The sequence below is a fragment of the Arvicanthis niloticus genome, chromosome X (genome assembly GCF_011762505.2).
Source record: "Arvicanthis niloticus isolate mArvNil1 chromosome X, mArvNil1.pat.X, whole genome shotgun sequence".
NCBI lineage: Eukaryota > Metazoa > Chordata > Mammalia > Rodentia > Muridae > Arvicanthis > Arvicanthis niloticus.
In genome coordinates, this window is record NC_047679.1 from 97,784,999 (window position 1) to 98,023,332 (window position 238,334).

Sequence of the window (238,334 nt, forward strand, 5' to 3'; positions counted from 1 at the left end):
TTAACTGTAATTATACAAATTAACGCAGGCTCAGTAAAAAAGATGGTTTGCCAGGTAAAGATACTTGCTGCCAAGCCTGATAACCTAAGTGTGATCCCCAAGACCAAGTGGTAAAAGAGAACCACCTCCCTCTAGTTGTCTTACCTCCATACATACCACCTGTACAGCTACATGCATGCACTCATACACGAGTAAAGAGCTATCTAAAACCTAATGGAAATGGATCCGATCTTTTGCACTATGAAGCAGGAAAAGCACTTATTGTCATCATATACATGATGTGCATATGATATTATACACAGCTACCATTGCCTTTGTCATAAGAGACCCCTATTTATAAGTTATTAATATTAGCAGCTTATACTTGAGACTAAGAAATCTAGTTGTCAGTAGCTGTCTTCTTAATATCTAACTAAATAATACTTATACCTTCAGAGTGTCTTTTCTAAATTTGTGTGTGTGTGTGTGTGTGTGTGTGTGTGTTCATGTATGTTTGAATGCTTGGGGGAGGTGCACTTGTATGTACATGCATATGGAGGCCAGAGGTCAATGTTGAAAATCTTCCTCTACTGCTCTTCCCGTTAATTGTTGAGACAAGGTCTTTTACTGAATCTGGAACTTGTCAATTGGTCAAGACTGTCCAGTGAACTCCAGAGATCCTCCTCTGTCTGCCTCCACAATGCTGGGGTTAGAGGTATGTGAACCCTCCTAGCTTTTTCACATGGAAGCTGGTGATTTGAAGTTGATGTAAATATATATGAGATCTATGGAAAATTTAAATTCCAGTGGCCACAAACATGCTCACTCCATCTCTGGGAGAAAGAAGCCAGGATGATCTATGCATGTTTGCTTTGCACAGTAGTTTGCCATTCCATCATTACCATGAGCTGATCTTTGGAAGATGAAACATCATGCTTACATACAGTGTATTACTACTATGCTTTGGGTTTCATTTTGCTTTGTTTGGACTTTTTTTTTCTTTTTTAGTTGTTTTTATATGAGACAGGGTCTTGCTGTGTAATCCAGGGTGGCTTGAATTTGCAAAATAGCCCAGGCTTGCCTAGAGCTCACAGTCGTCCTGCCTCAGCTTGCCAAGTGCTAGGTTTGCTGACATGTACCACCATGTCAGACTCACTAATAAAGTATTAGCACCCTTAGAAGAAAATAAGGAAACACTTTTATTTGGCCTGGAGAAACAGACAACTCAGCATGTAAAATCAAGATGCTTGCAGACTTGAAGACCTGACCTTTGCTCCCAGAGCCCACACAAGGGTGAACAGAGAAAACTGCCTCCATCAACTTGTTCTCTGACTGGCACACACATGTCTTAGTATGCATAGTCATATCAGATGCATGTATGCACACACACCAACAATAATAACAAAATTAAAGAATTTTCAAAAATGTGTTTAGACTAACATGTGTGTGTGTGTGTGTGTGTACACATGTGTTTGTATATTGTGTGTGTGTGTGTTGCAAGTAAATTTTGGAGTGCTTTAATTTCATTATGGGTGAGGTTTTATTGATGTTAGTATGCTGGATTTCTTTTTTAACATGAAATTTTTACTTTTTATTAATTATTTTATTTATTTACATTTCAAATGTTATCCCCCTTCCTGGTCTCCCCTCCATAAACCCCCGGCCCATCCCCCTCCTCTTTGCCTCTAAGAGGATGCCCACCCACCCAGCCACTCCCACCTCACCCCTCTAGCATCTCCCTTCTCTTGAATATTAAGCCTCCACAGGACCAAGGGCTTCCCCTCCCACTGAGGCCAGACAAAGCAGTCCTCTGCTCCATATGTAGTGGGAGCTATGGACCGGCATATGTATACTCTTGGTTAGTGGCTTAGTCCCTGGGAGCTCTGAAGGATCTGGTTAATTGATATTGTTGTTCTTCTATGGGGTTGCCTTCCCCTTCAGCTCTTTCAATTCTTCCCCTAACTCTTCCATAGGGGTCCCCGACCTCTGTCCAATAGTTGGCTGTGAGTATCTGCATCTGTCTCAGTCAACTGCTGGTAGAGCCTCTCAGAGTACAGCCATGTCAGGCTCCTGTCTGCAAGCAGGTCTTGGTATCGGCAACAGTTTGGTGTCTGCGCATGGGATGGATCCCAAGTTGGGGCTGTCACTGGATAGCCTTTCCTTCAGTCTCTGCTCCATTTTTTGTCCCTACATTTCCTTTAGACGGGAACAATTCTGGGTCAAGAATTTTGAAGATGGGTGTGTGGCCCCATGTTTATCTACTGAAGGTGGTCTCTTCAGGTTACATCCCCTCATGTTGGACATTTTAACTAATGTCATCCCCATTGGGTGCTGGGAGCCTCTTACATCCCTGGTGTCTGGAACTTTCTAGTGGCTCCTCTAGTCCCTCAGCCCACACTGCAGCATATTTCCATTCATTCTCCTGGCTCTCTGGGGCTTCTCTTCTGTTTTTCTCAATACTTATCTTGCTCCCCTTCCCTCCTTCCCTCTCCTACCCAGGTCCCTCCCTCCCTCTGCTTCCTGTAATTATTTTTTTAACATCAATTCTTAAGAAGAATTTTTTCCTAAAGATTCTTCAGCCTTTAACCATCTTTCCTAATAATCTCATCTTTAACAACAGGAAACTATTTCACTGCTAGTTTTCAACATTTGTTAGGTGGACTATTAAATGAAAAGAGAAAATCAATAATTTCTGCTTTGTTTCAAGTTACTAATATACGTGCTATTTCCCTGATTCCCCATTCCAGTCTCATGAAATTGGCTGCATTACATTCATTTATTTTTTACAAGTGTAGAAACCTGAGATACTGAGTTATGTAAAATCATACAGCTATGGAGTAATGGAGGCAGAAGTGGAAAACAAGTCAACCCAACTTTAAGCCTGTATGATGCAGCCAGTGATGCATTCATTTGTCCCTAAGAAGCAGCTACCTAAAGAAGAGACACCTTACTTCACATTATTTCCAAATTGCTTATTAATCATAAGACTTTGAGAGTTCACATCATTCCATTGTAAAATGATCATTTGCAAAGTCTTAAGATGCATTGTGCAATCATTTATCATTGTGCCATGTAGGGTGTGCTAAGTAAAAGGAATTTGGAAATGAATAATGTTTGGCTCTATGGTCCATAGTTGATTAGTCAAGGAGGGGGGATCTACTTTATATAACAGAAAAAAAAAGTTTAATTAGTATTTTGGAGGTCTAAAGGATGCTGGACAGGTATCACTCCCTGTCTAGATTTGCTTCCTCATCTGTCAAATGAGGATGTTAGGACTTGGTCAACCACAAACCCATCCATGACCAATAATAGTAGCTATATATTATGGTGCTTATTTGGAAAGGAGAATTTTTTTTCCATGAATATAGGCTATATGGCCATTGGCATGTCCCTTCTCTGAGAAGTCAGTGTTTTCATTTGTAAAATAAAGAGTTTGAATTACATTTACAATATTAATTCTGATGTACAATAGAGGCATCATATAAATAAATAAAACATGTTTTATCATCACCTGCTCTTGCTTGCTATTAGTAACTGCCAAACTTAAGCAGAGGAACAGGCCCTTAAATAGAATGTGAGGAACAAAGGAATTGATACCTTGTAGGAGCTCTGTTGTTCATTCAAGTCAAGATTTTTCAGTGGGGCCCAGCCAAGGTTGTGACTAACAAATATTTCTTAATGTGTTCAGAAGATTTTAGGGCATATTTTTGAAGCAGAAGATGGACTACATATAATACAGACTGCTTGTATAATGCCTTGATTTTATATATTATCTGAAATAGAGTCAGTAATTCAGTAATAAAAAGTTTGGTAATTGAATGTGTGTTTTTGATTTCTTTGGACAGTGCCAGGAATTGAACCCATGGCTTCACATATGTTAGGCAAGTGTTCTACCACTAAACTACATCCCCAGCTCAGCTTTTTAATATATTTATTTGCAGAAAATAATACATGCATGCACAAATTTCTAAACTCAAGGATTATTATAGATCTCACTGTATTCTATATTGATAATGTTCTTCAAAGATACATGTGGCTTAATCCCTATCATGTTATTATTGGAAATGGTAGAGCCTTGATGGAATTCTTTGGGTCATTCGGTATTATTTGAGGTTATCTCAAAGGGAGCAATAAATAGTACCAATGAATAGGACCCAAGCCCCTTCGCCCTTTTCTCTTCCCAACTACATCATTATATCATAATGTCCCACCATAAACCTGAAGTAAAAGGACCAGCTATTCATGAACTGAAATTTCTATGAGCCAAACTAAATTTTCCTCTTTATAAATTGATTATCTTGGGGATTTTTTTTTAGTAACAGAAAACTGTCTAATGCAAGGCTCATGATGTAGAAACAGCCATTCCTCTGCCCTCTGCCCTTTATTCCTGATTTCTGCTCTCAGAACAGATGTCCATATCTAATTCCTGAAACACATGAATATGTACCTTTCTTTACATGAAAGGCATTTGTGAATGTGATTAAGGCCATGGGCTTTAGAACAGAGAGATTTTCCTGGGTTAAATTATTGAGTTGGGCTGGGGATGTGGCCAAGTGATAAAAGTGCTCATCACTAGTGTGTTCTGTGTTCAATCTAGAAGAAAAATGGGTCCAACCATGAGCTCCCTAAAGTGAGAATTCACTTTCCTAGAAACAGAAGAACAAGAAGGAATCAAAGTAAAACAGTTTCAAAGTACTGTGGCCAGCTTGAGGATTCAAAGGTCTAATGTAGAAAGGGTAGGATAGAATTGATTATTGCCAATAACTTGAGCAAGCCAGAAAGCAGCTTCTCTCCAAGACCCACATAGTGGAGCAAAGCCTGGCAGATACCAGAATTTGGGACTTATAAGATTTTGGACAGAGAATTCAGCCACACAGTATTTGACTTCTGACCAACAAAAATGTGAGCTCATAAATGTATATTGTTTTAAATGGTTTTTAAACACTTTCAGTTCCTTCTTTTGGTAAATGGCATAATTGCTTTGGAATAACACAGTAAATAATGTTATTTGTTATGTTTAAATATAGAGATTTATTATGAATTTCTGTTATATAAGATAAGGAATATTCTTGGATGATAGAAATTGAAAATAATGACTAAATACTAGCATTCTCTTTCTCTCTCTCCTTCTTTCTTTCTTTCTTTCTCTGTGTTTCAAATGTACACATTTCTACAAGTATAAAATTTTTAGTGAAAATATCCACTGTTGCTTTATATCATGTAAGTATCCCTCACAGTTGATAGATATATAGTACAATTCATAATATTGCTGTTTTGTTCTTCCCAAATCACCTCTTTTTTAAAAATCTATTTTTTTATATACCACAAATTTTCTGACAAACTCGTACAATTCTACATGTTATGGTCAAAATATTAAATAATTCATGAGTTCCACTTATTTTTCTTGGAGAACACCCTTGGAGCTTGCTCCCTTCTGATTCATTCTGGAATAGTTATTTTCTGGACTTGCCACTGAGCTGTCATCCTGGGAATTCCTCTCCTGGTTAGCTTCTGTTCCTTAGACTGAAGTTTTTCTAGCCTTGCTGGACCACACCCTTTGCTAGCTTCCTTAGAAAGATGTCATCAGAGGTAACTTTATTTTATTATTTCTCTGTGTGCTCTTTCAGAGGTGAATTTAATAAACCCCTTCTGCATCTCAATATATCCTTACACAACATTAATTTTATGCTAGGTAAGTAATTCTTCATTGGAAGCCATCTCCTCTTGGGATGTGGAGCGCATTCTTCAAATTGCACATATTCTTTTAGTGTGTTCTTGATTCTAAACTAGAACCAGTCCTCCATGATTTCCACTTTTCCACCTTCCTGCATGGAATTGTTTTGTTTTGTTTTGTTTTTGTCTTCAAGACTTCTTTTGGTCTGTAGTGTCTTATAATCTAATGATATGCCTCAGTGCAGACCATTTGTCTACTAAGCTGGAATTTTGTGAACACCTTTTGAAAGAACTAGCCCTTCATTTTTTACACATCATATTATTTTTTATCTACTAGGACCTACTCTACTGCCCATGTTTCTAGAACTCCTATTAATTAGCTATTGGATGTACTGGCCTGATTTCCTAACTTCTATATTTTTTCTCTCAAATTTTCTACTTATTTTTGGTTTTTTGTTTTTAGTTTCTGGGAAATTACCTTAATGTGGTTTGACCATTAATTCTTTGTTTTGTTTTGTTTTGTTTTTCGAGACAGGGTTTCTCTGTGTAGCCCTGGCTGTCCTGGAACTCACTCTGTAGACCAGGCTGGCCTCGAACTCAGAAATCCACCTGCCTCTGCCTCCCAAGTGCTGGGATTAAAGGCGTGCACCACCACTGCCCGGCGAGCATTAATTCTTATTGGTAGAATTTGACAAAAGGTGTCAGAAGCCCACGAAATAACTAGGCCTGCGGGTCGGGTCAAAAAGGCTCTACATCCTAGAGTTGTTGTGAGGGGGGTCAAAGTGACACTTAGAGGGTGCTTAGTATGATGAACGACCATCAGCAGTTGTTAGGAGCCAGTGCCTTGTCTCTCAGCACATGAACATGATATTTGGGTGGAAACCATATCTAGCTAACATTGCATCATACTATAGTATGTTCTCCATTTATGATGCTGAACTTGTAATTGACAGTTTTTAATTTTACTGCTTATAGAAGACTTGCATAGCATAAATCAAGTTACCATTATTAACTGTTTCTAAAAACTCTTGAAATCAAATGTAATTTTAAGAAAACTTCTTTCTTTCCACCTGAGATATAAACAAATGCTGAGTAGCTGCTCTTTGATAATAAAATGGACAGTTTAGAGTGCAAATGCACCATTTTCTCAGAATGAAAAGACAGTATAAACTTTTAATACATAAAGGTTGGCATATACTTTGTTGTACAGACCAAACAAAGACAAACCACTACTTGGGGTACCAAGGAGGCTAACAGGCAGCTCACAAACTTCAAGATTCAGAGGAGACCTAGATTTGGTACAAACTTTGTCCTGCTTGTGTTTAGGGGCCCATGGAGAGAAGTAGATCCAGAGAAAAAGAAGGTCCAAAATTTAGTCTTGTGCCAGACAGTGGTGGCGCACGCCTTTAATCCCAGCACTTGGGAGGCAGAGGCAGGTGGATTTCTGAGTTCAAGGACAGCCTGGTCTACAGAGTGAGTTCCAGGATAGCCAAGACTACACAGAGAAACCCTGTCTCGAAAAACCAAAAACCAAAAAACAAAAAACAAAAACCAAACCAAACCAAACCAAACCAAACCAACCAACCAAACAAACAAAAAACCTTAGTCCTGCTACTTCATTCAGTCACTGATTCAAATGATTCTGTGGATACCAGCCAATCAGATTGGATTGTAGCTCTAATTCCTTGGTATACATGTATCAATCCCTGGATGTGCAGCTTTTTATAGGAGTATGGCTATAGCCCAGGGATTAAGTGCCTACTTAGTGTGTATGCATTCCTGGGTTGAATCCCCAGCACCATTCAGAAGCAGATATTTATTGTCTATTATGGGTCAGATATCTGCTAGGCATTGTGTGATACTGGGCATTACTTCCTTTCCTCTGAGATTCAATTTCTTCACCCATGATAAGAGTGAAAAATAGGAGCCCTTGCCATTTCATTAGTCACAATAAACCAAGTGATGAGTTTTGATTAGTTTTAGGAAAATAATAGAAGCAGATAAGGGAAAAATTGAAGATGATCCAAGACTCATAAGTTTCAAAATGTGGAGGAAGAACACAACACAAATGATTCTGCATGTTATTGTTTGACATAAGCACTGATGTAAGGATCAATTCTACATGCCTTACCCCCATCGTGCTGCCAGAGCCACTAGACGTGAGATGATGATAGCTCTAATCAAAAATGGAGTTTGGAACTGGAAAGATGGGTCAGTTGGTAAAGCGCTTGCAGTGGAAGCACGAGGAGCTGAGTTTGAGTTCAGAATTCATGAGTGTATGAGTTTGGTCTCAAGAACCCACATACAAAAAGCTGGGCATACTGGTGGTATACACTTGCAATGTCACTGCTGGAGAAGCAGGGGCAAGTGGATCCCTAGGGCTCACTGGTCATCCAGTCAAGGGTGCTTAGAGAGCTCTAGGCCAGTGAGAGATTCTGTCTTAAGAACAAGATACACACCTGGCAAAGAACTGATACCCAAGGACATCCCTCTGGACCCTGTTTGCACGTGCAACCCTCACATGTACCACATAAGCATACATACAGATAAGGCAGACCACTCAAACGACACCCCAGGAATCCTCCAGCCAGTGTCCATATATACATACTGTCCCCCCTTGGTGTGTACTGCTTTCTTTTAGCATCCTCTCTCCAGCTGCTACCGCCCTAATGCCTCCTGTTGATTGGCTAACAATGGATTGATAACCCTTATAAGAGTATGTATTCTACTCTTTCCCTAATTGCCTCATTTCCTGTCCTTTCCTGCCCTTTCAATGTCTGCTTCCTCTTAATGTACAAGCTCAATTCATTCTGTATCAAAAAAGATTTAAAAACAACCTGTGGGTTATTATTCTTGGATAAGATTCCTTTTGTTAGTAGCCCACCTCAAACCCTGATACCACTTTCATGGTGGATGTTTAAGCATCTTTTCTTTGGGAAAAAATCAAAACATAAAAAGGTAGAGATTTTATTACAATGCATGACCCTGTGCTCCTCACCTGGTGTGAATAATTATCAGTACATTCTATCTTGTATCATGTTTACCTCCATCTATTGTCTATTCCAGACAGAACTAAATAGTTTGACACAATTCCTAGCCATTGTATTCTGTCATCTGCAAATACTTAAACATATATCTCTACAAAGTAACATTTTTTATTAAAGAAAAACATATAAACTTGGAACACCTTATTACACCTGTAGTCTCAGATACTTGGGAGGTTAAAGAAGGAGGTTGCTTTGAGCCCTGAAGTTTGGGACCAGCGTGGGCAACATAGACTTTGACTGAAGGAGGATGGTTGCTTGAACTCTGGAGTTTGGGAACAGCCTGGGCAACATAGACTTCCTAGAAATACTAACCAAACAAAAATATGTATGTATGCCTTCAGTACTGTTATACAACTTTTTAAAACTAATAGAAATCCTTAACATTGTCAAATATTATGTTAGTGTTCACATTTCTCCAATTGTCTCATGAATGTTTTCCCCACAATTTTCTTAAATCAAGATCCAACAAACTCATGCTGGCTAATACTTTGTGAATTGCAAAGACAAAAATTGGAGGAAAAATAATTATTTGGCTTTAAAAATCACACTATGTCAGCATCTAGTAATGAATATGACCCTCTCGCTACAAAGTCACTCCCTCTTGCCCTTCCAAATTGTTTAATTCAGGAATTCTTCACAAACATCTGTGGGAATGAACTGAAAACCTAAGTTTGGCTTTGAAAATATGAAATTCTTCCACACTAAAGACACACTCTGAAAACAAACAAACAAACAAAGACAAACAAACCTGGCCTGGGGCATAGCTCTGGAACATGTGCTTAGTATATGTGAGACCCTGGTTTCTACCCCCAGTGTCAAAACTAAAACCATGACAAAAATGACTCATCCACATAGATGTCCACCCTTATGCATAAATGCCAACTTCAGTATGTCTGGGGAGTGTTTTGGCAAATGGAGGCAGAGAGAACACATCTGTTTTTTATCATCACCCCCATAGGGTAAGGACCAACATAAAGATGTTGGCAATGTGGTCATGAAGGACATCACTTCTGCATGAATCAATTAAGACCAAAGAGTTGCAGCCTTTTAATACTCTGAAGTGCACGAAAAAACTTGAAACAAAATGGGAAAAGAGATTTATGAAATGGAGTATTAGGTTGGCAAGAATTACACATAGTTACATGAACACATCTCAAATGTGCTGCATTTACACTTGATAATGAAGTTTGCGGTAAGTTGCTGCCTTGAATGCAGCTGGGAAATACTGATCAAAACCGTGTGACTATCACCAGCAAAGCAATCAAATATACCAATGAGAAAACATCCAGTCAAATTGAACATGGGACTCTGGGATTCACATCCTTGCCACCTGGGTCTACTCTATTCCACTTTGCCTTTAATCCATTAATTCAAGAAGCCTTTAAATGAACATAGATCATGCACAAAATTTCCTGGTAGAGTCAACATTATAGGGCATACTTTTTGCACTACAGTTGTTTTAATTCCAAGGCAGAATAACAGATTTATTCTAAGTAGTGGACTAGCTCTGCCTGGTATACTTTTTTAGAAGGATTTTTGAGTTTTAGAAGGATTTTTGGGCTCAGTAGGAATTCAACTAATGTGTATGAATGATGTGTTTCTCTGGATACTGAAAAGAGGGTAAATTGAAGTATTGTGCCAGCTCATTGACATACATATTATATATATATATATATATATATATATATATATATATATATATATGCAATGCGATGAACCCTCTTACATCAATCAGTAACTAAGGAGATGTACCACAGGCTTGTTCACAAGCCAATCTGGTGGGGCCATTTTTTCAAGTAAGATTCCCTCTTCCAAAATGACTCTCAACTTCTATCAAGTTGACTGTCATTAAAGTGAGCTGAAGTTCATTAAAACTAGCCATCATGGTTGGCTTTTTCAGGACTCAATGCATAGGAGGTAGATGTACAATGACAGAACAGGACCTGGAGGCACACACCTGGAATCCCAGCTGTCTGGAGGATGAGGCAAGAGGACTGTAAGTTAGAAGCCAATCTGGTCTACATCTTGAGATCATATCTAAAAAAAATGGCAGATACAAAAAACAGTGGGAGTTTGAGAGTGAATGAGAAATAAGAATTCTATTTTGGATATGTGGGTTGTGGAGTTCCTGAGATTCCTAGTGATGTTCAGGCACCCAGAGATGGCTGTGAAAGGAGCAGCTTCAAAAGTCAGGGGCAAATAGCCCACATTTTCTCTGGCATGTGGAATCTAGATTTAAGTGTGAGTGGAGAGTGGAGAGTACAGCAAGGGAGGCAAGGAAGAGGACTAGAGGGAGGGAAAAGAGGAGAAGAAGAGAAAGTGATAGGATGTGTGTGATATGAAAGCAGGAGGGTAGACTATTTGAAGGTAGGTGAAGTAATAGCAAGGAAAAGGAGAATTTTAAGAACAAAATATAATTATTTTATATATGAGTCATTATAATGTCCTCTATCACTGTGCATGCAAAATAAAAGTTTATATTTATATGGCTGTTGAGATGGCTCACTGGGTGAAGGTACTTGCTGCCAAGCTGGACAACTTGAGTCCAGTCTTCAGGATCCACTTGGTAGAAGGAGAGAATCAACTCCCACAAGTTGTCCTCTGACACTATAGGCATGCCATAATACCCATGGATAAATAAATACCAGGATCCAGGATAAATAAATAAATATAACATTAAAAAAGGAGGGAGAGTCACCAGAGATATCCACCAGAGAAAGAGCAAATAGTTACTACCAGAATTCACTTTGCATGTCTTCCAGCATAGGGCCGAGAAATCTGAGCTTGCTGTACAGTCTCCAGCTGGAAGTGGGAAAGTGAGTGCTTGGCCTGCACTTGCTGCCCAAGAGTAACACACTACTGCCACCTGGGGGCTGCACATAGAAATTGTAATGGCAGCTTTATGAAAGACATTTGGAAAAGATATAATTTGAGAGGACATGGCCCCTCCTTTCAAGAGCCTTTTATGAGACTTCTGTCTCTTACTTTTAGTTCTTAAAATCCTAGAATGGTTTCATATCTCAGTTTTGTTTCCTTTTGCTAACATCTTCTTTACTGATTTCATTTATTTATGTATTATTCAACAAACATTCATTTAGTAGCTATATTGTGCTGGACACTAAAGATACATTAATAAGCAAAAACATATGTATCCCTTCAGCAAACTGTATTTTAGTGTAACTGTAAAAGGAGGGTGAAGAATTGGATCTAGGCCTTGTGCTTGCTAGTCAAATGCTCTACCACTGAGCATGTCTCCAGCCTCTTATCATTTTAGTGTAGAAACCACTATGAGGGAAAGGCTGGCAATGCAGTGAGAGCAAGCAATGGGTGAGCCTCAGAAAATAGGTAAAATTTCACTATATAGACCAGGCTAGCCTCAAACTCATGACCTTCCCAAGTGCTGGGATTGTAAGCATCACAGCCGTGTTTGATTTGAGCTGAACCAATATGATTATTGTCCTATACACTCAATGGAACAATTGGAATGCGGTATCTTAAATATTCTAGCAAATAAAGTCTGGATAAAAATCAAGATATCAAAATTTGCCTTTCAGATTCCTCACTAGTTAAACAGAGATGATGATATTAGACACACAGGCTGAGGGTGTTCCTCAGTGCTAGGGCACTTCTGTAGTATGCACAAGACCCCAGGTTCCATCTGGGCACTTCTATAGTTTGCACAAGACCCCAGGTTCTGTCTCCAGCACCAGGAAAATAAAAATAACAGTCACACCTTTAGAGAGCGTTTTTTGAGGTACCACTTGAGAAGCACTTAAATTAAAGTCTAGTGCATAGTGAGCACATAATATATGCCACTCTTCTCACCTGTTTATAGAAAGAGCTAGGAAAATTGCTGCCAGGCTGAGAGAATACTGAGGTTGTTTCAATACAGTGCCATGGCAAAGGTGTGACTTCAGGTGTTCAAGGACCCACTCCAGCATTAGTAGTGGTTAGCAAAACAAGGAATAAAGAATTGAGCTTATTAGATCACTTAAAAATCCTCTGGTTTGCAGAAGTACACACACAGAAAGCAACCTTCTCTATAGCCCATACATAAAAGAAACCCCCTCATCTCTCTAAAGTCTTGCTTTGTAGCCCAAGCTGACCTCCAACTCCTGATCCTTTTACCCATGCCTCCTTGGCACTGGGTTTCAGGTGCTCCACCACACACACAAGCAATTACCCAGTCCTGCCTCAGTAGAAAAGCATCCCTTATTTTTTTAAATAAAAGCTAATGGATTAAGTATTAGCTTTAATTTTTTGATCAATCCATCATATTCCTCATATGTTTGCCCATTAATCATTCTTCTGCCCTGGAGAACCAAACAGATCACTCCCCCCCATTCCCCCGCTCATGAAAGCTGAAATTAGAGGAAGGACTGGAGATTGTAACTGCTAAATTTCCTGGAGTTGATCATGGTACTGGTGTTATCTACAATCATATCTCATGACTTAGGAAATATGAAAATAGGCCAAGGACTAAAGCAGCATGATATATGAAACTTGCCTACACACAGCTCTGAATAAAACCTTAATAAGTAAGCAGGGAGATGGAATGACAAATCTGTCAGATTGCTCAAGATTGGTAAGGTCTGGACAGACACATGGAAATTCGTTGTTCTCTTCTTGAAGCTCTGAGGTAACTTCAAAATTACTTTTGAATTCAAAAGGTTTAACAGCCTTCCTCTTCTGTAGGTTGAGACTCTTATGTCACATGTCTTCTGCTCTGCTTCTCTCTTTCACTCACTCATCTTTCATTCTTTCATTCTTTATCTGAGATTGACTGAGCATCTGCCAGGCTCAGAACTCAGCACTGTGGATACAGCCCAGAAGAAAGCCGATTCTATCTATGCTCATGTCACTTGGAAGTATTTGTAGACAATCCAATCATTCTAATGTGAGGCGACCATGGTGGAAGAATGGGTGTGAGGGGAGGTGGTCTGAGGGTGCTCAGCTGACATTTCTGGACCTGCGAAATGACCCCACAATCTCCAGTTGTAAGGATACAAAGGGCAGCAAGCCAAAGAAATGAGCATCCCTTTATGAAAAATCTGTTAGCTGAGAGGAAGGACAAGTAAGTCTGCCCAAGCATTTGACAAGCTGCTCTGTCTGCTCCCTTAAATGTCACGGAGCATTGCAAAGAGATTGCCTGGATTTGAGTGACAGCTGCTGTGTCCCAGAGAAATAATTGAGAAAGACGAATGAATAGACTTGGTGCCTCGGGGGAGGCTGGGATCAATCATCAGAAGTCTAGCCAATGCCTCAGAGCCAGGGCCGTAGCTCCTGTTGTTTTGAAGCCCTTATCCTTCATCCTTTATATGCACAGACATAGTCATGGCAACCAGATTCTGTGCTGCACAATTTCAGTTCTGAGAACAAAAATTCAACAAGAATCATTCCAGTTTCTACATCAGGATTTGCTTTATAGTCTAGATTTTAAAACCCGGGGATCAGCTCACCAACGTCCATCCCCCACCTTCCAAATAACTATTCAATATGAAGATGAATTTAAAGATCAATTTAAGGATGACTTGTGAATCTTAGTACCTAAAATGCAATAAGCTTTCAACATATGGCACCTATTGTTCTTGTCAAGTGGGCTGGGTAAGGGAAATATGTAGCAAGAAGCCACAGAATAATTTTTCTTTAGGGCATTATCATGGGACAGGTATAGGGCTCAAAACAGAAGGATAAAAATACCTTTTATTTGGCCTATTTCAGAGGTTTGCTAATTTCAATTACCTAGTATTTTAAATAGCCAATAATAAAATGTAGTACATGCATTTTATTTATTCACCCATAGCCTCGTAGTTCTGATTACTGTGGGACTTTTCATGGTGTTTTCATCTCTATGATCTCATTTGACCCTTATGATAATCCAAGGAGATATGTGCTATTGTTAATGTCTCTGTTTTACAGATGAGGGAACTGATCTATCCATATCTATGACTGTTTGTGCGTGCATGTGTGTGTGTGTGTGTGTGTGTGTGTGTGTGTGTGTGTGTGGCATATGTCACACGTGTATGGTTGCATATTTGTGGGTGTGGGTGTGAATATGTGCGCATGTGAATACTGAGGCCAGAGTTGACATTGTGTGTCTTCTTCCATAACTCCACTATATTTTGTTTTAAGCAGTCTCTTGCTGAAGCCAGATTTTGCTGCTTTGGCTAGTTTAGTTAGCCAGTTTGCCCCAGAGAACCCCACCTCTGTCAGATGATATATAGCTGCCGTCCCATTCCTGCCTTTTTGATGGGTTCTGGGTGCCTAAACAACTTCTCCCAGCACTGTGAATAGGATTTTTGAAGTTTTTGGTTCTGTGATTTCATAGAAAATAAATACCAAAAGAATTACTTATGCTTCTGCCATCCCAGTCTATTTGGACCAGCCAAGGAAAAGGACTAGTCTACATCTTCTAAAGGGCTCACCATGTGGATTTAGTTGGACTTTACCTGGTCCCCTTCTACAGTGCACTCCTGTGTTCAAAGACCTGGGGCAGGAGGAACTGGTAAAATAAGAGTTATGAAAACAGGCTCCTAATGAGGGCTTTGATATGGCTCTCACCCATATATATGGATGCCTGTGCTCCCTCTGAGGCATACACTTCCTTTGACCTGGAAATTCTTTTGTAAATTTTTTTAAAAGGGTCATTTTTTCCCCTAATGTGTGTCTCTGTGTGGGTTTGTGCACATGAGTGCAATTCCTGTGTCAGCCAAAAGAGGGCATCTGAATCACTGGAGCTGGAATGACCAGCAGCTGTAAAATACCTACTGTGGGTGCTGGGATCCAAATTCAGGTCCTTTGGAATAGCAGTACATGCTTAACCACTGAGCCATCTCTCCAGCTCCAGTCCTGGACATCCTACCATTGCATTCCCAGAGCTTGACCAGAGTTTAAATAAACAAACCAACCTGCTAGAAGAGTGTAACTTAAGCAAGTTCTATGGACACCTATTTACTAGGGTATACAGCATAAGAGCTTTAGGTTTGTTCTTCAATGGCACACTCTCAGTATACAAATCTCCCTGTACACAAAAGTGTTTGTGTTTAGAGATACACTTTTTCACATTGAGTCACACGATGTTATAGTTTGGGTTTGAATACCCACCAAAGACCATGAATTAAAACCTGATCCTTAAAAGCTGATCCTTGGCCTATGCCTTATTGAGAGATGGTGGAACAGTTAGTAGGTGCAGCCTACTGGACAGAAGTTAAGCCATTGGAGGTGTGTGCTCATGGAGCCTTCTCCTTCCCCTCTCTCTTTGCTTCCTTGTGAGAGGGGAGTCACCTTCATTATGGCATGAGTCAGTACTTCTTTCCTGTTGTCTTTTCAATGATGGATAATCATTTGTTTTGGAATTTGAGTTTCATTTGGGAACTAATATTAATATGCTGCTACAAATGTTATTATACAAATTGTGGGTATGTTTGTATGTAAATGTATGTGTATATGTATGTGCATGAGTGTGTATATATGAGTGAATATGTGAGTGTAGGGGGTGTGTGTGTCTCTGTGTGTGTGTGTGTTGGATATTCACCTAGGAGTCAGACTGCTATATCATACGGTATTTCTATGCTTAACTCTGAGGAAACTTCAGACTGTCTTCTGAAGCGACTATGCATTTTATATTCCATTAACATTAATTTCTCCATATCTTTGCAAATACTTGTTTTTTATTAGAGCTATCCCAGTAGGTATAAAGCAGTACCTCATGGTGTTTTGATTTACATTTCCCTGATAGCTAGTGATACAGTACATCCTCTCAAGTGGTTATTGGTCATTTGTATATCATCTCTGGAGAAATATCTACTCAACATTTTGCCAAGTTTTAAATTGGATTACTCATCTTTCTGTTATTGAGCTGTGATATATTTTATAATTTCTAGATAAAAATCCCTTATCAGGTACATGATTTGCATGTGTTATTTTATCTGTGGATTGCCTTTTACTTTTCCTGACAGTGTCCTGAGATATGCAAAAGATTTTTGTTATTTATATTTTGGCGTTATATCTCACCTAACTCAAGGACACAAATATTTACTTCTGTGGCTTCTTCTAGAAGTGTTATAACTTTTGCTCTTAAACTTAGATATATGACATATGACTCATTTTCAGTTAAATTTTGTACATGGTATGAAGTCATACTCCAAATAATAATAATAATAATAATAATAATAATAATAATAATAATAATTTATGGCAATATTAATAATATCACTATACATAACAGTATGGTATTGTTTTTATTATTATTATCATCATTATTATTATTTCACATGTAGGTATTCAGTTGTACTATATAGATCACCAGACTTGGTGGCAGTACCCTTATCCACCAACTCAGTTCACTGGTCCAAATGGAGGACATTCTTGTTATTTTAGTTCCTTTGTATTTCATTACTTTCTATTTCTCTTAAATGGGCTTATAGGTTTTTTCTTTCCTTTTGTTTTTTTTTCTTTCTTTCCTTTTCCTCTTTGTACATACTGAGATGAATGCTTGACACTTTTAGGTTTTGGCAGGGCATCACTGTTAAAAAAAACTTCCTCTATCTAAGCCCCACTTTAAGTGCTTTCTTCAATTTTTGATTATTGTTAGGTTAAAAATGTGTACAATTCTACTATTATCCTTTAACTCATCAGTTATTTCTGAATATGTGTCTTGTATACCATGATGCTCCAGTGATCTTTCTGTTATAAATATAATTAGAAATTTATTTGCATTATGATCAGAACACAATTATTCGAAATTTGTTGAGCTTTCCTCTTTGGTCAAGTTCTGTAATTGCTCGGGATATGTACGTGGTTACCATGTTCTGTACAGTGTTTATTATCTTACATTAGAAGTCATGCAGTTTAAAGTATCAGTTTCTCTGCTTTTACTCATCCCACCCACATCACTCTCTCCATTCCTATCACAACAACAACAAAAAAAGAAATGCAACTGTGGATATAGTTCTGCAGTTGGCTGCATGCTTAGCTTGTGCATGTGCGCTAAAATAAACAAATGAATGAGCCAAGAATCGTCAGCAGCTGTTGTTAATTTCCCTCAAAATTCCCCCTCTCTACTTGTTTAGAAATTTACATCCTTTTGTTGTTAATAGTCACATTCCATTAATGAATTAATTATCAGACAATAATGCCTAGAAATACCAAGTGACTTCTGATCTAATACAAGGTTCTTAGAGAACTTGAATTCTTTCCATGCACTGCCTTTTGACTTTCCATATTGTTTAACAGCTTACTTTTTAAAAGCACACTAGAGCCAAATCTCAGCATTAAAGAGTGCTTCCTGCTGTTCCAGAGGACTTAAGTTCAATTTCCAGCAACCACAACTGCCTGTACCTCCAGTTCTGGGGTCTCCAACACCCATGGCTTTTGAGGAGACCCACACTCATATGCATGTACCCACACACAGATACACACAAATATATAATATTTTTAACATCACAAAATTAATCAGAATACAGTTCTTATCTATATTCTTAGATGTCACATTTCCTTTTGTCAGTGCTTCTTTATGTTGCCCCGTACTACATAACTTTCCTTGTTTTTCACTCCTTTGTACATCTTGTTACCCTGAGATAATCCCCTCCCAAGAAAATCTTTAGAATTTTCAACAACATGATATACTGATGAAAACTTCTGTTTTTATTTTCAAAAAGTATATTGATTTTCTGAATATTATTGTGATGGTTTCTATATGCTTGGCCCAGGGAGTGGCACTATTAGGAGGTGTGGCCTTGTTGGAGTCGGTGTGTCACTGTGGGCATGGGCTTAAGATCCTCATTCTAGCTGCCTGGAAGCCAGTATTCTACAAGCAGCCTTCAGATGAAGATGTAGAACTCTCAGCTCCTCCTGCACCATGCCTGCCTGGATGCTCCCACCTTGATGATAATGGACTGGACCTCTGAACCTGTAAACCAGCCCCAATTAAATGTTGTCCTTATAAGAGTTGCCTTGGACATGGTGTCTATTCACAGCAATAAAACTCTAACTAAGACAATTATCATGAGTGATATTGCCTGAAGGCATCAGATTACCATGGGTAGGGCTCCCATAAGCATCCCTATGGTGGCTTTGACTTCAGATGAATCAAAGGCCTAGTAAGAAGTGCCCATCAGCACTCAGCTTCCTAAGGCATGAAGGTTTAATTTTTAAGGCAGGAAACAAAATATGGCCCTTTTAAGGTCTTCAGAGTCCTTATTATTGGAAACCCTTTCTTCTAGCCCCCTGCTTGGAACCTGAGGCCAGAAATAAGATATATTTTCTATAAAATTTAAGCCACTTTAGCTCATCCCAGCCTTACATGCAGAAATCCTGATGTTCTTCTGGTAATCTAACCCTGGAAATCTTTGTATGATCAGCATTTTAAAAATCATTATTCTGTCATCTAGTTTTTACCTATTTTGATGCCACCAGGACCAGCTGCAGACTACCTGATCTAATGATGAAGCTAATTCAAAGGTAGAAGAAGATTCTGCTTTTAGAGGCCATATTCAGGTGTCACAGTACTGAGATAGAGAAACAAAAGCCTGGGGAAAAAACCAGCAAGCTGCTGCCAGCCTTACCTCAACTGTGAGATGAGCAACTTGTCTTAGGGTTTTATTGTTGTGAAGAGACATATGACCATGGCAAATCTTATAAAGTGTTTAATTGGGTCTGGCTTACAGTTTCAGAATTTTAGTCCATTATCATCATGGTGGGAGCATGGGAGCATGCAGGCAGACATAGGGCTGGAGAAGGAGGAGAGAGAGAGAGAGAGAGAGAGAGAGAGAGAGAGAGAGAGAGAGAGAGAGAGAGAGAGAGAGAAATCTGGCATAGGATTTTGAAACCTCAAAGCCCAACCCAGGTGGCATACCTCCTCCAAAAGGGCCACATATCCTAATCTTTCACAAATAGTGCCACTCTATAATGACTAAGCATTTAAATATATGAGCCTTTGGGTGCTATCCTTATCCAAACAAACACAATGACGAAGGCAACTTATAAAAAAAATTAATTGGGGGCTTGCTTACAGTTTCAGAAGGTGAGTCCATGATCAGCATTGTGGGCAGGGAGGGGGCAATAGGCAGGCAGGGAAGCATGGTGCTGAAGCAGTAGCTGAGGGCTTATATCTGATCCACAGCAGCAAGCCCAGAAAGCAAGACTGAGCATAGAGAGGGCATTGAAACCTCAAACCTGGCCCCCAGTGACAAAGGCCTCCAAGAAGGCCACACCTCCTAATCCTTCTCAAACAGTTCTAACAACTTGGGACCAAGCATTCAAGTATATGAGCCTACGAGCACCATTCTCATTCAAACCACAATATAACCCATTTTCTCTATGCCTCCAACATGGAGCTGCTCATTTCTTAGGGCCAGTGAAGTCAAATTAGAGCCCAGAAGAAAGCAACACAGCAGCTGAACTGAAACACAGAAGAGTTGTATGGGGGCAGTGCTCTAGTGCTGTTATTGGATAGTCTAGTCAATTTATGTCCTTTTCATTTTAAAAACAGACTCCCACACAGCTCTGGCTGTTGTTAGACTACGACAATGAAGATGATCTTGAATTTCTGATGTTCTTGCCTATACCTCTCAAGGTCTCAGATTGCAGGCACGTCTCATCATGCCTAGCCTAGACTAGGTTTTATTTCATATACATGAAGGATGAAGGTAATGCAGGCAGATAGTACAAGAATTTTGTTTATAAGCACTAGTGGCCCAGACCAATTTAAAAATTTATGTCTTCGTAAAATATAGTCTATAGTAATATTTGTAAGGCTCTCCATAGTCTCTGCAATCTCTGGCTCCTGGCCATTCTTCAGAGTTCTTCAGCCGCCTTCTGGCTTCTAAGTGAGACAAAGGCTCATAGCTCCGGGATTTTGAGGGCTTATAGCATCAAAAAAAAAAAAAAAAAAAAAATCACTCTCTGGTTGCTATAGCTGCAGCAGCAGCTGGATGTCTGGATACAGAAGCCTGTGTTTTATTAGGTCTTGGTCTTAGCAGCTCAGCCTGCTGTATCTGTGATAAAGACTACGGGTAGGCAATAAAAGACCATCTGGGGGAAGCATTTATTTGGCTTGATGCTACAAGGGAACATGCACCAGAGATACCCCCTGCATTAAGCTGACAAAACTGAGGAAGAAGCCCGATGCTATAGCTAGAAAAGGTACATGGCACACTTATGCTGGAATTATATTTTGGCCAACTACAGCCTTGCATATTCAAAGCTCCTTGTTCTACCAGTCATGAACTTTACATAGAAAATGACCGTAAGATTTTTTTTAAGGAACCTATTGTAGACATTGTATTATACCAATCACAGGGAATCTCCCCCCACCCCACCCCCACCCCCCCACCCCCGACTACAGGGGGAAGTGTTTTTGACAGGAGGAGGAGTGGAGTCTTTCAGATCCCTGCAAGTTGCCTGGAGAAATTGTGATTAAAGAACAAGGCCTCCTGAAGCAGGAGTGCTGACTCCCCTCAAATCACCTGTGGTTGCAGGGTCCCTTGCAGCTGCAGTGGGGTTTCCTTGGAGGGACATGGCAGCTCAGAGTAGATGGACTGCCTTGAGTGTAGTCTGGCAGCTGTCAAAGGGCCCAGTTGGCCGATAGCTCCCACTTTAAGGCAGACAGATATAAAGGAAGGATCTGCCAGCTGTTATCCCAGGGAACTAATGGCTCACTCCCAGCAGTTTGCTCATCCACAGAAACAATAAGTAAACTTTAAAGGATCTTTATAATAAAAGCCAAATAAATTAATATTTTTGTAGCATTCAACAACGTTTAAGCTGGGCATGGTGGCTCATGCCTATAATAACAACAGTTGGGAAGCTGTAATAACAACAGCAGGAGGATTGCCACTAGCTCCAGGTCAGCCTGGGTTACATTGGGATTCCAGACTAGCCTGGGATATAATGTGAGACTCTGTCTCAAAACATCAATAACGACAAACAAACTAAAATAAAATAAAAACAATAACTAACCCCTAACCATGTGGCCTTAGGAAGAATTGGGCCCTTCTGATTATGTACAGTGTAGAATCAACCACGCCATCAGTTAAAAATATAAAAGACAAAAACTGAACCTTGAGCCTCTAGGTAAACCAGAATCCCCTGCATTCTTAATGTGTGTGTGTGTGTGTGTGTGTGTGTGTGAGAGAGAGAGAGAGAGAGAGAGAGAGAGAGAGAGAGAGAGAGAGAGGCAGAGAGACAGAGAAGAGGAAGAAAGGAGGGAGGGGGAGGAGGGAGGAAGGAGGGCGGGAGGAAGAGAGAGAGAGAGAGAGGCAGAGACGAGGGGGAGAGAGAGAGAGAAAGAGAGAGGAGGGAGAGAGAGAGAGGAGGGAGGGAGGAGGGCGAGAGAGAGAGAGAGAGAGAGAGAGAGAGAGAGAGAGAGACAGAGACGAGGGAGAGAGAGGAGCAGAGAGAGAGACAGAGACGAGGGAGAGAGAGGAGCAGAGAGACAGAGATGAGGGAGAGAGAGAGGAGGGAGGAAGGAGGGCGGGAGGAAGAGAGAGAGAGAGAGAGAGAGAGAGAGAGAGAGAGAGAGAGAGAGAGAGAGGAGGGAGAAAGGAAGGAGAGAGAGGAGGGAGGAAGGGAGGAAGGAGGGGGAGAGAGAGGCAGAGAGACAGAGACGAGGGAGAAAGGAGGGAGAGAGAGAGGAGGGAGGGAGGAGGGCGGGAGGAAGAGAGAGAGAGAGAGAGAGAGAGAGAGAGAGAGAGAGAGAGAGAGAGAGAGAACGAACAAGGGGGCGCATGCGCCAGGGTCTCATGCACATAGCAGGCTGCTCTTGAACTCCCTTTCTAGTTAAGGCCCTGGATTCCTGATTCTCCCATCCTCCCCTCCTAAGTGCAATGATCACAGGCATGAACCACTAAAGGTGGCATCAAAATAGCTTGTTAGAGTCTTAAACAGACTAGTCTTGAATTTCTGACACATTCGCCTCAACCTTCCAAGAAGCTGGATTACAGATGTACATCACCCTGCGCAACACCCCCAAACATTTCTGCGACAGCTAGCTAAGGAGCTTAATATCTCCCAATATCTACCCGCTTTTACTGTTTTACCTGATTTGGGTTTCACCTTGCCATACATACACATCTGGCCTCGAGACACAATACTGGGCCAAGGGAGAATGCAAAAGGCAGAAGGGAAGAGTGGAGGGAAAGAGTCACAATCGAAGGGGTACAATGCAGCTTAGCTCTCTAAAATCGCCCAGCAGCCATGGCTACCAGAGCCTGTTGCATTCCCCCACCCCCGCTTCTGCCCCCCTTCTTCCCTCCCTGCTTTCCCCCACCCGAACCTTTGGGCTGCTCGAAACCACCCCCGCACTCCCCTGATTGGCTCCGCTGGCCTGCTCGTCACACTCTTTTGTGTCAGTAGGCTGCTGATAAAAGCTTTGCAGCTGCCCAGGGAACTGCGCTATTCGAATCCGGTTACCTGTGGGTAAGTGGCTGGGTGAAGCAGCTTTTTCTGGCAGCTTTGGGTCGCCCAGCGGCTCTGGAGGTGCCAGCACTTTTTTCCTACAGGGCGACTGGACTCACTGGGAGAATCCGTAGCTGAGGACACCGCAACAGCTTCTGGCTACCAGCGGATTGCAGGTTTTAAAAGCAAGGGGGCTGGGGGGGGGGGGATGGGAGAGGGGGATGGGAGAGACGTGATTCCTTGTTGTGGAGAGGGGAAAAGGTGGTGGGGGGGGAAAAGCCCACGGGTATCAGGCCACTTGTGCCTCAGAAAATCAGCAATTGCAAATCTGGGGGAGGGAAGGTGCATTTGCATGACCTCACTGGGATTCAACTGGAAGACGCCACTTGGTAGGTTTTGCCTGGCCAGGGAAGGGGTTGGGGAAGAGGCCACCTGGAGGATGTGGGAAAAGGATTTTTGTTTGCCTTGAACCCCCTATGTATCCCCTCTAATTTCTCTGGGTACTGTGGGGGTGGGTGTGTCCAACTCCTTTTCTCTTTCACAGTAGCAGCTCATCAAAGAGGAATCTGAACTTGAATTCGGTGCAGCTGATTGTACAGCTGGGGTAGGCTAATGGTATCTCGGGATGCAATGTGTGTTTCTTTTTTGGGGGGGGTATCGTTTTGTATTGTATTCAGAAGGTGGGAGAGGGAATTTTCTGCCTAGTGACAGCAGAAATGGGCGGGAGGAGAGAGGGAGGAGGGAGGGAGGGAGGAAAAGGAGGATGATGACGACGGAGTATTTTTCTGACCTTTCCTTCGCCTCATCCAATATGGCGCAGTCTTGATATCCTGAGCATCAGGATCTGCGACCCCCAGTCGATCTCGAGGTCCATCAACCGTACCCTGGAGGCAAGCTTTCTCACGGCAGGACACAGGTTGCAGAGGCTGGAAATACTCTAGTTTCCCAGCTGATGTAAGAATCTGAGAAATCATGGGGCAGCGGGTAGGGTGGGGTGGGGTGGGGAGTGGGTGGTCCAGGGAGCTTTGAGAGGGGCTTGCAATTAAGACCAGAGACGTCTCTTTTTAACCCCTGCGAATTTGTGACCATTGTGCAGTTCCACAAGTAAAATCCAGAATGGAAGCAACAGTTGCCCTCCCTCTCACAGGACTGGCGGGAGGGAGGGTATGGATGACGTAGCTATAAAAAAGCACTCAGTTAGTATTGAGACATCAGCTAGCTACAGGAGGCTGCAATTGCTCTCCTATCTGGTATTTTAGGACAGTGGACAGATATATGGGGTATTGAGGCACAGTAATTACATCTGGAGCCTGCTCCCTTGCTAAATTCTCCTCTCCCGTTTTCTTTTTTTTGCAGCCCCTGCTGAGATTGGAGACTGCTGCACTGCTGAAGATAAAGCATTTTTATTTTGTTTCTAAAACACCTATCACTGTTGTCAGGCATGGCTAGCATCCTTTCACGCCTGGGTAACAGCCGGGGGCAGAACTCACCCTTGCCACCTTGGGCTCATTCCATGCTGAGGTCCCTGGGGAGGAGTCTTGGTCCTTTAATGGCCAGCATGGCAGAGAGAAACATGAGGTTGTTCTCTGGGAGGGCAGAGCCAGCCGAGGGGGAAGAAACCTTTGAAAACTGGCTGAGCCAAGTAACTGGGGTGCTGCCTGATTGGCATATGCCTGAGGAGGAAAAGGTCAGACGCCTAATGAGAACTCTCAGAGGCCCTGCCCGGGAGGTCATGCGTTTGCTCCAAGCTGCTAATCCCAGCCTAGATGTAGAGGATTTTTTGCGGGCAATGAAGCTGGTCTTTGGGGAGTCTGAGAGCAGTGTGACAGCCCACAGTAAATTTGTTAACACTGTTCAGGAACATGGAGAGAAACCATCCCTCTATGTGATCCGCTTAGAGGTGCAGCTGCAGAATGCTATCCAGGCAGGGGTATTTGCTGAGAAAGAGGCAAACCAGGCTCGCCTGCACCAGCTCCTGGTAGGGGCTGAGATGAGTACAGACCTTCGATTCAGGCTTAAGAATCTTCTCCGGGTATATGCAAACGAGCCCGAGCGCCTTCCCAATTTCCTGGAGTTAATCAGGATGATAAGGGAGGAAGAGGAATGGGAGGAGGCTTTTATTAATCCTAAGCGGCCCAGAAGATCTGAGTCAGTGATGGACAGGGCACTCAGCCCTATGGCATTTCAGAGCCCCCCACCAATAATGATCAGCAGTATTGACTGCAATGTGATAGAGATAGATGACTCTCCTGATGATTCAGATGAGGATGTGATCTTGGTGGAGCCTGAGGACCCACCACTGCCATCCTCAAGTGGCTCTTCCTTCCTAGGCAGGGCTGTATCTGACGACCAAGTGCTGGTCATTGAGTCCCCTAACATTTTTGAGATCCAGGGTCCTTCCACCAGTAGTGGTGCTGGGAGAAAGAACAATCCTTTTGGGGAGGTGCGCAGAACCAGGAAGCGCAAACATACAGTCCATTGTTCCCACTGCGGTGAGGAGGGCCACACAAAAGAAACCTGTGACAATGAGAATGACAAGGGCCAGGTTTTTGAGAATCTGATCATCACCCTGCAGGAGCTGACACATACAGAGGAGAGAGCAAGGGGGGCCCCTGGAGAACCCATTGGCTTCTCTGAACCACAGTAAGATGCTGCTCTCCAGTCTTAAGTTAACGCTTACCTGTATTAAATGTTTAATGGTAGAAAAGTTGGGGGGGACAAACTTCTAATTGCATGAACAAATCCGCAAAGTGGCTTTCTTTTGGGGTGGAGAAAGGGTCTTGAATACCAGTATAGTAAAGAGAAGTGGCCTGATTATGATCTTGTTCCCTTTCCCCGCTGCCTAGCAGTCTATTTTCTGTGTGAACCTAGCTTCTTGGTGGCTTTATTCTCTTTGTGAAAGTGGTCTTGTTCATTGTTCAATCTTCAAGTAAGAAAATTATTAAAAAGTACAAATTCCCCAAAATTCTCTACCCTGTGCAACAATTGTCAGCCCTTTGGTGCCTATCCTTCTAAATATTTCTCTATTATCTGTGTTCCTAGATTAGATATATGTAGAGACAAAAGTGATCAACTAGAAGTGTTGTTCTATATGCTGTATTTTTTCACCAAAATGTGTGTTGTGGCCTTCTTTGTCAATAAATATATACATGTCAGCATCTACTTTAATGTCTCTGTGGTATTATTTTAGGAGGCAAAGGAAGGAGAAAATATAGTGAGAAGATAGAACGGTAAAAAGGGGCAGAATTACCCTCTGAAGTGTTTTGTTTTAAACCAATTTTTGATTTGCAGATAAGGAAAAAAAAACAGGCCTAGTGGCCGAGGTTTTTATTCCCACCTACCCAGGAGACAGGAAGGAGGATCTTCAGTTCAAGGTCTGCTTGAGCAGCCGGTGAGCTCAAAGCCAGACTAGGAAAGTTACTTAGATATTCCTTAAAATTAAAATAAAGTATTGGGGCTATAACTCAGTGACAGAGCACTTGTTTAGTATGCACAAAGCTCTGGGCTCATTCCCTCTGCCCCCCTCACACACACACATGGACGCAAAGGAAAAAAGAAAAAGAAATAAAGAGCATTCATTTAGCATGAATAAAGCTCTAGGTTCAATCCCCAGCACACACACACAGACACAGACACACACAGAGTACTTCCGCAAACATAGCCACACATGCACAGTAGCTACACACACACACACACACACACACATGCACACATGGAAAGAGAGAGATACAGAGCATTTGTTTAACAAGCATAAAGCTCTAGGCTTAATCTCACCTTGTGCATGGAACACACACACACACACACACACATGCACACATGGAGAGAGAGATACAGAGCATTTGTTTAACAAGCATAAAGCTCTAGGCTTAATCTCACCTTGTGCATGGAACACACACACACACATACACACACACACACACACACACACACACACACACACACACACGAAAAAGAATAAATTTCCCAAAGCAAAGGATCCCTTTGCCACAGCTGAGTGGTTCTTTGCCCCCATAAAACCAAATGATGGCCTATACTTATTGACAAATCTTCATTGCTTTCTTTAATATTCCAGAGCAGTGTGCTGGAGGAGGGGGGCAGTCCAGTGCTGAGGTAGGAGCCTAGTGTGGGCAAGGGCATTTCAACCTTTGGGTAGCATTTTAAAATTTCTGCTATTGTTGCTAGGCACCCTGATGTCTTCTGTGGGCTGATGCTACCCTCTGCTGCCTCCTGGATTAAGGAACAAAGAGAGAGAGCACTTGCTCTTAGCATCAGCAAGCTCTGCTCCTGACGGTGGCCTGATATTTAGCCTGTAAAATACAGGACATAGGAGCTCAAGGACCCCCAAACCCCAATTCAAAGTAAGATCACTTTCAATCTTTCAATCGAATCCATTCACACAGAGGCAATGGACAACAACCTACCTGTCAGGGCAAGGCAGTGTGGAGAGGGTGAAATGGACTCACGTTTGTGAGTTCCTGAGTTTGTCATCTAGGAAATGGGGGCTCCACAGAACTGAGAGAGGATGAGTGTATAGCAGTAGGAGTTGTGGTGTCAGGTGAAAAGTATGGAGCTCTAGAGGTCAGGGGACAAAAGGAGGGAAGGAGGGTCTAGGGAGACTCACATGGAGATGAACAAGAACAGAAATCCTGGTAGGAATTAAAAACATAGGGTTTCATGCAGAAACCTGGCTGGCTGGCCAGCCTTTGCTTAATCAAAAGTGGCCCAGATTTGTCTCTGAGGCAGGGATTAGGATTGCTGTCTTACAGGCACTTTTGGTGCACTTGGAAGAGACGAAAGGTCCAGGCCTAGACCTGGAGGAGGCAGTAGACACCAAGGGCTACAAAAAGTTTTGTCCAGAACCCACCTTAAAGTATTTCCTTTTTCTAGAACCACCATTGTAGCCCCTCCTAGTTTCTTGCACTTGCTCAGTTCCAGGACCCCCGTGACCTGTCCTCAGGATCCTCTGAAGCCATACTCTGCAAGCACTCTTTAAAAAAGAAAAAAAAAAAAAAAAGCCTTAGCCTCTGAACACTCATGGCCAGAGGGAAACTGCTTCTGAGCCTTTAGCTAAGAATTCAGTCCTGAACAAAGACAGACTCAAGGTTGCCAGCCCCAGTATCAGTATCCCTCCACAGCATCCGTGAATCCCTGGCAGCCACCAAACTCTGCAACCAGAGAGGTGACTTTCACACTCCTAAAAGGAAGCTTCTCAGGCTTCTCGGCCTCCTTCAACCACAGGAGCTTCCAAAATCTTCCAGTTTACACAATTTTTAACTTCATTTCCACCTGCCCCTCTGTAAGCTTGTTGTGTTAATTACTTTCCTCAATGATTTGACCAGATCCTTCACCAAAGGAAGTTTTGGAAGGGTTGGTTTTGGCTCACTGTTTGACAGTTCATCTTGGAGGGGGAAGGCATGGCATGAAGCTTTTGCACCTTCAGGCTGGACAGGTGGGGAGAAACAGAGGCAGACAGAGAGACAGAGAGAGACAGAGTCAGAAACAGTAACACACACACACACACACACACACACACACACACACACACACACACACACACGGGGAGACAGAGACAAAGAGACAGACAGGGAGTGGGGAGTAGGCTGTGATCCTCTTGTTTATTTCCCTTTTTAATTCAGTTTGGGGACTTCAGCCTATGGGATGCACGCTGCTACCCTCATGCAGAGTGGGTCTTCCTTCTGTGGTTGAACTTTTCTGAAAACACAATCCCAAACATCCCCAGAGATGAGCTTCCATGGTGATTTTCAATCCAGTCAAGTTGGCAATGAAGATTAAAGCATTACATCATCCCTTGCTGAGTATCTGTCCCCAGTGTCTAGCACTAGTAACAAAAAAGTTCCATGTTCCTTATCAACTTAATTCAAATTCACTCTTCAAATACTTGTTGAATGATTTTCCCAAAGACATAGATTATGATGCCAACATTGTTTTCTGGCCCCATGGAAGGGAAAAGAAAGAAGTCATATCTGTTCATGGACCTCCTCACTGGAGCTACAGCCTTTTTCACTGATTCCCACAGCCTCTGTTGGACACACTCAAAATTGTTTAATTTTGTAGTTCACTAACCTGATCTCTCTCTCTCTCTCTCTCTCTCTCTCTCTCTCTCTCTCTCTCTCTCTGTCTCTCTCTGTTGCTCCCTCTCCCTCTATCTCCCTTTCTCTCTCTCCCTCTTCCTCTCTTCCTCTCTCCCTCTCCTTCTCCATCTCCCTCTCCCCCCTCTCTTTCTCTCTCTCCCTCTCTCCCTTTCCTTCTCCATCTCCCTCTCCCCCTCTCTCTTTCTCTCTCTCCCTCTCTCCCTTTCCCCATCTCTCTCTTTATTTTATGAGACACAAGCCTTTTCTTTGTGCAGGAAAGGTACATTTTTCTCAGATTTGATACTTGGGTACTCAGATCAGACCACTGAGACTATCAAATGGAGGAGGAAGGTGATTGCATTTCGGCTGTAATAACCTTCCTTTTAAGCTACGGACTTATTTTCTTCCTTCTGCCTCTACCCTCACTAGTCACTATGGGCTGAAAATGGCTTTTTGTCTTGTCAGAAGCATCTGGCCTTTGAGTGGCCTTTTATATTGTTTCCCTCCTTCCTGGCATCTTTTTTCTCTGTTTCCATGGCACCCTTCCTTCATGGCTCCCTCCTCTTCTGGCCGTTTTGGTACCGTCCGTTTCTATTGTATCTTTTTTCCTCTTCCTGGCCTTTGTATAATCATCATAAAACTAAAACAAATATTGCCCCTGAGGTTTTTTGAAAATTGTTTGCCACGGCAAATTAATATAAAGTCCTTTAAATACATCAGTTCCTTTAACGCTCATACGTCTGAGAAACTCACATGGAATTGTGGGGCCTGTAAGCTAGGCAGCTAGAGGTCAGCTTCTAGGGCTGTGGTTCTCAACCTGTGGGTGGAGACCCTTCTGCGGGTGTCAAATGACCCTTTCACAGGGTCACCTAAGACCATCATAAAATACAGATATTTATATCATGATTCATAACTGTGGCAAAATTACAGTTATGATACTCCAATTTCAGGGGTTGCCAGGTACATAAAAGGTCACAGACATACTTGCAGGCAAGACACCCATATACATTCTAAAAAAAAATCAGTACTAATTTTTATTCTAGGATAATGAGCTCAAATATATAATCATTTTTATTGGCCATATTGTAATTATGCTAATTTTTACTACCAAGTCAGTCAGCAGCATGATCCCAGTCTCATTTCTGTGGTTAAACAAGATAGAAATAAATGATCTGTTTAGGAAGGTTCTTTCTCAGAGTCTGAAACCATATTCATCTCATATTCACTCTTAAATGTGATTTCTGAGAAAAGAGAATAAACACAAAAAGCAAATGGGGAGAATGTAGGGAAATAATCTCTCCTGTTCCACTGGAAAGACTGAGCACTGACACACTTTTGCTGACAGACCAATTAAGGGGCACAGCAATGGTTGACCTATGAAAACCTCTGGATCCAGCAAGATAACTTCCTAAAACGGATGCAGATAAACTAACTAGACAATATAAACAATTTTATGAACAAAGGTATGCAGCCACATTTTTTTGTGTATACCTATTTATGTCTTGGGCACATACGTGTATACATGTATGTGTATGTGTGTGACCTGAGTATAACCTTGGACATTATCTGGCCTCACTTCCTCAACAAGTATGATGCACTACAGCCAGCTTTTATATATGGGTTCCGGGGACCCAAACTCATGTTCACACTTGCATGACAAGCACTTTACCAACTGTACTGCCTGGTTTTGTGTCAACTTGACACAAGCTGGAGTTATCACAGAAAAAGGAGCTTTAGTTGAGAAAATGCCTCCATGAGATCCAGCTGTAAGGCATTTTCTCAATTAGTGATCAAGAGGGGAGGGCCCATTGTGTATGGTGCCATCCCTGGGCTGATGGTCCTGGGTTCTGTAAGAAAGCAAGCTGAGCCAGCCAGGGGAAGCAAGCCAGTAAGTAACATCCCTCCATGGCCTCTGCATCAGCTCCTGCTTCCTGATCTGCTTGAGTTCCTGTCCTGACTTCCCTTGGTGATGAACAGCAATGTGGAAGTGTACACTGAATAAATCCCTTCCTCCCTAGCTTGCTTCTTGGTCATGATGTTTTGTGCAGGAATACAAACCCTGACTAAGACACCAACCAAAATATGTATATACATACATATTTTTAAAAGTGATAAACATTCCCTTTTTTTGCTAGAGTATTTTGTAAAACCTCTATCAAATAAATTTAGGGTTGTTATATGAACAGTACTTTGAAAGGTCACAAAATTAGAAAATATTATGTGTTCAATATTTAAATGGCCAAAAAGAATGCAGAAATAGAAAAAACTAGCTGCAGGTAAATGTTGGATTCTTTAACACATTTATTTTAAATCTTATTTCAGACTCCATGAGTGTAGAGAAATGTATAATTTGTTTTGTTGAGATTCTAATCTCCATATAGTTTTTTACATATGAAAAAAATCTGGTCTTGTTTTTCTAATAAGTGTAATAATTTCTAGAACAGAAGGAAAAGAAGTCATTTGACAAAAGGGAGTACAAGGACATATAGAAGCATAGCAACAAAACTACCAGGAATAAACTTACTTGCAGGCACATACTGGTCATAAATTATGGTTTTGTTTTCCTAGAAAAAGCAACAGAATGGATGGACACATGTCTGAAAACACAAGCATAAGAGAGACTTTATGACAAATCTGAATGACGGAGAAGAAAATGGAAAAAAATTAAAATGTATAGTCAGATGATTTCCATGAATACCAAAACCCCACCAAACAGCAACAATAACAAAAAAACAAACAATAACAACAACAACAAACAGTTTAGTTGGAAGTTGTGGATGTGGTAACTAGACCAGAGAAGATGACAGCATTATAGAATCTCCAGTGCACTGGCCACCTCGCAATGACAGTTCGGGGATCTCTTGCCCCACGATGCTTACCATTACCATTGTGTGCTGTTGCTAAGGAGATGAAACAAGTAAGGTAACAGCCCTGGAACAGGTGAGCCATTGGGACAGTGGAACACAGCGAACTAGAAACGAGGGAGTCTTGCATTCTATATGTGGGCCATAGGATACTTGCTATTGCTCTTAGCAACTGGGAGCTGCAGAAAAGAGTTCTGAGTTCCAATCAAGACACAGCTTGCCTCTGAGGCAGAGAACCTTAGGTAGGAAGGTCAAGAGACCTGATAAACTGAGGCTCAGAGCTCACATGTTTTCAGGAACAAAAAGATTCAACAACAAAAAACCCTGCTTTATTCTTCCCACAAAGAAGCTGGGATCCAGGTTCAAAATAGTTCTGCTGGGCTCAGCTGGATTCCATCATGTTTAGGTGCTCACCTAGTTTATCTAAGCTTAGGCTGGGCTCTGCTAGATTCGGGAAGGCTTCGCTGGGCTGGACTTACCAGGAATCTCTTGGACAGGGTTAGAGTTGGTTGGATTTGGCTGGGCTTTGTTAGGTCTCAACTTGTTTTGAAGGCAAGCTCTAGCTGCTAGATTCGGCCTGACTAGGCTAGGCAAAACCCGACTAGCCCTGTTCGGCCTTTGACTGAGCTTGCTTGGGACTTGGCTGTGTTTGGCTAGTTTCGGCAAAACTCGGCTAGCCTACTCTGGCTTCAGCTAGGTTTGGCTGGGCTGGGCTGGGCTGGGCTGGGCCTGAGCTAGATTCAGCCGTACTTGGTTAAACTTGGATGGGATTAAGTTAAGGTTGGTTAGGCTTGGCAGAGCTCCAGTTGGTTCATCTGGGTGAGTCAGGACTCGGACTTGGCTAGTCTTGAAAGGGACTAGGTTGGGTTCGGCTTTGCTCGGCTGGACTGGATTGACTCGGCTGAATTCGACAGGACTCGGACAGGTTCGGGTATCCTGGGCAAAGCACTATGGGGCTTGGCTAGGCGGGCCTCAACTTTTCGCCTGAGCCCGGAAATGAATCAGCTATGCTCCGGTAGGCAACTCTGAGTTCTCTGGCTCTGGTGGCGGCATAGGACTAGTTTAATTCGTTGAGGATCATGAAATGAGATTCGAGAGCTGTGCAGAAACAGTGGCTAGGTACTTTCCAACTGGCTCAGGCATTTTTGTTTGTTTGTTTGTTTTGGTCCTTCCCTTTGTTCTTTGTTTTGTAGCTCTCTGATGGCTGGAGTGTATTGCTGCAGCAAAAAGAGCAACAGAAGTCCCAGGAGTGGCTGGGTGAGTATCTGAGCATTAGGAAGGACACCCAACTGCAAGGTTTTGGTGGCTTTTACCCTCCTTGTACAAAAAAGGAAATTCTTACTCTCTCTGCCTTTCCCCTAGGTCAGAGAGCACTTGCATCCTTTAGGGCCTCTCTGTCACCCTTGAAGTGCCTGGCTTACCTCTATGGAGGACTCTCAGGGACAGCAGGTGTTGGGGTGTGTGCGGGGCTGTAGCTCTCCTGTGGGCGTGGGTCCTGCTGGGCTGAGTTGTGGTTTCCCGTGTTTATCACGGCTCAGGGAGGCAGAAGCACGAAAATTTTACTTGAGTTCACTCCACGTGGCACCGGGTAGATGCTGGGCTTCGCTGAGAAGCCGTAGGGCTCTGCCTGGGCATGGAGAGGTCTCAGCCTGAAGTCCCATGGGGGCAGAGCTCCTGGTTTGGGGGTCTCTGGGCCAAAGCAGCTAGATGGGGAGACCAGTGGTCTCTGTCCTTGGGCTCCCAGATGCCACTAGGAACCATGGAAGAACTGAGACAGAGTGGGCATATGGGCTGGACTGGCCCACAGCCAAGAGGGACGAGAGGGAGAAGCTCTGGCAGCGCCCTGTGGGGTGAGAGACTCTTGGTTATGGCACTCTTGGCTGGGTCAGCTAGCTTGCTTGAGTTTGCGGCCTCCATGGTGGGAGCATAGAGAAGCCTTCTAGGGGGAGATTAAGCAGCAGCTCAGTAGTCAAAGGCCTTCTCCACTGGGACCCACCGTGGGTCCCCAAAGACAGGAGGAAGTCCATGGTTTTAAAAGGTTTATTGTCATTGAATGTTAGGGAGAAAAGGAAACATTTAAATAAAAAGCAAGAAAAATTTGAGTTGAAAAGTACAAACATTGTTTCAGGTGTTCCTGTTAGGGAGAAAAAGCATTTAACGTGGGTTAAGGGTCTCAGGTGTGTTCGTTGTTCTTGGCAGGTTTAGAAGCAGCTGGGGAGGGGCCTGCTCTGCCACGTGGTGTCTGGGTGCTCTAGCAGAGAGGTCTCCTGCATTCCCTGTTTGGTAAATCCTAAATGTAGAGAAGGAGAAGAAAGGCCAACCTTGAAGAAAAGCTTAAAGAAAGAAGCATAGAGGCTTGATAGGACAGTTGGAGCCAGAAGGAGTGAGAGTCTGCGTAAAAGACTGAGCCATGGGGGAGACATGTGGAAGCTGGGTTGGAGCTGGCAGCTCCTGGGAGAAGCTAGCAGGCAGTGTGCGGTTCTTCCAGGCCCGGCCTGGAGCTCTCAGCTGTGAGAAAGAAACTGTCTCAAAAGGAAAGGGGAATTTTTCACTCAAGGGGAGAAGCCCTAGAATGAGGGTCTAAGGAACACAGGAGGTACGAGAGCAAGCAGGGTCCCCGACCCGCTGCTTCAGGCAAAGCAGCTAAACTAAGTGGCTGCAGCTGGCTGCAAATGACAGCGGAGGGGGGGGGGGGAGAAGCCTACACTAGCAGACAGTGCACGACTGACCCCTGGGGGAGACATGCTGGGGACTAGAGCTTGGAGCTTGGTGCTCCTGAGAGAGAGAGAGAGAGGACAGGCTGTCCAGGCCTGGCCTGGGGCTCTCAGGCATGAGAATGAAACTGTATCAAAAGGAAAGGGATTTTTTTTTTTACCCAAGGGAAAGAGTCTTAGAACGAGGGTCACTGCAGGTGCTGTGGCCTGAAAGGCAGCTGTTATCTGTGAAGGAGCCCTCTCTGTGGGGCTGGGGGCTGGGCAGAGAGTGGCGGCTAGGACGCCACCATCTTGTCCTTGAGTTGGAAGCTGTAGCTAAAGGTCAAAGGGTAGAAGCTGGCCAGGAACAGGTGGAGAGAGAAAGAGGGGGTGGACAGAGAGAGGTCTAGTTTTTTTGAACTAGACTGGGAGTTACTCACTGTCCTTGAGTTCCATGGAGAGGTTCATCGTGGGCGTGAGGGGGGGGGGATACTTTTGGAGCTGGATTTGTCCACATCCTCCACCAGTTGCAGGGCTGTAGCTCGAGTGTGGGCGTGGGTCATGTTGGGCCGTGTTGTGGTTCCCGTGTGTCTACCACAGTTCAGGGAGGCAGAAGTGCAGGAATTTGACTGAGTTTACTCCACACAGCGCCGGGTGGACGGTGAGTTGAGAAGCTGTGGGGCTCTGCCTGGGTGTGGAGAGGTCTCAACCTAAAGTCCCACGAGGACAGGGCTCTGGGGTGGGGATCTCTGGGCCAAAGTGGCTGACCGGGAGACCGGTAGTCTCTGTCCTTGGGCTCCCAGATGCCGCTGGGAGCTGTGGAAGAACTGAGACAGAGTGGGCATTATGGGCTGGACCGGCCTGCAGCCAAGAGGGACGAGGGAGAGAAACTCCGGCAGCACCCTGCAGGTAGAGACTCTTGGTTACCACAGTCACTTGGCTGGGTCAGCTAGCTTGCTTGAATTAGTGGCCTCTGTAGTGGGAACTTAGAGAAGCCTTTTAGTGGGAGATTTAGCAGCGGGCTCGGTAGTCAAAGGCCTTCTCCACGGTTCCCCACAGCGGGGGCCCCAAAGACATGAGGAAGTCCATGGTTTTAAAAGGTTTATTGTCATGGCAGAAAGTAGATCTAGTTGTACCCCCCCCACACACACACACACCTCAGGGCTGACCTGAGTTAAATAGGGAGGGAGGAGGGTTTGGGAAGGAATGCTTAATTGGCTATGCCCTCTGGCCTTTAGGTACCTCATTAATATGGAGATCTCTTGAGGCTCTGTGGCCTGTAGTCTGTAGTCTTGCCATCTACCTGTGGAGGGGCTGGTAGGGGCATTGCCCTATGTGACTGAAAGGCACTGATCAATGGAGGTCTTTGGCCTCATGTCAGGAGGCTGGAGTCTGGGAGTGTGGCAAAATATATGCTGTCCCTTGCAGGGATACCTGTTGGGTCTCCAGTCATCTCTAGCCAGTGCTCCACCAGAAACCATGCTATTCTTTCATGGTCCCACAGGTGTGGGCTTTTATCTTGGCTGATCTGGCACTGTTTAAGTCTCAACTTTTCCAAGGCTAGGCCAAAATAGAACGGGATAGCTTGTTCTGAACAGAGCCTGAGAGTGCCCAAAATGAATTGCATGAATGGGAGCTGGCTTTGAGCAGACAACAGCCATGACTTGACAGGAGACCAGGAAGTATCTAGACCACACACTAGTGCATACCAAATGGAAACACCTAAATTGTATGTATGCCTGCAGACATCTATACAATTTAACAGAGAAAGATGCTAGTTTTGACATTTTCTGAGTACAACTTACATGTTTCATCTAACAGAAATGCCTCAGAAACAGTTCTTCACAAGGCTAGTCTTCATGGGGAGAAACATTAGGTAGGAACTAATTAATGAACCGAATCGAGAAACTTTTACCCAGCCTTATGCTTTAAAACATATTATAAAGTTGTAAACTAACAGTCTCAGAGTCTCAGTCTCTCTCTCTCTCTCTCTCTCTCTCTCTCTCTCTCTCTCTCTCCCTCTCTCCCTCCCTCTCTCTCCCTCTCTCTCTCTCTCCCTCTCTCTCCCTCTCTCTCCCTCTCTCTCTCAAGTTCTCTGAAGCTTATTTGCAGTTAATCCTCCCCCTATCACCTGGTCAGCCTTCTGTCTCTAGGTGATTTCCCTAGGTATTTCATATGAGTAAACTAGTACAGCATGTAGGCTTTTGTGGCAGGCTCTTGTCATTTACTAGGGTGTTTTCAGGGTTCATTCATATTATAGCACTATTAATTGTCTGCTCCTTTTTTATGACAGACTAATGTTCCACTATATGGGAAATACTGAATTTTTTTTTCATTAACCAATTGAGAGACATTCTGAATTTTTCTACATTTTTGGTTATTGTGCCATGTGTGTACATTGATGTAAAAGTTTTTGTTTAAACTTATATGAATATATATTTAGCCATTATGGGTATGCATCAAGGAGTTGAAATGGCTGTTCCATCTGGGAGCTAAAAGTTTAGCTCTTTTGAGCACTTCCAAACTCTTTTTCCATGTGACTCCACTGTTTTCTGTAAACATTAAATGGATGTGCATTCCAATTTCTCAGCAACTGTAACCATTGCAGGTCCAATTCTGCTGCCTTTGTGGCATTCTTGTACTGTTGCACATCAGGCTGGAATGAAGGAACAAAGCTTGCCCAGGCAGTGAGAGTCTGCAGGAGCTTCCTTAGCTTGAGTGTCAGGGAGAAAAAAACCTCTTTTTTTTGTTTCCGAGACAGGGTCTCTCTGTGTAGCCCTTGCTGTCCTGGAACTCACTCTGTAGACCAGGCTGGTCTTGAACTCAGGAATCTGCCTGCCTAAGCCTTCCAAGTGCTGGGATTAAAGGCATGCGCCACCACTGCCCAGCAAAAACCTTCTTCAAAACCGTTGTCAGTGTTATAGCTCTCTTTATTTGGGGATAATAATGGCTATATGAACCTTGCAAAATGGGTAGGGGGTTTTTCTGAATGAGTGTACTTTATTGGTTGGTACTGAGGTACTGGAAATACTTCATTTGCATAAGGAGGAATTCCAGGTGCTTGCTGGACTTGTCCTTCTAGGGAGAGAGGAAGTTAACCCTGTAATTTGGGCATCAGGCTACATGACTACCTCAATGGGGGTAGAGGTGAGGGTTGCAAGGATACATGTACAGGAGCATGAAGGCCCAGAACAGAGAGGGAGGGAGAGACTCTTACTTCTGCCAGTCTGAAGATGAGATTTTCAGGTTATGGACACGGCTCGACCTCACTCTTACTCCACCCATTCCTCCAGTGACACTCCCCCCCCCCCCACCCAACATACACACCAACACTTTTTGGTCTTGTCTTTTGCTTTGTATTTCAATGGGATATTTACTTGTCTAAATTGAATAGTTTTTGGTCATTTGGTTTGCCTAGTTGCACCCCATTTTAATGAATGCCTTTTCAATGTTATACAAATTATGAGCTGAAATTGCCCCTGGTTGCAGGGAGTACATGGTTCCACGAGGGGGACAGAAACAAGGAGAGTACTGTGGTAAATGCCCCATGGGCAGCAAGACAGAAGAAAGTATTAAGTGTGTGTGCATGTGTGTAGGGAGTCAGATGGCTTAGCCAGCAAAGACTCTTTTGCCACTGTTAGTTGTTAGCTCAGACGTCTGACAGCAGCCCAGAACAGACCACTCCAGACCACACGGTTCAGCAGGATGGGAGGGGGAGTTTATTCAGGAGATAGGGCAAAGGTGGGGAGAAGAAGATGGAAGAAGAGAGGAAGAAGAGAGAGGGAGAAGTAGAGGCTGGCCATGACCACGTGGAGAGAGGAAGAGAAGGGGAGGGGGAGGGAACAGAGAAGCTAGAGGCAAGAGAACAAAAGATTAAGAGAGAGTAAGAGAGAGAGGAGGGGGGCAAGCAGCCCCTTTTATAGTGGACCAGGCCTACCTGGCTGTTGCTAGGTAACTGGGGAAGAACATATCTGGCTGTTGCCAGGTAACTGTGGAGGTGGAGTTTAGACAGAATACTAATAGCCACCAAGTCTGATGATCTTAGTTTTGATCCCTGGGATGTACATGGTAGAGGCAGAGAGCTGACTCCTGAATGTCCTATGACCTGCACACATGTGGTATGGTACATGCCCATGTGTACACACACACATACACACACTCACTCATGTGCATGCGCACAAACAACATTTAGTAAAACAAAAGATACAGGACACAGAATAAATTGAATTTTATTCAGACATAAGAAAAAATGTATTCATGACATTTTCTGGAAATGTACAGAAGTAGAGATCATCATGTTAAAAAAAAAACAGATTTAGAAATGGAATATTGCATTTTTTCTTACATGTGGAATCTAATTGAGCGTGTTCGAGTGTGTGTGTATGTGTGTGTGTGTGTGATAAAAGGAGAAAGGAGAGACTATAAAATGAGAGGAACCATATTAAAGGAGGAGGAAAAAGACAGTAATAGAATATGTGTTATAGGAAAATAGAAGGGAGGGCATTAGCAACAAGGAATGGGGATAGCAAGGGGTAGAGAAAGAGAAAGACAAATAAAACAATGTATACTGACGTACATGCATAAAATATCATAATGAAGCCTGTTACTTACTAATGGGTTTAATTAAACACATTCAGGCCTGTTGGTTTTGTTTTGTTTTTACGAGAACAATTCTATACCCTGATGTTATCTGTGCTTAGAAGTAGCTACTTTAAAGCTTCTCTTAACTCTTTGAATATTTGCCTTTTATATTTAAATGGATTTTTTATTTGGGTTATGAAATAAAGGAGTCCTGATGTTTGCTGATTTTCCCTTTTAGATTTTCTGTGTATGGGTGTTTTGCCTGCATGTGTGTCTGTGCACTGTGTGCATGCCTGCAGAGGCCAGAACAGGGCATTGGATCCTGGAGTTACAGAGGGTTGTCAGCTGCCACGTGGCCATTGTGAACTAAACCCTGGTCCTTTGTAAAAGCAGCCAATGCTCTTAACCACTGAACCATTTCTTCAGCCCCCTAGTCTTTTTTTTTTTTTTTTTTTTTGAGACAGGGTTTCTCTGTTTAGTCCTGGCTGTCCTGGAACTCACTCTGTAGACCAGGCTGGCCTCGAACTCAGAAATCCGCCTGTCTCTGCCTCCCAAGTGCTGGGATTAAAGGCGTTCGCCACCACCGCCCGGCTCAGCCCCCTAGTCTTTATTTTTACTTTTGTCTCTTAACTCTTGCACTGAGTTTTAGATTGGTTGGACCCATTGAATATAATCACCATTACTTGTGAAATCCACTGTCACAATTGTCTACCTTCTGCCAGTTGAAATGAGACCTACATAGCAGCTATGTAGTAAGTACCTGAAGACAGTTAGGCATTTTAAAGGATTTGCCTAGGAACTCCGGGTACTGTAGTGTAGTTCTCCCTCAGGGTGTACAGGTGCTGCTACACATACCACATACCAGGCTGGAAGGATGAATCAGAGCCGAGAATGGGTGGGGACTGTAAGATCCCAGGCAGTCTATGAGTGCAGGTGGGGTAATACAGGGCGGTGGTGGTGGTGGTGGTGGTGGTGGTGGTGGTGGTGGTGGTTGTTAAGAAGGCCTTCTCCGAGGATGTTAGTGTTGCAGCTCTCTTAGATGATATTCAATGAACTAGATTTTAGTGTTGCAGCTCTGTTAGATGATGTTCAGTGAAATACCTCTCTTAGGTGGTCTTCAGTGAAACAGTTTGTGCATACAAGTATACTTTATTGGGGGCGAATCAATATGAACCTTAGAGAGTGGAAAGGAATTTTCAGGATGGAAGTAAATCATTGGCTATACTTTAAAGTCCTGGGAATGCCTCATTTGCATGGAGAGGCATTCCAGGAATCCCAGGTCCTTGCTGGGCAGGTTCTTTTTGGGAAAGAGGAGGATGAACTTGTAGGTTTGCCAAGGACTACATGACCTTCCTCAGATAGAGGGTGTAGGGAAACTGTCTAGACAAGGTCAGAGAAGGGGAAGCCCTTCTGATAAAGGGGGTCCTCCATTTTGTGTGGAGCTCAGAGGAGCTATCTGGTTATGGTAGACTGAGACCTTAATTAGCAGGGTTTCCCAACACTGCAGTGCCATGCAGCTTCAGGAATTCAGCATACCACAAGGCAAATGTCTATCAAGAGTAATGTTAATTTCACCCAAACTTGTAAAGCAGTCGCAGAGTCTCAGAAGCAGTATTCTATAACAGGGATTGACAGACAGACTGGGAAGTGTAAGCTAAGAATGGGTTTTTTTTTCATTTTGTCCAAAGGGTCCCTTTACAGTCATTTTGTTAACAGAGAATAGCAGCTTTCAATTGTAGTGCAACACAATGTTAATCTATTGCATTTGTAGTAGACCTCTTGAATTATGAAACCTTATAGAAAATTATTAAATATATTTGGAATTGCATGTAAATAATTTGCATTATATATATATATATATATATATATATATATAATCTAAAACCATGTAACTTCCTCATACTGGTTTATATTATATAATATACTTATATTTGGATTTTGACTAAAAAAACCTATGGAAATGTCCTGACAATGAATACATTGTCTGAATACATGTGTTATGTCAGTGTTTTTACCTTTTGGCCTCTAAATGCAAACCTGTCCTTCCCAGAAAGATTTACTGAGGTTTGCTTAATAGAATGAAAGGCGCAGCGGAAAGCATTGCTATGTTTTACAGTTTATTTTTTACTTTTTATTTCTTGGAGATAAATTCTAGGATTAACCCAGAATCCCTTGAGATGTTGATGCCATTTATTATTATTGTTGTTGTCATTATTATTGCTTTGGGAAGGATTTATTATCACCTAAGTGGCCAAGACAGATGTGAGAGGAGGGCAGTAGCCAAGCTGCTGTGATCAGCTCCCCTAGAGACAGTGATTGAGGACTCATTAGCTGCTGGAGAGGGAACCTGGGACAGACTTGGGGAAGGACAGGATTAGGGTGGGATGAAGACTGGGAAGATGGAACTCCAGGGGAAGAGCCCTGAGGCAGGGATGTTGTAGTTAGGAATATGGCAGGCAGAGACAGACAGCACAGCAGGATGGGGAGTGGGAAGGGTGGGGGATGTCAGTCACGGCTGTTCCAGCTGGACATATCCAGTGTGGAGCCTGTCCACATCCTGGTAGGCATTCTGGTATCCAGTAGAGATATCCTCATATGTAGAGCAGCCATCAAGATTTAAGCCTTCATAAAGAATCTCACCTTCATAGTCATCTGGCATGTCTTCTCCATTCTCATTCTGCCATCACTTCCTGAACAGCAGCAGTGTCGCTGACACCACTGCACAGAATAGCAAGATGATCCCCTCAGCTGTAATGATGAGACATGCTTAGTGCTTTCCCCCATGTTCAGGAAGGGCCTAGGGACTGGCTCAGGTACTCAGAGGTAAGTGCCACAGGAGTATTTTGATATGTTGTTTTCTTTTACTTGGCACCTGCACATGTCCGTGTGACTCTTGTTTACTTTGGAGATGATAAACTTGTCTATGGGACCCAGGCCATTACTCAACTCAACTTTGTTCATAGCAGCTTTATTTGTAATAACCAGACACTGGAAACAACCTAGACGTTCTCAGTTGAAGAAAATATGGTACATTTAGTTTATTATTTTTTTAGACAGGGTCTCTCCATGTAACCCTGGTTCCCTGAAACTCACTATGTAGAACAGGGTGGCCTCTAACTGACAGACATTCCCCTACTTTTGCCTCCTGAGTGCGGGGATTAAAGGTACACACCACCACAACTTGCCAATTTCTTTCTTTTTTTAAATTTTTTAAAATTTTTAATTGACTGCAAGATGGCTTAGCAGCAGGTAAGTTTTTGTCATCAAGCGTTTGTCATCAAGCCTGATAACCTGAGTTCAATCCCTAGGACCCTCATGGTGAAAGTAGAGTACAGAGTCCTGCAAGTTATCTTCTGACTCCCTTACAAATGTTGTGTCCCACACACATGCTTGTACCCAAAACCAAGGCTAAATCTTACTGAAACATCTTGGTACTTCCTAAGTGCTGCAGAGAAACTCATTTCATTCCATTTTTTCTTCCCAGCTCTGGATCTTAGGACAATCCTCCCACAGTCTTCACTTTAAAGGCTGTGGATTAAGGTTGGGACCCAATTGTAATCTGGGTCTCTTTCCTGTTTTTCTCAGCATGGGGTGGGGGCTGGGAGGTGTAAGGCTGGGAAGAGTGTGTCCCAGTGGGATCACCTGTAGCTGAGATGAACTTGTAGTTCTCATAGACCATGGTCTGCATGTCACTGTTTAGAGTCCTGATCGGCCACACCATATTTGTTTCACTGTCCATCCACTGGGTCAGAGGACACTCCCTATGCAGCAGCTTGTCCAGATAAACTTCTGGGTCAAAGTGTGCCCCATTGAGATCTGTTGGGTCTAGAGGGTCGGGCCCTGCTGAGTGCCCCATCGCCTCCCCCTCCCCTCCCCCTCTCCCTCCCCCTCCCCTCCCCCTCCCCTCCCCCTCTCCCTCCCCCTCTCCCTCCCCTCTCCCTCCCCTCCCCCTCCCCCTCCCCTCTCCCTCCCCCTCCCCGCTCCCTCCCCCTCCCCGCTCCCTCCCCCTCCCCGCTCCCTCCCCCTCCCCGCTCCCTCCCCCTCCCCGCTCCCTCCCCCTCCCCTCTCCCTCCCCCTCCCCACTCCCTCCCCCTCCCCTCTCCCTCCGAGAGAGAGAGAGAGAGAGAGAGAGAGAGAGAGAGAGAGAGAGAGAGAGAGAGAGAGACAGAGAGACAGACAGACCAAGACCCTTGTAAAGCTTCAGCATATGGTGAGCCTTCCACAGACACTCTGGAGTGTCTGCCTCAGGACCTTCTGGAGAGACCCTAGGCCAGGCCCCACATAGCTCCATCCTCAACACAAGGGGGTAAAGGCATGGGAGGAAAAGGGCCAATTTATTTTAAAATTATGTGCATGTAAGTTGAGGTACCCATCCCCTGGGACTGAAGTTAGAGATGTGAGCTGCCATATGGGCGTTGTTGGGAATTGAACTTGGGTCCTCTACAAGAGCAGTCAGTGTGCTAAACCTGCCATTGCACCTGCCCTCCCCAAAAGTTTTTAACTAAATAATTATCAGAATATTTGTGCTACTCTTATGTACTAAGAAAATTTGAAGGCATTGTGATTACAGTAGCACATAAAAAAGAAAAAATTCTTGTGTGTGTGTGTGTGTTTATACACATGTGCACTGTGCTTTTTGTTTTGTTAATTTTTGTGCCATTGGTCATTTTTATTTTTTAGTTTGTTTTTGTTTTAGTTTTATTGTTTGTTTTGGTTTTCCTTTTTAGAGAGATGGGGACAGAGAGGGGAAAGAGGGAGAAAATGAACTTGAAGTTAGGTGGCTGGGAGATGGGGAGGATCTGGGAGGAGTTGGAATTGGGGAAGGAATATGATCAAAACTAATTGTAAGGAAACATTTTACTAAAATAAATTAATTTTTTAAAAAAAGTCTGAGTCCAAATGCAAGTAAGATGACATAAGATGTAAGTTATGTCACTAGACTGGATCTGGGCTTGAACAAACTCACAAGACTGAGCATTTTGGGGGAAACTAGGCATATTTTAATATGCATGTGTGTTAGATGAAGTGAAAACTTATAAGGAATGGCAAAAGTTGCTAGTTGAGAAGCAACTGCAAAAAATCATGTATAATATTATCTCGTTTTCTTTAAAAAACTGGTTGAAAAAAGATCTGGAAGTATGTATATGAGGCTGCTTGGTAATGGCTTTGTGGGTTCTTGGAGCACAGTGGTTATATTGACTTTGATTTTCCTTTGTCTCTCCTCCTTCCATCCCTTCCACTCTTCCTCTTCAGTCTCTTCCTTCTCCCCTCATCCATTTCTCTTCTATTTCCTTCTTGTTTCTTTCTCCACAGGGTCTCATGTAGCCCAGGCTGACCTGAAATACAGCGTATAGCTGAGGATGACCGTGCTGCTCCCACCTCCCAACTGCTGAGGTTACTGATATGTGTCACATAGATGGGTCATTTTTTGAATTTTCTAAAATAAGCCTATTTTGATTTTGTAACAAATGATTATTTCCAATTAAAAGGCCAGTATTTTTTTTCAATTTAGAATATAATTATATCATTTCTCCCCTCTCCTTCCCTTTTATCTCTTATCAACTTGTTACTGCAGGAAATCAAGGGTCAAGGAATTTTTTGTAAAGGAGCTATAGCAGCTGCTTTGTAAACAGAAGCTGTGGTAAACAGAGCCTTTTTTGAAATTAATTTTTTATTGGATATTTTATTTACATTTCAGGTATTATCCCCTTTCCCCATCCCCCACACCCAGAAACCCCCTGTCCCATCCCCCCTCCTCCTGCTTCTATGAAGATGTGCCCCACCCACTCCCACCTCCTTGTCCTCAAATTCCCCTACACTGGGCATCCAGCCATCAGGAGACCAAGGATCTCCTCTCCCACCTATGCCCAACAAGGCCATCCTCCCCTACATATACAGCTGGAGCCATGGGTCCCTCCCTATGTGCTCCCAGGCTGGTGGTTTTTAGCCAAGACTTTTAACTGAGTGTATTTTTGAAGGAGCCAGCAGTAACAGAGGAAGATCTTAGAGGCCTGAAGCCAAAGTGTCCATCTAAAGCAATTCAAGGAAAGAGGATTCCCTGCTTGGGAGTGATCTGATCTGGTACGGGAATTATGTATGTCTGTTGTCTTGATGACACATCAGGCTTCCAACACCTGATGTAATTGATTGTGTGACTCCTGCAACCACTTTTATTTTTTTCCCTGTGTTGTATATGTACTTGTTAGTATGGCAGTAGACATGTGGGTGCACATACACGCTGGGGGGCTGCACATTAATAGTGTGGGTGTGGGCATGTGGGCATTCAGGTATACATGCTTCTATGTGCATTATGTTGCATGTGCATATGGCATATGTACTTGTTAGTGTGGGTATAAATATGGAGGTATAAATGTACATAAGTGTGTGTGAGCATGTGTGATTGCTTGAGTGTGTAAGGTCTCTCATAGAATCTGAAGCACAGTGAGCTTCCTAGGCTGGCCGGCCAGTGACCTCTGGAGATGCACCTGCCTTTGCTTCCCCAGTGCTGGGGTTGGAGGTATGTGGCACCATGCCTGGCCCTTTATGTTGGTTCTGAGGATCCTAGTCAGGTTCTCATGTTTGCTTAGCATGTGCTGACTGAGCCATCTTCCAAGCCTCTATTTTTCTCATTCTTTATATAGTTTTTCTTTAAGACTTTTTTTCAAGATCAAGTTTCTCTATGTCACCTTGGCTGTCCTGGAACTCGCTCTGTAGATCAGGCTGTCCTTGACCTCACAGAGATCTGCCTGCCTCTGCTCCCTGACTTCTGGGATTATAGGTGGGCACCAGCACTGCCTAGCTTACTTTTCTCATTTTAAAAAAGATTTTAAAAATTTTTATTGGTTCTTTGTGAACTTCACATCAATCACCCCAATTGCACTGACGCCCCTCTCCCCTCACACCTGCGCTCCACCCTTGCAACCTTCCTACAACAGAGAAAAAGAGCTCATGGAAGCAGTAATGTGTCATAGTGTGTCGCACAGTATACATTTCTCTCCACACTTCTTTGCTTACATTCTTATTCTAGGCTATGGATCGATAAACTCCAGCATGGACCACATCTGACTCAAGCATCAGGCTTTGTGAATTGAGTTCATTTGGGGGACACAGCTCCACTTACTTGCTTGCATATTGTCTGTCACTGATTTTGTAGAGTTTAATCACTATGATGCAGACTGTATAAAAAAACAGAACAAAGCACAAAACATTTACTATGTGAGTTTAAAGGAAAAGTTTGCAGACTCTTGTTCTAGACTCAGCAGAAAAATGTTTCAGTGGGCACTGATGAAGGGGGTGAATGCCCACCTTTGTTTCTCTGAGCAAATCAATGCTTGATTTCTAAGCTTCATTCTTTCCTGATCAGTGTTCTCATTGTAGTTTGCATTTATTGGCCTGCAAGGCTGGAAGGCCAGACTATGACAGATGACAGGAAACTCATCAAGGTGCATGCTACCTCATGAACCTTATCAGTAAGTAAGACATTGGAGTTCATTTCACCTAGCTAAAATCTACTTATGCTTTTTAAACATTTATTTATGTTGTATGTGTATACATGTATGCATTTGGATGAGTGCACATGTGCCATGGTGGATGTGGTGGTAGATGTAGTGGTGGTTGTGGTGATGGAGTGTGTGTGTGTGTGTGTGTGTAGTATGTAGTATGTATGCAGAGTGTGTGTATGTGTTTGGTGTGTATGTGGTATGTGTGTGTGGTGTGTATGTGGTATGTGTGTGTGGTGTGTATGTGTGGCATGTGCATGTGTTATGTGTGTTTTGTGTGTGTACTGTGCCTGTTGTATGTGTGTGTTCACAGAGAAGCTTGTAAGAGTTGGTTTTCTCCTACCATATGTGCTGTATGGATCAGTGTCAGGTCTGCTGAGCCTTACTTGGTACCTCTGATCTCGTGCAGACACCACTTCCTTTCAGAAGCCTCGTCAGAGTCAGAGTTTTCTAGAGTTTTGCTGCCTGAATCATGCCTCCACTCACCTTTCCCAGGACTTGCAAATCTTGAATGGTTCTCTTTCTACTACAGTAGACAAGGGACATATTCACTGGTATTATGATAGTTTATGAGGGGTGTAGCCTCAGCCATGCCACTTCCGTTTTCTCAAGTAGAAGGTGGGGGTAATAACAATAGTAGCTACATAATAGAGTTGTGAGAATTAGACACTCCATTAGCTAGTTAGTAAATGGCTATTAAATAAGGGAATGAGTTACATATGGGGAATTGTTTCGGCTGTACTGGGACTGAAATCTGTCCTGGTAATAACTAAAGTAATTAGGATTGTTTTGTTGGCCATATTTGGACCAGCAATACACTTTTCTTATAATCTCTACCTAGAGTAGAGTATCATAATATAATTATTCTCCTCTTGTTCCTCCCTGCCCTCCCTCCCCCTCCCTCCACTTTTCTTTTTGTTTCCCAGAGTCTATCTTCTACCACTAAGATGCACCCAGGCCATCCTACATTTATTTAATCAAGACTAGCAAATGCCTATTGTGTGCCTGGTAATATGATACATGTTTTGGATATAAGAGGTTAGACACAATCTCTCTGTTATTTTGGAGTTTTCATTATAGTGAGGTAGAGGCTCAATAGAAAAGTAAACCAGTGTATAAAATACAGTTACAGACTCTGATAAAGGGCTACATTTGAGTAATTGAGGAAGGCTGTTACGTGACTACTGATCAGACCTAACTTCTTTGAATAAGTGGCATTTGAGATGTTGTTGGAAGAATAAGCCAGCCCTGCAAAGAGCTGGGGAAAGAATATTTTAGACAGAATGATAAAATAAAGAAGCCTTGTAGTCAGAAAGGGTTTGGCATGCTCTGTGGATGAAGGAAGACCGGGGAATCTCAAAGACTAAAGTGGTTGGGTTTTTTTCCAGGTGTAGTAGGAAGCCATTTACAAGTTTTAAGAGGGACAGTGATAAGAGTGTATCTATGAACTGTTTTTGGTATTGTTTAGTTATTTCAAGTCAGGGTCTCGCTATGTAGCCATGCCTAGACTAGAACTGTCTCTATAAACCAGACTGCTGTCAAACTTGTTGTAAACCTCCTGCCTCTGCCTCCCAAGTATTCGGTTATGTGCCTACGCCACTGTATCTGGCTACACTGTTTATAAAAAAGATAAAACTGTGCAGCTATAATTGTAGTACTATGAAGGCAGGAGTACTGTGAGTTCAAGGCCAGCCTGAATTACATAGAGAAGCCTCTGCCTCTGAGTGGTAGATAGACCAAGGCCCACAAAAGATGTCTGTGTTCCAACCTCCCCAAACACATAACTATGTTACCTTTTGGGACTTAAAGGACTTTTAGGGTCCTGTTAAGGATCATCAGATGGGACGATTCTGGATTGTTCTGTTGGCCATAATATAAGAGGAAGGCAGAAGGCCCAGGCAGAGGAAGTAATAGGATGATGGAAAATTAGAAGTGCTGTACTGCATCCTAGAAGATGGATGGGAGGGGTCATAAGTTGGGGAGGATACCAGCCCCTTGAGAATGGAAAAAAGCAACATTCTCTCCTGCAGCCCCTGGAAGGGATGCAGCCCTGCTGACATTTTGATGTTAGTACTGTGAAATCCATTTAGATGTCTGATCTTCTGGGTTGTAATACAATAGTCTTTGCTTTTTTAGGTCACTAACCTTGTGGCAATTTGTTACAGGAGCATAATGTGGAAAGTGAAATCAAAACCTTATGTGAGAAAGGTAAGGGGCAGGTTAGAAGTGGAAGAGAAGGGGTAGGAAAACAATAATGTAAGAAATATCCATTTTTATTAGTTTTAAATGTGTGCGTGTGCACGTGTGTAGCCCTTGAGCTGGAACTGGCCCAAAAGCCTCTTTTCTGAGGACTACCTCTCATGGTACAAGAAGGTGCCATGGAAGCTTCTAAAGGAGGGGAGCAACCAACAGTCATTCTTGGCTGTGATGCCTATGAATCACAGCAAAGGTCGGCATGGTGCAACAACCCTAAGGGTGCAGTAGTGGTACACATACCTTCCTAGTAACCAAAAGCTCTGTCATTCATTTTGAGAGGTGGTAACATTCAGAGGATCCATGGATGATGCCGAATTCCTTGTGCTGTCTTTACAATGTTTTTGATAAGTCTAGACATGTTTCAAAATGATAATTTGAAAATAAAACATGACCAATTTACTTCTTACACAAACAACCCTGGGTCATCTGTTTGGTTTGTGCAGTAGGGTTCGTTCTACAGAGTGAGTGGGGACACCAATCAGAAGGCTAAGGCACTATACCAGGAGATAAAGGGTGGTGGATTGCTTAAGAAAGATGATAGTGGAGATGGAGAGGAGTAGGGGATGTTCAGGAGGTGCTTTGACCTCTCATTGGGAAGGATCTTTTACAGGAGAGAAAGGAAGAAAAAGCCTTATTTGAAAAGATTATCCTCCGTACACTCTCTTTTGATAAAATGTAGGACCAAATAGGTCCCATATGCCTTACATGCCTGACTGGTATTTTCATTGTGGATTCATAATCCTCTATTAATGTAACTTGGACTGTTTATTTGGGTGTTTTTAATTTTCTCTATCTTTTCCTCCATAGTTATTACACATATAGGAGAAAACAAGGTAAGAATCTTTCTTTCATTTCCTGCTGTGTTTACCTCTGCCAAGGACCTTTCTCTAGATAATCCCTCTGTGTTCTTTTCACCAACATTGTGTTGCCACTCAAATTGTAACCTTTATAAAACCCTGCTGGTCTATTCCACATGATATGTCCTTTGCAATATCTAAGTCTTTCTGATGAATCTCTTTTTGTTAAAATTTTCCTTGTTTCAAGGCTCAGCCTAGAGAATCATTCTGCTTCAGATTTACTCAGTCTGAAGCCATTCCTTGACAACGGAGAGTTTTTTATTTCTATGTTCACACGTTCAATCATGCTCATTGTATTCCACTTGTTTATAAAACTGGATATATTTTAACTTCTTTGACAAGTCAAAGCTTTACATCAGTTATTTTTCCCCTTTATTATCCGATATCAAAGAAGCTTAGCAGTGATATAAGTCGATAGATCTTACCATGCACTTTTATTCACTCTTGACTTTACCGTGTTCACATGAGTACTTCTCCTGAGAAATATATTCATTCTTTGCTTTCTGTTGTATCTGTGAAGGCCCACCTCCCCCGTTCCCACCCCACTCCCCTGTGAAATGCGGTCTCTTACTGTGTCTTCTCCATTGTAACATCAAGTAACAACCTGTTCCTTCCTGGCCTGTTGTTTGGTTGGAGCTATCTCCACCAGAGGGCGCTCGAGGATTTGACTCCGTCCAACACTAGCTAGCTATTGGAGAGAGAACAGGCTTCATTCTTCCTCACAAGTTCCCAGCCAAAAAAAAAAAAAAAAAAAAAAAACTGGTCCCTGGAATACCCAAGGTACTCATGAAACCCTTTAACTAGAGACAAGATTAGTGGTTACCATTGAGTATACTCTGTTTCAGTGTGATTCTGCCTCTGTATCAAGATTTCTCCTTTCCAGAGCTACTTCATTTCATCTACAAATATATTTTAGCGCATACTTTATGTCATGTACTATAACAGATGCAGAAGCTTCCCCAGGCCATGGAGCAGTTAAGCAAGGCTAAAGAACAAAGCACATATTCTACTAGACACAGATAAACAGGACAAAGGCAACACTTTGTGAGAACTTGTAGGCCATTGCAACAACTTGAACTTTTTATGCAGCATGAGATGTTCCCTGAAGGGCGTATTACTATCTCAGCCCTTTTCTCTCTTTGTTTTTCAGCCATAAGCTGGGCAATTCCCCTATTGCACAGTCTCTGCTTGGATGCATGAGCTGAGGGCAAAGGGTCTATGTGATCATGAACTGAAACCTCTAAAATCAGGTGCTCAAGTAAATATGTTTTTCTTTTTTCTTTTGAACATTTTTATTTATTATTTTTCTGTGTATGGATATTTTACAGGTACATTTATGCACTAGATACATGCATTGCCTGTGGAGACCAGAAGAGGGCATCAGATCCCCTCGTGAGCTACCATGTAGGTATTAGGAATAGAACCTGGGTACTCTGCAACCCCCTGAATCTTTGCTTTCTTGAATAAAAATGATCTCAAGTATTTTGTCACTGCAAAATGGATTAACACAGGTGCTGCATTTGAATGATGTCTGCTGCATATTCCTTAACCTCCCCACGCCTTGATTTCCCACCTGTCTCCTCTCGAGTTTAGTACTAATAACACTGGCTGGAGGTTTGTAATAAATTTGTGTAATGATAATTAAGACATGTGAAACACGTAGAACCTTACCTAGACCACAGCAAATAAACTCCTGTAATGCCTCTCTCTTCTCTTCCATGAATGAAACCATATTTTTATCTTTTTATCACAAACACTTGGTACAGAGTACTTACTAAATGCTTAATGGACCGCATATAAATATAAATATAAATATAAATATAAACCAGGTTTTTCAGCCAAACCAGTTTTGTTGGCATGTGTGTGTCTCTGTGTGTGTATCACATGGGCCATACACACACACACACACACACACACACACATACACATACACACACACACACACATATATATATATATATATATATATATATATATATATATATATCAATAACAGAGAGAGAGGGGATTTTTATTGAGGCCACTAACTCATTCCTGTGTACCACTTGTTGTGGCGGTGATTGAGTGAAAGTTCTAGGGTCGTAATAAGGCTCACTGGGTAAGAACACTTGATGTGTGAGCATGGAAACTGAGTTCCAGTTCCCAGCATCCATGTGAAAGTTTTGCATAGCTACCCATGCCAGTATCCCCAGCATTGGAAGGCAGAGACAGCCAGATCCTTGGAGCTTGTTGACCAGGCAGACAGACTGAAATGGCAAGCTTCTGGTTCCCTGCTCTAGAGACCCTGTCTCAAAAAATGAGGCCTGAAGCCATAGCAGAAGACTATTTTACATCCTTCTCTAGCACCTGCATGCAGGCTCATGGGCATGTGTGTTCCCTACCTCCCACATACACATACCCCTCTCTCATACACACAGGTTCTAGAACCTGATAGCCTAGTCGGTACAACTGTTCTGCTTCTTACTAGGATGAGCTTGGGGATGTTATCTAATCTCTCAATGCCTTAACTTTGTCACTGGGAAAACAAGAAGAAGATATCGGAAGTTAAACATAGGGTTGCTGGGTACTCAATGGTAACCACTAATCTTGTCTCTAGTTAAAGGGTTTCATGAGTACCTTGGGTATTCCAGGGACCAGTTTTTTTTTGTTTTTGTTTTTGTTTTTTGTTTTTTTTTTGGCTGGGAACTTGTGAGGAAGAATGAAGCCTGTTCTCTCTCTCCCCTCAGAAAACCCATAAGCTAGTAATGAAGACAAGGGTGAGTATGTTTAGACAGAGCCTGGCAGAGGATAGGACTGAATTTGTGGGAATGACTGGCAGGAGGAAGAGGCAGGGAAATAAGGCTTTATAAGAAATGGAAAACTTGACCTTGGCATCTGCTCATGGGCAGTCCTGGGACACTGCTATGTAATACAAATCAAAATCCCAGTGGTACTTCATAAGAAATGAGTTTTGTACCAAGTCTCCCTTCACATCTCTTTAACAAGACCAGTTAACTAGAGCCTCCATTCTGTATTCTGTAAACCAGAGAACTCTCAGACTAACATTACACAGTTACACCCTCACAAGTGTAGTAAACATGGTTTTGAAGATTTTTCCCTAGGAAATTCTACTTTTCTTTTGTTGTTAAGCCAGATGACCCCCCAAAGGCAGTGGATTGCATTTCACACATCTCTGTCCTGTCCTCTCCTTCCCTCCAAATAACTTATTTTTTGAAAAGCCTCACATTTACATACTTCCTATTCAGTAGATATAAAAAGTGATGTGGGTTTTTTGGGTTTGTTTGGTTGGTTTATTTTTGTTGTTGTGATGTTTTGTTTTCCAATATCCAGGCCTGGGGATTGTAGTTTAGTGATAACATGCTTCCATAGCATGTACAAGGTCCTGGATTCAAATTCTAGTAACACACAACAACAACAACAACAACAAAACCTGGGCCCTTTTTCTAGCTCACACACTTAGTAGGGGTTTCCCAGAGGTGGGAGGACTCACTCTGTGTTTAAATTATTGAGATCAAGGACAGGGTGTGGGTAAAGGGAAATCCTTTATTCGTCTGTCTCTCAGAAAACCAATGAAGACATTGAAGCTTGTCTGGTTCCCCCAAGTAGTTAAAAAGAACAATAGAATCAAGAGTTCCTGGTGTTCTCTGGAGCTGATTTTGGCAGATGATAAGCAGCTTGTAAAAGGGCTTATTATTTGAGTAGAGCTTTGGCTGCCTGACTTTTAAGGTTGATTATTTATTTCTCATGTTGTATAACAGGAGCATTGGGCAATGCTCAGGAGAGGCCTTCTGGGTCAGCGATGTAAGGGCTTCCGACCGTCTCCTCCCAGCAGAATTGGCTTCCAGCTACAGAGTAAGGGAACCAGGCTGTGTGTCTTGTCTAGCCTGTGTCCACCAGACAGGCTTTCTCACTGGTTTCCTTAGATGTTGAAAACATCAACATTCCCCTCTAGTCCCAAGAAAAACAGTTCTCTGTGTGTTTAAGTTCTCAGACCTTCATTGGTAGCATGACCTGCTTTGGGAAGATTTTTTTTTTAAATACAGAGCATGGTCATTTGCAATAAGCAGCTGTTATGAGGCCTCTGCATCTCAGTGAGTAGAGACTTTCAAACTGGGTAGTAGGAAACACCAGCCACAAGTTTTCTGTCTGCAAAGGGTGCAAGGTAGAAGTTGTCACTGGCCTTTGTGTTCGGAGCAGCAAAGCATTGAACTTCCTTGCTGAGGCTGGATTCCCTAGCTTTCAGAGAGATCCAGAGCTAACTTTAAGACATTTCAGTGGAAGGAAGTGCTTTTTTTTCTCCCTATGCTAAACTTTAAAAATGGGTTGGGCCTGATCCCATAAGCAATTGAAATAGTTTCAATAGTGGGAAATCCTAGTTACATCTCTCTGTCTCTCTCTGTCTGTCTCTCTGTCTGTCTCTCTCTCTCTCTCTCTCTCTCTCTCTCTCTCTCTCTCTGTGTGTGTGTGTGTGTGTGTGTGTGTCTGTCTGTCTATCTGTCTCTTTCCCTGCCCCTCTCTCCATTTCCTCTGTCTCTCTCTTTTTTCATTTGTCTATTTTTTTAAAAATAGGAACCAGAATTTTGGAGGCAGTTCTGTATATAGATGCTGAAAATCATCATTTGTATCAGGGCTGTTCAGCGACATGGGAAAGAGCAGTAGGAGGTGATGAGGCCCAGGGGAGATTTTTGTGAGCTACTCAATGAATTTAGGATGTCTGATATTAGGAAGTTGTGTATCTTCCGAGAGAGGTTGCCTTGACCTTGGAGTTACTATTTCAGGAAGACTCTCTCTCTCTCTCTCAGAGACAGTGTTTTATTGAAGAATGTCATGAAGATGTTAAAGACAATCGTCCAGGTAGAATTTACTTCTCTAAAAGCAACTGTACCGTAACACTGAAATCTTTCACATTCTAGATTGATGACTATTTGGGCTCCTATATTAGCCAAGAGAAGCTAGACTCTGATACAGAGATGAACAACACAGGCTTATGTGTTCTATACATAAATTTTGGTGCAAACCAGTTGGCTCTCTCTATCACACAAAGAAAAAGACAGCTGAAAGTTCACATGCTTAGTTGCCTACAAGTGACACATACAGCTTCTGCATACATTTCATTGACAAGCATAAGTTCCTTTACTTCAATGTAACTGTAAGGGGGTACGAGGTACAGGTATGAGGTATACCTGTTAGATTTGCTGGCTATTGGTGCTTTGCTGCATTCTCTGGGTACCAACTCATCATTCATTTCACACCTCATTTACAGGGAATGAATGAATGATGCTGACTTTCCTCAAGACAGAGACTGGACTGTGAGCATGAAGCCACCTCTCTGTCCCACAGACAGTGCTTGCCTCACTTAAGGAGAGGTATGACTGGCCCATTTGTCACAGTCCGTTTCTTTTTTCCCCTCCATTAGCTACCATCTCTCTCTCTCTCTCTCTCTCTCTCTCTCTCTCTCTCTCTCTCTCTCTCTCACACACACACACACACACACACACACACACACACACACACATTCTCCTGACTGCTTTTCCCCAAGAATCACACCAACAACATAAAAATTGCCCCAGGCCAAACACTTTTGTCATTTCAGTGCTGAGTCCCAGGTCTGGCTGGAGCAGTGAAAGCCCTTGATAAGAAGGTGCTTTTTTTTTTTTTTTTTTTTTTTTTTTTTTTTTTTTTTTTTTTTTTTTATGAGAAGTCACTTTCACAAGGCATAGGCCATGCCTTGTATCTGTAGGGCTCCAAAGCCTTAGGCTTCTTTCACCTCAAATTAGTTCATCTCTCTGATGAAGTTAGATGAGCAGGATTCCTTATTGTCCTTAAGTATCACAGAGACAGGCAAAGTTAATTAGTTCTCCTTGATGAAGAGTATCCAATGGAGAGTTCCCCCAGTTTCTCACTAGAAGGCTTTCTTAGAAGGAATGTAAGAGGAAAAATGATTTGCTTTTCTTCACCTGACTATAGAATTTAGCTGAACTATAAGCTCTGGAGAATATTAGTAGAATGTATACACACACACACACACACACACACACACACGCACACACTCTCACTCACTCACTCACTCAGATAATCCTGTGGTACTTGTTAACTTTGGTTGCCTATACTTGCAACAGTTTTTCTCTTTATTTTGACTCTCAGAGATAAGTAAACTAAAAAATATTTCCCCCAATATCTTGAGTGCCTGCCATAGAAATGGGATAGCTGGTGCAAACCTAGATCAAACAGCAAAGAACTAATCTGCCAGAATTTCAGCTCATCTTACGTTTCTGGCACGTATATTTTTCTAAAGGGCAGTCTCTTAAACCAGATTCACATATGTTATTTGCTCTGTGGATAATAGGTTGGCTGGTTAGCTAGGTGGCTTAGGGCAAGGGGAGTGGGGGAGAGGGAGGGACAGAAGTGTAAGGAGGTGGAGATAAGAGCTGGGTCTGAAATAAGCCCCACTAATTGGTTTACATTTCCCTTCTTTTGAGCCTCCATACTATGTTCTCTGCAGTGCTTGTTATTGCAAGTCTATATGAAACAAATGCAATTAATCTGTTCTTGCATATAAATCATATCCTCTTAGAGAATCAATGTTAATCTTTGTGTGTGTGTGTGTTTATGTTTATGTTGCACACATGTGAAACCATGCATGAGAGGCTATGGTATGAGTTTTTTGGAGCCGTTTACCTTGTTTTCAAAATAGGATCTCTCATTGGCTCGCTATTAGGTGAACTGGAGGATGATGACAGATGACCTGTCTCTGCCTCCTCAATGATAGGGTTATAAATGTACACCACCATATCTGCTCCTTCCCCTTTTTTATGAAGGCTCTGGGATTTGAACTTGGGTCCTCATATTTGTATGGCAAGCCCTTTACTAACTGAGCTTTTTCCCCAACCCCTGGTTACAAGAATTTTTAGGATTAGGTCTCTTCCCACCCTGAGGACTTTAAGAATGACCTCTTAACAGCTGAAATATAGTTGCTGAGAATTCACCTAATTTACCTAGGTTCTGATCAGTGGTTTGATTGTTTGTTTGGTGTGTGTGTGTGTTTGAGTGTGTGCATGCATGTGATTTGGTTACCCTCAGGGTCTGCCTAAACTGAAACTGCCTTTCTAATACCTTCAGTATGTATAGTTCCCCTGAGAGCAACCTAGAGCAGTTTCTCTGTGGGAGACTGCCCCAGCATTGTCAGCACTTAAGCATTTTCTCAAAGAAGAATCTGGCCTGGCCTCAGGTTTATTCTTAATTGTTCTTTCCAGTTTTCTGTCACTCAGAGGTCTGAGCCAGGGAGTTAGATGGAAAAGAGGCTGAAGGCACAGCCTGAAGTCAGGCAGATATTCAGTAGCAAAGGAAGCACTTAGCCCTCGGCCAGGCTTCTGGCACACTCTTGCTCTGAAAATTTGATCCCAACTTGGAAAGAAAAAAGACTTGCAATCTTCCCCCTGACATACACAAATATCACTGAAGCTGCAAACTTTCTTCTCCGGACCTTTTCCTAATGACTCATTTACAATAGCTCTACATAAATTTGCAATCTATTTTCCTAGCAGTACAGATTAGAAGCAACAGGAAGAGATACCAGGAGGGAAGAGACCCAGAACAACAAACATGGAATGTTTCTATTGAAATCCTGATAACATAGAGAGAAATAGAAAAATAGTAGAATATAAGAGAAAAGAGGGTGTTATTGTGGTTTCCTGGAGCTCTCTGGACAAAAGTTCAAAGGGGGGAAGAAATGTGAGATCCAACAGACATGGACACTTGAGAGGTAAAGGCAGGAAGGTTGTCAGTTTGAGAACAGCCTGGGTACATTGCAAGACCCTGACTCAAAAAACTAAAACAAACAAACAAGACAGAAAAGAAATACAGGAGGCAACCACATTTTGTATATTATCAAAACATTGCTAAAAGTTTTATTATGTTTTTTGCGTTTGCCTCCATTGTGACCCAGTCAGCGGTAGAGTGCTCACTTAGCATTCATGGAGACTTGGGTTTGACTGTTAACACACCCAAAAGAAGAGTGTTCAAAAGGCTCTCACTTAGCCCAAACCTAAGCTTTTCTAAGTCTGCTGTAGCTCACCTATGCTTGAATTTTTAATGTTTACTGTAATGAGAATATGGTGCTTTTTATAAGAACATGAAGCCTGGAGTTGGTGAGAGTGATTCTGTTATTGCATCAGACATGATCTGCATACAAGATTCGTTCACTCCCTGATCTGCCACCCATAGGGGAACTGCATTTTGAATTCTGTCATTGGACCCCCATCAGTTACCCATAAGCTTTTCCTTTCTTTTTAATTTTTTTTTCTGCCATTGGCCCAGGTGCTGCCTTTGTGGAAACCTGAGCTATGGAGCTGGGCAGTTCAGGCATGGAGGCCCCTAACAGGAAGTGACTTCAGTCCTCACTCATGTCCCTGCTGGATTATAGGACTGTCACAGTGTTTACTGTGCTATGAATCAGTTTAGCCCATTTGTCAGTTCCTCTGAGAGACCTAGGCAAAGCACACAGACTGCTGCCTAGATTCGACTCTTGCATCCTGTTCTGTTCACATGGCTGTGGACTTTGTTACCAGCTTCTGTGAACTGGCTGGCCCTGGGTGCGAGACAAATGCTACTTCAGCCAGAACTTTCTGCTGCTGCCACATGCATTTGCAATTACCTTATTTCACTTGCTTGCCGATTAAGAGTCTGGCCACGTTACCACTGCCAGCAAGGTCTGCTTTCTTCACTGTGCTCACTGGCCTCCTACCTCTACCTCGTGACAAAGAGTATGACTGACTTGGCTCAAAGCAAAGAATCGTTGAGGCTGCAGAACCCATAAAGCAGCCAGAAACATGTCTCACTCAGCCCGTGCCTTTATAATTCCTTTGCTCAGCCTTCTGCTATGCTTCCCTTTTCTAGCCCGTTCATCACTGAAAGATGGTTTCTCAGGAAAGTCACTGTATGTAATAGTGTTTAAGGATGCTTCTTAGAGATTTGGAACTAACTATGTACACTATTAGAATACTGCAGAGAACTCGACTGGTAATCAAGAAACCCGAGTTCTGACCCTGGATCAACTAAGCAGTGGCTGTGTGATATTGGACAATTTCTTTTCCATCTGCCAGTGGGGTGGGGGTGGGGTGATGCTTGCACTCTGAGATCTAAGCATTAAACCTTCTATTTCTGCTCATCTGTCTTCTAGAATTCTCTCCCCCCCCCAACCACCCCCTCCCTGTGTCTCTTTTCACCCGAACCTCCTTCTTCCAGAAATAGTTACTTATCTATTTTATTTGTAAGCTGCTTCAGGAATATGGTAAGATTTGGAATCATGAGATATATGAGTTTTTATTTTGGAGTTGACATATGGAATTCAGGTTTAATAAAGTTACTGTAGTCCCATCTGGAATTTTAAACACCAAGTCACAGGGAGAATGTCCAAGTTAACCACCGATAGTGCAGTGAGGTTGGTGACCAGACGTTTCCACTTACTCTTTTCTGAGTGTTCTGGGTGGGAGTAGGAAGTATGCTGACCCTCAAGGAGCACTGTCTGGGAAAAGCAGGGGGGGGGGGGAAGGAGAAGAGGATGAAGCAGTGAACTTAGACAAAGGTACCTCTTAGTGGTGAACTTCAGTTAAATGTCCACTGCTTGGCCAAAGGAGACAACCATTGTGATCCTGATTCTGCATTCTGCCTATGTTGACTTGTTTGCTCTAGTTGGCAAGCCTTCTTTCTCCTCTAATTCAGAAGCCTCCCACTCTTGCTAGCTCCACCTCTTCTGTCAAGCATAATGCAAGCAGGCAAGTCACCACCACCTCCTCCTTCTCCCTCCCTTTCTCCCTCCTCCCTCCTCCTCCTCCTTTTTGGAGGATCACTCAGTTACCTAGCTCTCTTTTGGGAATACAAAATGAATACTTATTCAGTGTCTGTCTTCTGGCTGGATGACCTCTGCTACTCCATTATGCTCTTTTCTTTAGCTACAAGAAAGGTTCTTGGGAGAGAGCAACTGTTCTCTGGGCCCTGCAATCACAACAAGTCAAGTGATTCACTAATATTCTTAATACTTAAAACAGAATTTGCTCACACTAGGGTCTATAACAGCACAGGATTCAAAACAAAGGCAGCAGGAACATATATGTGCTAGATATGGACAAGTCTTGTCCAGGGCAACACAGGAACAACAAAAATGAATTACTAGAACACTTTTTCCAGAAAGGATTGCCTGTATGTCAGTTTCTAAGCCCTTTCCAGAATGAACCTCAGGGTCCCAGTCTGAAAAGCAGGTACTTATGAATCTTGCTAAACAACCCTAGGAAGTCCCGATAAGCTAGTATGCCATACTTTGTTGCTCTATATCAACCATCAAGACAGCACCAATTAATGGCATGAAGGTTACTCAGTGGGCTGGATTCCCACGGGTTAAACTTGGAGCACTGATCATTCTGTAGCTCTAGTTCATGAAGGACTGATCAACCAGGCTTTGTGTATTAACCCTCTCGACAAAACTCTCAAAACACTTGAACACATCTCAGAGTCCTTAGCATGGGATAACACAAGACTTTGGCCAGTGCTCCAATGCTCCAGGCTCCTTTATCTCAGAGTGCTCTCCATGTCCAATCTTGAAAAGCATTTTGATGTCTTGGCATGTTCCCATCTAAACTTGTACCACCATCCTCCACCTTTACCTTGCTCTTCTCTGTCTCAACCATGGCTAGCAGCATTCATTCTGTTGCTCAAGCTGAGATCTATCGGTTGCCCTTTCATCCTTTGTATTTGTCTTTTCCTTACCTCTTACAGATAGATAACAGGAAGAATGCCTGTTGATTCTGATCCAGAGACGTGCATCAAATGCGGTCATCTCACATTCTCCCTGCTGCCACCACCTTTCATGTGCTCTACCCAAGTTCTAAATGCTCTGCTTGTCTTCCCCACTGGTCATCTGGAAGGCTCCTTCACAATGTGTATGAGACTATGCCACTCCTGGATGTTCCTTGCCTTCAGTGGCTTCTGAGCATACTTGCAATGAAATGGAAACGTTTTCCTCTCCTGGTTATTCATGCTGCACCCCCAGGCCTAGGGAATGGGTTTCTTTCCTTCTTCCAGAGATATTCATCCAGGAACTCCTAAAGTACTTAAATTCCCCTCCCCTCCTCTTAAGTTTGTTTCCTCTCCTGACTCCTCATAGTGGCTGGTTTTTGACCCCTCTGTTTAAGCATCTCACTGCCCTTGTTTTCACCTGAAGCCATGGTTATTTACTTACACATTTTGTCACTATTTGACTAGCTCATAAGAGACCGTTGTCTGTCTTGTTCACGGTGATATCTGGAGTTCCTAGCACTATGCCATGTTTAGAGTAGCCATTACTTGCTAATGAATTCCAGCAGAGAATTAAAATTTCATTTGATTACTTAAAATTAGTGGGGTGGTCTCTGGCCCCCAAAGGTTTATTTACACTCTCTGCTAAAGAAGTTGAAAAAACGCCAGAAAACATTTTTTTTTTTAACTTTTCAGCATCTAACCCAGGGCATGTCAACAGCAGGAGCAACCAGGAAACAGAAGGGTCACCTACAGCAGGAAGAATCTAGATAGCCGACTTTAATTCTAGTAGTGCTTGCCAGGTGTGATGTGAGGGAGGCTGTCAAGAGGGAGAGCCTAGCCAGGCGGTGGTGGTGGTGCACGCCTTTAAGCCCAGCATTTGGGAGGCAGAGGCAGGTGGATTTCTGAGTTCGAGGCCAGCCTGGTCTTCAGAGTGAGTTCCAGGACAGCCAGGACTACTTAGAGAAACCCTGTCTCAAAAAAACAAAAAAAAAAAACAAAAAAAAAAAAACAAAAACAAAAAAAAAAAAAAAAGAGGGGGAGCCTAGCAATTTGGAAATTCCATTTGGAAGGCAGGAATTGTGGACAGCTGATGTCTTCTCCAGAGAAATGACAGAGCCCAGGTATTTACCCACAAAATGTTCGTGTCCCTTGTGCCCTCTTTGGAGCCTGCAGGTCTAGAGTGTTTTTCTTTTTTCTTATTTTTCTTTTCTAGATGTCAAGTTCACTCAACTTGGAGTTGTCTTAGAACAGGGAACTTCAGTTGAGAAATGTTCTCCATCAGATTTCCCTATGGGCAAATCTGTAGAAGCATTTTCTTAATTAGTAATTGATGTGGGAGCAGCCAGCCCATGATAGGTGGGGCCAGCCGTGGGAAGGTGGTCTTGGGGTATATAAGAAAGCAGACTAAGCAAACCAGCAAGCAGCATTTTTCCATGGTCTCTACTCCCAGTTTCCATGGTCTCTACTCCAGGTTTCTGGCTTGATCTCCTGCCCTGACTTCCATGGATGATGGACTATGTACTATAAGCTGAAACAAACCATTACCTCCTCCAAGTTATTTTTTTAAATAACTTAAAATAACTTTAAAATAAAGTGTTTATCCCAGCAATAGAAAACAAACCAAAACAGTGCTTTGTGGATTGTGGGGCATGTAATACTGTTCCTTGATCATTTTTTCTACTTAAATTCTACTTAGGTTCTACTTAGATTTTATGGTTTGAAACAAAAAACTGACCTACCCAACAGGCAGCAAGTAAAACAGGTGAAATTTATAATTTAGACGAGTACATTTGTTTGACTCCAGAGATGACATTTAATTTTTTTTTTTTTTTTTTTTTTTTTTTGGTTTTTCGAGACAGGGTTTCTCTGTGGACATTTAAATTTGAACAGCAAGTGTTATCATCCCAAGACTAGAGGCATTGTTTTACCATTATCTTTGGGGGGTTAATTTGTTGCTATGTTCTTGAAGCAGAATCCTCTGTGTGCCTTAGCTGGCCTTGGTCTTGTTGTGTAGCCCAGCCTGGCCTTGAACTTGCAAGTCCTCTTCAGCCTCCCAAGTGCTGGGATTTTGGCAAGTGCCACCATGGCTGGCTGGAGGCATTCTTTAAAAATGGAAATATAACAAGTCAAAGAAACATGCTAAATTATAGGTAGAGTAATTAATTTCCTCTCATATATGGGAAACATCATGTGAATCTATGGTTTGTTGGTCTAATAAAGCTCCATATTTAAAAATGAGCACTTGATGGCATTTCCCTCTCTGGTTTTATGCTATTGCAGTGTAGTTTTGTTTTGGTTTTTAACACAGGCATATTAGATACTAAGAGAAAGGCACTTCAACCATCATGGAAAATTGAAATTATAGTGATTCAGATTAGAAAGCATAATAAAATCATAAAAACAAAGGTGGCAGACACCAAGAAAGTTAGCATGGTGGGTGACTTTAGGGTTTGGATGGAGCATATACCAGGTTTCTGGGGGTAATTTACCAAGTTATTATTATTTTCTCAGTTTTCTGAATCACCGTGCAAAGAAAGTAAGGCGTTTCATCATAGTGTTTTCACCCATTGTTCTGTCTCTGTCTCTCTGTGTCCTGTCTCTGTCTGTCAGCCTGTCTGTCTCTCTCTCTCTCTCTCTCTCTCTCTCTCTCTCTCTCTCTCTCTCTGTGTGTGTGTGTTTCTATTCCTGTTGTTTCTTTTGAAACAAGGTCTCCCACTAGGATCTGGGGCTTGCTGATTAGGCTGGGTGTGCTGCCAGACTGTCTGTCTCTCCAGTGCTAGGATTAGAAATGCATGGTTGTTGTTGTTGTTCTAGGATTAGAAGTGGTTGTTGTTGTTGTTGTAGGATTAGAAGTGCATGGTTGTGGTTGTTGTTGCTGTTGGTGTGTGTGTGTGTGTGTGTGTTTTGGAGATTGAGCTCAGGTGTTTTCACAGCAAGCTCTCCTGAGATCTGTTCATAGCCATATGTACAAACTTTTTAGAAAGCCACTTTAGTTTTATTTACATATTTTATGTTCTAAAGTTTGAACCCTGGGCCTTCTGCATGCTAGATAAAAAGTATACCACTGAGCTATGTCCTTAGCCTCTGAAAAATTATTTTTTCATACATAAAATTAGCCTAAAATGTTCATATTATCTCTATATTATTTTTATCCAGCAAAGTTAACTATAGGACAGTTGTGTTATGGAATTAATCAGTGGCATATTCTCTCTCTCTCTCTCTCTCTCTCTATATATATATATATATATATATATATATTCATTCATTCTAAGCCAGTGTAATAGTAGAATGCAACATGTTATGCAGCCATCAATATATCAATACGGATATTTTGATTATATGCACATAGAATAATGACATTGAAGTTGAGGGCCAAATGCTTTTGTTACTTACTATCTTCTAGTTACTCTTAAACCTCTTTCTACAAATTTTAATCTCTCTCTCTGTCTCCATCTGTTTCCCTCTGTCTCCGTGTGTGTGTGTGTCTGTGTGTGCAGTATGTACACGTGTATGTACAGGCACCTCAGCAAAATGTAGAACCCAGAAAGGGATGCCTGTCCCACACTGCCTGCCACATAGCCATGTGTTGTGTATCTGCTCTGTCCCCTCCACCTTATTCCCTTGAGACACTAAACCTGGCGCTGTTTCCTTGGAGTCATCCATGACCTCTGGCTCTTAACATTCTTTCCATGTTCTTTTCCTCAACAATCCCAGAGCTTTTGGGGGAGGGATGCAGTTTATACATTCTATTTAGGGCTGGGCATTCTGCAGTCTCTTATTCTTGGCACCGTGGCCAGTTGCGAGTCTCAGAAAGGCTGAGTTAACCACTGTCAAGCTGAGAATAAGCCATAGTGCCTGGCCTGAACTCTGAATTTATAAAATGCTGTCAACTGGAACATCTTTAAGTGGTGGGATTATAGTGACTTTTAATTTATTGTCTACTTTATATTTTTCTTTATGTTCTTGATTTACAATAATTTATAATCAGAAAATAAAACCAGTGGCTCCTCTCAGATATTTCTGCCACACAAAGATATGCTGACTTGTGGGAGAAGTGTTCAGGGTCAAAGGTCTCGAAGCAAGAAAAATGAAATAGTTTCTTCGGGCTTGGTCTCACCTACACAGTTGGTGGTTCAGTTTTTGTTCTAACAGCACTGGCTCCTAACTGCATACTTGAAAAGTGCCTGCCTTGTCTTCTACCTTCACATCTCAGAAACTCAAAGCTCTCAGAGGCAGGGAATGGTATGTGGACTAGTGACAAAGGGCAAGAATCAGCTACTCTTTGAAGTTCCTACTAAAATTGCCGGCATCCATTTCTCAATCCCACATGCCTGCCACATGATACACATGCTATGTGTATCAGGAGGTCTGACGTATGGTCTGGTCATGAGCTCTCTCTGCCCCCTCTAGGGGGTCTGCCAGTACACTAAGGGTCAGGTAGCCTCCCTTTTGCTTGGGCAGGGCAGCTACCCTGACTAATTTAGGAGTGCTCCTGACACCGCCCCCCCACCCCGACACACAGTGGATCTTCATGTTTTTGGAATGGTCTGTAAATGTTAGCTACCCCAACCTCTACCATATTACAGTCAGTCTTTCCCCAAACTTGGACTTTCTGAGGAAAAATGACACAAGGAAATGGAGCAGAGTCTATGCCAATCATCCGTAGGCTTGGAAAAATGTATTCAATATTTTTGTTGCCTTTCTAAGAGTAAATTAGTATATGGAGTAAAGAGACTGAGGGAGTTTACTCGAAGGTGAACTCAGAGACCCAGGAAACAACCTAGCTCCCTGCTTTCTAGCCCCAACTCCCTGTGTTGTCTGTATTCATCCAAGCTGCCCCGAGCCTTGTCCACTTCATCTGAAAGCCAAGTTAGGCAGTTTTCTGAGAAACAGTCCAGTTCTTGCTGGCTCATACCAGCTAAAGACTCAGATAATGATTTTGGAAACATTGAGCCTCTCCTTGTACCCATTTCCCAGGGCGTGCAGGAGATACACAATGGGGATCAGCAGCCTACATTTTCCCAAGGCTGCATGACCTCAGTCAAACGCCTTGAAATGAGAGGCATATCTCTTCTGCTTCATCTTGGCAAGGCTCAGTAAAAGACTCCCTCTTAGACTCTTTAAGTTCCTGGTCACGGTTCTTTGAGCGTGTTGACCTACTTTACTCTTTTTAGAGAAAAAACCAGAAACCAATAATGTCTCCAGCAAAGACTATTTGTGTGTGTGTGTCTGTGTATGTGTGCATATGTGTCTGTCAGTGTGTGTGTGTGTAGGCATGGTATAATATATATTCAGGTAAGAATACCCATGCAGGCCAGAAGAGAATACCAGGAGTCTTACTCTATTGTTCTCCATATTATTTTTTGGACAGACTCTTTCACTGAACCCAAAGTTTGACATTTTGGCTAGGATGGCTGGCTGACCAGCAAGCTTCTGAGATCAGCTTCTCTCTGCTCCTCTTCAGTGTTGGGATTACAAGCATGAGCAGCCATGCTCGGCTTTTATGCAGGTGCTAGGAACTTAAACTCAGGTTTGATTGCTTTCATAGTAAGTACACTTACCCAGTGATCCATCTTCCCAGCTCCCAAGTACTGTTCCTTTCAGAAACACTGACTCCCATCTTCTGGCCCTTTAGTTCTTCATCACTGTGTTCTCACAATGCTGTAAACTTCAAAAGTGACTGAACCAGATTGTTGTCATTAACTACCCCCATCGTGCAGCTGTGTTTTGGGTGCTAACATGGCCCATACATCTTGGAGATGGGGCAGAGCTCTTTTCAGCTTTCCCTTTCCTACTGTGCTCACTGTAAAGTGGCACACTTCACTGAACTTGTTCCTGCAGGAGCCTGTTTCAGGAATCAACAGAGTGTTTCTGATCTGGGCCACATGATCATGTGACTGACAGCATTGGGGACTAAGAGACGGCCAGCTTGAAGCCCTCGAGTTGACATCATATAATTCTCTGATGTGTGCCTACAAGAAGAGAAAGAAGAGTTTTAGGCAGTTCAACTCTTAGGTGCCCTAACAGGTCATCCCTTGGAGAGCCTGTACAAACAACTCTCAGATACCTGCACTCAGTCTGCTAGTCTCAGTGGGCTAGTTATCATTTTAGGTTGTTATTATCCTTTCCAGGCTGCATGCTATTGCTCACTTCCTTTTGATATATCTGGTTTCAGCTTGGAAAAGATATGGCCATTTAACGTTAGTGTGAGAAAAGATCATTAGAGAAATAGATCTAGGATTCAGAAGTCAGGTGTGAGAGAGTTTCATGCTCTGGAGTGCCTTTTGGGATTATCTAGTGGCTTAATAATCTGCCACATCTCTTCATGACCAGGAATAGATTCATATATCTCTCATTTCTGGGTGCCTTGTGTCCTTTCTGTCCTACTTGACTGTGTAGAGAAAATCGTGTCACCTTCTAGAGTCCTATCCCATTTCACAACCATTGGAAGTGTTGAATATGAGATGCAGAAAACCACCCATGTTGCTTTTTTCCCTTAGCTCTGAAATCCCATCAAAGTTGGAGTTAGCACAAACTGCTGCACTTCATCCTCTGTTTATTCTCAGCCAGCTGGGAAGATGGCCTGTCCTTTGAAGAACTAACCAAGTAGCAGGTGGTAAAACAGGGTGTGGCAGAGGCAACAGGCAGGACTTGTAATTCTAGGGGACCTTTTGTACTTGAGGTTGTAAAATGTTCTGGGTTGACAATGACAAGCATATGAGTGGCATCCCTATCTATGAATTCATAGATCTGGAGAGAATGTACCTCAGATGAATTGAAACTGCTAAAGTGAGGGGACAGGATGGTGAAAGAAAGGGTGTTATTGCTGAGGAACTAATGAAGGAACAAAGATGAAATTTTGTGTACTTATGGCAACCTCAAAATTTTCCTAATACTCCAAAGTGAGAAGAGGCAGACAAGCAAAGGGGAAAGGGGGCTTTATTTAGCACCTTGAGGAAGCTGACAGCTGTACTTTGTCTTAGAGTGGGCACTTTAGTGCCATAATGTCCTATAAGACATCTAGTGTCTGTGTAAACATTCTGTCTATACTCCACAGTATGGCAGCCGCCATCACCTGTTGCCCCCATTTTGAAATTAGTTTTTTCAGAATTTTGCACAGTGTATTTTTGATCAAAGCCACCCTTCCCAACTCCTCTCTGATATACCCACTTGCCTACCCACTCTTATAAACTAAAGCTTTTATCTGGGAGCTTGCTTATAGTTTTAGAGGGGGGGTTAGTATATGATACTGTGGTATGAGGCAGAAAGGCATGGTGCTGGAGCAGTAGCTGAGTGCTTTACATACTGATCCTCAGGCAGCAGGCAGAGAGAGGAGGGGGGTTGGTGCTGGGCCTGGTATGAGCTGTTGAAACCTCAAAGCCCACCCCCATGACACACCTCATTCAAAGAGGCTACATCTCCTAATCCTTCTCAAACAGTTGCACTAACTGGAAACCAAACATTCAAACATATGAGCCTTTGGGAACCATTCTCATTCTAACCATCACACCCCATTTAACCATTCCTGCTCCACAATTCCTCTTTATCTTTCATACTACCATATGCTTCATCCTCTTCCCTGAAGTCCTCACAAAGTTTTGATGAAGATACCCCATTTTAGGACTGTTTCTAAGTCTCTCACTTTCTGCACATTGTCCAGTTGTGAGTTTCCCTGTCAACTACCATCTACTACAAGAAGCTGCTTCTGTGACGAGGGTTGATCTTTGGGTACAGTAGTACGTTATTAGGAGTCATTTGATTGCTATGCTTTTTTAAAAAAGAATAATTATAGGAGGTTTTTGAGTCAGAGGCACTGGATGGTTCCACGTCAACTGTCTTCCAGATACAATAGGGCTGATACACGTATGGACTCACAGAGATGGTGACAGTATACACAAAACCTTCATAGGTTCAAACCAGACAAAGCCATAGTGCTGAGAAGGGGAAGTAGACACAAAGTTATACCCCTAACCAAAAGCTGTTTGCAGTTAATACCTGCTAGGAATGAGAAAATCGGCTTTCTCCAATAGAGTGTCACTGGGTATACCAACCACACTCCAGAGCAGGCCCCATACTAAGAGTAGTTGGCTAACACAAAATTAATTTTGTGGAATTTTTTTATGTGAGACTTTTTGGTTGTTTGTTTAATTTGGGCATTTTTGTTTTTATTGGGTTTTTGTTTTGATTTTGAGAAGGGGGAGAGGTAGAAAGAACGTGAAATTGGGTGAGTAGAGAGGTAGGGAGGATCTGAGAGAAATTGTAGGAGAAATCAAGATTAAAAAACAATTGGCTTGTATATGAAAAGAAAATTTAAAAAAGAAATTCCTCCTATAACCTCTTACTAATTTCCTGACATCTATGACTACTATTCCAAATGGAACACACATATCTGAAAATTCATTATGACTACTAAATATATAGTTAGTGTGCATGAGGCATTATTTTGTTCTAATTGTATTATTTAAACTTACCTAGACGCATGTGGCTGGTATCTGTCCTTAGGGTGGTATAGCTCTAGTGTCTCAGGTGAAAAGCAATCTACCACAATGGTTCAAAGAACAAATATCTACAGTTAGGAAGTCCCCAGCATAAATTCTAGTTTGATTCTTACTAACTCTGAAACTTGGAACAAGTCAACCAATTTCACTGAAACCATTATCCCCTGTGAAAAAATGGATATCGTAACATTGCCTGTATCACAGGACTGTTGAAAAGATTAAATCTGAAAATTCACATAATTAACAAAATGCCTGGCATAAATGCAACTCTCAGTAAATGTTTGGTGTTATGAATTTTGATGTTAAAATTTTAAATCCCATCTTACTTCAAATACTTCTGCAGTCAGCCCATTTTCTTGGTGCCATGGGTATGAGGGTATTGGCCCTCACTGAGCTCTATAACAAAGGATTTTTTTTTTCATTTTTTTGCAATTTTATTGTGTTCTGAACTCTTAAACAAATGTGATTTTGAAATGAAAGAAAAGATGAAATTCCAAAGTCAGAATATTACCATGGGGAAAAATATGTGTTTCACTTTCCCCATTTTCTATTTATTAAACAGACTTTGTTATTGAGGGAAAAAAGCTCTTGTATCCTATGCTGGCTAAGAATTCACTACCAAGCATGACCTTGATTTCCTGATCATCCTGCATATAAATACTGAGTGCTGGGTGCTCAGTCCAATACCATCAAGCCTGGTTCCATTTACTGACTCTACTGAGAGACTGGTGATGGTTATATCCATGGACTCTGGGAGTTATATCCTGGCTTGTAAGCCTTATTTACTAACTGTGTGACCTTGAGCATATTGCATAGCATCTCTAAGTCTCTATTTCTTTATCAACTGGGCATTTACAAAGTATACACTTCATACAGTTATTGTAAAACTTAAGTGGGTAAGTATCTACAAGGCACTTAGAGAGGGACTTGGAACTGACACTCAGTTGAGACATGTTGGGTTTATGAAGACTTTGTACTATATTAGGTGCCAGAAAAGCCCTAAGTGCTCTCCTTGCCCTCATTAAGTTAATTCTTGGCGGTGTGGGGGAAGACATAAGCATGAAAATACAGTGAAGCTTTACAGACAACAAAGATAGAAGTATGTGAGAACATTGGGGGAACATTAAGAAAGATCAAGTTCATTGGTTGGAGGGCAGTCTGAGTGTTTTCTGTAGAGCTGAAGGAAAACATGATGTGCTGGTGTTGCATTGCAGGTGAACATTTCCACATATGAATACAGGTTGAGTTCAAAGGATGAAAATAGTAATTGATGAATTGGTTGGTCTATTATGAGAGGATGTAGGTGGGAGATGAGGTTAGAGAGGTCAGCAAGAAGCAGTACTTGAAAGATCTTATCAATTAGTTTGGAGACTTTCCTCCTTTACTTTGAATACCTTGAAACCACCAAAGCATTGGTTCTTGTTGCTGTTTATCATTTTGGGTCAAGATCGCAGGCAGACTAGGCTGACTTCAAGTTTTCTGTGTAGCTTTATTTTGAACTCTTCCTGTCTTCACCTCCTAAATCTTGGGATTACAGATTTCTGTCACTTGTGCCTGGCTCACTGAAGAATTTTGAGTAGAGTAGGCATTTTAGAAGGGTGACTCTGGGGATGGCATAATGCAAGGCTACAGGCAGGACCAATATACATCTTGAAATTAAGAGATCCTAAACTCAGTCTCTCTTCATTTCTTTCCATCCTCTCTGCGAGGGATTGGTTCAGAGCCTCACACTCATGCTATGCAGGTACTGTAGCATCCGGCTGTATCCTCTGTCTGAAATTCCCTTCTTGAAGCCACTTCCACCTGCTACTTTCATATACCTCCAGTCATAGGAAATGACATCCTCCATCTATATATACAGTTAAAAGATTCCTGGGAGTAGTCTTCAAGTAAGAGGGGGTCTTTCTATGTAGCTCATGGTAGCCTTAGACTTCCGATCCTCTTACTTCAGCCTCCTGCGTGTTGGGATTGTAGGCATGTACCACTACAAGCAGCTTCCTAGGAGCCATCTTTGATTCTTTCTTTTCCTCATCCTCTACATCCAAACTACCAGCAAAAATCCCACTCTATCTCCAGGGAGCCTATTTCATATTCCTCTACTCCAATCTATCCCCTCGGTCATCATTTCTTTTACTCACTGCAGGGGCCTCCTCACTGGCCTCTTTACTTCCAATCTGTACCCAATATCCGGACCCAGTGTTTAAATATGCAAATCTACCCATATTAATCTCCCTGCATCAGAAGCTTCCAAAAGGTCCTAGTTACACTTTGTGTGACACCTAAGCTCTTTTCATGGATACAGTAAGATACAGTCGTTACTGAAGTCCCTTTGGCATTGTGCCTAAAATGATTTCCTCTCACCTTCTTTCTTATTGTCTTTGTCTCAGCTTTACTGTTGGCTCCTTAGGCTTTCTCTCTGAGGAAACCCTACTTTGGTCAGTGTCTCATCACCATTTTATTGTATCCCTGTCATTTGATAGTATTTGAAATGCCATATAATTGATCAAGGTGCTCTTTATTATGTCTCTTTACCACCACCAGATGGTAAGCTCCATGAGACTGATGGCATTATATGCTTTGCCCTTGTGTATCTAATATCCAGCACAGTACCTAGTAGGTTTTTAATGGATATTCATTGAATGAGTGAGTCAGAATATAGATGAGGTTTGGAGGAATCCAGGAGAATCAAATGTGGCTTCTAAAGGGGTGAATGGAGAAGGAATGCCTGCAAAGAAACTTGGGAGAGAACAAGCAAAGTAGGAGGTAGAGAAAGAAGGATGCTGCAGAAGGCAATCCCAATTCCCTCTCCAAAAGTAACCACTGCTAACAGATGGGTGGTTTTCCTTCCAAATCATGTTCTATATATTTGCATACACTGACAAATGTTTATATTACATGCATATGTACTTGTAGTTTTTATATAAATGAGCTCCCAGTACATGCATTATTCTATTACTTGCTTTCAAAAACAGCTTTATTGAGGTATAATTCACATAACATATAATTCACACATTTAAAGTCTATAGTTCAGTTTTAGTATATTCATGAACATAAGCAAATATAGCCATGGTAAGTTTGTAGAATATTTTCATCAACTCAAAAAGAAATTTTAATGAATTTAAAATTTTTAATGAAAAAAATTTAATGAATTCACCTATATACTTTAGCTATCACCCTTGAAGATCTCTTCTCAGCCTAACCATATTAATCTACTTTCTGTCTTTATTGTTATTCTGTATTTTTGTAGTTCTTTTAAAACAGAGGTCTTACTTAGTAGTCCATGATGATCTGAAACTCACTAAGTATCCCAGGCTGCTTTCAAACTCTTAATCCTCTTGCATCAGTCTAAGTACAAGAATTATAGTGTGCCGCTATGTGTTGTTTTCTGACTGTCTTATTTCACTCTGTGCCATATTTTCAAAGTCCGTGTTGTAGTATGAGCCAGACTTCATTTTTTTTTTTTCGAGACAGGGTTTCTCTGTGTAGCCCTGGCTGTCCTGGAACTCACTCTGCAGACCAGGCTGGCCTCGAACTCAGAAATCTGCCTGCCTCTGCCTCCCAAGTGCTGGGATTAAAGGCTTGAGCCACTACCGCCCGGTCCCTACTGTGCTTTTCAAGATCTTCCCTTATTTATCCCCTAAATTTATTTATATTTATTTAAGATTTGCATATTTTAACATTGGCTCTGGATGCTGTGTGCAGAGGAAGAGGCCAGGGAGGAGACTCCTGCAGCGAGTAAAAGAGATGATGGTGGTGGTGACTAAGGGGATAGTTCTGTTTCTTCCATCAAGACTCAACAGTGGGGGGTGGATGCTTGAATTTCTCCAGATCCAGAAGTTGTATAGCAAGTAAGGCAGAGGAATAAAAATGCAGTTATTATTGGTAGTGATAAGAAAGTACTAGGCTTGAGTCACCACCCTGGTGACTGTCAGTGTTGGCATGCAATGGTGCCAAGGAGCTGGAATGCATGGGAGAACATAGTAGCTATGACTCTAGTAGACGAGGTTTTATATGAAAGTGGAAAGATGACTTTCAATTTTATTCATCTACCCGTTTTTCCTCTTGAGGTTTTCTGAAAATTGTATTATTCACTGCTCTACCTATAAACAGATGATTCATAACATTATATAATCTTGTCCTGTGACTCAAGGGACTCATGTGATCATCTGCTTTTACCCTGGCCACTGGAATGCACAGGAATATGTCTTTACTTATTAAGCAGGTCTCAGATTTCTTCAACTTTTAGCTTTATTCGTTATGGTGTCCAAGGCCTATATTAATGCATTCTTGGTTCTTTTAACATACAGTTGGCTGGCCAGGACAAATTCTAAGCGTCTCCTATGAAATGTAACTCAGGATTTTATGATAGCAATTTTGTAAGCTGTATAGATTTCTTTTCTCTCTCCTAAGTTTGTGGTTATATTATAGCAGAAGCCAAGAAATCTAATTTCCAGTGAAGTATTGGTGCTTTTCTGCCTTAATTTTGGATAGCTTAGTTTGAACAAGCTAATTCTCTTGTCAGCTACAACATTTATTCTTAAGAACCATGTAATCAAGTTACAAACAAAACAGAACAAAACAAAAAAGCTCTTATAATATTTTAAATATCTTTACAATTTTTAAATTAAAAATAGATTGTTTTTTATGCAATATATTCTGGTTATGTTTTTCCTGCCCCTAACTCCTCCCAGATCCTCATCTACCCAATCCATATTTTTTCTGTGTCTTGTTAGCAGACAAACAGGTACCTAAAAATAAATTAATAATAATAATAATAATAATAATAATAATAATAATATAAAAACAGAATAGTGTAATACAAACAAACAGAAAAGAAGAACCAAAGAAAAAGTACTGAAAACATATATGTAGATACATGCACACACAGGAATCCCATAAAAACATAAATCCAGAAACCATAATACATAAGCAAAAAACATTTAAAAAAAGCCTAAGCAAAGTATTATGAGACGGAAAAGCCAACAACAAAAACAAAACAAACAAATAAAGGCATCTCCAAAATTACTGTTGAGTTTGTTTTGTGTTGGCTACCTCATGCTAGGCATGGGGCCTGACCATCAGTATGGTTTGTATACCAGTGAAACTCCAATGGATAAAGCTAAGTTTTCTTTGGTTGTGCTTCTCAATTGGAGATATCTTCTGGATTCAGGTTGGGGACTTATGTCTACTTGCCCTGTTAGCACTGGGACCCCATCTGGTTTATACCTTTGCAGGCCCTGTGCATGCTGCCATAGTCACTGTGAGTTCATATGTGCATCACTGAGGTGTCTAGGGGGCCTTGTTTTCTTGGTGTCCTCCATCCTCACTGACTCTTACATTCTTTTCATCCTCTTTTCTGCAGAGTTCCTTGAGCCCTGAAGGGATGGGCTTAGTTGAGAAATTCTATTTTGGACTGAGTATCCCCGGGTCTCTCATTTTACACACTGTATAGTTGTGGTCTTTGTATTTGCTTGCATCTACTGTAGGAAGAAGCTTCTCTGTTTGGTCCCATATGTAGCTTTCCTGGGGCACATACAGTCCATAGGCTTCAAGTTGGGGGTACCTGGTAGATACTGAGCCACTCTTAGGCTTCATGTTTACAGATTAGTCTAATTGGTTTTTTTTTTTTTACTGTGTCTTTGTAGAACACACGTGAATGTCCTTCTAATCTTCAATACCTTCTGACTTCCAACTTGCCATCATGTGTCTGTTCCCTGTGAGTATATTCATTTTCCATTGCTGCTATGACAAATGACTCTGAAGGTAGTTCCTTAAAACAGCACAAATACATTCTCATAGAGATATAAAGGTTAGAAATCCTAAGTCAGCTATTTCCTTGCTCCTAGATACTGCTTGCATCATTTGTCAAATGGATCCTTCCTTCATCTTCCAAGGCAGAAGTACAGCATCTTCACAGCTTCCTTTCTGACTCTCAGATTCCTAAGTCATGTTGTTGGATAGCACTTTGAACCCCCCTCTGTCTCTTTGATGAGGACTCTATAATTAGATTAGGCTCCTTCAGTTTAAAGACACGTACAATCTTTGTTTCATATGAGACAATATAACCCCAAGGATTAAGGGAATGCCATATTTTGGAAACCATTGTTCAGCCTTCTAAAGTAGTCTTCTTTATCCTTGAAATCTCATTTTCCTTGAGGACCAGTGCTACACAAAGTATGCCTATTGATATGCCCATTGATTCCAAGATTTTATATAAAAGGAAGAGAATGTCTTACAGTCTTATAAACTGTTTCCAACCTGTCAAGAACTATCAAGACTTGGTTTTTCTGGCTCCTTAAAATATGGTGATTCTATGAACATAGTGACAAAAGTATCTCCTAGGCTAGACAAATTCCCAGCTAATTCGGTGTCCTGTCAGTATTTTCCCATTGTAATGCTTATTTCAGGGCCAGGCTCTTCTAGGATTTTTTTCTCAAATGTGCATACACACAGGAACACATGTGCAGCTACCCACTGCTGGAAGATTGCTGTATTAACCAAAGCAAAATGTCCTGAGCTGCTTCGTGCCTAAGAAATGGTGACACTTGAAAGTATGAGTCACTCATTGGAGACTCAGCAGCAGAAACCAGTACAAAATTAGCCTTCCATCCCCAGTCTAAATAACATAGCATAGACTCATTTTCCTTCCAGCTGAGTGCAAACATAGACCCAGGAAGTAATGCAAGAGATAATGAAAAGAGAATTTTGAAAACCGTAAAGGGGAAGGCAGAATGGTTAGGACCTCCAAGATCATACACTCCCTATTGTAGCAGGAATCCTTGTCATTCCTAATCTAAAGATGGACACTCAAGCCCAGCATTTCCCATGTTCCAGCCTAGCAACAGAATGGTGGATTAGCTAGATTCTTTCTTCTTCTGGCTTGGATGGGAATCCTGGCTACAATGCCAGGTGAGCATGGCCGCTCCAACAAAGGGGGTCTAGCAGGGATCTCCACTAATAATCAGTCAAGAGAACTGACTCTACTTTTTTCATCACACCAGAGATTTCTCTTGCATGTCCTAAAGATCCATTACAAAGAAGTAAACCATAAAGAAGAAATACCACCCCAAAAAGCCTGGCTCAGAATACCATTTTGTCACCATGCTCTTGAGAGTCTGATCTTGCCCTTATACCTATCAGAAGTGCAAGCAGCATAGGCAAGGAGAATCTCACCAGTACAAGAAGAAATAAAGATTATTTGTTCCTAGAGACTATAGACCTTTCCCCTCCACCCACCACCCCCATACACATTTAGAGGCCTGAAAAGGCTCTATTTCATCAGACAGCACCAGGAGGGAACAGTTTACCCCACAGAACATTAATCAGTCAGACCTAAAAGAACATGATGGAGCCTTTGAAACATAAATTGTCACCTAATCACAGCCAATAAAAGCAAGTCTGGACCTGTGCAGTAAACCTAGGAAAAGTAGCTCCCTCCTACACTGAAGTTTATTTAATTAGGAATCAGAATCTCCTAATAGTCAACATATTCAGAAGTTAATAAAATCACTTACAATAATCAAGTGATCCTGAACCAAGATGGACCAACTGGTAAAGTTACTGAATGAGGGCTTTAAAGTAGCAATTTAAAATAATTTAATAAGTACAATTATGAAAGAAATGAATGAACAAATGGAAACTCTCAGCAAATAAAATTTATTAAAAAGAATTAAATGTTTGGGTACTTAGAGAAGGGCATTCCAGGTAGTGTTTATTACCTGTCTTTCTTTAAACATTTTTCATTTGTATGTCTCTGTATCTGTGGGTGCACTTATATGTGTGTGTCCTTGGAGCCATGAAGCTGGAGTTACAGGTGGTTCTAGATTACCTAAATTGGGTGTATATCTAATCTAGATCACCTGCATATAGACATACAGTTTTCCCAGCACCACTTGTTGAAGATGCTATCTTATCTCCAGTGTATGTTTTTGGCTATACTTATATCCACTCATGTTTTAGTGTTCTACTTATTCCATTGACATACACATCTGCTGTTTTGTGCCAGTACCATGCTGTTTTATTACCATAGTGCTGTAATATAGCCAAAAGCTGCTATGTTAACCTCTCTAGCATTTTTTTTTTATCAGATTCCTTTGGCTATCCTGGGGCTTTTGTGCTTCCATATGAATGGAATGTTAAGATCCCCCCCCCCTTCTGTGAAGAATGTCACAAGGTTCAGTTTTGATTGGTTCTGCATTTAATCTGTAAATGACTTTGGATAGATTTTTTTTTTCATTTTCACATTTGTAATTTTAATGAGCATGGGGTATCTTTTCACCTTGTAGCATATTCTTCAAACTCTTCAGAGAGTTAAATTTTTCTTTCTTTTTTTCAAAGCTGTGTATTCTGCAATATACAATTCTCAAAACAAGTTTTAGTATCAAGATACATTTTTTTAAGAGGGCTGACATTTTATTAAAAATGTTGGTTCTAACAACTTTTCTTTTTTTCCCTTTTTTAAAATTGGTTATAATATTTACATTTCTAGTTTTATCCCCTTATCCCATTCCCCCCACCACCCAGGAGCCCCTTGTCCCATCCCCCTCTTTGTGCTTCTATGAGGGTGTGATTTTCTTGTTTCTATGATGCTGTTTCCATTAACATAAACTGCCTCCTAAATTTCTAAATCCTTCCCTTTGTGTTATTAAGTCTCCTATTTTTCTTTTTTTCTTTCTTTTTTCTTTTTTTCTCCTTTTTTCCCTTTTTTCATCTCTTTTTTTTTTTTTTTTTTAAAAATTGGGTATTATATTTACCTTTCAGATTTTAGCCCCTTATCCCACTTCCTCCCACCACCCAGAAACCTTGTATCTCATCCCCCCTCCTCATGCTTCTATGAGGCTGTGCCCCCACTACCCCCTCCCTACCAGCACATCCCCCCCCCCAACTCTGTGTTTGTTTTTCTTGAGACCAAGAATCTTCTCTCCCACCTATGCCCGACAAGGCCATCCTCTCCTACATATACAGCTGGAGTCATGGGTCCCTCCCTATGTGCTCCCAGGCTGGTGGTTTAGACCCTGGGGGGCTCTGTTTGGTATTGTTGCTTTCCTCCTGGGGTCACAAACCCTTTCTGCTCCTTCAGTCTTCTCTCTAATTTCTCCATTGGGAAACCCTTGATCATATCAGTGGTTAGCTGTGAGCATTGTCCTCTGAATGTGTCAGTCTCTGGCAGACCTCTAAGGAGACAGCTATATCATGTTGGTACAACCACTCTGGAAATCCATCTGGCAGTTCCTCAGAAAACTGGACATAGCATTACCTGAGGATCCAGCTATACCACTCCTGGGCATGTACCCAGAAGATACTGCAACATATAACAAGGACATATGCTCCACTATGTTCATAGCAGCCTTATTTATAATAGCCAGAAGCTGGAAAGAACCCAGATGTCCCTCAACAGAGGAATGGATGCAAAAATGTGGTACATTTACACAATGGAGTATTACTCAGCTATTAAAAATAATGAATTCGAGAAATTTTTAGGTAAATGGGTGGATCTAGAAATTATCATTCTGAGTGAGTTAACCCAAACACAAAAGAACACACATGGTATTTACTCACTGTTAAGCAGATGTTAGCCCAAAAGCTTGGAATAGTGAAGACTCAACTCACAGACCACATGAAGCTCTTGAAGAAGGAAGACCAAGAGGGGACGTCTCAGTTCTACTTAGAACGAGTAACAAAAATACTCAAGGGAGCAAATATGGAAACAAAACATGGGACAGAAACTGAAGGAGGGGCCATCTGGAGACTATTCCACCTGGGTATCTATCCCATGTACGGCCACCTAAGCTAGACACTAATGTGGATGGCTGGAAGTGCATGCTGTCAAGAGTTAAATTTTTCTTTGTGAAAGTTTTTCACCTCCCTAGTTAAGTCTAATCTGAGATATTTTTGAGACTATTGTGAATGCTTGTTATTGGTATATTGGAAGGCTACTAATTTTTGTAAATTGATTTTGTATCCTGGCACATTAATGAGTTTGTTTATTGTTTCTAAAGTTTTCTGGTAGAACTTTTGGGATATCTATAGAATCATGTCATATACAAATAGGATAATTTGACTTCTATCCCTGTTTGTATCCCTTTAATTTCCTTCTCTTGCACTATTGCCCCAGCTAGTACTTTGAGTACAATATTGAAAAAGGGTGAAGATAGCAGACATCCATGTCTCATTACTGACCCCAGAGGGATTGTTTCAAGCTTTACTCCATTTAGGATGTAATGTTGGCTGTGGGTTTTTATATGTACTCTTTATTATGTTAAAGTATATCTCCTCCAGTCATACTCTTGAGGACTTTTATCATGAAGGCATGTTGGATTTTATCAGAGACTTGTTCTGCATCTATTAAAATGACTATGTAATTTTACTCTTTACGTTTATTTATATGATGCATTACATTTTTGACTTTATGTAGGTTGAACAATCCCTGTAACTTGATTGTGGTGAATGATCCATGCATATTTGATCACCTGACTTTTTGGCACAGGTATGAAGGCATTTAATAGAGAAAGGGAGAGATGAGGCTGATCTGGCTGTAACATTTGTCACACGATTGATCACCAGGCTTGATTTGACTGATATGGCTGGCCAGCCAGGTGTCTACCCTCCCCCACCCCTACGTGAGTATCCCTTCCAAAGCTGTGCAACTTGTTTGAAAAGGATGAGAGGAGGGAAGGGAAGGGAAGCTGTGGTCAGGATGTAAACTAAATTAACTAATTAACTAATAAAAATTAATTTAAAATTAAATAAATAAACCTCTTTTTTGGCTTAAAAATGAGAGAGAGTGGCAGAGAGAGACAGAGACATACTCTCTGGTCAAGGGTTAATGAGTAGCCGAGTTCTCTTTTAGAACCTTCAAAGAAGCTCTCAATAGAGAAAAAAGGCAGTCTTTAAAACAAATAGTATAGAAGCAGTTGCCACTAGATGCAGATGCAAAACAAGTCATCTTTGATCACTCAGATTCTAACTTAACTCAGAATGGATCATAGACATGACTGTACAACTTTAAACTGTAATTTTACAGTTTACAACATTAAACTTTTTGAAAAAGCTTTAGGTGAAAAGTTCATGTTGTAGGTCTTAGCAAATAGTTCTTAGGTTTAACATCATGCTTCATAAATGAAAAAAATTAGAGTCAATCAAAAATTTAAAAAGAGTCACCGTATCAGATTCTGTTACATGCATATAGGTAGAGGTCAGGAAACTAGAAAGAGGCCCATGAAAGGGAACAAAGAAACTTTAAGGAAGTGGGGAAGAGGGTGATAGAGCATTTGTTGTTGAAAGTGGAAAGGGAATACTGGAATCAGAGGGGTTTAAGCAGAGAGGAAGTGCTAGGAGATGGGGGAGAGAGTCAACTAAAACTAAAGGAGTATGAAAATACATTAATATGATTGATTCCTTTTCATGCTTGTAAAACATTAAAATATCTATATATCTATGTGTATATCATAAAGAGACAAATGACAGACAGGCAAAAAATATTTTCAAATCACACTTCCAGCAAAGGACTTAAGAACTCCCAAAACTCTAACTATCCAATTGAGAACAGATCAAATGTATGAACAGCAATTTCTTCAAAGTAGATGTGCAGGCAGGAAATAACACATTAGGAGATTGTCAGTATCATTAGCTATCAAGAAAATGTAAAGAAAAACCAGCGAGACATCCTTACATGCCTATTAAAATGACTAAAAATATGCTGTGTGTGGTGGTTCATGCCCCGGGAGGCTAAGGCAGGATGATCTAACAAAGGTTGAGGGAAGCCAGGGCTATGCAGATAAAGAGTAAGACCTTATCTATTTGAAAGGTAAAATAAAAGAGTGGTAATACCAAGTGTTGGCAAGGATTCAAAGCAACTGGATAAATCATGCATTGTTGGTTTGCTTCAACATATTAATGATTAAACAAACTGATATATTCATTCCATGGAATGCCACTCAGAAATGAGAAGGAATGGGGTGTAGGTTCACCTAATGACTTTCCTGAATGTCTCGGGATTTTTTGCTGTGTGAAAAAGAGAGCCAACCTTAAAAAGTATTTTTGAGGCTCTCAGAAACTACACCACCAACCAAAGAACATACATGGGATGAACCTAGGCCTCCCTGCATTTATGTAGCAGATGTGCAGCTTGGTCTTCATGTGGGTCCCAAACAACTGGAGTGGGGGCTATCCCAAAAGCTGATTCCTGTATGTTATGTGGGATATATTCTTCTAGCTGGGCTGCGTTGTCCCATTGATAGGAAGCACTTAGCCTACCAGAGACTTGAAGTGCCAGGGTGGAGTGAGTGATACCCTGTCCCTCACCTGCTCAGAGGAGAAGGGGAGGGGGCATGGGGGAAGTATTGTAGGAGAGAGTGACCAGGAGTAGAGCAGTGAGCAGGATGTAAAGTGAATATATATGTATGTATATAGATTTCGCAATTATTTACATACAATTTGTGAATGCTTTAGAGGTGGGGAACAGATTATCTGGCACAAACAATGAATGGGGGGTAGATAGAAAGTTGGGTAAGATTACAAAGGGTAACCAGAAGGATGTGGATGCATGTGATTGCCGAGTTCTGCATTGTGTTAGCAAATAAAGGGAATTACATGTAGCTGATAATGTTACATAGAGCTAAATATAGATATGTAAACAAAATGATTAAAAGAAGTAAAAAGATGAATAGGTTGTAGCAATGTCCTAGTTATAGCATTATAGTTTAGTTTTATAAAATGTTTTCACCCAGAAAACTGAGGAAAGAGCACATAGTTATAACACTGCCACATTAATGAGTTATGACCTAAAGTTATTTCTAAGTTTTTTTAAATAAAATATTTAGTTTAAAAGAAAGATAAAGATGAAAAAAGAAATTTTATGTCTTTTTTTTTCTTTAGAAATTTGTTTTCTCAGAAATAAATTTTATGTCTTTAATGGCTTACTAAATAAATACTGAATGGATCTGGCTCATTGGACAGACATGAAATTAAATTGTCCATCTGGCTACAACAGTGACTAGTTGCAACAACTTGTGACTCCCCAAGCTTGGGTAACACCTTAGCAGTTATCTGGTGGTACACAAATACTTAGTTCACTTTCTGGAAATTCTGGGCAAGTTTAACTGAAAATAGCTTTAGTAGGAAAACCAAGTATTTCCTAGATAAATCGCCACACTTAAGGGTAGACTTAGAGGTAAAAATAGGATATCATAACCTTTTTTTCCCCTCAGCTCTTCTTTGCATGTTCATTGTTCATGAGTTTAAATATTGGGCTTTTATGGACTTGTTCAACCTAACCCTGGTTACTCAGTCAACTAGTTCTTACCACTAGAGAAACTAAAATCGGAACAGACTCTGTGGGCAGTGGCTACAGCCCCTACGTGCCATTGCTGGCCTAAGGCCTCAGCACACACTCTACCTGCTTTCGTTGATCACTTTAATGCTGAGGAGCTTACAGAGTTTTGGGAAGATTTTCTTCAAAGCCCTTATGATGGCTGACCCTCCTCTGAGAGGACACATCTTGAACTTGCCACTATTTTTAGAAGATAAACTTGGACTTTTCAGTGCACAAAATGATGAGAAATGTGCATTTCGCCAATTTTTTAAAAAGCATATAGACACCCTGACTGTTGGACATCTATTTCTGTGAGCTTTAACATATAGCTGCATGTGGTTATCACCACAGTCAGATTACAAACCAGTCCCCTCATCTCCAAAACGTCCTCCCTCCCCCACCTTCAACTCTTGGCAGCCACTGCTGCACTCTCTCTCTTTACAGTCTTTCTGAGCAGGTCATATAAATGGCATCACACAGCAGGTGACTTTGAAAGAGGCTGCTTTCATTCAGCATCACCTGTGCAGATCATCATACCATTCCATCTGTGACGTTTGTTGACGCACGGTTATTACTTAAAAATTGCCCTTTAGTTTTTCCTGTGATAGATTCTGTGATAGCAGGGCTTTTGATGACGTAACAATAGTAAAATTTTATTTGCAGGGAGTCATATTTGGTCAAATGACTATTACTGAAGTAGAAAGTAATTTCTAAAAAAAAAAAAAAAAGTTACTGCATTACAAAATCTGCCTGCCTTAACTATTCTTACAGCACTTCTCTAACTCACTAGGGAACCTAGCAGGAGGTCTTCTGTATTCACATGAGGTTCCTGCCAAAGGAATCATCTGTGGAATTAGAGAGCCACACCTAGCGGCATGGGTATGGTTGCTTCAGAAAGCAATGCTTTAAGGTGCTTTCTGAGTACCTTACAAGGTCTCTTGCTAAGGCATAACAAGCCAGAACTTTTCACTCTTCTCACACATTTTAGCTAAGGGGTTCCAGATCTTCTTGAATGATGCAGGTGTATCATTTATGAAGCTATCCAATCAGAAAGCTGGGCATGAAGAGATTAGAAAGTACATTTTTATTGGATTTGTAGGAAAAGTCTTGGTGTGGTGTTCAGGACTAAGGAATGGGAACATCAGCTGAATTATTAAAGATTTATTAGGGAACAGGCTTTGTCCACGTATCAGCTGGAGATACTGGGTCCTAGCAAAGTGGGATACAGTCAGGAAAAAGTGACAAAATTTAAACATAGTGGGAACAAATTTTGCTTATTTAAGTTTGTCTAGGTTATACCTTGGCAGACTCATATATGTAATTGGATATACTTGCCACATTTGCTTTTCTCTTGTTTTAATTGTTAACCACAGCTTTCAACTTGTTGAAATCTAGAATTCCCTGGGAGAAGAATCTCAGGACATTTCTGTGGGGAATTATGTTGAGTGGGTTAATTGAAATGGAAAGATTTACCCACTGTGGATGGCACCATTCTCTTGACCATGATCTTGAATTATACAGAAAGGAGAAAGTGGTCTCAAGCATTCCTTACCTTCTGATTCTTGACTGTGGATACAGGCTGACCAGCTGTCCCAAGTTCCTGCTCCTGTGATTTCTCCACAACAAACCCTTCCTGAGTTTATTCTGTGAGTTTTTTAAATCACAGAAATAAAAAGTAACTATGACACACTCAACTTTCTATCAAATGCATACTAAGAAAAAGCCTTGAAATCCACTTCAATAAAAAAAGACTATGAACTCACTGCACTTAGCAAAAACTAGAGATAAGGGTATTCTTTCATTGCGAGAGAGCTTTTGTTTGTTTAGTTTTTCTTCCTTTTGTGTTAAAAGCCCTTTACTTTGCTTCCCAGTAGAAAGCCATCCTTGAAGTCCAACTATAAAAGGAACTCAATTGTTAAGTAGTGAAGACTGCCAGTTTATATAAGGGAAGACACTTGCCATTGTGATAACCAGAGTTTGATACCTAGAACCTGCATGGGAGAAGGATGGAACTGAACTGTAAGTTGTCCTTTGACCTCTATATATTCATTATGTACACACACACACACACACACACACACACACACACACATGCTTAAAATCTGTGGAGGGAAGGGATTTAGAGTCTGACAGAATTTATACTGGAACTGAGTATGCTAGGGAATCCTTACATGCTGCATGCAGGAAGGGAGCATCCCTCTTGGCTTGGGACAACCAAGGCCTTAGTCCTTTGCACTAGTATTACTCTCTACCTTTCCCCAACATAAACACATGCAACTTGCACCATAGGTGATATCAGTGTAATAGTGTAGTTGCCTTTCTGCCAATTAGCCAGGGGCCCACAATTGTGCTTCTTTTGATACTTCTTTAACTGAATGGTTCAGAAAACAGATGGTTCCATGCTTTTCTTTATCTGTAAGAGACTCTTATTGCATCCAAAAGATGATTAAAATATTGAAGGAATAATCAGACGCACAGTTTCTAACCTTGGTTATCACCCTAAGCCACATAATGACAGAAGCCCATGGTTAAATAAGAATGGCAACAGATTGACAGCTGCAATGCTGAGACAGGCATGGCTTCAGTCCCAGAGGCTTTGGACCATGACAGTTGGGAATAGGGCAGGTGTATAGTCCAGGATGTAAGGGAGCTGAGAAACAAGAATTCTAAGCATCTTCAGATTAATAATCATAAAGGAAGTGATATTTGGAGATTCACATCTGAGTGGGAAAGAAATGTATATTTAGAGCTAGGGCATTAACAGCCCTTTCTGGTCAAGGCCCAAACACTTTCAAGTAGAACAGCTTGTTGGCCTCATTTTCCATTTCAGTTGGTGTCATTCTTATCCAATCTCCTGTTGGGCTACACACTAGTTATCTTATGGTGTTGAGACCATCTGCTGAAAAGGCTGACACCCAAACAATCCCCAGATTCTAGAATTGTGGCCTGTATCCACCTGCCCTGGTTCAAGGACCAGAAGGCAGTTTGGCATCCCCACATTCCCTGTGATTTGTGAGACCAAATCACAGCTGCACAAAAACAGTTTATTCAGGGAGAAACCTCTGGATGTGGTAATAAGTTCTGGTTGTAAGATCAGCTCATATCTATACAAATTGCCTAAGGGTGTACTAGATAACAGAACCAGCTTAGTAAATGTACTTACTGAGAGTCTGAGGTATCTGAGCTCCATGTTCCCAAATCTGATATGAAGGAACTATTTAATAACTTGGCCCACTGCATTTACAGCAATCACTTTCCATGTGGCCACTTAGAAAAGCTCTTTGTTCACAAGAAGAAATTGTACAGATGATTCTAAATACTCTTATCCTTAGCCCTGAGAAAGGACAAGGTTTACTCATAAATGAGATGTACCATCTTTTCAAAGAAAGGGCAATGTGCTTTTAGTCACAGTCCTCGTCTTGAATTATTTTTAACCTTCAGAATTGATGTTAGGAACATAGATGCTGAGTTGTTGTTAGTTAGCAGCATGGAAGAAAATGGGGAGCTTTATATGCCCGGTGAAGCTCTGAAAGTTGGTAAGAAGAGATGATGAGTTAAGGCAGGAGGAAAATACCCGTTATAGTCTTGGGTCTGAGAGAGGACTCCACAGTTTAAAGTATTTCCTGTACAAGAGTGAGGACTAGGGTTCAGGTCCTCATACAGGCATAAAAGCTGGGCATGGTCCCCATACATGCTTGTAACCCTAGAGTTGAGGGTGACAGAAATAGGAGGATCTCTGGAGTTTACGGGCTGCCAATCTAGCAGAGAAAAGCTAGTTTTAGGTTCAGGAGACCCTTTGTCTAAATGGGAAAAAGTGGAAATTGATAAAGGTGGGCACCTGCTGACTTCTCCTGGCCTCTATACCCTCCACACACAAAAGCTATATATACATACACAATTATATTTTGTTAAATTTTATTAAGCTTTGTTTTATTTGGGTTTTTTTTTTTTTTTTGAGACAGGATTTCTCTGTGTAGCCCTGGCTGTCCTAGCACTCACTCTGGAGACCAGAAAAGCCTCAAACTCAGAGGTCTGTTTGCCTCTGATCTCAAGTGCTGGGATTAAAGGTATATGCCACCAATGTCCAGCTACACATACAATTCTCTTTTTTTCTATTAATTAATTTATTTATTCACTTTACATCCTGATTTCTGTCCATCTCCTCCTATTCCCCCCCCACACACAGTCCCTTCCCCTCTCCCCTTCTGCTCTGAGAGGGTGGAGCCCTCCCAGGTATCCCCCCCCCCCACCCTGACACATTAAGTCTCTGCAGGGCTAGGCACTTCCTCTCCCACTGAGGCAGACAAGATAGCCCAGGGGAATGTATTCCACAGACAGGCAACAGGTTTGGGATAGCTGGAGTTCCAGTTATTCAGGCATGAATACCAAGCTGCATATCTGCTACATATATGCAGGGTGGCCTAGGTTCAGCCCGTGTATGCTCTTTGATTGGTGGTTCAGTCTCTGAGAGCCCCAAGGGTCCAGGTTAGTTGACTCTATTGGTCTTCCTGTGGAGCTTCTGTCCCCTTCAGGGCCCACAATCCTTCCTCCTATTCTTCTATAAAAGTCCCCAAGCTCCATCCACTGTTTTGCTCTGGGTAAATGCATCTGTCTGAGTCAGCTGCTGGATGGAGCTTCTCAGAGAACACCCAGGCTAGACTCCTGTCTGCAAGCATAACAGAGTATCATTAATAGTGTTAAGGATTGGTCCTTGCCCATGGGATGGGTCTCAAATTGGACTGGTTATTGGTTGGTCATTTCCTCAGTCTCTGCTCCATCCCCTGTCCCTGCTTTTCTTGTAGACAGGATTAATTTGGGGTTTAAAGTTTTGTGGTTGGGTTGGTGTCCCTATTGTTCCACTGTGGTTCCTGCCTGGCTGCTGGAGGTGGCTTCTTCAGGTTTCTTATCCCCAAGTCACAGCTAAAGTCTTAATGACAACTGTGAGGAAGGTTAGAAAGAGAAGAATTTTCATCATCTCCTCTAAAGTTAGCAGAACTTTAAAGTTAGGAGTAGGAAAAGAAGGCAGTCTGAGTTTTCCTCATCTGAGCTGTTGATTTGCTCTCAGATGTCACTCCTATACAGCTAGGCACTGGCCTGAGGACCTAGAGAGTAGTCATACCCCTCCCCAACCCTGTGGCTCTTACTCTCTTACATTTACTGCATTTTGTAAATTTCTGGAAATTTTGGATTATTTCCTGTTTCACTGCGCTTAAAAACAGATTATGATCATCTTCAACTTTGTACCAAGGAGAGCAACTGACATACAGCATCTAGAAAAGTCTAAAGCAGTGGTTTCCAACCTTCCTAATGCTGTCAGCCTTTAATACAGTTGTGGTAACCCCCCCCAACCATAAAATATTTTGTTGCTACTTCATAACTGTAATTTTGCTACTATTATGAAATGTAACATAAATATTTGCAATATATCTACCGTGAAAGGGTCACTTATTCCCCCAAAGGGATAGCCACCCACAGGTTAAGAACCATTGGTCTAGAGGAACAAGAATTCCAAGAATCAGGCTGTTGCTATGGAAGGAGCCATAGAAACCCAAAGCCAGCTCCTTCATTTTCTCATCGAGCCAGACAGAGCTATGCAGAGGTTGCTTACATTATATTTTTCATTCCTCTTATTTTTCCCCCAGAACATGGTACATGAGCTCCTTGATACATGCTCCCCTTTCTAATTGTGATCTCTAAAGTCTATTTATCAACATTCTGGGGCACATAGCCAGTTAGGTGTTAAGTGGAATGGATCCAGATGCTCACAAATGCTAGAGACAGTTCTACCCAGACTAAACTTTCATCCTGAATGCTCATACCTGGGATTCCCAGTAATATTTTTTGCTGGGAAGTGCTGGCATTTTCCTAGGTTCTGTCATTACTCTTCCTTTCTTCTCTTAAGATTAGCTCATGTTCACAGCTGGCTTCTCTGGCAAATAAAAGAATGATGGAGAGTTGGAAAGTTTTAACTGCTGTTGTGATGTTTCTCTGCCTCTCATGAGAATTAATGCCTTTTTTTTTCCAGTTCAGTGCCAACTTTTCCACCTGTCCATCTCACACCACTCTTTGAGCTTCCATTACACTCTCTGTCACATTTGTAACATCAATAAAATTTCTGTATCATTTTAATAAAAGACCAAAAACATTTAAAGGCCTGCTGTACCCTCTCGAATACCTGGTCAGCGACAGAAGAATGTCTAGTGATGTCTCTGATGTTGTTACCTGTTCTTAAGAGTGCTTTGGCTGCTTTGGAGTCTCTTGTAGTTCCACATGAAGTTTAGGATGTGCCCTTACTTCCATAAGAAGTACCATTGGAATGTTTAGATTTTTGTTTTGTTTTTTTTTGAAGTTACATTGAATCTGTAGGTTGTTTGGCATAATATTGACATCTTAAGAGCATTAATTTGCTCCACCAGTGAACACAGGGTACCTATTTAAATTCAATTCACTAGTGTTTTAGAATGCCCAGTGCCTTTTATCTCTGGTTAATTCTGAAATATTTTCTTTTTATTGATAATGTAAATGGTATTATTCTCTTAATTTCCTTCTTGTTGTTAGTATGTATTTTTTTTTACTTAGTTTTGTATGTTCATTGTATGCTACATAACCATAGCAGGTTCTAGAAGGTTCTTTTATGGAGAATTCAAAGGTCTCTACATAATGATCATATAACCTAAAGACAGATAGCTGTACTTATTCCTCCTTTTTTTTGACTTACAGGACCTCACAAATGCTAGACAAGTGCTCCATCTGACACACACATACACACACATACACACACACACACACACACACACACACACACACACACACACCTTTCACCTCCAATGTTAGGCTTTTAATTTCCTTGCCCACTTGATATGGCTAGGACTTGCATTGCTGTGCACAATAGAGATGGCAAGAGTGGATACTCCTGTGCTCCCCATCTTAGGGAAAGGGTTATTAGTTTGTCCTCAGTAGCTGTGATTTTCCTGATGGGCTTTACACATATAGCCTTTGTCTTGTAACACTCCTTCTATACCTATTTTGCTGAGAAATTTTCTTCCTTAAAGGATATTGACTTTTTTTCTTTTTGTACCTATTGAGACGCCTACATGGTTATTGTCTTCCATTCTTTTTAATGCAATATGCTGTACTGATTTATTTTCCTGCATTGAAACATCCTTGCATCTCAGGGATAAAGCCCAATTGACTGAGTTATTTTGTCTTTTAAATGTGCTGGTGAATTTAGTTTGCTATCATTTTATTGACAGTTTAGAGAAAAACCCTTTTGTTCAACAGGAGTATTGCGCTGCAGTTTTCTTGTATGGTTTCTGGCCTTGGAATCTCTCTGCTGCTGGCCCTGAAAAATGGGCTTTGTGTGTGTGTGTGTGTGTGTGTGTGTGTGTGTGTGTGTGTGTTTAAAAGGTTGAGGAAAAATTGTTATTACTTGTTTGACTCTTTTGGAGCCCTCACCTGTGAAACAATTGACTTCTGGGTTGTTTTCATTGTTGGATTCATTTCAGTTAGTGATTCACTTTGTTTATTACTGGTCTGCTAAGCCTTTCTGTCAATTGTGTGTCCATAAGTTAGTCTGTGTCTTCAAGGTTTCTTATTCTGTCAGTGTGCATTTGCCCATAATAGTCCTTTTATAATGTTTTATTTTGTTACCCAATATCATTTCTGATTTTTTTCCCTTTAGTTTTGCTAAGGGTTTGTTGATTTTCTCCTTAGGGAAAGATCTGTCAGCTTTCTTGGCTTTTGTCCTATACTTTTTCTATTCTCTATTCTGAATACAAAATATTCATTTATTTCAAGACTACTCTTTGGTAGTCCCTTCCTCTGATAAATTTGGTTTTGCTTTCTTATTTTATTTTTTTTAAGTTCTACAAGTTGTGGCATTAGCCTAGTTAATTGAGATTATTCTTTTTTAAAATTGATGTAGCTGTTTATCAGTCTAAGCTTCTCTCTTAGTATTATTCTTGATATATTGTGTAACTTTTGCATGTACTATATGCATGTTTATATATTTGTATGTAGATGACAGAGGTAGATCATAGATATCTTCCACTGTCACTCCCTACCACTTTTGAGACAAGAGCTCTCATTTTATCTCAGCAGTCACTAGGATGCACTGGCTGGAAGGTGAGCTCTAGAGAGGTACTTGTCTCCACCCTCTGGAGACAATGGTTTCCAATGCATACAACCATGCCTGGCTTTTATTTGACTGCTGAGGCTCCGAACTTGAGTCCCCATGCTTGTGAACCAGGCACTTTACCAATTGAGCCCATCTCTCTGACCCCTCAAGGTATTTTTAAACATTCCCTTTAAATTTCTTTGACCCAATGATTGTTCAAGAATGGGTTATTTCTCTATTTTGTAACCTCACACCTTTCTCCTGTTGGCATTTAGTTTCTTTCTGTTGTGGTCTGAGAAGGCACTTTTATGATTTCAGTCTTAGATTTGTTAAGCCTCCTCTTTTCACGATCTGATATGCAATCTGTATTGCAGAACTTTTCATGGATTCTTGAGAAGGATGAGCATGCTAGTGCATTGGATGGGGAAAATTCTGCATGTGTCTGTTAAGCTCATCTCATTTATACTTTTTAAATTTACATTTCAAATGTTATCCCCTTTCCTGGTTTCCCCTCCAGAAACACCCTATCCCCCTACCCCCTACCCCCTACCCCTGCTTCTATGAGGATGCTCCCCGACCCACCCACCCATTCCTGCCTCACTCCCTAGCATTGCTCTACACTGGGGCATCAAGCCTTCACAGGACCAAGGGCCTCCTCTCTCATTGGTGCCAGATAAGGCTCCTTCAGCTCCTTCAGTCCTTCCCCTAACTCCTCCATGGAGGTTCCTTTGCTCAGTCCAATGATTGGCTGTGAGAAACACATCTGTATTGGTAAGGCTATGGCAGAGCCTGTCAGGAGACAGCTATATCAGGCTCCTGTCAGCAAGCACTTATTGGCATCAGCAATAGTGTCTGGGTTTGGTGTCTGCAGATGGGATGGATCCCCAGGTAGGGCAGTCTCTGGATGCCCTTTCCTTCAGTCTCTGCTCCACTCTTTGTCCCTGCATTTTCTTTAGACAGGAGCAATTCTGGATTAAAATTTTAGAGATGAGTGGGTGGCCTCATCCCTCAACCAGGGGGCCATGCCTTACCTCTGGATATGGTCTTGACAGGGCCTGCCTCCCCTTTCATTTATACTCTTATTTACGTTAACATTTTCTCATTTTCTGCATGGCTGCCTATAATTTATTAAAAGCCATGTATTGAAGTCTACTACTATTACTTAATTGTTGTCAGGTTGCCATTTCTTCTGTTGTACACACAAACACACAGTTCTCAGATGCTAGGCAGGTAACTCTTTCAAATAGCCATATTTCTCTGTTGAACTTACCCTTTCATCATTATATATTAACATGTGTCTCTACTTGTAACCTCTGACTATTTTTCCAATGTGTGTGTGTGTGTGTGTGTGTGTGTGTGTGTGTGTGTGTGTGTGTCTGCGCACATTAGTGCATGGATATGCAGGCATGTAGAGGCCTGAGGTTGACATTGAAAGTCTTCCTCCACCATGCTCTTGAGGCAGGAGCTCTCAGTTGAACTCAGAGAATTCTGGCACAGTTGGTACGATTAGACAACCTGCCCCCAGGATCCCCTGTCTCTGTTTCTGAGCTTTAGAATTATAGGCAGTTTGCCACACCCACATGATATTTATCCGGGGATCCAAACACTAGGCCCCACAGTTGTGTGACAAGCACTTTACCCACTGAGCCACCACCCTAGCCCTACAATCTGACTTAAAGCATTTTTTTCTCAATAAGTGTAGCTACAGATAGGCTTTCATGATTACTGGCATGTAACACATGTGTCCTTGTATCTAAAGTGAGTCTTGTATGCAGCACATTGCTTCATGTTTGGTTTAGTTTCTTTATTCTTTATCCAAGATGAATTTTTTATATATTCAGGTGCCTTCAAACCTTTGTTTTGGAAACTTAACCATTTATACTTAATTATGAGTGTGTTTTGTGTGTGTGTGTGTGTGTGTGTGTGTGTGTGTGTGTGTTGCTGGGAATTGACCCCAGAACAATGCTAAGACAATGTAATACCACTAAGCTAAGTCTTGAGCTTTTGCATGTCTTCCTCTCTTATCATCTTTTGTGTTTTTATCTTTTAGTATTTTATAATTTAGTTATTGGAGCAAGTGCTGCAACCTTCTGCTAAATTATCTTCTTGCCTTTACAATTATCTTCCTTCCATCATCTTGCAAATTGATCAAAGCCTGTCACATTATAGACTTAATGTTAGGGTCCTCCTGTAACCAGGGGAAGCTGTGGAGTTTAATCTCAAGCCTCCATGGTCTCTCTATCAGGTTTTATGTTCTAATGAAAAGACAACTTCAACCCAGTTCTATAAGTTATACAGTTTTAGCAGGTCAATGTTGTCCAATGAATTTGCTTTTGTAAACTCCATTAGGCAGGAAAGCTTCCCTAAGTGTGTGTGAGAGTTCTCACACAGTAGTGGTGTAACTAACTGTCTAGGCCGAATATGGAACCATACACATTCCTCAGTGCAACTTTGAGGTTACCATTTCCTTGGGCCTCATTCATACGAGGGCAGACAGAATGTCTATATTTAGAGTACAACTTATTTCACTAGTAAAAGACCCCTGAGTGTTTAGGTAGAGGATAGAAGCTTTTCTGAAGCGGTTTCAGAAGTGTGACTCATACTTGAGCCCTTTCAGCTATAAACTAGATACTCCTGCAGTGTATCCCCCTCATAGGGCACTTCAGATAGTAGCTTCCTCTAAGGTGTTAACATGTTTATGGGACTGTGTGTGTACCTTTTATTGTCTCTGTATTATAAACCATCTATCATGCATATTTGTCTATATTGTTTCATGCATTAAAACCCTTCTCTTCCATAGGTCTCCATTGCCTATGAAATAAAATGTAGATGATTTAAAGTGATGCATAGAATTTCTGGATCTGCCCCTTACCTCTTAGCATTATACAGTGTAGTCAAGGATTACCAAACTGCTTGTAGTTAGCTTCTACCTGTGATGCTATTGTATCCTTCTGTATTGGGCTTATGTTCTGCTCCTGCCTGGGGCACCTCTTCCACTTTTCTTCACTTGGCTCACTCTTACTCATATTATGTGACTCAGCTGTGGCACAAATATTTTCAAAAAGGAAGACTTTGCCTTAATCTCTCAGAGTTCTGCTTATTTATGTATTACTTGTATAGTGTTGGCACTGTGCTAGAAAGCATTCTAAGCCCTCTCAAGTCTCATAAGTCTACAACTTTGGTTTTGTTGTTACCCTACATTTTGGAAGAGGAAGCAGAGGCATTAGAGTTTTAAATCACCTATGATCAAGTATGTTACAAGTAGCAAATGTTCATATAACATATAAGTGGCAAGTTCACACTACAAACATGGGCCACATGACGTTACAGTTTATACCCACATACTGTTGTGTTTGTTCTTAAGACAGGGTTTTTCATCATTTCCCAAACTGGTTTAGAATCTGTGGACACAAGCAATCCTCCTGCCTTAGTCTCATGGTGTATAGCCTTTTAATTCATATGTGGTGGTGCTTCTGAGTGTTCTTTCTATGTATTCTCAAAGCACCTTAGGAATGCCTGTACCTTAGTGTTTAGTGTAATAGTTTGAAAACACCTTTCTGTGTATATGTCTAATACATAAGGCTATTAATGCTCATCGGCATCTGAGACAATACAGTACACTGGTTAATGGATAAGACTATGAAATTTAGAATCAGACAATACCTGAAGTTCAGTCCTGTCTTGTACACTAGCTGTGTACTATGACACCTTATTTAATGATTTTATGGCTTTATTTTGCTCATTTTTCAAGTAGGACTAAGAATACCTTACTATAAAAAGAACAATGTTAGGGTACATCAGAAATTCCTGTCAGAATGTATACTGGTAAACTCTTATTAATGTTTGGCCATTGCAACTAGTTAGCATCTCTGTATCTCCAGAAAATGTGTCTCAGAAATAGACATCTGAAAACTATCAGTTGAACCTGAATCAGTACAGAAAACTTGGGGCTGGTGCAGATATGCAAAGTGTGTCTTGGTAAGTGAGTTAACAAGTGATTACCTATAATTAAGCACAGTGTGCTCTTGCCCAGTATGCTTACAGGAGTTTTACCCCAAAGGTTAGTTAACCATATCACTCTGTAATTATGCAACCAAAAAGCACCCTGTTCCACACAGCCATCAGTTGAGCCCAGGAGGGATAGATAGCACATCACTTTAAACTGAGTCTCATTGTTCTAGGTTATCTCATCATTCTTTGAAATGAAAGAGAGTGTTGTTACTGTTGTTTCCTTTTCTTGGAACAAGAACTTCAGGGATGCCACAGTGCTATCTACTTTTTCATTCCTCCCAAAATTCAGAGACATGGTCACCGATGGAAGTGAGGTTAACCTAGAGGTGCTGCAGCAAGATCCTTGAGGCACAGACGAATCAGTGGCCATTAGAGAATCCTCCTAATTGGAGATCAATGGATTCAGAGAATGCAGACAGTTGTATCACTGCAGTTTTTCTGTCCCATATTCACTCCAAATTCTGGCTAGTGGGCTTCCATTTTCCTAATGTTCTAAAGGGTTGTATTGCTCTCAGATATGACAAATATATCTATTTTAAGATTTTTCTCTTGATCTTGGGAACAAGAAAGTGTACTTAATTTATACCTGAGATTTTTTATTGTTATAATTTTCTTTATTCTTGAGAATTTCATACACTGCAGTTCTATGAAATATGATCCCCATTTCCCTCCACCTCCCTCCAACTTCCCCCAAATCTCTCTCTCTCTTAACTATATGTTTTCTTGTTTGCTTGCTAAGTCCAATTAATACTGCCCATATATGTGCATGGGTATCTGAACATCCATTTGAGCATGAGAAACCTACCAGTGGGAATACCCTCCAAACAGAACGATTCTTCCTCCCCCAACAGCTCCTTGGTACAGGGCTGAGCCTGGAGAGCACCTCCTATATCTATTGCATACTTCTGGCTGCTTTGATCTTATGCGAGTCTTGTGTAGATAGCCAGAGCCATTATGAGTTCATTAGTTTACTGACTACATTACATCTACAAGACAGCATTTCATGGCACTCCTCTCCCAACATTAGTTCTTACATTCTTCTCACCTTCTCTTCTATGATGTGTACCTGGGATATTTTCTCATTGCAAAGTTCTCCAAAGTGACTGAAGCAGTCTTTTGCCTAGTGAAACTTATTGTAGAAGTAATTGAACCAAGCATTAAGTAATCCCTGTCCTCACCGAAAGTCTGGCAATTTGGTTAAACCTTTCATTGTTTATGATGTCATTTCTTTTTCCACATGTGCTAGTGTATAAAACTTTATCACCACAAGCAAAAATAAGTCTAGTGGAAGAGTCTGTCCTTTTAGGTGCTGAAGGAGTTTACTTGTAGGCATGTGTGGTATGGGGTGGGGTGTGTGGATTTGGACAGGAAGGCCCTGGAGTTGGATGATGAAGAGTTGAAAGTGTGTATGTACCACAGTTGAGGGAGTATGGCTAGACAGAAGCATGGACATAATGCACTAGAGTAATGTCTTTGAGTTTTATGCTCAGGCTAAGGCTGAGATTGCCATCTGTCTTTCTAGCCAAATGGTAGAAACAAATGGTAGTGAATTCAGAAAAAAAATGTTCATTCCTAGAAGAGACCACTGGCTAAAAATAAGATGTATTTACCGAGTCAGGTTCTGTAATGGTGATCAGGTCTCCTCATTTGCAAGATAGAGATACTGGGATACCACACCAAGTGGGTGAGGAAGATTTTGTGAAAGCTTGAAAATATGTTCTAGAAATGTTACTGAGATAGTATTACTAAAATGTGGAGACCCCTTGAAAGCTAGGTACTCACAGACCCTCAAGAAGTGTGTGTTAGATACAGAGAAGAGAAAGAGTGTTTCCTGTGTTGTTGGGGGTGGGACCCAGGGCCAAGCACATGCTAGGAAAGTACTCTACTCTTGATTTACAACCCAGCTTAAGAAAGGACATGTTTAAATGAAGAAACCACAGCTCTGAGAGCTTTGCTCACTCCTCTGTGGTTGAGCAGGAGTGGTGCCAAAGCTCAATGTGAATTACTTCAGTGTTTTGCACAAAGACCTTGGAAACCTATTTGTATTCTTTTGGAAAATGTGAGTGACTATTGGTGAGAGTTTCAAGGATAGAAGCTGCTGGTGAGAATAGTTCAGAGGCTGGCAGATGATTTCTGATCCTAGTAGTTTAGTCCCCACATGTCTTCATCTGCATTGACTTTTGAGTGACTTGATAGCTTCTTAAACTAGAAAGTAGATATACATCTTTTCACTTTTCTGAAAATACTTCTACTGATACAGAATTCTAATAAAACAATCCAATTTTATGTATTTTGAAAAACCTTGTAAATTATGGTTCTGTTTTATGTGAACTACCTATCATTCCTTTGAGGATGATCAGGAATAGAGCGAGCTAGAGTTGGTAGCCTGAAAGGGAGACTGTGTCAGATAATTAGGGAACAATTATTTCTGTAGTGACACCTCAGAGAGAGGGAGCACAAGGGAAAGTAGAGTGAGCTGCTGTAAAGAACTATAGTCGGTTAGCCCAGTGCTCTGAGTTCAGGTCTATAGAGGAGGGCCACGAGCATGTGCCTATGTGAGGGATGGCCAGAGCAGGACAGAGAGGTAGAAAATGGAAGGAAGGAAGGATGGGAGCTCTGGGGAGTACACATGGCTCCAGCTGCATATGTACCAGAGGATGGCCTTATCTGACATCAGTGGGAGGGGAGGCCATTGGTCCTGGGAAAGCTCGATACTCCAGCATAGGAGAATGCTAGGGTGATAAGGCAGGAATGGGTAGCAGGGGAGAGGGGGGATGGGATAGGGGGTTGTGGAGGGGGAAACTGGGGAGGGTGATAACATTTTAAACGTAAATAAATAAAATATCCAGTAAAAATTAAAAAAAAAAAATAAAGAAGGATAGACAGGGATGAATTGCGGGAGCACACATATGTGTAAGCCTGCTGCTCCCAGGACCCACTGACTAAATTGGAAACCCCGGATGCTTATATTAATATCTGGTCATCAAAGACTTTCTAATCTTAGACTTTGTCAGCCACTACTGTCTTCAGCTGTCAGAGAAATGTGGCCAAAAGGAATAGAAAGAGAAAGAAGTATTCAAATTCCTAAGGTGATTTTATGAGTCTACCCCTCCTGGGAAAGTACATTGTGATATTGCAGAATGCCTTCCCACCACTTCACTAGCTTGTTGCTACTATTCTTCCCTCCCTTGTCCTTGGCCGCATTAGCCAACGCCTACCATGATCTTTGGAAGAATTTTCTTGCTACCTTCTTCTAAAAATATGTTTGACCAGCTTTGTCAAGAGTTTTCAAAAATTAAAGGCTTAAACAAATTTGGATTTAAGCATTCCAAAAAGGAATTTTGCTTTTGTTGTTGTTGTTGTTTGGTTTGGTTTTATGGCAGAGTCTCCTGTAATCTGGGGTAGCCATGAACTTGCTATGTAGCTGAAGATGACCTTGCACTTTTGTGTAACTGTGCTTTCTCATCCACTTCCTGAGTTCTGGGATTATGGACGTTCATGTACCACGACTCCCTGAAGAAGAGGGAATTTAAGTAAATCTTATACCTTTGCTGCCAAGATTCTGGCCTTCCACCCTTAAAGGATGAGAGATTTTATTATTTTATTTATTTATTTGTTTGTTTACTGTGTATGTATCACACAGCCATGTGGATATGTGAGCTTGCCATGGCACTTGTGTGGAGTTGGTCTCCCCTTCAATTTGGTTTCAAGACAGAGTCTCTTGTTTCTGCCCCACTGAGTATCCCAGGCTAGTTAGCCAGGGGACCCTCAAGCTGATTCTCCTGACTCTGCCTCCTGTACTCCTGTAGGAAGGCTGTGATTACAGATTCTTGCTCCCACATTCCATCTTTTTTATGTGAGCACTGAAGATCCAAACACAGATCTTCAGGTGAGGCTTGTGTAACTAATGTTTGCATTTGCTAACCCATCTCCCTGGCCTAGGACAGAATAAATTAGGCGACATTTTCTCTTTGACTGAACTAGAAAAATCTTTCTTCCTGTGTGTTCTTGAATATAACCCATATTTGGGAGAATTTTGAATAGAGTTTTGTGGAAAATTGTTGCTTAAGGCCATTCACTTAGCAAACTCTCACCTTTTATTTCTTTGTCAAATAATGGAACTGAATTCAACTGTTGAATTTCAAATTTGTCTGTTATCATATAATTTTAATAAGTGCCTGAAGATGGATCCTTGAAGGGAGAAGCTTTAGAGTTCATCATAATCTTTTTCTCCCCACCCAGTGTATTTTACATAAAATGACACAGATTTTCTTAATAACTTTAATGGTGTGCTATTAGAATATAGCTACAACATTAAGCCAGGAGAATTATCAGTGCTAAGTATGCTCCAATTTAGAATGCATGAATAAATTCTCTAAAACACTTAAGAACATCCATTTTCCTCAGCTAAATGATCTGAAAGTTCAAAAGGTAAAAGGAACATTTTTCTTATATGAAAAGTGGCATGCATTTCAGTGTAGTGTGTGTATGTGTGTGTGTGTCTGTGTGTGTGTGTGGTGCATGGTGCTGGAGATTGAACGTAGAGCATTCCTGCCACTGAGCTACAAGTGCAGTCTCCCCAAGACTTTCCTTTTTATTTTGAGACAGAGTATCACTAACTTCTGGCTCTGGGTTCACTGTGGGCCAGTGAAGCCATGAACTCCTGGACCGTCCTATCTCAACTTCTGGAGTAGCTGGGAACGCAGGCTTCAGCGACCAACTTTGACTCAGAGTAGATGTCTCTCCTCTCCTCTCTTCTCTCTTTCCCTCTCCTCCTTCCTCCCTCTCTTCCTCATCTTTTCTGGGATTTTGGAGACAGAATTTCATGTAGAATAGCATTGGTTGCCATTGTCTTTTTGATAACAGTGCTGCTGATGAGTAAGGCGGACTCTTAAAATAATATCTTTTTAAAGACAAAGTCCCATGTATCCTAGGTTGACTTAAACTTTGCTTATAGCCAAGCATGGCCTTGAACTCCTGATCCTTCTCTCTTTATATCCCAAGGGCTGAGCTTACAGGTATCATGTTTGTATTCAGACTATAGTCTTGATAATCACTAGTGAAGTCCTTGCTGGCACATTTAAAATGACCCTTGGTGGTTTCATGGCAACTATGTATGGTGTATCCCCTTTCCTACAGGGGTCAGAGATTTGCAGATCTGTTGAGGTACTAGTGGTTCTTTTACTTCAGTATTCCACTACTACTCTACTGGTAAAATCTTGCCTTACATAATGTAAGAGGAACTGACAAATAATGCTTAAGATGATTAAAAAGGTGATTAGGAGATTCAGGGGTGGGGGTTAGCTAAAGTACCTTTACCCCAGATAGGTTTTGCCAGTTACTAAGTTACTGTCTCAGTCCTAAACCTACTCTCCTCTACCCTGCTTTGTTAGGTTAGCAAAAGCACAGGGCAAACAGAATTTCTGCCTTGTCGACTGACTCCGTTTTAGGTTCTCCCACTGGGGATCATTAGAGAGGAGACTGAACAACTGGAGGACTTGCTCCTTCCTGTTTACTGACTGTGGGTTTCCTGTCTGCTCAGGCTTCCTGTGAACATCACTTCAGCCTTGATTCTTCACTCTGGAAATAGCAAATCTTCCCTATAGCACCAGTCGATCCACTTTGCAGCTTTTCAGTCCACTTGAAAGAACTAGCCACATCCCACTTCACTCTCGAACACCAACTGAGAGGTCTGTGCCCCTCCACAGATCTCTCTATCCCAGGACCATAGGATCTTCCCTCCAGTCTGAGGAAGATCAGTTGACATAATGACCTAGGTTATTTATATATATATATATACACACACACGTGTGTGTGTGTGTGTGTGTATCCTATGACCTAGGTAGCTTATATAGTTTACTCAAGTTTTATCTATTTCAGCACCCATGTACCATTTTTGAATGGCCTTGTGACTATATGGCATTTCCCAGAAGGTACTAGTTTCTGTAACCACCACTGCCACCACATTCAAGAGGAAATTTCTCCATGTCCTTTCATTTTTATGTTCACTCTTACCACCACCTCCTTCTTGACAGCCACTTATATGCTCTTCATCTCTCTAGTTTTTTTTTCTTTTTTTTGTTTGGAGAATGTTGCATAAATAGAAACATATGGGGTGTAACCATTTTGAAATTGACTTTATTGAACATGGTGTCCTTAAGATCTGTTCAAGCTGTTGGATGTATCAAGGGTTGGTTTCTTTTCATTGTTAAGTAGTATTCCACAGTATAAGTGTAAAAGAATATTTAACCATTTACAAGATGGAGAATATTTAGTTTGCTTTTAATTGGGGATATTAAAATGGCTGTGAATATTTGCGTAAAATTTGTTTTGCTTTCAGACAAGATCTCTCTGTGTAGCTCAAGCTAGCCTTGACCTTGTTTGTTATTGTTCCAACTTCAGATTCCAGGCTCTGAGATAATAAGCACCCTGTTTATGGATAGGTTTTTGAGTGAGCATGAAATTAATTTTTTCTGGGATAAATGCCTAGGGGTGTTGTTATTAGGCCACATGGTAGCTGTATGTTTAATATTTTCAGAAATTACCAGAATTATTCCAAGAGTGGATATATTATTTCATATCATCGTGCACAAGTCCTATTTCTTGTACTTATTAGTATTTGATTCATTTTTGTGTTAGCTCTTTGGATAGGTGCATAGTAGCATCTCACAGTGTTTTTAATTTGGATTTCTCTCTTGACTGGTAATGTTGAACATCTCTTATGAATATATGTGTCATGTGTATCATTGCTGATGACGTGTTTAAGTCTTTTGACTGTTTAAAAATGAGTACATTACCTAGGTTAAAGGATTTTTAAAAGTACATTCAGGTGTTTCTCAAATACTCTCTGTCTGTAAGCCATTTTTTATCCTCTTCACACAGTCTTTCAGAGAACAATATTACATGAGTGTGTCAATGACAATAGTATGTATTTGATGTATTGTCTCTGTAGCCTTCACTAAACTTCAGTTCATGACATTTTCTCTCATATGCTCTTCTAAAAGTTCTATAACTGTATTTTAATCAACAATCCAATTTAATTTTTGGCTTAAGAGAGGCGATTTAGGCTTCAGTTTATCACTGTTGTCTTGCACATAGATCTCTAATTTTGGCAGCACAATTGTTGACTAACAACAACAACAACTTCATGCTTCTAGGGGTTTCATAAGGACTTCAGGGGTGTTGAGTTTTGGGAAGTTGCAAGACTCTATACCAAGTTTGCTTAGTGCTAATATGTATTACAGCAGAGGATGCAGAGCAAACATAGTTGGAAAGACCCATTCACTCGGCAGAGTCCAGTAAGGTTAGGCTCAGACTTCCCTCCTTATAAAATGGCATAGGAAATACAGAGAGAGCAACCCTGACTTGGAAAGCTGGGAACTTACAGCATCCAGGCAGATGTGACCTGTAGCTTATCTGAATCCTGGCAGAACAGCTTGTTATTCTGTCAGAACATAAGAGAATGGGAGGTTCCTTTTGTTTTGATCCCACAAGAATCAAAGTAGCCGTGCTACTTTGGGGCATTTGTTCTCCATGTTAGTGACCTTAGAAAGACTCTTAGGTCTTGTTGCCAAATCTGTCTCGGCCTTCTATTAAATTATTTTTGCAGTTTGGTCAAAAAAACATCAATTCACTTAAGGAAATGACACCTAGAAAGTCCTAAATTCATCCCTTGTCTGTCTACAGGCAATCATCCCAGGTAGTCGCAGATTCTGTCACTTTGCATGACTTTGCAGTTTTTAGAATTTACAATTTGAGAAGCTGGAGAGATGGCTCACTGGTTAAGAGTGCTGCCTGCTCTTCCAGAGGTCCTGGGTTCAATTCTCAGCACTGATATGACAGCTCACAACTGTCTGTAACTCCAGTTCCACAGACAAACAAGCAGACAAAGTTATCAATGCACATAAAGTAAAAATAAATAGTTTTTAAAAGAATTTACAGTTTGAAATATAAATACATTTTATAACATTTTCAAAATGTATTAAAAAGTTAACTATATTCTGAAATATAAATTTATATATTTTTATATTTATATGTTGAATCATACCTTGATTTGCATGTTTTCTAGCTTCTTTGAGTGTAATGATTTAGGCATTCACACATTTAATACCAGTAGATAGCCCATTATTTTTTGGATGAGTGTATTTTATTGTGTGCATGTACAGTTGAGTATTGCTTGTCCCAAACTCTAGGTATCAGAAGTGTTTTATTAAATCATAAAAGCTTTTCTCTTAAATGTTCTCTAAGGACTTGTTGACTTTACATTTAGGCCTATGATCCATTTTGAGTTGATTTTACATGTGCTGCAAGTGTGAATCAAGTCTGCGTAAGTACTTACAACATCACTTATTGAAAATGTTATTTTTAGAGTAAATTGACCTTGTACTATTGCAAAAACAAATAGTAATTATATTTTTCTATGCTTATTCCTAGACTCTGATTTCTGTTCCAATAATATATCTGTCTGTTTTGATGTAAATCTTACAGTATCTTCATTATAATACAATTTTATAATAAGTACTGAAAGTAGATGGTATTAACTCCTACTTTTTATGAACCTTGTATTGCATATTCTACGTCATTTAAATTTCTATTTGTGGTTTAGAATCAACTTGTCAAGTTCCAAAAAAGTTCCCACCAAGAATTTGAAAGAGACTTCGTTCAACCTATGAATCAGTTTTTGAACACTACAGAGTACTCTGACAATGAATGAAGTACGGAGGTCTTCATGTAGATTTTCTTCAGGGGTTTATTAACTGTAATAAACCCTTCCCTGTACAAATTTCTTTTGGCCATGGTGTTTTATCACAGCAATAGAAACCTTAACTAAGACAGCAATTGGATTCTCCCAGTCTGTGATTGTCTTTTCTTTGTCTTGGCCTTCAAAAGAGCCATTTTTTTTTTTTTTTTTTTTTTTTGCATTTTTAGATGCAGTTGTAAATGGCATTTAAAAAATTTCAGTTCCCATTATTCTTTTAGTGTGCAGAGAAGTTTTTTAAAAACCTAGTGTGTATTAATGATGTAGTCTTCACCTTTGCAAACATCTTTACTATTGGACCTTGAATATGCAACCAGTTTTCTACATGTAAGCACTTACCTGAAGCTGAAAGGTACATGAAGCTGAAGAGAACTATGTCTTTATAACTTGAATGCTTTATTGCCTTTTTCTTGCACAGAAACTCTGCTAGTTTATATTTTTGAAGTCTCTTTCTTCTGACTCCATCAATTTTTGATAATAAATAGGTTCTTAATATTCCCCTATTCTTCTTGGTAATATTTGCAGACTCCTTTCTTCTTATTTCTTTTTCTGGTTATTTTTGTTGCTTTTGTTTTTCTGAGACAGATTTTACCTTTGTATCCTGAGTTTGTAACTTGCTATGCAGCTAGGCTGGCCTTACACTTGTGGTGATCCTTCAGCTTTCACCTTTTAAAGGCTATGATTTCATGTGTGAGCCACCATACTGACAGCCCTCATTCTTGATTTCGGCAATTCTTATTTTCTCTCTTTCCTAATACGTGTAAACCAAAACTTTAATATTTTTTTCTGATTATTTACAAGGACAAACTTTTGGTTTCACTTAGTTTTTCTATTGACTTTCCATCCACTTTTTACCTTAATTTTATCTAGCTTTCTAATTTATAAGTGAAGTCTGATGTCACCAATCTGAGATCTTTCTTCTCTTTCTGTATGTTTGGAATGCTCACTTTCCACCACATACTGCATTTAGGGCTCTTTCCGTTTTGATATGTTTCCTTTTTTACTAGCTTAACTTAACTGTGCAAAAGGATTTAATTTCTATGCATGCATATAATGAGTTGTGATTGATTTTTTATTGCCTTCCATCCCTCTTCCTTATCCCTCTACCTAACTTTCTTTTTCCTCATCACTAGGGGTCTTTTTAGTTTTGTGTACTTTGTACTTTCCCCCAGCTTCCATGAGTTAGTGATACTAATGTGCTACTTGTCTTTGTGAGTCTGGCTTATTTCTCCTAATGTGATAATCTCTAGTTCTATCCAGTTTTCTGAACATGTTATAATCTCTGTGGAGGACTGTAACTCCATTGGCTGTATATGTACCACACTTGCTTTATCCACTCCCTCATTTATAAGCATCTAGGCTAAGCCTGTAATTTGAGTACAGCTACAGAGTTGTAATAAAACAGTGTGAAGATATCTCTATATGAAGCAAATTTTGATTCTTTGGGAGTTAAACCCAGAAATAGTGTGGCTGGATCATATGGCAATTTTTTTTTGTTTTATTATGAGTGTTCATACTGATTTTTACAACGTTGAACAAATTTACATTCATACCAGCAATTATTAGGGCTCCCTTTCCCCCCCCCCATACCCTTGCCCAGAATTCCTTGTTGTTTGTTTTAATTGATTGTAGCCCTTATGACTAGACTTGGATTAATTATCAGTGTAGCTTTGTGTACATGTCCACATTGGTGCATTTGTAAACCCAGCATTTGAAAGGTAGAGGCTGAAGAATTACCCCAAATGATTGAGCACAGTCTAGGTATATGAGAAGTTCTAGACCTGGGTTACATAGTGAAAGTCTGTCTCAGAAAAACAAACAAAAGAAGAAGAAAGATAATGCAGGTGCATGTGTGCACTGTGTATGTGTGTACACACGTATGCCTGTGTACAAGTGCATGTGTTTGTGGTGGGGAACAGAGGATATCAGGAATTGTTTTTCAGGAGTCATCTACTTGGTTTTTCAAGAATATTTAGCAAAAGTTTTCTGACATTCTGTAAGCTGAAGCTGTCTTTTCACTTAACATTGATTGGGTTTTGTTTCTTATTTACCTAAAAAAAAGAAGACATGACATTAAGTAGGAGATATGGGAGAAATTGGAGTGAATAATGGAGCATGGATGTAATGTAAGCATGATCATATTTCCTTGGACACATGTATAAATTTCCCTCAGATAAAGAAAAACTAAAAAAAAAAAAAACAAAACAAAAAACAAACAAACAAAAACCTAACCCTTTCCAGCTCCTTTTTGTCTTTTGATCCATGTGTTAGAGTGCCATTAGATTTACCTTCCAAATACTAATAAACTTTCCAGATACCTTTTTGTTATTGGAATCTACTTAATTTTTGTTGTTGTTTTTCAAGACAAGTTCTTTCTATGTAGTCCTAGAATTTGCTGTATAAACCAGACTGTCCTCAAACTCAAGAGATCTGCCTGCCTCTGCCTCCTGAAGGATAGGATTAAAGGTGTGTGCCACTGTGCCTGGCCAGTATTTTTTAACTAGTTTTTTTTTGAGAGTTTTACATGGTTTGATCATATTCACTCTGCCTCCCTCAATTCACTCCCCTTTCCTACCTAACCAATTTAATTTCATTAACATCAGAATACATACTTATTTGGATTGAATATACGTTTTATTTTAGGTGTATTGAAGGTTTTTTTAAATTTCAGTACATATATATTAGTATATTCTTGATAAAGTGTCCCTTTCAATATAATCAACATATACAATGTTAGTTGCTTGGAAAGCTACCTGTCTGTGGTTAATATAGTCACATATCTAATGGTCACTGTTAGTATTAGCTATCTAGATCTCTTAGATTCCTATAGCTATTGTAACAGATTGTGACTTTAAAACAATCAGATGTTGGTGGCTTAAGAGATTAAGAAAGAAATTTCTTTACCACAGTTCAGGAATCACAAAGTCTAAAATTAAGGTATATGAAAGCCTACACGCCTCTCCTGACTCTTAAAAAAAAACATGTTCCTTATGTTTTCCCAGCTATGCTGTCATAATTTTTTGGCCTGTGGCTGCAGTGTTTCTCTGATTCATATTCACATTGCCTTCTGCTCTGTGTGCCTGTATGTGTATTTCCCCTTCCTATCTCTCCTGTAAAGATGTATGTGATTGTACTTAGGACCTTCTTGGCCAGGCTTCACTCCTCAACATCCACAAATTAATCACATCTTTTGCCATGAAAGCTAATATGTGCATGTTCTTGAGATAGAAATATGGACATATCTTTATAAAACTACCATTTAATCCCTCACACATGTTATATTCTCCTATTCTTTTAATTTAGCTAATCTGTGTACTCATTTTTGATGTGGATTTATTGCAAAAAGGATACAATTGGATTCTACTTTTTTATACAAAAGTATGCATAAATATTTTTATAAATAAAAACATACAGAGGCAGTTCTCTCACATGTCTGCACCAGTGGAATACCGCTGCAGCTCTACAAAGTTCTCTTCCTGTGTAGTACTCTTCATTATGATGCTCTGTCCTGCATAGGCTAGATGCTTTTAGACTCTCGGCTGTCTTCTCAAGCCAGGGAGTCCTCCAGGCTCCAACTGTGTTTTCCTGTGCTATAGCAAAGAATCTCCTAATGTCTGGAGCATGCCATGAGAATTTCTCCTCTTTCATGGATCACTTCTGTCTGTTTTCTAGTGGCTTGAATTTTCTCATGTCATTTGTCCAATATTCAGTTATTTTAAGTAACATTATAAATCTAGGCTCTTATTCTATATGGACTAAAATTAGGAATGCTAAATATGAGTTTTAAAATATAAATGCATTAAGATGATATAAAATTTAAAATTAAGTTAATCATTTTCCCTGGCAAAAGCTAGCTGCAGCTAGTAAATATTGTGTTAGGTAGCACAGCTTGTCTGTACTGAAACAGTTTGTCTTTTATTCTCTGGAGTACTCATGTATACTAGTAAATATTGACCTAAAATTTTCTTTGATGAAATAATTAATGTAATGTAGTTCCTTTGATTAGATCCTAATTGGTACATTTATTTAAATAGTTTAATTAACAAGGCATCAAAGTGATAGGCCATTGAATCTCATGCCATGAATTATGCTGTGACATAGTAGCTGAACAAAGCAAATGACTGGATTGATATCTTTAAACATCCCAGATAAAATTGAGAGTGTAATATATAATAGCTACTTCCAAGAGTTTGCTTTCAGTTATATTTGAACACTTGACAGAAAATTGATATTAATTTCTCTATAATAGATGTTCTGTGTGTGGAAATGAAAGAAAATACTCTACAAAGTTGTTTTCTGATCTCCACATATGTGCTGTGGCCTGTGCACCCATGCAGAAATATCATGTACATACACGCAATGACAATAAAAAATGAAATGAAGAGTTAGACCATTGAAAGAGAACTTTATAAAGAAGACTCATCTCCCTTGCCATCTCTAGGGATGGCTGATGACAGCTTTGGAGGCAGATGTCGTAGATCTTAGACAGGACATTATACCATCTCTTTCCTTTTTCTGGGTCTTATCACATCAGGTTTTCTCACAGTTACAAAGAGCTATAGGGTAGAAATGATATATATTAGCTTCTTTTCTGTAGCATTGTTAGCTTCCTATTATAGTCATAAAAATACTTCATATGCTAGATAGGTAAATAAATGGAAGGGAGCCAAGAGAACTTCTAGGCTGATTTGTGAAACAGATCATTTGTCTCTGCTGTCATTTGCTTATAAGATTTTCCTTTCTCTCAAGTGTCCAATGTTGTTCTCCTACCCAAGGTCACTTAATTCTTAAATCCTCCCAAATTTCAGGTTCTTCCCAAATACCATCTCACGGGAGAGACCCCTCCAGATCTATGTTACCTTGTCAGGTGACTTCCTTCCTGAGCTTTATAAACATTTCTATTCTCAGGTGGTGGTACCCATCTTTCACCCCAGCACTCTGGAGGCAGAGAAAGAAAGATCTCTGAGTTTGGTGTGAGGCCAGCCTTGATTACAGAGTAAGTTCCAACCAGGACATCCAGAGCTACACAGAGAATCCCTGTCTTGAAAGAAAGAAAAGAAAAGAAAAGAAAGAGAGAGAAAGAGAGAAAGAGAGAAAGAGAAAGAAAGAGAAAACCAAACCCTAGCCAGGCAGTGGTGGTGCATGTCTTTAATCCTAGCACTTGGGAGACAGAGGCAGGAGGATCTCTGAGTTTGAGGCCAGCCTGGTCTACAGAGTGAGTTCCAGGACAGCCAGGCCTACACAGAGAAACCTTGTTTTGAAAAAACTATAAAAAGAAAGAAAGAAAAAATTGTACAAAGGTTTTTTTTTTTTTTCTGGCTTTTGGGACCCTTTTTTTTTCCTCCTACCTCAAAGAGGAGGTACCTAGTCTTACTGCAAATTGATATGTCATGTTTGCTTGATATCCATGGGAGGCCTGCCACTTTCTGAAGGGAACAAAGGTGGACTGGACAGGGAGATAGAGGGGAGATGGGGTAGAGTGGGAGTAGAGGAAAGTGAGGAAACTGCAGTTAGGTTATAAAATGATAATTTTAAAAATCATCTATTTGAAGAAAAGAAAGAAAACAAAAGACAAAAAAGAAAGAACATTGCTTATGAGCTGGATTGTTTTAGTTCTCTCAAACTTACTTGGGTGGTTTAGCTTGGCTGTTACTCAGTCTATAAGCTCTCATTTTCCTCATTTGTAAATGTATATAAATAGTACATCTTTCATAGGATCATTATGATTATTGAGTTAATCAGGTAAAAGTACTCTTAGAATGGAGAGCTTAGTAGATAATAAGTATCTGAAAATGTTTATTTTTATTAACACCATTTTAAAAATTATTACTTATGCTCAGTATCTTGTTAGATAATACTAAAGATGTAGAGATTTGTTCCTCTTCTCAGCAAGTTCACAGTCTGGTGGAAAATATAGACATGTAATTTATATGCTAGTATATTTGACAGGTGCCCTAAAATGTCAGCTGTCATTGAGGGAGAAACTTATAGTATGAAGATGACTCTGAAATGGTAGCATCTCAGTACACTTGCAAAGTATCCGGTGTACTTCACTCTATTAGCATTATGTACAGAGACTATGAATGTTCTAGCAACCAGATGCATCATGTTTCTTGTGTTGGGAAGTGAAGAAACTGAGACTACAGATGTCATTCTTTGACTAAGATACTTCTAAATTTTTTTTTTTACAGAGGAATTATGTGGTCATGTGTTTGTTCTATAACAGTATCTCTGGTAGCTGAGATGAGCCTGGAATTTCATATTCTCCTATCTCCAGGTTATTTTAGAGATCTCAAAAATGTTGGTTTTAGACATGTTGACCTCTCTACATGGCTTTTAACTTTGGTTATTATTGTCTTTTGCTTTGATTTTTGAAGATAGTGTGAATGTTTGTTAAAGGAGCTAGTGTTGCTTGCTTTAGTTCATATAGAGACAATTATGGGCAGAAGAATCATAACCCCCATCATAGATATGTTTCTCTCCTTAAAAAAATGCCCCAGCTTTTTAAATAGTATTTTTAAATTTTTTTTTTTTTTTTTTGGAGAATTTCATGCAATGTATGTTGATCGTATTCCAAATCCATCCCCACCCAAATTTCTTTCTATTTAAAAAAAAAAAAGACTCCAATTTGGGCTGCCCAATTATTCTTGGGTGTAGGTGCAACTTTTGAAGCATATGTAGTCATCCTACTAGTAGTCACTGCAGTTTTTTATTCTAGTTTCAATAACTACAGTGTGGTTCTGATATTAAAAGAACTAAATGATCTACAATGCTTTTCCATCTTCTCAAGATAATTTAGAGTGTTATTATTAATTAAAATTGAACTAAAGGTTAAAGGCGTTATTTAATGACACCACATTCTTCATTTTGGGAGTATGCTACTCCTTCCATTGTATCATTTTTTTTTTGATTGTGCAGAATATATTCCTCAATTAAAATATTGGTTTTCTTTTTTTTAACTACAGTTTCCTTCTTTCAGCAGTGGTTATGAAATGACAGTTTATTTGCAATTGGTTATTTTGTATGATTCATGAAGAAACACTTTAAAAATAACTTTGTAATAACGACAGAAAACTGTTTCTTCACGATTGTGAATCATCATAATTATTTTTGAACATTTGGTAAATCCTATTTCTGTGAACTTTTAAGAACTTTAAAAGCCTTTCCAAGCCCATTCAAGGCTATCTTTAATGGATTCTCCAAAGGCCTCATTTTGTGAAGAAAATGGGTTTGAGTTAAGAGGCAAAAAATAAAATGGGACATAAAATGCGCTGATAATATGTATGTGTGTGTCCCAGCACCATCATCTTTTCACTTTCTCTCCTCATAAGTGCAAATGAGTCAGGGGGGTTAATTTGAGGAAGTAAAGAATGTGAAAAGAACTACTATGTCTCCTTCCTAAGTAGCCTGTCAAGTGCTTCTGGGTGCAAAACACAGTGGGAAATAAGCTGCATAGTGAAGTCTTTTTGCATCACAAGAAAAGGTAAGGCTATCATGCTGAGTTTTAAGACAAGACCTGAAATGGAGCAATCAATGTGTTTCCTTAAGAAAAGGAAAGAGATTATGTTAGTGGTGACATAGGCTATGTGGTATATTGTCATTTGTTTCAGGATTATTTCCTTGAACTGATTTTTCAACCTCAAGTTTGTAATGACTATTTGGGGGACTGTGGAAGATACCGCTCTGAATTCTACAGACCAAGCACACAGCTGTTACCTTCATTTCCCCCAAAGGCTATTAACAGTTTGTCCTAAAGTGGTGGATTTTATTCTACTGCACAGATCATGAGCAATCATAAAGCATACCAATTTTGTGAGGAAAATCTGCATTCTGATCATGTATATAATTACCACATTTTCTTGATGTGAATAATGATGTCTAGAGTTTCCATATTCAACTGGAAACCATGCGTGATGGCTCATGCTTACAGCCCTAACATTCAGGAGGCCAGCCTGGGCTACAAACCAAGTTCCAGAACAGCTTGTGATAAAGTGATACCTTGTCAAACAAAAAAATAAAGAACTTACCTGGAACACCCTAATGATTGTATAAATAAAATGTCCCTGAACTATGAACTACTGTAATACCTATTACTTGCTTAGTACTGAGATTAAAAACTAAAAATCCAAGTATAGACATTAATGGTAGCTTAAATTATGTTGTTCTTTCATAAGCTCCCAAGACACTCTAACTGCTATGAACCTCTTGCCTCCTTCTCTACTTCCCCTTGGGTCTCCTTGACCTCAGTGCTTAAACTTACTATGCTGCTTCATGGTCCGTGGAGATTGTTTTTAGTTCAAATGCCTACCCCAGGGTATTCTCTTTAGACAATTATACCCCTTCCCAGTTGCTATCCCTCTTCTATGCTCTCTCAGAGGAAACTATTTGAAAATAGATTTGTTCCTTGTGGGCTCCAGGTCAAGCATCTGGATGAAAAGAAATAGAACTTTCTCTAGAAGTCTTAAGAATTTCCCATTGACATTGTAAGGAGCAATGCCTTTGGAATTGGTAAGAACCACATGTTTCCCTAAAATGCCAATATCCTCTAAAACTTAGGAAACCAGGCTAGTGGAGTACTGGTTGCAAAGAAATTGATATGGTCTCATTTGAAAAGCATGTATATTTTAGCAGAGAGCTCCTAAAAATAATAACCCAAAGAAGAGTTCTATGGTGGCTGACAGCTAATATTGATTTCATAACTGGTCAGTGTGCTAAGAACAAGTGACTAAGACTCAGGGAACATCACACACTTTAAGAACTGGAACACGGGGAGGAGTGCTGGGAGATGCTGTCTTCTGGACATGAAGTGGCTATTGCACCCATGAACTCACAGCATCAGCATTACATGCTCGATATCTGCACAAGACCGGGCTTGCCAACATTTCATCATGTTTACGGGAAGAACTCATAAGGCTCCCTTATACCTCTTCTCCCAGAAGAGGTATAGAGGACTAAAGGTTGTAGGACAGCAGTTCTCAACCTGGGTGTCATGACCCCCTTGGCACACCCCTATCTCCAAAAATTTTTACATTATGATTCATAATAGTAGCAAAATTACAGGTAGGAAGTAGTAATGAAATAATTTTATGGTTGAGGGGTTCACAACAATGTGAGGAATGATATTAAATGGTCGCAGCATTAGGAAGGTTGAGAACCAGTGTTATAGGAGGAAGAAGTCATATTCTTCAATGATGTAGCCACTGGTATATTGCTTCCTTTTACGTAAATAACTCAGCATCCAGGCTCATGCAGGCAACGCTAATTAAGTGTACTGTGTCACTAGGTGTGGTAGTGAACACCTTTAATCCCAGCACTCCAGACGTAGTGGCAAGTGGGTATATATGAGTTCCCAGCCACCCTGTTTTACGAAACAAGCTTAAGGCCAGCCAAGGCTACATAGTCGAGACCCTGTCTGAAAACAGAAACATTATGAGGCTTTGGAAAGAAGGAATGATTTGGTGGGGTAGAGAAGAAAAAATAATTAGGGGAACTTTGATCAAAGAATATTTATGTATTAAATTATGAAATAATTAGCCTAAAAATGGAACATTTTATAAAAAGGAAAAGCAGGCTCCAATAGGAAGCTACAACATATGGGAGAGGATTTTAGAATACCCTACCATATGGCCAACTACTTACTTTTGCTGCTGTGTTCAATAATGGTAACAAATAAATTTCCTCCTTTTCATTATTTTTAAAGTTATTGTAGAAAATGATGGACTTCACTCTGGCATTTCATACATACATGTCAGTATACTTTGTTGTTCTTCAGCTTCATCTATCTCCATTGTCCTCTCTTATTTTTCCTGCCACCCTTTTGCCTCACCATCAGTACCCCTCCCTTCTGACGTTGTATCATATGAAATCCATTGCTCTCCCACTAAAAATCTCTTCCATTATGGTTCTTTTACTTCTCTCATGATGTGTGTGTGTGTTCCAAGTATGAAAGAAAATATGCAAGTGCTTGTCTTTCATAGTCTCCTTTACTAAACAATCTATCAGTTGTCATGATTTCAATTGTCTTTATGACTGAAAAGTTCCACTGTGTGTGTGTGTGTGTGTGTGTGTGTGTGTGTGTGAGAAAGAGAGAGAGAGAGAGAGAGAGAGAGAGAGAGAGAGAGAGAGAGAGATATTTTCATAATCTGTTCATCTTTTGATAGACATCTAGGCTGCTTATTTTTAGCTATTATTTTCTTACAACATCAGTAAATATGAATATGCAAATATCTCTAGGCAATTGAGTATATACCCAGGAGTGATATAGCTGGATCATATGGTAGTTCTGTTTTTAGGTTTTTGAGGTACCTCCATACTGATTCCATAATGGCTGTACTAGTTTGCATGTCAGCAGTATATTGGGGCTCTCTTTCTCCCTTAGCCTTCTTGGCATTTGTTTTTTGATGCTAGCCATTCTAATTGTGGTGATTTTAATTTACATTTTCTTAATGGCAAAGGATGTGGAGCAATTTTTCAAGTATTTATTGGCCATTTGTTTTAAGAACTGTCTTTTCTGTTCATTGAGTCCATTTATTGCTTGGATGTCATATTTTACAGTGTTTTAATTTTAAAGTTTTTTATACATTCTAAATATTGAGCTCCTGTCTGATGTATAGTTGGCAATGATTGATTTTTTCCCCATTCTATAGATTATTTATTCACTCTGTAGATTATTTTCTATACAGGTACTTTTAAATTTCATACAATCTTATTCACCAAGTCTTGCGATTGGAGTCCTTTGCAGAAAGTCACTTCCTATGCCTGTATGTTGATGTGCTTTCCATATTTTTCCTTTTAGCTATTTCAAAGTTTCAAGTCTTATGTCTTTTTATCCAGTTTGTGAGTTTCTACAAGAGATATGGATCTAGTTGCATTATTCTTCATGTAAATATACAGTTTTCCAAACACCATTTGCAGAAGAGACCATATACAATGCACATATTCTTTTTTGTTCGTATACTTTGTTGGCCTGCTGCTATGTGGCCCAGCTTGTATAGAGGAATTTTAATCCAGCAAGATGGCTACTCTGGCAAGGGATCATCTGCATGTGGAATACAGACTTCCTCGATTCCTGTATGGTCTGGGTAGACTACAGACATGCCCTTAGTACACACCTGTAATCCCTAACAATGAAGGCAAGGTTAGTTTGTAGAGGGAAGCAGTCATGTTTGAAAGTGATGTCTAATTGAGGAGTAGACAAAAGTAAAGAATCAGAGAAAGATCTGACAGAATGAGTCAGAGATAGGATATGCCTAACTCACAAAAGGATAGCCTGGGGAAGAGAGGCTACTTAAGCAGGAGAGAGAAGGGGGACAAAGAGGGGGGGTTGAGAGGGGGTGAGAGGTGGTGGGTATGTATGACAGCTTTACATAGACAGATTACAAAGAGAATTAGACACAGGTGAAGAAATAGAAGGAGCCAGAGAATGAGAAGCCAAATGATTAGACTACATTACTAAAGTTAGTATGAGACCAGGCAGAACAATTCAGTCAGAACCTGAAAGAAGCCAGATTGAATCAGCTTGAAAGATTAGATTGTATAGAGGCTATAAGCTTTCAGGCCTAGGGATAGTGAGAACAGCTTGGGTACAGCTCTCATCTTAATCACTTCATCTGAGGAAATAAAAGTGACATTTACAAGCTTAGCTTCAAATTCATGGTGATCCTCCTGCCTTCATCCCCCAAATTCTGAAATTACATATGTGAGCTGCAATGTTCAGCTTCTAATTTGTTTTTGAAACTTCTGTTGAAAATTTTTAGAATTTTAAGTAATTAAATATATAGATATATTTTTGAGTCTTCTATTATATACTGTTGTTCCAAATGCCTGCCATTTTTGTGACATGTTTCTCTATACCATTTTTTTGTAGAACCAACTTGAAATCAGTATTTTGTGATACTTTAAACTTTTATTCTGTTTAGAATTGTTGATGCTGTTTGGAATCTTTTTTTCTACCATATAAATTTTAAGATTTTTTTTCTAGTGCTGTGAAGAGTTTCATTGGAATTCAAAATAGTGTGTGTGTGTGTGTGTGTGTGTGTGTGTGTGAGAGAGAGAGAGAGAGAGAGAGAGAGAGAGAGAGAGAGAGAGAGAGAGAGAGAGTCACAAGTGTTCAAGTACCTTGGGAGGACAGAAAAGTGTTGGATTCTCTGGAACTGGAGTTACAGACAGTTGTGAACCACCATGTTGGCCATGTTGGTGCTGGGAATTGAACCCGGGTCTTGTCAATTATCAGCCAGTGCTCTTACTTGTTGCTCCAGCCACTTTATTGAATTCTTCATAAAGGTAAGTAGAAACTAAGATTGCTTTGACTAATATAGACACTTTTTATAATATTCTTCCAATTCATGATCATGGAAGTCTTTCCATCTTCAAGTGTCTTCAATTTTTTTCTTCAATATCTTAGTTTTTATTGGAAAGATCTTTTACCTCCTTGGTTACCTATATATTTTAAAAACCTATTACAAATAAAACTTTATTTCCTGATTTATTTCCCAGAAAGTTCATTATTTATATGCAGAAAGAGCTACTGAATTTTATATAGATTTTGGAACCATGCTATTTTGCTGAAGGTGTTCATCAGGTCTAAGGGGTTTCTGGTAGAGTCTTTAGACTGTTTTAAATGTAAAACCAGGGATCTGTAAACAGGTATACTATAACTTCTCCCTTTCCTATTTATATCACCTTTCTTTTTTTCTTATTCCTCTTTCTAAGACTTCAAGCATTATATTGAGTAAAATAATGAGAGCAAACACCTTTAACTCGTTCCTTAGAGAAAATACTTTTGGCCATTCCCTTTATTTAGTATAATGTTGTCTATATGTTTATTATATATGTTACTTCTGTTACTAGTTTCTTTAGGACTGTTATTTATTTATATTAATTTTTCATATAATATAGTTTGACCATTACTTTTCCCTCCCCAGATCTTCCTCACCCTCCCAACTTTATATTCTTTCTCCTGCTCTAAAAAAAAAGGCCAAGAAAAACAACAAAAATAAAAATAAGAACAAAAGAAAATTAGAACAGACAAACTAAAGGGAAAAAATATCCCTAAGAGAAAGAGACAAAGAGACACAAAAATAAAGTACACACACACACACAAATTAAAAAAACAAAACATGAAGTCCATTTTGTGTTGTCTAGCTGCTCCTGGGCATGGAATCCTGGAATGTGGTTGATATACATACAGTTCAGGGCTTTTTATAATAGATAGATGTGAAACTTTGTAAGTCCTTTTATTACTTCCATTGAAATGATCATGTGATTTCTGTCTTTAACTGTGTTCTTGTGTCATTTCTTTGTTTTGAACACTGAATTTAGCTTTCATCTTAGAGATGCAAGCTTGTCCAATTGTATGATCATCTTAATGAATTTCCTCAATTCAGTTTGCTAGTATTTCACTGAGTTTTGTTTTTGTTTTGTTTCTTTTTTTGTTTTGGCATGTGTGTTTATCTGTAGTTTACTTTTTTTGTGACTTACCTGGTTTTGTTATCAGAATAATATTGGATTCATAGGGTGAGTTGCTAGTGCATCTTTACCTCCTATTTTGTAGAATAGTTTTAAGAATGTCAATGCTAACTCTTAAAAGTTTGATGGAATTTAGCAGTAAATTGTTCCATCTTTAGAATTTTCTTTGTAGGTAGAATTTTTTTCTTCAATCTCATTTCTTGTTACAGATCTAGTTTAAGTTGTTTATATATTTTTTATTTAAGTTTAGGTTATATGTATTTAGAAAGTTATCATTTCCTCTATATTTTTAAACATATATTTTAAACATAGGGTTTTTGTTGATTCTTTGGGAAATTCACATCATGCACCCCAGTCTCAGTCATTTCATAAACCTTCTATATCTGTCCTCCACCCCTCCCCCCACACACACAAAAAACCAAAACCGTCCTGCTGACCCCTCTGGAGCCCTCACTCACAGCCAGCACAGTCTGTGTGTCTCCAGTTCCACTGTGCATGTACCATTCCACTACTCTTTAGAAGTTTTCCAAGTATTTCCTAATTTTCTGAATTCCATTTAAACATGTTGTAACATCTACTTTTCATTTTAAATTTGGATCTATCTCTCTTCTCTCTTGTTTGTTTGTCTATGGTAATACTAGTATTGTTATTCTTTTTAAAACTTTTTTGTTGATTGATTTTATATAGTTTTAAGATTTAAAGTTGTTTATTTAGTAAGTTGATTTTAACAAAGAGACTATTTAACAATATACCCCTTTATTAGGCTACAGCAGATAAAAATGCAGACCAGATAAAAATGCAGAATAGCCCCTAGGTCAAGCACTCAATTATTACATAGTTTCTTAGTTCTATTGCTGTGAAGAAACACCATGATCAAGACAACTCTTATAGAAGGGAGCACCTAATTGGGGGCTTCTTTATAATTTTAGAGGGCTAGTCCATGGCAGGAAACAGATACGCATGGGGCTGTAGCAGTTGCTGAAAGCTTTACATCCTGATTTACAGGCAAACAGGCAAAGAGAAACACTGAGCCTGGTGTGGACTATTGAAACCCCAATTACCCTCTCCCAGTAACATACCTCCTCCAACAGGCCTATGCCTTCTAATTCTTCCCAAACATTTCTACAAAGTGGGGAGGGAGGGAGGTGGGAGACAGAGACAAACAGAGATAGTCAGTTTTCTTTAAGGGCATGACACTTGATAAGGTGGCACAGATTGAACTTAATGAATTGCCTTTAATAAAGCAGACATGAGAAGGAGCTGAAGGAGCTGAAAGGGTCTGTGGCCCCATGGGGAGAGCAACAATACCAACCAACCAGAGCTCCCCAGGGTCTAAACCACCAGTCTGGGAGCACATAGGGAGGGACCCATGACTCCATCTGTATATGTAGGTGAGGATGGCCTTGTCAGGCATAGGTGGGAGAGGAGATCCGGAGATCCTTGGACTGTGAAGGCTGGATACCCAATGTGGGGGAATTCGAGGGTGGGGATGTGGGAGTGGGTGGATGGGTGGAGGCACATCCTCATAGAAGCAGGAAGAGGGTGATAGGATTGGGGGGCTGTTCATGGGTGGAGGAAATAGGGAAAGGGGATAACATCTGAAATGTAAATAAAATATCTAATAAAAAATAAAGCAGATATGAAGTTTAAAGGGATGAGAAAGTGTAGTGGCAAGCTGATCTCAGAAGAGTCTCCTTTTTTTTTTTTTTTGCCTCAATTGAAATGATTATGTGATTTCTCTCCTTAACTGTGTTTTGTATAGCATTACATTAATTGATTTAAATAAATGCAACCATATATTCCTAAGATAAAAGCAACCCTATTTTTCTTTTTAGAATTTTATACTCAAGTCCTGTATTTATGTCATTTTTTATTTCTCCCTCCTACAAGTACTCCCATGTTCCCACTCCACTCCCTTTCAATCTGCATCCTATTATTATTACATATATATATTAATTATATGAAAAAGAGAGATAAAGGAAGATACCCTGCTGAGTTTATTTAGTGTTGTCATATTTTTTAGTGCTGACCACTTTAGTGAAGACTGATTTCCTCTCTCAGTAACCATTAACTGCCCATAGCTCTTAGTTTAAGGGTAGGACCCGGTGCAGTTTTCCCCTTTCACATTGTCATGTCAACTGGTGTTGTCATTATGCATATCTTTTTAGATGAGCATATTTCACATTTTTAAGGTTCTATAAAGCCTATAGTAATATTTTGTAGTACTTAGCATCAATAGCACATAGAGAAGACATGGATAGTTTTGAATTCTTTTGATGTTCTTAGGATATTTACCTGTATTTATATTGGTACTTAAAACTTAAAAAAATGTACAACATAAAACTCAGTTGTCAAAACCCCAGCAGAAATATACAATGAATAAAAATATGACATGTCTTACTAAAATATTAAGGTAATTATTTTACATAATGCTGTTTTAAAATATAGTATTTTATTAGTTTTTGAGAATTTTATATATTCACACAATATCTTTTGGTTATATTTACCCTTTCCACTTCTCTTTTTATTTCTTCCCAAATCGATCTCCCCCTCCCTCATTCCTTCCAATATTGTCTCTTTTAAAATAATTGTTTTGCCCCCTTTTCCATGATAACCCTTGAGGCTTGTGGGTAGGATATATTGCTGTTTCTTTAAATCTAGTTTAATAGATATAAATACCTTTATACCTAGTTTTAAAAAGCAACAGTATAATTCACTTTGTTTTAGTTAAATACCAAAAGAATGTTAAACTGTAATTTAAATCTAAAGAATATATTATTCTTACACAAACAAAAGGGATTTCTATCTTTTATTAAATTCATATTTTACGACATATCCATGTATATGCTTCATAATAGGGATGCCATTAAAAAAGCAAAGAGTGGATATTTATTTCTTCCTTCTAATATGCATATTTATTCCTAGACTATCACAAGCAGAGTTAAACAAAAATTTAACTTATGTAGCACATCATCATATTTTATATTGGAATTTTTTCTAAATGTTATTTTTAGAAGTAAAAATTTCCACCTGAATCCAGGATTAGTAAATAGTTTGTAAGTGATGAAGAATTTAAAACTCAAAACAACTGTATAATTAATCTAATAAGTCTACTTTGTAGCTCAAATCTAGTACCAAAAAGTCTCAGTGAAAACCTCACATTGGTATGGTAAGGTACATGTATAAATACATGCATGCATGCATACATACATATATACATACATACATATGTACTTCATGTGCATGCTAAAAGTGTGATGTGCTATTGCTGTTATTTGCAAGGAGTCCTTTTTTAGTGATTGTGGATACCTTTAAAATGTAAACAGTATATTTAATTTACAGAAAGTTAAAATTAATGCTCTATAAAACTGTTAGCCAAAGCCTAAGATCTGTTTTGAACACATTTATTATTTGCTCAAAATAGTTCAGAAATCATTTCTGATTATGATATATTTGCTTGGACTATAGCAGATAACTTAAAAAACATGTTGTTCAAGAAGCAGTACATTTTTTTCCTCAGGATAAATTGTTGGATTTTTTCACATTGAAATGTTATTGTTAGACTTTAAGGTCCACGTTAAACTTCTCTATTTTTTTAATGTTAAAACAGTAGTGCATTGAGATACATTTGTAAATTATCAAGCAAGTCTTGAGTACTGTCAATCTTTTGCCCCATGGAAAATATAGCTATAAATATAAAACTTCCCAGCCTCATGGCACAATGGTATAGCACGTCTAACTCCAGTGATCACTGACTGAATAATTACTAAGTGAAATGAAAATGTCACCACTTTCTAAGGTACTTGGTCAGCTGCAGCTAAATGGTGGATTTTTCTGTTGAAGTGCAGTAAGGCTTCAGAATATTTGCAGCAATTCGGGGAGAGACAGGCAAGTCTTTAGTCCAGAAGTTATTAGCAATTAAAATATGTCGGTCTTCACATGTAATATAACTAAGAGATTGCTAATGTAGTGTTTCTGCAGAAGCATTTAGACTGACATAAAGTATTCATTGCTTTAGAGGGATAGGCAAATTCAGTTCCATTTTCTTAGCAGTATCTCCACTATGTAAAATCTGGTCTTTGGTTCCATTATCCAAAGCCTCCCTTAATTCATTATTACACACACAGTAATTATATCATAAAAGGTCCCCAGATCACTTTGTTCAAATGTAACAGCTTCGTTCTGTGATGTTCCAGGTGCTAAGGAACTTTCTCCAACAATTCTCATATTGATAGATTTCATTTTCTAAGTACATTTTGAAAAAAGACAGTAGGTAAGTTTTTAAAAAAATTAGTTCAGGATGTTCAAGCTCGTGTTTCCTCCATGGGCAATCACTGCAGCTCACGCTGTAACTAATCTGTGATGCGAAATAGCACACAGGAATCTAGGTTGGGGGAAAAAAGAACTTCTCCTAATGATAATTCTGAAGTGCTGCAATAAAGCCTAAACTTTACATCGTGCCAGAACTGCTATGGCTCCAATTCATCTTCAGCTGGTCCCAGATTCTAAAAATTGTCAGGGTCAAAGAACCAGTGACAGAATTCTCCTAGGTGGCAAAAATCAACACTTTCAGAATTCTCCTAGGTAACAAAAAACAACATTTTCAGCCTTTTTTTTTTTCTTGCCTGCTTGCTGATGTTGAAAGAGCTGGTTATCCTCCATCTTCATAGTGGGATCTTGTGTTTCTTTCAGGCTCAGTCGTGATTAGTTTTCCAGTAATCTTTTGCATGCTAAGTAAGATGATGGTTTTGGTAGCAGGAAGCATCTCAAGCCCCTATGTTACTACAGGGGCTAACTTAAATATAACTTCTCAGTGGACATTTTTTTAACCTCAAAAGTTCTCCACTAATATTGCATGAGCAGCATTTTGAGTCCTTAGGCTACCACAAGTAAGGAATGTTGGTGCTCCATAGGGCCTGTTAGCATTGACCAAGCAGGTTCTGACACCCTCCATATTTAGCTAGCTAAGCCCTGACATCTCACACCAGGGGGAAGAAAGGATATAATGACACCAATACTGTTGCCCTTACAAAGCCCTCTGGGATGGTGCTCTTGTTGTTATGGTTTTATTGAGAAGGGGTTTCTCGATTTAACCCTGGCTGTCCTTGAACTTGCTCTATACACCAAGTTGGCCTCAAACTCACAGAGATCCACCTGACACTGCCTCCCAAGTGCTGCCATTAAAGATGTATGGTACCCAGCTAGGGCTGGTATTCTTTTTTTTTTTTTTTTTTTTGAGAGAACAATACACTGTTTATTATTTTCCTTAGGTAAAAGAATATGGGTTTTCTGTTTAAGCATTAAAATCTTGTGAGTCACTAATTTTTAAACACAAATTTATTTTTTATAGTCTATTCTTTATATATATTTTATGGATATAAAATTATGCATATTTATGAATACCATGTAGACATGTGTATGTATACATCGCTTATTTAATTCAAGGGAAACATGTCTATCTCCTTAAATATTATTTCATTCAGGTAAAAGCACTCAGTTCTTTAAGAATTTCATACAGTATATTTTGATCATATGTATGACCCCCTCCCCAACTTCTTCCAGATCAACTTCTCCTTTCCTACCTACTTCTTTCTTTTTTCCTTTTTTAAATATATTTTATTTACATTTAAGATGCCATCCCCTTTCCCCATTTCCTCTCCCTAGAAAACCCCTGTCCCATACCCCCCCTTTCCTTTTTGCTTTTATACAATTTTTTAAATGATAATCAAAGGATTTATAAGTTTGGTAATGCTCAATCAGAAGCGTAATCCAATACCCAACCTAGATATAAAAACTATCTTTGACTGGTGGAGACATGTGAACAGCTAGGGCTGGTATTTTTTTTTTTTTTTGATTCTTTTTCTTTTTTTAAGATTTATTTATTTTTATACATTTGAATACACTGACTTCAGACACATCAGAAGAGAGTACGGGATCCCATTACAGATGGTTGTGAGCCACCATGTGGTTGCTGGGAATTGAACTCAGGACCTCTGGAAGAGCAGCCATTGCTCTTAACCTCTGAGCCATCTCTCCAGCCCTAGGGCTGGTATTCTTAACAACAGACATTATAACTACCTTTTCCCCTCTATTTTATCAAATCTTTGGCATTTCTTTCTACCTATTACTTTTAAGTTAGGCTTTTTCTTGCTTTTCCAAGACCTTAAGGTACGCTATTAGGTTATTTATTTGAGGTCTCTATGGTATTTTGCATATAGGCACTCATAGCTTAACTCTTAGAACTGCCTTAGCTCCATCTCAGCAATTCTGATGCATTGCATGTATGAAATACATATGCTTTCTAGCAACATTCTAACTTCTTCCTTTATTATTTCAGTGATTGTAGTGGTTTCAATGAGAAATGGCCCCCATAGGCTCATATATTTTAATACTCAGTACCCAGTTGGTGGAACTGTTTGGGAAGGGTTAAGAAGTATGGCCTTGTCAGAGGTTCCCCCCTCCTCTCTGCCTCTCTTTCCTGCCTGTAGATTAGGATATCAGCTCTCAAATACTGATCCAGTGCCATGCCTGCTGATATATTCCATACCTGATGATTATGGACTCTACTACCCTCTGAAACTTTAAGCCCCAAATTAAATGCTTTCTTTTATAAATTTTCATGAGCATGGTGTCTCTTCACAGAAATGTATCAGTATCTAAGATAGTGATCAACTTGTCATTTAAGAACATTTCAGTGCCTGGGGAGATGGCTCAGTGGATAAAAACACTTTCTGTGCAAGTGTAGCAATCAGAGTTTAGATCCTTAGAACCCATATTCAAATGATCATGTTAGTCATGTCTTTGAGACCACTTATGTAATGAATTACAGTTAGTAGTTTACATATTGTCTTAGTTGGGGCTTATATTACTGTGAAGAAACACCATGACCAAGACAACTCTTGTAAAGGACAACATTTAATTGGGGGCTAAGTTGCAGGTTCAGAGGTTCAGTCCACTATCATCAAGGTGGGAAGCATGGCATCATACAGGCAGGCATGGCACTGGAAGAGCTAAAAGTTGTACATCTTCATCCAAAGGAAGCCAGGAGAGGACTCACTCTTCTTCACTGGGCAGAGCTTCAAAGCCCAGCCCCATAGTGACACACTTCCTCCAACAAGGCCATACCTCCTACCAGTACTACTCCAAGCATAGTAAACCACAATTTCCATTCCTTCGGTTTGTTTAAACATATGAGGTTATGGGTGGCCATACCTAAACATAGTATAATGCAAAATAAATTTAGTCCAATTCCAAAAGTTTCCATAGTCTATAGCAGTCTCCACAAATGTTAAAAGTCCAAAGTTCTCTTCTGAGATTCATGCAATCACTTAATTTGTAATCCCTTTTAAAATCAAAATGGAAAGGCAAATGACATACCAAAACCATCACAGGATATACATTACCATTCCAAACATATCATGGTGAAGAAATGCTGGACCAAAGCAAGGCAGAAAACCAGCTGTGCAAACTCCAAAATCTCCATCTGAATGTCTGCTATAAAAAGCACTCTCCATATCTCCAACTCCTTTCATCTTTGTTGACTGCAAGCACAATTCTTCTTTTTGGGTGGTTCTACTCCTTGATAGCAGCTTTCCTCAGAAGGTATCCCATGGCTCTGGCATCTCAAACATCTTGAGGTCTCCTTGGCAACTTCAACATTACAACTTCTTATTCCAATATCTGGAGTACACACATGATCTTTGGGCTCCTCCAAGGGGCTTGGGTCACATCCATCTCTGCCCTCTGTAGCACTCCAGGATCTGGGTGACTCCACTCAACTCCTGCTGCTGTGCTTGGTGATCATCCCATGGTTTTGGCATCTCCAGTATGCTGAAGTTGTCAGTTGCAACTAGGCTTCACCAATAGCCACACCTCAACTTCTTTGCATGACCCCTTCCATCCTGGGCCATTAACTACAACCTTCACCAATGACCTTTCCTGGCCTCTCACAGTGCCAAGCCTCAGCTGCCCTCTATGACTCACTCCTTCATGCCTTCAAGACCAGTACTACCTGGTGATTCTTACTCATTACCAAGTCCAGATGCAGCACAAGGTACAATCTTGGCTATCTTTGGAACATGGCTTTTTTGTGCTCTTAGAAAACACTTCCCAGATTTCACCTCAGTGTTGCTGGTCTCTTAATCACTTCAAATTTCTTAGCTCCAGATAACCAGCATCAATTCTCCCAGTAGTCCCTTCTATTCTGGACTCTAAAGCCAGAGCCATGTGCCAAAGCTGCTGAGTTCTGCTGCTTGTTGAGGCTGGAGCAAACTCCTGCTGTTAGCATTCTGTCTAAACTCCACCCTCACAGTTACCTGGCAACAGCCAGGTAGGCCAGGCCCACTATAAAAGGGGCTGCTTGCCCCCTCCTCTCTCTCTTACCCTCTTGCTCTCTTACTCTCTTACTTTCTTGCCTCTTGCTTCCCATTCCCTTCCCACCCACCCCCCCACGTGCTCATAGCCAGCCTCTACTTCTCTACTCTCTCTTCTCTCTGCCTCTCTCTGTCTCTACTACCCTCTTAACTCCCCTCTCCATGCCCTGAATAAACTCTATTCTATACTATACCATCATGTGGCTGGTCCCTCCGGGAAGGGATGACTCTGCATGGGCCCACTAAGACATCCCCTTCCCCCATACACCCCATACTCACCACACACCTCCACAAAACATTCTCTTTATCTTTTTATAAACACATCATTGGTGCTGAAAACATATCCCATATCTCTTTTATCTTTTTATAAGCACATCACCTGCCCCCTTGTTCTATTACATTATTGCCAGCTTTCTGTTTTCCAACTTTTTTGCTGCCTAAGCTTGTCTGTCCTTTAACTTGCTCTGTAGACTGACATTGAACTCAGAGATCTGCATGGCTCTGTCTCCTGAATGCTGGGATTAAAGACATGTACTACCATGCTTAGATCTAAGCTTTTGTGGCCACTATTCCTCAAGATCCAGATCAAATGCCTGTGTCCTCCATTTCTAGATTATAGTTCATTCCAGATTAAAAGTCCAAATGAAAGCCATAACCAGATGATAATAATGATGCCTAGATATAACTATTCCTTTGTCAATGGCAAATGCTTAAAAATAAACTTAACTGGGTGGGATCTTGCCCCAATGTCAGCACCCTCTTAAGCTGTTTATCTCCTTGAACATAGGGTTCAGCTCTGTTCTACTTCTTGATGCCCCTTTATTCTTTGACCCATACATTTTGTACTTTTGCTTCCAAAGTGTGCTCCTTTTCATCAAAAGGCACTTTATAAGAGAGAACTTTATAGCTACACAACAGAATTTATTCCAGGCTGTTGTGAGACTTCCTTTGCAAGGCAATTAATCTAAATCTCTTCACTTTAGCCTCAGGCAGACTCTTTGGACAATGGCAAAAAGCAGCCACATTCTTCACCAAACTATCACAAGAACAGTCTCTCGGCCACATATTAACATTCTTTTCTGAAACCTCTAGAGCCAAGCTTCCACAGTTCAAATCACTCTCAGCAACAGTCCTTCCATATTCCTACTAGGATGGACTATTAAGCCCCACTTAAAGCATTCTACTGCTTTCTAAATTCAAAGTCTAAATATCCACATTCTTTCAAACAAAAGCATGGTCAGGCCTATCACAGCAATAGCCTAGTCCCTGGTATCAACTTCTGTCCTATTTAGGGTTTCCATTGCAATGAAGAGATACCATGACCAAGGCAACTTATAAAGGACAACATTTAATTGGGGCTAGCTTACAGGTTCAGAGGTTCAGTCCCTTATCATCAAAGCTGAAAGCATGGCAGTGTCCAGGCAACATGACATTGGAGGAGCTTTGAGTTCTACATATTCATCCAGGAAGCCAAGAGAAGACTGAGTCTTCTGCAGTAGGCAGAGCTTCAAAGCCCAGCCCTACAACAAAGCCACACCTCCTAACAGTACCACTTATGTGTCCTTGAATTCAGATTGCAAGTATTTTACTACATTTTTTTAAGTATGTGAATTCAAGTATGTGAAAGGCAGCCCAATTTCTGGTTGAGCACAGGCTGGAAACTGTCCCAGGTGATCCTGAGAGGCCCCAGGTGGGACACAGGTGACCCTTAGGGACTGCATGCATTTCACCACACTCCCAGACTCTAGGCTCCTGACACGATCCTGCAGACATCCATAGATTTAGGTCTTTCAGTCACGTAGGGCAATGCCCCCTAGCCCCTCCACAGGTAGTGGGCATGACTACAGGCCACAGAGCCTCAAGACAGATCTCCATATTAATGCAATACCTAAAGGCCAGAAGGCATAACCAATTAAACATTCCTTCCCAGACCCTTCTCCTTGCAAAAGGTATTTAACCTCAGGCCAGCCGTGAGGAAGCTGGGGTATAGTTTTCATCTACTTTCCTTTCTGCCATGACAATAAACATCTTAAGACCATGGACTGTTTCTCTTCTGGGTAACAGTGAAGCAGGCCTTAACCACAGAGCCACTGCCTAATCTCCTGCAGAAGAACTCTCTGTGGTGTCAGCCACAGAGACAAGCAAGCCAAGCAAATTGCAGCGACCAAGAACTCTCATCCCCAGGGACACAGCCAGAGCTTCTCCCCCTCTCTCCTTTGGCTGTGGGCCAATCCAGCCCATATGCCCCCATTTTGTTCTAGGCCCTTCAGTGGCCCAGCTGTTCCTGGCCACCTTTTGGCCCCGGGACCCCCAAGCCAAGAGCTCTGGCTCCCAACCCCTGAGTGGGTCTCATGGCTTCTCATACCATGGGGAGAACACAGTCAAACTTCCTGTGCCTCTGTCCCCACAAGAGGCCCTAGGCCCATGGCCACAGTCCAACTTCCCATGCCTCTGTCCCCACAAGAGGCCCTAGGCCCACAGCGAGACAAACATGAGACCCACACATCAACCCAACAACAGGTTCCACGCACATTACAACCCAACAGTGAATTGGTATCTCTTTTAAATAAAAGCTTCTCAGATGAGAGATGCATTGATGACTGGTTATAACACTGTCATTGGGAGTTGGTTTAATGCCATCCCTGTTTTTACCAGAATAATAAAAGATTCCCCCTGGAGCCTATAACCTGTCTAGCTATATGTTTTTGGCCAAATAATGGTACCAAGTATAGATTTCATCTGATGAAATGGGATAAATCCAATCAGAAAGTGTTTGGTTATTTTTGTGACATTCACTGCACTATTGTACTAATGGATACGTCTTGCCAGACCAATCATTATTGTAGTTTTCAGAAATCTTGGTATAATTATTACTTTTCTACTCTGTTGGCATGAGTAATACAGAGATATACAACTGGCTAACATAACTAGGGTTGGTACATATATGTCTAGAATTATAATTTCCTCTATGTTAGTTCACTCCCTTAGTCAGCATGAAATGACCTTGTTCCTTCTGACTAGTTTTAAAGTCTATTTTTAGCATATATTTGAATACTGACTCCTTATTTTCTGTTTCCATTTGGCTTGTAATACCTTTATCATCCTTTCACCCTGAGGTACTGTCTTTAATGGTGAACTATGGTGGTTGAAGACAGCAAAAAGAAACAGTCTGTTTTCTGAAACAATCTGCTAGTTTGTGTCTTTTGATTAAGTTACTGAGAATATTGTATTCAGAGTCTATTGAAATGTATATTTTGATCCTGTCATTTTATTGATTTGTTGTGGTGTTTTCTTAGTCCTCATTTGTGTAACAACTGTCATAGAGTCATTTTTCCCCCTGTAGCTTCTTGGATGTGTTTGTTCTGCTTTTCAGGCTGCAGCGTCTTTTGTAGAGCTGACCTAATGGTTATAAAATGATTACACAACGTTGGATTGATAGGGAAGGGAGACCCAGTCTGGGAGGAGTTATGGGAGAAGACGTAAATATGATGAAAATAGTTCATATGAAATTCTCAAAAATTAGTTAAAAATAATCCTTTAGTTTATTTTATCATATGTAGGTATTATTTCTCTTTCTAGTATAAGAGATGGTTTTCTGTAAATAATAGTCTGGGTTGGTAGCTGTGGCTTTTCAGAACTTAAGATAACATTTTTCCAAGCTCTTCTAGATTTAGAGTTTCCACTGAAACCTTAGCTGTTATTCAGGTAAGCACTTTGTGTATGATTAACCCTTCTCTCTTTTTGCCTTCAAGATGTTTTTGTTGTTCTATGTACTTAGTGTTTGGGGTATGAAATGACATTAGGCATTTCCTTTCTAATCCTATCTTTTTGGTGTTCTGTATGCCCCATATACTTGGATAGGAATCTTTTCCTCTAGATTTGGAGAAATTTCTCCAATGGTTTTATTAAAAATATTCTATGCCTTTTGGCATGGAGTTCTTATCTTTATTCTAGAAGCGTAATCCAGATGTCCAGATGGTTTTTTTACTTTTCATAGTGTTCCAAAATCTCTCGTGTTCTGTTCATGCATTTTTTAAAGTGATAATTTTTCTTGTCTGGATAATCCAACTTCTCCCTCTTTCTACAAGACCAGATATCCTGACCTCTACATGATACATTCTGTTGGTGAGGCTTTCCACCATGTATTCAAGTATTTCCTTTCTAGTTTCATTTCAGTTTGTTTTGTTCTTCAGTATTTCTATCTCTTTGTGGATTGTATTTTTGTCTTCTAAATTAATTTCCTCATTTCATTCATCTGTTTGTTTATATTCCTTCAAATTCATTCAATAGTTTATTTCTATCCTATTTAAATGTACTCAGCAGTTCAGTTTGTTCAAGTCCTCTTTTAATTCCTTGAACATATTTATAAGTGTTCTTTTGAATTCTTTGTCTGCAATTACTTTTAAATAGCTTTCATTAGAGACCAGTACTAAAGCATGGGCAATTTTGTATGGAGACATGTTTCTTTGTTGTTTATTTTGCATAGGGATATAACACATCTAGGATTGATTTTTGTTGCTGTTTGTTTGGATGCAAGTTTTTAGCCAGCTATATTAAGTGGATGTTTGGATTTCTGCTTAGTGTTAATAAAGCTCATCTAGTTTGGGATCTGTTGATGATGCTTGAAATTCAATTGTGAGGAAGGTTAGTGCTGATTGTGGGTGTGAAAGTGGAGGTAATTCTCATTTGCTTAGGTGACATGCATACAGAAGGTACATAGATTATGGTTGGAACCTGGAGAAAGGAAGAAGTCTGAGTTCACTGGTCTTTGATTGGGGACAGATGCCTTGGCTATCTATGTTTCTTACTGTTAGGACAGAAGCCTGGAGAGTAGTGGAGTTTTTGGGTTTGAATATGTGACCACATACAGGAACCTGGAGGACCTCAACAGGAGCCTAGGGAAGGGAAGACCTCTGGGGTAATGTATCTGTAACATCAACTAATACCAAGGGCTAATGATAATTCATGTGGGTCACAGTGGAAACCAAGGACAGGAAGGATCCTGGGATAACTCCTCTATGACCACATTACAATTGTCAGGGTCAGTCTGAGTTTACACAGAAAGATGGGAATGGGTAAGTATCTAGGGTCACATGTTTTGGTTTTTTTTGTTGTTGGTGGGGGGTGGTGGTGATGGTAGTGTGTGTGTGTGTGAGTGTGTGTGACAGGTTCCATGGCTGATTTGAGTTTTCATAGGTCTCAAGTGTAACTGGGAACTGAGGGAACCTGGGGTCATGTGTGTCTGGCCTCATACAAGTTCTGTTTTATGCAAATTTGCATGGTCCCGGGGAATCTGGGGACTGAAAAGGGGAACTTAAAAATCATAAATCCCAATGGAAGAACAAAATATCTCCAATATACAAAGCAGTCCTAAGGGAAGAAAGACTAGAGTCAGTATAATACCTCACTTCAAGTTATATGACAGTGATATAGCAACAAAAATGACAAAGCATAAAAGCAGATGTACAGATCATAGGAACAGACTATAATATTCATAAAGCTCCAGCTGCCTGATTTTTCACAAAGATAGCAAAAAATACTCATTTAATAAATGATGCTAAGAAACATAGCTGTCTACACTTACAAGAATCTGGATCTTATCACTTGCTCTGTACACAAATTAAACCCAAGGGATGGCAAAACAGCTCAGTTGTTTAGAGCACTTGTGGTTCTTGCAGGGAACCCATGTTCAATTCCCAATACCCACATGGTAGGTCACAAAATTTGGCCACTATGGAAATAAGTATGTATGTTTTTTAAAAATTCTATTAATGAAACTATAGTATGACCCAGATATACCAGTTTCAGGCATATAGCTGAAAGATTCTGTATCCCACCATTGAGATACTTGTATATTCATGTTTCTCACTGCTCTATTCACTATAGTTAAGAAATTATATCAGCCTAGTTGTCAATCAACCCACAAATGGAAAATGAAAATGTGATAAATATATACAATAGAATTTTATTCAGCTGTAAAAAAAAACAGAAATTAAGAAATTGGCAGGAAAATGCATGGAACTGGAAAATATATGGTGTTGGTAACTCAGGCTTAGACAAATACCACATGTACCCTCTTGTATGGATTCTAGCTATGAGTGTATATAGAGACCAGGAAGTTGGAAAGGAGCCATGAGAGTTGGAGAAAGAGACAGGCTAGAAAGTACAATAGAACACAAGTGAATTAAAGTGGTAGGGGGCATACTAAGGATGGAAAGGTTTAAGTGGCTATGGGAGGGGAGGAAAGTGGTGGAGAGCAAGCAAGCCAGTTACAAAATAAATCAAGGAAGAGCTTAAACAGATGTGCTTTGCCTGGGGGGAAAAACTGCACCTTAAAGTAATAGGTTAGTAAATGAAAATCCCAGTGGTAGGACTGGCTGGCTGGCTGGCTGGCTGTGAGTTGCTGGTCAAGGAAACTCATAGGGCCCCCACATCAATATCTATAGCTATCGACATTGCTATTGGTTGCCCAGAAGAACTTGGTGGTAAGACTAAAGACACCACACACCACACTTTGGTTGCATAGCTGCTAGGGGAGAAAAGACAACACCAGTCTCAACCACCTGTGGATCCTGTGCTATAACACTGAACTGCCAGGCAAGATGTGCCTATGGAGGGAATTCATGATTAATACTGTGAAGCTGGCCAAAGAAAGCCTGTGGCTGGAGAGGTCATGTGTCCTAATGGGGAAGTGGCTACTGTTGTTTCACTAATTGTATTGGGCTTGTCAAACTGCTTTCTAAATACTTTTATGTGCACAGAATGCTGCCACTGTCACTCCAGGGTGTCAGTTACTGCAGTGATTCATAAGTGATCAGAGTGACGGGAATAAGTAACTAGTGAATGCGCAACCCTAAGCAGGAGTATATCACCACTATAAGGCTTAAGGAACATTGCAGATGAGGGGACAGAAAGACTGTAAGCAAGAAAGCAAGGTAAGAAGTGTTGTGGAAGCCGTGACATAGCCATTAGGTCCACCTGTTATTTACAGCAGCTGTGATTACATGCAAAGGACCTGCACAAGATGGGGACTCTCAAAGTTTCATCATGGTGGAGGGAGGGGCTCATAAGGCCCTGCCTCATCCCGCCTCACCCTAAGGAGGTGTTGGCCATTAAATGGCCCCTGGAAGTAAAAGAGGGATTTTCTTCAGTACTGCCACTGATAAATTGCCTCACTCATGGAAGCAACTCTAATTAAACTCATTGTGTCGCCAAAGTAAAGAAATAAGTAAAAACATATGAAAATGAAAAGGAAGAATAGTTGTAGAGAGGAAGGGCTTCAGTGGGGTCTAGAAGGGAACAAAAGAAGGTAATAGTCAATGTAATCAAATATACTATATCCATTTGTGACAATACCAATGAAATCCATATTTATGCATAATTAACATGATAGTAAGAATTTAGACTGAGTTTGAAAATCACTTGAGCAATGAAATTTGAAAGATTTTCCAGAATCCTTTATCTAGTCACTACTAGCACACTTGAAGGACAAATGGTTCTTCTTTGGGGAACCCATACTCACACTCTTGGGAGTGCTTTATTCTTTACCAAAGCACAAACATGTAATGAAACCCAACTGTATTTTAGGGGAAAAAAGAAAAGAAAAATATCACTTCTTGGTTTCATGTTTTACTACAAAGCTTTAATAATCAAACTAGTGCGATAAGGGCGCGCATAAGGGTAGCTATACAACTCAACACAATAGAATTAAGAATCCACATATGTATGAATAATTGTTGAAAAGGGTATCAAGACCATTCACTGAGGAAAGAACAAATAAACCCGGAAAAGTGGGATAGCCACACGTTAAAAGGAGAAATTTGGACTATGTCTCATACCACATATAAAAATGTGCTGGCTACCCACTAGACACAAGCTAGAGTTATCTGTGAAGGGGGAGCTATAACTGAAGAACCACCCCCATAAGACCGGCCTGTAAGTAAACTGTGGAACATTATCTTATTAGTGATTGATGTGGGAGCAGGAGAGCACAGGCTGCTGTGGGTGGTGCCACCACTAGGAAGAAGTGATCCTGAATGGCATAAGAAAGTAGGCTGAGCAATCCATGGTGAGCAGCCCAACTAAGCAACATTCCTTCCATGTTCTTCTGTTTCAGTTCCTGCCTCAAGATTCCTGCCTTGAGCTCCTGCTTGAAAGAACACCATGATGAAAATGGAATTACAACTCATACAATGGGAGAAAAATGTCAACTTATCATTAATGTGAAGGAGTGCTAGCTACATAAAGGTCACTAAGGATTCAAAATTAATAAGCATGTAATATTTCCCACATATCTGAATAGACATTCCCTAGGGAAAGATAGTTATACAAATAGACAGTGAACGTGTGAAAAGACTCAATATAGCCTGGGGAGCTCAGGCTCGTGCTTGTAGCTACTCCAGAGGCCGAGGCAGGAAGATTCAAGTTCACAGTCATCCTGGGATACAGAGTGATTTTAAAGCCAGGCTGGGTCACTTAGGCTGGTTTTGTCACAAATTTTAAAAAGCAGGGGTATGTGTAGAGCTATAACTAAGAGGTAGTCTACTTGCTTAGCATGCACAAGGCCTTAGGTTCAAAACCCATGGCCAATAACAATAACCACAAAGTAGAGACAGCCCAAATACCCATCAGCAGATGAATGTGTAAACAAATTGTGCTTTACTCTTAAAATGGAATATTATTTAACCAAAAGAAATAAATTAAATACAAGCCACAACATGGATCAACCTTGAAAGTATTATATTGAATATGAAGACCATGTTATATTATTCTATTAATTTGCAATGTCCACGGGTAGAGAAACTATACAGACAGAGAAGATGAGCAGTAGATTGGGGGTGTAAGCATCTCTATAGTAGGATACAGAGTCCTTTGCGTATGTGCCTGAGAGTGATGGAGCTGGATCATGTGGTCAATCTATTTCTAGTTTTGTAGAGGAACCTCCACACTGATTTCCATAGTGGCTGCACCCGTTTGCACTCCCACCAGCAGTGAGTAAGTGTTCCTCTTTCCCCACATCCATGCCAGCATTTGTCGTCATTTGTTTTTTTGGATCTCAGCCATTTTGGCTGGGGTAAGATGAAATCTCACAGTAGTTTTCATTTGCATTTCCCTGATTGCTAGAGACCTTGAGCATTTTTAAAAAGACAGCAACCATTTCTTAGCCATTTGCATTTTGTCTCTTAAAAACTCATTTGATTCCAATTTTTTTAATTGGGTTTTGTTTTCTTGATATTTAGGGTTTTTTGTTTCTTTTTGGTTTTTGTTTTTGCTTTATTTTAGTTCTTTGTATAGTCTAAGTAACCCTCTGTCCTGTAGAGATTTTTTCCTATTCTGTAGGCTGTCTCCTCGCTCAAATTATGGTATCATTTGCTGTACAGAAACTTTTGGTTTCATGAGATCTTAAGTATTTATTGTTGATCTTAGTGACCACACTATTGTGACCTGTTCAGAAAGTCCTTTTCTAGAGTGAAGGAAAGGAGGTCCAGTGACAGGCCCAAATTGGGACCCATCTCAAGGAGAGGCTCCAAGGCCAGACATTATTACTGATGCTGTGGTGTACTTACAGACAGGAGCCTAGCATGGCTGCCCTTTGAGAGGCTCAACAAGCAGCTGAAAGAGTCAGATGCAGATATTTTCACCCAGTCAATGGACAGAAACTGCTGACCTCTGTGGTTGAATTAGGGGAAAGCTGAAAGAAGCTGAGGAGGAGGGTGACCCTATAGGAGAACTACCAGTCTCAATTAACCTGGACCCATGAGATCTGTCAAACACTGGACCACCAACCAGGCAGCATACACTGGCTAGTCTGAGGCCCCTGACACATACACAGCAGAGGACTGCCTGATCTGGCCTCAGAGAAAGAAGACACACCTAGCCCTTAAGAGACTTGGGGCCCCAGGGAGTGGGGAGGCCTGGCAGAGTATGTAGGGAGGTCATGGGGGTTTGAGAGCTTCCTCCTGAAGATGGTGTTTGGGAGGAGGAATGGAACAGGGAACTGTTGGAGGGTGAATGGGAAGGGGATAGCGACTGGACTGTGAAAATTATTTAAAGTATTAAAAAAAAGTCCTGTTCTTTTCTATGCCAATGAGTTTAAACATATTTCCTTTCTATTCCATTGATCTATGAGTCTGTTTTTATGTCACTTAACATGCTGTTTTATTACTGTAATTCTCTAATATAACTTGAAATTAGAATAGTGTCAGCTGCTTTTTTATTTTTTAGGATTATTTTGGATATCCCAAATCTTCAGTGTTTCCACATGAAATTTAAAATTGGTTTCCAACTCCTGTGAAAATTTGTGTTGTAACTTTGATGGAGCTGAATATGTAAATTGCTTTTGGTAGGGTGGCCATTTTCACAATATTTATCCTGCCAATCCATGAATGTGGTATGTATTTCCATATTCTTCAATTTCCTTTTTTGATGCCTTAAAGTTTTCATAACACAACTCTTTCAATTACTTGGTTAGATTTATTTCAAGATATTTTTGAAGCTATTGTGAATGGAATTATTCCCCTGATTTCTTTCTTGGTCCATTTGCCGTTTGTATATAGGAAGGCCACTGATTTTTTGTGTATTAATTTTGTATCCTGCTATGTTGCTGAAAGTATTCATCAGCTGTGGGAGTTTTCTGATGGGATCTTTAGGATCTTTTATCTTTTATCTACAATTATATCATCTGCAAATAAAGATTTTTTGACTTCTTCCTTTCTTGTTTGTATCTTTTTGATCACCTTCAGATGTCTTACTACTCTAGCTAAGATTTCAGTTACTACTTTAACTATGTTTAGAGAGAGTGGATATCCTTGTGTTGTTCCTGATTAGAATGGAAATGCTTTTAGTATCTTTCCATTTAGGTAGATGTTGGCTGTGGGTTTGCAGTAAACCACCTTTATTATGTTGAGGTATGTCACTTGTATCCCTACTCTCCCCAAGACTTTTATCATGAAGGGATAAAGGTTGTTCCTGCATCTAATGATGGTTCCTTTCCTTAAGTCTTTTTTATGTGGTGAATTACATTCATTGACTTACATATGTTAACCCATCCCTGCATCTCTGGGATGAACCTTTGATCATAGTGGACACTATTTTTTAATTAGACTTTAATTGTACCATTTTCCCTCTTCTATTTTCTTTCTCCAGCTCTTTCCATGTACTCTTCCACCCTCTCTCAAATTCATGGCCTCTTTTTCTTTAATTTTCATTGTCACATATATGTATAAATATAAAAATACAACCTGATGAATCCATTTTATGTTGATTATATGTATATAAGTTCAGGTCTGCCCCCTTGGTATTGGGCAGCCAACTGGTGTGATTTTTTTTTTTCCCCTGGAGAAGACTATTTCTCTTGCTCTCAGCATTTCTTAGTTATCTGTAGTTTTTTGTTTAGGAGTGAAGTCCTGTGAGAGTTTCCCTTTCCACAATAACATGTTTGTTGGTGTCTTCATTGTTCCATTTCTGTTTAAGAGAGCTAGCCTTTAGTAATAAATTTCTTTAATCTGTTTTTATCATGGAAAGTTTTTATTTCTCCTTCAATTTTAATAGGTAGTTTATCTGTGGTTAATATCCTGGTTTGATAGTTGTGCTCTCTAGAGTCTTGGAGTGTATCTTTCCAGGCCCTTCTGACTTTAAAGATTTCTGTTGAATATTCAGATATTATTCTATTAGGCCCCCCTTTATAAGTGACTTGACCTTTCTGCCATGCGGCTTTCAATACCTTTTCTTTATTCTGTATTTTTAATGTTTTAACTATGACACATTGTGGAGAATTTATTCTTTGATTTGTGTGACCACAATTATAATCATTCTTTCGAATTCTTTGTAAGTTCCTCCAGATCATTTTCCTTTGGGGACATTACTATTAGATTTGCAGTTTTTGCTTTTTCTTGCTTGAATTTTTTACCCTTCAGCAGAGGTGTTTACAGTGTTCAGGGTGAAGCTAATTCATAAATTCATAGTAGGGTTGGGATATCAATTTTCTTTTTTTTTCCTAGTATTTGGGGATATCGCCTTTGTTCAGGGCTTCTGTTTCTCTGCTACAATTGGATGTCTTCAACAGTTTGATTAAAGATCCTAGAGCCAGTTTCCCATGGCAGCACTGACTCAAGTCCCCATGGGGCAACTAGTGTGTCTCAGTCAGGATGTGGCATGGTTCTGGGAGTCTAGGTAACATGTGATGGCTGAAAGGTCCTTGGGCATCAGAGGTGGAATCTGGTAAGTCCTAGAGGAAGGGATACAGGCTGAGAAGAGGAAGCTGGCTGTCTCTGTCAATAAGCCAAGGGATTTGAGTGACACAAATGATGGTAGACCAAGAGGCAAAGCATAGATAGCATACTTGGGTCCTCCTTATGAGTGGTGGCTACAAGACCCCCCGTCCCCCCTGACCCCCCCGCCATAGCAAGTGTGTTGGAATCAAATGAGTCCCAAAGAAAGAGAGATAGGCAGAGAGGAGGGGGCTATCCCTGGCAAGCACCCAAAGTACTTGGGCAAATGGAAGAGAGTGAGGAGAGGGTACAGCTTACTTGACTCCACATCACATTTGGTGGCTATAGTTGAAAACAGTTCATTATCTTTATCTGTTTATTTAGTACTTACTTATTTTGAGACAAAAATGTCACTATATAGCTCAGGCTAGACTAAGAGTCACGACCCTCCTGCTTCAATGGTATCTTGAGAATTCTTTATTTGTATCATTTTTCTTTATTTTGTTTGTTTATTTTCATAAAAGAAGGTGGACACATACCATGTTACTACCTCTTAGCCAGAAGTAGAGGTTTCCCTGATTTTTAAAATTGAAGAAATTGAGACCAAAGGCAGTTAACTTAAAAAAAAAAAAAAAAGACACACAAGTTGTTGGCAAACTCAGGAAAGTAGCTAGAATTGCTCATTTCTAGTGTGAAATTGAAACAAGAGTCTTTCTTTTTTTTAAAGGACACTAATTTATTACATTTGTTTTCATGTGTGCTTGTGCATGCATATACGTATTGTGGGGGAGAGGGTTTACTCACATGCCACTGCACACATGTGGAAGTCAGATGACAACTTAAAGGAGGAGGTTCTTCCCTCTCATTGTGTGGGGTTTTAGGGATTGAAGCTTAGGCCATCAGGATTGGTGGCAAGTATCTTTACTAGCTGAGCCACCTCACTGGCTCACAAGTTACTTATCTGTATAGCGTCTTCTGGGGCAAATTGGTTGCAGAAAGGTAAGCCAATCAGGATTACACTAAGTAAACGCCTTTGGCTTGAGAGTTACTGATCAGTTCTCCTAGAATCTCAGTCTTCTCACCTATGTAGCAGTGCCTCGTTCCTGAGTAGATGGCACCATCCATGGCAGCCAGGACCTTCGAGTCTATTTAGGAGGAAACTATGTGTGAAACCGTATCTGTGACTCAAATGACTGGAGCATATATGGCTGTATAATCATGAGTCACTCAGCTGTGCAGCCGAGGGAGCCAGAAGGGGTTACTGCCTGTAGGCTTTTCTCAGGAATGGCTTCTCAGAGCAGGAAGTCACTGAGGCTTTGAAAGAAAAGCAGTGTTCCTTGAGAGGGCAGTAAGGCAGGACACCATCTCTTCAGGCCCATGGTAAGGCACATGCAGATCCTCCCAGGGTCCTTGGTTGTAGGGGAGGGATGGACATGGTTTCCTGGATAAAAGGCAAACAGAGTATTTGATGGGAGTTCTGTGATGATGAAAAGAGTGAAGAATAGGGAACCCTCTAAACCTACCACACAATTGACTCCTCCTGGGGATATGACTTTCATTATATATGAAAAGCAAGATTGTTTGCAGGTCAGAGATAGCTTGATTGTTCACTTAAAGCAGTGGGGCAGGTGTTTCAGACACTAGCAATTCAATCATGTGGTGAATATTCATTGAGTACTTACTGTACTCCTGGAGTTTTGCTGTGGGCTGAGTCACTGGTGCTGAAGACTTACATCTTGCTTTAGTTTACAGTCTCAATAGACAGGGTAAGACAAACACAGTTCCTTAAAGAAGGATCTTTGTTCCCATTCCGCTCCCTTAGCCACTCACAGAAGTGGCCAGATGTAGACCTACCTTCAAGCCAGGGTGAAGCAGGGGAGGGACCCCAGAGCATACACCCTAGAGAACTTTTGATATAGTGTCAGACAGACAGGGAGACCCCTGGAAGACCATTTCAAGCCCCTCCTTTATAGCCTGCCTGAAAACTGGCCGTGTCTAGCAGACTCCCTTTTCTGTGCATGCTCACTCCTCCATGTCTTGTTGAATTAAGAAAGATGTGCTTAAATCAATGTTTAGCTTCTCAGGGAAGGCACAGCCCTTTGAATAATCATGTCCAAGACTTTGTCAAGGCTTTGTTATCACCTGTGACACCTGCCATGGTACTTGCACAGGATGAGTATTTGAAAAATGTCCTGTGAATAAATCTATCAATCTTACTGCACTTTCTCTTCCATCTGCACAGTGCCTAACTGTGCACACAGGCCTTCCTATGCCATTTATTTCTTTAGATGCCTTGTGGGGTGTCAAATGAGATAACTGCCCTTGCCCTCATGGATAGGGATGATTGCCCTGGGATGCTGAGACAATGACAGGATATCATGATTGTTATGTGATCCTGCTTCCACTCCACACACATGGCAGCATGTCACTTGGCCTTTCCTGACTTCCTAGTTACCACGCTGCAGTGAAAGACTGTTGTAGGTGCTCTTCAAACAGAAACACCTGTAGAGGGATGCCTCCTCCATAAAAGGAGAGTAAAAGAGCCCAGGGTTCTCAAACATAGACTCTCCTGCTGCTCATGCAAGTTGTGAAAAGGCAGTAGATCATAAGAAACAGTGGCCTCTTGCAAGACTCAACTTTGACTCTCATATTCCAAGGACATCGCCTTCAAAGGCTCTGTGACCTATACATATCAACTGCTGGGAATGTAGTTGCATCAGACTGTTCCATCCTTCCTATTGAGTAGGAATTGCTACCCCAGCAGTTTGTAGCCCTGTATGGTTTGTATCACCAAAATCTTCTTGATTACAGACTTTCCTAGCTATGAAAGAATAATGCCGCCATCATCGCCCTCTGCATAGGCTGTGCCTTGCCATTCACTCAGACAACATTCCATCATCTTGATGCCTCAGGGTAGGTACATTAGGTGGCTGTTCTGTAAGCTGGAACTTTTGCCTCCTTGTTCATTTTTCTTCTCTCGGTGAGTTTTCCATCCTTGACAAAATAAAAATCTTCTTAATACAAGTGTCCTAGATAGAAACATACCTATGTATCTTGGTTGACAGTTTGGGTTTGATAACACTATGCTCAGCAATTCCAGGACGGGGACATATTCCCAAGTGAGCAAACAGTAGAGTTTCGGAGAAAATCCCTATCAACTCCAAGGGCATTAGATCAAGAAACCTATTTGCTGAGCAGACTGATAGGCAAGTGTTTACTCAGTTTGAAAGCACATTTATTTTTAAGAAGCATTCATAAACTTATTGAATTTGAGTGTATTTTTTTTGTCTATTCTCCCTTGGTTTCCAGATATGAATTTATGAGACAAATATGACTAGCTATCTCACAGCTATTTGTGGCTGATGCTGACTTTTTTAATATAAATTTTTCATTATCACTTCTTGGCCTTTTGGCTACAATCAAGTGATCTTTTGTGTTGGCGGCTATTTATTGTACATAGTGATGAATTTCATAAAGATTTTTTCATACTTTGACTATATTCTCTTCTCCCCCTTTCCTTTCCCCTCTCCTTATTATTCTTATTCATTTCCTTTAGGCAATCTCATTTCTATTCCAGGGTTCTATATACATGTGTGATAGTATGTATCTATCTAAAATTCAGAATATACAAATTGGTGACAACATCGATGTTTATCTATGTCTGATTTTACTTAATATAATTATTTCTAGTTGTATCTGTCTTCCTGCAGATGACATTATTTCATTCTTTCTGGCTTTTTCCAGCCTGTTTATCTGAGCCTTCCTGGATTGGAAATGTTCACATTGTAGGTTTCTTACTCACTTAACACTCAGTTGGATGGAAGGTAAAAGAATGTTCTGAAGGTTAAGGATTCAAAGCCACAGTGTGTTGATGGACCATCAAAACCTCTGATAAATCCCTTCTGAAATGACACTGTTGCACAGGAGCCACTGGGGAAACAGGGATTAGGGGCCTTAAAGGGAATTTTCACAAGCAGATCTAGGAACTTGTGTACCAGCATCATCTCATAAAGTGAGAGGTGTCAGCATGAGATGCCCAAATGCTATCTGACAGAATGGATATTCTACAAGCTACTTAGCCTTCTTCAAACCCAACTGCTCAGCTTGAATGAAACTGTGAGAAGTATCTAACTCCCAAAGTGTCAACTGAGGCCATCTACTCAGTCCCCAACTCTGCTCCTTTTTATTTGAAATGTCTCTCAGATACTGTGCTTCTTTCTTTTCTCAGCTATATTCTAGTCTCTCTACTGTGATCAATGTGATCTTTTTAAAAGAAAAAAGAGCATATCATTCCATTTCTCTAGTCCCTGGCTGACTCTCTGTTATCTCCGAGATAAAGACTCCCAACTCCCAAAGCTGCATGCTCTTAGAGGATAACCATAAGTTGGAGGGCCAGCCTGAGCTACATAGTGAGACAATCATGTTTTAAAGTAAAAGAAAATTTTGCAACCCCTTACTCTGATCTAAAATAACTTTTCATGACTGACAAGTGCTTCACTTCTTAGGTTCTCCCACACCACTCTGCTTAATTTTTAGACTGCAGTCATAGCAAACTAATAGTTCTTTCCCAAGGCAGCTTCTTTCACCTCTAGCCTTTGTGCTAGTTTCTTGCTGTACCTAGAACACTCAGTCCTTCCAAGTTGCCCTTTCTTTCCTTTAGCTATTGAATTGTGCAGAATTCTGTGCCCTTATTATCTTCCCAGGAGGTCCTCCCCCAATCTGAACTGATTTTCCTCTGTGTTTCCTTCCCTTCGTGCTTCGTGCTTCTGTCTTCTTAGCATTCATCAACCTGATTGAAACTGCCCTTTTCCTGGTTTCTTTCTCCCACTCAGTTCTGCAGAACTGTGTTTTATGAGTATGTTCTCAGAAGAGTCTGTTGAATGAATGATGCATGTTTAAGTGTTTTTAAAAGTACAACCTGCTATACTAGTATTAAATATTGCATAATGTTATCGTGTTCAACTTGGTTATTTAATATTTTTGATATGAACTATTATCACAGTTATACTCATTCTGCTCCTTTCTTAAAGCTGATACTAAATAAGGTCTTCAAGTTATTGAACATTTATAGTGGACTAAACTGAGGTATAATTTGATATGATGATGTCATTTATAAACTAGGTTCTCCTATAAGCATCCCAATTTTTCAGATGGAAAAAAAACTAAGCTCACAAATGCAGGTTCAACATCATTGAGAATTGTACCTAGTGTCTAGCTAGATTTGTTGTTGCTTTTGAACCAAGGCCTAACCCTGCAGGTTAGGTTATCCTGGAACTTCCTGTGAAGCCCAGGCTGGTTTTGAATTGGCAGTGATCCTTGTGCCCAATCTCCCAGATTCTGTTTACAGGCACATTCCACCATGCCTGGATTATTCAAAATCTGGATTATTCAAAATCCTAGCCCTGCCAAACTATCAAATAAGGAAATTATCAACAAAAGAAAATAATAATTCACAGGATCAGAAAAATATGCGTCAATTGTGAATTTGCTGAGATATTGATGGGCTGCAGAACTTCTGGAATTCAATAATTTGAAACAATTTCAACATGATATTAAAAATCAATACAGAAACCCAAATATATTTTTCTGTAAAAAAGATATACAAATCTCCAAAAAGTCCATGAAGTCATTGATCATCAAAAATGCTAATTTAAACTTCAATGAGATAACACTTCATATGCACTAGGGCGGCTTCTATTTTTAAAATGTGTTGACAAGGAAGTGGAGAAGTTAGAACCCTTGTGCATTGCTACTGGGGATATAAAACGGTCCAGTTGTTGTGGAATATGCTATGGAGTTTCCCTAAAAAAAAAAAAAAAAAAAAAAAAAAAAGGTATGTACCACACGATTTAGCAATTCCACTTCTAGGTATATACTTTACAGTGTTAATCACAGGGTCTCAAAGGGATATTTGTTTACCTCAGTTTAAAGGTGTACTATATACAATAGCTTAAAGGTGATGCAGTCTAAGTGTCCATTAATAGAGGAATTGATGTGTAGACTATCAATATCATTCATCCTTTTAATGTTGAGTACAATTGGAAAAGCTTACCACTAATTCTAACCATTTTCTAGTCTTGCCAATGTCAGGAAATTCACTCCTGATCAATCTTTTGTTTGTTTGTTTGTTTGTTATTTTATTTTTTAAACATGATGAAATAAGTTTAATGTATAATTATTTTTAATTTTTTAAATTGTATTTATTTACATTCTAGCCATTGCCCCACCTCCCAGTCCCCCTTTCCACAGTTCCTCATCCCATTCCTCCTCCCCCTTGCCTCTGAGAAGGTGCTGTCCCCAACAGGCCTCCCCCTTTCCTGGGGCCTCAAATTAGGCACATCTCCCACTGAGACTAGACCAAGCACTCCTCTGCTATATATGTGCAGGGGGCCTCAGATCAGCTCCTGTATGCTGCCTGGTTGATGGCTCAGTGTTTGAGAGATCTCAGGGGTCTGGCTTAGTTAAGACTGCTGGTCTTCCTATGGAGTTGCCCTCCTCCTCAGCTTCTTTAATCCTTCACCTAATTCAAACCATAGAGGTCCCTGACTTCAGTCCAATGGTTTTATGCAAGTGTCTGGGTATATATGATTCAGTCGCTGGTAGAACCTCTCAGAGGATAGCTATGATAGACTCCTGTCTTCAGTCTCTTCTCCATTTTTGTCCCTGCAGTTTTTTTTTTAGACAGGAACAATTCTGGGTCAGTGTTTTTGACTGTGGGATGGCAACCCCATCCCTCCACTTGATGCCTTGTCTTTTTGCTGGAGGTAGGCACTGCATGTTCCCTCTCCCTGCTGTAAGGCATTTCATCTAAGGTCTCTCACCTCCCAGATCTCTGGTACATTCTAGAGGTTCTCCATCTCCCACCCACCCCTGAGGTTGCATATTTCCATTCATTCTGCTGGCCCTCAGGACTTTTCTCCTGTTTCCCCGAATATCTGATTATGTTACTTTTATTAAACCAATTCATTTATTTATATTCCAAATGTTGCCTCTCCTTCCCAGTCATCCCTCCCAGAGTTCTTCAACCCATCTCCTCTCCTCTTTGCCCCTGAGAAGGTGCTCCCCCTGCAACTCCCTCACCCACACACCCCATTCCACCTCCCAGCATCCCCCTTCCCTAGGGCATCAAGTCTCCACAGGATTAGGTGCATCCTCTCCTGCGGAGGCCAGATAAGGCTGTCCTCTGTTACATATGTGCCTGTTTCAGGAGCAATCTTTTAATGTGTCTTTTATTTCTTCTCTCCTAAGGCCACAATACTCCCTGCCAGAGCCTCTAGAGCTTCCACACTGTCTGCTGTTCCAGTGTGTCCCAAGTCAGGATCCAGTCTAGTTGAGTTTTCTCCTGGAGAGAAGGTGCTTATTCTGAAGATGGCCCACACACATTTTCCTCATAACCATTGGCAGATGGCTATGGATTCCTTCTGTTCCCAGAAATGATGTCAGGACTGTGCCTTTTCCATCACTGAGGGCTAATCGTGATAGTGACATTGAACATTATTATTAATAGGTGAAGAACATAAAGAGAAGGGGAAAGTGGTTTGGGACAAGTCATGCAGTGAACTCAAAAGCAGCATGCTCCCAGCAACAACCCTTGCTATGGCTTTCCCTACATGGCTGTGAGCTCCACAACCTTGCTCCGTTTTTGTACTTGGGACAATAGATTCACTGGCTGTGGAAGCAGGTCTGAACTGTCTTGGTGATAAATAAAGAAAACCTTCCTCAATTTAGTATTTTATGATCTTGCTTTGTTTCCTGCTTGGCAGGATACCTCACCATTGAAAGTCTCTAGTCCTTCAGTTTGCCCTCCACTCAAATGTAGCAAAGTACTCTTTATATACCTGGGGTCCTTTGGGGATTCCAAGTATGAAGTGGGGAAAGTAAGATCCGCCCCATCCTTTCCACAGGTGCACACTAGACCACACTGAGCATCACATTTGCCTGCGGAGTTTTAGAACTACAAATGTTTGGGCTAAGAGTGTGATGCAATGGCAGAGTACCTGCTGAGCCTGTGTGAGGCCCTGGGTTCAATCCTCAGCACCACAAAAAGATATCCTGGGGCTTGAGCAGCTCAACTTTGAATGTTACCCCTTTCTCAGGGAACCCAGCACCAATGTCCCCCTTTGAGTTGAGAGGCAGCCTTTCATATCTTCTGCCACCTAGTCCACAGGCACCTTCTTTATGAGACGGGAAGGGAAGTGCTGCCTTCTGTTGTTTTTGAGCTCTCCCATGAACACACTGATCGCCTAATCTTGACACTTACTAGATACTGCCTGTTGTCTTCACCTAACTGCTTCAGAACTTTGCTTCTCATTTCTTCAGGGAGCTACTGGAGAGTAGGGAGTGTGTCCATCACATCCTTAGATTATTGCTCAAAAAAAATGCCAACTCCATTAGCACACAGCACATATTCGGTGCACATTAATTGAACTCAAGTCTTGTAGATGGGAAAGCTGACATAATTTCTTATTTGGACAGATGCTTTTTGTCCTTTGGAAGCAACATGATCACATGGGAAAACTCACATAGAGAAAGAAGCCTTGGCTTCCGATCCTAGCTGTGTCCTGAATTCCCGTTGTGACCTGTAGTAAGTCACCAGTGTTCTCTGGCACACACTTTCCACATCTGTAAAACAACGGCTGCTAACTAAGCTTCATGTTAGTGCTAGACTTGGGCTATTCTGTGTAGGAATGGACAGTCTTTTACTCAAGTCAAGGTGTGAAGGTCTTTAAAGAGTTTAAATCGACCCTGGGTTCGGAAATACAAAACTTGGCTAAAGTTATGTGAGTTGGCCAAGCTTCTCTGCATTGTGTGTGTGTGGAGGAGAACGTTGCTTACTTCTTACCCACATCCTTGACTTTGAACTCTTCCATCCCAGGAATGTCAAATATTCACTATCTACATACCTGCTCTCTTCTTTTTATGAACAAACCAGGGCAGAGGTACATTGCAGCTGGATTTCTGCTTGCCCCTCTGAATGTTTCCAGTCTGTACTAGGATTTTTATTATTATGTGTAATAAAACCTGTTCAAGTAATATATTCTGAGGAGGATTGTTGTTTTTTTTTTTTTTTTTCTTTATGGGCTTCTAGTTTACTCAGTCAATACACAGGCATAGGATACAAGATGTACTGCTATCCAAAAAGAAAACACATGAGAGATAAGGGTTGCTTAACAAAAGCTCCAGTACCTGGAATACAGTCTGCTACATAGGCAATACTCAACATAAATATCTGAAAATGGATAAAAATACCCATGACTCTCAAACTTTTATAGAGAAATCTTTAATGAAATTGTATCTCAAATGAGGTGGGTATGAAGCAGTCTTGGTTGAGGGGAGGAGCTAGGGGGTCTGGTTCTGCTTAGACTCCCCTCTGGGACCCAGGGAGGTTCTACTGAGCCCAGATGAAAACCTCTACTTGTAGCTTGTAAAAATGAGAAGTGTTTCAATTTTTGCTCTCTCCCCAGTTCACTTTGGCTATGAGCAATCTTAATAAAATAGAATATTATCTTTCAGTGGGAATATTGTGTAAGAAAAGAAAAGGTTACCAACTCCCTCCACCTACCCGCACTCCAGGAATCCCCCAGTTATTACCAAGAGAGCATGGAAGAGGTTATTTTCAGTAGGAGACTTCCACCTTGATTCACAAACATCTATGAAACCTAGTGTTTGTTTAACTTACATAAAGAAGGAAAGACGGTGGTGGCGCACGCCTTTAATCCCAGCACTCGGGAGGCAGAGGCAGGCGGATTTCTGAGTTCAAGGCCAGCCTGGTCTACCGAGTTCCAGGACAGCCAGGACTACACAGAGAAACCCTGTCTCGAAAAACCAAAAAAAAAAAAAAAAAGAAGGAAAGAAAAACACTGTAGTAGTTTCCCCAGCATTTGGTAGAATGCTCTTTGGGTGTAGTCTACTACAGTGGCTCTTCTATGGAATCTGGTCTGGTCAGTAGCCAGCTAGGTACAACTGCCTTTTGCACCAGAGGCCCCTCTATTACCCTAATAATCAGAACCATTTCTAACCAAATTTATGGTCAGCATCCTGTACATGGAGGAGTTCAGAAGGGGCCTGGGAAGCACATCCTTCCCCATGCAGGCAGGACTGTGACCCTGCTCAACCTGGCCTGACACCCTTGTTTCCCCATCACCGATAGGTTACAGAGGGATAAATTCAAGGAGCTTACTAGACAGAGTGGTTTGAGAAGCAAGGCACATCCTCACCACTGCCTTTGGAAGACGATTTGGGATAATGTTTTGGAGATGTCAAAGGGATAAATGCTTTTAAATTAAGAGGTTTCATTGTTACCGGTATCATGGCCCTTTCAAATGAATCTTTTCATGCCCTACAGAGTGTCCTTCCTTATAGGTATCAGAAGTGGTAGCATGTAACTAGTTCTGGGAATTCCATTTGACAACAGAGTAAACTAAGGAGTGAAATGAGTGTCCCAGCCCCAGATGGCAAACCACCAGAAACTGCAGCTTCATCTCTATTGACTTTTCTCCACCTCCTCCATCTCCTGGTCAGTCTCCTGATGGGCTCCCTAGCTTCAGAATCATAAGAGGACAGCCTTTGAGCCCAGTGTTCCTCTGAAGTTGCTGCTGAAATCAGTCTTCAGTCCCAAGCATGCCCCACCTCCCCAGACCTGCCATGGAATATGAAATAGTTATTTGAGATTCAGTAGTTAACACCTGAAATCTGGTTTTAGGATCAAGAACACTCATGGTTAGGGCTGGAAGAAACTTTAGGACCCCAAGGATTTGTTCAGCATCTATCTGACAGCAAATCACATCACCGCAAAGCGAAAACTAGACCAAGTTTTCCTGTGTTGTTTTTCTGTCTTCCTGATTGGATCCTGAGCCTAGTTTCTTTTCTTGCTCTTTCTAATCTACGAACTGCCTCCCTTCTCTACTCTGCCCCCAGTGTCCTGTCTGACAAGGGGTGGGGGAATACTATGAAATGTGCTGCACATTATCTACACTTACTCCCCCGGGGGACCTTGGTGTTTGTTGGCTTAAGGCTGGATTAAGGACCTCAATGCTGGGAAAGAGTCTATCATCCCAGCTCTGAAACAAGACTTAATCCCAGCTAAAACCATCCCAGACATTTGTTTCGAAGTGAAAATAACAGGTTTAGATGATATTGCCCAAGACCCCCCAGCTGAATGGCCACAGCAGGAGGCAACTTGGTGGCATTCTGCTTGGAATCTTAATTTGAGCACTCTCCAGGACCTGTAGGCGAGGGAGGGAGGGGGAAGACAATTGAGAGCAAGCCTGACTGAACTCAGCCTGCCTTCTTGGAGCAGCGTCTGTCCTGAAGTGGGGTATTCCAGAACCCTGCCTGTTCATTTTGTTCATAGCTCTTGTCTAAAATGCAAAGGCCAGCAGTAAACAAACCCCTGTGTAGTTTGTGATCAGTCTGACAATTTTTAAGGGTGCCTAGTTGAGAACTCCCCCGCCCCGACCCAAGCCAAGTACTACAACTTGTGTTCAACCTAGCGCAAGGGTGCAAACCCTAAGGTGAGGGAGGCACCGCTGGCAGAAGTCAGCTCTTGTGAACCTGGAGGCTGTTTGGCAGCTGGACTGTGACTGAATTCTCTGACTTTTTTTCTGAATCCGCTCTGTCTTGGGCCTGTTTCTTCCCTCTGCTTCTCTCTCACGCCCCCAGTGTACAACGAACTCAGCAAACTAAGCTCTCAAGGTGGTGCCCATATGGTCTCGGGGTCCTGGAGCCAGTGAATCTCCAGCGGCGTGCCCGCTGCTCGCCCCAGCAATGGTCCCTGAGTTAGGTGGGGAAAGAGGAAAGCCGGAGGGTGCCTCTCTGGGGTCCCAGTGAGCAATCCTCGCTGCCCAGCATGAACTGCCTAACTTCTTTTATCCGCTACACCCTTTGCTTGGGATTCGCTGCCTCAGTAAGAAACAGAGAGCTCTCCCGAAACTGCCCTAAGTCTCTTTTGGGGGAATCCCCCAGGAAACCCAGGAGCTTCAGTAGGGGCACTTAGAGCTCTTCTAGGGAACAAATGAGAGCTTCTTGGGTGTCCCTCGGTGCCTTTGCAGACAGCAGCCATCGCCCCCTGGAGGGGAGCCTGGCATTCCAGCAACTTCTGCGACTGGAGTAGATAGGGACCGGCGTCTCGGGCGGGGGACTCCAGCAAGCGGCTGGCAGAGCGGACCTGTTTGCAGACTACTTTTGAGGTGGACTGGCAAAGAGTTTAGAGACGGAAAAGCGTGGAAGAAGCGGTTGTGTACCTCTCCCCAGTCCAGAGAGGACCCAAAGGCGCGAGTGAGAAAGAAAGAGTAAATGCAAACAACCTTAAAAAAGAAGCCAAGAAAAGCCAAGCCAAAAGAAGCAAGCGCAAAGCTGTTACAAAACTGTCTGGTTTTGTAACAATTTCCTCGCTGCCGGCCAATGAGCAGCATGGTGGGAGTCACGTGGTTGCGTTTTATATAACGCTTCGCTGAGACAAGACAGTTATTAGGCAGCGCGGGGCAGCCGGCATGGAGCTCGAGAGGCGAGGCAGACGCGCGCGCGCAGCGATCCCGCCTTCTCGTCGGCGCAGCCCGCTCCCAACCGTCGCTCACTCCTGCTAGTTCCCAGTTCCTAGACGCCTCTCCTCACTCCAACCTCCCCAGTTCCTTCTCTCCATGGATTCCCTTCAGACCGCACAGATGGTGAGCTTGCCCGCCGAGCTCGGCAGCAACAACTTGGAGCTGGCGGAGCCGGTGGCATCGGTGGCCGCAGGAGAGTCGGCCGCCCACCCGGAGGAGGTGACACCCGAGGGCTCCCAAGCTCCCGGGGCTCAAGAGCCCGAGCAAAGCCAGCCTCCGGCGGCCTCGACGCCACCGGAGTGCAAAGTCCTGCTCACGCAGGCGGATGCCTTGGCATCTGGGGGGCACCTTCGGGAAGCCCTCGAGGTGTACCGACAGCTCTCCGAGAGGCAGCAGCTCGTAGCGGAGCAGCTCGAGCAGCTAGTGCGCTGCCTGGCCGACAGTGTCCCGCAAGAGGAGCTGATGGCCCCAGCTCCTTCAGACCCGAGCGCCACTTCGAGCTGCTGCGCTGCTGCGCTGAAAGAGGCAGGGGAGGCCGCGGCCGTGGCCCCCGAGGTATGGGATGGCTTTAAGTGCAGGAAGTGTCACGGGTTTCTCTCCGACCCGGTGTCCCTGTGGTGCGGCCACACCTTTTGTAAACTGTGCCTGGAGCGCGGGCGGGCCGCTGATCGGCGCTGCACCCTGTGCGGGGTCAAGCTCTCCGCACTCATGGTGGCCAGTGGGAGGGCGCGCGGGCCGCGGCGCTCGGGGCCGCAGGCGCCACTGCAACTGCGAGTCAACGTGGTACTCAGCGGCCTCCTGGGCAAGTTGTTCCCGGGCCCCGCGCGGGCGTCGCAACTCCGGCACGAGGGCAACCGGCTGTACCGCGAGCGCCAGGTGGAGGCAGCTCTGCTCAAGTACAACGAGGCTGTGCGTCTAGGTGAGTCCCCCTGCGCTGCCACCTGGGCCATGCGGGCTTGCTCGCCACGCGAGGGGGCGGGGGAGCGATTCCCGCTGGGAGGCGGGGGAGGGGATAGACAGGACAGACTTGGTTTCGCGCGCGCGAGGTGGGGGGTGGGGTGGCGAGGGAAGAGCCCTTGGCCCACAAGGAGGAGGGAGGGGGCACTGCTAGGAGTTTGTCTTTGCTACTTTAGAGTTTTTTTTTAGCTGTGTCTCAGTCTTCTGATAGGTTCTGTCGCTTGCTTTTTTCTCTCTCTCGTGTTCTTTCCCTCTCTCCTGCTTGCTTTTCTGCTCCTATACCTCCTGGTTCCAGTTTCTATCTAGTTCATCCTGTTTCTCTCTTTTTGCGCATTTTTTGCTCAGTTTTATCACTGTTTCGGTCTTGCTCAGTGTCACCTTCTCTATTTCTCTGTCTTTCCTGGACACTTTGGCGCTCGCTCGTACACCTGCCGGCACCTTCCCCGTCAGTGGAGGAACTTGGCACTATTTTCCAAACTCCCGCGCGGTCCTCCTGGCTTTTACCAGCTGGAGGTGGCTTGCCGGCGCCCGAGTCCGCGACTCCCGCCTCTGGGAGTTCTCCCTTCCGGGACCGAGGCTCCCTGTGGGGTGGGTCCCGCCTGGAATTAGGTCAGGAGAGCACTGGTTGCATAAGGACCTCGAGCCGCCCGGGCCGGCGGCCCCTCCCCCGCGCAGGCGGGCGGGCGGGCAAGCGGGCGGGCGGGGATTGTGTAACGCTGAGGTAACTGAAGTGGGCCACGCTCGCCTCAGAAACCATCCCGCGAGCGTGTGCGGGGGGCAGAGGGGGGGCTCGCTCCCCGCTGCTCTGTGACTCATTGTCACCGTTTCCTATCACACGATTCCTTGGCTGAAATAGATGCACTTGCCCCGCCCCCTCCACCCGCCGCTGTTTGCCGGTGCCCTGACATCGAACCCTTTGACCCCGCTAACCCAAAGGATGGTAGGACCAGGCAACAGATCGGGATGCCCCCAAGGAAACAAGGGGCTGATCACAAAGGGGGGCATGCCTCTGTCTAACCTACTCCAAGAGTTGCCTGAGAGGGTCCACTTTGTAGCTTCAAGGGCAACCCGGGCAGTCCCACATCTCTGCTGGATTGGAGTACCAGACTTCTCCCAGGAACCTGTTTGCTCCTCCTGCCTCCTCCCACTCCAACCCAGGAAGTGGCCTTGGAACCACGGGCTGGTGCCAGCCAGCACCACTGCAGGCAGGCAGGGCAAGGTGTCCAACCAAGAGTGTTGGTGTTGGCTAAGCAGAAGGGGCTGTGGGATCCTAGGGCCTCCTAGGCCATCTCTGGTGGATGGAGGAGGGATGGGATGGAGTCTCCCCACTTTTCAGTCCCACCCAAGCCAACAACAGGTAATGCAGAAGGGAGCAAAACCACTGGCTATGATAACTGAGGAAAACAGCTGTCCTCACGACTCATACCCCGCCCATGCATAAACAAAGCAGGATGTGAGCTGCCAATGGGCCAGTGGGTGTGTGTTTCAGAAAAGTGCTAGAGAATACTGTAAAGTCTATGTTAAAATCAAGAGCAAGTAATGGGCAACCAGGTCATCTCAGAACATACATACTCCTGAGGGATGGCATAGAGGCAGACACCAAAGCCTGTTTCTGGCAGCAGAAATAGGTAGAGGCCACTTATGTTTGGAATTCTAAGGGAGGCTGAATACTTTCATCCATTTCCCAAGGGCCAGACAGGAAAGCCCCTTCCCACCTTCCTCTCCATGACTGCTATCACTTCCCCAGGAAGGATCTTAACTGTACCTTTATTAATAATCTCCTTGGAGCAGTCTGGGTTAAAAAAAAAAAAAAAGCCAATACCACCTTCACCATTCTAAGGGGAAATGGGCCCCTTCCACAGACTATATTTATCCTGGAACTGGCTAATGTTCTATTATTCAAAATGCTATACCCACACTCAGTAAAAGGAACTTTCCTCCACTCTAGCCTCAAAACTTTTAACATCAACCAGCCATGTGACCTATCACTTCACCTCATTGGCTTTAGTTTTCCTATCTGAAGAATGGGTGGGTTGAAGACCTACTCAGGCCTGGACTCTAGTGATTCAGTGATGGTGAGAGTAAGACTCCTAAAAGTTGTGTCGAGGGGGTACTTTCTCATTTGGCCATCACTAGGGGGATGGACCTTGTAAATGCATAGCTGTTTCCTCCAGGAAAGGTTCATAAGCACTGGTCATTAGGGAGAGAGGGGGGTATTGTTATGCTACAGGTCATCCTGAGTAGAAGACTAATGGACTTGGCTTGGTTGGGGTCAAGGTTGGGGTCCCAACTGGCTGCCTCTCTCTCTCTTCTCAGGCCTCATTCTTTTTGGACAGTGGCTCATTCAGAAGCCAGGTTGCTGGGTGCTAGCAGTGTGCATCTACAGAACAGTGCCAGGGTTTCCTCTAGGTGAAAATTTCTAATATGTCGTGAACACTACACCTCTTAGGAACTGCTTGAAAAAAGAGGGCAGCATTACTGCTTTGCATGGATAAGCTATGGTGTTAGTCAGGACAACATTAGGACTGGAAATGACACTTAACTCGTTGGGTCCAGTAGAAAGAGCTTAGATAACTTTTCTTTCCTCAAGATCCATCCTAATACAGGACTTATCATGTGCTTGTGCTGAGGGCCATTAATGAGGGCTTTTTTTTTCTCTTGTTTCGGCAGCTCCAAATGACCATTTGCTTTATAGCAACCGGTCCCAAATTTATTTCACCTTGGAGTCTCATGAGGATGCACTGCATGATGCAGAAATAGCATGTAAACTACGGCCAATGGGTTTTAAGGTGAGTGTGGGACAAGAGGGATGGAAAGGGGCCATGCTGCAGCCAGAGACTGGTAAGAAGGGCTGTCTCCCTGGGGCAGGAGATGCTAGAGCTTCAGCAGAATAGGAGAGAAAACTTGCTAATGAGCTTGACAGTGCAGGGCATCCCTTGATAAAGGGAGGTCTCAGTCTGCAAGGGATCTCAATAAATCTACATTCAGTTGATAACCTTCAGGATAGACTTGTCCTTATATATTTTTTTCAAATATGGAATCAGTGGCACAACCTGACTTCATGTCTCAGCTCTTCTACTTTTCTTAACTGTACAGCCTTGGGAAGATTACTTACTTTCTCTTTGTCTGATGCCCTCACCTATAACATGCTTGTATCCAAAGTACCTTCGAAATAGGGCTGTTGTGGAGATTATATAAGGTCGTCCCGTGTAGGGGAGATGCTTGGAACAATGCATGTAGCATTATATAAGCATTTGCTACCACCACCACCATCATCATCATTCATAATTTTCTAGGGATAATAGGGAGAGGAATAAAAGAAAGATATTCCTGCTCTGGTCCTTTGGGATAACTACTGATAGCCAGGCTTTTTGAGAGCTCAAACAGCTTTTGGGTTTTGTTTTGTTTTGTTTTGTTTTGAGACAGGGTTTCTCTGTGTAGTTCTGGCTGTCCTGGAACTCACTCTGTAGACCAGGCTGGCCTCAGAAATCCGCCTGCCTCTGCCTCCCAAGTGCTGGGATTAAAGGTGTGTGCCACCACTGCCCAGCAGCTTTGGGGTTTTTTAAAAGAGATTTTCATATTTTTACAATGGCTGGGCCATTTTGAATCATTAATACAGTCATTTGACATGCCAGTATATCCCCCCAAAAATCTAGGTCACATGGGAGAGGTGGGAAGAAAGACAGGATAGACATCAAGACAGGGGATACCCAAATACAAAGCATCACTTTTTGTGTCTCTGCCTGGCCTTGGGACCAATCTCCTCCACATGTCCATATTCTGTTTAGTAGATTAGAATTGGGTCTGGGCCTCAATCTTTGCAAAGTGTGACCATGGGGAAGTGGCTACATTCTCTGAAACTCAAGTACTCTTACTTGTTAAATGATGCTATTGCTTTACGCCATGATTGTTTCACAGGTATGTATAAGGATCAACAGTGAGAGTGGCAACTAGAACATTCTGCAAGCTCTATTACAGGATCTTGTACAACCTAAGGGTAGGAAAAACAGTGTCTCCAAGACCAGGGCCACTATGACTTATCTGAATCACATGGGGACAGGTGTCCTCTGAATCCAGAATGTTCTGATGGTAGAGAGACCATGGATTAGGCAATCCCTCCAATAATCTCCAGGCAGCCTCCCTGTCTGTCTAATTAAACACACTCCGCAGCAATTTATATGCAAAATCACACTGGATAGTATAAACACTGTAAAACAGTTTACAACAGTTTAGTTCAGAAGTTGGTGCCTAGTGATTTGATTTTAAACCTGTGAAAATATTGGATAATCAGAAGTTTTACATAGTTAGGAACTTCCGGTAAGGCCTTGTGAAGTTGAGTGTGGTGGCATGACCCTGCATTGGGATTCCAGGAGGATCATGGTTGAGCTCAGCCTGGACTATTACAGTGAGCCCTTCTGGGGGAAAACCACATGTGGACTGGTAAACTTTGTCTATAATATTAGAGCGAATCTCATTGGTATTTCATGAGAGAGTTTTCATGGAGGTGATTGTCCAGTGTGTTCTTTTTCCCAAGAAACATATTTACAGGTTAATACAAGTCACCAATACCTTAAGTTGCCACGGAGATGGGCTAACATGTGAGTTAGGTAGCTGTCTGTCTTGGGATAAGAGGGGCTTGCAGCCATTTCCACTGGAAAACCAAATCTAGATACCATGATGGGAAAAGCAATGAGAATTATGTTCTAGATGCAGTGAGAAAAAGGGATTTCCACAGTAAAAGAGGAATTGGTGCAAGGACTTGGCAGGGGTGTCATTTCCCTATAGTTGAGGGGAAAGGGGAAAGGGAGCATTCAGAAAACTCTGCTGTCTTGTGTGCTGTAAGCTTCTAATGCATATACATCCACAACTCTGAGTTTTCTATTTCCCACCCTTTCTATATGAGATGCCATAAGGGAGCAAGTCCAGTAGGCAGCCCAATTCCATCTAGGGCTTAATGACATCACCACACCTCGCTGGTAGTATAGGTGTCAGTGGGGGTAAGCTGGCCACCCTGAGAAAGTGAAGTGTGTGAGTTGCTACTCCATTGATTACTGGGACCCCAGAGGCCTTCAGGACTTAGTCCTTATAGCTGCTGTGGAGCACAGGGCTAGCCTTTCTCCCGAAGGCCACTGTTGGCTGGAGCAACAAGGGAGTGGAACAGCCAAGAATAGGCTCTAGAAAGAAATGAGGGTGTGGAAAGAGAACCCCAAGAGGGTTGTGGCTGTGGCTCCTAGCCAGATCCTGACACCATACAGACACATGTTAGAAAAGGGGGCAGAAAAATGCTGGCCAAGTGAAATCTAGGCCTTTTCATTCATATTAGGCACAAAGAGAAGGCTGTTCTTTATGCTCTTTTTACTTCCTTGCCCTCACAGGATGCTGCTTAGGCCTTTCTAAGGAGTTTAGCCCATCAGCACTTTGGTTTGTATCCGGAGGCCATAAAACTTCCCAATACCTATAAAATGTGCAGCAAGAGAGGAAACGACAGCTAAGTTTCTATAAGCAAAAGCATTGGCTCAATTACTGATTGGCCTTCTGGAAGGTGGTCTGCCTTTGTGGGAAAAGTCCTCTAGAAGTCCTGGGACCACGATTCTAGTTCTAGGTTGCTTCTAATGACCTTTGAAATCTTGGAGGGTCCATGATCCTTCTCTCAGACCTTTGTAGAAATGATTGGCTCACTCAAGCCGTGACTGTCTTTACAGACCAGTGCAAAAGAGAGGCAAGTCATCTCTGGATGAACATCGAAAACTGAGCTATTATATAGTCTGTGGTCAAATGGAGGTTCTGGCATATTTGTGATCCTCATACAATTGTGGGGTGGGGTGGAGGCAGTAAACATAGTAGCTAAGAATGTGGCCTTGGTATATTGTCAGTCCCAGGTTTCAACTCCGACTTCCCAGCTTCCTCGTTCTCTCTCTGGATCTCCCTTTGGTTGCCTTTTAAATAAGATTTAAAATAGTTTACCGTTAGGACTGGGATGAAAATAAGTCTTTTGACAAGATAGTGACTGGTCAGTAAGTACTCAGCGATTGCTGTTAATCGTTGCTACTTGAAGAAGGGGAATACGATGTGACTGACTGCTACTGTTTTCTTCCAGGCACACTTCAGAAAAGCACAAGCTTTAGCCACTCTAGGCAAGGTGAAAGAAGCACTCAGAGAATTTCTCTACTGTGTATCCCTTGACGGAAAGAACAAGAGAGCCAGATCTGAAGCTCAAAGGGTGAGTTGAGTGACCTAGGGTTAGCTGCCTAGTAGATCCCCATCACGCTGTCTTCTTTAGGGAGAAGGATGAAGATGCTACCCTCCTTGCTATTTGTGGTCCTGAGTGGGTGCTTCTCTGGGTTTAAGGGGCATGAGAGAGATGCCAACTGATTGCCCAGAAGCCCTGTCGTTCTGGTATGTACTCTCAAATTGGCAGGTCCTGCTCTTTTTTTGTAGGAGTCACTCAGTAATGAATGCTTTAACTTGGAATCAGTGGGATATAAAACAAAACTAAACCAAGTAAGGCAACCTTTGTATGGAGGCTCACTGAAGAGTCTGTTTGTGGGTGAGGGCCAGACAGTGGGAGCTGCTTGCAGCAGTATAACTTTTCTTTGTCTGAATTGCACGTTTCACTAGCCACACATGGAGGACCACTCCTGGGAAGGGTCACTGATGGTCTCCATGTTGCTTGCTACATACAGAATTCAAACCTTCACCTCTTCTGCTAGAAAAGTAAACCTACTATCTCAAAAATGCAAGTCAGAGACTATTATGTAAGAATCTAATTAATCCTTCCAACTCTTCAGTTCCAAGAGATTGTGATTGTAAAACAAATATCAAGAGAAATACCAAGAACCTGACTGAAGGGTCAAGCATCCTCGTTGAATGGGCTTTGACTTTTATTGCTTTTGTACATTTATTCTTCTGGTGTCTGAATAATTGGCCTGGAATTTGGATGCTGATGCTCAGTGATCGTTTTTGGTTTCCTATCCCCACTCACTGTTCAACACCAGGCCACAATCCCTTCTATCCACCCTCCACCCCATGTAATGCTTTGTCAGGGGAGGGGTGGAGCCAAGTGGGCAAGAGACAGGATTGGTCTCTGAAGACTCTAGAAAGGAATATTTAGCAAAACTAATAAAGATGGCAGAGGCTGGACTCTGGATTTTCTGACTCTGGCAGGAAATTTCCTGTCTAGAAAAAGTATTTAACCTGATTTGTGTGGGGAAGGATAATGTTTTATTAAAAGGGGCATTGATCAAGCACAATTATTAGCAGTATATGGACCTTTCCTAAAACTTAAGTGCAGTCAGTGCACAGCATAACTTTAGCTGGGCATTGCCTATGTACCAGCCACTTGTTTGAAGGTTCCACTTTGTTCCCATACCTCACTGTTATTTCACTAGATGACATCTGAGGCTCAGTGACTTTCTTGAGGCCACCTGCTTCTTTGCTTTGATTTTGCCCTCAGGTGGCCCAAGAGGTTCTGGTATCATCAGTTGAACTAACCTCTCTCCAGTTTGCTTTTATACATAGGCTGTTGTCGTTTCTATACCTGCCTGATGAAAGGCAAGGCATTGTGTGAAACTCTGGAGACCCAAGGAAGCCTAAGGGCCTTTTGGAACATACAAGTTTGTGTTGGTTAAGATGAATGCCAGGCAATACAAGTGAATGTGTGCTTACAAGAAGTATTACAAAATTCTGAAATTACTGTAAGAATTTGGAGGCATATTTCTGCTGAGTGTGATGGAGCCATAACAGTCATTTAAGCACACTGAGAGGCTTCAACTGTGTGTATTAACTGGATTATTCTAGTTTCAGGGCTAAACATTTGAAAAATAGTTGAGATGCACTGGGCATTAATAAGCCTCATAACCCACAGCCCTATGGTTTATTTTAAACTACAGATTCTCTTTCTTAACCCAGTTGGGTCTTTCTATGGCTGAATTTTCAGCAGAATCAACTTTCATTCATATGGAATGATTATTCTCACTGAAAGTTGACCCTATCTTTTATTTTCCAAAGACATTGAGAAGGCCTACAGAGAGATCTTAGGCAGTAAAGCTAAGAAGGGAACTGCTATATTATTCCTGCCTTGTTTCCTTTGATTTTGACTCCTGGCCTCCTTTTCTGTCTTTTCAACCTTATACTTGGGTGTTATATGGCCCCCTCCAGGGAGACTGTTTCAGAAGTGGATATGTCATTTTTGGTCCTTGAGTAGAATCTCTGATAATCAAGTTCAATTCCTGGGGAGTGGTACCCACTAAAAGATTATATGTCTGAGCCCAGGCACTAGGTGTGTCTTCCAACTTTTGTTAATTTATATCTGGAAAGTAGGGTTTTTAGCACTGCTAAGGAACGAAAACATTTCATTGAGGATTTGAGGCACTTGAGTGCTAGGTTTCTTCTTTATCCCTTGGATGCATAAATGCCATCATCATTTCCATGATTGTGTTGTATATTTATTAGGCACTTATTGCTGGCTGGAGAGAAAGACTTACTCTGTGACACACTTTCAGTGCAAAGTAAGATGCTATAGTTTAAGGTTTGGTATTCTCTTCTATAGAGAACATGAAAGGGCAGATGAGATCAGAGAGATGGGAGTATCGGGGCGAGGCGACACTTGAGCAGAACTTTGAATACTGAGTAGGATTTGGATGTGTGGAAAGTGCTGATAGATACAAGAAGGAACATCGTAAAGACACCTGGGAGGACAAGTAGAAGAGTAAATCAAACGTTGAGTTTGGTGTTCTTTCAAAATCTCTTGATAAATTAACACTCCTGACTATGGAGACTGAACAACAGTGTGGGGCATTCTTTAGTGGTTCTCTAAACATGGCGAGGTCTCCTAAGAGGTAAACATTTGAATATATTTTGGAGGCCCAGTGATCTGCCCTCTTTCTTGGTGTTTTACACACACATACACAGAGGGGGGTGTGTGTATGTATATATGGATACATACATACATACATAGATACCTAGAATCCTTAACCCTTGATGGTATAATAGTGCAGCCTGCACCCAAATGCTTATCTCTGACTCCTAGACCGTTTTTGTTCTTCTCTCTTTTTCCTTGCCAGTGTATCTAATTGCAAGGGAACCTGCCTGCACCTAGGGGCTTGAACTTAAAACCTGACATTTTCTGCAGAGATGACCAGAATGAGGAAGACGCTGGAAGGGAGAGGAAGTTTGAGCTCTGCTTTCTTAACACTTTACTGTTCAGGTCCCTAACTATGAAGGGATTAAAGGTCCAGCGTTGATGATATGAATGAGGAGAGCAAAATGGATAAGCAGAAAAGCAGCAGCAAACAGTGTAGATTGATTGACTTCTTAGCCCATTGAGTTGTTATGGATTTGACTCTCCATTCTTCCACTGAGAAGTCCTAGTTTGCTTTTTCTTTGCTGTGATAAATGCCATTACCAAAAGCAACTTGGGAAACAGTTTGTTTTCCTTACACATCCCAGGTCACAGTCTATCACTGAAGTCATGGAAGGAACTCAAAGCAGGAACCTGGAGACAGGAACTCAAGCAGAGGAATCCTCTTACTGGCTTGTGTCTCAGCATCACATTCAGTCACCTTTCTTGTACACACTGGCACCACCTGCCCAGGGTTGTCACCACCCATACTGTGCTGGTACTTCCTAGATTAATCATTAATCAAGAAAATACCCAAACATACTTGCCTACAGGCCAATCTGATACAGGCATTTTCTTATGTACCTTCTTCCCAGGATGACCTAGTTTTACACACACACACACACACACACACACACACACACACACACACCACACACCTAACCAGTGCATGAGGTATCTATTCTGACTTCACCTCTATGTTTCCTTCAATTAGGATAGATTTCAAAGCCCCATTGCAGACTTTTGCAGAATGGTGGCACTATAGAGGTGGCTCTGAACCTTGGCTAAGTAACAAAGGCATCTGTCATGCCTTCTCAAAACCCAGATTCTTGGCTCATACTTCAGACCTGAGGAGATTGGAGCTGGACCCAGGGACCTGACATTTTCATAAGCTCCTAGGTGATTCTTTTTTAAAAAGATATAGTTTACTTTTTAAATCTGTGTATGTGTTTGAGTCTGTGTGTTGGGTGTTTGTACATGAGTACTGGTGCCTCTGGATATCAGAGGTGTCAGATATACTGGAGCTGGAATGACAGGTGGTTGTGAGACACCCTACATGTGTGCTGGGAATCAGACGCGACTCCTCTGCAAGAACAGTATGTGTTCTTAATTACTAAGCAATCTTTCTTTCCCCCCTGTTCCTAAATGAGTCTGTGTGTTTATGCAACAACCTCTCCTTAGTGTGTCTAGGGACACAGCTCCAAGGCTTCCTCATTTGAGTTTTGCCTTGCAAGCTGTGCTCTCTGGTTCCCCATCCCTCCCCCTGCACCTTAGTCTAGCACCTGTAGAAACTTGAGTAGTGAAGTCTTCTGTTTTATGTCACAGCTTCTCTTTAGTTTCTTTTCACCATCAGTCCCGGGGGAGTCTCAGGAACATTCTCCCGATATCCTGAAGCTGTTGGCACCTCACCCTAGATTAAAGGAACACGTAGAGTCAATGGCTACTGAAGGCACCAGCCATAATCTACCAAAGTTGTCACAGGTAAAACTCAACTCACCCAGCTCGCTCATGATGCTTCGTTTGGCTCTTTTGTGGGCACACGAGAAGTGAGCCCTACCTCTCCTACTTTGGTTCCTGAGGGAAAAAGAAAGATGGAATTGATAATGGCTGTGTCCTTTGCTTAAAACTACAACTGGGAATTTCAGGCATGGTCCAAAAGTTTATGAATTTATTATATTTGTAGTCTTGGTCAGATTCAGAAAATAGAGAAATTTGATAGAAGTATAAAGAGATTGGCCCACTTCCCTTAAAACCCTATAACTGGGGTGTGCTTATTGGCTTTGTCTTGGTTCAATCTAGAAAATAGATTTGATACAACTATAAAGAGATTGGCCTACTTCTCCTGAAACCCTATAACTGGGGCTTTAGCTTTGGGGCAGATGCTGGTGGCTGTTGAATACCAGTGAGATCCTTGTGCAAGGCTGACTCCATTTGGGGACCAAATGGAGCGAATTTCTTGCTCTTGCACTATACCTTACACATAAATAGGCTTCTCATGCACATCTGTAGCAAAGTAGAGGCACGAGAGCTGAGTTGAGAAGGAAGACAAGAATTGGTGGTTGTCTTTGAAAACAAAGGAACAGAAACAAAGGAACAGAGGGATGGGCTTTAGGTGCTGGCCTTTCTAGCACAGGGTAAGTGGGCAGAAGTTGGGGTTCAAAAGACCAGACTTGAAGCAAGGTTTAACACTGAATACCTGGGCACCTTTGGGGAGCAGTTTCTTCTCCATTTGTGCCTGAAGTTCCTCACTTGTATATAAGCCCTGGATGCTCACATCTTCCCAGTTTCTGTCCCTGCTCTAGAGAAGAAATAAAATGCAAGGTACCTGACTTTTCTTGGTGACAGCAGAACTTGGACTATCTCCTGAAATCAGAGAGCCCCCAGTGGTCATTAGTACAGGACTAAGACAGCTAACACTAGGCCAGAGGACCTGGAGTGGGGACTTCTACTTGCAACTCAGTCTGAAAAGAAGGAAATAGAACCTCTGCCTTTCCACTGTGAGCAGGCCAGGCAACAGAGAGTGCATTCCCACCAATACGTTGCTTTGCAAGGCCTTGTCCTGTGCAGACAGTACTCTGGACTCATGGAAAGTCAAACTGTAGTATTGAGGTTTTTTTTTTTAGTACTCAAAACACCATGAACACCCAGGGATACAGACTGAGAAAACCCACATCCTTTCCTCTGTTCTTTGTTGTTTCCTCTCACCTGTGTCCACTATGGTTTTTGGCAGGGATTAGAGGGGAAAAAACAAAGGTGAACCTTTTGCTGTCAAATATAGATGTAGATTATAGAGAGGTTCTCCAGAGCAATGGGAATAAACACATTTTCAGAATTATTTCAAGTTGCATTTCCAAATATCCTTTTCCTAGACAAAATTCTGTAAAAGACTACAGACAAACTATTAGGCCAAATTATTTTTTGTCTTCTCTTCAGACTTTTCACACAAAATTGAGTGAACAGACTAAATTGTCTTTTATGAAAATAATATATAGCTCTGGAGCATGAGTTGCTTTAGCAGGCCTGTAGAGAGCTGGCCTAATGTCCTTTGTAAAAATGTCTATGAATGACAGTCAGGGTGAGGGGAAGTAACCAGTAACAGGATATCCCCTCACTGAATGCTTTGCTTTCCTTACAGACCACTGGGGAATGCTTTGGCTAGGAGGGAAAAGTGAAGCTTCCCTTGTAGTTCCCCCTTCACCCCTGCCCAGGGAACTTTTCCTTCCATATGCCTGTTTTCCTTGTGTAGAGAAGTCCCCCTAACTCTACTGAAGCTAGGCATGTCTTTGACATAGACTAGATGTCACCAATAAACCTCAAGACTCTCCCTCTGTTGAATTGTGTAGCCACTGCGTGTTCAGGAGTGAGGATCAGGGCTATGTTTCTTTCTCTTTGTCCCCTCGGTAAGACTATTGGAGGACCAGTATTGGTTCTAAGTAGCTTCTGATCTCTGGATTTTGCTTCACCTAGGAGAATCTGGAGCTTCCCCATTGTTCTAATCAGGAGGGAGCAGCAGCAGCAGGGAAAGAGAGCAGCAGCCTAGCAAACTCAGCTCAAGGAAAGGTGAGTAGCAAAGAAGACAGAGAGAAAGATCAGGAAGAAGAGGATCAGGATGCTCCCGCCATCAGGACCGGCAAATGCCAGGAAAAGAAGAGGAATCGTTGTCAAATTGAAACCCAAGAAGACACAGAATTGCCTAATAAAGTCTCCAAACAAGGTACTAATTCTCTCCAGGGAGAAAGTATAGTAATGCAGGTGACTGGGTTCACTGACATATGTAGTTATCCTCTCTGGGGTTCCTCTAGCTCAGAGTGTATGGCCTAGCTTTGGCACTTACCAACTGAAACACCAGGGGTTGCTATGAAGGTTCTTTGAGAGTGTACATGGTAACTATCATACTGAAAGTGCTGTGTGATACAGTGTGATATAGATCTGATGTAGTGTGATATAGATCATCCATAGTCTGGACATCTGGTCAAACACTTGATCAAGTGATGACATCCCATGCTTTCCATCATATCCCTTTCCTCCAGGACAACCACTTCCTGCCCTCATCCCTGTTCTGGGAATGTAGGATGACAGGGGTGTGTTCAGGTCTCATTAGGTTGTGCCCTGAGAAGCAGCAGCTACAGCTTCATATCTTTCCAAGAGAGGTTGGCAGTACCAAGACTAGTCTCAGCTTTGAAGACCTGGCTCAGTCCATGGAGTTGCCACTGCTGTAGCTGCTGCTGAGGTGCCTACTGAATTCGAATGAACTCAGCCAGGAGGTCCTTGACTTGGACTTCTCTGTCTATGGGGCCTGCTAAAATGCTGCTGGGAGCACACTTCAGGGAACCCCGTTGGCAATTGCTCAGGCAGCCACTAAATTAAACTCTGGGAGAGTTTGAGATTGAAAACCAGAAAGACATTTCTTTTTTCCTCGGAAGTACTGTCTGTAAAAAACCAAGTTGCTCCATCCCTGACTTACTGTTTCCTAAATCACAGATCTTCCTGTTAAGCAGGGGGCCAAACCAGATCTCAGTATTCCACTTGGATCGTTTGATGCATCTGACCTTGAATGTTCACTGTGTATGAGGTATGTGATGTGGGCCAGCACTTAACTACCTAGTATTTCCTCCTTTTTGGTACCTGGACCTTTCTGCTGGTGACTTAACTACTGAGTTGGTTAGTATGTAAAATCATGGCACTGATGGAATGCAAATCACATTGTCACATGAGACAGCTCGTTTCAAGCTTACAAACTGTGTTTTTTACATCCTTAAATCTCAATTTAAAAAGATATGGAAAGCGTCAAGGCAATACACTTTTCAAAGGTCAGAAATGGATGGGCCATGTGTTGAACATGTCTACTATTTGGTCTCCATTAGATTTGATTTTGTTATATATGACTGTACTGAAACAAGGCATATATTTTCCAGCTGCTCATAATCTCATTGGCTTATACCAGCCTGTCTTACATTATTGTTTGAGCTTTAGAGTTTTTTGAACTTGTGACCCTGAATATAAACTACTAAGTTAAGAACTTGGTGCTCAAGGGTTAATATAGATCCCACAAGCATTTTCTTTGGAAGCCAAATAGAAGCCTACATTGATTTGTGTTTATGGTATCTAGTGAACAGTACATGTAAGAGATACTTGGTCAAGGATTTTCCTGCCAGCTAGTATGTGACCTCTACTTTTTCAGATCTCTGAAGAGCCATTTATCCATATGTCCCATTTCAAAAATAAAAGTTTATTTCATTTCATAGCTGTGATTTAGTGGCTAAGAGATGGGGCTGTGAAGTCAATGTTTGAACCCTATCTCTTTTGACCTACAGACTCTGGTCCTAGAGTAAGTGACATTTGCTATCACTATTTTTTTTTTTTTTTTTTTTTTTTAGTAAAGGTCGGTGGAATCAACTCCATCAGTTGTGACAGTTAATTAAGAAAAATTATTTAATGTTTAAAGTAATGCCCGGAAAACAATAAGTACTCAAAAATATTAACTATTTTTTTCTTCCTACTCATTGGTCTTTAATGTTAGATCCACGGACCTCAGAGGAAGCTCTAAGTATACATTCAAATAGATGCACAGATTCACTGAAGCAATATGTAAAGTGTGTGTATGTATGGGTGGATGTGTTTCTAAGATAAAAGCATACAGCTTGCATTAGATTCTCAAATATGCTGATTTTCTCCCAAAGCATTAAGAAGGAAAAACTTAGATACTTGAACAAATGTTTGCCTGCCCTTTGAGAGCACTTACCCAGTTACCTGTTATTTATATTTATATCCTGAATGACTTTTTTGTCATGTGAATAAGATCAAGGCAACTATTACATGAAACATAGACTTTTCTTAGAAAAAATACATGTATATATGTATGCTGAGGTGCCTACATACTGAATATATATATACACATGCATATATACACATACATACTTGGGTCTAGGAGCCTAGTTCAGTGGTAGAGCACTTGGCTACTATTCATGAGATTCTGGATTCATTAACCATTATTATCACAATAACAACAACAATAGTAAAATAATAATACACAGAAAAATCAGTAATAGCAAAATCTGTTCACAAGCATATGCAAGTTTCACACAGCTCAGAGATACAGCATAGATACGGCCAAATTAAGTTTCACACATCCTGTCAGCAGTCTGTTTAAGTGGTGTGGACAAGAATGGAATGAACAACAGAAGCAGATCCTTTTTGCTGCCTCACCCAGTCACTCGCCATAGAGTGGCAATTGCATCATGCCAAAGCCTAGGTATGATATAGCAAAAACCTGCTTGCAAGCAAGCAGAGAACGGGCCCTGCAGCCACCACGCCAGTGCTGTCTCTAAAGCCCGTGATAGGCACTGTGAAGTCAATTTAATTTAGCTTACTCAGAAAGAGCAGGTCTTTGTTCTGCTTAACCCTCCTTAACACTCCTGCCAAAATCCAGGCGACACAAAATCAAACATCCTGTTTGTATTTTCTCTGTGGAATAAAAATCCTGAGGTTGAAATTCCTTTGTTCCTCTTCCTTTTCTTTTCCTCTTTCATCTTCGTTGTCCCTAATCACAAGGGACTTTGTAGACGAGTTAGGAATTTGGTCCAAGAAATAAACACACAAAGGATAAGCACCCCTTCTAGTTTGCACCCTCTGAGCTTAAAAGCCACTGTGGCCCCTTGTTCCATCTTTGGCCAGAGTAGATGTTATGGAGGCTACTAAATTATAGCTAGACTCTCACTGCCTTGTGTAAGAAACCTGCCCAGCCTAAAGGGCTTTTTGATCTAAAGAAATGTGTAGCTTCTCTTCCAACGGGGTTTGTCTGTTAAGTTACACATCAGTTCATGACTGAGTGAATTTGTTTGCCTGTATTTTTCTTGTCTTGAAAGTTTCTTTTCCCACTGGAGCTATTGCTGTTTTCTCTGTGGTTGTCCTTAGATTTTGTTTTGGCCCCCCTGCGTCTTTAGAAGAGAGGTTTTGTACTTGGTTACTTTTCTTGTTGCTGTGACTAAATATTTGACCAGAAGCAATTTAAAGGAGGAAATGTTTGTTCTGGCTTACCATCGGAGGGGATCATTGTCTCATGGTGAGCAAGACATAGCAGCAGGTGGGAGGAAATGTGGCTGTAAGCTCCGGGGTCCTGCTGCTCACAACATACAGGAAACGGAGTGCCGAATGCTGGCGTTCACCTCACAATCTCTCTCTCTCTCTCTTTTTTTTTTTTAGTCTGTATAAGATCCCAGCCCATGGCATTGTGCAGCCCACAGTTAAGGTGGGACATTACACTTCAAAGTAATCTAGATAATGTCTCTCAGACATACCCAGGGCCTAACCTAATCTAGATAATCTCCCCCAAGTGTCTGGGAGGCTTGTCTCTTAGGTGTCAAATTGACAATTGATATTAATCATCACACAGTCTAAGATTATAGGTAATTTCAAGCCGCTTGGCCATGAAATTAGACATTTGTACCACCTGTACACGTTTGTAGACTGAAATTTAAGCCCATGGTATTGTCTTGGAAAAGAGAAGTTAGACCATGAATTTAATATATTTTGATTCTAGAGAACAAATTGATTGGTTTGTAAGTTTCACAGGGAAGGAAATGTGACTGGAAACCAGGTGTAGTGGCTCACACTGTAATCCTAGCACTAGGGATGTAAATGTAAGAAGATTAGAAGTTCAAGGTCATCCTTGGCTACACAGAGAGTTCAAAGTCATCTTGGGTTACATGAGGCCCTGTTTTTTTTCTTTTAATGGAGGCATAATGGAAGAATACATCAATGAAATTTATTTTCAGTCTCTAAGTTTCCATTGCTAAATTGGAAAAACTCCATTGAAGGAAGTCTTCCCTTAATCCAAACACCTTAGAACCCTGACCTGCAGTCATTAGTGCAGGAAATCCTCCTTTAGCTTTACCTGGTATACATCACCCGAGCCATTGTGGCTCATCTTTGGACTGTTGTAAAGTAATACCTTTGGGATAATAAAGATCTTTTGAGATTAGAAGTGAGACTATTTGCTAACTGAGCTAGTTATCCTATGGCCCAGCAACACTGGTGACAAGTAAACGGATCAGCTTTATATATAATCTAGTTATAGCTCCCTAAGTCACTGGGTATTAAGGGAGTTTACTCTTCTTTCTTTCTCTCTTTCCCTCCCCCTTCTTTCTCCCTCTTTGCTCTAATCTGATTGCAAAGCAACGCAATGCAAGGATGTGACTGTCGGGGAAAGATAGCTCTTTCCAGATAAGGCAGTCATTTTATCTGGACTGACATCTAACTGAAGGCATTTATTCTTACTATTGTTTACCCCATCACTCTGATAATGTGAAATGCTTTCTTGTGAGACAAGCTGGCCCTACTCTGATTTAAAAATGTCTCCCTTGTCTCCCTGAAGTGTTTTCAAAATCTCTATCTTAAATGGGAAAAGGACAGACATTCTAGTATATACCTCTATCATCATAGGTAAGAGTCTTTGTGTTTATCCTGCTGGAGTGTCAGGAAGAAGGGAGAGTATCAGAAAGGGAAGGAGAAAGGTGTACGTGGAAGTGTGTACATATACAGATGGATCACTGGCTGGCTGGCTGGAATGTGTTTGAATATATGGATGCATATAGTCCTGGCTATCTTGTAGACTAAAGGAGGAAGATTAGCTGGAAAGTCAGACTTGATTATATATTCCAAACTTTCTGCCTACTAGCTAGCGTTATAATCTTTGGCATGTTATCTCATCTGTTGAGTTTTAATGTCCTCAGCAGTAAAATAGAATTAATGATAATTACCATTTATTAATATATAATGTTAATTTTAATGAAAAATAGTATTACATACAGCCAGAAATATAGTAAGATAAATGTATATATATTCTTAAAAGTACAATAGGCTCAATTATGAAGTTCTCAAGAAAAAGTTTTGTATATTAGTAGTAGATAACAGATTAATCATCATCCTTATATGTATAACCTAATAATACGTGAAAACATTCAGATATGCTGAATAGTATATGTCTGTAACACTAATACTCAGAAGTTTGAAGCAGGGGAATTGGGAGTTACAGGCCAGCCTGAGCTACAGAGTAAGAACTTATCCCTGAAAAACACCCAGGGCAAGGAATCCAGGGGAGGTAAGTACATTCTTCTAATTGCAGTACTTTAGAAACTGAGGCAAGATTTCCAGGGGTATGAAAAAAACCTGGCTTGCTACGTAGCAAAACCTTATCTTAAAAAAAAATGGGCATGTGGTTCAGTGATAGAATACTTTTCTCACATGCGTAAGGCCTTGGGTTTGATTTACACACACACACACACACACACACACACACACACACGGGGGTGGTTAGAGCAAAATAGTCGTCAGATGCACAGAATTCAAGTAGTAAAGAAATAATTGTTCTGCATTGGCTTTTGTGATAGTTTGATCACCTCAGTGGTTCCTGAATCAGCCCTGAAATCATACTTTAGAAATCGGTTTTGTATTGTAAAATATATATGTTCTGTAGAAAATACTGTAAAAAGCGTGCATGTAACCACTTGGTTTTAGAAGTGAGACATCAGCAGGACCCTAGCAGTTGTTCATATGCCTTTTTGCAATCAGGACCTTAACCACTACTCCTGTGGTGATTTCAATGAAATGTCTCCCATGGTCTCAGTTGGTGGCACTGTTTGGGGAGGCATAAGAGGTATGGTCTTGGTGGAGGAAGTGCATCTCTGGATGCAGGCTTTGAGCTTTCAAAGCCTTCTATGATTCCCCAGATCACTTTCTCTGTTGCCTGCTTGAGGTTTGAGAAGTGAGCTTTCAGCTTCAGACTCCAGCCACTTTGTCTGTCACCTACTATTCTTGCAGGACCTTAACCCTCTGGAACCATAAGCCTCAAATAAACTTGCTCTTCTATAAAAGTTGACTTGGTCATGATGTTCTCTCACAGCAATATAAAAGTAACTAATACAACCCCAAAACTTCTATCTTGAGTTCGATTTTGTTCCTCATAATTTTACTATGTATATATGCAGCTGTAAATGGTATCAGCTGTTTTGGCCTATGTCCTAGAACTTAGGCAGATTCTGGTTGTTGGTTTTGTCTTGTTTGTTTTGATTTAGTTTGGTTGTTGTTTTTATTCACAACATGTATGTGAAGTTTGTTCATTTTTATTAGCATATGGCATCCCATTGCATGTGTGTACCAGTCTCTTTATTCTATTGTAGAGGGATACTTGAGTTGGCTCTAGTTTGGAAATATTATGGATGGCCACTGTTTCTTCATGTGCCAGTGTTTGCCTAGTTTTCTACTAGGCTCTTTGTCTCTCTTACTGCTTTATATATATATATTATATAATTTTCTTGCAAGCTCTAGGTATGTTCCAGATACAAACCTTTTTTTTACCCGTGTATTGCAAACATTCCCTCCTGCTATGTAGCTTGGCTGTTGCCCTTTCAATGACACCTTTAGATAAACAACGTTCTTCATCTTAGCCCAGTCAAAACTAAGAATCTTTTCATTTAGAGTGTTTCTTTGAGTTTTCTTTATCTTTATCTCTATGCCATATATATATGTTCTCTTATTTTATGTTCTGAAAGCTATATTACTTTAGATTGTATTTTAGACTTATTTTTCAGATCACCTGGAATTGATTCTTGTATATGATGTAAAAGATGGTCCACTTTTATTTCCTCATACAGATAGCCATTATAGCATTTATAGAAAATGATATTTGTGCATTAAAAATACTCCCATGGCCCTGTTTTAAAGTGTTACATTTGTCATGAGTCAAGAATCCATGTCTGGGTCTATTCCTGAACTTTCTATTCTGTTCCATGGATCTATTTGTCCTTGTTTTAGTACACCCTGTTTTAATCACCGTGGCTTTATAATAAGTTCTGATGCTTGGCGGAGCAAGTCCTCCCACATCCTTGTTCTTCAGCTGTGTCTTGGCACTCAGCCCTTTGCATTTCCTTATTGCATTTAGAAATCAGGTTGGCAAGTTTTCCCCAAAACAAATCAACAAATATAGGTAGTGACTGCATTAACAATATTACTTATTATTGCTGGGGGAAATTATCTATCCACACAAAAGGCAGAGACCAACTATTACTTAAATAAAGAAAAGATACAAGGTTATCAAACATTGAGTTTTTCCCCATAGTAACATGACGTTCTGTGTGCATGCATGTGTGTATCTCTCTGCGTGTATCAGTGTGCTTACAATATACTCAGGTAAACAGGCTGGCCAAACAATTTTTTATAATGGAATCTATTCAGACACTCTGAACACTAATCTGAATTTTCTTGGACCAGACAGGAAAAGGCTAGAATTAATGTTACAAAATGATTTAGTTATGTTGCAAAAATGAACCAATGCATCTTTCTATATGTACCTCAGGAATGAAAAGAAAATGCTTTTCTGAGATGTGACAGCACTTGGGATGAAACACAAAAGGAGTGTCCCTCCCATAGGCTTTGACAAACAGTACTGTGAAACTTTAACTGGCAATGTCCCTGTCTTTTTTGAAAATCTTATTACTGTTTTCTTCTATTCATTTCCTAAATTTCAGATTATTCTTTGAGCCAGTCACAACACCTTGTGGGCACACCTTTTGCTTGAAATGTCTTGAGAGATGCCTCGATCATAATGCGAAGTGTCCACTGTGCAAAGATGTTCTTTTACAGGTAAACCATCTTTCATTTTTGGTTGTGTTAGCTTATTTTGTATTAACACTGTGCTCAGCCGGATCCTAAGCCACTGTACCGTGCTTGACCAAAATATGCCACCCCCACCATCTGTTTATTTCTGCTGTCTCCTAGACATCCTTCCTCTCTCTACGAAGTCCTTCAGGAAAATGAGGCAACATCTAGCTTTTCAATAACTGTCAGTAATGAAGTTCATTTGTGTTAGAAGCAAAAACATGCAATAGATGATAAATACAAGGCTTGGTTCTGATCCCATTGTGGTACCTCGTAAACAATAATCTTGAGTGATTTTTTGTTTCCACTATCCTTGAACTAGATAGCTCTGACTTCTGCGTACAATGATGTTTATTTGTGTTTCAAGGAGGTCAACTGCTTAAGGCCCCTGGCACCACACCCTCAAAGAACCCGCTCAGATCTTCAAGGTGGTCTTTTTTTTTTTTTTTTTCAGCTGCTCAGGAGCTACTGTTCTTACTAGCAGATACTTGGCTGCTTGTAAAGCTCTGAGGACTTCAGATTCTTTAAATGAACCCCACTAGCTTACATCTTCAAGTAGGGCTCACAGATTTTCCTGTGGCAAAAGACAGGAATCTTGTCTTGCTTTCCTTCCTTCAGAGACTTATCGATCTCAGCTTACAACCAGTATTAATATTGCTTTGAGCTTAAAATACTTGAAGAGAGATAGCAGATACCAGGTTAGCTCTAGAGAATAGTAATACATGCTGTCCCGGGATTTGGGAAGCTGAGATAGGAGCTTTGTAAGTTTGATGTCTAAGACACATAGAAAGAAAGACCTTGTCTCAGGAATGCAAGAGACTATCTATAAGTTCCTATGGGTTCATAGAAGTATATGTTAAGACTTTCTTAACTCTTGGCAATAAGAAGATGGAATGAGCCCATTATCCAGAGTAGCCTTGAGGATGTGTATTGGGTGCTGAAGTCACAGCTTTCCTTTGATTAAAGAGGTAGGATTTGTAACCTGATTGTAGATAAGAATTCCACAGTCCTATTTAAATTAAACATCTATGGTGTGTTATCATGACAAAGTTCAGATCAAGAGAAGGAAAAAAGTACCATATGCTCAGACTCTAGACTCTAGAGTCTAGAGAAAAGCACTGTTACCATATTAGGGTGTCTGCTTCCTGGAGTTTTGTTTTAGCATCACTGGAGGGGTACTTTTCTCCCTAAATTGCCTACCTCTTGAGTCAACTGCTTTCCTCTAAAGCCTGGGACTAGGCACTGTTTTTTTCCCTGTTGCCAGGCAATGGCAGTAGCTGATAAGGCATCCTATAGGCAGATGCTGTAGAGTCTCAGACTCAGAGGCTAGAAGATATTCTCATCTATCTCTGTATTCATGCAGCTCCATACTTAGGCCATTTAACAAAAAGATAAATATTCCAATCATGTTTGTTGCAGAATAGAGACTCATGGGGAAGAAAATTGACTAAAGCCAGCAATTTGGTACTCAGAAGCTCCCTCTACTGGGCCCCATGGCAATCAATTCTCTGTAGATATTTATTATTTATTTATTATTATTTGGGGAGTACATATGAGTACTGTATTTAGTTCCTTTCCCCCTCCCACTCACCATTCAACATTGCCTGTGTTTCCCCACTCCCTCCAAATTTTGAGACTTCTTATTCTTTAACTGCTGTTTCATATATGTTGTGTATATAAATATATAAATACAACTTCCTGAGTCCCTTTAGTGTTGCTCATATAATAAGTTCTTAAGGCTTACCACTTGGTATTGGATAACCAGTTAGGGGGCTTCTCCCTGGTGAGGGCTCATTCTTCTTCTCTCAGCAGTAACTAGTTGCCTGTAGCTATTCATCTAGGAGTAGGGCCTTGGGATTTCCTCTATCCACCTTGACAAGTTTTCTGGTGTTGTCACTTGTTAAGGTATTGTTTAGGAAAGTGAATTGTTGGGATTTCATGGGTACAAGGTTCCTGTCTTATAAGAAGAAATCCACCTTGAAGCACACACCCTGGCCCCCTGGCTCTTCCAATCTTTCTGCTCCCTCATCTGGAATGTCCTGAGCCTTACAAGTAGGGGCTGTGTTATAGTTGTATCAATTGGGCATGAGTGAATTGTTCTCTGCATTTTGACAAGACCTGTACTTGGCTGTTAGCGTTTGTGTGGTACTTATTTTAACTAAAATTAAGACTTAAAGGCTTGGTAGTATCTAGGAGCCAGGCATCCAATTGGGATGGAGGTTGGGGCAGGATATAAAAGGATATATGAACATTGCCTTCTGGTTACCTGAATCCTTTGACCAAAGTCTTTCAGCACTTCCCAGAGAGAGCTTGTAAACATAACAATAAAGAAAGCAAAAAGGAAACATGCTCCACCCCTCTTTACTTCAAACAGGAACATGATCTCAAATCCAAAGCTCTAGCTCATCTGTGAGATTTTCAAAAGGCTAATGCCTTATTTTCTTTTTTAAAATACCCCTTTTTCTAATTGTAAAGGATCAATTGTATATTTTTTTAAGAAAGTCAAAACTCTTAACATCCAAAAGGTACACACATTGTGGCTGTATTAGCTTGCAAATTGTGGGTCCAAATCACAGCACTCAGTGATTTGGCTACATCCAAAGTTTTCTGGGGTTTTCTGTGAGCCATACAATAGTTCATTACCTTGTTCCTCTTCTAGTGCTTGCCATCAAGAAAATATAGCAAAAATGTAATAATGGAAGAACTCATAGCTAAGTTCCTGCCAGAAGAACTCAAGGAACGCAAGAGGCTTTATGAAGAGGAAATGGAAGAGCTTTCTAAGTATGTATATACTTTTCTTTATTTTCCATTTCATGCACACCAGCTCACTAAAACTGTCACATTTCTTATCAGCTCTTTACTCAAATGATATCATGTGAATTGTTTGAAACAACAAACATGGTGAGAGTATTTACACCGTGAAGTCAACAAGTGCTATAGATTGCCCCCTCTCCTCCCCCTCAGAAGCAGTTGTTAAACTTTTACCAGCAATGCTTCCAAAGAAGCTCAACAGCCAAACCACAGAATCACCTGATGCATCTCAGCACCAGGGAGCGCATGGTATGAGGAGTCAATTAAGGAGCAGCTTAATTAGGAGACCACAAGGAACAACTAGAAGATTCCTTTGAGTCCTTAATCAGGTGATAGGGTGGTTAAAGAGTGGTGTGACGCATGTGCACGCCTGGGGTTAACACTCAGCTGCATCACTGAGTATGCTTTGTAGTCCTAGATAACTTGAAGAAGATAGCATTTACATTGTAGACTTGTTCTGAAGACCCAAAGAGTTTGTGCATAGCAAACATGGAATGCGTGACAATAGCGCCTGTGCGTGTTTCCTCTGCCACACATAATGTGAGAGGTGAAGGGTCGGGATGAAGACATAATTGCATCTTCAAGGGCTCTGCCTCTTGTGCACTTTGCAGAAAAAGCAGGAAATGATAGCTAAGGCCAGACCCACTGACTGCTGCCCTCCTCCCTGCCCTCCACAAGGGTCGTCTCAGCATTCTGAAGGTGAACTCTTTCCTGAGGGGGGAATCTCTTCTGCTTATATGCCCCCTGAGAAGAGACCATTTTTGAACCGTGCATCCTGTTGGTCTGGATGTGCCTCTCAACTCATATAATATTTTTCTCAAAGACTAAAAATCTTTGTTTCTCATTGACTTTTATAGTGAAACTACCCTGTACATTTTTAGCTTTTTTTCCCTGATTCCTCATTTAACCTTTAACGTCTCTCAATCCTTTTCTCAGCTATCACTTAAAGTTGTACTAATCACTACTGGAGCATACTGAGGGGCTTTCTGTCTAAAGGCATCTCAGACCTAACCCCTTTTAAGATGGAGGCAGATAGCAGATGGCCATACATTTCTTAGCCCATTTAGGCGTAGTGTTCATGCCATTGGATTTACTGAATGATTCAGAGGACCAGGATCTATGAAGAGCTGGCCCAGTTGGGGTTTCCTAGTAGGCCATATGCATGAATCTTCAAGGGTATTTATTGAAAAGCAGATTCCTGTATCTCAATTCCAGAGTAAATGCATCAGTAACTCTGGAGGCCCAGTCATCTAGATTTAAGTGTCTCCCATTATTCTGATGTCCAGGAGCACTTGAGCATCACAAGAATACATTATTCTTGGCAGTCTATTGCTGGCTACTCCTCCTGGCTGAATCTGCTCTGAATGATCTCTGAAGGCTTTGCAAATTGGAGATGTATATAAGGATTTTGCAGGTTTTCTACTGTTTCTATGAAAACTGGTGCATGTATACCATCGGTACCCTTCCTTATGCCCCAAGCAAAGTACCTTGCCTGAATCTGTCCATTTCGGCAGAGAAAGGAGAGGAGGGAGGAACAGAGGGAGGGTAGAAATGAAGGAGCAGCAAAGCTGTCATGCACAATAAGTTTATAGAGAATTAATCAACAAATTTAGACTATGCAATGATAGTTTAGAATTTCAGCCTTGGCACAGTCTGCACTGGATCATGGGACTTGGCCTACAGCATCAGGTGTATTTCAGTGCTTTTCTATCTGCCATTAAACTTTGATGACTCCTTGTCTTTCTCCAAGGGAACCACATCATGACACTTGACCAATCTTTCTGTGTTCTGCCACCTTGGATTGAGATCCATCTCATCTTCTCTTCCTGACAGCTTAAATAAGAATGTGCCTATTTTCGTGTGTACCATGGCCTATCCCACTGTTCCTTGCCCCTTGCACATCTTTGAGCCTTGTTACCGCCTGATGATTCGGAGATGTATTGAGACAGGCACAAGACAGTTTGGCATGTGCCTTGGAGATCCTGTCAAAGGGTAAGTGAAGAGGCCTAGAGAAAAGGAAAGGTGACTGGAGAGGTATTTCTGCTTTACTTTGGAAGGCTCCTAGAGGTGGGGTCAACAAGTCCATGAGGTTAGCCAGCTCAAAACACCAAAGCATCTGTGAGGATGACAAGTCTCTCATGTGTCTGCTTTTCAGTATGAGAGGCTCCCTATCTAAGAGAACCCTAGAGGGAATCTTTCATCCAGCAGATGGCATACATTGTAAAAACTTGTCTTGTAGGCTAGGGCTGTAGTTCAGCCTGCCTACCAGTCACAAAGCCCTGAGATCAATCCTCAGCACTGCATAAACCAGAAGTGGTATTGCACAGCTACAATCCCAATACTGGGAAAGTGGAGGCGAGAGAATACAAGGTTTAAGGTCATTCTTGATTACATATGAGGTTCAAGGACAGTCTGGAACACATGAAAGCCTGTCTCAGAAACATCACAGACAAAATCTATTGTCTTGTTAAGAGTGTTAAGCCCTAGAGTTAAGCAACCCACTTTTACACCTGAGCCCTGGCCTTGGAGCCCCTTTGACATTGGACAAATCATTTGGCCATTCTGTCTCCAGGTTCTTTGTTAAGTGAACATGATGGTATGCCTACCTAACTGGTCTTGCTTATTGAGAGACCTGATGAGCTACTGGTGCATACCAAGAACTAAGTGCAGTTCCTGTCTGAATGAAACCATTTTGGGTATTGTAACCTAATGCTGTATAGTAAGCACTATTGAGATAGGGTTTCATAGTATATCCAAGTTGGCCTGGGGCTCACAGTATAGTCCAGGCTGACAGCAAACTCATAGAAATCTGATTTCAGCCTCCCCAGTGTTAGGATTACAGGTGTGAGCTAACACATGTAGCTTTAATCAACAGAAATTTGTCCCTACAATTATCAAGACTATGAAGTCTACTACTAATATGTCAGCATCTGATAATAGGCACTGTTTGTACTGAGGACTGAATCCAGAGCCTTGCACATGCTAGGCAAGCATTCTACCATTGAGCTGTATTCCAAGCTGGTTTCATTTTATTTTGAGACTAGGTACCACTAACTAGCCCGAACAAGCCTCAAATTTGTGATTCTCCTGTTAACAACCTCTTTTGTATCTAGGTCTATAACTGTGTGCAATCATGTTCGGGATGTGACAAAGCCTTCCTGTGTTCTAACATGATAAAAAGACAAAGTGAAAGACAGTGACTCCAACCTGCCTATTAACAACGAATGTGCTCTTGCAGTAATTAATCCATTTATGTGGGCGGAGAACTCATGGCCTGATCACTTCTTAAATGCCCTGCCTTCTAACGGTGTTAAAATGGCAATTAAATTTCAACACAAGATCTGAGGAGGATAAACATTTAAGCCATACTACTGGCACATAGTATGTGCTCAACAAATGGTAGCAATTATTCCATTATGTTCAGATCTTTTTATTTTTCACAGATGTTTCATATTGTGTAGCTGCAGTTGTAGATCTGGGCATAGAAATCCTATAGCAATCAGCTCAAGGTATTGAGAATGCCTGGGGTACAGGCCAAGAACAATAGAACTCACCAACAATCTACTTTCTTGACTTGATTCTCAATAAACAGGTTTGCAGAATATGGCTGCATCTTAGAGATCAGAAATGTCCAATTCTTTTCTGATGGCCGATCGGTGGTCGACAGCATAGGCAAGAGGCGCTTCAAAGTGCTCCATCAGGGTCAACGGGATGGCTACAACACTGCTGACATTGAATACATTGAAGATCAAAAGGTGAGAGTGGCCAGTGCCAAGAAACCTAGAAGCCAAATTATCAATGTAGCTTGATCTACAAAGATGATTGCAAAGGGGTTTCTCAGAATTGCCTTGAGGCCTTGGGGTTTCTCACAAAATTGCTCCTGAGTTAATGCTGCTGGACTGCTGCCCAATTGCACCCATAGTCCTCCCTTTTCCTGTCCTCCTCCCTGCTTAGCTGAACTGTAGTTGTGCTTAATGTTTGTCAAGTCTAATCACTGGGCCCATTGGGCCTGCGTTAGGTCTTTGCTGGGACCACCAAGGGCTGAATTTAGCATGGGGTCTATACATAAATATTTTAACGATGGGTTGATTTATATTTTCCAACTTACTTCTTTTGTGATGATGGTTGATTCAAATACAAATTTGCATTTTTAAAATGTGCAACCTCCCCAAGAGCACTCTTCCTAAATCAGAGTTGTTTGCCATCTCTGAAAGCAAAAATGGTCCCATGTCCAATTAATCCTTGCTTTTTCGGTGCTAACGGATAGATGAAGAGGTCAATAACCCTATGTTCAATTATATTACTTATGTAGTGTATTAATACATGATTATTGGGTAAATGCATCTGCTCTTGAAGACATATGAGGCACACATATAGTCATATCCACCTTCCCAGTGAGTAGGAAAGAAATGGATGTAAAAATGGAAGGGGCAGAGGTGTGGCTTAAACTAGCACAATGCACTTCACTGGTGCACCTTCAGCTGTGCCAGCTCAGGCTTCTGAGTGTCTCTTTGTTTGCTGTTTCAGGCATTGTTCTCAAACCTTTTGTCTTTCTGCTCTCTCTGCCATATTGGTACACCAGGTGCTGGGTGTTCCATATCTTACACAGGAAGAAGCCAGATGGGTGAAGGGGAGGCAGGTCAGATTCTCAAAAAAAGAGTCAGGTGTCAAAAACAGTCCTGAGGCAGATGGAGGAGATGGAGGTTGCTTCACGTTCATTCTGATGGTTTCAGGTTCAGGGAGACGATTGTGCTGAACTCATGGGGTTACACAACTGTGTGTACGAGCAAGCGTCATCATGGTTTCATTCACTGAAAACATCTCTGAAGAATCGGATACTAAATCACTTTGGTCCAATGCCAGAGAAAGATGAAGACCCCCAGGTATATACGAATATCTGCTTATGATAGTTTGCCCCACCAGGTGGGAATGTCGAGAGTTTGTGACTAGATGGGTGTATAGTTGTCATGCAGAAAGTCAAGGGCAGAAAAGAGGACAGATTCCATATGGTATTGTGTAGCTAGGGCGTGAGCATCATGAGTAAGGGTTTCAAGTCTGAAATGAGTGAACAGTGATAGATAGTAGGGACTTGGAACTAAGACAGATATTGAGAAATAAGTGAAACTAGAGGAAGGAAGCACAGATACCAACAACAGATCCATCAATGGGAATCCAGAGCTATACCATAGGAATTTTAGGGTGACAGGATATATGCAAAGGCCAGAGAGTAAGAGAGGTGATACCCAAGGCTACTACTTCCAGCCAGCTTCATGTCCCCATTGCTGCAGGAGCTAGGAGGTAGGATCACTTGTCCTATAAGAACACAGCTGCAGAAACCTTCACGTCCATCCCTTCTATGCATAGCCTTGCAAGTCTACACCCTCACCAGTTTTTTTAGCTTGAGCAGGTCCGAAGATAACTGATCCCAAAGGACATAGTTTGTCAGGTTCTACTGGATTGTCTTCCATGAGAACCAGCTCTGTGTGAGTTCAAGCTGCAGATCCACAGTGTACTAGGAAAGTGGGTCGAGTTTGGTTTCACTAAGCCTTGCCTGCATCTTTCTAACTGTGACTTGGGTAAATCCCTTCCCCTCTTTCAATTTTTCTCTAAAATCATTTTTATTTTTCTAAATAATTTTTAATTTTAAAATTTAGAATAAATTTAAAATTTTAAAATCATTTTTAATTTATTCTAAAATCATTTAAATTTTTCTCTAAAATTAAATGGATCATTAAGAATCTCTACAGTTCCTCCTCCTCTTACATTCTGAGGCTCCAAAATGCTTCTCTGTTTCCTAATTGGCTGAGGTGTCTTGCTTCCCTCCGACCACAGAGTAGAATAGCTTTTCCCCCTCCTGATACAGAGGCATCATCACTCACATGGTCTAAAGAGAGCAAGGCCAGCAAGTGCTTTCTAGTGATCCAGCTCTTGGCTGTTGTGACTCAAGAAGACAGCATAACTCTGAACAAGGTCATGTTCAAGCTTAATGTTCCCTTCACCTGCTGGGGAACATTCTCTCCCAGTCAGGCAAAAGATAGAGATCAACAATGCTAACCACATCTTCCACAGGAGAAAACACAGATGCCTCAGTGTGATTCATAAGGCCTTAATGACATAGCAAGCTCAAATCATTTCCTTCCTTATTAGTTTTGTTATCGTGTTGCCTTGGTGGTGGCGGCAGCAGCAAAAACTCATCCAGCTTGCTCTATCTAACCCTGTAGCCCCAAGCAGTTCCGAGAATAAGGATGTTGTACCTTAGTGGGAGGTTTCTTAGAAACAGCCACAGTATTAACATCAGCTTAAGTATCTGTTGCTGATCCTGGGAAAATTCAGAGGATCAACCTGGTAGTGTCCAGATGAAGCTAAAGACACAGAGAAGCCAAGAGTTCACAGTCATTCAGAGAGAAACACATGAAACAATTTGGAGTGAAATAACCTCATGCAGAAGGACTTAGATCAGCCACATGTGCTTCTCTACAAGCTGAAAGCTAACTTGCTTTGAAAGTTGTGGGAAGCAAACTCTCTTGAGGTTTAGCAATAAATGTCTAAAACGTGTTCTGAGGAAGTTGATGATGACAAAGAGAATTCTGGTGAAGGGTTGATAAGGAGTGTGAAATGTCTTTTTAAAAGGAAAACCTGAGGGTTAACACGAATGTGTTTTCTAATTGGGATGTTTGGTTGCTGTTCTTTGAGACTAGAAATCATAGCTCTTGATTCCAGGGGAGAAGATAGCTATAGTTCTGTTAGTGACATGGTATATTTAGACTACAGCCTTCTACCAAAGAAAGAAAATGATGAGAGTTAAAAGACATGCCAAGCCCAAAGAGTCATAGGATTAAAGCCCTGAATTTTAAATGAATCAGGCCAAAGGACCTAACCAGACCCTTAGAAGTGGAAGGGACAAAGTAGTGGGTACTCCATCTCCTAAAATCATACTGTCTAGGGAACATAGTGCATCTTTTAAAATGTTAATTTGCTTAGTTTAACAAGTACTAACTATAGATGTGGCTAAGGCAGTTATATTCAAAGAGAGTATTCAGAAACCAGGGCTCTTCCATTACATAGCTCTGCCATCTTTACAGGGTTACTTTTTCTTGATTGACAAAGACTGATAATCACCATGTCTTCAGTCTTCCTAGATAAATGGAGAAGAGATGGAGAGATGGCTCAGAGGTTAAGAGCACTGATTGTTCTTCCAGAGGACCCAGGTTCAAGTCCCGACACCCTCATGGTGGCTCACAACCACCAGTTATAGGGAATCTGATACCCTTTTCTGACTTCTGTAGTACACAGACATACATGCAGGCAAAACACCATACACATAAAGTAATACAAATTTTTTAAAAGAAATTGGAAGAAAGAGGAAGGCAGAGATAACATGTTTTTTTCCCATACATAACATGACTGGGAACTTAGGCATATCACTTCTCTTTACGTTTTTAACCAAAATTTGATCTTATGACCTCACCTAACTGCAAGGATGCCTGAGAAATAACAGTTTTCCTCACTCCCTGCCTCCATGTACCTGTATGCTTAGCTGAAATGAAAGAGGAGAAAAATGCTGGAGATTCTCAGCAGTCTTGGCCACACACGCAGAAGCAGTTCCATGTGGAATGTTTTACCTTATGCATGTGGACTTCTTCTATACATGGACTGCATGGGATCCATGAACTGTTTCTCTGTTGCAGGTTAATCCGAATGGTCCAGCCTGGTGCTGGTGGACACTGGCGGTTCTTCCCCTGGAAAGCAGAGCTCAGCTTCCCTTCCTAGCAATGAGGTCCTTGAAGGATAGACTGAATGGTATTCGACGTATCCTGGCCTTTATATCGAGAAACCAAAATTAATGGGACTGGATTGTGGAAGAGGAATTTCTGTCCTCTCCACTGCCCTGGGGCAATGTTCTGTAAACATATCTAATTGCAATAACACCTTAACAGAAGCTAGTACCTTAGAGAGATGTTATTCTTTTTGAGCACACAAAAATCAGGTAGAAAGACCAAAAGGATGTGACCTGTTTTGACTTTCTGTTCAGTTGCTTCTTGACACACTGTGCTAACACACAAACAGCAGAAGTGTGGAAGAGGCCAAAAAGAATTGATGTTTAGCATCAATTTTTCTGAAATTAAAAAGTGACTTGTCTTTCATAGCTGAATGAGTGTGTGGTTGAAATGTCAAGTAGAGATACTAATGTTGCTGTGTTCTTTCATTGACTTGAGGTCTCATTTCAAATGGTTCAGGTTTTATAAAGCATTGTGTAAAATAATGTTCATACTTCTGTTTTAATAATTTATTTTTTGCACTACTGCGTCCTTTTTCTACATGTACGTTTGTAACTATTTAAGTGTACATTACTGAACAGTCCATTGCTTTATTTATTGATGTGGCTGACTATGTATGTAGGGCGGATAACAGTACTAACCATGTGCAATGTTCTTTCTTTACTCAGTTTTTGTTGAATTAATCCCACTTCTTGGACTTTAATATAGTTCAGGTCTATTCTAGTGGACTAAGTTTAAAAGAACTTCAGAAGAATTCTAAAGTAATTCATCTTCACAGATTCCACATTTTCAGTTTGAATTAAGGAATAGAAAATAATTGATTTGGCATAAATTGTGGGGTATACCAAAGTAAAGTAAAAGAATCCAGTTTCCATGTGTATAGTACAGAATAAGGTTGAAAGAAGTATTCAAGATCAGAAAGATGAATTACAGGTGTCTTTTTATTACAATTTATTATAGGTTTAATATTCACCTGTTTTTTTCAGAGGGAATGGCCTTCAATTTGGCATGCCTTTCCCATATCTTCTGAGTTCTGAAGTTTAAAACCTGTACCAACATGTGTTGAAATATTTGAGTGACTACTCCTTTCTTAAAGTGTGAAGAGACTGGATAGGTTAGAACCCCTTTTAAATCACTATAAAAGATCCAGAGAATGAATCCATGGTTTTATGTAAACACTGCCTTCCCTCCTGGTAATGATGGGCCAAAGATTTTAATGCAGGAGGAGAAAAGACAGTGAAGAGGTGGGAGTAGTGTTTCTGAGCTTACATAGTGCTAGTCTGAGTCCTTCGGTGTCAGAGAAACCTGAAAAATAGAGTGTGGGAGTGTTATCATGGCAGAGGAGAAAATGAGAGTTAGGAGAAGCGAATTGTCACATTTTGTTTCTTACCCAAACTATTCCCAGGTGATTTTGGACAGCTATGGTGGTGTGTTATTCATATGTAGCTCCTCCACACTCTGTTAATGTGTGTGTGTGTGTGTGTGTGTGTGAGAGAGAGAGAGAGAGAGACAGAGACAGAGACAGAGACAGAGACAGAGAGACAGAGAGACAGAGACAGACAAAGACAGAGACAGAGATAGACAGAGACAGACAGAGACAGAGAGGAGAGAAAGAGAGAAACTTCAAGATCAGTCTGGGTTCTTCTATAACCAACAGAAACATGGAAGAGATGGGGCTTGTGTGTGCATGTGTATGTGTGAGAGAGAAAGATGGTCTCTAAATACTATGAAAGAGACTCATTGAAGCAGAAAGCAACTTATCACCAGCACTTGCTTGATGGAGGCTGTGTTATCAGAGCATTGCCAGATTTGATGTTTGGAATAATCTGGGCTGGTGAAGAATGATGCAAGTGTACGGAATGTAAATACAGAAGTAGATACTATCCAAGCTAAGTCTAGAGGGCTCAGAGAGTGGGAAATTAAGAGGCTTTTCCCTGCCACCTGATGCCCAGCCTGCCATATAATCATAGCAAAGTCCTAGTATGGTTGCTTCCTATTCTATAATGCAAACACAACAAAGAAGAACAAAAGCTTCTCCACTTGCTACATGTGTTACTTTGGCAAGTAATTTAACTTCCATTGAGTCCCAGTTTTCTTATAAATGAAATGGTACTTGTGCTCACATCGGCAGCACATATACTAAAACTGGAATGAAACAGAGAAGATTAGCATGGCCCCTTCACAAGGATAGTAGGCAAATTTGGGTAGTGTTCTATATATTTTACTAAAGATGAAATGGCATTGATATTAATAGCATATAAGCTTGTTGTTAGGAACATTAAGTGGGACATGTCAGAAATTACTTAGCACAGTGCCTTGATGATGGGAGATATTTTATAAACTATAATTATTGTCAGCCATGTTGCAGAATATCATCAATGATCTACAGTTTCAAGAAGCACTGCCTTTACCTGCAATACTCATTTGCACCCCACTGTAAATCCAAATCACTGATTCTAGGACCACAACTTGATACTTTGCAAGTGACTCCTATTGGGGTTAAGACCAGCAAAGTAGAGCTAGGGATACATCTCAGTTGCTAGTGTTTACCTGACATGCATTGCAGCACTGGATTCTCTCTCCAGTTCTGTAAAACTAAAAGAAATGTAAGGGAAATTAAAAGACTCAAGAGAAAATGAAGGTTAGATGTAGACACTAATTTCTATGCCAAGAAAATTGTCTCCATCTTAATTAGAGCTAAAAAATAGTGATACATTGGGGGACATCTAGAATTCTTGATAGAATGGAAGCCTTAAGTTCTAGCTCCATAAGAATAACCAAATCATTCCTTCCTGTTCTTCATATGTTGAGAATGTCAACTAGAACCATTAGAACAATTAGATTTCACCATCTATGGAGTCTACACGTAGCCAATAGTATTTCTTTCTGCTGCCCCAAATAACAGGCTCTACAGTGATGTATTGAAAACCTACCACATACCAGGTACTAAACCGAGTGAGTGATCTCACTCACCTGAGCACATGAAATAATCTTTTAGACAGCATTGTTAGATATATAGAGAAGAATACAGAGGCTTGGCAATTTTAAAGAATATGACTATGTAAACATATTCAGTGAGTGGCCAAGCTTGATTCTGTACCCACAATGTTGCAGATCTTTGAACATTTTCAACAGTTTGTGTTATATATGTTTTACTCAATAGACATGGCAATCAAATCACAAAACCCCCTAAGAGCTCAAACTGAGAAGTTCCAGGTGAAGTAAAATGAAGCTGTCCAGCATATCTCTTATCAATCCAAGGGGAAAGTGGAGTTTGGCTTCTTAATACAATTCCTTTGATAAGAGAATACCCAAGAGTACATGGAAATCTTTGCTGGGCTAAATATAAATAGCACTTTCCTCTGAGCCTGGATCCAGATTGGGTTGTTCTCCAGCCAGCTCAAGTTGCAGTAACTGTAACAGCAGGATACTAGGCTTTGACTTTCTTTGCGATGTACATACGTGGGCTAATCCATTGAACTTGACCATTTTTAACACCTGTGGATGGGTTCTGTTTATAAGCTCAGCCATGAGACGTACAGAGATAAAATTTATATCTCAGCTGGAAGGACAAGGGTACCCCTTGTAGACAGTGCCACTTTCTTGGGTTAGTCTTTCTTTCTATCTTGAATTCATGACTGACCCAGACCTTGTAGATTATTTTCTCTGTGTGTGGGTATGTATGTATGTATGTATGTATGTATGTATGTATCTGTGCGTGTGTACACACACACAAAGATACCCTAGGTAGCAAGCAGACCTTATGCCTTTCTGCTTTGTACCATACTATTGCTGCTAGCTAAAAACCAGCAAAATGTAGAAAGTGACAAATGAAGAAACTACTTTTCAGTAGATAATTTGAAGAAAAAAGATGTCTGCTCCTCATTTAGGGGGAGCAGAGAACTATTTCAATAGCTTGCCTTTTCTGAAGGCCAAGTGTTTCGAGTTCCATGCTGCCTCAGTAGCAGGGTTGATGGCGCATGTGGTGCTGCCACCTCTGCCTGAGGAGCTGGCCCAGGTTCAGATAATCCCCTGTGAGTAGCCACAGAAGCCTCAGAACTCCCATGGCTGGGTCACTGCACCCCTGTCAACAAGTTGTATCCTGTTGATAGACTGCGACCCCCTGGAGCCTGCATTCCCTGTGCCAACTCCCATTTTCAGCATGTGAATTTTAGCCATAGATTCATCCCTGAGTTCCCAGCTTGTTGACTGTGTGTCTATTTCAACTCATCAAGGTAGAAATGGGCAGACTGCAAGCCCATTCTTTGGTCTAAGGAGTGAGGTTTAGATTCTGGATAGAAGATAGCTCTACAAAACATAGAGCACAGGCTTGGCTTTCTGGCATTTCTAATGTTCAGAGGGCAGGAATGGAACCATGCACAATGTACACATTCAATTCCTTTTAGAATGATAGGTCTCACTCGGTGTACTGCTTAACTACTTAATAATCTGGATTGTGCATATCCAGCGATAAAATGAAGAACTTTTCACTTACAAGTGGGTGTTTCCAAACATGTTAGAATAACCTCCTGAGAGAAGTGCCTGGAACCACTGTTCCTGGTGTCACTTTAAAGCTTTTTGCTTCACGACTCTGTAGCATTTAAACCTGTTTGCAGCCACAAATGTGATTAACAGAAGTTTACAAAGCAACACTGTACCTTATGCATTGTCTTAAATGTCTGTGGACATTCATCAATTGTTCAAGAAATGATGACAACCAGTGAGATAAAAAGATAGTAAATAGTTCAGCATGGCACCTTTGGCTGTTGTTACACTAGTTTCATTGACATATGCCATGCTTTGTAATGCCAGGATTAAAATATCAAGCAAGCCACTCAAACAGTGGCAAAGTATTTATATGTGTTTGGTTTCCATTTGTTTGTTAAGCAGCCATTTTACTTTCCCATGGTCATGAGTTGAAGGGAAATTAAGATAACGCTCCCTCCCTACCAATGCTATTCAACTACCTCTATATGCCTGATTTCTTTAAAAGGGTTCCCTTCTTCTAAATCTGCACAAAATAGTTTCAGCTCATCTACATTGTAATCGCAGTCTCTGTGAAAAAATTTTCATTCATTAAACACAAATTTTCTGTTGTCTCTGTGTCTACAAAAGTGTATTCTATCCTAGAAAAACAATTAATTGGTGGGATGAACCTGGTGGTATAGGACTACTGTCCCAGCTACATTGGAGCCTGAAGCACAGGAATTGCAAGTTTACTGTCAACGCTGTCAAAAACTAAAAACTGGGCTTAATTGTGCAGGCCTGTTATCCTACCTTCGTAGGAAGCTGGAGTAGGAAGGTTGCAAGTCCAAGGCCTGGCCTGCATCAGTGTCAGAGTGAGTTCAAGGCCTGGAGCATGCAATGAGATCTTGTTTCACACACATGCGTGCACAAGCGCACACATGCACACACACACATACACACACACACACACACACACACACACATTTGAGGGGCAGATACACCTCAGGCAGAACACTTTGTCTAGCATACACTAGACCCTGGCTTCCATTCCCACCATCACAGAAAGATCAAAATTAACAAACTGGTTTCAGTAGTGCTGGAAAGGAAGCTATGGTAGCATGTATCTGTTCTCCCATTGGCTGTAACAGATTTTGATGACAAAACCCTTCAAAGAACTGCCTATGTGGGGCAGTGGTAGAGTATTTTAATTTTGCTTATTCACTTTACATCCCGCTCACTGCCCCCTCCTGGTCACCCCCTCCCACAATACTTCCCCCATCGCCCCTCCCCTTCTCCCCTGAGCATGTGGGCCCCCTGGATATCCTCCCACCCTGGCACTTCAAGTCTGGAAGGCTAGGTGATTCCTCTACCATTGAGGCCAGACAAGGCAGCCCAACTACAATAACATATCCCACACACAGGCAACAGCTTTTGGGATAGACCCCGCTCCAGATGTTCAGGACCCACATGAAGACCAAGCTGCACATCTGCTACATATGTGCAAGGAGGCCTAGGTCCAGCACATGTATGTTCTTTGGTTGGTGGTTCAGACTCTTAAGAGCCCCAAAGGTCCAGGTTAGTTGACTCTGTTGGTCCTCCTGTGGAGTTCCTATCCCCTTCAGGGCCTGCAATCCTTCCTCCTACTCTATAAGAGTCCCCAAGTCCATCCACTGTTTGGCTGTGGGTGTCTGAATCTGTCTGAGTCAGTTGCTGGGTAGAGCCTCTCTGAGGACAACTTGCATTTGCACCTATCTGTATGGTTCTGATGAAGGTGGACTCATGGGGTGTTTTTAAAGAAACAAAAGGAAGAAGCAAAGAAAGGAAAGAAAGAAAGAAAAAATTGTGTTGAGTGATGGATTGGTTGTCTAGCATGTACAAGGCCATGGGTTCAACTCCCAGTGAAGAGAAAAGAACTGATAATCCAGGTGAACTGTCATTACACCTGTCATTCCCTATAGAGAGGCCCAAAGCAGATGATTTTGAGTTGGTCAGTTTGGACAATATAATGAGAACCTCCCTCCCTCTTAAAACAAGAAAAATGAAGTAGAAAACAGCACAAAACAAAAGGCCCAGCATGATGGCACACAACTATAATATCAGTTACTCAGGAATCCTGAAGCATAGGGATTATGAGTTTAAGGCTCGCCTTGGTAACATGGATCCTGTCTTAAGTGCAATAAAATAAAATGATGGGAAGCCTCCATCTACTTGGACCTTTGTTCTAACAGATCTATGGAGTAATAGAGAAAACTCAGAATTCTTGGCCAATTAAGCCCCAGAAGGAATGGTGGTCTGTGTCAAACTGCACCATTCTGTGTCCAATCAGACAGTCTAAGATTCACAGGAGACACAATACACTTAAGCCAAAGGCACAAGCTCCCTTTCCAAGCCAATCCTTCCATCCAGAATGGCTGAATAGCTTTCTCCCTAGAGGACTGAATTGGGCCATCTTTAAAGAAAGCTACTTCTAGTTGTAGTTGTTCCAGAAGCCTCCAGTAAATCCAAAGCTGTCAGTTTCTGCTTCCTCTCCTCTGGGATCATTTCTGGCTCCTTTGAGTTTCTCAGGGCCAAATATGATTCCATAGAAAGTTCTGTCAGTGACAAAATGAAGGTTGTGGAAAAGAAGAGAAGTACTTTAAGACCACGGGCTCCCCAAAGCCAAAACTTTACCTTCTTTCCTTTTGGGGGAGCGGGGGTTTTCGAGACAGGGTTTCTCTGTGTAGTCCTGGCTGTCCTGGAACTCACTCTGTAGACCAGGCTGGCCTCAAACTCAGAAATCCGCCTGCCTCTGCCTCCCAAGTGCTGGGATTAAAGGCGTGCGCCACCACTGCCCGACCTTCTTTCCTTTTAATAATTGATTTTTTCTTCAGTTTACATCCTAATCACAATCCCCCTCCCTCCTCTCCTCCCAGTCCCATCCTAACAAATCTCTTCCCCCAAATTGGCCCTCCCCTTCTCAGAGAAGGCCCCCTTGGGTATCACCTCACCCTGGGACATATAGTTCCAGCAAGAATATTACCTTCTTATGTTTTGATTTCTTCAGGCCCAGGAAGGATTGAAGAAGCATGGGAGAGGAGGAGGCTTGTCTGTGATCATCTCAAGGTGTAATATGTACCCTAGATAAGAAGCCTTGGTGTCTCCAAACTTCCTTCTACCACTCTCCAGATTTTTGCTTACCAATTTTTCCATCCCAATCTATATTTATAGATTAGGCACCTTTGACTCGTTTCCACTTATACACATGTATTTACCAGTAAATACCATTGGTACATTAAAAGCACTTAAAAAAACCTTTCCTCCATTTGATTGACATGTGATCTCCCTGCCTCACAAATTGTACTTTATTGCAAATACTATATACTTTCTTGGAAATAAGTATCAACAATGTCTAAAGGTCTAAAGTTCAGCAAAATTAAGCTGTCAAAATACCCAGTTTGCTGTAAATTCAATGATTTTATAAGTACAATTCCTGTGGCTTCTTTTGAATGTTACAGATTTAGTATAGCTGCATTCAGTAATTACAAGAGCAGGTAAAGTAAATCACTGCCCCTTTGGGCTACTGGCCTTGACACATTGAGCATGTGAGGCAGGATAGACAAAGATGATCTATATTTAATATGTATGTATGTATACACATACTTATATGACATAAATGCAAGAAAACTATGAAGAAGAAAGAAGTTTAAAAGGAGTGAATAGGAGAATGTAATTGTAAGTTTGCTGACTGTTTTATGTCAACTTGACACAAGCTAGTCATCTGAAAGGAGAAATCCTAAACTGAGAAAATAAATACCTCCATAATATCAGGCTGTAGGTAAGCCTGTTGGGTGTTTTCTTAATTAGTGGTTGATGTAGGGGGAATGGATGGAACTTAGGTAAATGGATGAAACTAGAAAATATTATCCTGAGTGAGTTAACCCAATCACAAAAGAACACACATGGTATTTACTCACTGTTAAGTGGATATTAGCCCAAAAGTTTGAAACAACAAAGATTCAACTAACAGACCTCATGAAGCTCATGAAGAAGGGAGACCAAGTGTGGATGCATTGGTCCTACTTAGAAGGAGTAACAAAATACTCAAGGGAGCAAATATGGAGACAAACTGTGGGACAGAAACTGAAGGAGGGGCCATCTGGAGACCATTCCACCTGGGTATCCATTCCATTTGCAGTCACCAAAGGTAGACGCTGATGTGGATGTCAGGAAGTGCATGCTGACAGAAGCCTGATATAGCTGTCTCCTTAGAGGTCTGCCAGAGTCTGACATACCCAGAGGCAGATACTCACAGCTAACCATTGAACTGATCAAGGGGTTTACCAATGGAGGAGTGAGAGAGAAGACTAAGGGAGCTGAAAGGGTTTGCAGCCCCATGAGGAGAGCAACAATACCAACCAACCAGAGCTCCGAGGGTCTAAACCACTAGCCTGGGAGCACATAGGGAGGGACCCATGACTCCAGCAGTATATGTAGGGGAGGATGGCCTTGTCAGGCATAGGTGGGAGAGGAGATCCTTGGCCCCTTCACGGCTGGATGCCCAGTGTGGGGGAATTCGAGGGTGGGGATGTGGGAGTGGGTGGATGGGTGGGGGCACATCCTCATAGAAGCAGGAAGAGAGGGGATGGGATAGGGGGTTCATGGGTGGGGGAAATGAGGTAAGGGAATAACATCTGAAATGTAAATAAAATATCCAATAATAAAAAGGGGAAGAAAGGGTTTCAACACAAGTGTCCAAAGTAAGATTGCCATGAAGATTGCCTAGACACTATACTCCTGAGTGATATGGAAAACAAGAGTATCGAAACATTCAATAAGCTATGCTAGAGCAAAACATATGTGACCTTTGAGTTTTGACTTCATCAGTATTCTTCTCTCATCCATAAATCTTAATAACATACAGATACCTCATAAGCTAACTCAGGATTTCATCTACAAAAGGATGTTTTAATAGAAGAAATAAATAATAATTTTTACTTAATTTTAAAACATTGCCTAATTTTTAAGTGTTTTGGGTTTGTTGTTGTTGTTTTGTGTGGGGCTGTAGCTAACACGTTGGTGTGGGTCCTGTTGGGCTGAGTTGTGGTTCCCGAGTGTCTGTCATGGCTCAGGGAGGCAGAAGCATGGGAATTCAACTGAGCTCCCTCCACACTGCACTGGGCGGATGCTGGTCTGTGAGAAGCCACGGGGCTCCACCCAGGCATGAAAAGATCTCAGTCTGAAGTTCTGTGGCAGAAGAGCTCCTGAGTGGGGGTCTCTGGGCTGAAGCGGCTGACCGGGAAACTGGTGGTCTCTGTCCTTGGACTCCCAGACACTGCAGGGAACCACAAAAGAACTGAGACAGAGTTGGCATAGATGGATGAGGGAGAGAGCTGTGGAGGTGTCCCACTGGTAGAGACTTTTGGTTATGGCAACTTGTTTGGCTGGGTCAGCTAGTTTGTTTGAGTTGGTGGCCTTCATGGCAGGAATGTAGAGAAGTCTTCTAGCAGGAGATTAAGCAGCAGCTTGGTAGTCAAAGGCCTTCTCCACAGTTCTCCACGGCGGGGCCCAAAGACACAAGGAAGTCCATGGTTTTAAAAGGTTTATTGTCATGGTGGAAAGTAGATGTGGTTGTACTACCCTTGTTTCACAGGGCAGGCCTGAGTTAAATAAGGAGGGAGGAGAGAGGAGGGTCTGGGAAAAATGCTTAATTGGCTATGCCCTCTGACCTTTAGGTATCTCATTAATATGGAGATCTCTTAAAGCCGAGGCTTGTAGTCACATCCTCTGCCTGTGCTGGGTGACACAAACCTCTCTTTGGGAAGGTCTGGTAGGGGCATTGCCCTACGTGACTGAAAGGCACTGATCAATGGAGATCTTCAGCCTTGTGTCAGGAGCCTGGATTCTGGGAGTGTGGAGAAATGCATGCTGTCCCTTGCAGGGACCCCAGCCATCTCTAGCCAGTGCTCCACCAGAAACCAAGTTATCCTTTCATGGTCCCACAGTTTTATTTTGTTTTGTCATTGCATTCTTTGACTAAGGGAACTTCAAACACCAAAATCAAAAAAAAAAAAAAAAAAACTATAAATCTATTGTTCAAGAAAATTAGGCATGATCAACTGTCTCTCCTAAGAAGCCTAGATGACTATGTATTAAGTCATCTTTATTCAATGGACCCCAACTTTCTTCATACTGACTCATCCTGAATGTTTTTCTACATAAGTCAGGGGTTCTGGGATTACCCAAATGAAACTTCCTTAAAAAGGAGCTACTCCAGCTACTTTTTTCATTAATTAAATTATTTATTTACTTTATATCCCAATAAAAGCCCTCCCTCCCCCTCTCCTCTCAGTCCCACCCTCACAACTCCACCCCCCTTTATTCCCTTCCCTTCCCTGAGGAGAAGGTGAGGACACTCATAGATACTAGTGGCACATCCTAACCTCATCCTATCCCACTGAGGCCAGAGAAGGCAGACCAGCTAGGGAGAAGAGATCCAAAGGCAGAGTTCTCTAACCCTTAGCTCCAACTGTTAGGGGACCCACATGAAGATCAAGCTGCACATCTGCTACAAATGTCTAAGGGGCCTAGATCCAGCCCCTGAATGCTTTTTGGTTGGTGGTTCAGTCTCTGTGAGTCCTCATAGACCCAGGTTAGTTGACTTTGTAGGTCTTGTGGTATCCTTGACCCCTCTGGCTCTCTCAATCTCCTCACGCATGCATGTGAACACAAGCAGGCACGCACGCACACAGGCATGCACGCATGTACCCTTCCACAAGATTCCCTAAGCTCTGCCTAGTGTTTGGCAGTGGGTCTCTGCATCTGTTTCCTTCAGCTGGTGGATGAAGCCTCTCAGAAGACAATTATGCTAGACTCCTGTCTGAAAACTTAGTACAATATCACTAACAGTGTCAAGGGTCCAATCTCTCCCATGGGATGAGTCTCAAGCTGAGCCAGTCATTGGTTGGTCATTCCCTCAATCTCTGCTTCATCTTTATCCCTACATATCTTGCAGGTAGGATAAATTTTGGTTTGTGGGTAGTTGGTGTTCCCCTCCCTCCACTGGAAGTCCTACCTGACTACAGGAGGTGCTCATAACAGTCTCCATATCCACAGCTGCTAAGAGTCTCAGCTAGGGTCACCCCCATAGACTCCCGGAAGCCCATCCCAGGTCTCCAATTCATCCCAGAGAACCCCCCCCCCCCCCCCCCCGTCCCTGCACTGAGCAAGGGGAACACTCCTCCACTGTTGGTGGGAGTGCAAACTTGTACAACCACTTTGGAAATCAATTTGGCAGTTTCTCAGAAAATCGGGAAATTTTCATTTTCAAAAATTTGCTTTTTCCCCTTCTTCCTGTTATCAGTAGGTCTGAATGTTAGATATTTTTCCCCATGGGGTCAAAGGTATCTAAGCATAGGATTTTGAGTGGAAACACAAGGACAGAATCGGTATTGGTAGTTTCTCCACGTTCATTTGTGTGTGAATTTTAATATAAATACAAGACGCAAAAAATTCATGCAAGCAAAAATTTTCACATTTCAACAGTTCAAATTTATAACAATTATAAATAAAACTTAAAATTTTTTGGACAACAGCAGCATTTGGAATTTTTTTAAAAAATAAGTAAATTTCTTTTTGGCAGCAACTAAATGGTGTTTGTAGCATTTTTATCATATAGTAGATTCCATCCATTCACTATACTTTTCTAATTGAGTTGTCCTACATGCAAGTACATGTTTTTAATGTTGTCTGTCTTCTGTGTTTTTTCTGTAAGTTTTTTATTAAAATGCATTAAACTAAACAATAAATTGAATCTCAGAGATAGAGCAATTGCCTAGCCTGAACAAAATCCTGGGTTCCATTTTTACTCTGCAAAACAAAACAAAACAAAACAGAAAGCAAAAACCCACAAATCCAAAATCTTTCCAGGAGATGATTGTATTCTCTTAAGTACTTTTGACATCTTTTTGTATAGCTTACCTGCAGTTTACAGAGCTTGTAATCAATGATTCCACTCATGTATTCTATTTAAGTCTTTCTGCACACTAAATTCTTTAGTCCTTAATAGGAGGTCTCTAAGGCCCAATTGAGACAGTTCAGGTTATAGTAACATTCAGAGATTTTCTGGTGATCCAATATATGAAGATCATTAAATCTGGGTTTGTGTTTAAATAACCACTTTTCCCAGTTTGACAAGTTTGAGAACTGCCCCCTCCCCACTCCTTCTGTTTTAGCCTGGCTATTTGGTGACATTGTAGAATTCTAGAAACTATAAAATATAAAATTATTCATTGAATCTTCCTGGGGCCATTACTGTATAAACAACATTGATTGTAGATGGTTCTGCTTTTGAGAAAGTTCTCAAAGCCATATATTTAAGCAGATATATTGGAGTATTCTTTCATTCCCTGCCATTCATAAGCAAAACCATCTCAGTTCCCTTTTCAAATAGATTGTTAGGAGGCCAGCTCTACCAATGGCCATATATTGGGGAAAATTAATATCAACTAACAAAAATGAGTTTTTAATTTTTTCAAAATAGGAACTTCAATGACCTAGAAAAATATTGAAAATGCACTTTTTGATAATTAAAACATGGCATCTATATGAAGCTTGGCCTTTCTACATCAACAGTGAACATATACACTGTGAACATCTCAAAGGCAGTGCAGAGAGCTGGCATTCTGAATCATTTTATCCAAAGCTTATCTTGAGGAACATGATAGTCACCTGGTCCTCAGGACTTAGGTTGACACTTATGTGAGAAAGAACTGTCATTGATGGATTATTTTGAAGTCTGGAAGCTCATTTAAGAAACTGTCATATTTAGATGCCTAAGAATTCTATGTTTTACTCTGGTTAAATGCAGCTACAAAGTATTCTGGGTAAAATGTAGATTGTAGGAGACTGGATAGCCTGGCTTGCCTTTTGCAGATATGGAGAGAGGGAAGTAGTGAGCCATTTCAAACCAGCAATGCCCAAGACAGGACAAGAATCTCAAGGAATAAAATATTGGTCCTGGTTATAGGCTGACTTGCAACACCACCCTCAAATTCAGTGCTGAAATCATTAATTTCTATTTTAAAATGTCACTGTATTTGGAGACAAATCCTTAGAAATAAAGCCATTAGAGTGGATCTTAATACAATCCAACTGTCTTCTCTATGTGAAGACAAAGGGCCATGGAAGCACACAGCAAAGGAGAGAGAGAGAGAGAGAGAGAGAGAGAGAGAGAGAGAGAGAGAGAGAGAGAAAAGAAGAAGAAAAAGGAGGAGGAAGAGGAAGGAGGAGAGAGGGAGGGGGAGAGGGAGACCCCTTAGGAAGAACTCAAACATGCTGGCACCTTGATCTTGGACTTCTAACTTCCACAACTGTGGGAAAATAAACTTTTGTTGTTAAATTCATTCAGTCTGTGGAATTTTGTTATGACAAGACTAGCATACTAATGTCGTACCCTGAATATAATGCCTCTTCCAGAATTTGGAGGAGTCCCCACAAACGCATGATTGTGAAAGGCAGAGCCTCTCCAGTAGCAGCAGCAGTAGCAGCAGATGTGTCAAGACTAAGTTTCTGGTTCGACACTGAGAGTAGTAATGAGGCAAGCTCCTTAAAGGTAAAGTCCAGTGGTGGACACAGCAGTGGTGCCATGAATGAACTAGGTTTCCGTTATTTTTCACCTTTCTGGCAAAAGGCATTACAGAAATAGCTTATTGGAAAAAGGATTTACTTTGGCTTGTGGTTTCAGAGGTGTCAATCCATCAGTCTAGGGAAGGCATGGTCAAGCACTTCAGTTTGAATCATGATGAGTCAGGAGGGAAATAAATAGGAATACCTCCCCCTTTGTGCCATCCAGGCCCCTAGCCCATAGGATATTGCCACCCATATTCATGGTGCACTAACCTCCCTCGTTTAATACTCTCTGGAAACCTCCTTAAAAACATACATAGCAGTACCCCAAGCTCCCGGTGATTCTCAGTCAAGACAAGCTGACAATTAAGACTATGAACACAGGCTGTTCTTATAGTGTGTTGGTCATTTTTTTTGCATAAACTTGATCTTGGTTTCCCAGCCCCACCACCCCTAGGGATTCTGTGAACTACCAAGAATCTTTAAATGTATTCCTTTTCTCCCTAAATCCATTAGTGATGGGTTCCAGCCCCTACTGCTTTTCTTCTGCATCTTGGGAGTAACTACATTAGAAATACAAGTCAGGGCATTCAGAAGGGATGGGTGATAACCCCAGGGTTCCTAGGACTCAGGTTACTTTGAGCAAATATGCTGGCAAGGGTGACAGCTGAATCAGGCCAATATATCTTTTTTAAGTTTTTACTTTCTACCTTCCTTCCATTCTCTTTTTTTCTCCTCCTTGGCTAATGTTTTGGCTAGGCCAAAGGTGATATTTTGCTTGGATTTACATAGGATCATTGGAACTAAAAAAACCGTGGTCCCTGGTTGGTGTGAGCTCTGTTGAGAATGAAAGCTGTTTGAAACGGGACCCTCTTGACCCACCTTAACCCATCTTGCATTTAGCCATAAAGACTAAAAGATACTAATAACTACACATTAGTGGTTTTTTTTGTGTGTGAACTGTGATTCTCCATTACTTGAAAAGAAAGGCCAGCTTGGGACATAATGAAAGCTCTAGAACATACAGGAAGAATATTGAGAGTGGCAAAGGGGCACATGGTTATCAGTGAAAAGTATAGAAATTGTTGGAGGAGACACTGACATGGTCATGGGAGTATCTTGAAGCTGAGTACACACAATGAATACATTCTATTTAGATGATATTTAACAGAAGGACAGAAATATAAGGACAGAAATATATACTGTTTGCTCACCCTTTACCTGACATTATAAAACACACACAGTCCTCATCAATCAATAGTGTAATAAGAAGAGGGCCTAGGGATTGAACTTGGGCCTCCTGCATGCTAGGCAAGCATTTCTACCATTAAGCTACGTACCTAGCCCTCCTTTACTTCTTTTTGTTGTTTTGAGACAGGTACTCACTAAATTATCCAGGGTAGCTTTGAACTCATTTTGTAGCCTAGGCAGGCCTTAGACCTTGAGATCTTATCTTAACTTCCTGAACTGATAGCACAGGTCTATGCCACTAAGCCTGGCAAGGAAGTCATATTATTATTATTATTATTATTATTATTATTATTATTATCATCATCTTAATTTAGAGATTACTTTCAGAGACTTAGGGAAATAACAGTGCCTGGATAATCTTCCCAACAACTTCTCAATACTACCACTCCTGGGTCTCTTTCCCAATCTTATCTCTGAAAAGATTTATGTTGTTTCTCAGTAACTTGCTTGGGGTCTTACCTTCAGTTACCTAGCAATCTTGTTGCACAGGAATTTTGTGGCCTCACCTCTTGGGCCCAGACTCTAGCTCTTAGCTGATTTGTTTGTAAGTACACAGGTATGCAGATAGGTTTGTATTTTGGTTTTATGTATTTGCTTGTTTGTTTTTAGGCATGTCCTTGCCTTGTAGCACAGACAGACATTGGATTCATGATCATACTGCCGCTCATCTCCAGAGGGCTGGGATTACAGGCATGCTCCATGCACAGCAGCTATTCTTGTTAAAATGTGACTTCAGATCTACCAACTACCAACTCTCTGCTGCATGTATAGTCAAACGTTTTTGTTGACTTTATTATAGGCTATAAAATATAGGTATGACAATGGAGATGGCCTTTTAGCAGTGACATATACTGCCAAGGGAGAATTCCCAGGTTTTTGTTTTTCCTTTTGGAGAATTCAATTAGAATATGTGGCTGGATATGTAAAAATACAACAAAAAGCCCAAAGAAACAAATTGACTTGGAGGTACAGGTTTTCCAGCACTCCCTAGAGTGAAAGACAACATTACACTTAAAATACACCCAATTCCTTGTTGAATTGTTTTGTTTAAGTTTTTTATTTAACTTTTCATTGAGGGGGGGGGGAGGTCAGCAGAGCAAGGGTTTTTATAGCAACCCTGCAGCTGCCCCTTTTGTAACTTATGAAATCATTAAGTAGAGAGATGTGCAACTAGGTCAGAGAAGAGCTTGATGGGAGCTGGCTGACCAATGGTTACGTAAGGTAAGTGGAGGTCACAGCCCACTCCTCCAGGAAGAAGCAGGTAGGACTATCAAAGGCCCAAGGCTGTATCATATCTCCCTACTGTCAAGAGGACCTTCACTTCAGTGTTCCTAGGATGAAAGGCCAGTGTGATGCCCCCAAGGAGTCAAAGGACAAAACCTGAGAAAACAGAAAGTAGTATTTGAGTTAGAAAAGTGTGACCAGGTGATCAGCTACCTTGGCAAGAAGACATGGGGGCCTCTTTGTAGGGGATTGGGGAAAATCTATCTTATTCTTTCAAAGCCAACTACACTTTGATTGTTATGTGATATATAAGAATAAAACAAACCCTCAGGTAAACCAAGAGAGGTGTGGTAGCTGGAACAAAATCCTGTGCTAGTGTTACAGTCTAGATGTAGAATGTCCCCATGTGCTCATGTGTTTGAACACCTGGTCTCTAGCTGGTGGTACTGTTTAGGTGTTGGGAGATGACCTTTAGCAGAAAGCTGCTAGAAAGCAGCAATCCACATGCTAGCCACGCCTCCAAGGCTTACGTCATATCCATCCGCCTACAAGGGGCGTGGCAAAAAGTGTATAAATACCCCAGATTTCCCTTCGAAAAAAATATTTGAGACTTGATCAGAACCTCTGTCTTGTCTCCATTCCTTGTGTCTCTTCTCCTTATCCCCACGCTCTCTCTCTCTCTAGACCCTGACCGGAAGACCTGAGAGGCAGTTTGAAGCCAGGCTGTGGTGGTGTATGCCTTTAATTCCAGCCTTTGCAAGGCCAAGCCAGGCAGAGCGGAGCAGGCCGAAACATAATAACTATTCAGGCATTGTTAAGTCTTTTGTCTCAAGCCAGGTAGAGCGAGCCAGTTGCAACATTTAGGAAGACTGGGGACCTCTAAGGCAGGGAGCATGGAGGGTAGAGGTGGATCACCAAAGGCAGGTTTTTGAGGGTTATGGCCCTATCCCACAACTGTTCAGGGTTCTTTGCTTCTTGCTCTACTAAGGTGTGAACAAGCTAAGTCAAAAACTCCTGTTGTGCTAAGTATGATGGTGCCCGCCTTTAATCCCAGCACTCAAGAGGCAGAGACAGGTGGATCTCTGTGAGTTCAAGGCCAGCCTGGCCTACAGAGTGAGTTACAGGACAGCCAAGGCTACATAGTGAGTCCTCAACTCAACTAAAACAAAAACAAATCCTGCTGCCATGGAGCTACCCAGCTGCTTTCTGGCCTCAATGGACTGATATCCTCTGACTCTATAGTCCAAAAGAAATCTTTCTTCTTTTAAGATGTTTGTGTTGGACAGTTTGACTCAGTGATAAGGAAAGCAATTAATACAGATTAGGGAGCTAATGGTTTACCCAGATTAAGAGACTAAACTTCTGTTAAACACTCCTTCAGATCCTTACTCTTCCCATTCTGTAACCCACTGCACTAACTAGAAATTCTCACTATGCCTACAAGTACAACACCGGTAGCTTTACTTCGACAACACTTTTGCAAAACAAATGTAAATAAAAGAATCAACCCACTTATACCCACTGTGGGAATTTAAGAGCATGATATAAAGCAACCATTTTATTTTGTATCTGCTGAGGAGAACAGGCTTTGACTTAGGAAACTGTTTCTAAGGTGGATTATACAGCAGAGGAGAGATAGAGATGCATTCTATTTTCTCAGCATCCCATGGCAGGAAAGTCTGTCCTTTGCTTATCATCAGCCCTCTCATGGGGACTAGAGTCCCTACCCTCATAAATTATGCCAATGCTGGGAGGCACGTCTAGGATGATGCTCATATGGAAATGACATATTTGGCAGACTCCTTGGTGTCTTAGAACCCATCTCTTCCCTTCTCCTTCTCCAAACAGCACATTTAAATACCTTACTTGCTACCTTTGACCACATTAGCAAGAGGGAGGGAGGTGTGAAGGACTGAAGGATGTAAAAATCTGGGGTACTGGAGAGGAGGAGACAGGTCAGTTGGGAACAGCATCTAATCTGCAGTACTCATTCACTGGCTCTGATACTAAAGACAAGGGTGATTCTTATTTGCTGGGTGACCTTCAGTGCTCCATGAGTCACAGCTTCAGCTGAGTCACAGGCATTAGAAGAGGCTGTTTTCTGCTCATGTGACTCCTGCTTATATTGTTCATTAATTGACAAAAGAACTAGATTTCTATTTATTATCATTACTATTATTATTACCTTCTATAGATTCAGAGTCACAGATTTGCCACTTACCGTCTATAAATTGCTTCTTGTCTAAGGCTTAATTTCCTCATCTACAAATGAGATCAAATAGTACTGTACAGCATATCACAAGAGCACTGTGGCATTTGGATGGAATGAGTCATGTAAAGAATTTCTGCAGGTTGGAGGACGGCTTAGTGGGCAAAAAGTACCAGCTTGTATAAGTTTGAGGATCAGAGTCTTCGGATCTCCATCACCCGGACAAATACCAGGTTGATGTGGTGTCCCATCTTTAAATCAAGTGCTTGGTAGGCATAAACTGGGCATCCCTGGGACAAGATGCCTAGACAAACAATCTGACTCAGTAAGGTCTGGGTCAAAGTGAGAGACCCTGACTCAGTATAAAGTGGAGAACAATTGAGAAACAAATGCAACATCAATCTTTGGTGTGTGTGCGCACACACACACACACACACGCACGCACACACACACACACGCACACTTACACATACTCACACATAGTGTTTGCCCACACACATGAACATGAATACACACTCCACATACTTACAAATGCAAAGAAAAGAATATCTGAGTTGCTGCCATATAGTAAAGACTCAAAGAATATGAATCGTTACTCCAGCAATTTAATGATGAAATCCAGCACCTGGATATCATTCCTGTATAGAAAGCAGTGGAATATCATCCTCCATTATAACTTACTAACTTAGATTTTTTTTGTCTTAAAAATTTATTTACCGATTATTCCAGGACCTTATCTCTCTACAAGAAGACGCACATCTTGAGCTAATTTCTAAATTCTCGAAGATAAAGGCTCAGGACTCAGTACCTTTGCAAGCACATTTATGGCACAGGCTCTGCAGGAGACAGTAGATGAGCTTCTCAAGAACCCCTGCCAGCAGTGCATAGTACCTAGATGATAAATACATGAACTTTTCAGTATGCTGGGCTTCTACTAGGGCCTGGAACTATCTTGAGAGTCCTATATTACTGTTGACAGAATGGTTTGCATGGCCAGTGTAAAAAGATGAAGAAGTTGCTTGTCACTGCCAGTAAAACCTGACCTTTGACCACTGAGTGTCTTCTTGTTGCCAGGCATACAAGAGCCTGTAGCTCTCAAAATGAAGACTACTTTGCTATGCTCCCCACACCCTGGAAACAGCACATTCATCAAGGTTTCTCTATTACTTTATGTTTAATTTCTCTCTTTTTCTTCCCAAGAAAGCACAGTCTGTAGTGAGCTTTTATGCAGTGTTCCAAAGTTTTCCACAATAGATCCAGAGAACTGCTTTCAGGACAGGGTGTGCTTTTAATATCTCTGGAAGTTAATAAGGACTGCCTTGCCATATGGTTGCTCCTTTCCAGATCATGGTTATAGGAAATGGGAAGGCTTCCAGGCTCCAGAACACAGCCCCCTGCTACCCCCTCCAAAGCCAAAGAAAGATCAATGAAAATGTTATCATTCTTCTAGGCAGAGTGATCACAGAACCATCATGTGGGTGCAGTGTAGAGCCTGGTAAACACTATCTAGGGGAGGCTATGGGTTCAGTGAGTCTCATGGAGCTCACTGATGACATACTCAGGTCTGTGCCATCTTTTCCAATGGGTTTTTGCAGAACTACTGCTGTGCTGCACACCAACAACAGATTAGAGATGTGAGACAAAGTGTGCTGCATCAGAGTTGAGAAGTCAGCGTGTTCTATCACCTAAGTTATTACATTGGTGAAATCCACTAAGCTCATTTGTTTCCTCACCTTACAAGTGGACTTTTCTGCAATAAGGAGATTACAGAATTGCTCGGGGGTGACATTTAAGCTTGGAAGGGCTCTTAGAAACCCTCAGTTACAATGTTCATTTTACACACAGGAATAAGCTAAGGTCCAGAAAGATTCTGTTACTTAACCAGGGCCATTATGTCTATTTAATTCCCAAACCAGAACTAGAATCTGACAATCCTGGCGCTGAAACCACTGAATCTTCAAGTACAACAGGCTACTTTCTACTGTAATGACCTTTGTTTTCTTTTAAATAATGACAGCTAATACTTAGTGATCACTTTCTCTATAGCAAGCGATCAAACACATTACGGCACGTGGTCCACAAAACATGTCTGAGTGACAGCAGATCTTATTTTCTTTGCTTAAACATGAAGAGATGGAAGCTTAGGTTAAGGAACTGAACCAAAGTCATGCACTACACACCAAACTCCTTTGAGATCTAATAGATCTAATTCAATCCAAGAAGGAGACTGTTTAGACTAAAGGAGATATTTATACACAGCAGATCGTATAAAGCAGAACGTCAGAATGTACATTTGTTTATTTTGGTCCTGACAAGATAATTGCATTAGCACTTACAAGTCTATTTCTGGGAGACTCTTCCAGTTTCTGAATGCTCTCATCGATATTCACCACTATGTTTAGGAACTGTAATGAATGCGTACAGGTTGGAATGAAGAGTGGCTTTATAAAGACTGGAGACTAAAACAGTAATAGATTTAGAAACCTTTGGTCTCACAGAAGTTCAGAGTAGAATGGGAGTTTGGGGACGGGAGAAGCATAGGAGTCATCCCGCATACTCCTCAAATCAGAGTTAGCAGGTCTTCACACACTTGTGATTGATTTGTTTCTTGGCTGTTTCTTGGCAAAAGAAAATGTATATCTGAAGTCACTGCTGTTGGCTGCTTGGCAGTATTTTTTCAGGGAAGCTGAGATTGCAGTAAAATGTGACCATTTCAAGCAGTGTTTTGGGGAAACACCCTTGAGTGGCTCTAGTGGTCTTAAAATTATTTAACAATCCTAATTAGTTTCTTATGAAAGAGAAGTTATGCTCTGAAATGCCGTTAGGACAGAGGAAACAGCTTTGACCTAAATTTTATTTTATTCTTCCCCTATTTCAGCACAAAGCTTTCTTGGCCTCACCTGATCAACACAGAACTCTTCCATGAGGAGGCCTGGTGAATTGAGAACTGCAGGTGGCCTTTCAAAATCCATTTTCCTATCCTGGTTTCCTTATCTGGCCTCAGTGGGTGAGAACACACCTAGCCCTACAGAGACTTGGTGTGCCAGGGTGGGGGTATACCCAGGGGCCCCCACCTGCTCAGAGAAGAAGGGGAGGAGGGATAGTGGAGAGACTGTCAGGGGAGCTGGGATAAAGGGACCAAGGAATTTATCACATTCTTCTCAGCTGTGTTCTTGCTCTATTTGTTAGTGATCTGCTGTGTCTCGAATAGGCCATTCACTTCTTGATAAGAAGGCTATCTGTACTCAGATGAATGTTTCAAAATACAACTGAGAATGGGCTGAGGGAAGATACCATAAAATCCATGCCCTTATTAAGCATTTAAGAAACATTCAGAAGTGGGGAGTGGCAAAACAGCGAAATGGGTACAGGGGATTGCTGCCAAGACTAAGAACAAGCTTGATCCCTGGCACCCATACTGTGAAAGAAGATACCCAATTCTGTAGATTGTCCTATGATCTCAACACGTGCACTGTAACATATACCCACACACAAATAAATAAATGTTAACCATAAAAGAAGATAAAAAGCAACAAAGAATCAGCCAGAAGGGAGTTCCTTTCATGAACGTCAGCTGTGATTTTTCTGCAGGCGCTAAGGCCATAAGTAAATTACACTGAGCTCCGTATTTAACCAGACTAAAATCTGGACCCTTTTTCCCTGGGCCCTTTGCCATAATCACAGAGAAAACTCAGCCTTGGATGAATGTCTGTTGGGAGGTGGAAAGAAGAGGCCCAAGTGTTGGTGTGGGAAAAGCAGTGAGGATAGCTGAGTCACCTCCCTCACTGGAGGGTGACCAGGAAAATAGGAAATTACTATGCACAGTGGATTGTGGGATTGTGCTTTGTTGGCAGCTGGTGAGTGGCAGAGCTGGAATAAGAACCCAGGCAGCTGGCTCTACGGGCTCTCAACTCCCAGGCTAGACAACCTCTCAGGAGAGTGCAGGGACTCTCTGTCTCTGTGCCGCCTGTTGTTTCACTCCCAGTTCCTAACAGACAATAACTGTTTAAAAAAAAAAAAAAAAAAAAAAAAAAAAAAAAAAAAAAAAAAAAAAAAGGTCGTGCAAAGAAGTTCCTCTTCTGTCTCTACAGTGCCCTATGATTATTGTCTCTGTCATTTCAGATGCTATTGTTTCTGGGAAATTTCAAATGAATCTGTACAGGAGGATGGTTTCTGCATTTGGTGATTATCTTAATCATTTGGTGACACTGTCAACACACACACACACACACACACACACACACGCGCATATTCCATCAAAATGAGTTTCCTGTTTATTGCACTGAGGGAGAGCATACAGCACGAACTGTGAGGCAGCTTTACCCCAGGATATTATGGGATTTGGACTTTGGTTGGGTGGTTTGGAGGAAGTGAGTTGTGGTTTGCTTTAGATTGGGCGTGTCAGAAGGCACAAGCACTCTGTAACGAAGTATCCTGATAAAATCTTATTCAGTAAGAGAGCAGACTAGAGTAGAGCTAAAGGTCTATGGGACAAGCAGCAGGTACTCACGGGAGCTGGGAGAGGGGTGTTTTGTCACTGCAGTGGCCTGGGCAGTATTCGCAGTCTGTCTGAATTCAGACATTTTAGAGTGGTCTTGCTTTTGTCTGGATCCATCATAGTCACAGAGCTGCCTTGTCTGATGCTGGCGTCCTGTGTCATTATGTTCAGCAGAACACCAAGACCTACTTTAGTGTTGCAACCATTGCCAGAGCAGCTCCTAGCAACCCAATGGCCTAGCTGATAGCTCTACTTCCAGTCTTGAATGGTAAAAAAAAAAAAATGCTTTTACTTATTCAGATCACCCTTTTCCAAGAAAGCTTTGAGCAAGGGGCTTTCTTAGGTATACTGCTTGAGTGGGCTCCTGGTTACTCTCACCACGTAGGTGTGCCTATCTCCAAGCCTTTGTTCTCTTGTTCCCACCAAACTGATGTGTCACCATCTACCCAGCCCATGGCATATTCCTGAGCTAACAGCCTAGCCTAGTTCACATTCCTGTTGCTGTGATAAACACCATTACACACCCCACCCCCCAAATCACTTGAGGAGAGGCCCCATTTCAGCTTAAAAATTAGTTTATCATCAAGGAAAGCCATAGTGGAACCTGGAGACAGGAACTGAAGCAGAAGCCATGGAGGAACAGAGGAACACTGCTTTTAGCCCGCTCCCAAACTCATGTTCAGGTACCTGTCTTATGATGGGGTATGTGCACCCTCGTTTAACTTCCAGAAGGCTTTGTAGGTCAGTGGTGTGATTCGGCAATATTTTACCAAGCAGTACCAAATGGCCTTTTGGAGGTGAATTAGCCCAGCGCATGGAGTAATGGGCTGGGCTGCAAAGGGAATTGTTTGGTTGCTGGCATAGGGCTTCCTGAACTAGACTTGGCATTCATTTTCTTTAGTTATGGTCATTTTCATTTGCAATGCCTCCTTTAATGACTCTTTGCATAGTCTACTCGAGAACCAAGCACCAAGCGTTCCTGGCCTATAGAGATGCAAACCTGTTAGTCTAGCACTGAGGAGACTAAGGCAGGGAGATGAGTCTGAGAAAAGCCTGGGTTATATAATGAGACTTAAAAAAAATCAGGAGCCTAGCATGACTGCCCTCAGAGAGGCCCAACAAACAGCTGACTGAGACAGCAGCAGATACTTACACCCAACCAACAGAACCCTGTGGTTGAATTAGGGAAAGGCTGGAAGAAGCTGAGGAGGTGGGTGACCCTGTAGGAAGACCAGCAGTCTGAACTAACCTGGACCCCTAAGATCTCTCAGACGCTGAGCCACCAACCAGGCAGCATACAGCAGCTGATATGATCCCCTAACACATATACAGCAGAGGACTGCCAGGTCTGGGTTCAGTCAGAGAAGATGTACCTAACCCTCAAGACACTGGAGGCCCCAAGGAGTGGGGAGATCAGGTGAGGTGGGGTAGGGACATCCTCTTGGAGATGAGGGAGGAGGAATGGGATAGGAACTGTTGGAGGGCAGAATGGGAGAGGGATAGCGACTGGATTGTAAAATACAAAGATTAAAAAAAAAATAAGGTGAGGTGGCGTAAGCCTTAAATGCCAGCACTCAGGAAGCAAAAGCAGGCAGATCTCTTTAAGTTTAAGGCCAGCCTGATCTGTACAGAGAATTCCAAGTGAGCTAGGGAGATCCTGTCTCAAAATGAACAGAAATATTTGAATAAAAATAAACTAATAAAACAAAATAAAGACAGCCCCCCACCTTGCTAACCATTGGAAATGAGAGACAAGGAAAACCTGGTTGCTTTCTTTCTGTCTGTCCATCTGTCTGCCTTCTGTCCGTCTGTGTATGTGATCTGAATTTTGTTCTCATTGCTGTGAGCTGGGACTGCTGAGATATAACCTTGCCTGGTTCTTTCCCATTCTTTCTCTGCCTTCCCTTTTTCCCCTGCATGGATCTGTAAGGCACCAGTGCAATGAGAGTTTCTGAAGAATTAGCAGGCTGCTTGGCTCTAACACTTCAGGCTGGTGAAGGTTCTGGAAAACTCCTTCTCTCAGTTCTTTTGTATCTCCTCGTTGAACTCCACTCAAAGGCTCGCAAGCGAGGCACAACATAAGGCAGGGCATCTGTGCATGTGGCTCTTCCTTCCAAACGTTATTTGAGCATAGTTCTCTTTATATAACACACTTCTGAAAATAGGTGTGCCTGTGACTAAGTTTGCTTGAACAAAGCAGCTTCCATTTCAGTGTGGATTAGAGTAGATTGTTGTGAGACTATAAGAAGACGCTACATACCAAATCAGACTAGTAAAATGTGCTGTGTAATTTTTTTCAACACCCTCCCAACGACGTTACACTTGTCCTCATTTTAAATGTAAGAAAACTGAGGAAGTGTGATTACCAGAAACAAAAGGAAGAAGAAGAAAGGAAAGAATGGGGAAAGATAGGGAAAAAATGGTCGGGAAAGTGCTGACCAGGAAATAAGAGGATTTGGTGGAGCTTCCAAAGGTGGGTGGGTTAGAGGGTGGAGCAAACTTTAAAGCAGATGTACTTTTGTTATAAATATAGGACAAGAAGAAAAATAAACCAAAACCTTCTTGAAATGGGACAATCTGAAGTAAGAATAATCAAGAAAAATCACACACACACACACACACACCCCTTTTCATTACTTTCTTTACTGTTGAGGCAAAGCCAGGTAGGTATCTATTCTGATATAGAGCTCCATCTAGTGGCTATCTTTAGAAAATGCACTAGGAATGTGCCACAGCCTCTTTTTTTAAATTTATTTGTATTGGATATTATATTTACAATTCAGATTTTATCCCCTTACCCCCATTCCCCCCACCACCCAGGGACCTCCTATCCCATCCCCCCTCCTCATGCTACTATGAGAATGTGCCCCCACCTACCCCCCCACTCCCATCTCCCCACCCTCGAATTCCCCCCCACCCGGTGTTCATTCTTCATTGGACCAAGAATCTCCTCCCCCACCTATGCCTGACAAGGCCATCCTCCCCTTCATATACAGATGGAGCCATGGGTCCCTCCCTATGTGTTCCCAGGCTGGTGGTTTAGATCCTGGGGAGCTCTGGCTGGTTGGTATTGTTGCTCTCCTCATGGGGCCACAAACCCTTTCAGCTCCTTCAGTCTTCTCTCTAACTTCTCCATTGGGAACCCCTTGATCAGATCAATGGTTAGCTGTGAGCATCTGCCTCTGTATATGTCAGACTCTGGCAGACCTCTAAGGAGACAGCTATATCATGCTCCTGTCAGCATGCACTTCCTGGCATCCACATCAGTGTCTAGCTTAGGTGACTGTACATGGGATGGATACCCAGGTGGAATGGTCTCCAGATGGCCCCTCCTTCAGTTTCTGTCCCACACTTTGTTTTCATATTTGCTCCCTTGAGTATTTTTGTTACTCCTTCTAAGTAGGACCGAAGCATCCACACTTGGTCTTCCTTCTTCATGAACTTCATGTGGTCTGTGAGTTGAGTCTTGGCTATTCCAAACTTTTGGGCTAATATCCACTTATCAGTGAGTAAATACCTTGTGTGTTCTTTTGTGATTGGGTTACCTCACTCAGGATGATAATTTCTAGTTTCATTCATTTACCTAAGAATTTCTCAAATTCATTATTTTAATAGCTGAGTAATACTTCGTTGTGTAAATGTACCCCTTTTGTGTATCCATTCCTCTGTTGAAGGACATCTGGGTTCCTCTTATGGGAAGCTTGAAATGCAGTGAAGCTATGTTATTTTTAAAACCACCATGAGATCCTGTTATGCTACTACATTAAAAAATGTTGAATAATCATTTGTTTTACATATGACAATCACTAATGCACAGTGACCTTGGCCCAATCAGTAATTTCAGCCCACCTTTCTTTTTATATTTTTTCCTCAGGAGGACTATTCTTTGTCCCACTGACCACTTCACAGGATGTGTTTGTGTATCAGGTGCTGTGGACACAGCGTAGCACAATATTAACAAGGTTCCTGTTCCAATGGAGCTTCCTGTGAGAAATATGGAATAGTCAAAGTCATTCCTTATAATAAATATTTTTTAAAACCTCAAATTTTCTATGGAAACAAAAGACATCCAAAAGTAGTCATAAGGAAAAATAATGTTGCAGGAGGTATCACCATACTCGATTTCATGCCATAGTAACAAAACAATGTGATGCTGACATGAAAACAGATAATGGAACAAAGTAGAGGACCCAGACATAATCCCGTACAACTTTATCCATTTGCTTCTAGACAAAAATGTAAAAAGTCCATGTAGGAGAGAAAAAAACTTTTAAACAAGTGATGCTGTGAAATCTGGATACCTACATGTACAAGAATGAGACCAGATATGTATCCCTTACCATGAACAAAACTGAAATCAAAATGCACCAAAGACCTTAATATAAGAGACCTGAAACTTTGAAACTGCAAAACGTTCAAGATAAAGGTATAGATATGGAGATTTGAAATAGGTCTCCAAAATCACTAAAATGAAGCTTATAAGTTTACAAACTGGAGTTCATTGAAGCCTCAACACACAAAAAAGGAGTTTGTTAGTCACATGAAGAGACATCTGGCAGAATGGGAGAAAATCTTTGTCACCTATACATGTGGAGAAGGATTAGTATCTAGAATATACAGAGATGACAACGGAGAAACAAACAACTAAAACAGTGAACTGATCCAATAGTTAAGTGGTCAGCTCAGAAATCATATACAAACAAGTAACATTATATGAACTGAGCTTGTATTTACATATTTAGGAGTGTGTGTGTGTGTGTGTGTGTGTGTGTGTAATAACAATTAATGTAAGAGGCCATGAATTTGAGAGAAAGAACAAGGGGGTACATGAAGGGATTTGAGGAAGGAAAGGGAAGAGAAGAATGATATGATATTAGAATTTCAAAACTAAAAATAAAATAACAGTGAGATAAGAAATGGAATAGGGTACTCAAAATAAAAAATACACGTGCCAACAGATTTTTTAAACTTATTAACATCCTTATCCTTTAGGGAAATATAAATTAATAATCACTTCTAGGCCCCACATCACTCCTGTCAGAATAGCAGTCATTAAGAAATCAAATATCAACAAATGCTGGCAGGGACAAGGACAAAGGGGATCTGTGTACACTCATTTGAAGATGTAAACTAGTCCAGTAAGTGTGGAAATCAGTATCAAGGTTTCTAAAAACTAAATATAGCTCTATTATATGAGTGAGTTATACCACTCTGGATATTTATCCCGAAGGCTATGAGTCACCATACTAGAGAGAGATACTTGCACACCAATGTTTGCAATTGCAAAAACATGCAGCACTATTCACAACAGTTTGCAATTGCAAAAACATGCAGCACTATTCACAACAGTTAAGCTGTGTATTTGTGTGTTCGTATATGCTTGGCCCAGGGAGTGACACTATTTGGAGGTATGGCCTTGTTGGAGTTGTTGTATCCTTGTTGGCGTAGGTGTGTCACTGTGGGTGTGGGCTTTAAGACCCTCATCTTAGCTGCCTAGAAACCAGTATTCTGCTATCAGCCTTCAGCTGAAAATGTAGAACTCTCAGCTCCTCCTGCACCATGCCTGCCTGGATGCTGCCATGATCCCACCTTGATAATGGACATATATCTAGCCATTAGTATCAATTGTTTTCTTCACAGATGCATGTTGGGTACAGGAGCTTAGTAGGAGGCACTGAGTTAGCTTTCCACAACCCTTAGTCATTTTGAGCCATTCTATTTCCACACCCTGGAGCTGTCAGGAACCTCCCTGCATTTCTGTAGCCCGGACGAGCTTGGTGAGGCTGGCTCATGTGGCTCAGGCCTGCTCAGAGCTAATGAATGGTAAGTAATGTTCAGGTCTCCTGCTGTTCTTAGTGCTCAGGCTGGTCCCGTGGTTCAGAGAAACTTTGGATTGACACTGTGGCTGGAGCTGCAGCTTCAACCTCTCCATTCACCACACCTGACTTCTGGAAGAGACCCAGGCTGGGTAAATCATCTCCACCCCTAGCATACACTTCAGCAGTATGCAGGATATTCTGCTTAGTCTGGAGGGGTCCATCCCTGTACAAGGTTAAACTTCTGCACCTGTATTGTTTCTTTTTCTCTTCTTATCCTCCTTCCTTCCTTCCTTCCTTCCTTCCTTCCTTCCTTCCTTCCTTCCTTCCTTCCCTCCTCCCCTCTCTTTCATTAAGGCCTTGTACAAACGGCTTCTCAGTCTTTAAAGCCTTCCAGAAGTTCTTTAGCACCAAATTTGGCTTAGTCTCATCCCCCACCCTTAGAAATTTGTGCCCAACACAAATCTTGCCACATATGCTTTCCATTAACCCAGAGAGAGCTCTTTCTCAAATTCAACTTTCTCTTACTCTAGGCTGCTCTCTCACATTATGCTTGCTGGCCTGAGTTGCTTAACTCCTCCAAAGCCCTTCCTACTTCATAAAGATCCTGTCCCACCAAAGGGCTCAGCAAAGCTGCTAAAGCTCTATGCCAGTGCCTGTTCTCCTTGAATCCAGTCCTTTCTCACGTCTCTGGTGAACACTGTCCTATCATGTACTGTGAACTGGGCATCATACATTGCTTTTCTAATACCCACATTCCTTCAGTTGTGCCTGTCTCTCCTCTATTGTCTTACTGCCCTTGGTATCTATGAGAACCTCGGCTATCAATGGCTAAATATCTCTCATGGCTTGTATGAGCTAGTCCATCAGGGGTTGATTCTCTGTGTACTGCCTCAGGCTATGAAGCTTGTGTCTCAAGGATGGATGTGTGCTTATATTGTACAGTTTCTCTGTTTACACAGTACTCAGAGTGATCACATCTGCTCTGTACACCATAGCTTCACATGTAGGCTGCAAGAGATTCCCCACACCCCTGATTCTAGCAATTACAGTGCAGAATACACTTTGACTACCATGTCTCTCACAGAAGACCATTGTTAATCTGCCTGCTGCACTACAGATTTCCCCTTTCTCTGTATCAAAGGTCAGACTTTGAGGAGTATCTTTAGTTGCTTGGAGGTCACTCACTTTTTGCTACCTGGCTCCCTTGACATGTCCTAGGTTTTGGTTTCTAGAAGGGGCTTTGTATTACTGCTCTAATCTGGAATCTTTCCATTTTGGCCATAAAGAAAATGTCAGGCTAATACCTCCATTTCTCCATCTCCTTTAGCCAATTTACCCACTAATTCAGATGCCAATGCTAAAGCCCCCAACCTCATATCTCTTTCTCACTGCAATCCCTGTACTATATCTGCAGTCACTCTCAAGGCTACATCTTCCACCTTGGATATAGGCTAGATCTCTTATTACCCATAGCAGTGGCAAAGATGCCTCTGTAGCTGCTTGCTGGCACCTCCACCTGTGATGTAGGCTTCTAATGTCTGCTATAGACCTTTGGCAGTTTCCCAAAACATCTTCATACTCCCAGAATAGACCCTAACTATCAAATGACATGTCATCCCATAGCACCTGGAAGGGCATTACCATCCTGGAATTCCCTGCCCCAGTGGCTGCACCTTACTTGCATGTCTCACTACTCTCTGCATGTTACATGCCCTTGGCACTATCCCTACAAACTCTAGAGGGACAAACCACAACAAAATTTTCTCTGCAAACACTCACACAACTTCAGTTTGTCTGCGTACCTCATTCTGCATATGGGAGACAAAGCTATTTGCAGTTTCATTCCCCAATCCATTATTGGTTTTGTTGTGTCCCCTCCACTATGCCTGGAGTTGCTAAAGTTCCTTTCCCTGGAGTAGACTTAAAGGAACATCTACCCCTACTCCTGAGGTCCCAACAACAAACTGAGCCAAAGATATAATTCACCCGAAGTTTACTCTGGGGAACCAATAAGTTTATTAAGCTTCCTCATCTTGCCAGAGTGATGCTACTTACAGGGGTGTAGGCACCTCTTCTCCAACTAGCCCTACCTGAAAAGCTTTACTCAACAGGAATAAGGGGTTCCCTGGAACCACAAGGATGGAGTTCCCACCACTAGTATTCCCTAGCATGCAACACACACACACACACACACACACACACACACACACTTCTCTTAGGTCAGGTGCAAAGTTGTCAGTTGGTTTGGAGCAGTTAGAGCAATTGGGAGAAGTTAGAGCTTGGTAACAAACTCAGTTGAGATGATCTTTTCAAGAGGGGGTATAGAATGCCACCACCAAGATGGTAGTTACTTGGCTTGAAGGTTAGCTACTCAAAATATATATGCTTTTTTATTTTATATAGATATATAAAACATATATATGGCATACATCTAGCATGAGAGCAAATATGATACTGTCTAGAGGAACAAATGGGACTGACAGGAGGGGTGAAAGGAGGAAGAGAAAAATAGAAGGATCTGAAGGGGACATGTTTAGAATATATAAATACTTGTATGTATGTCCTTTAACAGAGGACATGCATGTACAACAACACATTCGATGAAGGGAAGCATCTTCTGGACACAGCAAGGCAGCTGCACACATGAACTCACAGCATGCACAAAACCTATTCAAGCCCAGACCAGATCAATTTCCAGCATAGAAAGGAGAGTTGAGCACAGAATCCCACTGTTAGTCATGGAGTGCGTGGAAATTGCTAGCTGCTGAGAAAGGAGGAGACTGTTTTCTCTAAGAGTATATGTGGACCCTGGGAAGTCAGCTAGTGGAAGACCACACATCCAAGAATGTTTGGACAGTGAAAATGGGTGTTGAAGGTTTTAAAAAATAAAAAGGATACCAAGGTGGGTAGGCAAGAAAAGGGGGCTGGATCTGGGATGAGTTGGGGGAGGATGAATATGATCAAGACACACTGTATAAAATGTGAAACTCCTAAAGTGTTAATCAAAAGTGAAAAAAATAAAATGAAAATGCTGCAAACAAGCCATTGGGAGTTATATTATTTCGTGCTTACTTAAAATTATATATATAATATATACATATACACTACACAGTGTAACTACATATATACATAAATATCATATATTTTTTTAATTGAAGTTATACCAATTGGGGTGACAACGCTTTCTTCAAAAACCCTAGATTACCCCCCAAAATCTCGGTGCCATGCTTCGAAAACCTCCTTTAGAGTTGTTAATCATTAAAGTCCAAGAGACTCATAAAACAATATAGGCTGTTGCTATTGTCCTTAATGACTTCCAGAAAAAGAAGGCAAGACCCTGTTGAAGATATAACACACTTTGAATACAGGACTTGGAAGAATCAATCTGGATCCAACCTCAAAGCCGCCTCCCTGAAGATTAGCTCTCATAGTATCAGAAGGAGCCATGCAAGCTGCCAAAGGCAAAAAGCTATTAATAGTCCTGTTCATCTGTATAGTCTATGAACTACAACAATAAGCAGCATGGCAAGATATTTTGAAAAAGCACAATGGAGGCATTTATATCCCAACAGCCACTCAATTTGATTTCAGGTTCACTCAATGGGAAGGAATATATTGGCTCTCTATATTGGCCAACTACCCATAGCTGGTGAGGCCATGGAACCTAGAGGGAACACTATTACTATCATATTCCAAATCCAGTGTAATCTGTAACTTCATATAAATACTAACACTTATATCCACAGATAAATGTAGCTTTCATCTTTCATCAAAAAAAAAAAAAAAAAAAAAACCACTTTCCTGTGTTTTAGCAGATGGAGATCATGATAAAAAAATCACAACCAGTAAAAATGCAGAGATCAACTGACCATGCTTTGAATTAGTATATGTACAACACAACCCTAACATCTAAGGCTCATGGAACATTTCAGAAGGGGAGAGGGGTATAAATATTATAAGAGCTACAGAACCGAGATAGTCTCTAAAGAAAAGAAAAGACAAAAGTGGTTTGGGAGTAGGTGTGGATCTGGGAAGAGTAAGGAGGGGAGTGTGGGGTGAATACAATCAAGATACGTTGTATGTAATCCCAGCACTTGGGAGGCAGAGGCAGGTGGATTTCTGAGTTCGAGCCCAGCCTGGTCTACAGAGTGAGTTCCAGGACAGCCAGGGCTACACAGAGAAACCCTGTCTCGAAAAACAAAAAAAACAAAAAAAGATATGTTGTATGAATTTCCCAAAAAACTAATAAAAATATTATGTAATTTTAAAAAATAGAGAAAACTTAATCACCAATTTAATTACTTAAGCAACAAATGATTTTTGTAGAAATTCAAATAGGCCTTGATTTTAACACACAATTTGAGATCAAGTCTGATTTGCAAAACTGCTTTTCAATTCTAACTTTAAAACTATAAAAATGTAGATTTGATTAATAATAGAAATAAGTGTACAGAAATATCAAACCCACAAAAGCTGTCAGAAAAAAGTATCTGAAACCACGGAAAAGAATGAAGTGGAGGAGGATGCTATGTTCCTGGAAGATACAAGCCACTATTTCAAAGATGTTTATAAAGCAAATTTACTATCTTTTAAAAATAATATTTATTTATTTATTTTTTATTTCATGTATTGAAGTTTTGTCTGCATGAATGTCTGTGCACCACAAGCATGCAGTGTTGTTGATAGAGGCCAGAAAGTAGCAATGGATCCTCTGACTTAGGATCCTTCATAGTGGACAACTGATAACTATAGTCAAGAGGGGATGGAGAGACAGTTCAGCAGGTAAGGACACTTGCTGCTCTTCCAGAGTTCTGTTCCCACACTGACGTCATCCTGCTCATACATGCCGTTAATACTGGTTCTAGGGGAATCTGATGCCCTCTTAGATTCCAGCACTCACTTGGCATACACTAGCACAAACATCTTTAAAAGAAGAGAAGAGAGGAGTGATAGGGTTGACTTTGACCTAAAGAGAGCCCAGGTTTCTAAAAGCACAAACGAACAAACAAAAAGATGGTGTTTCCTTAACCATTTATTGGATGATTGCCCCGTCAATCATCACTTGTCAACAAATCAGCTTAGAGCTGGCTATGTAGTCACAAAACCATTTACGTAGCCTTCATAAGTCCCGCCCCCACCACCAATGACACAAGTATTTCCCATCTAGTACCCGGATGTTAGCAGAGACGCTTGGGTTGGCCTCCGCCTCCGCTGGCTGTTTCTGCCATCACGTCCCTGCTACTTCCATGGGACTACCTCAGGTACCATCATAGACTTCTGTCCCTTCATCTGTTGTCTCTTCCAAAGCCCTGTCTCTTCTAAGCACACTCTCTTCAACTTTTTTTAGGAGCCAGCCGATTTCTAATCACAATCTTTACCAGACTCCACGTTGTCATCTCGTCCTCTGTAGTCATCTGGTGTCGTCTTGACCGTTGCAGTCGGAGTAGTCATTATCTTCATTATCCCAGGTCAGTCAAGGCCTTGTTGAGGTACCTACTAGTGTCATGTCTACCAGAAGGGATCAAGATCCAGCCAGAGAGAGCCGAGACAACCCAGTAACTCTTGAGGGAGAGTGGGTACAGGAAGCTGCAGAGGTCGGTGCAGTAGGCCTAGATGGATCCTCTGCCGCAGTTGAAGCTGAAGAAATAGTGGTCTATTATCCTAGAGCGGTGGAGAATGTTGGGCCTGAAAACAACCCGGAGGAAGAGGGTGACAGGGGAGAGAGTGTGGATGTTGAGGAAGACTTGGATATTGAAGCTGTTGATGAGGCGGATGAAGAAGATGAGGAGCAGGAGGAGGAGGAAGAGGAGGAGGAGGAAGAGGAAAGTGTTCTAACAGGTCAAAATTTTGTGGCGAATGCCCATCATTTCCCAATGAGTGGCATCCGATTTATGTTTATGGATTTGGTCCATGCCATTCTCAACCGTGTCTATTACAACCACCACATCCTGCTTAGAGACCACCTAGAAGACCAAGAGATGAACTCACCTGACACTTCCGAGTCTGGCCACTCAAGTGAGCTCCAAGTACTACCTGGGCCCATCCCATCAACAGTGAGGGCTGCAGAGTACGAGCATCAGGGCTCAGACCTTCCGGAAGTTATCTCCACATTTCCAGAGCTGGAGGAGCCTACTGATTTCGAGGAAGCAACAGATCGTTACCTGCAGGAGCCAACAACTATGACAGCCGGGCAAGCAATAGAAGAGACGGCAGAAGAAGCAGCAGCAGAGGAGGCAGCAGAAGAACCAGCAAAGGACATCATTGAACAAGCCGTGGACTCAGAGGGTAAGGAAACAAGGCCTAGGGTCCTAGATGAGGCAAACAGTACTGGGCATGGGTGGGGAGGCAGGAAATAAAGGCAAAGACTGACACTGGGAGGGAGGCTGCTGCTCTGGCTGGGAGGCTGCTTCTTCACTAGGCCGAAACAATTGACTCTGCTCAGTTCTGGCCTTTGGTGGGGAAAGTTGGGTGGGTCGGGCACCTAAGGTCAAAGGTAGCTGGTTAAAAAACTTTTTGTTTGTTGTCATTGTTTTTGGTTTTGTTCATTTGTTTTGAGACAGGGTCTCATTGTTTATTTAGCCTTGGTTAGCCTGGAACTCTAGATATAGCACAGATTGACTTGACTTTCACTCACAATTTCCTGCCTCTGCTGGCTACTGAGTGCTGGGATCATAGGCCTATGTCACTAGGCCAGTTCTATGATAACCTTTACAGGTGTTTGTTTTGTGATAGTCTCACATGGGCTAGGTTGATCTTGAGCTCACTATGTAGCCAAGGTGTCCAAAAGAGGGCCTGGGAGCTAATAGAAGGGAAGGCTGGCAACAAAAGAACAAAAAAATGGTATTCCTCATTTTGTGTTTATGGTTTTTAAAAGTGTAAAAGTTCTTAGAAATTTGATTCCCTTCATTGATGAAGTAGTTTGAGAGCACTTTCTGGTAAAGGAAGTGTTGTTATTCATAGCTTGAGAAAAAATCATTATGGAATTCATATTTGAGGCAAACAATTATCTTCCTTCCAATGTTCTGCCTGAAGTACAATGGATGCAAAGTGAGTAATGCTTCTGATGTCGTCTTCAAAGGAAAAGAAATGAGCATCATTGCATGGGATATTTGCTGGGAAAGGGATAAAAATGTCACTAGAGAAATGGTCAGGTGGCAGAAGTGTCAGGATTAGGGAAGCATAGCATGAACACTTGGAAGGTACCCAACTACTGTTTTTGTAGTAAACTCATGTCTCCCTGTTTCTCCCAAGAATAGATGTGCATGTTAATATTGATTGGTAAATAAGCAATTTTTTTTCTGTGTGGTTGTGTAATCATCTTTACTAAATAAACAGGTGAAAACCATTGTGCTAGACAGTATGAAGATGACAACATAGTTAATGAGGAAGAAGAAAAGGAAGGAAAGGAAAATGAAGAAGCACTAGATGAAATGGACCTAGATGCAGCAGACTACTGCACCAACAAATTCAGGTTTTGTATATAGCTTTGAGTATCAATCACCATCCCTATAGCTATTTATCAGCTGTTTCTTTTTAAAGTCTAATTAATTAATTAATTAATTAAAGTTTTATTTTGAATTCAAACAAAATTCAATTTAACTTTCTTAGAATGTGACTAAAATATTCATGCCTACTCATCTAAAATGTGGTGTGTTCTTTGCAGCTGTCCCTCTCTTATTCTGAGGTCTTTTGTCCGCGAATGTAAGACTAATAACAGGTGGTAAAGATATTAGACTTTATACCTGCATTAGATTAGATGAATATCTGTTTAGAGAACAATTCTTGAAGTAACAGTGGTGAAGGCTGGGCCAGGTAGTAATTGAGTCCCCAGTTCTTAGTCACAGTTATGCTGTCACCTATACTAAGTAGGGAACAACACCTTTAAGATCACTATGGACAAATAGTAAAAATGTTAGCTACTTCAAGTAAGAGCATTTCTAATGATTAACACCTAAATATTTATTTAGCTGTGGATTTTTATATTTTATACCAGTCAAAAGAAATTTAGTCCTAATATGATCATTTAACACCAAATTGATAATTAAAATTTAAAGAATATATCTTTAAATGATTCATTTTTCTTTTCTTTTCTTTATTTTTTTTTGTTTTTGTTTTCCTTTTTTTTTTAACAGCTGAGTGCTCCATAAAATATGTGGAAGGAAAGGTCTGGGAGGGTAAGGAAACATCATTTGTGGAACTAGCACTGGCTTTTATAGCTCAAGGACTTTCTTTACATGCCAAAAGAGACTTTCAAGCAGAATAAAGAAGACTGAGGTCCTTGCTCAGTGGGGTGGTAGAGTGGGGGGTTGACATATGCAGGGCTCTGAGTTCCAATCTCAGGAGCTGACTGCATGTTTGTGTGTGTGGACAGACTAATAGCTAAAAAGTTGGTGTAATCACATAATCAATTGTATAAGCACCCTGATAGCCATGGGTTTGATTCATAAGAGGAAAGCATGTTGTTCTTCTGTAATTGTTGAGATATAGTACAAACACAGAAAGCATGCACAAGGACTGATCGTTTTCTTGAATATAGGAAGCTGATTAATCTTGTATAATTGTTCATTTCCTCTCGTAGTTAAGAAGAATAGGAAGAAAAGGATGAAGAAGGAATGTTTACTGAGGTTCACCAAATTTAGACTTTCCACTTCTTAGAAGCCTGACAGTTTCAACAGTGACTTCATCTTCAAGTTCATTATCCAGTAGTGAAATTTCGAATCCTTCTAAATTTAACATGGCTCCTTCAAGTTCCAAATGTAACAAAGTCATGTGATAAAATAAAACACAGGCATGATTTGGAGGCAACACTGTAATTTTATTTTACTGCTTTCATGTTCATTTGACAAGGATAACTTTGCAGTATTTCATACTTATTTTACATTCTTTATTGCAGCCCAATAATTAAAATAACAAGCTTTAAACAATTTTATAGGCAGGAAGATGAAATTTAAGGCTTCAATTCAAATTCCATGATACTATCCAGTTAGGCATTTTCTCTTATCTGTTACAGATATGTTTGACAATATTTGATAAAGTAAAAGAACATATTGTAAAAAGAAATAGAAATATTGGTATCTTTTATTTAGATAAATACTTGTGGTTCATTTCTACTTTCTTACTTCTTTGGCCACATTAAATTTATTGTAAAGCAAACTTATTTTAGTTATTTTATTGTGGTTCAAATGAAATTAAATGTCAATTCTAAAACAATTTTTATATGTGAGATGAAATGAGTTAATGTTTTGTTCTTTCCTACATGACTGACTACTCTCATGTATCTATTGAATACTTAAAATACAGCTAGTCTGATTTGACATATACTGTGTGGAAAACAGTATACAATATCTTATTGACTACATGTCTGAATGACAACCTAGTGGGGTAATTTTTAATATATTATCTTTTTGTTATAATATTCAATATAACATGTTTTTTTAGTTAATTAAGGATTTCAAGGGACTTTCAAAAGATTTTTTTTTTTAGCTTTTATTTATGTGTGAGTATCTCAGTATGTGGGTGGATGCTCATACAGATGAGAAGAAGGCACCTGATCCTTTGGAGCTGGAGTTCCAAGAGATGTAAGAGTTTGGAACTGAACTCCAGTCCTCTGGAAGAGCAACAGATGCTTTTAGGTGCTGAGTTAACTCTCCAATCCCCGTAATGCCTTTTTGGTTAATTGTTCCCTTTATCGGAATGTCTTCTTTATCTTTTCTCATTAGTTAGAGTTAAGATACTATTTAGTCAGATACATTTTGCCTTTTTTCCCAAGTCCCATTTGTTTGAAATGATTTTCTCTGTCCTTTCACTGTAAGGTGCTACTGGTCCTTAATGCTAAGATAAATTGCTTGTAGGCAAGAGAAAGATGGATTTTGTTTTGTAATTCACTAAAGTTGTGTCTTTTGGGTTTAATAAAATAATTATTTGGAAGTGTGCATTGAATGATGTCTTTTCCTTTTGTGTTCATGGCCCCATTTTGTTTTTCAGTAATTATAACTTAATTTGTTTTTAGCCTATGGCCTCTTGGATATACTTGGTTCTCTTCTCAGTCTGAAGTATTGTTTTCAGTATTCTCTGCAGGGCTGGTTTGGTGGACATGAATTATTTAACCTTTTTTGTATCATGAAAAATTCTTTGTTTTTCAATTCTGGAAGATAGTTTTGCTTGACAGAGTTAGCTGGAATTGGTATCTGAGTTCTCTTACAGCTTGGAGTACATTACTTTATTCTCATCTGACTATCAAAGTTTCCACTGGTGGTAATTTCTCTGGATGAGAAAATAATCTCAAGCATAGCATAAAACTAGTTTTCATTGCCATAAAAAAGACAAAGTTGTTTGATTTTTGCAACATAAAAATGAAAAATTGCATAATTGCAAACATTAACCAACTTGCAAAACCAAATCAAACTAAATAATATTTTCAACAAATTCTTAATTTATCTACGTCTATCTAGCTGTATTACTGAAAATAACTTATAAATCATACCAGGATGGAAACATATAGTTCCACGTGACTGGGAAATACTGAGGCCTGACTATGCCCTTTCAAATATGTCCTTTGAAACAGGTAGGAGTGTGTGTGCAAAGGGTGCACACACTGCAAGCACATGTGGAGGTAGTTCCCCTGGAATCCTCTGGGCTCCTGTACTGCTGTGATTACAAACACATGTTACCACCTAGTTGCTGCTCCAATCCAAACTCATGTTCCCCTGTTTGTCACTCAATGAACCATCTTCCCAGCATTTAAAAAAAAAAAAAAAAAAAAAACAATTTTAGCCATTTCAAGTCATCCAAATTCTCAGTCTTCTTGAGAACTTTTTGCTATTGTTGAAATTGGAGTTACAACATTTTAAAGACTATTCTGTTTGCCAGAATCAATACTGGGTGGAAACTGACAAATTACTCTCTTTAAATGTGTCTCAGGATGGAGTCTATACTTTTCCATGACATGTATTACATTTTCTTCTCTTTTTCTCCTCATCTTTCTTGAGTCTTTTCTTCTCCTTTCATGGTCTCTCTCCTACTTCATGAAACACATACACACACAAACACATAGGCACGCGTGCATGCGCATGCACACACACACACACAATTTAAATCTAACTTCCATATATAGGAGAAAATGTATTTGGTTTTCTATTTTAATGTGGCTTATTTTGCTTAGCATATTGATCTCCAATTTCATCCATTTTCTTGGAGATCTCATTATTTCATTTCTTCATGCAAATGGAGATAAAAGTTCTATTTTGTATATGCTCCATGTTTCATTGATACATTCATCTCTTGAACAGCTGTGCCGGTTTCATTTTTTAGCTATTTTGAATAGGGCAGTAGTAACTATGGATGTGTATGCATCTCTGTGGACTGTTGACTTGGAGTTCTTTGAGTATATCTCTGGACCTGGTATAGTTGAGTATTTGGCATTTCTATTCTGTGGGTTTGCTTGCTTGTTTGTTTTACAGGAACCTCCAAACCAATTTTCCTACCTGCTACACTAGTTTGCCCTATGCAAAAAGCTATACATTGCCCTCAGCAGTATATAAAAGCTGCTCTTTTCCTATATCATTGCCAATATTTGTTATCATTTGTTTTCTTCATAATAGCCATTCCACCTAGGGTGAGCGGCAATCTCAAAACTACCTTCCCTGTTTCCTAAGGATACCAAGTTCTATTTTCAAATATTTAGAGAGCATTTGTATTTCTTCTTTTGAGAAATGCTTATTTATTACAATAACCCCTTCATTGATAAGGCAATTTTTGGTTGCTAAATCAATCTGGGATTTTTACATATTCTAGATATTAATCCATCTGATATATAGGTGAAAATTTTTCTCATTCTTTAGATTGTTCACTCTAGTGATTGTTATTTTGTGATTAAAAATGATTTTGAATTTCATTCAAACCATTTGTCATTTGGGGGTTCTTTGGCTGTATGCCTATGATGTGAAGTGTTTTACCTATGTTTTCCTTTGGCAGTTTCAAAGTTTTATGTCCTAAACTAAGCTCTTTCATAGATCTTGTATTGATTTTATTCAGGATGACTGGTAGGGATCTGCTTCTATGTGTAGATGTCCAGTGTGAGAAAGTGCTATTTATTTAACTTTTTTGATTTTTTATTAGATATTTTATTTACACTTCAGATGCCATCCCCTTTCCCCATTCCCCCCTTAGAAAACCCCTATCCCATGCCCCCTTTTTCTTTTTGCACATATACATTTTTTTAAATGTTAATCATAGGCTTTATAAGTATGGTATTGTTCAGTCAGAGGTGTAACCCACTACCCAACCTAGATATAACAACTATCTTTGACTGGTGGAAATACATGAACATCTGCCTCCCTGTCTCCCCCCCCTTTCTCTCTCTCATCACCTAGCTTCTCCTCTCCTTCTTCTCCTCCTCTTCTTACTACTCCTCTCCCTCTCAGTACTCCTCCAACCTTAGCTCCTCCTACATATCACCCTGCCTGTTAAAATGAAACTTTTCTCTCAAAATACAATTAGAGCTTAATTATGCCAGTTTGTACCTGTGAGGTACAAGATACTCCTCATACCCAATCCAACATTTTGTTGACTAACCAGAACCTCTGTCATCTCTCCTAACCAAAACACTTAGTTCTGAACCTGGCTTTTTCCTTGGCTTTAGGATGAATGTCAGCTGACGACCATCCACTCAAATCTTTTCTCTCAAGGTAAATAGCCAGAATTGGCTATGAGGCTATAAGTTTTCAACCCCATCAGAAATCCAGAATGACTGAGTTAACTATAATTGTGGGAAGCACGAAGCATAGCTTCTAAAACTTAGCCAATTTATAGAGACCGCTGAACACCTGGACACTCCCTCTACTACATAACGTTGGAGCATCTGATCTTCCGCCTTCTGGCCCAGGATCATCTGACAGACCTTAGTGCTGCAAAATTATTAAGGGATGATTACTCTGTCTAGGCAGATATAATCAGTCGACTGTTCTGCAAGTGTGTCCTTTTCTGGACAGTAATTTGTCTGCAGATGGAAAGAGGCAATTCTTGTCTAGTGGCTGTCTCACCACAACTGGAGTAACTCCAAAGATGCTCAATTTCTTCTTAGAATTCAATATAGGAAGCTGTCAGGAGCAGACATGTCTCTAATCAAAATGAACATTAATACAGAAATGTTTGTCATGTCAATTCTGTGGATTTCTGTTGTTTTGAAAACCAACTACCCATGTAAGGTAATCTGGACTGTTGCCTGTTAACTCCACTCAGCTATTTCTAAATAAAACATAGAAAACACCCTAACAATAAACTCCCACCCATGAATTTGCTGTAGTCCCTTAACTCACAGGCTAACCATTTCAAATCAGTTAAAAAAAAAGTTAAAGAAGGACTGGGTCTAAGCCTTGTATTCCTAAGTGTGTTATACTGGTACAATGCCTATGAGGGTAACAATATTCATCTCACTCTTATATCAATAAGAGGCTCGTACCAATGAAAACCTTAAAATTTGTAATCAGAGTAAATTGGTGCTGTTTAAGAATTTATATCTTCATCTTCATACTAATTATACAGATTTCTACTAATAGGTTATGGCTATGCAATAAACCCTAGCTAATCCTCTCTATTCCCACAAAACCACTACTTTTCCCTAGAAAGACAGCCCAACATTTACCACCTTAGTCCCCAAGCCCAGGGAATAGGGGCACTGACTCTTCATTAGCTTCTTCAAGCTGACTATGGGCGTTGAGATATTAGAAGAGGAGTGGGGGGGAGAGCAAATTGACAATCCTCTGATGCTGTGTCTTCGCTGCCTCCAGATGGAATTCCCGGACCTCAGAGGTTTGAGCAGGTCTGCCCAGCATGCTTGTTGAGTAGATACACCAAGGCTGATCATTCTGCAATATACAATTCTCAAAACAAATTTTAGTATCAAGATAGTTTTTTTTTTTAAGGGCTGACATTTTATTAAGGATGTTGGTTCTAACCGCTTTTCTTTTTTCCCCCCTCTTTTATTGGATATTATATTTACATTTCAAATTTTATCCCCTTACCACATTCCCCAAACCACCCTGGAACCCCTTATCCCAACCCCCCTCCTCCGGCTTCTATGAGGGTGTTTACCCACCTACCCCCCAATCCCCCTCCCCACCCTCAGATTACCCCCCCCACTCAGTGCTCACCCTTCAAGGTACCATTGACCTCATCTCCCACCTATGCCCAACAAGGCCATCCTCCTCTATATGTACAGCTGGAGTCATGTGGCTCTCCATATGTGCTCCTAGGCTGGTGGTTTAGACCCTGGGGAGCTCTGGCTGGTTGGTATTGTTGCTCTCCTCATGGGGCCACCAGCCTTTTAGGCTCCTTCAGTTTACTCTCTAACTTCTCCATTGGGAATCTTTGATCAGATTAATGGTTAGCTGTGAGTATCTGCCTCTGGGTATGTCAGACTCTGGGGGACCCCTAATGAGACAGCCTTATCAGGCTGCTGTCAGCTTTCCCTTCCTGACATCCATATCAGCGTCTATTTTTGGTGACTGCACATGGAATGAATACCCAGGTGGAATGGTCTCCATATAACCCCTCCTTCAGATTCTGTCCCACACTTTGTCTCCATATTTGCTCCCTTGAGTATTTAGTTACTCCTTCTAAGAAAGACCTAGGCATCCTCACTTGTTCTTTCTTCTTCATGAGCTTCATGTCGTCTGGTAGTTGAATCTTTGTTGTTTCAAAATTTGGGGTAATCTCCGATTATCAGTGAGTAAATACCATGTGTGTTCTTTTGTGATTGGGTTACCTCACTCAGGATATTTTCTAGTTCCATCCATTTACCTATGAATTTCTCGAATTCATTATTTTTAATAGCTGAGTAATATTCCATTGTGTAAATGTACCACATTTTTTGTATCCATTCCTCTGTTGAAGGGCATCTGGGTTGTTTCCAGCTTTTGGCTATTATAAATAAGGCTGCTATGAACATAGTGGAGCATATGTCTTTGCTATATGTTGGGGCATTTTCTGGATATATGCCCAGAAGTGGTATAGCTGGGTCCTCAGGTAGTGCTATGTCCAATTTTCTGAGGAACCGCCAGACTGACTTCCAGAGTGGTTGTACCAGTTTGCAACCCCACCAACAATGAAGGAGTGTTCCTCTTTCTTCACATCCTCGCCAGCATCTACTATCACCTGAGTTTTTGATCTTAGCCATTCTGACTGGTGTGAGGTGGTATCTCAGTGTTGTTTTGATTTGCATTTCCCTGATGACTAAGGATGTTGAACATTTCTTAAAGTGCTTCTCAGCCATTCATGTTTTCTCAGTTGAGAATTCTTTGTTTAGCTCTGTTCCCCATTTTTAATGGGGTTATTTTGTTGTTTGGTGTCTAATTTCTTCAGTTCTTTGTATATATTCGATATTAGCCCTCTATCGGATGTAGGATTGGTAATGATCTTTTCCAAATCTGTTGGTTGCCGTTTTGTCTTGACAGTGTCCTTTGCCTTACAGAAGCTTTGCAATTTGATGAGGTCCCATTTGTCAATTCTTGATCTTAGAGCATAAGCCATTGGTGTTCTGTTCAGGAACTTTTCCCCTGTGCCTAGGTATTCGAGGGTCTTCCCCAAATTCTCTTCTATTAATTTCAGTGTATCTGGCTTTATGTGAAGGTCCTTTATCCACTTGGAGTTGAGCTTTGTACAAGGGGATAAGAATGGATTAATTTGAATCCTTCTACATGTTGACCTCCAGTTGAGCCAACACCACTTGTTGAAAATGCTGTCCTTTTTCCACTGGATGGATTTAGCTCCCTTGTCAAAGATCAAGTGACCATAGGTGTGCGGGTTCATTTCTGGGTCTTCAATTCTATTCCATTGATCATCCTGTCTGTCTCTGTACCAATACCAAGCAGTTTTTATCACTACTGCTCTGTAGTACAGTTTGAGGTCCAGAATGGTGATTCCCCCAGAGGTTCTTTTATTGTTGAGAATAGTTCTAGCTATTCTAGGTTTTTTGTTATTCCAAATGAATTTGTAGATTGCTTTTTCTATCTCCATGAAGAATTGATTTGGAATTTTGATGGGTATTGCATTGAATCTGTAGATTGCTTTTGGCAGGATGGCCATTTTTACTAAGTTAACCCTGCCAATCCAGGAGCATGGGAGATCTTTCCATCTCTGAGATCTTCTTCAATTTCTTTCTTCAGAGACTTGAAGTTCTTGTCATATAGATCTTTCACTTGCTTGGTTAGATTCACTCCAAGATATTTTATTTTATTTGTGGCTATTGTGAAGAGTGTCATTTCCCTAATTTCTTTCTCAGCCTGTTTATCCTTTGAATAGAGGAAGGCTACTTATTTGTTTGAGTTGATTTTATATCCAGCCACATTGCTAAAGTTGTTTATCAGGTTTAGGAGTTCTCTGGTGGAAGTTTTAGGTTCACTTAAGTATACTATCATATCATCTGCAAATAGTGAAATTTTGACTTCTTCCTTTCTTATCTGTATCCCTTTGACTTCCTTTTGTTGTCTAATTGCTCTAGCTAGGACTTCCAGTACTATATTGAATAGGTAAGGTGAGAGTGGGCAGCCTTGTCTAGTCACTGATCTTAGTGGGATTGCTTCAAGTTTCTCTCCATTTAGTTTGATGTTGGCTACTGGCTTGCTGTATATTGCTTTTACTATGTTTAGGTATGGGCCTTGAATTCCTGATCTTTCCAAGACTTTTAACATGAAGGGGTGTTGAATTTTGTCAAATGCTTTCTCAGCTTCTAGTGAGATGATCATGTGGTTTTTTCTTTAAGTTTATTTATGTAGTGGATTACATTGATGGATTTCCGAATATTGAACCATCCCTGCATTCCTAGGATAAAGCCTACTTGATCTTGATGGATAATTATTTTGATGTGTTGTTGGATTCAGTTTGCGAGAATTTTATTGAGTATTTTTGCATCAATATTCATAAGAGAGATTGGTCTGTAGTTCTCTTTCTTTGTTGGGTCTTTCTGTGGTTTAGGTATGAGCATAATATAGCTTCATAGAATGAATTGGGTAGTGTTCCTTCTGTTTCTATTCTGTGGAATAGTTTGAAGAGGATTGGTATTAGGTCTTCCTTGAAGGCCTGAAAGAATTCTGCACTGAAACCATCTGGTCCCGGACATTTTTTGGTGGGAAGATTTTTAATGACTGTTTCTATTTCTTTAGGAGTTATGTGACTGTTTAGATGGTTTATCTGTTCCTCGTTTAACTTTGGTACCTGGTATCTATCTAGAAAATTGTCCATTTCCTCCAGATTTTCCAATTTTGTTGAGTATAGGCCTTTGTAGTAGGATCTGATGATATTTTTAATTTCCTCTGTTTCTGTTGTTATGGCTCCCTTTTCAGTTCTGATTTTATTAATTTGAATGCTGTCTCTGCGCCCTTTGGTTAGTCTGGCTAAGGGTTTGTCTATCTTGTTGATTTTCTCAAAGAACCAGCTCCTGGTTTTGTTGATATTTTGTATAGTTCTTTTTGTTTCAGCTTGGTTGATTTCAGCTCTGAGTTTGATTATTTCCTGCCGTCTACTCCTCTTGGGTATATTAGCTTCTTTTTGTTCTAACGCTTTCAGGTTTGCTGTCAAGTTGTTAATGTATGCTCTTTCCAATTTCTTTTTGTGAGCACTTAGAGCTATGATTTTTCCTCTTAGTACTGCTTTCAGTGAGTCCCACAAGTTTCGATATGATGTGTCCTCATTTTCATTTAAATCTAAGAAGTCTTTAATTTCTTTCTTTATTTCTTCCTTGACCAAGTTATCATTGAGTAGAGCATTGTTCAGTTTCCAAGTGTATGTGGGCTTTCTGTTGTTTTTGTCCATGTCAAAGACAAGTCTTAGTCCATGGTGGTCTGATAAGGTACTAGGGATTATTTCAATCTTTTTGTATCGGTTGAAGCCTGTTTTGTGACCAATTATATGGTCTATTTTGGAGAAGGTACCATGAGGTGCTGAGAAGAAGGTATATTCTTTTGTTTTAGGATGAAATGTTCTATAGATGTCAGTTAAGTCCAATTGGTTCATAACTTCTGTTAGTTTCATTGTGTCTCAGTTTAGTTTCTGTTTCCATGATCTGTCCATAGCTGAGAGTGGGGTGTTGAAATCTCCCACTATTATTGTGTAGGGTGCAATGTATGCTTTAAGCTTTAGTAAAGTTTCTTTTATGTATGTGGGTACCCTTGCATTTGGGGCATAGATGTTCAGAATTTTGAGTTCCTCTTGGTACATTTTTCCTTTGATGAATATGAAGTGTCCTTCTTTATCTTTTTTGATTACTTCTAGTTGAAAAATGATTTTATTTGATATTAGAATCGCTACTCCAGCTTGTTTCTTGGGACCATTTGCTTGGAAGATTGTTTTCCAACCTTTTACTCTGAGGTAGTGCTTGTCTTTTTCACAAAGGTGAGTTTCCTGAATGCAGCAAAATGTTGGGTCCTGCTTACATATCCAGTCTGATAGTCTATGTCTTTTTATTGGAGAATTGAGTCCATTGATATTAAGAGATATTAAGGAGAAATGAATGTTGTTTCCTGTTATTTTTGTTATTGGCAGTGGAGATGTGTTTGTGTAGCTACCTTCTTTTAATGCTTTTGGAAGATTACTTTCTTGCTTTTTCTAGGTTGTAGTTTCCCTCCTTGTGTTGGAGTTTTCCACCAATTATTCTTTGAAGTGCTGGATTTGTGTTGAGATACTGTGTAAATTTGGATTTGTCATGGAATATTTTGGTTTCTCCATTAATAATGATTGAGAGTTTTACTGGGTATAGTAGTCTGGGCTGGCATTTGTGTTCTCTTAGGGGTCTGTATGATGTCGGTCCAGGATCTTCTGGCTTTTATGGTCTCTGGTGAGAAGTCTGGTGTAATTCTTATAGGTCTGCCTTTTTATGTTACTTTGCCCTTTTCCCTTACTGCTTTTAGTATTTTTTCTTTGTTTTGTACATTTTATGTTTTGACTATTTTATGGCGGGAAGAATTTTTTTTCTGGTCTAAACTATTTGGAGTTCTGTAGGCTTCTTGTATATTTATGGACATCTCTTTCTTTAGGTTAGGGAAGTTTTCCTCTATAATTTTGTTGAGGATATTTACTGGTCCTTTAAGTTGGGAGTCTTCCCCCTCATCTATACCTATTATTCCTTAGGTTTGGCCTTCTCATTGTGTCTTGGATTTCTTGTATACTTTGGGTTAGTAGCTTTTTGTATTTTGCATTTTCTTTGACAGTTGTCTCAATGTTTTCCATGGTATCTTCTGCACATGAGATTCTCTCTTCCATCTCTTGTATTCTGTTGGTGACACTTGTGTCTATGACTCCTGATCTTTTTTTTAGGTTTTCTATCTCCAGGGTATTGTCCCTTTGTGATTTCTTTATTGTTTCTACTTCCATTTTTAGATCCTGCATGGTTTTGTTTAATTCCTTCTCCTGTTTGGTTGCATTTTCTTGCAATTCCTTAAGGGATTTTTGTGTTTCCTCTTTAAGGGTTTCTATCTGTCTACCAGTGCTCTCCTTAATTTCTTTGAGTGTTATTTATGTCTTTCTTAAAGCCCTCTATCATCATCATGAGAAGTGATTTTAATTCTGAATCCTGCTTTTCTGGTGTGATGGGGTGTTCAGGGCTTGCTCTGATGGGGGAGCTGGGTTCTGATGATGTCATGTAACTTTGGTTTCTGTTGCTCAAGTTCTTGCTCTTGCCTTTTGCCATCTGGTTAACTCTAGTGCTGCCTGTACTTGCTGTCTCTGACTGAAGCCTGTCTTTCTAGTTATCTAGCTTGTGTCTGGTCTTCTAGGGGTCCAGATGTCTCTGTGATCTTTTCTAGCTTCACTGATTACAGTGGTACCTCTAGGATGCCTCAGGATATGGTGCTTCCAAGGTAGCAGTCCAGCTAGGTGTCTGCTGTTCTGGGTGCAGTGTCTCCTCTAGAATATCTCAGGATATGTTGTCTGACGCTCTGAGTTCAGTTGTTCCTCTGTGGCTCTGGGTTGAGTGGACCTTCCAGTATGTCTCAGGTGGAATCCAGGGTCCACACAACAGCAGACCTGGCAGAGGTCTGGTCCAGGCCTCAGATCTGAGAACTAGTTTCTAAGACACTGTCCAAGTTAGAGCGTCTGGGATCCCTGCTTCCTCTGGGTTCTTGAAGGTTGGGGACAGAGCTGCCACCCAAGATCTGCTCAGTGCTCTGGCCCAGACCGGAAGGAACCAGTGTTCCGGGCCGGGAGTGACTTCCTGGGTCCTCGGTGGGTCCCGGTTACTCCCTGTTTAGGGCGGGCCCTGCTGTCTGCTTACCTAAGATACTGCCTGAGTTAGAGCACCTGGGATCACCGCTTCCTCTGGGTTCTTGGAGGTTGGGGGCAGAGCTGCCACCCAAGATCTGCTCAGTGCTCTGGCCCAGACCGGAAGGAACCAGTGTTCCGGGCCGAGAGTGACTTCCTGGGTCTTATTTAACTTTTTGAGACTGGGCCTCACTATATAGCCCTGGCTGTCCTGGAGCTCATTATATAGACCATGGTGGTCTTACACTCACAGACCATTCTACTTCTGCTTCCCCAGTGCTGGAATTAAAGGTATGTGATACAAGGCCCAGCCTTCCTTTATTTCTTGAATCTAAAGGATGTATTTCTTGAATCAGGAAGTATTGCTTGACCTTGATTCCTGGGAGCACATCTAAATTGGGGGCCAAGAATACTGATCTGTGACTATCTCCTGGATAGTAGGTGTAATATCCTTGGAGCAGGTTAAATATGTACTATTTGTCTTTTAGCTAGTCTAGTACAGCCCTTTTCAAATTTCACACAGTGGGATTTTCCTATAGCTTGAACAGGAGGCCCAATTAAACGTGTCTCCTTTGTGTTGTTGTTAGTCAGGCTTTGGTTAAGTCATTCTTTCTCCAGTATAAATAACCTGTCCTGCACGTACGGATATCTAGCAGTCCTGACCTAGGTTGAGGAGATGACTGGCATTTACTAAAGCAAGCATTTTGAGACATGGTTTTTCTACATGAAGGGCTTCTTTTTTGTTAGTTCCCATATTATTCCTTCCCATTCCCAAGGCCTATTAACTCCTTGTCCTTCTATGGGAGCTCTCTTCCAGGCCTCACTTTCATGAAGAATTCCATAGATGACCAGTGTTCACAATAAGACCAATGGGTTTCCTCACTATAGTTCTTCTGTCCTCTAGCCACTCATCCATAGGTTGTCACTAGCTGGGATCATATCCAAAAGGAATTGCAGTCTGTTTTGTTTGCAGGTCTGTGACAGCATAATGAGGTCTGAGGGGTTATCCATGGTTGGTCTATTCCCAAGTAGCAACACCTGGAGATAGTATAGACCTCCTCTTGGTCTCTTGGGGGACAGTAAGTTATATTGATGGTTGTTGATGTCTCCCTTGAACAAGGTTGCACTCCATATGAATTGATGTGACAGGGTTAGAGAGACTAAGTGAGGACTGGCTCAAATGCATATCCACAGGACATCAAGAAGGACATCAGGAGGCTGAGTAGGAGCTGAAGCATTGTCCCCATTTCTAGGTAGTTTGAGATGATCAGTTTCAGTCACTAGTCTGGGTTGGCTCTAACAGCCCACTTCTGGCTTGGGTCTGCAGCAGCCTTGGCATGGGTGTGGTGTCTCCATGGCTAGACACCTGCAACTTTAAGAGCTGCTGTAGTGGTGAAGATTGGGCCTTTTTTGTGCATTGTCAGCCAAGTCTTTCAAGAACCATTAGAAGCGCTTGTTTCTGTATGTTCAGAGTTCCCCTGAGTCCTCTGGGAGCATTGGAGGTGGGTGACAAACATGATCTGATCTCAGAAAGACTGTAACCACAGTTGCAGGGTGTGCAATGTACCCTAAATGGTACATGAGGCAGAATTAAAGTCTTATTTATTTTCTCAACCAGACCTGAATATTAGGAGTGGAATTTTGTGTGAAAGTTTCAAGTTAATTCTCTGTGCAGATAGAAGTTACACAGCCTGAAAAGTATTGCCATACTCTGCTGGGTTGAGTGTCTGGGTTAAGTCCACTTACAGATGTTTAAATGGATAGGAACCCTGTTTTGTGTCAACATGGGGACTTTAAGTCCCTGCTTGAGATTTTCCCAAGAACACACAAAAAGGCTCTGCTAGCTTGTTGGGTCAGTATTGGCAACCTCGGCACCACCATATGTCTTTGCAATAATTCTTGTAGAACATTTTTTCTTTTATCTAGCTAGGTTGCTTCAAGAGTTTTCAGGATTAGAATGGGACCTGTCATCTCAGGAATTTATTATCTGTACTATTCTGCCAGTCTTCTCGATGTTTAGTAGCTCCTTCATCAGTTGTTAAAACATTCCTTTTAGGGGATAATGACAGGGAACTTGGGGGCTGGGGCTATATCTTCACAGAGGGCAGCCTGTTTGGCTGCCTGGTCTGCCAGTTGGTTTCCCCGACTCACTCGACTTTGACTCTGTATAGTAGATCAGCGTACAGTTGGGAGCCTGGGCAGCTTCTAGGAGCTGGAAGATTTCTTCTCTGTTTTAATTGTCTTTGCCCCTGAGGTAAGCAGTACCCTTTCTCTGTATGTTGCTGTTTTGAGTCTCTTGATATAAGTGGCTAGTTTCCTTTTGTTAGCCATCATCTTCTAGCAATAAAAAGGTTCCATATCTGAATTGAGTGTTTCGTCCTTTAAGTCTAGCCATGAGAAAAAAAAAAAACCCTTTTATAATGTATTTGAAATTATGGAAGCATATTCCCTCCTCTTCAAGCAAGGGCGTGGCTGGATAACATACCTGTCATCTTGTTAAATTAGGAGAGGGCCTAGATTTTCCCATAGTAGACATATTGGAACCCATTCATCCCTGGAATGTGGCCTACTGGAGTCGGGTGAACATCCCCACATACCTGTTGAGTCTGATAGAGCTGGCTGGCAGGACAAGTTGATATGCATTGCACTGGACTGATAGATGCCAATGGAGGGATGGAATCAGGTGGTCTTCAACTGCCTTAGTGATGTGAAATGTTAGCAATTGGAGCCAGCAGGGAGCAGCATCATGGGCAAATTTTTATCCTCTGGGGAAGCTAATGGTGGTAGTCCCTGGGGTCTTCCTATTTAACAGTCTTTGCAGAATTGGATGGGTCTCACATTGGAATTGTGTAGATTCCATAACCAGAAGACTTTCCTAACCAGGACTTGAAAGGTTTATATGATCCTAGCTCCATGTGGTGTATAGAATAGACATCTTCTCCAGAGGTGACTCCCTGGCTGGTTGCCTCATAGTGACTTTTACATATGGTCTTACCTTAGGACCATATGTAAAACCCTAAACTTAGTCACCTCCTATTATGGGAGATGAGTGCTCATTCAATTGAAGTGACCTCAGAAGAACCTCAGGTTGGGCCCCAATCAGGTCCAGTAGCCACAGCACTGTGGAATTATTCACATGACTTATTCACTATCAGTTCAGAAGTTAGACATCTCCTAATTTTTATTATTTATTTATTTATTTATTTATTTATTTATTTGATTGGTTGATTTTTTTTCCACACAGATTTCACTATGTAGCTCTAGCTGTCCTGGAACTCACTTTGTAGACCAGATGGGCATCTAACTCACAGACATCCATCTGTCTCTGCCTCCCAAGTGCTAGGATTAAAGGCATGTACCACCATTACCCAGCTTGCATTCCCATGTTAAATTCCTGGTTTTTTCTATTTCTCCAGAGATCAATACCAGTGCTTTGCTATCCCTTTGAGGCTTTTCTTTTGAGATCAGTGACACCTTGATATCCTATTGAGGCTTTGGATGCGATCTCCTGTTGGATATTAAGATCATCTGGCTCCACTTCCCATCTGGTCTTGATGTTCAGCCTAGTCTCATTTTTGTTTTCACTCTTGGGTGTCACCATCCCCTTAGCTACTGGAATGAGACTCCAGAATCTATGCTCCAGAGACCTTTAGTGAACTAAGAGGCCTGGAAGCAGCAGTCATCACCACAGCCTCCAGAAATGTTGCAGAGATCTTTGTGGAATAAGCACTCCAACAATGATAAAGGCATAGGATAGGAGATATCACCAGTGGACTAAAGCCAAGATAGCTCCTGAAAGGCCTCAGTCCTGGGTCTAGTTTTCATTCTCATTTTATATTCTGAAGCCACAAGGAGGGGATGGTGAGCAAGCAAGAGAGATTTTATAGAAGGTATGTGATAGTCAGAAGATTGTTAAGGGCAACAACTTATTGTTTTAGCTATTTCTCTAGCTCATTCTGCAGGCAGCAAGGAATGTCATGCTTGGCAAATAAGCAGTACACGCAGCACTTTAAGTAAATTATTAAATCAGTATCTAATAATTGGTCTTTTTTTCAGCAACAGATGAGAAACTTGTTTATTTTTCTTTATGATACCATCATGAAAGAGTAATTTGGTACTTCACCCAATTTGTCTTAAGGAATATAATTAAAGCAAATAGTAAGATGATAGTGTCAATATATTTTTTTATTTTTCTTCCACATTTAGCATAATGTTGACTATAGGTTTATCATGTCACCTTTGTTATGTTATGTTAAGATATTTTCCTTCTTATTTTTTTATTGATCTTTGTGAATTTCACATCATACATCTCAATCCCACTCATTTTCCAGTCCTTCCATATCCATCCTTCACCCTTGTAAACCCCCACACACACAAAAAAAAAAAAAAAACAAAAATAAAACTAAGGAATAAAATATCTCGTGGTGGAAGCTGTAGCATGCCATAGTATGTCCCACAATATACCTTTTTGTCCAGCTTACTTTTGAATGCTCATTGCAATGAGTCATTGGTCCAGCTTAAGGCCTCTGATTTCTGCAACACCATCAATACTTGACCCTCAACAAGACTCCTCTCAGATATCCTGTTTCCCTGAATCATGGAGATCCTGAAGCTTTGGTTCTGCAGGACCAGCCCCTTTGTGAACTCCAGCAGCATGTAGGTGGGGTAGATATTAGGATGAGCCAGCTCAGAGCCCTGGATCCGGGCCTTGGGTGGTAGCTGAGTTGGTCAGCCTGCCAAATCTCTTTTGCCTCAAAAAAAAAAGGCAAGTTTTCCTGGATCCATGCCAACAGATCTAACTCTCCTGCCCAGGGGAGGGGCGGAGCTAGTTCTCCTATGCCCAAGCTGCCAGGTTCAGCTCTCCAAGAATGTACAAGCAGGGGGTAGGGTCAGGTCTCCTGAGTGCCACAGTCGTCATAGGGCAAGGCCAGCTCTCCTGCACTAACATCATTGGGGCCAGAGCTTTGTGGCATGGGTGTGGGAGAGCTGGCCCTGCACCTTGCCTTCTCTCTTTTCTTCAGACCCTGTATCACATTGGGATGTTGAGCTTTGGAAAAAATACTTTTTCTGTGGCTATTAAGATGATTGTGTGATTTCTGTCCTTAAGTATATCTATGCTGTCACATTATATTTATTGATTTTTTTAATGTTGAACCATTCCTGTAACCATGGGAGGAAACCAGCTTGGTCATGGTGTACAATCTTTTTGAAGTGTTCTATAACTTTTAGGGATTTTTAAAATGTCTTCAATTTTTATTTGATGATATCATTGCATCATTTCCTCCCTGTAAGCCCTCACACATACCCCTTTTGACCATCCTTTAAAATTCATGGCCTCTTTATTTTGAAAAAATTTTAAAGAAAATTTGCACCTATGTCTATCAGGGAAAGTGTTTTCTTTGGGCTGTACTCTAATCTATTTTCATATCAGCATAATTCTGGCTTTACAGAGCATGTTTATGGGTATCTTTTCCTTTCTGATTTGCAGGTAACTTTGAGGGGTGTTAATATTAGCTCTTCTTCAAAAGTTCACTATGATTTGGCAGTGAATCCATCCAGTTGTGGATTTCCTTGTGGGGAGTCTTAATCACCGCCTTCACCCCATTGAACATTATTGGACTATTAAATGGTTTAATTTGTCTTGCTCTCCTAAAGCCCTAGGAACTGAGGTTTGCACTGAATAGATCCTTTCCACACCCATTATGGTGGAGTAGACTTGACCCTTCTGCAGCCTGCTTCAACATCAGTGATACTGTTCAAAACTTACCATCATATAGTATTTCTTATAACTTGAACCACATAATGAAACAGAAGCACAAAGCCTGTTGTCATTATTGCTTAAATTGAAAGGACAGAGTGGGTCAATAGATGGGTATTCACATAGTGTGGTTTGGTGCATTAAGCTAGTTATGATTTGTTATTATTTATGTTGTATGACTTGTTAAAATAGCATTACTCTTTAGATCTAATTATGAAGAATGTATTTCTTCACCTCTATATTTCTGAAGTCACACCTTGGCCATCTTCTAGTTTTATATCTCTCTAGAGGACCAGGAACCTATGAAAACAGGTCTCCCATTCTGTTAGACTATGCCCTGTGTAGTAAATATCTCTATTTTCCAATCTGCTTCTAGAGGCCACGTGCTACTCTTGAGATGGGTGACCCTTGGTAAATCTGACTGTCATACCAGGGTATAGGCTCTCAGAGCTAAGTGTGCTTGCATGCCTAGAATAGGACCTGGGGCTTTGTTTAGGAGATAGGCCAGGGACTAGAGTGGGAACAGAAGTGAGAAAGAATGGTCACATCATTGTTTAGATCTTTAGCAGTTTGAGTATTCTAAAATCTATTCTAGTCACTCAGATCTTTATTAATATTACATAAAAAGGATAAACTATTACATAAAACATGTTGGGATTGGGAGGGGTTGCTTGGTTGCTTTTGTTGTTCTTTTTTCAGGACAAAGTTTCTCTGTGTAGCCCTTACCATTCTGGAACTTGCTCTATTGACCAGGCTGACCTTTACTTGGATTAAAGCCATGAGCCACCACCACCAGGCCCATAAAGTATGTTTTATTGGTTGATTTGAGTGTGGATATTTCCAACTGATCTCCAGTTCTAAAAATCAGCTAATCGTCTCACTAGCCAGACTAAAGAAACGCTTGTTAGAACTCTTTTGCTTC

At 41.1% G+C, this 238,334-nt stretch overlaps 3 protein-coding genes, 1 long non-coding RNA gene and 1 other non-coding gene across 11 annotated transcripts; all 5 read left to right on the forward strand.

Annotated features, from left to right (window-relative positions):
- Positions 1-23,016: 23,016 nt before the first annotated feature.
- Positions 23,017-26,258, forward strand: Zcchc12 (zinc finger CCHC-type containing 12). 4 transcript variants are annotated; one of them, XM_034484714.2, is made up of 5 exons: positions 23,017-23,117; positions 23,201-23,272; positions 23,641-23,700; positions 23,917-24,050; positions 24,453-26,258. In XM_034484714.2, the coding sequence occupies exon 5, from the start codon at positions 24,538-24,540 to the stop codon at positions 25,741-25,743; it is 1,206 nt and encodes a 401-aa protein (XP_034340605.1). In that variant the 5' UTR covers positions 23,017-23,117; positions 23,201-23,272; positions 23,641-23,700; positions 23,917-24,050; positions 24,453-24,537; the 3' UTR covers positions 25,744-26,258. The 4 variants fall into 4 exon arrangements, with proteins under 4 accessions (XP_034340605.1, XP_034340606.1, XP_076775264.1 ...); XM_034484715.2 differs by having other exon boundaries at positions 23,644-23,700; XM_076919149.1 differs by having other exon boundaries at positions 23,201-23,268.
- Positions 26,259-33,028: 6,770 nt separating this feature from the next.
- LOC143435502 (uncharacterized) lies at positions 33,029-135,943 on the forward strand. Of its 3 annotated transcripts, none has more exons than XR_013105865.1 (12): positions 33,029-33,067; positions 33,246-33,309; positions 44,580-45,407; positions 46,704-46,795; positions 48,991-49,033; positions 49,889-49,914; positions 51,267-51,342; positions 55,202-55,304; positions 74,873-74,943; positions 79,714-79,846; positions 84,411-84,558; positions 133,380-135,943. It is a non-coding gene; the product is annotated as an uncharacterized LOC143435502 (long non-coding RNA). The 3 variants fall into 3 exon arrangements; XR_013105866.1 differs by lacking the exon at positions 33,029-33,067 and adding an exon at positions 33,070-33,171; XR_013105867.1 differs by lacking the exon at positions 55,202-55,304.
- Positions 135,944-149,939: 13,996 nt separating this feature from the next.
- Lonrf3 (LON peptidase N-terminal domain and ring finger 3) lies at positions 149,940-187,432 on the forward strand. 2 transcript variants are annotated; one of them, XM_076918823.1, is made up of 12 exons: positions 149,940-150,933; positions 153,642-153,760; positions 157,069-157,191; positions 161,416-161,571; positions 163,558-163,804; positions 164,572-164,662; positions 171,615-171,729; positions 174,404-174,525; positions 176,389-176,547; positions 178,148-178,310; positions 179,289-179,438; positions 182,244-187,432. In XM_076918823.1, exons 1-12 carry the CDS (start codon positions 150,111-150,113, stop codon positions 182,397-182,399), a joined length of 2,424 nt encoding a protein of 807 aa, XP_076774938.1. In that variant the 5' UTR covers positions 149,940-150,110; the 3' UTR covers positions 182,400-187,432. The 2 variants fall into 2 exon arrangements, with proteins under 2 accessions (XP_076774938.1, XP_034340615.1); XM_034484724.2 differs by lacking the exon at positions 161,416-161,571 and having other exon boundaries at positions 149,943-150,933.
- Positions 184,449-184,555, forward strand: LOC117695697 (U6 spliceosomal RNA). Its single transcript, XR_004604720.1, has one exon. It is a non-coding gene; the product is annotated as a U6 spliceosomal RNA (small nuclear RNA).
- Positions 187,433-216,586: 29,154 nt separating the features above from the next.
- Ct47c1 (cancer/testis antigen family 47 member C1) lies at positions 216,587-220,207 on the forward strand. The gene is made up of 3 exons (XM_076918378.1): positions 216,587-217,689; positions 218,740-218,875; positions 219,983-220,207. The coding sequence occupies exons 1-3, from the start codon at positions 216,909-216,911 to the stop codon at positions 219,984-219,986; spliced, it is 921 nt and encodes a 306-aa protein (XP_076774493.1). The 5' UTR covers positions 216,587-216,908; the 3' UTR covers positions 219,987-220,207.
- Positions 220,208-238,334: the final 18,127 nt, after the last annotated feature.

What these genes read in the sequence shown, in the direction of transcription:
- Zcchc12 (XM_034484714.2), top strand. Translation starts at nt 24,538, where the DNA reads ATGGCTAGCATCCTTTCACGCCTGGGTAACAGCCGGGGGCAGAACTCA.
- Lonrf3 (XM_076918823.1), top strand. Translation starts at nt 150,111, where the DNA reads ATGGATTCCCTTCAGACCGCACAGATGGTGAGCTTGCCCGCCGAGCTC. An exon ending in CAACGAGGCTGTGCGTCTAG is followed by an intron (nt 150,934 to 153,641) that starts GTGAGTCCCCCT and finishes TTGTTTCGGCAG; the next exon opens with CTCCAAATGACCATTTGCTT. An exon ending in GAAATGGAAGAGCTTTCTAA is followed by an intron (nt 174,526 to 176,388) that starts GTATGTATATAC and finishes TCTTCCTGACAG; the next exon opens with CTTAAATAAGAATGTGCCTA.
- Ct47c1 (XM_076918378.1), top strand. Translation starts at nt 216,909, where the DNA reads ATGTCTACCAGAAGGGATCAAGATCCAGCCAGAGAGAGCCGAGACAAC. An exon ending in ACAAGCCGTGGACTCAGAGG is followed by an intron (nt 217,690 to 218,739) that starts GTAAGGAAACAA and finishes CTAAATAAACAG; the next exon opens with GTGAAAACCATTGTGCTAGA.